Below are 211021 nucleotides of genomic sequence, written 5' to 3'. Positions count from 1 at the left end.
CACCAGTCGGTCCCGTGGCCCCCACCTGCAGCTGACTCAGCACAGGACAGCCTCTACTCCCTGCTATTTCACCTCTGACCAGTCAGCCCTCCTGGCTCACTGGCTCCCCCGCTCCCCACCAAGTGTTCTTAAAAACTCTGCTGCCACGGAGACTGATTTGAGTAATAATGAAACCGAGGTCTCCTGCATAGGAGTAATTCATGGCTCTGCGTGAATTACTCTTTCTCTGTTGCAATTCCCCTGTCCTGAGAAATGGGCTCCGTCTAGCAGCGGCAAGGTGACACGGATGCGCTTCCCCCTTGGCGGTTTTTACCCTCTCGGTGCGGCAAACAGTTCCTCACTGAGCAGCCTTGTGTGTGTAACTGTGAACATGACTCAGAATTTCTTCTTTTTTTTTTTTTTTTGGAGACGGAGTTTCGCTCTTGTTACCCAGGCTGGAGTGCAATGGCGCAATCTCGGCTCACCGCAACCTCCGCCTCCTGGGTTCAAGTGATTCCCCTGCCTCAGCCTCCTGAGTAGCTGGGATTACAGGCACGTGCCACCATGCCCAGCTAATTTTTTGTATTTTTAGTTTAGTAGAGACGGGGTTTCATCATGTTGGCCAGGATGGTCTCGATCTCTTGACCTCGTGATCCACCCGCCTCTGCCTCCCAAAGTGCTGGGATTATAGGCTTGAGCCACTGCGCCTGGCCGACTCAGAATTTCTTTAGGGCACATCATACGAGTGGATCTGTGCATGATATTTAACTTCTCTGTAGTACTGTTTCCTCACTTATCAAATCAGGGTCAAGTAGTTCTCTCCACATAGGGTTATTGTAGAAATAATACATAACACAATAACAAGTATTGATGTCTACTACTTTTTTTTTTTTTTGAGACAGAGTTTCACTCTTGTTACCCAGGCTGGAGTACAGTGGTTCCATCTCTGCTCTCCGCAGTCTCCACTTCCGGGGTTCAAGTGATTCTCCTGCTTCAGCCTCCCAAGTAGCTGGAATTACAGGCATGTGCCACCGCACCCAGCTAATTTTTGTATTTTTAGTAGAGGCAGGGTTTCACCATGTTGGCCAGGCTGGTCTCGAACTCCTGACCTAGATGATCCACCCGCCTCGGCCTCCAAAAGTGCTGGGATTACAGGCATAAGCCACCGCACCCGGCCTAATGTCTACTACTTTTAGGTTATAGGATAATACCTTATATATAGTATATGTGTGATTATATATGTACTGCAGTATAAGGTATAATCTATAATTATAGAACTGTTGCTTATACATAACTAATGCTATAATTTATGTTGTGATTATTATCTACCAGTTGCCTCATCGATAGAATGAGGACGTTGTTAACAGTGCGTGCCAGACAGGATGGCTGTAAGAATTTGTGATAACAAGAATTACATATTTGGTCTTTGTCCCTGTTTCCTGATGTAGGCTTCTGAACCCCTTGGAATTCCTTGACTGATAGGAGCAAGAGGAAATCTTTTGTTATTCCTAACTAGCCCCTTTCATCCATACCTGAGGTTTTGCTAATGAGGGGACTCCTGGAGGATGGGGGCTGGTTGCCTGTTGCCAGGGGAACCAACTTTGCCTTGATTAGAGGATTGCAACTTTCAGCTCCAGCCCGTGACTTCCTGGAAGGAATACGGGCTGGAGATTCAGTTTAATCACCAATGATCAGTGATTTAATCAAGCATGCTGGCTGGGCGCGGTGGCTCACGCCTGTAATCCCAGCACTTTGGGAGGCCGAGAGGGGTGGATCACGAGGTCAAGAGACCGAGACCATCCTGGTCAACATGGTGAAACCCTGACTCTACCAAAAATACAAAAATCAGCTGGGCATGGTGGTGCGCGCCTGTAGTCCCAGCTACCCAGGAGGCTGAGGCAGGAGAATTGCTTGAACCCAGGAGGCGGAGGTTGCGGTGAGCCGAGATTGGCGCTATTGCACTCCAGTCTGGGTAACAACAGCGAAACTCCGTCTGAGAAAAAAAAAAAATCATGCTTAAATAATGGAATAAGACATCCGAAGAAGAGTGTCTGAGAGCTCCTGGGTTCAGGAGCACTTTCAGGTGCTGGGAGGGTGTTGAGCCCGGTGAAGTCTTCGAAGCTCTGCACCGCCTTTCCATACCTTGCCCTGTTTCTTTCATCTGGCTGTTGCTAAGTTGTGCTGTTTATAAGAAACTGGTAATAGTAAGTAAAACACTTTCCTGAGTTTCATGAGCCTGTTCTCTTGATTTATCAAACCTGAGATGGAGGAATTGTGTGGGAACCCTTGAATTTATAGCTGGTCAGTCAAAAGTGCTGGTGACAACCTGGAACTCCCATGAAGTGGGGGCCGTTTTGTGAGACCGAAACCATAACCTGTGGAATTTGACTCTAGCTCCAGGTAGGCAGGTGAGAACTGAATTGTAGGATACCTGGCTGATATCTGGAGAATCAGAGAACTGATTGGTTGCTGGGTGGAAGAAAAAACCCACAGATTTGGTGTCAGATGTGTTGTGAGTAAAACTGTTACAGGAAAGGGGTCCCTGTTCAGACCCCAAGTGAGGGCTCTTGGATCTTGCACAAGAAGGAATTCAGGGCCAGCCTGTAGAGGAAAATGAAAGCAAGTTTATTAGGACAGTCAAGGAGCAAAAGAATGGAGTGGCTGCTCCACAGACAGCACAGCCCCCAGGGCTTCTGGCCACCCGTTTGTGTGGTATTCTTGATGGTATGCTGAACAAGGGGTGGATTATTCATGCCTCCCCTTTTTAGACCGCTTAGGGTAACTTCTTGGCATTTGGTATGAGTGTAGCAGCAAGGAGGACCCAAGGTCACTCCCACGGCTATCTTGGGTTTGCTGAGATTTGACCAGCTTTCTTACTGCAGCCTGTTTTATCAGCAGTCTTTATGACCTGTATCTTGTGGTGACCTCCTATCTCATCCAGTGACTTAGAATTCCTCAACTGTCTGGGAATGAAGCCCAGTAGGTCTCAGCCTCATTTTACCCAGCCCCATTCAAGACGGCTCTGGCTCACGTGCCTCTGACAAACCCAGTTCAGAGAATTAAGTAGGGTGATGTTTACATGGTGCTTTGCATAGCTCTTGGACCTGATTTTTCATCAGGATTGGGTTAACATTACCAAGAAAAACGAATCAAGCTCTTTTTCACTGCTGCATATAAATCCAATAGACATTGATTGTGCACCTGTTTGCAAAGCATGGTGCTGACCCCTTGGAGAGGTGGGATGAGAAGGCCTCTGTACATAGGGTGCACCATGAGTGTGCATGTGGGAGGAGTGGATTAGAGCAGACACGTGTTGAGGGAAGAGCAGGTGGGGACACAGCAAGAGGGTGGGCATCTATAAGGCAAGGGGAAAAAAACCAAAGGCCTCAGAAGAAACCAAACTTCCAGTAACATGATCGTTTTAACAGGGACAACAGATGGCTCCAGGGTGGTTCCGGGCACCCTGACTGACGGATTTGGAGGCGCAGGGGTGTTTCCAAGAACAGAGGAGGCTGTCTGTCATCCTGAGGCTCTTGGACAGAAGCTGAACCCTACAAAACACCCTCTGTCAGGAAAGGGACGTGGGCAGTTGGCCGTTGTTATGGCATCAGTAAGGGAGATAATGGGAGAACAGCTTCCCGTAAAGCAAATAGAACTCGCGCAATGTGAATGGAGAACTTCAGTGACTCATCTACTTCCAACATTCAGAGTGTAACATAGACACTGAAACCTAGTAGCATCAGATGCTGCCAACCTGGCCACGCTGCTCTGCCCACCCTCCCCCCACATGTGTCCTTTCTCGGAGGGAGGAGAAGAGCATGTGGTGCATGTCGCTCCTTGGGTCACTCCCTGAGCTCCTTTTGTGTGTCAAGAGATCTGGGCACTGGGTATGCAGAGATGAATATACTGGGGCCCATGGACCTGAGGACGTGGGTGGCCACTTGGGGAGCCAGACATAAACAAATATAAAGTGGGACATAACCCCATCAAAGAGCATGCAAGACGCAGTGGCCGGACCAGGAAGCCCTTCTCGTCTGCCTCTACAAGCCAACTCTGGTCCCTCAATATTTCAATATCTGGGGGATTGATTTTTCATCTTTACACTTCCTTCTCACAGTTTTCTGGCTTTTCCCACAGTATTCTGTGTAGTTCTCCCTTTTCTCCCCAACCATGTTAACTATGTAGATGAACTGGGGGAGAAGTGTCAGATTTATGCTGTCATGAAATACTGTAGACTGAGCCCAGGCATTTGAGCCTAGCCTGGGCAATATAGGAAGACCCATCTCAAAAAAATTTAGCCGGATGCGGTGGCTCACGCCTGTAATCCCAGCACTTTGGGAGGCCGAGATGGGTGGATCACGAGGTCAAGAGATCGAGACCATCCTGGTCAACATGGTGAAACCCCGTCTCTACTAAAAATATAAAAAATTAGCTGGGCACGGTGGCGCATGCCTGTAATCCCAGCTACTCGGGAGGCTGAGGCAGAATTGCCTGAACCCAGGAGGCGGAGGTTGCGGTGAGCCGAGATGGTGCCATTGCGCTCCAGCCTGGGTAACAACAGCGAAACTCCGTCTCAAAAAATATATATAAAATAAATAAATAATTTTAAAAAGAAAGATAATAGTAATAAAACAGGATTCTCAATTAATATACAATTAATATATAAAAATAAAAAATAAAGGTGCCAGATGGAGATTTAGGAGGGCAAGAACTCCAGACATACTCTTGCTTATTCTCAATGTGTGGTCAGGGGTCCCATGGATCCCCTGAGATTTTTCAGGGGATCTGCAAGGTCAAAACTATTTTTTATTTTTATTTTATTTATTTATTTATTTTTGAGATGGAGTTTCGCTCTTGTTACCCAGGCTGGAGTGCAATGGCGCGATCTCGGCTCACCGCAACCTCTGCCTCCTGGGTTCGGGCAATTCTCCTGCCTCAGCCTCCCGAGTAGCTGGGACTACAGGCTCGCGCCACCGCGCCCAGATAATTTTTGTATTTTTAGTAGAGACGGGGTTTCACCATGTTGACCAGGATGGTCTTGATCTCTTGACCTCATGATCCACCTGCCTCGGCCTCCCAAAGTGCTGGGATTACAGGCATGAGCCACCGCGCCCGGCCAAAACTATTTTCATCGTAATACTATGACATTGTGTTTCTTTTTCACTTTCACACGTGTAGACTAGAATTTTCCTTTTTCTTCCTCCCTTCCTCTCTTTTTTTTGACAGGGTCTCACTTCATTCCCCAGGCTGAAGTTCTGTGGCATGTTCATGGCTCTCTGCAGCCTCAACTTCCCGGCCTCAAGCGATCCTCCGATCTCAGCCTCCTGAGTTGCTTGAACCACAGGTGTGCGTCACCGTGTGCAACTAACTCTTAAGTTTGTGTTAGAAACGGGGTCTCTTTATGTTGCTGAGGCTGGCTTCTAACTCGTGAGCTCAAGTGATCTACCCACCTCAGTCCTCCAAGGTGCTGGGGTTACAGGTGTGAGGCACTGTGCCCAGCTTAGACTGGAATTTTCAACAGGTGACTACTCTGTGATATTGCAACACATGGAATGCGGAAGTGTTAGAGACTCCAGCTGCTTTCTGCTGAGTCAGACGTGAGTGAGATGTGCAAGCTCAGCCGGGCTACTCTCCTCACTGGGCCTGTCACAGCTTTTCTCAGTTCTGGCTTCTCATACAGTAAATATCAATAGATGTAATCCCCACACCAAAGCCCCCTGGAATTCTCATTTTCAAGAGTGTCATGGAGTCTTGATATTAAATCATGTGGGAGCCCTGGCCCTAGAACTAAGAGTGTTTTAAACCCGGAGCAAGCCGGCCTCTCTGGGTCTCAGTGTATTCTTTCCTAAAGGAAGAACATGGAGATAAGATTATTTCCAGTATCCTCAGCTCTAGACAGTTGAAGATGTTAGGTTGACAAGCCAGCCTGACTTTGAGGGAGAAGGGAGGGGAGGCCCCCCGACAGAGCTAATTGCTCCACAGTGTGGTGCTCTGACTCTCAGTCTGATTCCTGCTTCCCTGTTCTGCTCACAGTTTGCTGCTTTTGAGTTCCCCTGTAACCAAGAGAACTTGGCTAAATTGTTGCTGGGGAGTGAGTGGTGGGAAAAATTAGGGTTCAGTTCTGTATTTCGGGGGGTTCTTCAGAGAAACAGAACCAATAGGATACATCCAGTATATGAGATTTATTATGGAAATCAGCTCACATGATTCTGGAAGCGGAGAAACTCCACCACCTGCTTTCTGCACGCTAGAGAACCAGGAAAGCCAGCGGGGAAATTGAGTCTGCGCTTGAAGGCTGGAGGAGTGAACCGCCCCATGGGTTCACCTTGCCCAGTGCCTAGGCAGAGCCAATTTGTCAAGAGAGGGGAATTGCAACGAATAAAGAGTGATTCATACAGAGCCGGCTGTGCAGGAGGCCGGGGTGTCAATACTGCTCAAATCAGTCTCCCAGAACACTTGGGCAGCAGAGTTTTTAAGGACAACTCGGTGGGTGGGGGGAAGCCTGTGTGCCAGGAGTGCTGATTGGTTAGAGATTCAATCATAGGGAGTCAAAGGTGTTGTCTTGCACGGAGTCCGATCCTGGGTGGGGCCCACAAGATCCGATGAGCCGGGTAATCAGTCTGGGTGGTACCAACTGATCCATCAAGAGCAGGGTCTGGCCGGGCGTGGTGGCTCACACCTGTAATCCCAGCACTTTGGGAGGCCGAGGCGGGTGGATCACGAGGTCAAGAGATCAAGACCATCCTGGTCAACATGGTGAAACCCCGTCTCTACTAAAAATACAAAAAATTAGCTGGGCATGGTGGCGTGTGCCTGTAATCCCACTCGGGAGGCTGAGGCAGGAGCATCGCCTGAACCCAGGAGGCGGAGGTTGCGGTGAGCCCAGATCGTGCCATTGCACTCCAGCCTGCGTAACAAGAGCGAAACTCCGTCTCCAAAAAAAAAGAGCAGGGTCTGCAAAATGTCTCAAGCACAGATCTTAAAGAGACTCAGAATCTTGTGGCCTCTAGCTGCATGACTCCTAAACCGTCATTTCTAATCCTGTGGCTAATTTGTTAGTCCTACAAAGACAATCTAGTCCCCAGGCAAGAAGGAGGTTTGAGGAAAGGGCTTTGGGAAATGGCTGTTATGGTCTTTGTTTCAAACTATAAGTTTCTCCCAAAGTGAGTTCACCTATGCCCAGGAATGAACAAGGACAGCTGGGAGGTTAGAAGCAAGATGGAGTCAGTTAAGTTAGATCTCTTTCAGTTTCAGTCTCAGCCACAGTTTTGCAAAGGTGGTTTTAGAAGCAAGAGCACTGATTTCCGAGGACAGGAGATGAGTGTCCCAGCTCAGAGAGAGTTTGCCTTTCCTCCACTTTTCTGTTCGGTTCCTCAGTGGATTGAAAGATGTCTGCCCATGTGAGTGAGGGCGGCTCTTCCTTACCTACCCCCGATACACACGCTAACCTTTTCCAGACGCACCCTTACAGACATACCTAAAAATGACATTTTACTGCTTCTCTTGACATTTCTTCCCAGTCAAGTTGACACATAAGATTAATTGTCACAGTTGGTCTATCCAAGTAAAGGGTTTTGCCAGGGTCCTTGACCTCAAGAGACAGAAGAACCTGTGAGCACACTAAGAGGCCATGTCACAACCGTGTGAAAGGGTGGGGAGGAACTTGTGTCCTTGCCCCTGGATTTCTAGATGTTCAGAGCTGGACCCATGGGAGTCTTTGTTCCAACTTCCTAACCAAAGAGGGACTTGTTCTCCCAGCCCCCCAGGCAGGACTGCTGGGCCTTGGTGTCAGGGAAGCTGACCAGCAGGAGCATGGGGAAAGGCCACAACCCTTCCCGTCTTCCCTTCCTGGTCACAATCAGGAAAGGGAGTTGCTCCTGCTGACCTGTAGAATCTAGGTTTCTACTGACTGATTTTATAACCAAGTGAGAATCCTTTTTTTTTTTTGGAGACGGAGTTTCGCTCTTGTTACCCAGGCTGGAGTGCAATGGTGCGATCTCGGCTCACCGCAACCTCCGCCTCCTGGGTTCAAGCAATTCTCCTGCCTCAGCCTCCCGAGTAGCTGGGATTACAGGCATGTGCCACCGTGCCCAGCTAATTTTTTGTATTTTTAGTAGAGACGGGGTTTCACCATGTTGACCAGGATGGTCTCGATCTCTTGACCTTGTGATCCATCCGCCTCGGCCTTCCAAAGTGCTGGGATTACAGGCTTGAGCCACCGCGCCTGGCCTGAGAATTCTTACCTAAGTTCAACGTGACAACTGCATGCAAGACTCACTCCCACCTCTGTCCTCCTGCATCATTCTTCCCACCTCCTGTGCTTCAGTACCTGACAAACTACCATGGACTGGGTAGCTTATAAACAACAGAATTTTTAAAAATTTTTTGAGGCAGGGTCTCATTCTGACACCCAGATTGGACTGTAGTATGATCATAGCTCTCACCACAACCTCAGACTCCTGGGCTCAAGTAGTCCTCCTGCCTCAGCCTCCCAAGTAGCTGGGACTTCAGGTATATGCCACCATGCCTGGCTAACTTTTAAGTTTTTGTAGAGATGAGGTCTCACTACTTTGCCAGGCTGGTCTCAAACTCCTGGCCTTAAGTGATCCTCCTGCCTTGGCCTCCCAAAGAGTTGGGATTACAGGAATGAGCTACTATCCCTGGCCTAACAGAAATCTATTTCTCACAGCTCTGAAGGCTGGGAGCTCCGAGATTGAGACACCAGCAGATCTGGTGTCTGGTGAGGACACGTCTTCTGTTCTATGGATGGCCATGTATGTCAGTTAGCTATAAGCTCACATGGTGGAAGGGACAGGGATTGCTCTGTGGCCCCTTTTATAAGGGCACTAATTGCATTCAGGCGGCTCCACTCACATGACCTAATCACCTCCCCAAAGCCTCATCTCTCAATACCCTCATTTGGGGAGTTAAGATTTCAACATACGAATTTGGGAGAGACACGAACATTTCATTTATGCCAGCACCTCTTAATATTAGCTTTCATGCAGGCCAGGACCATCTTTCCCCAACATCCCACCCTCCGCTTCTCTCCTGGGAACTTCAGTGACGCCGATCAGGCGCTGTGTTTTACAGCAAGTAACTTTCTCCATCCGCAGGTGGGCACTTTCTCCTTCCTGTTCTCTCCTTAACCTGGGGAGGGCTGAGGAATGATTGCCACTAACACCCATGACCAGCAGAGGGCAGAAGAGAGGAGCAGGAGCCTCCAGTGGAGCAAAACCAGGGGCTCCCCTCTCGGTAAGCAGGTGAGCCAGGCCAGGAGGCTGGGCTACATACACAGTCCCGGAGGGCAGAGAGACAGAGGTCAGGTCTCAGGTGCTGGGATGCCCCAGTTTAAGATGAGCGGCAGCAGCAGCTGGAGTCGGGCTGCTGAAAAGAGCTGTGCTCAGGGTGTTTTAGGAAAAGCATTGCGACAGCAGTGTGTCTGTCTGTCTGTCTCTCTCTCTCTCTCTTTTTACTATATTAAAAAAAGAAACAAGAAATGACAAAGCCGAGTTACGAAACTCTGGTGTGTTTTAAATGTTTACATCGAATAAACTTCCTTTTATAGAAAACTCAAGATTCTGGTACAGTGAGCTGTTAGGGACAAGCTGCCCCAGAAAACCCCCTCTGCGCAGCTGGCCCTCACCCTGACTGCTCTGCAGCTGCTTTCCGAAACCCTTATCCAGGTGCCACAGCGAGGCTACCAGACACGCCACAGCCATCCGAGCAGCATGGGGAAGGTCATGGGAAACAAAGCTTTGTCATATGTACTGTAAATTCCTGTTTTACATGTACCTGTAAATTCCTGTTTTATTTAAACTGCTCCCACAAAAGTCACAGGATGACGTAAGTCTGTCACAAGCTGACAACTATCTCTGTGCCTGTTACAGGCTGACAGATGATCTCCGTCCCGAAGCTCCCTTAGGTCCCTCTCACCCTGTATAAACCCCTCGTTTTGTAAGCTCGGGGCTGCTCCTCTGAGTGTTATGGAGCAGCTGGCAGGTCAGTAAAACTTGCTTGTCTGACTTTGGGTCTACTCGTCCTTTCTCTTGGCTGACCTCACATTTTGGCACCAAAACTGGGGAAGGGTAGACACTCTCCAAGTGTCCTCAAGGGGCTCTCTCTTCCTCTCTCCCTCCTTCCCTCTCCTGTCGCCTCTTTCCTGGCCAACCCTCCCCTTCCTGAACCTGCCGAAGACCCAGAGAATCTTCCAGACTCTCCCATTGCTGCCACCATCAAAGTCTCCGCTGGGCTGTGAGTAAGAGAGACTGCTACCATTTACCAGAACCCTTGACTGTCTCTGCCTTCCCGAAGGACCCAGCGCTGGGCCGAGGGCTTCCTCCAGCCTCCAGGCCTCAGGTTCCTCTGTTTCAGGGTCGCCTGACGTGGCGGCTACTTCTTCGATTCTGGTCAGGGCCGCAGGACAGGGGATGCCCTCTCCTGTCCTTGTCACCGGCAGTGTCTTTGTCCTCTCCCTCCCTCCTCTTTGCTGTGGGAGCCTCTCAGCCCACTCCTTCCAAAGCTGCCCGGCTCTAGTGTCTGTTGCGCAGTCCAGTGCTCTCAGCCTCTGGTCAGAGGTTCGTCCCAAGAGGCTCACGTTTTACTGCAACACTGCTTGGCCTCAATACCAACTAGACAATGGCTCCCAGCGGCCTAAAAACGGCACTTTCGATGTCAGTGTACTCAGAGTTTAGGTAACTTTTGCCATCACAATGGGAAATGGTCTGAAATTCCTACATTCAGGCTTTCTTCACCCTCCGTGGCTCTCCTTCCCTCTGTCGGTCCTGCTCTACCTTCAAATCCTCCAAACCTGCCTCACCTGCCTCCCTCCCCACAGCCGCAGCCAATGACTCTTCCTTTGACCCTGCCAGTTCCCCCTTCCCGACAGCATCGTGGTCTTCCACTGCATGTCCCGCTCTGGCCCCCTGCCCGTCCCCACCTCTCTGCAGCCACCCCGCTTCTGACTCCAGTCTTCTTCGTCTCCACCCTCGTCTGCTCTGCAGCCCAGTGTGCCCAGTGTGCCCAGCATGTCCACCGTGCTCAGCGTGTCCAGCGTGCCCAGGATGCCCAGACTGCTCACCGCACGCAGCCTGCCCACCGCGCCCAGCCTGCCCACCACGCCCAGCCTGCCCACTGCGCCCAGCCTGCCCAGCGTGTCCAGCGTGCCCAGCCTGCCCACTGCGCCCAGCCTGCCCAGCGTGTCCAGCGTACCCAGCCTGTCCACCACGCCCAGCATGCCCACCGTGCCCAGCGTGCCCAGTGTGCCCAGCATGTCCAGTGTGCCCACCATGCCTGGCTTGTCCAGCGTGCCCAGCCTGCCCAGAGTGTCCAGCATGCCCAGTGTGCCCAGCCTGCCCAGTGTGCCCACCGCGCCCGGCGTGCCCACCGTGCCCAGCGTGCCAGCTACCGGATCCCTTCCTCCCCCCGGGAGGCGGCCGGGGCTACAGGAGTCGTGTCCACATCTCCTTCTCTCTCTCCGGTCTCTCCCGAACTGAAAAACGTCTTGGGTCCTTCTCCTCCGATCCCAGGACTCACATCAAAGAATTTAAATATCTCGCCCGGTCTCGGGAACTCCCTTGGCAGGATCCCTGTCATGTATCCTCCCTTCTACGCTCCTTCCGTGAGAAGGAAAAGTGAGCTCGCAGCCCGGGCACAAGCCGATGCTCTTCATCAGCGAGACCCTCCTAAGCCCGTGGGAGCTGCTGCCTCCCGGGAAGAGCCTTCCTTGGGGGCGCCACCCAGACCCGCAGGGCTTCCCGTAGCCGGATTACTTGCCTCACTGCAGGCCTTGACGAGGCTGCCCTTAAGACCGTAAATTTTGGGCCTGGCGCGGTGGCTCAAGCCTGTAATCCCAGCACTTTGGGAGGCCGAGGCGGGTGGATCACGAGGTCAAGAGATCGAGACCATCCTGGTCAACATGGTGAAACCCCGTCTCTCCTAAAAACACAAAAAATTAGCTGGGCATGGTGGCGCGTGCCTGTAATCCCAGCTACTCAGGAGGCTGAGGCAGGAGAATTCCCTGAACCCAGGAGGCGGAGGTTGCGGTGAGCCGAGATCGCGCCATTGCACTCCAGCCTGGGTAACAAGAGCAAAACTCCGTCTCAAAAAAAAAAAAAAAAGGACCATAAATTTTGAAAAACTTCAAGAAATTTCCCAAAAGGCAGATGAAAGTCCTGCCCAATTCCTTTCGCACCTCACAGAGACTCCCCAAAAATATTCTGGCGTCGACCCTGCCCCCCGAGAAGAAACTATTGTTCTTCATACCCGTTTTAACTCCCAATCCGCCCCCGACAGTAGATTATTCGGCTTCCCCTGAAGCTAACGGCCTCTTTACCCAGGCCCCCTCCCCACCCCGCATTACCTCCCCTCCTGCCTCTCAAACATGGAAGCCCCTTCCCCAGACAGGGCTTCTCCAGGGGGTCTCTCCTCCTCGCTCTGAGTTGCTGAAGCTGATCCAGTCCCTCCGAACGGGAACCTACGCACTCCAGCACCTGGTCTCAATCCACCTGTCTGTCTGCATTAAGAGCGCGGGCATCTCCTTCCTCTGCGGATCCACAACCTGCTTCTGTCTCCTACCCACTGGGTCTTCCTGACCCCCAACATTTACCTTGTCCTCCAAACCAAGAGCTCCCTGTCCCTGCTAAGCTACATGCCCACCCAAGAGGAGTGACACAGCTCATTCCCTTATTAGCAGCCCGTGGAGTCACGACCAGTGCCGGGTTAAAAGCAGGAAGCCAAGTGGTCTGCTTGCAGAGTTGGATAAGGTGTTGGGCCTGTAACTGCAAGGTTGCTGGTTCAAATCCCCAGTAGGGTCAGTCTGTAATCGATGAAAACCTTTTGGCCTCAAAGCTAATTTTTGTAATTTTTAGTAGAGACCAGGTTTCACCATGTTGGCCAGTCTGGTCTTGAACTCCTGACCTCGTGATCCACCCTCCTCAGCCTCCCAAAGTGCTGGGATTACAGGCGTGAGCCCATGAGCCCCCTGCTGGTGACCAGATTTTAACATATGAATTTAGAGGGGACACAAACGTTTAGACCACAGCAGGGGTCTGTCAGCTTCACAATAGTCATGGTTCTGGCTTTCAACTCACACATATTATGGGGTCTTAAAATGATTATCATATGTAATATTATGTGTTGTTATTTGACAAAATGAAGCAAAAAGAAGACACAATGACTTAAATGTGAGAGTACAGAAATTTAGAAAACATCTATTCTAATTGTGTAGTAAAACACAACTAGAATTGTCCCCACTTTGGGGAATTTGCTTCTAGCTTTTTAAAAGCTTATATGTCAGCTGGGTGCTGTGGCTCACACCTGTAAATTCCAGAGCTTTGGCAGGCCGAGGCCAGAAGATGGTTCAGCCCAGGAGTTCAAGACTAGCCTGGGCAACATATTGACACTTCATCTCCATTTTATTTTTAAAAGACAGTTTCTGTATCAAGTAGCTCTATCAGTCGCTGAGAGTGGGGTTGAAGTCTCCAGCTGTGGTTGTGGATTTGCGCATTCTTTCAGCTCTGTAAGCTTTTGCTTACTGTATTTTGAGGCTCTTGTTTGGTGTATGCACATTAGCTCTCACCAGGTCTTGCTGGGGTGACCCTTCTTTATTGTGTAATAATCTTCTTCACCTCAGTAATTTTGTTTGTTCTGAAGTCTACTTTATATAGACTCCTGTTTTTTTCATTATTAACTTTTGTATGTCGTTTTTTGTTTGTTTGTTTTTTAGGGGACGGGGTCTCTCCGTGTTGCCCAGGCTGGTCTCAAACTCCTGGGCTTAAGCTATCCTCCCTGGTGGGTTTTTCAAAGTGCTGGGATTATAGGTGTGAGCCATCCTGCCCAGCCCCATATATATTTTTTTAATCCTTTAACTATCAGCCTACCTGTTTCATTGTGTTTGAAATGGCTTGCCTGTGGATGTCAGGGGACTCTGAGCATGATGGAAATGTGTAGGGGAAGCGTGCCCCATGAAACCTTCTTTCTGACATCTGGGCATGGCTGGGCATTAGGTAAACTGACCTGTGGTTGGGGCCTGCAGTGGGTGTTCATTTTCTGTTGGCGTTTGGGTTTTCTGTTTTCAGTTTTTAGGCCAACCTTTCCTTGGTCCTTTGGTTAGGGGTAAGAAACTTTTTTTGTCTGTGTTGTGTTGGCCATTCTGGATTAAGGCCTTCTTCAGTGCCCTGTCCAGGATATGTAGGGGGCAAGAAGGGGATCCAGGGACCTCACCTTTCTGTAGTTTCTACAGCCATGATGCCCCTGGCATCCACCTTTCCTTTGAATCTGTCAGGTCTTCCTGTGCCTGTTTGATGTGTTATAAGTGAGGACCTGGAAGGCCTTGGGATGGAACTTGCTACTCCATCTGGATAGACCCATATATCCCCACCTCTGTTTTTTTAAAAAACCTATTAAAGTATAAATTATTTCTTTTTTTTTTTTAACAGATGTAGAACATTCCATGCTATGGATATAAAATTTTTTTATTTTTATTTTTACTTATTTATTTTTTTGAGATGGAGTTTCTCTCTTGTCGCCCAGGCTGGAGTGCAATGATGCAATCTTGGCTCACTGCAACCTCTGCCTCCTGAGTTCAAGCAATTCTCCCACTTCAGCCTCCTGAGTAGTTGGGATTACAGGCACCAGTAACCACACCTGGCTATTTTTTTTCTTAGTGTTTTAAGTCGAGATGGGGTTTTACCATGTTGGCCAGGCTGGTCTGAAACTTCTGACCTCTGGTGTTCCACCCACCTCAGCCTCTCAAACTGCTGGGATTACAGGCCTGAGCCACCAAACTTGGCCAAAAAATTTTTATTTAACCATCATGGGATTTTATTTAATTTATTTATTTATTTATTTTTGAGATGGAGTTTCGCTCTCGTTACCCAGGCTGGAGTGCAGTGGCGCGATCTCGGCTCACTGCAACCTCCGCCTCCTGGGTTCAGGCAATTCTCCTGCCTCAGCCTCCTGAGTAGCTGGGATTACAGGCACGCGCCACCATGCCCAGCTAATTTTTTGTATTTTTAGTAGAGATGGGGTTTCACCATGTTGACCAGGATGGTCTTGATCTCTTGACCTCGTGATCCACCCGCCTCGGCCTCCCAAAGTGCTGGGATTACAGGTGTGAGCCACTGCACCCGGCCATCATGGGATTTTAAACTGTAGAATAGTATTTATTGAAAACACATCCTGTGCCCCACATTGATTTCTACTACTTTCTTGCCTTTAGGAACACAAATAGGTGTGCCTTCACAAATGGACTCTCCTACTCCCACCGTCCATTTTGAGGGATAAGATTTTTTCAAAGCTTCTGATTTATATAGCTGAATTGCTTTCAAAAATGTTATTTGCCTTAAAAATACATTTTTACATAGACATTTAAAATGTATGTACATATTAGGTGATTCATTATTTTCTTTGTGTCTTTTATTACCTCTAAACTTATATCATCCATTTTCCTTCTGAGATTGAATAAATAATTCCTTCTGCCTTTTTTTTTTTGAGACAGAGTTTTGCCCTGTCACCCAGGCTGGAGTGCAGTGATGCCATCTCAGCTCACTGTGACCTCTGCCTCCTGGGCTCAAGCAATTCTCCTGCCTCAGCCTCCCAAGTAGCTGGGAATACAGGCACACGAAACCACGCCTGGCTAATTGTTTGTATTTTTAGTAGAAACGAAGTTTCACCATGTTGGCCAGGCTGATCTCAAACTCCTGACCTTGGGTGATCCACCTGCCTTGGCCTCCCAAAGTACCGGGATTACAGGCGTGAGCCACTGCACCCAGCTGCCAGGGTGATTTATAATGAACAGGAATGTATTTGGCTCATTGTTCTGGAGGCCCGGGAGACTGAGGGCACAGCGAGCACGGTGCCAGCATCTGGTGAGTGACTTCATGCTGTCACCCCGTGATAGAAGGCAAAAGGGGCAAGAGAGGGTGAGAGCAGCTGAACTTGCTGGTTTTGTTGTGGTGGTGGTGGTTGTTTTAAGAGACAGGGTCTCTCTCTGTCATCCCGGCTGGAGTGCCAAGGCACAATCACAGATCACTGTAGTGTTGAACCCCTGGGCTGAAATGATCCTTACACTTCAGTCTCCCGAGTAACTGGGATGTTAGGTGTGTACCAGGCTCGTCTTGAACTCCTGGCCTCAAGTGATCCTCCTGCCTCAGCCTCCCGAAGTGCTGGGATTACAGGCATGAGCTGCTGCTTTTATAACAAAACTCTTCTTGCAATAACAGACCCATTCCCTGGATAAGGACATTAATTCATTCAGAAGCTCTGTGTCCTTGTGAACGAATCACCTCTAATTAGGCCCCGTTTTCTAACACCATTGCCTTGGTGACTACGTTTCCAGCACAGGGCTTTGTGGGGGCATGTTCATACCGAAGCTCCAGCACTCCCAAAGTGCTGGGATCACGTACTTATGGTTTACAGGGTTAGGATATGGGCATCTGTGGGAGCCGTTGTTGTGCCCGCCATGCTGGTTTTCGCCTGCTTTGTGCTGTGTCATCACTGCTCAGGCTCTCCATTATCTTTTTGCTGCCATTTGCCTTTTCTCTTTTTGTTTTCTCCTCTGACATTCTCTTTAACACTTTCCATGATGGTTGTTTTAAAAAAGTTGGTCAGTGTTCTTTGAAATAACGGCATTTTTCCTGGAGTAGCACTTATTTGGAGAGTAGCTGGGAGGCTACTCCCCAAGGAGTCTATGGTATCGTTCAGGGGAGACCTGTGAGTTTGGATGGGAGAATTTTCTCTAATGAATGTGACTGACACAGCCCGGTAGTTCAGTAGATTCTATACATTTTTCACCAGTAGAAATTAGATACTTTCATATTGTCACAGATGTGCTGTAACGTCAGTTGCTGTCACCACTCCTTGAAATTATGCCAGTTATGAGGCCCGCTGCTAGATCTGATTAGCGCATAAATGTTACAAACTTTAAAAACATTTTAACGTTCCCTTTGTCATCTCTGCGTTGTGTTTCATGCACTTGAAATCCTTGTTCTGAGAAAGGATGTGTCAGGTCGTCGCTCGTCACACTGGCGGCGAGGTTCCGGCGCTGAAGCAGTGGGACCCCCAGGTCAGGGACCAGCAGGCCAGGGACCCCCAGGCTGGGGACCAGCCATCAAGGCAACAGCAGGCCGTGCACCAGCAGGCTGGGGACCCCCAGGCCGGGGACCAGCAGGCAGGGCACCAGCAGGCTGGGCACCAGCAGGCCAGGGACCCCCAAGCTGGGCACCAGCAGGCCAGGCACCAGCAGGCCGGGGACCCCCAGGCTGGGCACCAGCAGGCCAGGCACCAGCAGGCCGGGCACCAGCAGGTCGGGCACCAGCAGGCCGGGCACCAGCAGGCAGGGCACCAGCAGGCCGGGCACCAGCAGGTCGGGCACCAGCAGGCCAGGCACCAGCAGGCCGAGGACCCCCAGGCCGGGCACCAGCAGGCCAGGCACCAGCAGGCCGGGCACCAGCAGGCAGGGCACCAGCAGACCAGGCACCAGCAGGCCGGGCAACCCCAGGCCAGGCACCAGCAGGCAGGGCACCAGCAGGCAGGGCAGGCAGCTGAGTCCTGCCTTCCTCCTTCATCCCGTGCTCTCTGCGCCTCCGTGCTGGGTGTGGTCCTCTCCAGCCTAACGGGAAGTCTCCTTGACTCACAACAAAACCCTCCGTGTCACAGATTTGGGGTGATTTACTTGCACTTCTCAGCTGACTGGCGTCCGTGTGGCTTAGGCGGGTCTCGGCCCGCAGTTTCTCCAGTACTGGTAACACTTGCGATGCTTGTCCGTTTCCTCCCCACTTCCTGCGTGGCTCACGGTGCGTGCCCAAGAGGTTTCGAGGTTTGCCCACGTACTTGACCTGTGGTTCCAAAGAGAGCGGGGCTCGGGGTTGACGATTCCCAATGGTTTGTGCTTCATCCCTGGGGAAACCTTGGTTCTCTTTGCCGCCCCCAAGGTCTGCAGAGGGTCTCCCTCATCCTGAGCCTCCTCCTCCCAGTCCCAGGCACAGAGCACCTGCGGTCAGTCCTCTCATAGAAGTGGAGATTCCTTTTCTGTTTCTCTTTCTTCTTGTTCTTAGCTATTTTAGAAGTGACACCGGGGCTTTCTCCCCTGCCCCCACCTTTTATTTTTTGAGATGGAGTTTTTTGCTCTTGTCGCTCAGGCTGGAGTGCAGTGGCGCGATCTCAGCTCACTGCAACCTCCGCCTCCTGGGTTCAAGCGATTCTCCTGCCTCAGCCTCCCGAGTAGCTGGGATTACAGGCATGCGCCACTACGCCAGCAAATTTTTTGTATCTTTAGTAGAGACGGGCTTCATCATGTTGGCCAGGATGGTCTTGAACTCCTGGCTTCAGGTGATCCACCTGCCTCAGCTCCCAAAGTTCTGGGATTACAGGTGTGAGCCACTGTGCCCGGTACCCCCTGCCCTTTTTAACAGGAACTCTTTTTAACTTTTTCCATAACTTTTTAACAAATTGCTGATGTTATTTGCAACAAACAAATGATACAGAATTGCATGAAGCAGAAACTTCTCCTCCCCACTCAGTCACCTGTTTTAGGGATGACCTCAGTGGTATGTGTTTTCCGTTATTTTCTCTATGCTTATCAATGTATTCCATGACTTCAGTGCATTCATTATTTATATTGGTATGTCTGGTAAAGTGAAATACAGTTTCTTTTAATTGTCACATTGTTGCACAAGCTCTCCGGAATTCTTTCATCTTGCAAAAGTGAAACTCTGAACCCAAGAAAGGCTAATTTCCTGTTCTTCTCTTCCCCATCCCCCCACTTTTTTTTGCCCCCGGTTCTATTTTTTTTTTTTTTTTTTGCCCCCGGTTCTAATTTGATTACTGTAGAAACCTCATATAAATAGACTCAAACAGTGTTTGTCCTTTGGTGACTGGCCTATTTCACTCAGCAAATGTTCTCAAGGTTCGTCCATGTTGTAGCGTATGTCAGAATTTCCTTTGTCTTTATTATTTATTTACTTAAGACAGAGTCTCGCTCTGTCACCCAGGCTGGAGTGCAGTGGCATGATTTCAGCCCACTGCAACCTCTGTCTCCCGGGTTCAGGCAATTCTCCTGCCTCAGCCTCCTCAGTAGCTGGGATTACAGGTGCCTGTCACCACTCCAAGCTAATTTTTGTATTTTTAGTGGAGATGGGATTTCACCATGTTGGCCAGGCTGGTCTTGAACTCCTGACCTCAGGTAATTTGCCTGCCTTGGCCTCCCAAAGTGCTGGGATTACAGGCGTGAGCCACCGTGCCTGGCTTCCTTTCTCTCTAAAATTAGACTATTCCATGGTGTGTGGTACCACATTTTGTTTTTTTGTTCATTTGCTGATGGATGCATGGGTTGCCTCTACCTGTTGGCTCTTGTGAATAACCACGTGATGGACAAGAGGTACTAAAATAACCTTTTCCTCCCTGCAGTTAACTGACTGTTCTCAAATGTCCCTTATTTCTGATGAAGTAACTTGAATTGTGTATTTGTTGATTATCTATTTATTTAAAGATAAAGTTGAAAGTCAGGAGTTGTGAATTCGAATTCCTACAGTTTCTGGTGGGCAGTATAAATGACAGGTGTGGATGGAAAGTAGGAGGTAGTAGGGAGTGGTGGGGACTGTGGAAAACTTGAGCGCATGCTCAGTGAGGCAACCTGCACAAGCTCCTGGTTCCACGTTTGTTGAAGGGATGGTGGTTGACTTAGTTCTAGAATTCTAAATTTTAAACAGAAACCTGAAATCTGTCTACTTTATGTAAACTTGTCAACAAACTTACAAATGTAAGTATACCGTGAGGTCAAGGTTTTGTTTTTATACTTCAAAATAAAGATGAATTAACTAAAAATGTATTCAAAAGGAGATAAAATTTTTTGAAAGCACCCACAATTATGAAAAAGAAAAAAAATATAGGTGGGATTGAATTTATTTCCTCAAATGTGAAACTGTTTATATTTCAGCAATAACATAAAGTATAAGTGACTCAGTCTCTGATTTTTAGTCAAGCCATGTAGGGCTCACAAACTCATACTATTGGCTGGGCGTGGTGGCCCATGCCTGTAATCCTGGCACTTTGGGAGGCGAAGGCAGGTGGATCACCTGAGGCTGGGAGTTTGAGACCAGCCTGGCCAATATGGTGAAACCCCGTCTGTACTAAAAATACAAAATTTAGCCAGGCATGGTGGCGCATGCCTGAAATCCCAGCTACCTAGGAGGCTGAGACAGAAGAATCGCTTGAACCCAGGAGGTGGAGGTTGCAGTGAGCTGAGATCACGTCATTGACCTCCAGCCTGGGCAAGAGTGAGACTCCGTCTCAAACAGACAAAAACCAAATTCATACTATTACTTCTGTAATGAAGAACGCTTATCTATTTTCCTTCTGTTTTTGAGTTTGCAATAAAGTCTTCTCAATTTGCTTTAACTTGGAATGTGTCTTTCAGAAATATTGGAGAGCACGGGGGCTATTCCTCAAAGGTCGATGAGGCAAAGAACCGTGAGAAAAGCCTCTAACCCTCCCGGTGAGTTCTAGAGGTCGGATTATAAACAGGAAAAGGAGAAGCTAAATGGGGCTGAGAGGCCAATTCCAAGTGTGTTCCATTGCATGCTGATATTGAGGACTTGCCTCCCATAACGTAAACAGCTTTTTCATCATGGCCATTCACATTTTAATCTGTGTCTCAGAAAGTGCAGAGGACCAGGAATTGGGGCCCCTGGGACTCTTGGGTCATGGACACATTAGGAAAACTCGTCTCAGCTGGAAGCTGACTCAGCCCAGCACTCAGGTGCCAGGTAACACTCATCCCTGGAAAGAGGGAGGAGCAGCAGGGGCAGCAGAAGGTGGCTTCTCCTCATAAGATCTCACAAAATCTCAGTCATATTATGATTGTACTTTCTAAAACCCAATTTGTCTTTGTTCGTGACTTTTCCCTTCCTGCTATGTCACATTTTCACCGGTGAGAGAAAGTGAAATTGCCATTTTTAATATCAGCCAGCCACTTTCCATTTGAAATGCAGTCTCTCTCTTGGCAAACGCTCCCCTCCCATCTCTTCTGCTCCCTCTGGAAGGGGAGGATGTCTGACTTCCGGGCTGATCTCTGCCTTTGCTGAGCCCCTCATGTCTTAGTCCATTTGAACTCACAAAACACCTGAGACTGGGTAATTTATAAAGAACAGAAATTTATTTCTTAGAACTCTGGAGGCGTGAGGTCCAAGGTCAAGGCACTGGCCTTGGTGCCCAGTGAGGACTCTCTCGGCTTCCACGATGGTACCTAGTTGCTGTGTCCTCATGTGGCCGGTGGCAGAAAGGCAAGAGACTGCACCCCTGGAACATGGAGCCCTTTTACAAGGGTGTTAATCCCATTCGTGAGGGCAAAGCCCACATGTCAATTACCTTACAAAGACCACATCCCTTAATACTGTTTTCAGTTCTTTTTAAAATTTTGTTTATTCATGTATTTTCATTTATTCCTTTATTTATTTATTATTATTTTTTTGAGACGGAGTTTTGCTTGTTACCCAGGCTGGAGTGCAATGGCGCGATCTCGGCTCACCGCAACCTCCGCCTCCTGGGTTCAGGCAATTCTCCTGCCTCAGCCTCCCGAGCAGCTGGGATTACAGGCACACATCACCATGCCCAGCTAATTTTTGTATTTTTAGTAGACACGGGGTTTCACCATGTTGACCAGGATGGTCTCAATCTCTTGACCTCGTGATCCACCCACCTCGGCCTCCCAAAGTGCTGGGATTATAGGCATGAGCCACCGCTCCCGGCCTCGTTTATTTATTTTGAGGCAGGATTTGGCTCTGTCATTCAGACTGGAGTGCAGTGACAATCTTGGCTCACTGCAGCCTTGACTTCCAGGGTTCAAATGATCCTCCCACCTCAGCCTCCCAAGTAGCTGGGGACCACAGGTATGTACCACCACACCCGGCTAATTTTTGCATTTTTCGTAGAGACAGGGTTTCATCATGTTGCCCAGGCTGGTCTTGAACTCCTGGACCCAAGAGATTATCCTGCCTTGGCCTCCCAATCATAGGCACCCAGCTCGGAATTAATTTCTAACATGAATTTTGGAGGGACACCATTATTCAAGCCTCCTCAGCTGCACCTGGCACCACATCCTCAACCCAGCGTCAGGCCTCCAAGGATCTCCAGTCATCCCAGAAACTTCTGTTTCTTCCTTGGGTCCGAGCCATGCAGTGTTTCATGAGTATGTCCTGGCCTGCTCAGCTGGCACCTGGGCACCGATTCCCTGTTGCTTTAGAAGAGAGGTTTCTTTCTCTGGGTCACGTCCGGACTGTGAGGTGTGTTGCTCTCTGCCAGATCCTAATAGGTTCTGTCCCTCAAGGATGCTGGTCTGATCACCTGTGGGCTCTGCTGCACTCCTGTTCAAATGTTGCGTCACAGGGCAGAGCACAAGCCTTATGCAATGCATGCCCTGTGACTTGAGGAAGAATTGGCATGTATTGGGGAAGGAGGACATTTTGAAAAAGGAGCTTTGCCACGTGGAGGCTGGTGTGACGACAGGGCATGAAAAAGAAGGAGAGAACCACTGTCAGTATCATCTCATTTCAAGGCCACCAGAATCATACCAACCTGGTATCTGCCCTAGGGAACACCTCCTTTTCTCTTTAATTAATCACAAAGTTATGTATGCTCTTGGAAAAAATGTCAATCAATATAGAAATGAATAAGGTCTAGAAAATATAAGTTCCCTGTGTTCTCCTATTTCCTATGTCAAGTTTCAAATACAGATCTTCCTTATTTGTCTACACATGTACAAACCAGTGCAAACGTGTTTTATTTGATCTTTTTTCTTCTTTCTTTCTTTCTTTTTTTTTTTTTAATTTTCGACAGAGTCTTACTCTGTCACTCAGGCTGGAGTGCAATGGCACAACCTTGGCTCAATGCAACTTTCGCCTGCCAGGTTCAAGTGATTCTCCTGCCTCAGCCTCCCAAGTAGCTGGGACTACAGGTGCCTGCCACCACGCCCTGCCTTTCCCTTTTCACTGTATTTATTTAAGGTGCACAGTATGATGTTTTGGTACACATACACATAGTGAAATTATTACTACAGTCAGGTAGATTCACATATTCATCACCTCTTTTGTGGGTTTCTTTTTTTTGAGCATAGAAAGAACACCTAAAATATCTCAGCAAATTTCTAATATACAATCCGCTGAATGACGGTCCTCACGCTGCGCGTTGCATCTCTTGTCTTTTTTTTTTTTTGAGACGGAGTTTGGCTCTTGTTACCCAGGCTGGAGTGCAATGGCGCGATCTCGGCTCACCACAACCTCCGCCTCCTGGGTTCAGGCAATTCTCCTGCCTCAGCCTCCTCAGTAGCTGGGATTACAGGCACACACCACCATGCCCAGCTAATTTTTTGTATTTTTAGTAGAGACGGGGTTTCACCATGTTGACAAGGATGGTCTCGATCCACCTGGACCTCGTGATCCACCTGCCTCGGCCTCCCAAAGTGCTGGGATTACAGGCATGAGCCACCGCGCCCGGCCGCATCTCTTGTCTTATTCATCCCATGTCACTGCGGCCTTGTACCCTTTGACCTTCATCCCTCCCGTTTACTCCTTCTGGTCACACAGCTGTACTCCGTTTCTCTGCATTTGACCTTTTAAAGATTGCACATGTAGGACTGGTCATGCATGTTTCTCTGTACCTGGCATAGTGTCCTCCAGGTTCACCACATGATATATTTTAAAAATCTCTGTCTTCATATATATTTATAGACTTAGCACAACTTGGCCGATATCTGATAGAATGCTATTGTACCCGGGCAGGTGACAGAGCCGGCAGACCAGGGCTGAGGAGCAGAATCCCTTTGCAGTAGCAACTCCTCGTGGGTGCTTACTAAGCACGTACAATGCTAGTGAACGCGGCAGTGCAGCTGTGTGCAAGTGAAAAGCAGCTCCCGCTCTGCAGCCTGAGAGAATCTCTCCTCCAGGCAAGCGACGTCTTCTCATTGCTCACTGAGAAGGATAAGCGCCTCCTTCCCAGGCTGGCAGTGGAGCGCTCAGCACGTCATGCTGGACAGAGACCAGGGCGGTGAGAAGTGGGAGCTGGGCTGAGGGCTCTCTGCAGGATTGGGGCTCACACAGTCCTCCTGCCTCATCTCATGGCTGCGTTTTGGACTTTCCAGGGGAATCTTAACTTGCAGTGTTTTAGGTCTTTGTTCCATCACCTAGATATTTTTTTTCTTTTCTTTTTTCCTTCTTCTTAGTTTAGTTTTGGTTTTTGAGACAGGGTCTCACTCTCTCACCAAGGCTACAGTGCAGTGGTGCGATCTCAGCTCACTGCAATCGCTACCTCCCGGGTTCAGGTGATTCTCTGCCTCAGCCTCCCGAGTAGCCGCAATTACAGGTGCCCACCACCACAGCCAGCTAGTTTTTGTATTTTTTTTTTTTTTTTTTTTTTTTGAGACGGAGTTTTGCTGTTGTTACCCAGACTGGAGTGCAATGGCACGATCTCGGCTCACCGCAACCTCCACCTCCTGGGTTCAAGCAATTCTCCTGCCTCAGCCTCCCAAGTAGCTGGGATTACAGGCACACACCACCATGCCCAGCTAATTTTTGTATTTTTAGTAGAGACGGAGTTTCACCATGTTGACCAGGATGGTCTCGATCTCTTGACCTCGTGATCCACCCGCCTCGGCCTCCCAAAGTGCTGGGATTATAGACGTGAGCCACTGTACCCGGCCTAGTTTTTGTATTTTTAGTAGAGATGGGGTTTCACTGTGTTGGCCAGGCCTTCTTGAACTCCTGACCTAGTGATCTGTCTGTCTCGGCCTCCCAAAGTGCTGGGGTTACAGGGGTGAGCCACCACACCCCGCCCAGATTTATAGTATTTTTCCCTATTAGTTCCCGTGCTGTTCATTAGATCCCCAGGCTTGTTTATCCTACATAACTGACATTTTGTATTCTTTGATCATTATTTTATTTCCTTCACCCCTGGTAACTGTTTCTATATATTCAACTTTTTTTTTTGTCTGTCACTCAGGCATGATCTCAGCTGTATCTCAGTGGTATGATCTCAGCTCACTGCAGCCTCAACCTCCCAGACTCAAGCAATCCTCCCATCTCAGCCTCCCAGGTCGCTGGGAAGACAGGTGCACACCACTGCACCCGGCTAATTTATTCCTTCTTCCTCCTTTCTTTTCTTTTCTCTCTTTATGTTTCTTTCCCTTTCTTCCTTCCTTCCCTCCCTTCCTTCTTTCCTCCCTCCCTCCCTCCCTTCCTTCTTTTCCTTCCTTTCTTTCTTTGTTTCTCTCTTTCTTTCTTTCTCTTTCCCCCTCCCCTCCCCTCCTTTTTCCTTCATTCTTTCTTTTTGTAGAGATGAAGTCTGACTATGTTCTCCAGGCTGGTCCTGAACTCTTGGGCTCAAGTAATCCACCCACCTCAGCCTCCCAAAGTGCTGGGATTACAGGTGTGAGCCACCACTCCTGGCCTAACTTTTTTTTCTTTTAAGATTTCACACATAGGTGAAATCATACAGTGCTTGTCTTTCTGTGCTTGGCTTATTACAGTTTGTGTAATATCCACCAGGGTCATCCATGTTGTGGCAAATGTCAGAGTCTCAATTTTTAATGCTAATTGACATTGTATCGTGTATATATGCCACCAACTCTTTACTTGTTCATCTGTCATCGGACACTTGGGTTGTTTACCTATCTGGACCATGCTGTGAATGAATGATGCTGTGAAAATGGGTGCATGGATGTCTTTGTGAGGTGGTGATTTTATTTCCTGTGGGTGTGCACTCGGAAGAAGGATTGCTGGTCATATGGTAGTTCTATTTTTAATTTCTTTAGGAGCCTCCATATTGTTTCCTACAATGACTGCAGCAGTCTGCATTCCCAGCAGCAGTGAGCAGGGGTTCCCTGTGCCAGCGTCTGCCTCTTGCTGTTCTGATAGCAGCCATCCTAACAGGGTGGAGGTGGTATCTCACTGTCTACCATCCTAACAGGGTGCAGGTGGTATCCCACTGTCTACCATCCTAACAGGGTGGAGGTGGCATCCCACTGTCTACCATCCTAACAGGGTGGAAGTGGCATCTCACTGTCTACCATCCTAACAGGGTGGAGGTGGCATCTCACTGTCTACCATCCTAACAGGGTGGAGGTGGCATCCCACTGTCTACCATCCTAACAGGGTGGAGGTGGCATCTCACTGTCTACCATCCTAACAGGGTGGAGGTGGCATCTCACTGTCTACCATCCTAACAGGGTGGAGGTGGTATCCCACTGTCTACCATCCTAACAGGGTGGAGGTGGCATCCCACTGTCTACCATCCTAACAGGGTGGAGGTGGCATCCCACTGTCTACCATCCTAACAGGGTGGAGGTGGCATCCCACTGTCTACCATCCTAACAGGGTGGAGGTGGCATCCCACTGTCTACCATCCTAACAGGGTGGAGGTGGCATCCCACTGTCTACCATCCTAACAGGGTGGAGGTGGCATCTCACTGTCTACCATCCTAACAGGGTGGAGGTGGCATCCCACTGTCTACCATCCTAACAGGGTGGAGGTGGCATCTCACTGTCTACCATCCTAACAGGGTGCAGGTGGCATCTCACTGTCTACCATCCTAACAGGGTGCAGGTGGTATCCCACTGTCTACCATTCTAACAGGGTGGAGGTGGCATCTCACTGTCTACCATCCTAACAGGGTGGAGGTGGTATCTCACTGTGGTTTGATTTGTGTATCCCTGCTGATTAGTGATGCTGAGCACTTTTTTTGTATACTTGTTGGTCATTTTTGTTTCTTCTTTGGAGAAATGTCTATTCAGATATTTTCTTCATTTTAAAAATCAGATTATTTATTTTTTGCTATTGAGTTGTGTGAATTCCTTACGCATTTTGTGTGTTAACTACTTATCTGATAGATGGCTTGAAACTACTTTTTTTCCAATTTGTTGCCTGCCTTTTCACTCTGTTGATTGTTTCTTTTGCTATACAGAAGCTTTCTAGTTTGATGTATTCCCACTTATTTATCTTTACTTTTGTTCCTTGTTTTTGGTGAGACATTAAAAATATCCTTGCCAAGGCTAATATCAAGAAGTTTTTCTCCTCTGTTTTCTAGAATGCAGTCATGTCATCACAGCTCACCGTAACCTCGAATTCCTGGGCACAAGTGATCTTCCTGCCTTGGCATCCTGAGAAGCTGGGCTGCAGGTGCGGACCACCATACCTGGCTAATTTTTATTTTTTATTTTGCAGAGACAAAGACTCATTATGTTGCCCAGGCTGATCTTGAACTTCTGGCCTCAAGTGATCCTCCTGCCTCAGCTTCCCAGAGTGCTGGGATTACAGACATGAGCCACCAGGCCTAGCTCCCTCTCTGTTTTTTTCTAGGATCTTATGTTGAGAGCTTTAATCCATTTTGAGTTGATTTTTGTATGTGTCAAGTTTTATACTTTTTTGTGTGGAAATCCAGTTTTCCCAAAACATTTATTTATTTTTTATTTTATTATTTTATTTTATTTATTGCATTTTAGGTTTTGGGGTACATGTGCAGAACATGCAAGATAGTGGCATAGGTACACACGTGGCAGTGTGATTTTCTGCCTTCCTCCCCTTCACCTGCATCTGGCATTTCTCCCCATGCTATCCCTCCCCAAATCCTCCCCACCGCTGTCCCTCCACTATTCCCCCCAGTAGACCCCAGTGTGTAGTACTCCCCCCCCGTGTCCATGTGTTCTCATTGTTCATCACCCGCCTATGAGTGAGAATATGCGGTATTTCATTTTCTGTTCTTGTGTCAGTTTGCTGAGAATGATGTTCTCCAGATTCATCCATGTCCCTACAAAGGACACGAACTCATCGTTTTTGATGGCTGCATAATATTCCATCACGTATATGTGCCACATTTTCCCAGTCCAGTCTATCATTGATGGGCATTTGGGTTGGTTCCAGGTCTTTCCTATCGTAAACAGTGCTGCAATGAACATTCGTGTGCATGTGTCCTTATAGTAGAACGATTTATAGTCCTTTGGATATATACCCAGTAATGGGATTGCTGGGTCAAATGGAATTTCTATTTCTAAGGCCTTGAGGAATCGCCACACTGTCTTCCACAATGGTTGAACTAATTTACACTCCCACCCACAGTGTAAAAGTGTTCCTATTTCTCCACATCCTCTCCAGCATCTGTTGTCTCCAGATTTTCTAATGATCGCCATTCTAACTGGCATGAGATGGTATCTCAATGTAGTTTCGATTTGCATCTCTCTAATGACCAGTGATGATGAGCATTTTTTCATATGTTTGTTGGCCTCATGTATGTCTTCTTTTCTAAAGTGTCTGTTCATATTCTTTCCCCATTTTTGAATGGGCTTGTTTGTTTTTTTCTTGTAAATCTGTTTAAGTTCTTTGTAAATTCTGGATATCAGCCCTTTGTCAGATGGGTAAACTGCAAAATTTTTTTCCCATTCTGTTGGTTGCCGAGTCACTCTAGTGACTGTTTCTTTTGCCATGCAGAAGCTGTGGAGTTTGATTAGGTCGCATTTGTCTATTTTGGCTTTTGTTGCCAATGCTTTTGGTGTTTTCGTCATGAAGTCCTCACCTACGCCTATGTCCTGAATGGTTTTGCCTAGATTTTCTTCTAGGGTTTTTATGGTGCCAGGTCTTATGTTTAAGTTCTTAATCCATCTGGAGTTAATTTCGTGTAAGGTGTCAGGAAGGGGTCCAGTTTCTGCTTTCTGCACATGGCTAGCCAGTTTTCCCAACACCATTTATTAAACAGGGAATCCTTTCCCCATTGCTTGTCTTTGTCAAGTTTATCAAAGATTGTATGGTTGTAGATATGTTGTGTTGCCTCTGATGCCTCTGTTCTGTTTCATTGGTCTATATCTCTGTTTTGGTAACAGTACCATGCTGTTTTGATTACTGTAGCCTTGTAGTATAGTTTGAAGCCTGGTAGTGTGATGCCTCCCGCTGTGTTCATTTTGCTTAGAATTGACTTGGCTATACGGGCTTTCTTTTGGTTCCATATAAAGTTTAAGGTGTTTTTTTCCAGTTCTGTGAAGAAGGTCAATGGTAGCTTGATGGGGATAGCGTTGAATCTGTATATTACTTTGGGCAGTATGGCCATTTTCACAATATTGATTCTTCCTAACCATGAACATGGAGTGTTTCTCCATCTGTTTGTGTCCTCTCTTATTTCATTGAGCAGTGGTTTGTAGTGATCCTTGAAGAGGTCCTTTACATTCCTTGTTAGTTGTATTCCTAGGTATTTTATTCTCTTTGTAGCAATTGTGAATGGCAGTTCGTTCTTGATTTGGCTCTCTTTAAGTCTGTTTTTGGTGTATAGGAATGCTTGTGATTTTTGCACATTGATTTTGTATCCTGAGACTTTGCTGAAGTTGCTTATCACTTTCAGGAGTTTTTGGGCTGAGGCGATGGGGCCTTCTAGATATACTAGCATGTCGTCTGCAAATAGAGACAATTTGTCTTTCACCTTTCCTATTTGAATGCCCTTTATTTCTTTTTCTTGCCTGATTGCTCTGGCTAGAACTTCCAGTACTATATTGAATAGGAGTGGTGAGAGAGGGCATCCTTGTCTAGTGCCAGATTTCAAAGGGAATGCTTCCAGTTTTTGCCCATTTAGTATGATATTGGCTGTTGGGTTGTCATAAATAGCTTTTATTATTTTGAGATACGTTCCATCAATACCGAGTTTATTGAGGGTTTTTAGCATAAAGGGCTGTTGAATTTTGTCAAAGGCCTTCTCTGTGTCAATTGACATAATCATGTGGTTTTTGTTTTTGGTTCTGTTTATGTGGTGTATTACGTTTATAGACTTGAGTATGTTGAACCAGCCTTGCATCCCTAGGATGAATCCTACTTGATCATGGTGGATAAGCTTTTTGATGTGCTGTTGCAATCGGCTTGCCAGTATTTTATTGAAGATTCTTGCATCTATGTTCATCATGGATATTGGCTTGAAGTTTTCTTTTCTTGTTGAGTCTCTGCCGGGTTTTGGTATCAGGATGATGTTGGTCTCATAAAATAATTTGCGAAGGATTTCCTCTTTTTGGGTTATTTGGAATAGTTTCAGAAGGAATGGTACCAGCTCCTCTTTGTGTGTCTGGTAGAATTCGGCTGTGAACCCATCTGGACCTGGGCTTTTTGTGTGTGTGGTAGGCTCTTAATTGCTGCCTCGACTTCAGACCTTGTTATTGGTCTGTTCATAATTTTGGCTTCCTCCTGGTTTATGCTTGGGAGGACACAAGTGTCCAGGAATTTATCCATTTCTTCCAGATTGACTAGTTTATGTGCATAGAGTTGTTTGTAATATTCTCTGATGATGGTTTGAATTTCTGTGGAATCTGTGGTGATTTCCCCTTTATCGTTTTTTATTGCATCTATTTGGTTATTCTCTCTTTTCTGTTTTATTAATCTGGCTAGTGGTCTGTCTATTTTGTTGATCTTTTCAAAAAACCAGCTCTTGGATTTATTGATTTTTTGAAGGGTTTTTCGTGTCTCTCCTTCAGTTCTGCTCTGATCTTAGTTATTTCTTGTCTTCTGCTAGGTTTTGAGTTTTTTTGATCTTGCCCCTCTAGCTCTTTCCATTTTGATGATAGGGTGTCAATTTTGGATCTCTCCACTCTTCTCATATAGGCACTTATTGCTATATATTTTCCTCTAGAGACTGCTTTAAATGTCTCCCAGAGATTCTGGTATGTTGTGTCTTTGTTCTCGTTGGTTTCAAAGAACTTCTTTATTTCTGCCTTCATTTCATTGTTTATCCAGTCAACATTCAAGAGCCAGTTGTTCAGTTTCCATGAAGCTGTGTGGTTCTGAGTTAGTTTCTAAATTCTGAGTTCTAACTTGATTGCACTATGGTCTGAGAGACTGTTTGTATGCTGAGAGACTGTTATGATTTCAGTTCTTTTGCATTTGCTGAGGAGTGCTTTACTTCCAATTATGTGGTCAATTTTAGAGTAGGTGTGATGTGGTGCTGAGAAGAATGTATATTCTGTGGATTTGGAGTGGAGAGTTCTGTAAACGTCTATCAGGTTTGCTTGTTCCAGGTCTGAGTTCAAGTCCTGGATATCCTTGTTAATTTTCTGTCTGATTGATCTGTCTAATATTGACAGTGGAGTGTTAAAGTCTCCCACTATTATTGTGTGGGAGTCTAAGTCTCTTTGTAAGTCATTAAGAACTTACCTTATGTATCTGGGTGCTCCTGTATTGGGTGCGTATATATTTAGGATTGTTAGCTCTTCTTGTTGCATTGGTCCTTTTACCATTATGTAATGACCTTCTTTGTCTCTTTTGATCTTTGTTGCTTTAAAGTCTATTTTATCAGAGATGAGAATTGCAACTCCTGCTTTCTTTTGCTCTCCATTTGCTTGGTAAATCTTCCTCCATCCCTTTATTTTGAGCCTTTGTGTATCCTCGCATGTGAGATGGGTTTCTTGAATACAGCACACCGATGGGTTTTGGCTTTTTATCCAATTTGCCAGTCTGTGTCTTTTGATTGGTACATTTAGCTCATTTACATTCAGGGTTAATATTGTTATGTGTGAATTTGATACTGTCATTTTGATGCTAGCTGGGTGTTTTGCTCATTAGTTGAAGCAGATTCTTCATTTTGTTTATGCTCTTTAGCATTTGGTATGTTTTTAGAATGGCTGGTACTGGTTGTTGCTTTCTATGTGTAGTGCCTCTTTCAGGACCTCTTGTAAAGCAGGCCTGGTGGTGACAAAAATCTCTGAGTACTTGCTCGTTCATGAAGGATTTTATTTTTCCTTCACTTATGAAGCTTAGTTTGGCTGGATATGAAATTTTGGGTTGAAAGGTTTTTTTTTTTAAGGATGTTGAATATTGGCCCCCACTCTCTTCTGGCTTGTAGGGTTTCTGCCGAGAGATCTGCTGTGAGTCTGATGGGCTTCCCTTTGTGGGTGACCCAACCTTTCTCTCTGGCTGCCCTTAGCATTTTCTCCTTCATTTCAACCTTGGTGATTCTGACTATTATGTGCCTTGGGGTTGCTCTTCTTGAGGAATATCTTTGTGATGTTCTCTGTATTTTCTGGATTTGAATATTGGCCTGCCTTGCTAGGTGGGGGAAGTTTTCCTGGGTAATATCCTGGAGAGTATTTTCCAGCTTGGATTCATTCTCTTCGTCACATTCAGGTACACCTATCAAACGTAGATTAGGTCTGTTAACATAGTCGACATTTCTTGGAGACTTCGTTCATTCCTTTTTTGCACTTTTTTCTCTAATCTTGCCTTCTTGTTTTATTTCATTGAATTGATCTTCGACCTCTGATATTCTTTTTTTCTGCTTGGTCAATTCGGCTGTTGAAACTTGTGCATGCTTTGCAAAGTTCTTGTTTGTGTTTCTCAGCTCCATCAATTCACTCATATTCCTCTCTAAGTTGTCCATTCTTGTTATCATTTTATCAAATCTTTTTTCAAGGTTCTTAGTTTCTTTGCATTGAGTTAGAAGGTGTTCTTTTAGCTCACAGAAGTTTCTCATTATCCACCTTCTGAAGTCTGATTCCATCATTTCATCACACTCATTCTCCGTCCAACTTTGTTCCCTTGCTGGTGAGGAGTGGTGATCCCTTGTAGGAGACGAGGTGTTCTGGTTTCGGGTGTTTTCCTCCTTTTTGCACTGGTTTCTTCCCATCTTTGTGGATTTATCCACCTGTCATCTGTGTAGTTGCTGATTTTCAGATTGGGTCTCTGAGTGGACGTTCAGATTGTTGATGATGAAGTTATTTCTGTTTCTTAGTTTTCCTTCTAACAGTCTAGCCCCTCTGCTGTAGGACTGCTGAGGTCCACTCCAGGCCCTGCTTGCCTGGGGGTCACCTGCAGCAGATTCAGAACAGTAAGGGTTGCTACCAGTTTCTTCTTCTGCTATCTTTGTCCCAGAATGATGCCCGCCAAATGTCAGTCTGATCAGTCCTTTGTTAGGTGACTCTTTGGACGTATTGGGATCAGGGAGCTGCTTGAGGAGACGGTCTGTTCTTTATAGGAACTCAAGTGCTGAGCTATCAGCTCCATTGTTCATTCAGAGCTGCTAGGCAGGTACATTTAAGTCTGCTGCAGCAGGACTCATAAACACCCTTTTTTTCCCCAGGTGCTCTGTTCCGGGAAGTTAGGGCTTTCTTTATGAGTATCCATTGTGTTGCTGCCTTTTTTTTTTTCAGGGCTGTCTTGCCCAGCAAGGAGGCAGCCTAGTCACTGTCTGCAGAGGCTTTGCTGAGCTGCTGTGGGGTCCGTCCTGCTGCTGGCTCTGCCCTGCTGCCGTGTGTATTTCCCTGCAGTCCTGTTTATATGGGTGTGGTTAGAACTGCCTCAGAAACGTTGGCCCACCTCTGTAATGGCAGACTCTCTTTGTTATGGCGGGTTGCCTTGGCAACGGCGGGTTGCCTCGGCAATGGCAGGCTGCATCAGCAATGGCAGACTACCTCTGTAGGGGTGGAGTGCCTTGGTAATGGCGGACGCCCCTCCCCCACAGAGCTGGGCCGTCCCAATTTTAGCTGTGCTTGCCATGAAATTCTCAACTCCAAGTGTTTCCAATTGCTGGTTTTTTTTTTGTTTGTTTTTGTGGACGTGGGACCCACCAAGCCTGATCACCTGGCTCCCTGCCTCAGAGCCCTTTTTTTTAAGTTGAATGGTTGACTCTCTCCCAGGTGTTCCAGTCGCCTGCTGAAAGGGCACCAGGATCTGTGTGATTTCCTGTGCAGCGACCCACTGTGATGGCTGAAACAACGTGGCTGCCTGGGAATCTCCTGGCCTGGCTTTATGTTTCAGTCCCGTTTAATCAGATGAATGGGCTAATCTGCCTTCCTGGATCTCCAATTGCCAGTTTAACAGGGCAACCAGACCAGTGTATTTTGTATGGAGAGCCACTGTGCTGCAGCGCCGGCCGAAACAGTCACACCAGCTGAAACAGTCACGCTGGCCAAAACAGCCACGCTGGCAACCCGTGGGGCTCCTCCACCTGGGAATCTCCTGGTCTGTGGGCAATAAAAATCCATCTGGAAATGCGGCGTCCACTCACCCTCTGTGCTCACTGGTAGCTGCAATCCTGAGCTGCTCCTATAGCACCATCTTGAATCACCCTCAAAACCTTTATTTTTTTAATCTTATGCTTTTCTTGATTTTTTTCCTGTTTTTCTTTTCTTTCACACCTCTATAGCCAACACCTTTATTGAAGAGATTGCCCTTTCTCCATTGTGTCTTCTTGGTGACCTTGTCAAAGAATTAGTTGACTGCAACCGGGCGTGGTGGCTCACGCCTGTAATCCCAGCACTTTGGGAGGCCGAGGCGTGTGGATCACGAGGTCAAGAGATCGAGACCATCCTGGTCAACATTGTGAAACCCTGTCTCTACTAAAAATACAAAAATTAGCTCGGCATAGTGGTGTGTGCCTGTAATCTCAGCTACTCGGGAGGCTGAGGCCGGAGAATTGCCTGAACCCAGGAGGTGGAGGTTGCGGTGAGCCGAGATCGCGCCATTGCACTCCAGCCTGGGTAACAAGAGTGAAACTCCTTCTCAAAAAAAAAAAAAAAAAAAAAAAAAAAGAATTAGTTGACTGCATATGCTTGAGTTTATTTCTCTTCCATTGCTCCATGTGTCTGTTTTTATAAAGGCATGGATTTTTACTGCATATAAATTATACCTCAATTAACTTGATGAAAGAAACAAAAACAGAAAAATCCCCAGTTCAGCCAATGAACGTGTTCTTCACATGCACCTGTTTTTTGGAGCACGTTTGGTCTGCTGTCTCTCTAGCTTCAGCATCTGAAGGTTTCGCTGCTCCTGCCCCGGCCCCGAATGACACCTTTCACCTGGTTCGTGGAGACTCAGGTCTGCTGTCATGCCCCTAAGCAGGAGTATAGACGCCTCTCTCATCTTGCAGAGCGTTGTCTATGAGGTTCTGTAGAAAGGTGGTAGTACCAGGAACCAACTGCTCCTTCCAGCTTCTCTGTGCCAGGCTCTGTTTCAAAGGCCTCACATTTAGGCATTTGCTCAGTGTTTGCTGACAGCCTTATATGTTAGGTACCATTACGTGGGTTGATGTGGTGCTTTGTCAAATACAGTGTTAGGAAGGGCTCAAGGAGGAGCAACTCCAAACCAAGCCAGTCATGCCTCCATCCTGAGTCTAGGAGGCATGGGAGATCTCAAAAAGTAGCAGGCAATGACTGTCACCATTTTACAGAGATGAGGCACAGAGAGACCCAGTCATTTGCTGAACCCCTCCACTGAACTGGGTGCTCTTTCTCATCACTCACCCAGAGGCTAGCAAGTGCCTCTCCCCGACCAAGCTCTGTTGAACACGTGCCTTTGCCAGGCTGGGGTCCTGCGGCTGTCCTTGGAGCTTCAGGGTAGTTCTGTGTGTGTCTCTTCAAATTACTCAAGGTGAGGCTTTGCGTGTGTGCCTGGCACATACCAGCCTCTCCATAAATGTCAGTGGAACAGGTGAGTGAATGAGTCAGGGAGTCAAATGTGTGCTTTAAAAACAGAATGTAATGGAGGGAACCTGTACTGCCTTCCAGCCGCCTTGCTGTGAGAGGAAAGGGCATGGGCTCTGGGAACTGAAGGCTGGGTCACACTCAGGATTCTTTTTTTTTTTTTTTTTTTTTCTGAGATAGAGTCTTGCTCTGTCACCGAGGCTGGAGTGTAATGGTGCAACCTCAGCTCACTACAACCTCCACCTCCCATATTGAAGCAATTCTCCTGCTTCAGCCTCCCGAATAGCTGGGATTACAGGCGCATGCCACCATGCCCAGATAATTTTTGTATTTTTAGTGGAGATGGGGTCTCACCATGTTGGCCAGGATGGTCTGGAACTCCTGACCTCGCGATCTGCCTGCCTTAGCCTCCCAAAGTGCTGGGACCACAGGCGGGGCTGCTGTGCCTGGCATACTCTGGGTTCTTTCTTCACTAGCACAGCATGTCCTCAGTTTCTTTCACTTCCCTCCCTGTCTGTGGGCAGTTGTGGTGGATGTCAGAGGCAATATCCAGTTAGCACTGCCAATTTTACCCCCAACCCCATCTGATACTGGCGTCCTGCATTGCTCCTACGGGGTGCCTCAGAAGAGAGCAAGGCAAATCCAGCTATGGAACTCAGACACTGTTTTGACAATGCTGTTGATTCTCCTTGGAAAATCCAGCTATGTGAGTAACCATTAGTCTCTGTGCCTCTGCAATGATGCAAGGGGAGACCACATCCTTCCTGCCCCTCCTGGGGCTGCGACTGCTATAAATTCATTGCATTTCCTCTCTAGCTGTTCCTGAGACTGGCGTCTGGGTAAGTGCAGCTCTGTGGGGCAGGGTGGGCAATGGGACTGGGAGAGCAGTGGGGAGGTCCTGTTGAAAGGGCAGGGCTCATCTCGGTTAGTGGGCTAGTAATTTCTTCTGCTAGCCTCCAAGTTTGTGCTTCAACAACATTTCTGGAATGTTCTTTATCATTACTTGGGCTCTATGGGTGTAAGTGCATGTGTGTGTTTGTGGTGGGGGAAAGGGGAAGGACAGAGGCAGCAACCTCAGGTTACACCACGACTTCAGCATGTTTGCCCAGACCGCTCCCCGGGGAGAAGATGGATGGGCTACACAGCAGGAAATGAACCTCCTTAAAACCCAAAGGGCAGCAGAGGTAAAGTTCGGAGCAGATGATTTCGCTGGTGTTAGGGTTGAAAGAGCACAGAAGAAAGGCTGAATCCTGGTGTGGATGGAAGGACTGATGGGGCCATCGCTGGGAAGGTATGCAGAGCCAGTCTGGCTGTCTGGAAAGCAGTCACCTCAGGATGCACAGGGCTGGGTCTGCAGGGCTCAGGAGGTGAGGAGCAGACGGGTGAGAATGGAGATGGGACAGGAGGTGAGGAGCAGACAGGTGAGAATGGAGATTGGACGGGAGGTGAGGAGCAGACAGGTGAGAATGGAGATGGGACGGGAGGTGAGGAGCAGACAGGTGAGAATGGAGATGGGACGGGAGGTGAGGAGCAGACAGGTGAGAATGGAGATGGGACGGGAGGTGAGGAGCAGACAGGTGAGAATGGAGATGGGATGGGAGAGATAAGTGCTGGTGAGGTGTCTTGATGTTGAGCTGCAATCACATAAATCCCAATTCGGAGAGCTACCCCGTTTTCTAGGTTCTCTCCCTCCCTTGAGTGTTATTTATGGCTTTAGGTTGATGTCTAATCAAGGGATCAAGGAGGGAAGGAGTCCAAACAAAGCCACCTTATTTGTCCTCCAGTCTAGGAGGTACGGACGAGCTAAGGATACAGCAGGACTGCTAGTTTCTTGTGGACTCTAAGTCTAGTTAGGAAAACTATGTTGGTGAACACTGAGAGAAATACTTGTGATACATGCTGGGGAAGTGTGTATTTTAGTTATCCGTCCGTTTTGTTGTCTTTGTTTTTGTTTGACTGAAACAACTAGTTAAGTGACGGAGTGAGTGGAAGACATGGTCTCATACCTCTGGTCAAAATCCTGGCTCCAAAGCCCTGGGCAGGTTTCTTAGTCTCCCGAAGACTCAGTGTATGTGTCTATAAAATGGGGCTAGGAATATATATGCACCTCATAGAGCATTGTGCAGGTTAGATGGGAAAAGCCATCAGTCAGCGCCTGGCCTGTGGAAGGCTCTAGATTAATGTAAATTATAATGATTACAATTCTCAATTTTGCAAGGAGACATTAAAGGGACGTGCGTTTTATTGTGCTCCATCACACACTCCCAGATCCATCGCACTTCAATCCATTGGTTGATAGAGGTGCGGTCAAAGCCTGTCCCATCCTCTGCAGGCTTTTATATTCTCTCCTCCCTCCCAAGCCATGTCCTGCTCTGCTATCAACACATTTCCTCCTCTCCTGGCCTCCTTCTCTTCTCTCTCATTCATCTTCCCTCAGTCGAAACAGAAGCAAAGAGCCAGAGCCTTCAGTGTGGAGGAACTGAAAACATTCTCTTCTGCTTTCTCATTTGATAGATGAGGAAACTGAAGCTGAGGAATAGTGAAGTTTGTCCAGTGTCAGAGCCCCAAAATCAATGGGACCAAAGTTTTCTTGGCGATGTGTCAAGGTGGCGTCGTGCAGTGGTTTCACTCTAAACGGTAATGCCATCCTGTTTATGGATTTGTTTACACATCTTTCCCTCCTTAGGGATACCTTTCCTCCATGGCTCAGGACAGACTCCTGGATCGAGCCAACAGGAGAACTTTCTGGTAAGCATCTGGCTAACTTTTCTTTTCTTTTTTTTTTAATTGCATTTTAGGTTTTGGGGTACATGTGAAGAACATGCAAGATAGTTGCATAGGTACACATGTGGCAGTGTGATTTGCTGCCTTCCTCCCCCTTTTCTCTTTTTTTTGATGGAGTCTCGCTCTGTCACCCAGGCTGGAGTGCAGTGGCACAATCTTGGCTCACTGCAACTTCCACCTCCCAGGTTGAAGTGATTCTCCTGCCTCAGCCCCCCGAGTAGCTGGGACTACAGGCTCACACCACCACACCCAGCTAATTTTTGTGTTTTTAGTAGAGACGGGGCTTTGCCATGTTGGCCAGGCTGGTCTTGAACTCCTGACCTCAGGTGATCCACCTGCCTTGACCTCCCAAAATGCTGGGATTTCAGGCACGAGTCACCACTCCTGGCCCTGGCTAACTTTTCAAAATTAAAGATGACTTGTTACAGTCTTGTGACATTTTTTTCCTTTCAGTTTTGCTAAGGTTTGGATAATTTAGTTCTCTCAAAGTGGAGACTTTAAAAGAGACTTATCTGTATGCTGCGTTCACTGCCTGGTGTTCACTACCTAAGCCTACAGACCCTGAAAGCGGCTGCAGATGAAGATGGCAAGCACCCGCTGCAAGCTGGCCAGGTACTTGGAGGACCTGGAGGATGTAGACTTCAAGAAATTTAAGATGCACCTAGAAGACTATCCTCCTCAAAAGGGCTGCATCCCACTCCCGAGGGGTCAGACCGAGAAGGCAGACCACGTGGATCTAGCCACGCTGATGATTGACTTCAATGGGGAGGAGAAGGCGTGGGCCATGGCCGTGTGGATCTTCGCTGCGATCAACAGGAGAGACCTTTATGAGAAGGCAAAAAGAGATGAGCCCAAATGGGGTGAGTCAAAGGAAGACTTTAAAAAAAATTGTTAGGCCAGGTGCGGTTGCTCAAGCCTGTAATCCCAGCACTTTGGGAGGCCGAGGCGGGTGGATCACGAGGTCAACAGATTGAGACCATCCTGGTCAACATGGTGAAACCCCGTCTCTACTAAAAATACAAAAATTAGCTGGGCATGGTGGCGCGTGCCTGTAATCCCAGCTACTCAGGAGGCTGAGGCAGGAGAATTGCCTGAACCCAGGAGGCGGAGGTTGCCGTGAGCTGAGATTGCGCCATTGCACTCCAGCCTGGGTAAGGAGCGAAACTCCGTCTCAAAAAAAAAAAAAAAAATTGTGGCAAAGTACACATAACGTAGAATTTTCTATCTTAATAATTTTCGAAGGTACAGTTCAGTAGCGCTAGGCACACTCACACCCTGCAGCCAGTCTTTAGAACGTTTTCCACCTTGCAGAACTGAAACTCCTCACCCGTTAGCTCTCCAGCGCCTCATCCTCCCAGCCCTGGTAACACCTTTCTATTTTCTATCTCTGTGAGTCTTATTACTCTGGGTACCTCCTGTAAGTGGAATCATGCAGTATTTGTCCTTTATAACTAATTTATTTCACTCAATATAATGTTCTCAGGGTTCATCTATGTTGTAGCATGTTTCAAAATTCCCTTCCTTTAATAAGGACTGAATGGCCGGGCGTGATGGCTCATGCCTGTAATGCCAGCACTTTCGGAGGCTGAGGCAGTGGATCACGAGGTCAGGAGTTCAAGACCAGCCTGGCCAAGATGGCGAAACCCCACCTCTACTAAGGTTACAAAAAATTAGCTGAGCATGGTGGCGCACACCTGTAATCCCAGCTACTTGGGAGGCTGAGGCAGGAGAATTCCTTGATGGCAGAGGTTGCGGGGAGCCAAGACTGTGCCACTGCACTCCAGCCTGGGCAACAGAGTGAGACTGCAACTCTTTGGTTCTGGCTTAGCTTGTTTGGGTTTTGTTTTGTGATATGGTTACCAACAACTTTCTTTACTTTCAGAATCAGTAGACAGCTGTTGGGGTCTTTTATGGGCTTGGCGTGGTGGCTCATGCCTGTAATCCCAGCACTTTGGGAGGCCAAGGTGGGAGGATCGCTTGAGCCCATAGTGAGAACCTGTCTCTACAAAAAATGCAAAAATTAGTTGCATGTGGTGGCATGTGTTAGCAGTCCCAGCTATTCTGGAGGCTGAGCTGAGAGGATCACGTGAGCCCAGGAGGTCAAGGCTGCCGTGAGCCGTGATTGTGTCACTGCATTCCAGCCTGGGTAGTAGAGTGAGACCCTGTCTCAAAAAAAAAAATCATTTATGTTGCTCATAGTTTGCTGCCCACTTAAAGTTATCTGTCTCATATGTTTCCCCTAGTGACTAAGTCTTGTTCTACCAACCCTGGATTTCTCCTATAGAACGTCTTTTTAGGATGTGTTATCTAGTGATGGCTTGGATTTGTGATTCTCAACATGGATGCATGTTGGAATCTCCTGGGAGGTTTTAGCATGTAATGGTTGCTGGGCCTCACCTCAGAGGGACTGAAAAAGAACATCTGGGCATGGAGTCCTGGAGTCTGTGTTTTTAGAGCTTCCCGGGTGATCTGAAAGTCAGCTAGGATTCCCAACCACCAAATCAGGCATGAAACACACTGGTAATTCTCAGTCTTGAAAACCTAGACTTCTAGACTTGACAACAGAAGACATGGTGACATGGATTGCAGGCAACTGGGATCAGGGAAGGGTGACCCTTCTTAGCCCATGGCCGCCTTGGGGATATTGGAGAGCTTGGAGACGCCCCCACAGTCAGGCTGCCAGGGACAGCCAAAAGCAAAAGTTAACCTCCTTCACATGTTTGCTGATTAATTTCTGGGCCTGAGGAAGAGATTCCGAGACAGGGGACCCTCGGGACACAGGCCTGGCAGGTGGACAACAGAATGAGGAGTGCGGAAATGCTCTCAGCTAGACTTCTGACTGCACACCCGTCTCTGCAACTCAGAGCCACGTTTGGGTTTGGGCTCTCTTCTCCCACGCTGAGCATTAGGCCAGGTTTCCATTGCATCCGCTGGGATAACAGTCCTGGTTTTTGACACTTTTTTTCCCTTTTACCTTCAGATAATGCATGTGCTTCTAATCACACTGTGATATGCCAGCAAGACAGCATTGAAGAGGAGTGGATGGGTTTGCTGGGTTACCTTTCCAGAATCTCCATTTGTAAAAAGAAGAAAGGTAAGCAATTGAGCTGGTGCTGTGAATTGAGTTTTAAGACCTGGTTCAGGAGGCTCTGCGGAGCTGAGTAGCTGAGTAACTTGGCCTTACATACTATAGGTTCCTCCACTGAAGAGACAGATTCATGTCACCCCAGAGCCAGCGGGGTGATGAGGTGTTCCAAGTTTGAAAAGGCACGGGGTGCAGGTGACTTAAAGGAATAAGACTGATAAAAAGATCTTGGGCTGGTGGCTGCACATACAGCACTGGCCTTCTGTTCAACTGTGTGTATGAAAAGCTTGACAGCAGAGGTTCCTGACACCTTTCCTACCCAAGCAGTGGGAGAAGCTGCAGCTGCCATTTCTCCGTTCTAGTTACCACTCACTTCAGATTACCGGCCCCTGTTTAGGGCACATCTCTGGTGGACACATGTGGGCTTTTCCGCCTAACTTCCTGTCTTTGCCGTAGATTACGGTAAGAAGTACAGAAGACATGTGAGAAGCAGATTCCAGTGCATCGAAGACAGGAACGCCCGTCTGGGTGAGAGTGTGAGCCTCAACAAACGCTACACACCACTGCGCCTCATCAAGGAGCACCGCAGCCAGCAGGAGAGGGAGCAGGAGCTTCTGACCATCGGCAGGACTAAGGCAGGGGACAGCCCCGTGAGTCCCATTAAGATGGAATCGCTGTTTGAGCCTGATGCAGAGCACGCGGAGCCTGTGCACACAGTGGTATTCCAGGGAGCCGCGGGGATTGGGAAAACTATACTGGCCAGGAAGATTATGTTGGACTGGGCGTCGGGGACACTCTATCAAGACAGGTTTGACTATTTGTTCTATATCCACTGTCGGGAGTTGAGCCTCGTGACTCAGAGGAGCCTGGGGGACCTGATCATGAGCTGCTGCCCCGACCCAAACCCCCCCATCCACAGGATCGTGAGGAAGCCCTCCAGAATCCTCTTCCTCATGGACGGCTTTGATGAGCTGCAGGGTGCCTTTGATGAGCACATTGGGCCACTCTGCACCGACTGGCGGAAGGCCGAGCGGGGAGACATTCTCCTGAGCAGCCTCATCAGAAAGAAGCTGCTCCCCGAGGCCTTCCTGCTCATCACCACGAGACCGGTGGCCCTGGAGAAGCTGCAGCACTTGCTGGACCACCCTCGGCATGTGGAGATCCTGGGTTTCTCGGAGACCAAAAGGAAGGAGTATTTCTTCAAGTACTTCTCAGATGAGGCCCAGGCGAGGGCAGCCTTCAGTCTGATTCAGGAGAACGAGGTCCTCTTCACCATGTGTTTCATTCCCCTCGTCTGCTGGATTGTGTGCACCGGCCTGAAGCAGCAGATGGAGAGTGGCAAGAGCCTGGCCCAGACATCCAAGACTACCACTGCGGTGTACATCTTCTTCCTCTCCAGTTTGCTGCAGCCCCGAGGAGGGAGCCAGGAGCATACCCTCTCTGCCCACCTCTGGGGGCTCTGCTCTTTGGCTGCAGATGGGATCTGGAACCAGAAAATCCTCTTTGAGGAGTCTGACCTCAGGAATCACGGCCTGCAGAAGGCGGAGGTGTCTGCTTTCCTGAGGATGAACCTGTTCCAAAAGGAAGTGGACTGCGAGAAGCTCTACAGCTTCATCCACATGACCTTCCAGGAGTTCTTTGCTGCCATGTACTACCTGCTGGAAGAGGAAAAGGAAGGAGGGATGCAGAATGTTCCAGGGAGTTGCTTGACGCTTCCCAGCCGGGACGTGACAGTCCTTCTGGAAAACTACGGCAAATTCGAGAAGGGGTATTTGATTTTCGTTGTGCGTTTCCTCTTCGGCCTGGTGAACCAGGAGAGGACCTCCTACTTGGAGAAGAAATTAAGTTGCAAGGTCTCTCAGCAGATCAGGCTGGAGCTGCTGAAATGGATTGAGGTGAAGGCCAAGGCAAAGAAGCTGCAGATCCAGCCCAGCCAGCTGGAATTGTTCTACTGTTTGTACGAGATGCAGGAGGAGGACTTTGTGCAGAGGGCCATGGACCATTTCCCCAAGATTGAGATCAATCTCTCCACCAGAATGGACCACGTGGTTTCTTCCTTTTGCATTGAGAACTGTCATCGGGTGGAGTCCCTTTCCCTGGGGTTTCTCCACAACATGCCCAAGGAGGAGGAGGAAGAGGAGAAGGAAGGCCGACACCTCGACGTGGCCCAGTGTGTACCCCCAGGCTCTCTCACTGCCTGTTCCCTCGGGTAAGCAGGCTCGGCTCCAGCAGGCGGCAGAGCGTGCCCTCTGCCCCCTCTCCAGCTTTTGCTTGGCACCTGCCTCCTCTGGTGTCTTTTCATCTATCTTCCAAATTTAGTTGCCACAGCTGTGTAATGATGCCGCCACCACCCATTTCACACCCCTTCATGGGCAAAGGTTGACTTGTGGTAGGTGGATAAATGGGGTGAGCAAAGAAACAATGAAATAAGGAACAAATGTTTTGGGAATGCTAGTTTAGCACAAGGGATGAGGGAGGTTGGAGGACTGCCTACAAAGGCTTGCCAAAAGAAACTGCTCGTCAGCTATTTGGAGCGCTAGTGCCTCATGGTCAGTCAATGTCTCTGGGGCAGGGCAATGCCAGACTCCGTCCCAGGAGCCCAGGGGACAGAAGGCCCTTAGAGCTGGAGGCTGGGGGAGGTTTCTTAGAAAAGCGCAATTTAAACTTGGCTTTAAGGGATGCTGGGACATGTGTGCGGGGAGAAGAAAGTAAAGGGATCCAGGCATTGAAGACCCACACAAGCAAGTCGGGAATGCAGTCTGAGAAGCATGTGCAGGTGGCAGTGGAGAGAGACTCGGTTTCCTTGGGAAAAATACGATAGCGATGAATCAAGGGAAACAGAGCAGAAAAGCTGAAACGCTCCTTCCAGGCCCCCATGTTGCTTTGCCCTGGGCTGTCGCCAGAAGTGTCTGCTCTAGGGTGTGCTCATGACTTGCTGGGCGGTTGGAAGCCAGTTGCCGAGTCTGTGCAGTGAAGCAGTTGAGTCAACTGACTTCTGTGTCCCTTCTGGGTTTCTTGTTCAGTGGCTCCTAAGAAGGACAGTGGTTGTAGGAAGGCGGGCACCCTGTGATGTGAGTTTAATCCGTAGAGAAGACAAACAGGAGGCTAGGCCCTTCCACTGGCAGCGGTGAGCTTCAGCTTCCTCTAGCCCTGACTCTGCCCGGCCAGGACACCTTCCTGGTCCTCATTTGGCCCAGAAGGACCAACTGCTCGCAGGGCTGCAGTGGAGGCTGAGACCCAGGTCCCTTTCATAGGGCTTGAGGTCCGTCATGGGACAGTCAGGAAACAGGTGTGGGTGTGTGTGCGTGTGCGCATGTGTGCACATGTATGTGTGTGCATGTGCACGTGTTTGCGTGCGTGTGTTTGCGCACGTGTGCACGTGCGTGCACGTGTATGTGTGCACGTGTGCGTGTGTGTTCATGCGCGCGTGTGCGTGTATGTGTGGGTGCATGCGCGTGTGTGTCACGGGCTCTGACAAGGAACTTGCAGAGTACCCAAAGCACAAGGGGATGAACCTGTTCACTTCTGCGGCGTGGGTGTCCCCCTCCGCCAGCTTCCAGAGGATGGGCGGAGTGACAGAGTGAGAGAAGGCCAGGGGCAGCCCAGGCTGGGGGTACAGAGTATTCAGAGGGGGCAGGCGTGGGAAAGCAGGGCCAGCAGTTCCGAGTGACTGGAAGAAGACAGATGTCTCCATCTGTCAGGCTGCCATAGCCAAATGCTGTAGACTGCTTGGCTCACAAAAAAAAGCAATGATCACCGTACAGTTCTGGAGGCGGGAGGCCCGTGGACGAGCACCGGCAGATGTGTTTGGTGAGACCTCATCAACATCACACACCGGTGAGGAAGCAGGGTAGGAGGCTCAGCACCCGTCCCTCTAGAAGGCAGCCCCACAGGGGAGAGGGGAGGGACACTGAGGGGCGGCCGCAGATGGCACTTTCTTGCTGCGTCCTCACAGGTGGAGGGTGAGGCAGCTCTCTGGGGTCCCTTTTGTCAGGGCAGCGATCCCACCGCGAGGGCTCCACCCTCATAACTTCATCACATCTCAAAGGCCCCAGCTCCTCATACGTCACGTTGAGGGTTGGGGTTTCAGCATATGGATTTGGGGCACACAAACATTCAGACCACAGAAACGGGAGAAGAGGAATAAGAGAAAAGCAGGCAGACCTACTTATTAGAAGTGAGGTGGAGGGTCAGGGAGGCCATGTCCGGGTCACACACCCGTGAAGAAGGCTCGCAGACTCGCACTGCTGCCCTGGCGGGGGCTCAGCACCCGTCCCTGTAGATGGCAGCTGCTGGCCAGGCGGGGTGGCTCATGCCTCTAATCCCAGCACTTTGGGAGTCTGACCGGGGCGGACCAGCCAGGCCAACATGGTGAAACCCCGTCTCTACTAAAAATACAAAAATTAGCTGGCTGTGGTGGCAAGCACCTGTAGTCCCAGCTACTTGGGAAGCTGAGGCGGGAGAACTATTGAACCCGGGAGGCGGAGGTTTCAGTGAGCTAAGATCACGCCACTGCGCTCCAGCCTGATGACAGAGTGAGACTTGTCTCAAAAAAAAAAAAAAATGTAGATGGCAGCTGCCTACCTCTGAGGACAGATTCTGACTGGAGCCCTGGTAGGGGCTCAGCACCCGTCCCTCTAGATGGCAGCTGCCTTCTCCCTCTGATGGCAGGAACTTGCTGTGTCTCAGCACTTTCTGAGAACCAGAAGCCTGGGCATCTGTTAGAAACGCAAAATTGTAGACCCAGTTGTAGACCCGGGGAGGAAGACTTTGCATCTGGATGAGAGCTACAGGTGATTCAAAGGTAACTGCATGTGTGCTGCAGTGGCTCATGCCTGTCACCCTAAGTTTTTGGCAAGCCAAGACAGGGGGATTGCTTGAAGCCGGGAGTTCAAGTCCTGCCTGAGCTGCAAAGTGAGAGCCCTTCTCTACGGAAAAACAAAAGCAAAACGTGACTGCATGTTTGAGTCACCTGGACATTTTAAAAGATCCATGTAGCTGGACACAGTGACTCCTGCCTGTAACCTCAGCTACTGGGGAGGCCGAGGCAAAGGGGTTGCTTGAGCCCAGGAGTTTGAGTCTGCAGTGAGCTGTGATTGTGCCACTGTTTTCCAACTTGGGTTACACCTAAAAAAAAGTTAAAAAAATTCATCTGGTTCCACCTCAGAGATTCTGACTTTATTTCCATGGATGTGGCCTGGCCTTGGGTTTTTTTTTTTTTTTTTTTTTTGAGATGGAGTCTCACTGCCACCCAGGCTGGAGAGCAGTGGCGAGATCTTGGCTCACTGCAACCTCCACCTCCCAGGTTGAAGTGATTCTCCTGCCTCAGCCTCCCAAGTAGCTAGGATTACAGGCACCCACACCGGCTAATTTTTGCATTTTTAGTAGAGAGAGTGTTTTACCATGTTGGCCAGGCTGGTCTCAAACTCCTGACCTCAGGTGATCTGCTTGCCTTGGCCTCCTGAAGTGCTGGGATTACAGGTGTGAGCCACCGCGCCCCACCTGGCCTGAGGATTTTGCAAGCACTCCTGATACTATTGTGCAGCCGGGGGTGAGGACTGCCCTCTGAACACCCATCACAGAACGTTCGGGGCCATGTTGGGACAGCAGACCGATAAGGGAGAGAGGACACTGAGGAGCCGGCTGTCGGTGCCACAGTCAGCCAAAGTTATGGGCTCACGCGCTCCACCCCCAAGCAGGCAGAACTGGCTTTCCCAAGGCTCACCCGGCCCTCTTCATTTGTCTGGGAATAATTTTTGGTTTCGTGACCCATTTCTTAATTCCCGGAAGCCACTTCTCTGAACAGGTGCCAGGCACCCTGGTCTCTAGCGCCCGTTACTTATTGTTCAAGGCTGATTTCTTTTCTCTCCGTCTCCCTTCCAATTCCTAGGCTGGTGAACAGCCATTTCACTTCCAGCTTCTGTCGGGGCCTCTTCTCGGTTCTAAGCACCAACCAGAGTCTGACTGAACTGGACCTGAGCGACAATTCTCTGGGGGACCCAGGGATGAGAGTGTTGTGTGAAACGCTGCAGCATCCTGGCTGTAACATTCGGAGATTGTGGTGAGTGCCCATGCGTACGTGTGCATCTGTGTGTGTGCTGTGTGTGCAAGTTCATGAGAGAGAGAAACAGACTGGAGAAAGATCTCAGGACTAGATTGGTGGTGGCTGCTGTAACCAAGTGCTGCCTGAATGGCTTCAGCAATGGAAATGTATTTTCTTGCGGCTGTGAGGCTGAAAGTCTAAGGCTGAGGTGTCAGCAGGGTTGGGGTCTTCAGAGGCTGCCCTCCTGGCTTGCAGATGCCACCTGCTCCCTGTGTGCTGACATTGTCTTCCCTCTGGGGAGAGTGTCCTGGCCTCCTCTTCTTAGAGGGACACCAGACACGAATGAGCGAATGTTAACCTCATCACCCTTTAAACACCCCATTTCCAAGAACAGTCACATGATGAGGTCTTGAGGATTAGGGCTTCAACATATAAATTCTGTTGCGGGGCCACAGTTCATCCCAGAACAAGTGAGAAGGTAGAACAGATTGGAAGCCAGTTCGGGAGATTTTGTGTGGGGAAGAATGAAGGAGGAATTGAAAAAGACAGTTCTTGGTGGCACCACACAGAGACCATGGCGTTCAATGTCTTCTGCTTCCTCACGGGCCATGCTCATAAATGAGAACTGGAGAATTTCCCGCATACAACAGTGAAACCTCAGCTAAAAACGATGACAATTCTTTCTCTTTTTCTTTTCTTTGAGACAGGATCTCCCTCTGTCACCCAGGCTGGACTGTGGTGGTGTGATCACGGCTCACTGCAGCCTCGATCTCCCGGGTTCAAGCAAACCCCCCACCTCAGTTTCCCCGAGTAGCTGGGACTACAGGCATGTGGCACCATGCTGGCTAATTTTTGTATTTTTTTGTAGAGATGGGGTCTTACCATATCGCCGAGCCTGGTCAGAATGCTTCGTACGGGTTGAAATGTCGCAGGGAATCTCCGGTGACGTTATTAATAACGTGCTTGCGTTCTGATTCCACACCACAAATCAGGTTCACACGCCCCACCGTGCAGGTCTGGGCCATCTCAGCAGCTCTGTTCCATTTTCTGCTCTCAGATGCATGCAGGCATCTGCACTTCTGAGGAGCTGCATGGCCAGTGGTAAAGCCTGCATTGCAGGACGTTTTCATACCTCCCTCTCTGGCTCAACACACTCACCTCATCACCCGTCTTATGCATTTTCCCTTCAACGCAAGCCATTTTCCATTTATCCTTGTCCTTGCCCCGACAGCCCAGGTCCAGCAACCGCCTTCACTTGCCTGGACATGCAGTGACCTCCTAGACCATCAGCTCCCCGAGGATAGGGTTTGCGTTTCTTTGTCTTGCCATCATCTTTACAGCGCCTGGACGGGCATCTTAGCACATGTCGGTGGTGAAAAGCATGAACTGAATGAGTGTTGGCTCTTTGGTCTCCCTGCATCTGCCTTTACCCCTCACCAGACCATTCTCCACACAAAAGTAAGATGGTCATTTAGGAGATTCTAATTTGATCGCATTGTTCTGTGGCTGAAACACTTTCTGTGCATGTGCATGCTTTGTTTAGTTCCCACTTGTGAGAACATGTGGTGTTTATCTGTTTCTGAGTTGTTCCACTTAAGATAATGGCCTCCAGTTCCATCCACATAGCTTCAAAGGTGTGACTTCATTCTTTTCTATGGCTGAGCAGTATTCCACTGTGTATATAGATCACACTGTCTCTATCTTTGCTCTTTTGATAAATTTCAAATCGTCTTACCTGGAAGACTCTTTGGGGCACTTAACCTTAATTCTCCAGCTTCATCCAAAAATTCTCTCCCGTTGCCGCTGTGTCTGGAGAGTGAGACCAAGAGGAAAGGGTGGGTAATAAGACGTTTTGCAGATAAATACAGATCCATTTGTCCATTTGCTTGAAGTTGGTATAAAGATAGGGACAGAAAGGAAGGTGGTCTAACAGGCTCCAGGGCCTGTGAGTTTTGCCCTGGAAAGAAGCTGGAGTGTTGTTCTTGCCCCCATGATGTGAGTGTGTGTGTGTGTGTGTGTGAGTGTGTGTGTGCATGTGTGTGACTGTGAAACAAATCAAGTATCAGCTGCAGCAGAGTGCCGTGGCTCAAGCTTGGAATCCCAGCTCTTTGAGAGGCTAGGGCGGGCAGATCATTTTAGCCCAGGAGCTCAAAGCCAGCTTGACCAAGCTGGTGAGACCTTGTTTTTACAAAAAAAAAAAAAAAAAAAAAAAAAAAGAAAGAAAGAAAGAAAGAAAAATTAGCTAAGCATTGTAGTACATGCCTGTATATGGATCTACTTGGGAGGCTGAGGCAGGTGGATTCCTTGAGCCCAGGAGTTTGAGGTGGTTGTGAGCTGTGATCTCACCACTGCGCTCCAGCCTGTGCAACAAAGTGAGACCCTGTCTCAAAAAAATAAAAAATAAAAGGAAAAAAGAATCAGAGCTGCTTATCCTTTCACTATACACAGAGGGTTGGGATTAACTCATCAAACACAGTGGGTGACAATGTTGGTCAAGACGAGAGAGCACTGAGAACAGCCCTGGCGCAAGGAACAGGGGGTTAGGAGGTGGAATACACAGGTGCGCCGCCCGTTTCTCTCACAAACCAGGAGCACCATTCACTTGTCTGAGGGTGGATCACGATGCCCCGGGCACTGCTTATGGCTGGGAGCTCACGGATGGGTGCTCCCTCTGCAGCGGGCTGGGGAGCCTGGGAGCGACCTCCCAGTGCGCCTTGTGCTGTGCTCCAGAGCTCTCCGATGACATGTGTTCTGATGCTTTCCCTTCTGTTCTCGGCCCGAAGGTTGGGGCGATGTGGCCTCTCCCATGAGTGCTGCCTCGACCTCTCCTTGGTCCTCAGCAGTAGCCAGAAGCTGGTGGAGTTGGACCTGAGCGACAATGCCCTGGGGGACTTTGGGATCAGACTCTTGTGCGTGGGACTGAAGCATCTACTGTGCAACCTGAAGAAGCTCTGGTGAGTCGAGCCCATTCCCCTATGAAGCTCTGCTAAGGAGGTGTGCATTGGATCCTGGTATGAGTCTGGGTGTGCGAGTGGCCTCGGCTGCTCAGGTGACTGCCGGCACTGATCTCTGGGGGACTGCTGGCATTTCGGTCAGTTCCTGTTTGTTGTGGGGAAAGCCACACACTAAACCCTGACAAGGAACGTAAATAATAATTTTAAAAAACGATGTCTGCCTTCAGGGTGCCTGCCGCCTAGCTGAGAAAAAAGCAAAACCAGTGTAATGCATTGCGTTGGAGGAGTTTCAGAACCTCATGACAGGGGGGCCCTTGCTCCCCACACTGGATAGGAAAAACGGTTTGAAGCAATGCAGATGCTTGCTCGCTGCTGCATGCAACCCTTCCCTGAGTGCTTCTGTGAGACTTGCATTTTGAAGGAGAGAAGAAAGCACTTAAAAATGGAAGGGTCAGGCCGGGCACGGTGGCTCACGCCTGTAATCCCAGCACTTTGGGAGGCCGAGGCGGGTGGATCACGAGGTCAACAGATCGAGACCATCTGGTCAACATGGTGAAACCCCGTCTCTACTAAAAATACAAAAAATTAGCTGGCCATGGTGGTGTGTGCCTGTAATCCCGGCTACTCAGGAAGCTGAGGCAGGAGAATTGCCTGAACCCAGGAGGTGGAGGTTGCTGTGAGCCGAGATCGCGCCATTGCACTCCAGCCTGGGTAACGAGCGAAAGTCCGTCTCAAAAAAAAACCCAAACAAACAAACAAACAAAAAAAAAAACAAAAAATGGAAGGGGCAGTTCACACCCGTTAGGATGGCTGTTATAAAACAAAAACTAGAGGACAATAAGTATTGGTGAGGATGTGGGGAAACTGAGACCATCCAGCATTGCTGGTGGGAGTGTAAAGGAAATGGTGCAGCCATGATGGAAAACAGCACAGCAATTCCTAACAAATCAAATATAGAATTACAATTTGAGCCGGCATTTCCACTTCTGCATATATCTGCAAAAACGTTGAAAGCAGGAACTGAAACATGTGATTTGTACACCCGCGCCCATAGCAGCACTATTAACAGTTGCCAAAGGTGGGAAATAACCCGAATGACCTTCAGTGGACGAATGGATTTTGAAAAATGTTATAAACATGCACACTGCTTTGAAGGAATTCTAGAACACGCTACAGCATGGATGAGCCATGAGGACATTATGCTAAGTCAGATGAGCTAGACTCCAAAGGGCAAATACTCTGTGACTGTCCTTACAGGGGGTGCTGAGAGTGGTCAGATTCGTAGAGACAGAAAGAAAGGTGGTTGCCAGGGCCTGGGAGGAGGCGTAATGGGAAGATGCCATGTAAGGGTTATAGAGTTTCTGTTTTGCACGTTGAAAGGAATTCTGGATGTGGGTGGTGGTGGTGGTTGTTGCATGAAATGTGAATGTACTGAAGGCCATTGAGTTGTGCACTTAAAAATGGTTAAAATGGTAAATTTTGTTTTACACGTGTTTTGCCATGATCAAACTGAATGCAGGGAGCTGGGAAGATGTAGTATTGGGACGAGCTTGGAGAATGCTTACTTGTTATTCCACCAAATGAGAAGGAAATCAGAAGTGCACACAGAGCTTGAGTCCACCCCTTTCCATGTGTGAATGGGAACAGAGGCCGTGGCAGGTACAGGCGCCTCCTTGCTTGCGGGGGAGCGTGGTGAGAGGTGTGACTCGTGTTCTGCCATCTTTCTGCAAGGCTGGTCAGCTGCTGCCTCACGTCAGCATGTTGTCAGGATGTGGCATCCGTACTGAGCACCAGCCATTCCCTGACCAGGCTCTACATGGGGGAGAACACTCTCGGAGACGCAGGAGTAGAAATTTTGTGTGAAAAAGCCAAGAATCCACAGTGTCACCTGCAGAAACTGGGGTGAGTGTTCAGCAGAACGTTAACTTCTTTTCAGAAGTGAATTATTTGGAAAATGTGTTTGGGGTTCCTCTGGTCAGGCAGAGTTGAAGGTAGAGGAAGGAGGAGAAACATCAGGAGTGCTGTGAAGGGCTGGATGCATATAGTGTACACCACTGCTAACAAGGTCGTTTAGGCTAACTCACGATCACAGAACTAGAGTTTCTTACTGTTGGAAGAAACCTTGGAGATGGTGTGGCCCAAATGCCACTGAGGGAAAAACTTGCTTCTAAGACACTTGCATGAATAGTCCCCATTTTATGTGTGCATGCTTGCGAGCATCAAAGTTATGGCACAGTGCAGCCTCCACACTAGGAGACGGATCTGACCCAGCAGCCTCCACACTAGGAGACGGATCTTACCCTGGAGGCTCCACACTAGGAGAGGGCTCTTACCCTGGAGCCTCCACACTAGGAGACGGATCTTACCCAGCAGCCTCCACACTAGCAGAGGGCTCTAACCCTGGAGCCTCCACACTAGGAGAGGGCTCTCACACTGCAGCCTCCACACTAGGAGAGGGCTCTCACACTGCAGCCTCCACACTAGCAGAGGGCTCTCACACTGCAGCCTCCACACTAGCAGAGGGCTCTCACCCTGGAGCCTCCACACTAGGAGAGGGCTCTCACACTGCAGCCTCCACACTAGCAGAAGGCTCTCACCCTGGAGCCTCCACACTAGGAGAGGGCTCTCACACTGCAGCCTCCACACTAGCAGAAGGCTCTCACCCTGGAGCCTCCACACTAGGAGAGGGGTCTCACATTGCAGCCTCCACACTAGGAGACGGATCTTACCCTGGAGGCTCCACACTAGGAGAGGGCTCTTACCCTGGAGCCTCCACACTAGGAGACGGATCTTACCCAGCAGCCTCCACACTAGGAGAGGGCTCTAACCCTGGAGCCTCCACACTAGCAGAGGGCTCTAACCCTGGAGCCTCCACACTAGGAGAGGGCTCTCACACTGCAGCCTCCACACTAGCAGAGGGCTCTCACACTGCAGCCTCCACACTAGCAGAGGGCTCTCACACTGCAGCCTCCACACTAGCAGAGGGCTCTCACCCTGGAGCCTCCACACTAGGAGAGGGCTCTCACACTGCAGCCTCCACACTAGCAGAGGGCTCTCACACTGCAGCCTCCACACTAGCAGAGGGCTCTAACCCTGGAGCCTCCACACTAGGAGAGGGCTCTCACACTGCAGCCTCCACACTAGCAGAGGGCTCTCACCCTGGAGCCTCCACACTAGGAGAGGGCTCTCACACTGCAGCCTCCACACTAGCAGAGGGCTCTCACCCTGGAGCCTCCACACTAGGAGAGGGCTCTCACACTGCAGCCTCCACACTAGGAGAGGGCTCTCACACTGCAGCCTCCACACTAGCAGAGGGCTCTCACCCTGGAGCCTCCACACTAGCAGAGGGCTCTCACCCTGGAGCCTCCACACTAGGAGAGGGCTCTCACACTGCAGCCTCCACACTAGCAGAAGGCTCTCACCCTGGAGCCTCCACACTAGCAGAGGGCTCTAACCCTGGAGCCTCCACACTAGGAGAGGGCTCTCACACTGCAGCCTCCACACTAGGAGAGGGCTCTCAAACTGCAGCCTCCACACTAGGAGAGGGCTCTTACCATGGAGCCTCCACACTAGGAGAGGGATCTTACCCAACAGCCTCCACACTAGAAGAGGGCTCTCACACTGCAGCCTCCACACTAGGAGAGGGCTCTCACACTGCAGTGCCTTCTCTGGTTTCTGTGCATTAGTCCTTGTGTTTCTCCCCAGGGATTGGAGGAACAATTCCAATTCCAGTTTCCCAGAGACAACACTCACTGTAGGTCTTATCTTGCGTAGTGTCTCTAAATCCTCAACAGTGACATGGCTCAGCACCTTCACCTCCATAGCCATGCTCTCCCAGGTGCAAGCTGGTTAGTATTGTCTCTCTTTGAAATGTGCTGCCCAGGCTGAAGACGCACGGTGAATCTCTTACCTCCTGTTGCTGCTGAAGTCTGTGATTTCCTTATGATTTTTGGCAGCTGCATAAGACTTCGTTTCGCATTGGAATTCTGCAGCAAATGGTCATAGAGAATACCTACCAATAGATGCAAGTTTTATGTCCCATTGCTCTTTCATATTCTTTACATGGGTTATATCAGTTGGCTCCACAAAGAGGCTGTAGGGCGGGTATCGGTGTCTCCAGTTGAAAGAGGAGAAGATAAAACTCAGGGATCCTCATACCTCTGTCCATGGATACTCAGATGGAAGGTAGGGGAACTGTGTGCAGGCAAATGTCTGTGACCCACCCCAGCCACTGCGTTAATTCACAGTGTCTTGCCTTAGGAAGTGTTGGTAATGGGCTCCCTATAGGGCTTCTTTTTCTGGCTCTCAGCCTAAGGGTGGGACCTCAAATTTAGCTTTGCTAAACCTCATCTTACCTGTCTTTTGACACACTAACGAGGCATTTTTGAATCTTGATTCTGTTGATAATATCTACAGATACAACAAGCAAATTGTGTAGATCTTCATTCACATTATTAAATACCAGCCAGATCAGCATTCAAGACAAAATATAGCAGGAAAGGGCTTCCCTAAGGAGTAATCCATCAGTCCATAATTAACAACCAATATATGTTCACAAAGCTCTGACACTTCCTTGCACCTGACCCATCAGCCCATCCCCAGATGTGACCGAATCTTTCAGTGACATCTTCAAGCAGCACCTTTCCTCGCTTTCTAGTGTTACTCTTCCTTAGCAATCTGGTTTCTACTTCTCTTGGTTTGTTCAACAGACGTGATTTGGTCCCTTTACTTTGCTGGCTTTCTGGGGACATGTGGTGGGCATTGTTTTAATATAATAGATTGTTATATAATCCATCCGTCTGTCCATCCATCATCCATCCATCTGTCCATCCATCATCCATCCATCCATCCATCCATCCTTCATCCATCCATCTATCCATCATCCATCCATCCATCTATTATTCATCCGTCATCCATCCATCCATCCATCCATCCATCATCCATCCATCCATCCATCTATCCATCCATCATCCATCCATCCATCATTCATCCATCATCCATCTATCCATCCGTCCATCTATCATCCATCCATCATCCATTCATCCATCCATCATCCATCCTTCCATCATCCATCCATCCATCCATCATCCATCCATCCAGCCATCCATCATCCATCCTTCCATCTATTATTCATCTGTCATCCATCCATCCATCCATCCATCCATCCATCCATCCATCCATCCAAGGGAGTATTGGAACTTTGTGAACACATATTGGTGGCTAATGATGGACAAATAGATTTCCTGTGTATGCTGATCTGGGTGGTATTTATATCAGTAATGTGAATGAAGGCCTATGTGATTTGCATGTTGCATTTGTAATACACTATCTGTTAGAGCTGCTGTAATAAAATACCACAAATGCAGCAGCTTAACAACAAATGTATTGCCCCTCAGTTATGGAGGCCAGAAGTGTGAGATGAAGATGCCAGCAGGCTAGGTGCTTCTGAGGGCTGTGAGGAGTCTGTTCCATGCTTCTCCTTGGCTTCTGGTGGAATGTCATCTTGCTGATGCATTTTGACATTCCTTGGCCTGTAGCTGCCTCTCCCACAGCATTGCCTTTATCTCTACATGGCATCTTCCCTGTATCTGTGTGTCTTTCTCCATGTCCCAGGTTTCCCTGGTGAAAGAACACAAGTTGTGTTATATTAGTAACGCCCTCATCTTAACTCATTACATTTTCAGTAACCGTATCTCCAAATAAGGTCATGTTCTCGAGTACTGGGCCTAGGACTTCAACATACAAAGTTTTGGAGGAAACAGTTCAAACCCCTAGCTATTGAAACTAGAATCATAATAGAAATATTTTTTCTGTGATACCCCTTTTTTATTTATCATGGATAAATTTCCATGCTGATTTCTGTAGACCTCTAGATTGGGGCATAATATCCCATAGTGTGCTTTGCTATGATTTATTTCATCAAATAATGCATTTTGGGATAACTATGCTTTTCCACTATTGCAAACACTCTGCACATTAGTATATAAAGGTTTCTCCTGTGTATTTGCTTTGAGATGCATAGCTCTAAGTGGCATGAATCAGTCAAAGCTTGGATGCATTTGCTGTGTTAGGTGTAGCCATGTTTTTTCCCTGAACTTCGGGTCCTCATCTTGGGCTGCGTCTTGTGTACTGCCTGTCTCAATATTGCTCAAGTGTCACACGTGCTGAGCGCTTGCGAAATTGGTTTATCATACCCCACCTTCCACCCCCGTCCTCTGACCTGCTCCTGCCCTCTTCTTCCCACCTCGTTGAGTAGCGGGGCTTTCCAGGAGGCTGCCCAGCTAGTAAACGGAGGACAGTCCTAAATGCTCTGCTTTCAGTTCCCTCTACCACACATCGTTTTTTTTTTTCCTAACACAACACCAGAGGGAACTTCATAAAATGCAAATTTGAAAATATTGGCCCTTTGTTCAAAAACTTCACAAGTTCATCTCTGTGGTCAGAATGACATCTTAGCTTGCCACACAGGCTGTCCCTGATGCTGCCCTCTCTCCTACCGCACCTTCCACTCCATTTTGAGTCATCTTGGATGCGTTTTGTTTTGTTGTTTTGGGGATGGGGACTTGCTGTGTTGCTCAGGCTAAATTCGAACTTCTGGGCTTGTCCACATCCACACCACCCTGCATACCAGGTCTCGCCTGAACTCCTGGGTTCAAGCAATCCTCCTGTCTCAGCCGCCCACGTAACTGGGACTGCAGGTGCACGTCACTGTGTCCAGCTATGAATCAGTTTTTAAACACCTTGGTGGCTCTTTCTTTTTTCTTTTTGAGATGGAGTTCTGCTCTTGTTACCCAGGCTGGAGTGCAATGGTGTGATCTCGGCTCACTGCAACCTCCGCCTCCTGGGTTCAGGCAATTCTCCTGCCTCAGCCTCCCGAGTAGCTGGGATTACAGGCACACGCCACCATGCCCAGCTAATTTTTTGTATTTTTAGTAGAGATGGGGTTTCACCATGTTGACCAGGATGGTCTCGATCTCTTAACCTCGTGATCCACCCGCTTCGGGCTCTTTCAATCTTCCTTTCCTTGCACGCTCTGCTCCTTTTGCCTGGAGGGTACCTCCACTTTCTCACTTTCTACCAGCTAAGGAGCTCCTGCCTATTTTTTAATTGCTCTGATCCTCACTTTGTCCATTGAGAAGCAGGGATAAAATAACATTCCCATCTTCAGTTGTGATCACGCAGTGAGGTAACCCTATTTAACACTCAAATACATGCCAAGCACACAATAAACACTCAAAAGTGTTAGATCTTCTTCCTCACTTTTCTTTCTTTCTTTTTCTTTTCCTTCCCTTCTTTTCTTCCTCCCTCCCTTCCTTTCTCTTTCTTTCTCCCTTAGATGAGTGGAAGAATGGAGGCGACCGACCAAGGCCTTTCCCAGGGTCTGGGGCAGGAAATTCTTGAATCCGAGAGAACCAACCCACTACCTTAGTTTTTACTGGCCTGAAGGTCCAATGCTGGCTTGTCTTCCTGGGCAGACAGGCAAATCGGGCTGTGGAAAGGACACAGTGGGTAACAGAGTTAAAGGGGTGACGGCAGCAGAGTCGGCCCTTTGGTTCCCTCGGGCAAGGCTGTATTTTCCTTTTGATGTCCTTGCAGTGATCACACCTGCAGGGGAGCCAAATGGCCTGCAATAAGGCCCGGATTTCTTCTTTGTTTTTGATAGTTTTTCCAGCCAAAGTGAGAAGCCCGCGCTCCTGGTGAATAGCTCCATGAACGTGCACAGTTGCAAAGGCACACCTGCTGTCGGTGTAAATGTTGGTGTGTTTCTTCTTACCCCATCGGAGCGCCTGAGTGAGCAATTAACTCAGTCTTTTGCACCGAAGTTCCGGCCAGCAGGGCCTGGGCCCACACACTGTCCATTTCCGTGCTGACGGCCACCCCAGCCTTTCGCACTCTCTGTTCGAGGAAGCTGCTGCTCTCTGTGAACACAGTGGCATTGGCCTTCTCCAGGGGCATCCTGGAGGTCCGGGGGAAGCACTTTTTGGCATCGTGCACTGGTGTGGTCAGGTCTGGATCACCCAACTGTCTCAGGCAATAAGGACGACAGGACATGCAAATTCAAACACTAGAGACAAGCAGGACAACAGACGAGAGACACACAAATCCAGATGTTAGGAACAAAACAGGACAACTGACACCGAGGCAGATAAACCACCATGGCAGTTTTCAAGGACAAACAAAGAACTGGATCCTTAGACGTGGCCTCTGAGGTCCCCACGCACTCACACATGCACACACACATTCATTCAGAGGTTATTACAGTGCTTTTACGCTTTGTAAACAGTTGAAACGCTGAAGAAATTTTGCCTTCTTTGTCAATGTTTTAAATTACACAGAACCCAGGGACCCTGTCCTCCAGCGTCCTGGAGTGGTGACAGAGTCCAGAGGGGTGCCCTCGTCAGGGCTAAACCCCTCTAGATCAGACAGAAGGACAGAACCAGGACCCCGGGCACTGGGAGTCCAGAACCAGACAGCCAAAAGCCCACAGAACCAGGAACTCTAGATCTCTAGAATTTAAAGACAGGAAAACCAGAACCAGGACCAGGGACTCCGGGCACCCAGAACCCAAGGTCACAGGGATCACTGGAGTCAATTCCAGCGTCCTGGTAACTGGATGATCCCTGTGACTTCCAGGAATAACCAGAGCAGGCCTGACTTACCTTCTCCACGGAGCAGGACCAGGGACTCTGCAGAATAATTTGGTGGGCCGCGCTGGGAGTCGATCCACTCTCCTCCAGCAAGGGGTGGTCTATGGGGCCCTGGGACGTCTCAGGGGGCACCTCCCCTATAGTCCTCTCCTCCCCCAGGGGAGCCCAGAGTGAGCCTGGTCTGCACCTGGTGGCGAGTATCTTGCTGGGTCCTGCAAATGTTTTAACTGAGTGAGTTAGAAGGAACGCGCCATGTGTTCTAACAACCAAGAGTCCTTTATTGATTTGCTGGTGACTGAGAGAGAGCTAATGCTCAAAATTCTCTCAGCCCCGAGGAAGGGGCCTATCTTTTATACCTAGATTTAGGCAGGGGAGGGGAGTACCTAGCTGAAGCGGAATTTTACAGAAGCAGAAAAGCAGTTTAGAGGAAGGGGCTGCGGGCACAGGTGGTTTCCATACAATCACCAAGAAGGGGGCGATCAGGCTCCTTCTACAGGATGCTCAAAGGGAAACTTTTTTCTTACAACAGCAGGGGGGAGGTGTGCCGAGCAGAATGTGGTTACAATGGTTACAAGTGTTAAGAACAGATGCTTCAATGCCTCTAAGTGCAGCACGACCCAGTTATGTACCCAAAGGGGCTGTGGTAGGGAGGGGGAAGCCAGGTTGGAGTTTTAAAAAATTTTTTTATTTTTCTGAGACGGAGTTTCGCTCTTGTTACCCAGGCTGGAGTGCAATGGCGCGATCTTGGCTCACCGCAACCTCCGCCTCCTGGGTTCAGGCAATTCTCCTGCCTCAGCTTCCTGAGTAGCTGGGATTACAGGCACGTGCCACCATGCCCAGCTAATTTTTTGAATTTTTAGTAGAGACGGGGTTTCACCATGTTGACCAGGATGGTCTCAATCTCTTGACCTCGTGATCCACCCGCCTCGGCCTCCCAAAGTGCTGGGATTACAGGCTTGAGCCACCGCGCCCAGCTCAGGTTGGAGTTTACAGCTAAAATGGAGCAGTGATGCTAGCCCAGGGTAGGTATTAGAACAGCCCCAGCTACAGCTTAGGAGGTCACAACGAACGTTCCCCTGTTGTCTTTCATGTTTCAATCAGCACCCAATTCCCACCAGGAGGATTTTTTTCCCTGTCTCGCTCTCAAAAAAAAAAAAAAAAAAAAAAAGGTCTCTGCAGCGTCACATGAATTATCTGTTGATAATGGGATGTCCTTCTGGAAGAAGCAGTGCTGAGGAGCACTCCTTACCGGAGGAAAACCATGTGCGGAGGAAGAGTATGGGGTAACTGGCTCCGTTTGCCTTGGCTCTTTCTGTCGTACTGATTCAGCAAAGCGCCCGCTGAGAGCCTCATTTGTCTCTCCTGTGGCAGCCAGGGACAGGAGGTCACACTCTCCTCAGATCGTATCTGAGAAGTGGCTCCTGGTCTCTGAACTGAAGGCTGCAGCTGCTGAGATAGGACAAGGCGCTGTGTGGGAGCAGCAGCACAGTGTTTGGGAAGAGTTGGGCACTGACGATGCTTCTCCCCGTCCTTCCACAGGTTGGTAAATTCTGGCCTCACATCAGCCTGTTGTTCAGCTTTGTCCTCGGTACTCAGCACTAATGGGAATCTCACGCACCTTTACCTGCGAGGCAACACTCTTGGAGACAAGGGGATCAAGCTCCTCTGTGAGGGACTCTTGCACCCCGACTGCAAGCTGCAGGTGTTGGAGTAAGTCCTTCGGCTCGTGACAGCGATGAGAGTACATGATGGCCAGGGTGGAGGGACGTTTAGACAGAACGACCACCAGATAATCTGTTCTTCTTAGAGTCTGCCCTGTCGCAGGGTCATGGGGCTGGGAGGAGTCCTCCTGGATGATATGAAGTTGGACCTCGAGTCCTTTCCCTCATGATTTTCTGTACCACAAAAGAAGGGGGCAGTATGACACTTATAGCTTGTGGAAATGTAGGGAAAGGCACAGAATTTGGTAAAAAGTCAATTAACAAACCACTGTTACTTTTTTTTTTTTTTTTTGAGACAGAGTCTTACTCTGTCACCCAGGCTGGAGTGCAGTGGCACAATCTCACTGCAGCCTCCGCTATCCAGGTTCAAGAAATTCTCCTGCCTCAGCCTCCTGAGTAGCTGGGACTACAGGCACCCGCCACCATGCCTGGCTAAATTTTTTTAGTAGAGACGGAGTTTCACCATGTTGATCAGGCTGATCTTGACCTCCACCTCGTAATTCGCCCATCTTGGCCTCCCAAAGTGCTGAGATTACAGTCGGGAGCCACTGCGCCCAGCCATGCACCGTTACCAATTTCATCTGCACAATCTGGTGGACTTGAAGCAGATACTCCCATCTGACAAGGAGAGAAGAGTAACTCTGGCATACAGGGCTGTGTCAAGCTAGGCAGGCCTGTGCTCATTTTTTTTTTTGCATCTGAAACAATACAGGCTAAGATGCTAAGATCTTGGGGAGCCAGGGGGACGGTTAAGGGGACATTTTCTTTAAATCACCCCCTTTTTCTGCAGATTAGACAGCTGCAGCCTCACGTCGCACTGCTGCTGGGATCTTTCCACTCTTCTGACCTCCAGCCGGAGCCTGCGAAAGCTGAGCCTGGGCAACAACGACCTGGGCGACCTGGGGGTGATGATGTTCTGTGAAGTTCTGAGACAGCAGAGCTGCCTCCTGCAGAACCTGGGGTGAGCGTGCTCTGCAGATTCCGGGGCGGGATCCCGAGTCCTCAGGAAAAGTCGAGTGTGATCAAAATCCAGGGTGGTTCTGATGTCATCTGCAGCCACTCAGCATTAGGCTGGGCCTGGGTCAGTTGTGGTGGATTTTTAAACACAGAGAACATGGGGCTTAAACTGCACATTCCACTTCGCTGAGATGATCAGATAACCAAGGTTAAGCTGCGTTTTATCCGTGTTCCTCAAAGAAACACAAGTCCCAGGGCAATCGTGGCCCAGGAGGGTTTTGTTCTACACAAGGAACCGCACGTCGCAGAACCTGTCTGTGGTTCATCCGGATTGGAAGGGTCTTTACATAGCGGGGATCTTGTTGTTTTGTTTCTGAGGATTTCTAAAGGGGAAAAGAATGCTCCAGGAACATCAAGCTCGGAAATGCCATGAAATTCAACAGTGTGCCGGGGCATTGCTGGACCACGTCTGTGTTTCGTGGTACCACTGAGGCAGTCCTTTCCACTCTAGTAAGAATTTCCTGGCCAGTCTCGTGGTTCTGTCAGCTGTGATGATCGCACTTTTCACTGAAGATGTTTTTACTGCTTGGCTTTAAGACCAACAAGCTCTCCTGGGTTTTCTCTATTTCGTTGGCCATCTCTACTCGGTTTCCTTTCTGGCCTTTTCTTCATCATCCTGACCCTTGTGTGTTGAATCCTCAGAGCTCAGTCGCTGGGCTAACTTTTCTTCCCTGCACTTTCTCCTTCATTTAAATTACCTAGTTTTCTGACTTCAGGATATATGTGCTGTGCCTTCCAGATTACATGTCCGTAAGTCCTGTGTCTGCATGCTTGTCTAATCTTCCTTCTTGGAGGTTTAATAAACCTCTCAGATGGCACATCCAGGTCCACACTGGTGTTCTTCTGCCTAAAACCTGCTTCTTCCCCATCTCAGGCAATGGTAACTTCCTCCGAGCTGCTCAGGCCAAAACATTTCTGGTGCTGTCTTCACTGTCTCTTTTTTCCCATGCCCGTGTCCCGTGTGTCCCTGTTAGCTCTGCCTTTCCGGCTTGGCCACTTGCTGACAGCCTGGGCCGGCTTCACGGCTTCTTCCCTGGCTCAAGCCACCATCACGAGGTGTCTGGATGTCACGGTGGCATTCTGACAGGCCAACCTGCATCTTTTATCCTGAATTTAGCAGACAAGGGATGCAGCTAAAACGTGACTCAGACCATATCACCGTTTCCAACATCATCTGGTGACTTCTTATCACTGTTTTTTTTGAGACAAAGTCACGCTCTGTTGCCCTGGAGTGCAGTGGCGCAGTCTCGGCTCACCACAGCCTCCGCCTTCCAGGCTCAAGCAATTCTCCTGCTTCAGCCTCCTGAGTAGCTGGGACTACAGGCAGGTGCCACCACACCCAGCTGATTTTTGTCTTTTTAGTAGAGATGGGTTTCATCATGTTGGTCAGGCTGGTCTTGAACTTCTGACCTTGTGATCCGCCTGCCTCAGCTTCCCAAAGTGTTGGGATTACAGGCGTGAGCCACTGCACCTGGCCTCTTATCACTTACATAGTAAGAGCCACAAACTCATGGTGGCTTCCGTGGCCCACGTAATCTGGCCCCCACTGCTTCCGAAGATTCGTCTTCTCCTGGCCCTTCCTCATTCTACCCCCATATAGGGGTCCCCTTGCTGGTTTGCAAGAACACTTTCATCTCTGGATTTTTGCACTTGCTTTTCTTCCTGCTTGGAACTTTCTCCCCTTCAATTCCATGTGCCTTATCCTCCACACATTCCTAAATTGTCTGCCTAAAGGTCTCTGTGAGGCTGTCTCTGACTCTCTTACTGAAAATGGAAGCCCAACATGTCCTTTCTTTTATCTTCTCATTCTCCCCTGTAGTGTTGCACATCTTATGTGCTCTGTCATTTTCTCATTTATTTATGATCTGTGCTCCCAAGATATAAATTCCTTTAGTCCAGGGACTTTGGTCCATATTCAAGATCTCAAGGCTGAGAGCCTGTTGGAATGCAGGTCTGAATAAATAAAAGTTTGAATCAGCTTTGCATCCTCGTGTAGACATAATGGGGCATGTTTGCTGCCGGACAAGCCCACATTCCCAGAGCGAAGAGAGATAGAGGAAAAAAAGAGGGATTGCTCAGGCCAAAGCTGGGGACATTGCTTCATACAGAGTCACTGACCTAGCCCTGAGGGACGTTCAGGACCCAGGCCAAGGGTCAGGCTCAAAATAGGCTGAAGAACCCATGAATGCCATCAATCTGTTTTCTCAGGCTGCCATGACAAGCTGCTATAGACGGTGTGACTCAAACACAGAAAGTTATTTTCTCACAGTTCTGGAGGCTGCAAAGTCCAAAATCAAGTCTCTGGTGAATTTGGTTGCTGATGAGAGTCCTCTTCCTGGCTTACATGGCTACCTTCTTGCTGTGTGATCGCATGGCGGGAGGGGAGGCGAGGGAGAGAAGACGGGGGAGAAAGAACAAACTCTCTGAAGCTGCCCCTGTAAGGGCCTCGCCCTCACAGCTTCATCTGCCTCCCTCCCTCCCTCCCGAAGGCCCCACCTTTCAGTACCATCACGTTAGCGTTTCGGCTTCATCATGGGAGTTGTTAAGGAGGAAAACATTTGGTATACAACACAACCAAATTGAGATGCTCAGCAATGATGCGGGACAAATGGGCTGATTCAATAGTTAAGTTTCAAGGGAGACTTTGTATTAAAGAAGAGAAGGAACTTTCATCAAAGAAACGTGAGCGGCATCCTGGGCAGATGCAATGTGTAGACTTGATCGGGTTTGTGACTAAATGAACGTAACGTAAAAAAAATTACAAGACAGTTGAGGAAGTATAAATGCTGGCTGGACATACAGTGACACTAGGAAATTACTATTAAACAGTTTTGATGTGATGGTGATATTGTGATCCTGTTTTAGTGTCACAGAGTGAATTATTTATACATGTGTTAACTGCACTATTTAAAATAATCCATGGTGGGAGGAGTGGGTGGGTATTAGAGGAAACAGGTTGACATGACCTGTGTCATTGTTGAACTTGGGTAACGGACACAGGGGGTTTGTTATACTGTATTGTCTACTTTTACATATTCTTAAAATTTTTCCAACTAGATAAATTTTTTTTACTAGATAGTTAAAAATATAACAGAAACCACCTTGGGCACTGAGAGCTTCTGTTCTGTTTTTGTTTTTTTGTTTAACATTTTAGAGTTTAGAGGTGTGTGTTCAGGGAAATGAAGAGATGAGACTTTTAAGGTTAACGACTCTGAGAGACTTATCTGAAGAGTGCAACCCAGGCTTTCTGTTTGCTTTTACAGGTTGTGTGAAATGTTTTTCAATTATGAGACAAAACGTGCATTAGAAACACTTCAAGAAGAAAAGCCTGAGCTGACCATTGTCTTTGAGCCCTCTTGGTAGGGGCAGAAGCAGGGCTGCCAGACGCCAGTGTTCTCTGGCCCCTCCACTCCTTGGGTGCTGCAGTCCATCCAGCCCAAAAATCCTTCCAGGGGGGTGTTGGAGAAGAGAGCTTGCTGATGACGCCTCTGTGTAGAGAACGGGCATCTCCTTTATGCCCGGGTGAGGAAGACACGAGGGTGATGGAAGCTTCCGGATGTTCTCATCACAGCACCTTAATTAGAGGATGTTCCTCTTGGCGACCTTATGTAATTAGCTCATTCAATAAAACATTTTCTTTGTCTTTATTTTCCTCTCCTCACTGTCTCTAACTTTCTTTTTCCTATCTTTTTTTCTTCTTTGATCTATTTTTGCTCATATAATCATTCCTGCTATCTTTCTATTAACTGACCATAACACAGAACTAATTGACTATATATTATGTTGAAATTTTGTGGCAGCTACTTATTTATTTAAAAATTTTTTGTAATAGTTATGTTTTCTAATAAGAATAATTCATGCTTTTTGTAGCTAGTTGAAAATTCAGGAATATGTAAAACTTTTTTGTATTTATTGAATTAAATTGTTGCCTTTTCTTAATTTCAAAAAAGAGTGCCTAGACATTTTAAAAATTATTTATTTAAACCACTTAAGATAAATTAAATTGCTTTGTGCATTTTAAAAATCGCTTTGGCAAATGATTCAATTGTAGATAATTTTTAAAAAATTACCTCACACTAATTGTAATGAGTGGAATTTCAGCTTTGCTAGGATAAGAGCTTGAAAGTCATAGAGGGAAAGGTTTCAGGGTTTTGGAGCCTGCACTCATAACCAGAAGTATTAGGCAGAAGATGCATCTTGCCTTCATTTGATAACAACTCATTTTGGATTTATCCCATCTGAGGAACGGTTCATCTATCATACTTCACAGAGCATTAAGTTATAAGGAAATATTTACTAATTGCCTCTCTACACATGGACAACTCTTGAACCGCATGGAATCGCTCAGGATGGAAATAGTATACAATTAACCATCAAAGTAGCCACACTTGGCTACTCAAGTTGTGGTCTAGGAGCTGTAGCTGTACGGAACTTGAATAAGATTGTAAATCAATCAAATTATCAAATATGCCCTTTGGATACGCGGACATTAAAAAAAAACCCTTCAGACTGTTTCCATAAGGGAAACAATATGAGATTTACATTGTGTTGCAAACTCTGCCTTGTTAGCACTTCTGAGCAGCACCGATTGGAGACGGGCTTTCTGCATCTTGGTGAGCTATTACTGACTGCCTTCCTGCTACAAACACTTTGATTTCCTGTGAAAATAATGTCATCAGAAACACATAGCTGAGCTTGAAAGAGAAAGACAACCTTTGGGCATTAGGGTGTTAAAACTGGCCAGGTTGCTAAGAATGCCATTATTTCATTCCTTTTTATGGCTGAATAGTATTCCATTCTCTCTCTCTCTCTCTCTATATATATATATATATACATATATACATATATATATATATGTATATATATGTATCACATTTTCTTTATCTGCTTGTTGATTGATGGGCATTTGGGCTGGTTCCATATTTTTCCAATTGCAAAATGCACTGCTATAAACATGCACGGGCAAGTATCTTTTTCATATAATAACTTCTATTCCTCTGGGTAGATACCCAGTGGTGGGATTGCTGGATCAAATGGTAGATCTACTTTTAGTTCTTTGATGAATCTCCACACGATTTTCCATAGTGGTTGTACTTGTTTACATTTGATGGAAAAACTTTCTATAGATGAAAATTTGAACTACAGAAAAAAAAGTCCAAAATCACAGGAAAGAGATACCAATCGACTTCATTCTTGGAATTGTTTGTAAAATTTGTGGAGATTTAAGTATATGGAGAAGAACACATATTTATTGTAAGTAAAATAAGTGTATTTCAGCTTCATCTTGTATATGCTTAAGAGTAATAGAAAAGAGAGAGAGAAACTTGAAAAACAAATGGGGAGAAAATAAAAGACATATAGGAAGAGGAAAAGAGAAAAGAATCAGGAAACCAGAAGTTAAATAATTCAACAAATACTTACTGAGGTCTATTTAAACAATTCTTGAAAACATATGACCTCTTAGAATTACACTTTTAAAATGGACTTTATTTGTAGATGTGGGATTTGGGGCATTATGACCAGAAGTGAGATGTTTGGGGACAGGCTTTGAGCTCTCTGGGTATTAACTCCTTAAGCAAAAGATGCTCTGAGCGCACAGTAGGTGTGTCCAGTGTTCCTCAGTTGATGGAGATGCCACATCTCAGGTCCTCTTTGAGCGCACAGTAGGCGTGGCCAGTGTTCCTCAGTTGATGGAGATGCCACAGCTCAGGTCCTCTTTGTCTGAGTGCACAGTAGGCATGTCCAGTGCTCCTCAGTTGATGGAGATTCCCCATCTCAGGTCCTCTTTGTCTGAGTGCACAGTAGGCGTGTCCAGTGTTCCTCAGTTGACGGAGATGCCACATCTCACGTCCTCTTTGTCTGAGCACACAGTAGGCGTGTCCAGTGTTTCTCAGTTGATGGAGATGCCACATTTCACGTCCTCTTTGTCTAAGCGCACAGTAGGCGTGTCCAGTGTTCCTCAGTTGATGGAGATGCCACATCTCAGATCCTCTTTGTCTGAGCGTACAGTAGGCGTGTCCAGTGTTCCTCAGTTGACAGAGATGCCACATCTCAGGTCCTCTTTGAGCGCACAGTAGGCGTGTCCAGTGTTCCTCGGTTGACGGAGATGCCACATCTCAGGTCCTCTTTGTCTGAGCGCACAGTAGGCATGTCCAGTGTTCCTCAGTTGATGGAGATGCCACATCTCACGTCCTCTTTGTCTGAGCGCACAGTAGGCGTGTCCAGTGTTCCTCAGTTGATGGAGATGCCACATCTCAGGCCCTCACCATCCACAGAGGCTCCAGAGCCTGGCCAGGAGTCTCCTCAGAGCTCCCTTCACTTCTCTATTCCTCAGGGTGTAGATGAAGGGGTTGAGAGTGGGGGTGATTATGGAATAGAAGAGGGAAATAAATTTGCCCTGCTCTTGGGAGTAGCTGGAAGGGGGCTGCAGATACATGTAAATGGCAGGTAGGTAGAAGAGGGAGACGACCATCAGGTGGGAGGAACAGGTCCCGAAGGCCTTGTGTCGTCCCTTGGAGGACTGGATCCTGAGCACTGTGCGGGCAATAAAGCCATAGGAGAGAAGGATGAGAGCCAGGGGCACCAACACAAAGAAGGCCACCAGCACAGCCAGCGTGGCATCGTTCACAGTGGTGTCAGCACACGACAGCTTGATCACGGCCGGCACCTCACAGAAAAAGTTGTTCAGCACCTGCCGCCCACAGAGTGGCAACCGCACAGTCAGGGCCACCTGCACCAAGGAGTTTCCGAAGCCACTGAGCCAGGCCAGAGCCACGAGCTGCTGACAGAGAGCGCGGTGCATGAGGACGGCGTAGCGGAGGGGCTCGCAGATGGCCACATAGCGGTCCAGGGCCATGGCGGCCAGGACGACGCACTCTGTGCATCCCAACCAGTGGAAGACTGCGTACTGCACCGTGCAGCCTCCATAGCTGATGGTCTTCCTGGAACTGCCCATGTTGACCAGCATCTGAGGGACGGTGGTGGTAGTGTAGCAGAGGTCCAGGAAGGACAGGTGGCTGAGGAAGACGTACATGGGGCTGTGGAGCTGAGGATCCAGCCGGGATGCCAGGATGATGGCGACGTTCCCCAACATGGCCAGCACATAGGACAGCAGGAGGACCACGAAGAGCGGGAGCTCCAGCCATGGCCGGTCAGACACACCCAGGAGGATGAAGGCTTGAGGGGGGTCCCCTGAGAAGCTCTGGTTGTCACTTTTCATGTCGTGGCATTTTCTGGCGCCTGTGACACGTTGAGAATGTTGGAATGAATAATACCCGAGAAGAGGAATTAATCACATTCCTCCTTCTTGTATCCATTCTTCCCTACCCAGGTTATAGCCTGATTCCCCTTACCTCTGTGGAGACACTGGGATGTGGAGGGGCCAGAACTGGGAGCCCAGGTGCAGCCTCTGTGTCTTTGCTCTCCTTCCCACTAGCTGCCTCAACTAAGCCATTTAATCTTCCTGAACTTCTGCATCTGCAGAATAGGGAGAAATACCTGCTTCAATTGCAAAGACTTGGGGACGGTAGAGACATTAAGTATGTGAGAAAGTACCCTGTGAATGACAGTTGTGTTCCAGTTAGAGCGAAGCCCCCAGAGCTGCCATCACCGTCAGAATGTTTGATTTCTCTTCCATACACATCGACAGGGAATTATCCACCGTCGTAGGCGTTCCCGTCTCGGGAGGTAGTGGTAGGAGGGAGGTAGGTGGTGACGGAAGACAAGCAGGAGGGCTTTGTGAGCAGCTGGGGGCCACAGCCTCGCCCCTCCTTGGGCTTGCATCTGGCTCCCCAGCTCAGGCTGAGCTCTGCTCTCAGGACCCCACATGCACAGGCAGCTCTACCACTCTCACTGGCGGCAAAGGCAGCATGATTCTATCTGTGAGTCTCTGGAGTGTAGGAGCCAAGTTGTGTTCTACTTCAGCCCCTGCATTGGTCATGGTAACTTAATGAGACCCCAGCGCATAGAATTTTGAGCACAGGGAGAAAGTTCTTGATTGGCGTAAGAGAACTAGCCCTGGCGGGCGGATCACGAGATCAGGAGTTTGAGACCAGTCTGGCCAATGTGGTGAAACCTCATCTCTACTAAAAATACTAAAAAAGTTAGGTGGGTGTGGTGGGAGGCACCTGTAACCCCAGCTACCTGGGAGGCTGAGGCAGAAGAATTGCTTGAACCTGGGAGGCGGAGGTTGCTGTGAGCCAATATCGTGCCATCGCTCTCCAGCCTGGGCAACAAGAGCAAAACTCCATCTCAAAAAAAAAAACAAAAAACAAAAAAACCCGAAAAAGACAAAAGTAAAAAAAGAAAGAAACGTAGCCCCTGGAATTGTCTGTGGAAAGATCAGACTGCCTGTAGAGGTAGGTTTTATCTGATGGCTTGAGTGACATTTCAATTTCCTGCACAATTTCTTTGCCAAACAGCTGTCACCTCTTAGTGATTGAAAACAATCAATTTGATTTCTGAAACCATTGCTGTTAGGAACCGACTGTGTTGCCACCTGCTGATTCGTGGGGCCTTTCCACTGCGCCATTGACTTTCAACTCAAACAGTGGAAACCTCACAGTTCCTGATGGGGATGATATGCCCCATGATAGGATTGAAAAATATTATTAATAAACAATTAATTAGAAATTATTATTAGCAAACCCCATAAGATACCTTATGAAGGATTTTCATTCTTGATTTGGTACCTTATGAGTAGACTCTAAAACTAACAGGGCCCTGCTCAGCTTAGCTGTTGCAGCCAGCGTTTCCTGCTGCCCCTGTTGATATTCTGAAGAACTCTACTGTGACTTGAAAACAACTCAAACTCCAGGGTTTGAATGGAGGAATAAGTGAAAATTTTCTTTCCTTTTTCTGTAGCTTCAAAACTGCATACTGTTCGTTAGAAAATTCCCACCATTCTTGTGAAACACTCAATTATTGCACTTCCTCCCAGATTCTATCAACAACGCTTAGGAGATAAACTTCACGGAATGTGATTTTATCTCTAATGAGCTCAAGATACCAGTCAAAACAGTAAGCTGTGGCCGGGCAAAGTCAAGCTAGCACATTTTTAAGCCTAGTTATTAAGAAGTAAAGGAATTATGACATTCCTTTCTCTGAGATTTCCGATTCCAAAGTTTCTTTTCAGAGTTTAAACTGGGAGAAAAGAGAGAAGTCATAGGGAGAGTGGAGGAAGAAGTGAGAGAATGAAGATAGCAAGAACGACAGAGGGTACATGCATGCTGCAGCTTATAGTAAAGACAAGTACTCGCCACTCATGATGAGCCAGGTACCGGAATAATAACTTTATGTTGCTTTAGTATCTCAGTAGGTCCATGTTTTCACTCCTAATTCACAGAGCGACTTGGGAGGATAACTGGTCTGTCTTATTACACAGCAGCAAATGGTAAAGCCAGGACTGACAGCCAAACTCTTGCTCTTTTTTTTCTTTTTTTCACCCAGGCTGGAGTGCAGTGGCGTGATCTCTGCTCACCGAAACCTTCACCTCCCGGGTTGAAGTGATTCTCCTGCCTCCGGAGTAGCTGGGACTACAGGTGCCGGCCACCACACCCAGCAACTTTGTACTTTAGAGACGGGTTTTCACCATCGTGGCCAGGCTGGCCTTGGACTCCTGACCTTGTGATCCACCTGCCTCGGCTTCCCAAAGTGCTGGGATTACAGGTGTGAGGCACTGCACCTGGCCTCAAACTCTTGCTCTTAACTACTATTGTCTCTAGAACTTTGCTTAAAAAAAAGAGCAGCTGGTGACATGGCAGCAAGAGCCATCGAGTAAATGACTGAGACAGAAGATGCTGGGAGGGGAGATGAGGGAGACAAATGTCACAGGAGATAACGGGTGGGGATCACAGAGGAGAGGTTTTTTTGTAATTTTAGTCCGCTGTACCATGCACACATATGCACACACGTGCACACACACACACACACACGCATGGTTTCTCCACAGCAAAGCTGGATACTGCCCAGCCCTGCCCCTCATGGGACTGACGCCCATCTGTTCAGGCCTTTCCACTTAAAGAGTTAGCAGGTGTCCAGCCTCTACCCTCCTTGACCTTCCTTGGTCTTCCTGCTACCCAAATACAGGTGCTCCTCAAGGCACAGCCTTGCTTCCCTGGATGAACACAGCAATTTCTACACACATCGCCGTCACATTCACAGGGAGACCCTCCAGACCTGTGTCTACAGCTGTCAGTTCCTCACTCACCTCTCAACTGAGGCATCCCAGATTTCACCTGGCAGCAATCCCCCCAAACTCAAACCAGCTCCTTCATCTGAAATGTGGCTGACTTCCTCTGGTCACTGTGACTCCAAGTATTGAGGTTCTTTCTAATCAGGTTCCACTCCTCATTCACTGTAGTTCAACACTGGCATTGCAGACAATATTGCACTGTTGCTGGCAAACACTGTATCCTCACCACAGTCGTCCCGGGCAGGAACGCCCACGTGGGCCCCTTTTAGAACCTGTTACCTGCCTCTCTCAGGCAGCTGCAACCCCTCACTCACCCTCACATGAAGTCATCCTTCTGAGACTCAGGACTTAAGAGCAAAGATATCTTTAAGAGTTTTCAATTACCAAAAAAAAAAAGTGCCCGTCACCCAAGCAGTTATCTGCTGATTGTGTCGTCCTCACACTGAATTCCCTGCCATTTCTTCTGAGGCCGGTCACATCCCTCTGCCTTAGCAGCCACCAAACAATATTTTAACAGCAGCACTTCGGGCAAGCCTGCTGGCAGGCTTGGCTCTGAACGTGCAGGTGTAGGATAGAATCCTTGTGATCAATATTTGTGTCTCTACATCTATTTTATCTATCTGTTATCCCTGACATCTGCTGCTGAAATCACATTGTCACCTACTCCACGACATAACATGGAAATCAAATTCACAGCAGTGTGTGCAGTTCCTAGGAGGCAGCTTATGAGCTGGGCAAACAGAGGCATGGCCACGGGTTTTACTGCGTGTTAGTCGAAGGGGTCTCTTCCTTCAGTCTAGAATGCAGCCTCTAATCCCACAATGCGGATAGCCTGGTCAAGGCCCTGTTCAACTGCAGAGGCCGTAATTAGGAGGATACTGCCAGAGACTGAGTCTTGGGGACAAGGCTTAAAGACACTGAGTCTTGGGGACAAGGCTTAAAGATGGCAACATTTTCCTGAACTGCTAGTAACAGGGACTCTTTGGTCACAGAAAGGGAAAGCGCCCTTTCCTTTTATTGCCTGGTTCCGGGCATGCTTCCTCGCAGGCAGGAGTCTGAGTTGAGTGCAATCCAGGCGTTCGCTGCACAAGCGCAGCCTCAGCTTCCCCGCTTCCTCTTCATTCTCGGTCTCACTCAGCAGCCTCTGCGACGGAGTTAGTGCCCTGGTCCACAGACAGTCCTTTCTCATCCTGCACCAGGACTTGGGGAATTGCACATCCTTCTGCTGGGAAGAGCAGGAATGTACTGGGAATACCATCTCTCATCTCCCTCCCTTCATGTCCCAGCTCGGTTTCACTACAGCCCAGTTTCCTTCCTTTAACTGCCCTCACTAATTAAACACTATTGATCGACTTCTGTATCTCCCACAGTACAAGGGGCTTTGAGGACCATTCATATCCCTACCGCCACAGCGGGCCTGAGGTCTAGTTTTTCATAACACTTTAATTTGAAGGATCAAACAAATTCCTAGCATTGAGAGGAGAAGCGAAGCCAGCCAGCCCTGGGTGAGCACTCGCCTGCTCTCTGTCTGTGCAGCAGGCACTACGTGTGTGCCGTCCACATGCCATTTCAATCACTGCGGAAAACCGAGAGGTTCAGAAAGATAGAGAAGTTCACCTCGTCCAGGGGCTGGAGTACGAGTCCACGGGGTAAGCTACTGAAACACCCAATGCTGGTCCACACGGAGAGGAAGTTGCTTCCTCATAAGGCTCCGGATGTCACAACCTATTGCTCTCAAAAGTAATGAACAGTTTCCCCTTTTTTTTAAAAAAAAAAACAACAACTGCTTTATATTCATTTAAAATAAATAGAGATGGGTCTTGCTATTTCCCAGGCTGGTCTCTAACTCCTAGGCTTAAGCAATCCTCCCACCTCAGCCTCCTGAAGTGCTGGGATTACAGGTGTGAGCCACCTCACCCAGCCCAGTTGCCCTTTTTTTAAAAAATGTATTTTATATGGATTTAAAATAAATTGAGATGAGGTCTTGTCATTGCCCAGATTGGTCTCGAACTCCTCTGCCTCCCAAAGTGCTGGGATTACAGGTGTGAGCCACTTCACCCAGGCCAGTTTCCACTCTTACATGCATGCCCTTGTTAAAAACACCCTGTAAAGCTGGAAAATGTTAAAGGCCTCACCCAGTGGAACATTTTAAACGTGCTGTATCATTTGGTAATCATTTCCAATATGTTAATTTTTCACTTTTTACTGAGATCATAATTTCTTTAAAAACAAGAACATGTCTTACATATTTTGTTATTCACAGAATGAGGAATGCAATTAATTCACAAAATGATTATTGGTTTTGTTAGCAAATCTAAAAGCCTCATCCCTCAAATGGCTCCTTATTCCAGAGGGTAGAGTCCTCAGCCCCTTCAGTTATTCCTCCTAGTGCTGGGGAGGAGGGGAAGAGAGAAGGAGCTGGGACCCCGCGGCGATGGGTCTGTGGGACTGAGGAGAGAGGACACAGCGGCCACCCTCAGTGTGTGGCTCAGGCAGGGTGGGCCCCTCCTCCACATGCCTCCCTCGACCCCCGCCATGCCTCATTGCCTTTTTATGTGGTCTGACTTTTTCTTTTTCTTTTTTTTTTTGAGATGGAGTCTCGCTGTTGTTACCCAGACTGGAGTGCAGTGGTGCAATCTCAGCTCACCGCAACCTCTGCCTCCTGGGTTCAAGCAATTCTCCTGCCTCAGCCTCCTGAGTAGCTGGGATTACAGGCACGCACCATGGTGCCCAGCTAATTTTTGTATTTTTAGTAGAGACGGGGTTTCACCTTGTGGACCAGGATGGTCTCGATCTCTTGACCTCGTGGTCCACCCGCCTCGGCCTCCCAAAGTGCTGGGATTACAGGCGTGAGCCACCGCGCCCGGCCAGGTCTGACTTTTTCAGAGTTTTCAACTTGGAGCTTGCTTTCTCGGCGACTGATGCTATTCAGCTTTGCATTCTCTTTTTCTCTCTTTCCATGGCCCATCTCAGCTCAAAACTGCCCCTTTGACTGCGATTCAGCAGCCTCAAAACTAGGGGGAAGCAGAGGAAAGGGACTCAGGGTCCCCGTACACTCTGTGCAGTGTCTACTCTCTAGATGAGTGTCAGAAAGCTTGCCTACCTACAGTCAGAGGCGCCTGCTCCCAGCTGTCTTCTCTTTATTTTTATTTTTTAGACAGAGTCTCACTGTGTCACCCCAGGCTGGAGTGCAGTGGTGCCATCTCGGCTCACTGCAACCTCAGCCTCCTGGGTTCAATCAATTCTCCTGCCTTAGCCTCCTGAATAGCTGAAATTCCGGGAACCCACCACCACACCCGGCTGATTTTTTATTTTTAGTAGAGATGGGATTTCGCCATGTTGGCCAGGCTGGTCTTGAACCCCTGACCTTGTGATTCGCCCACCTCGGCCTCCCCAAGTGCTGGGATGACAGGCGTGAGCCACCACACCTGGCCCCGGGTATCTTTTCTAGATGAAACTGCACAACGCAATTGTATATTTGCTGCCTAATGCGTGGCCACTGTTCACCGGCCTGTCCGCCCTGCACCCCTCGTGCCCTTGGTCTCCAGCGCAGACCAGTGTGCATGCTGCGGCAGCGGCACCTCCACAGCCCGATACAGAGTTTAGTTTGTCTAGAGCTGAGGATGAACCACTGACCTGCAGGGTTCCCGGCTCCTATGGAAGACTTGGTCTGGGGCTGAAGGCGTCACTGCAGCCTGTTTTGGCCTTAGTTGCGGAGGGACATTTAAGGATGGACTTAGTAGAAATGCTCTTCCTCTTCCAGGAAGACACCGCTCATTCCCTGTGATGGGCCGCTGGGGCCTTGCGGCTTACTGGAAGCCCGCCCTCTGAGCCAGCCTGAGGGATGACTCTCAGTCTAGAAGAGTCCGCTGTCCTTGGGATAGCTTGCTGGGGAGACTCAGAGTTTCTGGACATTCCCTTGGCAGTGCGTGAGGTCCGGGGATCTGCCCTAACCTCGGTCCCCCAGACTGCTCACAGACACTTTGCTATGGTGGAGGTTCTTCCGAGGATAAAACTTGGAGGCAGTAAACCAAGCCCATGTCCTGCTCCCCGTTCATTTCAGAATCAGCCCTCAGGTTTAACCTGACCTCATCCTCTCCACTGTTTTCTCTAAGGGCCCAGTTCTGTTTCCCCTGACGCTGAGAGTAAAAACTCGCTCTCCTCCGGCTATGAAGTTGTCCCTGATGTTTTATTTAATTAATGTCTAAGGGCTTAGCTGATAATTAAGGTGGTGTGCGGGCTTGGAGTTCTTGCAATTAACGGCAAATCCTAGAATACTGGAAGACCAGAGGAAACAGACCAATAACGGGGACTGAGAACTCCTGCATGTGTGTGTGTGTCTGTGTGTGCCTGTATGTGTGTGTGTGTCTGTGTGTGTCTGTGTTTGTGTGTCTGTATGTATCTGTGTATGTGTACATGTGTCTGTATGTGTGTGTCTGTGTGTCTATATGTGTGTGGTTGTCTGTGTGTCTATGTGTGTGCCTGTATGTGTGTATCTGTGTGTATGTCTGTGTGTGTCTGTATGTGTGTGTGTCTATGTGTGTGCCTGTATGTGTGTCTGTGTGTTTGTGTGTATGTGTGTGTGTCTGTATGTGTATGCCTGTGTGTGTCTGTGTGTGTCTGTCTTTGTGTATGTGTGTGTCTGTATGTGTGTGTGTATGTGTATGCCTGTGTGTGTGTCTGTGTGTATGTGTGTGTCTGTATGTGTGTGTTTGTGTGTATATGTGTGTGTGTGTGTAACTCTTTAGGGTTGGTGTGTGGTGGGGGGATTACTCTAACGTCAGTGGCGTAGTAACTTAGCGTGTAATTCAGTTAGAGCAGGAGACCTGAACTGGCTTCAGCACCAGGTTCAGTCATTCATGCTGGGTGTCTTTGAGCAGGTAATCTGACCTATCTGTGCCTCACTGCATCAGCTGTAAAATACAGGAGACACTAGGATTGTTTTGTACAGTCAGTCTGTGACGAGGGGGGAATGAATTGGTATATGTAAAGCACTCAGAACAATGAGTGGCACAGAGCAATACATGCTGAGGTTTTTTTTTTTCTATACATTGTCTCAGCACCCTGTTCTATTTTTCACATGGAGTGGATAAAAAAGTCTTTCATGAGAGAGCCCACAAGACGTAATGCAAATTTCATTTTATTTATTTTTATTTTTGTATTTGTATAACTTTAAGGGCCACTGGTAGTTTTGTTACATGGATATATCGGGCAGTGGTGAGATCTGGGCGTTTAGCATGGCTTTCACCCGCATCACATACATTGTACCCAGCAGGCAATTTCTCATCCCTCATCCCCTTCCACCCTCCTGCCCTTCCTGGTCTCCAGGGTTAGTGTTGCACCCTCTACGCCCCTGTGTACACATCATTTAGCTCCCACTTGTAACTGAGAACATGCGGTATTTGACTTTCTGTTTTTGAGTTGTTTAAAATAGTGGCTTAAAATAGTGGCCTCCAGTTCCATCCACGATGCAGCAAAGACACGACTATATTCTTTTATGGCTGAATAGAATTCTTGCAGCGCAAATTTTAATTCATGAGCTGTACTTCATGTGATGAAATGCTGCTGTGGGAACCATGTGAACAGTGGCACCTTGGCGCAGCGGCTCCCTCTCTAGGTTTTGACTTGATCATATTTGCCTCTAGCTTTAGATGTCTAGGTGGACGGAGGTGAATCATGGCCATGAGTTAGGGCTCTATATTTCTCTTCTGAGGATGGAGGGAGGAGAGAGAATATGTCCTAGAGGAAGATGGGGAGACTGTGCTTTGGCGATAAGAGGGAGCGCTCCTTGATTCTGAGCATGCTCTGTTGTACTCTCCCCCACGGAGAGCCGGATGAGGCATGAGGGACATCTTAGACACACACACTCTTTTTTTTTTTTCATATTTGCTAATATTTATGTAAACACTTGCAAGTCATGATACAATCACAGAAGGAAACATATATGAAAATATTTAGTATTTCATTGTATTTCCTCTACATATAAAATCAATTCAAATTGTCACTGGATTAGTAGGTTTGAAACTTTTCTGAATGTATTGAGCACAATCTTACTACTATAGCACATACATTTTCGATTAAAGGTAATTCACTCTAATTTTTAAAATAATCTACTTGGTCAGGAGCGCATTGCTTTGCTGGCGTCTGTGATCAGCTGGAGACGGTGGTGAATAGTAGTTGCATTTCTTGGAAGAAGATCTTTTATTCCGCTGCTCAGCCCAGGTTGAGCCTTCCTTAGAGACTGAGGATCATCCATCAGTTTCCCTGGAGAATGGCCTGCAGCCTCCCACTCAGGGCATGGCTGTGCTCATCTAGGCCCTCCCAGGGCTGGAAAGGGTGTCCCTGGTGATCCACAAAGGTGTCCCAGCAGTGCTTAAACTCACTGTATTTCATCATGGAAATTGGGGTCCCAGCTCTGTTCAGCCTGCGCAGGCCCTTTTTATATCCTCGTTGATAACCATAGATGCGGGCAGCGAAGATGTGCAGGTTCACGTGTGGGTTCTCTTGAAGGAATTCAGCCACCTTCTCAGCACAGCTGAAGCAGGGGCTCCAGGAGATGAAGCAGGTGACCCTGTAGCGCTGGGCCAGGTCCAGCTTCCAAAAGGAAATCAGGTCCAGGAGGCACAGCTCTGCATGGTGGCCTTCAGGGAAACCCGGATTATTTGAAGCCTCGTTGAATATGAAGGCCCTGGGCTGGTGCAGCGGGACCCAGGTGCCATTGTGCAGGTGCTCCACCTCGTAACACAGGTAGGTCTGGTGCTGTCCAAGGACCGAAGGGTCATTGCTAAAGTTGTAAGTGAATGTGCCTGGATCCATCAGGTGTCTGAGAACCTCCCCCAGCGTGATGCGCAGTAATGTATAATGTTTAGGCAGCTTATTCCAAGGCTTATACAATCTTTGGTTGCCCACGAACTTGTCCCAACAGTGTTGAAATTCGCCATAACTCATGATCTTCATGGTGGCATGTGGACTGTCTCTTCTCTGACACAGTCTGCGAAGCTCCTCCCGGTAATGTGGGTCCCAGAAGTAGTAGAGGCGGGCCACGAAGATGGTCAGGGTGACCTTCCCGTCCTCAGCCAGGAACTCGGCCACATTCCTTGCACACACTGGGCAGGGGCTCCAGGACACAAACCAGGTGACCTCGTACTCCTGGTCACTACGCAGCTTCCACTTTCGGAACCAATGGAGGAATCTCATCTCTGGGTGGTGTTGAGGCTTCGAATAGACCTGGCCTTGCAAGATCTTTGCAACCAAAGGGGGCCTTGAGCGGTCGTTTGTTTTCATTTTCACTTCGTAGCACAGCCAGACGGTGTTCCAATGAGAAAGGATGGGTCTATTATAAAAGCTGTAGAAGAATGTGTCTGGCTCCATTCGCGCCACCGTGTTTCTGGTCTGAGGCTTCATCTGTGGCCAGCTAGTCCCAACCATGATCTTTGTCTGAACCACTAGGGTTTCACTTTCGGCTACCCACACTTTTTTTTTTTGAGACGGTGTTTCACTCTTGTTGCCTAGTCTGGAGTATAGTGGTGCGATCTCGTCTCATTGCAGCCTCCACCTCCTGGGTTCAAGCAATTCTCCTGCCCCAGCCTCCCAAGTAGCTGGGATTACAGCCACCCACCTCCACGCCAGGCTAATTTTTGTGTATTTAGTAGAGACGGGGTTTCACCATGTTGGCCAGGCTGGTTTCGAACTCCTGGCCTCAGGTGATCCGCCCACCTCAGGCTCCCAAAATGGTGGGGTTATAAGTGTGAGCCACCGCGCCTGGCCTTGGCCACTGTCTTGTTACCCAGCTGGGATAATTTCCAGAGATTGGAGACGCTTAGATATCTGTGCAGTTGGGGAAAGAAAGGTGGAATAGGCAGTTTTGTGCTGAGAAAATCCAGATGCAATTGTTGGAAACTCTCACAACTGAGACTGACACAGGGTCCCAGCAGAATTGTGCTAATTGTCATCTTGATCATCTTTCTTCAAATATCTGTTCTCCCACTCTTATTGTTGGTGCCCCCTTTACTCCACACAGCAAGGTGCCCTGTGATGCGATTACATTTTCCGGGCTTTCTAACAGATAGAGGAAGTTATTGAGATAAAATTACTGGGAAAGCTTGGAAAAATATTAGCCAATCCTCCTTTCTCTATTTTTGTGACTGGAATGTAGTCTCGATGGCTAGAGCCCTAGCAGCCACATTTCACCTTAAAGCAATCTTGAAGAGGAAATCCGCACACTAAGAACGGCGGAACACTGAGAAGGAGCCGGGGCACTCGATATCTGGTGGCTACTGAGGAGCCATGAACTTGACCTCCAGTTTCTTCGACAGAAAAGTAATAAGCTTCCACCTTATTCACAGCACTGATCTGGGTCTTACGACTCAGGAAACGGAACTCAGTTCTGGCAGTGATTTCAGGAAGATTTTCTGGTATCTGTTTTGTAATGTTACTGTGTTACAAGATACAACAAAGCTTTGATATTAGTAATTCCAACCTCTAGAAGAACGTGATCTAACGAAGTCTGTGCTGACATCAACATCACAGATTAACCGTTGAAAAATAAACAAATGAATACATGTAATGATCAAATGGATGATGACAAATACTTAACACAGTGTATACTGAAGAGGAAGGCAGCCGGGATTCAAAAGACATTTTATCTTTCCAGGCATTCTAGAATGAGAAAAGAGAAGACTTGTTCTGCCTGGTGTGAACTGGAGGGTTCCCCGTGGAGAGAGGGCGTGATATGAATTGCTGCATTCTAGAGTTATGTGTTATTTCAGCTGTGGTTAGTGTTTGAATAAAGAAAAGAAAGACTTGCACTGATATCCATAAGGAATATATTTAAGTTGACATTTAGTTAACAATAGCCCACTACATGGAAGTGGTGAAAATGGGCTTTTGCAGTCAAATGAACTGGATTCCAATCCCAGGCCTCACGTATTAAGCGTGGGACCTTAAATGACATAAGCCTTCTGACGCTCAGTCTCCTTACCTGTACCATAGAAATAATAATTTCTGACCACTGGATTGATATAAGAATAACTGAAATAATATATGCAAATATATTCATAAAGTTCCCAACACAAAACTTAGTAAGTGGCCGTCCAGACTTTCCTTCCATTCACTCATCAACAAATGTTTAAGAAATTCTTGGTCGGGCGCGGTGGCTCAAGCCTGTAATCCCAGCACTTTGGGAGGCCGAGGCGGGTGGATCGCGAGGTCAAGGGATCGAGACCATCCTGGTCAACATGGTGAAACCGCGTCTCTACTAAAAATACAAAAAATTAGCTGGGCATGGTGGCCCGTGCCTGTAATCCCAGCTACTCGGGAGGCTGAGGCAGGAGAATTGCCTGAACCCAGGAGGCGGAGGTTGCGGTGAGCCGAGATCGCACCACTGCACTCCAGCCTGGGTAATAAGAGCGAAACTCCGTCTCAAAAAAAAAAAAAAAAGAAATTCTTATGATGTGCCATGTGCAGTGACTGATGGTGAGAGGCAGTATAGGTGGAATATTTGTGCCCTCCAGGAAACTTTGGAGCGATAGAATTGTTTTACTAGTTGCTTGGAATGGTAGTTGCACAACTACTTACACTTAGCAAACTCATCAAATTGATTTTGTTATATGCAAATTATACCTGAATAAAGCTATAAGAGAGGATTTGGGCCCATGTGGAGCTACCGGAATGGTGCAGAAAAAGAGACATGAAGCAAATCGTTGCATAACTACGGAAGTATAGCTGTGAGAAGGATTAAGAAGAAAAAGAAATGACAACAACGGATGCTTAGAAAAGGACCTATTCCGGACTGGGAGAGGTGGAGGGCAGAGAACGCTTCCTTCTGGACGGGACGTTCAACCTGATCGCTGTCCTCATCAAGTGTAACGACTTCTGAGATGCCCATTGGTGAATACTAATCAGGGTGAAACACAGTCACACCTTGGAGCTGTGTCTCTGCTGACCCCACGAGGACGTCAGCACTGGCCCACGCCAGCGGGATGTGCAATCCGAGTGCTGCAGTGACAGAGTGTTGCCGCCCTGCCGGGTCCTCCCCCTGCTCTGACTGATGGCAGTGTCCATAGTATCCACACCATTTAATTTATTGATTGATATAATAATGTCTTCACTAGATTTATGGGAAAGACCTTCGCTCACAAATAAATAGAGAAGATCAGCCCAGGATTAAGTATCATCTATGATTTTGCCTCCTTGGGCTCTAATCAATTAAAATGAAAAATAACCAAGGTGCCCTTCTAAGACCACACAATTTGATTCACGATTCAATAAAAATCACATAAGTAATAAAGTCACCAGATGTTGTAACCAATTTCAGGCTATGTCATGAAAGTCACTGTGGGTGCAAATCAGTGGCTATGACTTCGTTTCTGCAGGGTATTGTCAATACAAACATGTGGATAGTTAGAAATGAGAGAAAAATGAAGGACTGCTTCAGCAGGAAAGTATCTCAAAAATTAGATTTAATGTATAAGAACTGCATTTTCAGATTAACCAGACAGGAAAAACCATGTTGGAAAAAAATAAAGAAGTAAAATAAGATTTAAAAACTCAACATTTTTTTTTTTTAAAAGGAAAAGAAAATGAGAATAGGAGGACTGGTAAAGAAGGAACTAGGAAGATTAAACAGTCCCCTTCGTGAGAGACGTAGTGTGATGGATAACTTACCACAACAGATTTTAATTTGTATTTGTGGAACATTATACTTTAAAAGCATTTCGGGTCATGTGAGAGTATGGCTCTAAATTGTAAACTTCATAACTCTTCGTATTTGCTGATGGATTGTAACTAGTGATATTTTTTCCCAAAATAATTAATTTATAATAACTTCCAAATAATTTATATAAGTATTAAATAAAGACGACAGAGTCCAGAGCTAATAGGTGATGTAAGGACTGTGCAATGCTTTACGTGAGTCTAGAGGAAAACACAAATAACAGCCTTCTCACTAGCTTTAGGGTGCATGATCATTGTGCCACAGTTTGCCACTTGTCCAACTTAAATTGAGTTAAATCAGATATTAAGTTAAAATTAAAAATTCTAGTTCAACAAATGGGTGGGAAGAGCTTTAAATAAAAAGCTTTATTCTTTTCTAAAAAATAAATTTTGTTGTGTATACTTAAGGCATACAACATGGTATTACGAGAGCCACATAGAGGTCGTGAAAGGTTACTATGGTGAAAGAATTCCCATAGCCATCACCTCATAGTTATCTGTGCCAGCTGATGGCAAGAGGAGAAAAGCAACTACAGTCCACTCAGTTAGCAAAAGCTCTGAATACAATGCACTATTAACTCCAGTCCTTATGTTATGCTGTGCGTTAGATCTTCCACCTGCTCATTCTGCATATCTACCACTTTGCATGCTTTCTGCTACCTCTCTCTATTACCTGAGCCCAAACCACTGTTTTATTCTCCAGATCTGTGTATTTGACCTTTTTTCTCGGATTCCACATATAAGTGAGATGATGCAGTATTTTTCCTTTTGTGTCTGGCTGATTTTCCTTAGCATGATATCCACCAGGTCTGTTGAAATAGTGGGTTAATGGCCGCATTTCCTCCTTTCTAAGGTGGTAAGATTCTTATATCTATCTAGCTATCTAGTTCACACGTGTATATTCATTCACTGACAGATGCCCAGGTTGTTTTCACTCTTGGCTACTGTGACTAGTGCTGCACTGATGTGGGAGAGCAGATGTCTTTATGAGGTGGTGATTTCAGTGTCTTTGATATACACCCACAAAAGGGATTGCTGGATCATAGAGGAGTTTTCTTTTTAACTTCTTTAGGAATCTCCAACCCGTTGTCCTTAATGGCTGCAGCAATTTCCATTCCCAGCAACAGCATACAGGCTCCCCTCGTCCCACATCCTCACCGACAAGTCTCACCTCTCGTTTTTTCGATGATAGCAATCCTGACAGATGTGACGTGTTAGCTCACAGCAGTTTTGAGTTGCAAGAGTTCTTTATAAATGCTGGGTGTTTAGACCTTATCAGATCTTCCCCCCCAATCTACAGGTTGCCTTTTCATTTTGTTACTTGTGCCCTTTGCTGTGCAGAATCTTTGTAGTTTGATGTAGTCCCATTTATTTAAGGAAGCCTTATTACTATTACACCTTGTTCTATGGCGTTTATGAACTGGGGCTTTGCAAAGATGTAAGGAGTGGTGAACTGGTGAAAGACGCTGCCCAAGTGCCAGAAGTCCGTTGAGCAAAATCAGGGGCTCTCCAGATTTCTAGACTTATCCTTCTCTCCCTTTGCTTAAGAACTGTGTCTCCAGAACACTCTGTCCTCCTTGGCCCTGAAAACAAACATGTACTAGTGTTCTTCGGTAGAGTTCTTCATGCTCATAGAAGCACATCCACGTGTGCAAATACATGTACTAGTGTTCTTCGGTAGAGTTCTTCATGCTCATAGAAGCACATCCACGTGTGCAAATACATGTACTAGTGTTCTTCGGTAGAGTTCTTCATGCTCATAGAAGCACATCCATGTGTGCAAATAAAACATGTGCTCCTTACATGACAGATCATATCATGTGAATGTAGATTATGTGTGTACAAGTTTAACTGTTCTCTACTTCTCATCTCCCTACAGTGTTTACTTTCGGATTAGCATCCAGACTGTACAAGAACATCAAAGGGGCGAACCTTTAACACAGTTATTTAATCAAAGAGAATTTAAGTGGATTTTCACATAAAAAGTAAATACTATAATTATATGTTACATATCAAGGTCAGTAGTAGCTGTGAATACATTTTGCCTGTTTCATAAAAGAGTTATTTCTTGTGCTGAGAAGTTAGTCAAAGGTGAATATACTCATATGTAAGTTTGGGCCTTATTATTAATTCCTTGTCAACTAAGAATGAGATTTACAAATGCCTTTTTTAAAGAAAGAGATTATTTCCAGGATCCTCAGTACCAGGATTTATCAAGAAGTGCTCTATTGCACAGCAAGGTGTCTATAGGTAAGAATAATGTATTCTATATTTTTGGTTGGGTGTGGGGCTCACACCTGAAATCCCAGGACTTTGGGAGGCTGAGGTGGGTGCATCGCTTGAGCTCAGGAGTTAGAGGCTAGCCTGGGCAACACAGTGAAACCTCCCCTGCCACTTCCATCTTGATTTAAAAGAAACAAATTTATATCATATGTATATTTTAAAAAAAGCTAAAAGAGGGAATTTTAAATGTTCTCATATCAAGAAATGATAAATATTTGAGGTGATAGATATGCTAATTGAATCCTTCCACAATGTATCATATATTGAAATATCACATTATAATTCATAAATATGTAATTATTTGTCAATTAAAAATAAAATAGAACTTTAAAAATATTACTGTATTTAGCTTAAATAATTAGAGTGATATAAATTATATGCTATATTCTGTATTAAATCAATCACAAATATGATTATATTAATTATATTGAATGCATATCATGTTATGCATTATACTATATATTATGTGGCATATGATATTAGTCAGCATGCTGAGAAATGGGTACTATCATGTAGTTGTGGACGTTGCTTTCTTACTGTGGGCTGGTTAAGATGATATTCATCTTTTCTAGTGGCAGGACTGTTTCCTCCCCAAGCTACACAGTGGTGAAATCCTAGTGAATTTTCTTTACGTGGCAGTGATTTCAGTGTGAAATGAACTGCCTTTCACATCTTCATGGTTTCGCTGGTTTTACTCGGGGCTCTTTGGCTACTCTGCAATTCCAGTTATCTGATTCCATTGAAATCCTGTGTTTTGCTGTCTCTGCAGCCTCTTCCTCATTCTGCTCTGGGGAATATGTCAGATATTCAGGGCACACAGTACTTGCTTACTAAGAACCCATTCCCACCCTCCAAGTTATAAGATCAGAAACGAGGTAGGTACTATCCTCTGTCATCTTTCACTCTGAAGTAGAATAACTTCTGATATTCCCAAATGCTGCAGAAGCATTACAAGGAAACCGAAAACACACGTTTGAGAGATACTGCAGACGATCTGTTTCAACTTCCACGGGTTAGTTCTAAAACCAATCTGCCTCGGAGCCCAGGAGCCGGCTGCCAGTTCTTCTCTACTCCCTTTTCACAATCGCTCTTCTCCACTTCACAATAAAAAAGGATTTTAACCCTTCCTGAAGATGACTAAGAAACATTGCTCTATGGTCCAAAATCCTCACCAAAGGGATACTTTTTTTAAAAAAGTGTCATTTATGGCAGAGGGAAAGTGCAGAGCTTAGGTAGGAACGACTGAAGGCAGCATCGCCTGATGACCACCAGGGGGCGAGCATGCTGCGGCTCCGGGGCCCCTTCACCCCGCCTCGTGGTTAACCTTTTTCCTTCTCATCTTTGTTAATACCTATTTTAGAGTTAGAAACCAGGCTTGAAAAAAAATGTCACGGGGATGCATTTTCAGATTTGTATAAATGTAGTAAGTGCAGCTTTGAGACACGGATATGCTGCATGAGGTGAAGCCAGGGCGCTGAGTGTGACCATCACCTGCAGTGTACACCATGTCCATCCGGTCATTTTCCATCCTCGCCCTTCCCACTCGGACACCCTTCTGAGGCTCCGGTGTCTGTCATTCCACACTCTGTGCCCATGTGTACACAGCATTTAGCTTCCACTTACAGGCGTTTAACACGCTTAATTAAGAGTACACAGAGGCCTTTTCAGATGAAAAGTTGAGTGTGGTTGCCTGCCTGGTTTGAAAATGAGGACTGGATTTGCTCACATAGTTAAAGGGAAGGAGCTGTAAGGAGTTATAAAGATAAGAGATGAACCTGCCCATCCAATTGAGTCCAAATAAACTGTGGAGCTCTGATCTGATACCACCCCTGACTGTCTTCTCTGCCCTAGGAAATATTGGAGAGGGAGCAGACGTTCAGAGCCATGCCCACTTTGAGGCAAGATGCCTCATTACGAGCAAAGCATTTGTCTTCATCTCGAAAATGTTGGGCTGGGAAATCAGCTTCTGTTTAGATATGCAGGGGGAAAAAGGCATTTTATTTAGCTGGACATCATGGTGCCACTTGTAGCCTCAGCTACTTGGGAGACTAAAGCAGGAGCATGACTTGAGGCTGGGAGTTCAAGACCAGCCTTGGCAACAGAGTGAGATCCCGGCTGTACAAAACATAAAAACAATTAGCCAGGCATCGGAGTGTGCACCTTTGGTGCCTTGAGAGGCTGAGGCAGGAGGACTGCTTGAAACCAGGAGGTCAAGGCTGCAGTGAGCCATGATCCTGCCACTGCACTCCAGCCTGGGTGCTAAAGTAATATCTTGTCTCAAAACAAGCAATCAAACAAACAAACAAACAAACAAACAAACAAAAAAACCCCGAAAAACAAAACAAAAAATGAAAAGGCGAGTCATAGACCACAGGCATAACCAGCTTTAAATTTAAATTAAATTCAATTTTTTGAGCCCAGGAGGAGTTCAAGGATGTAGTAAGCTATGATTGTGCCACCGTACTCCAGCCTGGGTTACAGAGCCAAACCCTTTCTCTTAAAAACAAACAAACAAACTGGAACAAAAGGGAGGCATTTCATAAAGGACAGGCTTGGAACTAGTTTCTGATGATATCTACCTTTAAATAATATTATGAGCAGAGCATAAATGGGTAGTATACATTTTTTTTTGCTATAAGTTTCTGGTTAACTTCCCCTCTATTTGTTATGAGAGATCAAAAGTAGGGATCTTCCAGGCCAGGCACAGCGGCTCACGACTGTAATAGTGGCACTTTGGGAGGCCAAGGTAGGAGGATCACCTGAGCCCAGGAGTTTGAGACCAGCCCAGGCAACATAGGGAGATCCTGTCTATAAAAAAGAATTTGAAAGTATGTATTTTAAAAAAGTAGGCATCATTCAGAAAAGGGAGTCTCCCATGGCTTTGGCAAGTGGTGAAAACACATTCAACAAGGGCATTGCACATTTCTTGAGCCCGGTAAATTGGGATCCCCTTTGCACCTTATTAATTCTCAGTTTAAATCTCTGTTCAATCACTGCTCCATGTCTAATGTCTTAGGCATTTAGAGCTTGATACTTATTGATCAATATACAATGGAAGAGAGCTGTCTCTAATCTCTAAAAGCATGCAATGAAATAGAGAAATTAGGCAAATGCAGATGCTGGCTCATAAATATATAAGATAAATCGAATCAAATTTGTCATAAATTAGTTGAAAGAAGTGAAGTGAATCTCTTATGGTGAGGTTGAAATTATTATCTCAAATAAATGAATGAGATGGATTGTGAGGGCATCGATGAAGAAAGAGTAAAATGAATTGTAGGATGACAAGGTGTTGGAGGAAGGAGAGAGGGCATGGGGTACTTGGTAACAGGAGAGGTTAGAATGAGTGGTTGGGTAGGACACAACAATCCAGTAAGTCTTTCTAAATATCTTCTTGGGGTCTGCTCAAGTGTCCTAGCAAACTTTCTTGAGAGCAGCTGGTAAAGGGGAGGAGTTACAGGAAGGGATTTGAATAGATGGCGGTGTTTACCCTCTGTAGGTAGGTGGACCATGCTGCCCATTGTGTCCACTGAAAGAAAGACATTTGGGAAGGGTCAAGAAAAACACAATGGCTCTATTTGGGATTCAGAAGATGACACCTTCGAGTCAAAAGAGCTTCTCCAGACATAAGCGTAGCTGATGTGAGAGATGGGACACTCTTTGGAGCTTGCGGACACTCATTCGGAAAGCCGACATGCTGTTATTAACAGACGCATGCAGGCAGCGATTCCGACATGCTGTTATTAACAGATGCATGTAGGCAGAGATTCCGGCACGCTGTTATTAATTGATGGATGCATGCAGGCAGAGATTCCGACAGGCTGTCATTAACGTATGCGTGCAGGCAGAGATTCCAACACGCTGTTATTAATTGATGGATGCATGCAGGCAGATTCCGACACGCTGTTATTAATGAATGCATGCAGGCAGAGATTATCTGGCTTTTCAAGACCGCCCCATCCTAGGATAGTAGGATCCTACTCCATGCCCTTTTCACATCCTTATTTCTCAGGGTGTAGATAAGTGGATTGAGCAGTGGAGTGACAATACAGTAGAAGAAAGACATGAACTTGGCTTGAGCATTACTGGCAGAGGGCTGGAGCGTCCTTCAGATTGCTGGCCCAAAGTACAAGATGACGACCACCATGTGCAGGAGTTCAGGTGGTAAGTGTGTCCCAAAATACGACTTTCATATTTCAATCTTCATATGCTGAAGCGCTAACCCCCAGTGTGACTTCATCTGGAGACAGGATCTTTGGGAGGTAACTAAGGTAATTAATGTCAAATGAGACAACGAAGGTGGCACCCTAATCCAACAGAACTGTGGCCTTTTGTAAGAGGAAGTGCTCACTCTCGCTCTCGCTCTGTCTCTATCTTCCTCTCTCTCTTTCGTATTCTTTCTCTCTCCCTACCATGTGAGGACACAGAGAAAAGGTAATCTTTCACAAGCCAGGAAGAGAGTTTTCACCAGAAACCAAAACCTGACTGAAACTTCATCCTGAACTTTTTTTCAGCCTCCAGAACTCTGAGAAAATTATTATTATTATTATTATTATTTTTAAGAGACGGAGTTTCACTCTTGTTACCCAGGCTGGAGTGCAATGGCGCGATCTCGGCTCACCGCAACCTCCGCCTCCTGGGTTCAAGCAATTTTCCTGCTTCCGCCTCCTGAGTAGCTGGGATTACAGGCACGCGCCACCATGCCCAGCTAATTTTTTGTATTTTTAGTAGAGACGCGGTTTCACTATGCTGACCAGGATGGTCTCGATCTCTTGACCTCGTGATCCACCCGCCTCGGCCTCCCAAAGTCCTGGGATTATAGGCATGAGCCACCGCGCCCGGCCCAAATTTCTGTTTTTTTTTTTTTTTTTAAGCTGTGGTGGCAATTTGTTAGGGCAGCCCAAGAATGCAAATGCATCATCTTCATTATATTGTCTCTCTCTGCCTCATTCATTCTTCTATCCTATCATTTCATTAAAAAACAAATCACTATGTAACAAAGTCTGGATACACAGGAAATGTTTTCATTTGTTCCAAATTTTGAAGAATTTTTAGTCTCACATATGGGAAGAGAACATATGATCTAGTTTCAGAAAACAAATAGTATGAATTTGGAAACATAGTTTCTTGAAGGCTGAAAAAACGAAAACTATGAGTTAAGGTTTTAGAAAATGTTAAAAAAAAAAAAAAAAGGCCAGGCACGGTGGCTCACGCCTGTAATCCCAGCACTTTGGGCTGCTGAGGTGGGCAGATCATGAGGTCAGGAGTTCGAGACCAGCCCGACCAACATGGTGAATACAAATACATCTCTACTGCAAATACAAAAATGAGCTGGGCTTGGTGGTGCACACCTGTAGTCCCAGCTACTCAGGAGGCTGAGGCAGGAGAATCACTTGAACCTGGGAGGCAGAGGTTGCAGTGAGCCCAGATTGTGCCACTACACTCCAGCCTGGGCAACAGATCAAGACTCCATCTCAAAAAAAAAAAAAAGAAAAAAAAAAAAGGAAAATGCTACAAAAATATCATTTTTCTTTATGTGGAAATAAAAACACACAAGGAAGAAGTAGAATAATCGCTAACTACAATCAATCTTATTTAGAAAAGTCAGTTCTAGGAGAGCATTTCAACACCACATTGTCAAGCAATTAGGAATAAACACTTTGCATTTAACATGTGTTTAATTCTTTGGATTCGTAGATATTACAGCACAATATCTTGAATTAACTTGTAAATGTTTTTGGTCATGGGGAATTTTTATCAGAAAAAGTATTGGCTGGGCGCAGTGGCTTACACCTGTAATCCCAGCACTATGGGAGGCCGAGGCAGGCAGATTGCTGGAGGTCAGGAGTTCGAGATCAGCCTGACCATCATGGTGAAGCCCTGTCTCTACTAAAAATCAAGAAAAAAAAAAAAAATTAGCCAGGCATGGTGGTGCGTGAAAGCAGAATCCTGGGATTAAACATTGACTAACATTGGTGATAAACTCCAGGGAGGCCTAGAGGAGATAAGTAAATACATAATCTTGTAATTTTGTGAGCGTTTTATAAGCATTTTGAGAAAGTGTGAGCAGTAGCAGCAAATGTAGGTAATACTAAGCAACATGAAAAATAGCATGATTTGCAGAATGTGGCTTTGGATGTTGATTGAGAGTGGGGACCACGGACATGGTCGGGACATGTGGTTTAGGGTGATGGACACAGTGTTTGTATCCCTGGATCAGTGTCACAGACACAGTGACACCGCATACATGGGGGCGAGAAGTAGCAGCACTTTGTGCTCAGTCTTCTTGCACAGAAATGCAGGAAATAATGTTCACCTCCTAAGGTTTGGAAATGATTGAATGCTTTAATGTATGGGAATAGAAGGCCTGATGAAACTTTTTAGAATGATGATTTCTTCATTCTAAAAATGATTTTATAATAAGAATATAATAAAAATATAATAATAATAATAATAATAATAAAAGTAATAATAATAAAAAAAACAAGCAAAACCTTAACAGTATGCAAGAATCAGTGTGGGGAGAGCAGAAATTACGTTGCCATGTTCCAAGTACTACCTCCTACATTTTAACAGTTGCTGAGCCCTGGGCAATTCAGTTAGCTTCCAGCTGAATCTCTATTTTTTCACTTCTAGAGCAATAATTATCACAGTTTACATATTATTTCCACTTTAACTTGGTGCTAAATAAATGGGAAATATATGTAGCAAATGTAAAGGAAACTGAAGCGCAGAGACTTTAGAAAACCTGCAGGAGAAAGCAGAGCTGAACCATGACACAGCTGGAGATCACCCTCAGGCCAGAAGCCAGGGGCTTTCACTTCACCACCTCCTAAAGAGATGCAAATCTATGGTGATGCAAAGCTGGTTCATGCACATTACCCTAACAACAAAGAAGCTGATTCTGAGTAAAAAAGATAACACTTAAATAGATTTTGCTTTAAAATTCAATGGCTCCATTATAGGATAGGGGAAAGCTGGTTGGGAAATTGCAAGTGTAATAAAATTCTGACAATCTCTTTCCTTTCTTTTTCTACATTCAGTTTAGAAGGTTCTATGAAAGTTTTCTTTGATCACACATTTTAAACGAATAGAGCAATGCAGAAATTATAAGAAAACCTAATGAATTGTTTTCAATAATAAAAATACAATTCACGTAAAAATCTAATAAAGCTATGCATTCTATACTGTTAAACCATGGTTCTTTTGTTTGTTTGTTTGCTTGTTTTTTTGATTGTTTATGTAACATTTTTTTCCTTTTCATTCTTTTTAGTTTTCAACTTCTGTTTTAGATTCAGGGGAGGTCACCTTTTCAAACTGAATGTTAAGTGGACACACTGGCGTGCTTGGGAGGGAGAGTCTGGAGACTTGCTATACAACACTCTCTTGGAAGGATTTGGTATTATTGGCAGTGCTACTGTTACACAGAAATAACATCATTTTCTAAATGAGTTCACATTTGGAAGGGAGGAACAGTTACCTGAAATTTTTTTTTTCAGTAGGAAACTACTGAAAAAACTATTGAGAGGCAGGCATAGTGGCTCACACTTGTAATCCCAGCACTTTGGGAGTTGGATATGGGCAGCTCCCTTAAGGTCAGGAGTTTGAGACCAGCCTGGGCAACATGGTGAAAACCCGTCTCTACTAAAAATGCAAAAATTAGTCAGGTGTGGTGGTGCGTGCCTGTAGTCCCAGCCACTCCGGTGACTGAGGCAAGAGAATCACTTGAACTTGGGAGGCAGAGGCTACAATGATCTGAGATCATGCCAGTGTGCTCCAGCTTGGGTGACAGAGTGAGACCCTGTCTCAAAAACAAAACAAAACAACCCCCCCAACACACACAAATTTTTGAGAGGTCAATTTTGGATAAATAGGAGTTATTTACCACTGAAAGTAATTTGGATTTGGCTGGGCCACCAACTTTCGGGAATAGTGCAAAAAGAAGACTACTTCATGAAATTCAAGGGCGATTTAAATGGATACCTTTCACCATCTCCTTGTTCCCGTAGTGTTAGAATTCTTTTTTCTTTTTCACAGAATCTCACTCTGTTGCTAGGCTGGAGTGCAATGGTGTGATCTCAGTTCACTGCAACCTCTGCCTCCTGGGTTCAAACAATTCTCCTGCCTCAGCCTCCCAAGTAGCTGGGACTACAGGCACCTGCCACCATGCCCAGCTAATTTTTGTATTTTTAGAGAGATGGGATTTCACCATGTTGGCCGGGATGGTCTGGATCCTTGATCTTGTGATCCACCCGCCTTGGCATCCCAAAGTGCTGAGATTACAGGCGTGAGCCACCGTTCCCAGCCTAGAATTTTTATCTATTATTGAGATCCTGTTTCCACAGACACCTAATCTAATCCATTCTTTATGCTTACCTGCTTGAATAATCTGCAGAAATTGCAATCCTTATTTTATCATTCAATTATTTTAAAGCCCACACGGACCTTCCAAAGAGCAACATGTGACAGCCGCCGTCATCTCTGACTCATGCCTCCTCTCTCACCAACCTCATTCTCTCCACCACTTGTTCCAACCACATTTAAAAAGCACATACTAGTTTCAGATAGAGAGGAGGAAGAGGCTTTGAGATCTGTCGCACAGAATGACTATAGTAAATACGGTGTATTATGTATTTTAAAATGGCTGAGGGAATATTTCAAATGTCTCACCATAATAAATGATAGGTAGGTGAGGTGATGGATATCTCATTACCCTGACTTAATCTAACTCAGGGGCACAGAATCCTTCTCCCTGCATGCCTCCTCCTCCCCCACCCACCGCCACTCAGTGAACAGTCAGCATATTCTCTAGAGCATCAAATTTAACAATTCCATTTCCAAATGTAACCACTCCTAGGAAATTAAAAAAAAAAAAAGCTTAAAGGGTGTTACTTTAGTCGTCTATTTTTAACCTATGTCGTGAACGTTTTAACATCTAGAAAGACTAGATGTTTCAAATAGGACTTGAGTTTTCCACTACATACACAGTAGCATTGAAAAAATGGTGCATATATATATCACAGACCAGAATTTGAAACTATCTTCTAAATAGGAACATTCTAGCCTAGGACTCCGCCCCTTTTGACCTCTATCAACTCTGTGGGCAGGTACAAGCAACCGTAATGTTTAGAGGGGAATTTAGCAAGTTCGCTTCCGTGCTTTTAAGAACAGACTTTCCTATTAATTTTTAACACCACATGTAGTCCATGTATTAGTTTATAGCTCTACTTTTTTCATACACTGGCAAGTTCTTTGACATCTAGAAAAACTAGCTGTTGTAAATTAGGACTCGTCTGTCTTTTATATACACTGCATACACAGATAGTAAAACAAAACGCACAATCCTAAGAAACAATGGCGAGTGTTACCTCACTGCAAGCGCACTGGCTTCGAGCTCTCTGCACTTCCTGCTCCTCCCGGAGCTAGTCCACAATCACCATGCCGCCCCACCACAAAATAACGTTTCCTGTGAATTTTAACGAAAAGTTATTTACAAAAAGTGTCATTTTACTACCTCTAATTTTAACATACATCAGGCACTTCAGAACATCTAGAAGGAATAGGCATTTCGAAAAAGCTTAGCGTTGTTAACTATCTATACAGAAGTGAGCAGTAAAATGCACACAAAACAATGGATAGAATATGAAAATGTCTTGTAACCATGAGCTGTGAGGACTAGCAGGTCTCCCGCAACTCGACAGCGTTGCCCAGGACGTGCACCTGCCGGCTTCGTGGCCTAAACGTGTGGCCGAGCCATGCCCCTGGAGCTTCCCTCGTCCTCCACAGCCTCACGGCCTCAGAGTGCATTCTGGTGGCGCCACGTTTCCTCCAAGCTCACCCCAGGCGCAGGGCCGAGGACTGGGAGGACGCGGGGGGCTCCGGTCTCCCCACATACTCCCAGCATTATCAGAGTTTATTATCCATGGAGGGTCCTGGAATCCACCCCCTTAGCATACTGAGGAACAGATGTATAACAACGAATGAAGTTTACAAAACAAGATGACAGTCAACATGTGTATATACAGCAAAACCCAACAAAGACAAATTAAACTGTGATAATTAACAAACAATACATGTATTTTCTTGGTCTGGAAGTGGTGTGAGCACACTGCTTTCAGATTTCCATCTACCTTGAACGCAAACAATGTTAGAAGAAAACGACATCCCAAGTACCCTGTCCTCCAAGGCCAGTTTGCTCGATGTGAACTTGATGTTCCTCCTCAGAAGGGGCCGGAGTCTCTCAATCAGTGCCCGTAGGCCTGCAGAGCCGCAGCAGTTCTCTAACACGGTGTGCCGGAGGGCGTTCCTCAGGGTGTAAACAAGTGGGTTCAGCGCAGGAGTAGCTACGGTGTAGAAGAGAGCTATGAACTTGCCCTGCTCATGGGAAGTACTCCTGGCTGGCTGGAGATACGTGAGCACGATGCCCCCGTAAAACAGGAACACCACGGCCACGTGGGAAGAACAGGTGTTGAATGCCTTTCCCCGCCCTTCTGCGGACTTGATCTTCCACACGGCCCGGGCAATGTGGCCGTAAGAGACGAGGATGACCCCAGAGGCAGGACAACGAAGACAAAGCTGGCCAGGTGCGTCTCCACCTCATTGAAGCTGGTGTCCACGCGAGCCAGTTGCATGATGAGGGTCATCTCACAAAACAAGTGGTCGATGCGATTGTTCCCACACAGCGGTAGGAGCATGGTGAGCGTGGAGCCCACCACGCTGGTGGTCAGACCCCCCAGCCATGAGGCCAAAGCCAGTCCAAGGCAAAGCTGTGGGTGCATAATGACAGTGTAATGGAGTGGCCTGCAGATGGCAGCATAGCGGTCATAAGACATGGTGGCTAGCAGGACACACTCAGTTGCCCCCAGCCAGTGGGAGATATAGAACTGGGCCACACACCCTCCATAGCTTATGGCTTTCCGTGGTCCCCACTGGTGGGCCAGGAGCTGTGGGACAATGCTCGTGGTGAAGCTAATGTCCAGGAAGGAGAGGTTGGCTAGAAAGAAGTACAAAGGCGTGTGGAGGTGCATATCCACACAGGAGAGCAGAATGATGATGCCATTGCCTGAGATCGATACCACGTAAAAACCCAGGACAGCTACAAAGAGGACAGTTTCTAGTGAGGGTCGTGCAGAGAAGCCCAGGAGGACAAAGACTTTTGGAGAACTCACACTGGCTATTTCCATCATAGTATGCTGGTGGTGGGGATCACATGGAGTGATCTCATCAGTTAGCGAACATTACAAGTAAATTTTATTTCATTTTATCTTATTCTCTTTTAGAGACACAGTCTCACTGTGTTGCCCAGGCTAACCTCAAACTCTTGGGATCAAGCAATCCTCCCACCTCAACGTCCTCAGCAGGTGAGACTACAGACATGCCACCAGGCCTGGCTAAAAGTAAATTTTATACCCATTGTTTTCAAAAGCACCCACTCAACGCCTCTGTGGATGGCATTGTATTACCTTCCTCAAGGCTACTTTGAAATGTATAATAAAAGACTGGGGGGTGTTTATTATCTGGGGAAAAAGGACATTCATGCAAAATCCTTAGCACTTTTTAAAAAAATTGAAATATTACTGATAGTAGCAACACCCAGAGTCAACCTAAATGTTTAGCAATGAAGGGTTAACCAGGTAGAAGGTGGTCTTCATGTGATGGACCACTGAACAGGCATTGAAATTGTGCCCTCTCAAACCCCACAATCCTGCAAATTTTTGCTGCCATTAAATATATGCAGTTTTTTATCCCTTCTCACCACCTCTGCTACTGCCACTCTGGCCCATCTTGCCATCACTTATCATCTGAATTTTGATCTAATATTCTGGCTTATCTCCCTGCTTCTCCTTTGCTCCCCTTCCAAGTACTCTCAAAAAAGTGTTGGGGCTCAGAAAATGATACCCAAAATGAAGGCCTCAGGAGCAAAAGTTTCTCTTTCTCCTGCTTTGTCTTCCCTGGCCCCTCATTCTACCCTGAGGCTAGCCACAGAAATTAGAATCCCTCGTCCCCACGTCCCCACGGTGACTCATAGAAACCATAGGCCCTTTTCCTCAAAGGCAGACATAAAACCTAAAGTTGTGACTCTACCTCTACCTTTCTATGCTAAAACTAGCAGTCAATAAATTATCTGACATATCTTATTGGATTGTAGGTCGTAAGACCTCCATTCCAGAGAGGTCTTACTCCATACCCAAGAAAGAAGTGCCTTATACCCCAGAACGAAGGCACACTGCGCAGAGAGGCCAAAAAGAATCTCACAAAAGGGCCTTGCTGGGCTTCTCCGCTCGGTCCATCAGCATTAGATCACGCCCTTCACGTTTAATCGCATTTCTACACAGCTGTCCATATGTCTTTGAACCCAAGGATAAAAATGGAAAGTTTCTCCTGTATCTTTGGGTTCTCATCTGAAGGCTCCTCTGTCATGTAAAACTATGATCAAATAAGCTTGTAAGTCTTTTCTCCTACAAATCTGCCTTTTGACAGCTGATTTCCATGAAATTTCAGAGGACAAAGGGGAAATTTTCCCTCATGCCTACAAAAGCAATCAGAGGATTACATTAAGACATAATATGATCATGTCAGTCGGTTGCTCGACACCCTCATTTTCTGGGTACAAGGCTTGCAGTTTGCCACACTCGAAGTGCTTTCTCCACAAGATATCCACACACCCCTGTTCTCACCTTCTTCAGGTCACTTTTAAAAGTCACCTTCCAACGGAGGCCCTCTGTCACTGAATTACACAATATTGAAAACCCTCACAGCTCCCTGCTGTCTCTTTCCTGAATTTTCTTTATGTACGGTAATAACTTATAACAAATAAACCACTCTTATTTCTTTTGTTTGCTGCCTGTTTTGTTCTATTAGACCGTAAATTCCTTGGAGCCACAGTTTTCTCTTTTGTTTACCTCTGAGTCCCCAGTGTCTGACCTGCAGTGGTCCCTTAACCAATATTCATGGATGTGCATTGTGAAGCAGGTTGCTAGAATGGCTCTGTGGGGTGGGAGAGGCAGGACTAGAGTAACATAAAGGCATAGTGGAAGGACTCAGTGTAAACCTTCAGCAGTGTTGTCGGAAAAAAGCTCTTGAAACTGCCAGAGGCATGCAGAGGGGTCCAGACTCTCTTCTGTTTTCATACAGGTGGAATAAAACAAACTATCATTTAGCAGGGGGAATGCATAAAGTCAGAAACTGGACAATTTCAGGGTGCTTCAGATATCCCTGAAGACCTCTGGGGTCCTTCTTTGCAAAAACATTAATTTATTCTAGCCTGTATTTTAAAAAGAAGAATCAATCCTGAAGTTAAAATTCCCCATTGTAGTTGGGGGACAGAGAAGCTGTGAACTTAACTATCAGCCCCCTTAAAATCTCAGAGTAGAATTTACCTATCCTTGTAACTGGAAGTCAATCAAACAACATAGACATGAACAGACACGCACATTCACAGTTTTAAAAATACACGTAGGTTTTCCATTGTGCATATATAGAAACGGAGCTCAGAAAATTCAAGGATTGCTAATATTTACATGTGGAAGCTGTCCCAGTGTGGACTTACTGTGTTGGAACACTGAGACAGTTCTGACCTGTATATAGCAGGCCAGGGGAGCATCAGTACTGTGGGAGACGTCATCCGGGAGAATACATTCCAACCTCCTCCAAATCAGGGAGGCAGGCAGGGGGTGGTGGCTCACACCTGCATTCCTAGCACTTTGAGGGGCCGAGGTGGGGAATCACTGGAGCTCAGGAGTTTGAGACCAGCTTGGGCAATACAGTGAGAGATTGTCTGAACAAAAAATAAAATGACCGAGTGTGGCTGTGTGCCTGTAGTCTCAGCTACTTGGGAGGCTGAGGTCGGAGGATGGATTGAGCCAGGAGATTGAGGCTGTAATAGGCATGATTGTGTCATGGCACTCCAACCTGGGCAACAGAGCAAGACCCTGTCACAAAACAACAAAGAAACAAATCAGGGAGGTTGTTGAGACCTGTCAGAACGTGGATGTTTTCATCATGTGAATGTTGGAGAGATGGATTGGGATTGGGATAGTTAGGTACAACTGAGTCAAAGTGGGTGTGCTATATGCAGAGTCACTGCAGAGGAGCTGAAAAACAACAGGTTAAACTGACAGCTGCATCATGACCCGTGGGTGTAAGTATTATATCCCCTCTGTGGAGAGATAAAACTTTTAGCTCACAGTTGATAGCATGTGGAAAATGTGTAAATGATGCCAAGAGAGGAACCACAAGGTCACTCATAAGGTAATAGTTTAGTAAAATTTTTGAGGAAAAAGAGATCTTTGTGATGATCTATTTCTAGATATGTTTAGTAACTTATCTAAAGCCCCAGAGCTGCTTAGTCATACTGGAGCTATACCCACGATATTCAGATTCTTAGTACAAAAATAGCATTTTCAGTAAAGGAAGAGTTTTGCTTACCCACAGAGATTCACCAACATTGTCAAAATTAAAAACTCACTTTTCAAAATGCAACCGTATTCCAAGCACTGTGCCATTAAGACAGAGATAGTATTCTGAAAGTTAAGGAAACATCTTGACTTCAAATTCTGCCCGAGTTAACTATGTAGCCACAAGCTGTGTCCCAGAGCATAGGCGAGCTGCTAAAATATCAAAGGCCACATGAGAAAATCAGATCATTTCAATGGACCAGTGCTCATCAATCTCAATGGAAATCACCAGAAATCTGAGCTCCCAGTTTACCTTCAACACTTAAATCCCACAAACAACAGCAACAAACAAACAAACGGCAAACTCCAAAACGTCACTCACTAGTGAGGAGCCAGCAATGTCTCCATTTGTGCAGGCTGGAAACCTTGCAAAATGGGCAATATTTTATTCCAAGGACTGATAACATTCATGAATTCAGTGCATGTGGCATTAAAAAATAGGAGATTAGCCAAGGGATTTTAAAGCACCTCAAACAGTGGAAATCTCTAAGTCCGTCGTAGCAGACACGCTAGATTCTGTTCAAATTCATGTCTGTAGGGCACATTCTTAAGTATTTAAATCACAATGGGATTGAACTAGAAGAAAGCACTGAAAATGTTTTGTAAGAAAACTGATAATCAAAGGAGTGAGAATGGCTCACAGTGTTTCCAGAATGAAATTATACGCTGATTCCAAAGGGCGAAGTCTTACATAAAGTCCTTAGAATTATAAGACATTGATTGTAACCCCTGGAGCCTTAAGGAGGGAGCCTGAGGGTGATGGTATATATCAGGGGAGGGAGTCAAAGCAGAGGGAAAAAGCTTTTGGGATTTCTTTCCCTATTGGGTAATTATAATTTTATCGTAATACACACAGAGAATGGTTTCTTTTTTTGACTAGAATGTTATTTTAGGCTTGTATACTGCCAAACTGCTTAGAGAGTGTAAGGATTAAGTCTCTCTATCATGCAGTGGGGGAGGTAGTCAGATACTTGTTCATTCTATTAATTTTGGCATATGCTGCTATAGACTCTTTTTTAAAAAAAAATACATTGATTTTATTACTGGTGTATACATCAGAGATAACGTTTTTCCTAATAGGTTAAATTTATTTTTATTTTGTTAAAATACAGATAACACATAAATTTACCATTGTAACTATTTTAAAGTGTGGAAGTCAGTGGAATTAAGTTCTTTCACAAGACTGTACCATCACCTCTATTAAGCTTCAGAAGGTTTTCATCACCTCGAATGGAAAACCTGGACCCATCAGACAGTCAGTCATTCATTTGCCAGCTCTCCGCAGCCCTGGAAACCACTGATCTGCTTTCTGTTGGTATGGATTTTCCTACTTTGGATATTACATATACATGTTGTGTCTGGTTTCTTTCATTTAGCATGATATTTTCAAGATCTATGTTGTAGCACGTGTCAGTACTTCATTCCCTTTTATAGAGGAATAATATTTCATTCTATGGCTCTACCACCTTTTGTTTATTCATCTGTTGACATACACATTTGGGTTTGTTTGTTGATGAATACTTGTTTCTACCTTTTGGTTATTGTGAATAGAGCTGCTATGAACATTCATATACAAGTTTTTGTTTGAACTCTGTTTTTAATTATATTGGGTATACCTGGGAGCGGAATTGCTGGATCTTATAGAAATTCTACAAACAACTTCTTATGGAACCAGCAAGCTTTTCTGCAACAATTAAACCATTTTTACATTCCTACAAGCAATTTGTGTTCCAGTTTCTCCACGGCATCACCAGCACTTGTTATTTTCCACTTTTTTTTTTTTTTTTTTTGAGACGGAGTTTCGCTCTTGTTACCCAGGCTGGAGTGCAATGGCGCAATCTCGGCTCACCGCAACCTCCGCCTCCTGGGTTCAGGCAATTCTCCTGCCTCAGCCTCTATTTTCCACTTTTTAAAATCTGTGTTTCCCTTTTATGGCCATGATAGTGGATGCAAAGTGGCATCTCATTGTGGTTTTGATTGGTGTGTCCCTAGTAGCTAATAGTGTTGTGCATTTTAATTCCTTGTTGTCCACTTACTTGTCTGCTTTGGAAAAATATCCATTCAAGTCTTTTGCCCATTTTTTTGATTGGATTGTCTTTTTGTAAGTGTTCTTTATACACTCTGAAAACTACACCTTTATGAGATATAGGATTTGCAAATATTTTCTCTCATTCTGTGTATTGTCTTTTAAGTTTTTTGACAATTTCTTTTTGATGAACAAAAGTTTCTAATTTTGAGGAAGTCTAATTTATCTATTTTGTTGTTGGTATTTTTTGGTTTTATGTCATATTTAACAAACCAGTGACACTTCCAAGGTCATGAAAATGTACTTTTAAGAGCATTATCATTTTTTGCTCTTTCTTTTAAGCTTTTGATATATTTTGAGTTACTTTTTGCATATGCTGCAAGGTAGGGTCCAACTTCATTCTTTAGCAGGTGTCTATCCAGTTGAGTTGAACTGGATATACAGTTGAAAGGATTATAGTTTCTCTATTGACACCCTTGTCAAAAGTCAATTGACATAAGCCCATAGATATATGGGCTTATTTCTGTCTATTCTTATGTCAGTATCAAACTTTTAATTATTGTAGCTTTGTACTAAGTTTTGAAATCAGGAAGTATGTGTCCTCCAACTTCCTCTTTTTCTGTTTCAAGATTGTTTTGGCTAGTCCAGGTAACTTATATTTCATTATGAATCTGGTAATTTTTTTTTAATTTTTGTAAAAAATAGCCATTGGGTTCTTTTGTGCATTAGTTTATTGACTCAGTTTTTGTGTTACGTGTGGCTCCTTTAGGATTTTTTATATTTAAGATCATGTTACAGACTAATAAAAATAGTGTTATTTGTCTCTTTCCAGTTAGGAAGCCTTTTATTGACTTAGGTTGCCTAATTGCTTTGTCTGGAGCTTCCAGTACGATGTTGAATAGAAGTGGTGAAAGGAAGCATCCTTGTCCTGTTCCTGATGCTGTGAGGGTAGGCAGTTAGCCTTTCATAATTGAATGTAACATTAGCTGTGGATTTTTTTTTTTTTGAGATGGAGTTTTGCTCTTGTTACCCAGTCTGGAGTGCAATGGCGCGATCTCAGCTCACCGCAACCTCCGCCTCCTGGGTTCAGGCAATGCTCCTGCCTCAGCCTCCTGAGTAGCTCGGATTACAGGCACACGCCACCGTGCCCAGCTAATTTTTGTATTTTTAGTAGAGACGGGGTTTCACCATGTTGACCAGGATGGTGTCGATCTCTTGACCTCGTGATCCACCTGCCTCGGCCTCCCAAAGTGCTGGGATTACAGGCGTGAGCCACTGTGCCCGGCTAGCTGTGGATTTTTAATCTGTGGCCTTTATCATGTTGAGGAAGTTCCCTTCTTGTATTACATAATTTTATTTTCATATATTGAAAATACCTTTTTATTCATGGAATTCCACTACCCTTTTATTCATGGAATAAATCTCACTTGATCATGGTATATAAACCTTTATGATTTATATTGAATTTGGTTTCTTGCTAGGTTCTTTTTTTTTGCTAGCATTTTGCAGAGGATTTTTGTAATTATCTTTATAAAGTATATTGTCTGTAGTTATTCTTTGATGTCTTTGCCTGTTATACATTTTTATGTAAAGTATGGGAAAATACTAGTTCACTCTATCTATGTATCTATCTATCTATCTATCTATCTATCTATGTATCTATCTATGTATCTATGCATGTATGTATGTATGTATGTATGTATGTATCTATCTATCTATCTATCTATTTTCCTTCACTTACACAGGCCCACCATCATGTGGCACGCTGTGGGGCTGGGCTTTCTAGGTGCATTGTTCTGTTTAACCCTTATGAGTGATATCTATTTATTTTACGTGGTAGCATACATGGGTGGGATGCGGTGGTTTGTTACACAGGTAAATGTGTTCCATGGTGGTTTGCTGCACCTGTCAACCCATCACCCAGGTATTAAGCCCAGCATCCACCAGCTGTTTTTCCTGATGCTCTCCTACCAGCTGCCTTCCCCCAACAGGCCCCAGTGTGTTGTTCCTCTCATGTTTTCTCATTGTGATATTTTTTATTTTTCTAGAAACGGACTCTAGTTGCACCATAGCAAATTTATGCTTACCTTTGTGTAGTAAAAAGATCCTGGACTGGCACAATTCCTAAGAATTTGGCCCCTGCAATCAGTCAGGTCGGGGTTTGTGCATTGCACTAACTTGTTCTAGTAGTCAGAGCACTAGTGAAACCTGTTAAAATTACTTGGCTTCAGTTTTTGCATTTGTATATTAAAAGGTTTGCAAAATGTGATCCTAATTCTTAAGCTCTGTGAGGGTAAAGTTTGTGTCTGTCTAAATAACTATTATGTTCCCTGTCGTCCTAATATATGACTTGATACCTGGCATGCTGACAGCATCTAATAAATATTATTATTATTCATTATTATTACAAGTCAATGAATGAAGAATTCTGCATCTAGTCTGTTAATTGGTATGTATAGTCATGGAAAGTCAGTATTAAATTATGTGACTGACAGCCTTCCGGCTACAAACAAATATGTCATTTTGCAACAACAATAATTTTATGTAATCTTTGAGTCTTTCCTGAATGATTCAAGTTGCTCCTAATGTAACTGCACAAATAACTGTTATTAACTCCACGTCACAGATGAGGTCACTTTGAATGGGTAAGGGACTTGCTCAAGTTCACATGGCTATTGAGTTGTGAAGCAAGAATCACGCACAAGTACCAGTTCTATTTACATTGCTTTAAAGGAATATTTGAGGCTGGGTAATTTATCAAGAAAAGAGGTTTATTTGGATTATTGTTCTGCAGCCTATATAGGAAGTGTGGTGCCAGCATCTGCCTCTGGTGAGGCCCCAGGAAGCTTACAATTATGGCAGAAGGCAAAGGGGGAGCCTTTGTGTGTTACATGGTGAGAGACAGTGAGCAAGAGACAGGTGCCAGTCTCTTTAAACCAGCTACCTTGCTTGTGAACTAATAGAAAAGGAATACAATCATTACCGCAAGGAGGGCACCAGGCCATTCACAGGGCTCTGCCCCCTGACCCAGACACCTCTCACTTGGCCCTACTTCCAACACTGGGAGTCACATTTCAACATGAGATTTGAACAGGACAAATATCCAAATTATATCAACTCCTAAGTAATATTCTTTCCTTAGTAATGTTGTCTAGTAACTAGTCTAATGGGTCCAAATACGAAACATATTCTGAAGATGCTCTGAATTCTATTCCTGGCCAGCACCTCTATGCTACACTTTAGATTCATATGTGTAGTTGCCTATACTACGGCTTCATTTGGATGGTGTTATGAACCAAATTGCGCCCCATCCCTATTCATATGTTGAAACCATAACCCCCAATGTGACTATATTTGGAAATAGGGCCCTTAAGGAGATAATTATGAGTAAATGAGTTTATAAAAGTGGCAGCCTAATGCCATAAGATTGAAATCCTTATAAAAAGAGGAAGAAATATTAGCTGTCTTCCCTCTCAACCTATCCGACTCTCTCTCTCTCCACAAGTGCACAGACGAAAGGCCAGATGAGGACACAGCACGCAGGCAGATGGCTGCAGTTGGAAGAGAAGCCTCATCAGAAACCAACCCTGAGGGAACCTTGATCCTCAACTTCCAGCCTCCAGAACTGTGAGAACACATTTCTGCTGTTTGCTGCTACCCAGTTTGTGGTATTTGTTATGATATCCCGACCTGCCTAATACGGACGGACAGCTGATGCAAAGGTCCAATGCATCACTTTAGGAAATGAATCCTGCTCTACACCCGACCTTCTCCAGCTGCAGCCTCCTCTTCTCAGGTGATGACAACTCTTTTATTCCAGTTGCTTAGTCTAGAAGCTCGGAGTCCAGGTGGCTCCCAACCAGGCCTGTTCTGCCAGTGGCACAGTATGCCAATCACTGAAACTGTGAGCTTTGCAGCAGAGAATGAGTTCATTTATGAGGCAGTCAACTGAGAAAGCAGGAGAACAGGTCTCAAATCAGTCTCCCTGAAAGTGGGATTTTAGGGATATTTATGAGATTGAGGAGTAAGGTGGTCCAAGGTGTGGGAAAATGTGATTGGGGCAGGAAAAAAATGAGGTAATCGGTAAGCTGCTCAAATATAGTCCAACTTCATAGCTCTTCATAGCACACACATTCACAAAATGGTGTTGTTAACACGATCTGAGGGTGGAGTTTGGGCACTGTGACATGAAAAGGTCACCCCTTGGGCATTCATGCAGGCCCACTGGGAGAGATAGTGGTTTCAGCTAGCTTGAACTGGACAAGAGTTGACCCCCAGTTCCTGAGAAAGAACTTAAGCAATGGTTGCTGCAGTGACCTGTATGTGAGAGATGGTATCTGTAAGGAAACTGGTGGAAGTTTTATTATGTATCGCTTAGCTGCGTGACTTTTAGCTTTGTAAATCTTAAAATAAACTAGAAGCAAGCCACCGACTAAAAGCAAGCGACTAAAGCCAGGGAGCCACGTCAAGTTTGGGCCTAATCAGGGGAGCCCTTGTTCTCAAACACTGACCTCTCTAATTTCCACATTCTCTGTTCCTCACGTAGAATCTGTCTGCAAATCTTTTTGACTCTACTTTTAAAGATATCTAGATTACAATCATTTTTACAACGAGTCACCCTGTCTCAGCTAGATCGTTTGTATTAGAATCACAACCATTTTGCTTCAAAACACTTCCCTGACTCTGTTTCGATAGTCCATGAGGTACACACCGTCTGCATACCCATCACCCTCCACACCCATCACCTCTCTGATCCCACTTCCCACCACCTCTCCCACTCCTCCCTTCACTTCAGCCTCACGGGCCTCCTTGACCCTCAGACACGCCAGGCTCCTGCCGGCTATGCTGCTTTTATCTCTGCCAGTTCCTCTGCCTAGCATAGTTTCTATGTCTCTCTTTTTTCTGACATGGAGTCTCACTGCAACCTCTGCCTCCTGGGATTACAGGCACCTGCCACCACGCCTGGCTGATTTTTTGTATTTTAATGGAGACAGGGTTTCATTATGTTGGTCTCGAACTTTTGACCTCATGATCCGCCTACCTTAGCCTCCTAAAGTGCTGGGGTTACAGGCATGGGCCACTGTGACTGCCAGTTTCCATCTCTTCAGAAGAACTTGGCTGAGGCCTTCCATCCGTCCTTAAGCTTTACCTCAGAGGCATTTTCCCTGATGCTGTTACTTGGAATTGTCTAACTCACCCTTTTCCTGCTTCTGCTCTATTTCTCTGCGAGCGCTTTCCCCACTGATTCAGGCATTCTATATAAGTGTCTTGTTCTGTCAGAACAGAAGCTCCTGAAGGCAGTGATGCCGACCTTGGTGCTTGTGCAGCCCCAGTTTCCGAGCATGGGCATGAAGACGCGGCTTAATAAACGAATGCTGATGAGTGAGCAAATGTGCTGAACTCAAGGTGGGGGCAGCAACCATGGCGGGGGGGGCGGTGTAGGGGGGAGATGCACGCAGCCAGTGGAGGAAGGAATCTTCACTTTGTGCAAACAAGCAGTCTTTCTGCACCTCGCGAGGCTGGTTAGAAAAGACAAGACGGGCCGGGCGCGGTGGCTTACACCTATAATCCCAGCACTTTGGGAGGCTGAGGCGGGTGGATCACAAGGTCAAGAGATCGAGACCATCCTGGTCAACAAGGTGAAAGCCCGTCTCTACTACAAATACAAAAATTAGCTGGGCATGGTGGTGCGCACCTGTAGTCCCAGCTACTCGGGAGGCTGAGGCAGGAGAATGGCTTGAACCCAGAAGGCAGAGGTTGCAGTGAGCCGAGATCGTGCCATTGCACTCCAGTCTGGGTAACAACAGCAAAACTCTGTCTCAAAAAAAAAAAAAAAAAAAAGAAAAGAAAAGACAAGACAAGACTGTACTCTGGGTTTTGAAGTCTCTCTTCTCTTTTCAATTCATGTGGAATACGATCACTCCACTACCAAGTATTCGTCATTCACACATGTACTAAACTGCAACTACCTGCACAGAAAAAACTCAAGAGTGCATATGCTCATTTTTATACATTCTTCATTTCTGTTTAGAAGACACTGAATTCCTGAGTAAAACTGTAAGATAAACCGATTGCTGAAAATAATTTATTTTTTCAAAAATAAAACAAATATTCTTTTAAGTGATAATTACACTACTCAATACTTTCATTTTTTTCACTCAGGCATTTCTTTACCTATTTGGTTATAGTTTTGTCTAAATATGTATTGTTTTAAGTTAAAATACTGTGACTATTTTCTTGCAAAAGTCTTTTTCAATTTGGGAAAAAGTCTTTTTCCTTGACTTCTAGGAAAAAGTCAAGTTTTCCTAGAAGCTATTAAAACCAAAAGGAAATGCCTCTTGCTACAGCAATGCATTGCTTATAATTAATTTCTTTTGGCAATTTCTCAGCAATTGAGCTTCTCAGAAACCAAGTTTCTATGGTATATCCTTGAGCAAAGCAGTGGGTTTGGCCGCCCAGGTCATATAGATCACAGTTGGTGGGGCAGAATATTGAGGACTAATTCAGCTACTCATTATATGTCGGTATTTTCAGCACGATTTCATCATGGTCCATATGGAGTACTCAGTCTAATCTCAGATGGCTGAAACTGGGGTGCAGATGAAACCAAGGTGGAGCCCAAATAAAAAATCGGGTCTCCTGGACACAGCAAATGAATGGTGTTTTCAAATCAAACTCTAAATCAAAAAAGACACAGACACTCCAAATTTGAGATGTTGGCCTGAAACTCAGCTGCTTCTTGAAATAGAAAACCCTTAGGTGAGTAGTAATAGGGATTTTTATTTTTAAGAGTGGTGGAGGACTCTTAGAAAAGATGGATAGAAAAACTTGGCTGCGCACAGTAGCTCATATCTGTAATCCCAGCACTTCGGGAGGCCAAGGTGGGAGGATGACTTGAAGTCAGGAGTTTGAGACTAGCCTGCCCGACGTTGTGAAACCCCATCTCTACAAAACATACAAAAATTAGCCAGGCATGGTGGTGTGTGACTGTAGTCCCAACGACTTGGGAGGCTGAGGTGGGAGAGCTGCTTGAACCCAGTAGGCAGAGGTTGCAGTGAGTGGAGATTGTGCCACTGCAGCCCAGCCTGGGCAACAGAGTGAGATCTTGTCTCAAAAAAAAAAAAAAGAAAAGATGGATTGACAAACTAATAACAAATAAATATACTTGTGTTTTCATACTGCAACTTATTTTAGAAAAAAATGCATGCCACGCTGGGCATAGTGGTGTATACCTGTATGCACTGGGGAGGCTGAGGCAGGGGGATCATTTGAGCCCAGGAGTTATAAGCTCTAGCACGCTCTCATCATGTGTGTGAATAGCCAGTGCATCCCAGCCTGGGCCACACAGTGAGACTTTGTCTTTAAAAAAAAGGAAGAAAGAAATAAAAAGCAAAGATAATGAAAGAGAATGCATGCCGGTATGGTATCTTCAGTGCAAAGCAACAGCTTGTAGAATACTGGTGGTCCAAGGAGCAGCGATGGAAAAGGCGGAAGGAAATAGTTGCACAGAAAATCCTGAAGTGGTTCAGTCAGTTTTTGTAGGTATATTTTGTTCTAAACTTTGCATTTTTTATGTACTTTGAGTGTCCAAATACCGCAAATACAAGAGTGACTTGCTGTCTAGGTTTTTGGTTTATGCAAACCTTAGATTTTCAGTATCAATAAAAATCTTTAAATTTTACATGCTATGTACTCTATGAAGGGAGACATTGTAAATTTACCTAAACTAAGCCTCAAATAGCTTTTTATTTTTAACTACAGTATTTAGTCACCCTTGTGATATGAGAGCTCCTCTTTGACAAAGAATGGCATGCATTTAGCAAACAACAGCTTCTAATTTAATGACTATTTGCCTAGAGCTATTAAAATACGACTTAGTCCAAAATAAAATCACCAACAAGAATATGTAAAATACATAGAAAATTTAAAAATAAAATTTGCCCCGGATAATCAGTGGAGGAGTAATTGTCTATAATTAGTTGACAGTAAGCTGCATGAGCTCTGGTAGAATATGGAGAATTTGAAGGCCTCTTTCATTAACTGAAGGCTCAGTGGATCTGCTCACAGGAGTGAGCTGATTACCATTTTGAAGATCATAGCATAAGTACACAGGAGGTAACTTACATCTCTTTCTGTCCACTCCCATCTACAGGTCACAAAAATTAACTTTTTATTTTTCATTCTTTGTGTTGCGTTTGTGTATGGCAAAGTGTGATGAAAACTGTGTGAATTAGTTTGGTCAGGTGTCCTTAGCAGAGCACCACAGACTGAGTGGCTTAAACAACAGAAGTTAATTTTCTCACTGTACTGGAGGCTGGAAGTCCAAGATCAAGGTGCTGGCGGGGTTGGTTTCTTCTGAGGCCTCTCTCCTTGGCTTGAAGATGGCTACTTTCTCATTGTGTCCTCATATGTTTGTGGCTCCTCGTGTCAACTTGTATATCCAAACTCCCCCTCTTTCTAAGGACATCAGTAAGATTGAATTAGGACCCTCCTAGGGCCTTATTTTAACTTAATTGCCCCATTAGAGACCCTGTCTCCAAGTACAGTCACATTCTGAGGTCTGGAGGGTTAGGAATTCAGGAGGGAAACAATTTATTCCATAACACTGTGATTCTTCAAGTTCGAAAGCTTACAACTCTGGTCAGTGTCTTAAAAGAGAAGTATTCCAGTTAGTTATGACAAGATCCAAATCTCCTATTTATGCAATGAATACAGAAATAATGTAGCCCTTGATATTCGAGGAAACAAAGTTCATGTAGAGACAGCTTCATATCTGTGTGCATGGATGTGCACACTCAGATACACACAAATGCAATGTATGTTTGTCCTGAATCTTTGCTGAAATGCAGACAGTGGTATCTGACTATGATGTGGTCGACCTGCAGAACTCCAAAAACATTCTTCTAATGCAAGCAATTCCATCAGAGCTCCTTGGTGCTTGGCTGACTTATTTGATTGCTTTGCTGAAAAGACGATGTTCCCATGGACTTAACTGAGGCCTAAAGTAAAAATGCTCATCTCTAGTCCAGGGATATACACAAGGATTTTTATCCTGTAGTAAATGTTGCATCTTTCCCAATGAGAACCTTTTCAATCATGTTCTTCCCAATAGATCACAGTCTCGTGACCATTGCCACAAGTTCAGTACAAATCACCCAAACCAGATCCTTCACTGTCCCGAATCCACTGTCCAGAACATGATGCTATGCATTAATATCTTTAATAACTCCCTCTGGACTCAATTCCCTGCTATCCTCCAGGAAGAGGAGGAGATCAACCACCACCTGCGTTATGCTTCCTTTCCTGTGACTTAAAATAGCAAATCAGGGACCTACGGTGGGAAAGGTGAATGATGAGAGTAATCATTTGCATGAGGTGTTTCCACACTGTTCTTTGATGCTTGCTCAAGGCCAGGGCATGAATAGCACAGGCATGGCATCCTTGGGGAATATTTGCAATTGCAGTTTTGTGGGATTGCAGGATGAAGTATTAGAAAGAGAGTTTTGTATACTGCTCTCTGAAAGAACGTGCACATTTTACTGAGTGGAAACTGTATAAGGCAGTGTAGTTACAACATCTAGATTCTGTGTTAACAGGTTTTTGAAGGTTAGTTAAATTGATGACCATAGTTCATTTAGTCAGAGATGAAGGATTATTTTGTGATTTTAATGAGCGAAGGATACATCTTGGTCTTATGGTAGTGGATTACATGACTATTTTTTTCTCTGTTAATAATCACAAATTAAGCAAAGTGAGAGTCAAACTAAAGACAATTCATATACTATGAACACCTCTTAAGTAACAAGTACTGAATGCAAAGAACGTATTTCCAAAAAATAGCCAATGCTTTTGGGACAGTCACCGTGTAGAGCTGTAGACCAGAATAACATGAGGAAGCATGTATTCTGAAACCAAATATCTGCCCTTGGCTTCTCTAACTGCAGGATCTACTCAGCAGCAGAGCCAGCAGGGAGTGCCAAGCTGGCCTTACTGAGTCTCATTGCTAGAATCAGCGCCCTTGAAATATCCATTATTTGGATATAATCAAAGGAACTGTCTCTAGTACAGTACGTCTGCCAATTGGAAGCATAAGAACAAGATATTCAAAGGTATTATTAAGCATGTGTCAAAGCACTCGTTATTGATATATTAGTATTTATTATTTCAGTAGTCTCCCCTTATCAGTTACCTGAAGTGCAGAACAATAAGGTATTTTGAGAGAGACAGAACACACATTCACGTAGATTTTATTACAGTGCATTGTTGTAATGGTTCTATTTTATTATTAATCTCTTGTTGTGCCTAATTAATGAATTAAACTTTATCATAAGTATGTATGTATAGGAAAAACAGTACATGCATGGTTCCATAGTATCCATGGTTTCAGGCATCCACTGAACTGGGGGGGTCTTGGAAATTATCCCCATGGATAAGGGGAAGACTGTACTATAGTAATTATTACAGACAAAGCAGAAAGACAAAATAGCTGGTTCTAAAAAGAATTTGAATAGGGACTTACATATAGTTATTCCAGAAACAAATATCAAAATTAAGATTACTAAACTATATATAAATGCATTTTACTTTCTACTTTTTTATCTTCTACTTAAATCAAAACTACTTGCTTCTCTGCCAGCCCTAAGTTATTGGTAATAATGTATCCATTTCTGCAGGTTAATCTCTAATCTTATTAAAAAAATTTTTAGAGACAAGATCTCACTCTGTTACCCAGGCTGGGGTGCAGTGGCATGATCATAGCTCACTGCAGCTTCAAACTGCTGGGCTCAAGGGATTCTCCAATTTCAGTCTCTGGAGTAGCTGGGACTGACTACAAGTGTGTCTCGCCCTGGCTTAACTTCTAATCTTATGTGAACAAGAGAACCTTTATAAGTTGCGAATTCTTGGTGTCAAAGAATTAAAACAATGAGCACCAGAGCACTGAAAAACAAGCTGAGTTGATCACTGATAACTGATGGGACCGCATGTCACTAAAAGAAACACATCAAGAAGGCTGCTGAGGTGAAAACTTCATGTAAAGTTGTAGAGAGAGCTCACAATGGCTGTGCTGATGAAAGGTCCAAATTCTGCATACGTGGAAGGACAGAATGAGGCCCCAGATCTGTAGGCAGTTTGTTAAGCCGAATTGTATCGTTTATCAGTCAGGAAAACATTTTTAGTTAGGTCCTGATGCTAAAAGAGTCGGTAAATAAGACCTTTCCAAGTTTTTCAACACTATTAGCTTTGTGTTTTATATCCTTTGATGTTTCTGTTCACATAACAGCTTCTGCTGGGCAGCTGCAGGTAAGATAAACACAACTCTCAGCTATGATATATTTAGGCTAGTGGTGTCATAAAGAGAAGCCTCTTTTTTACATTTGCAAATATATCGTGACCACAAAGATACAATCCCCACAAGTTCCACCTGAGGATCAAATAAGTTAATGAGAAAAGTCTTGTCTGGGCAGTGTGGCTCACACCTGTAATCCCAGCACTTTGGGAGGTGGTTGGATCACTTGAGCCCAGGAGTTCAAGACAACATGGCAAACATGGACAACACAGAAAAATGCTGACTCTGCCAAAAAAAAGAGAAACAACAATTATCTGGGCATGGTGGCATACCCTGTAGTCCTAGCTACTTGGGAGCCCAGGGCAGGAGGATCACTTGAGCCCGGGAGGTTGAAGCTGCAGTGAGCAAAGTTCACACACGGCACTCCAGCCTGGGCAGCAGAGTGGGACCTGTCTTCAAACAAAAAGCAAAACAAAACAAAAACAAAAAAGAAAACTTTTCATATGAAATAATAATAAATAACCAAGCAATCATCATTTTGCCTTTTGCCAAATTTGAGGTACTTTTTTTCTATCCTTCACTAAATATAACAAGATTTAAATGTAGTCAAGCAATGACATTGAAAACATTTGAAGCCAAATATCCTGTTTGGTGAAATGTTAGCTTTTCAGTGGTGAATTCTCATCTTATTGGTCATTCATTAAAAATGAAATAATGGAGTCACATCTGAGAGTTTGTTTCTCTTCCCTGTACTTAAAGAAGGAATTGGTTTTGGTTCCAGTATTACCTGAGATGAGAGCGACTAGCTGTCAACAGGTATGCACTGTTTCACCTCACATGCTTGGTCAGGCTCCGTGCCTTATAGAAGTGACTGAAATAAGATCTCCCACACCTCTGGTGCACGACTGCTGTTGTAGATTTAATGTTATGAATATGTACAATTTCTTATACAGGCAAATTTGCCAGCTAGTATTAAAAATTATAAGCACTGTCAACAATACTAAGTCAAAATTTATTTGTAAGAATATTAACTGTAGCATTTTTGCAACAGAAAAACTGGAAATAACAAAAAAAACTGGTTGAAAGCAATCATTATGATGATTATACAGAGGGGTACTTTGCACCCATTAGTAATGATATAAAGGAAATGTATTTAATCATAGTCATCCTAATGGGCATGAGATTTCTCATCATGGTTTTGATTCGTATTTCGCTAATGATTAGTGATGTCGAATATCTTTTCATAGACCTGGTGGCCATTTGTATGTCTTCTTTGGAGAAGTGTCTATTCAGTTCCTTTGCCCATTTTCAGAACTGGGTTATGTTTATTTATTTATTTTTGCTATTGAGTTGTGTGAGTTCCTTAAATTTTTTAGAAATTAATCCCTTATTAAATATATGGTTTGCAATGTTTTCTCCCACTCCATATGTTGCCTTTTCGCTCTGATTGTTATAGCACAGCACCTACAGTTAGAAACAAGATACTGTGTACTTAACAATTTGTTAGGAGTGTAGATCTCATGTTAACTGTTCTTACTACAAAAAGAAAAAAGAAAAAGAAATCACAAAGAGATACAAGGAAACTGTTGGAGATGATATGTATCTTTATTACCTTGACCATGGGTAACATAAATGCATGCACATGTCCAAACTCACCAAATTGTGTACATTAATTATATTCACTTTTTTATATATCAATAAAGCTAGGAAAGAAAGAAAACAAATTTTTGTTTGTTTTGATTTTTCTAATGATGGAAGGGTCTTGCTCTGTAGCTCAGACTGGAGTACAGCAGCTATTCACAGGCCTGATCATTGCACACTATAGCTTCCGACTCCTGGGCTCAAGCCATCCTCCTGCTTCAGCCTCCCAAGTAGATCCGACTACAGGCACATACTACCACACCTGGCTGAGAAAATGGCCTTTGAAATGCATTTAATGGCACGAAAACACTTATGTGGAAAGGATGATCCTAGTTTTGGAAATTTTAAAACCAGTGGGTGCATGTTTGTTTTCACAAAGCAAAGATGGTAAAGGTGTGCATTGGAATTCACAAGGGCTGAGCGTGGTGGCTCAAGACTGTAATCCCAGCACTTTGGGAGGACAAGACAGGAGGATCACTTCAGCTCAAAAGTTTGAGACCAGCCTGGGCAATGTAATGAGGCCTTGCCTCTACTGCAAATTTTTAAAAAAGATTAGCTTGGTGTGATGGCAAACACCTGTAGTCCCAACTACTTGGAGGCTGAGGAGGGAGGATCGCTTGAGCCTGGGAGGTACAGGCTGTGGTTGAGCCCTGATATGCCACTGTGCAGCAGCCTGGGCAACAGAGCAAGACCCTGCCTCAAAAAAAAAAAAAAAAAAAAAAAAAAAAAAAGGCACGAGAGGGTAGTTGAAGGTAGTAGAATTCTGGGTTATTTAAATATTTTATTTTTCTTGTATTTAATTTTCTACATGGCACCGAGAATGTAAATCAAGTTGAATATCGTTCATGTCTTTGTTCTCAAACAGCAGCCATAGCCATAATCATGGCAGGACACCTACGGCTTCCTAAGACTCTTTCACGTACCCCCTATTCGTTCAACCGAAGGAGAACTCGAGTTCCAGGAGATTTGTTTACCAGACCAATTTGTGCTAGGATGGGACAGATGGGAGTTAGAGATGCTGAAAAAGGGAAAACCTTTCGTGTTACCACATTTCTGTCATTCAGTGCCTAAAAACCAACGTGGACCTACTTACTTGAGCATTTGAGGATTAATGAGCTTATTTGTGAGTAATCAGAGTAAGAGAAAGAAAGGTTTATTTCAGTAGCTCTCAAATTTTAGAAGGGAACAGGAGGACCCCACCCCCGAGAGTTTATGATTCAGCAGGTTTGAGGTGGGGCTTGAGAATCTTCATTCCCAACAAGTTCTCAGCGATGCCCCTGTTTCTGGTCAAGGACAGCAGTGGTGGAGCACCCTTCTTAGTGCCTTGCTGCTCTGTGGATTGGCTGGAGTGGCATCACCTGGGAACTTGTTAGAAAGGCAGAATACTGGGCCGGGCGCGGTGGCTCACGCCTGTAATCCCAGCACTTTGGGAGGCCGAGGCAGGTGGATCACGAGGTCAAGAGATCGAGACCATCCTGGTCAACATGGTGAAACCCTGTGTCTACTAAAAATACAAAAATTAGCTGGGCATGGTGGCACGTGCCTGTAATCCCAGCTACTCGGGAGGCTGAGGCAGGAGAATTGCCTGAACCCAGGAGGCGGAGGTTGTGGTGAGCCGAGATCGCGCCATTGCACTCCAGCCTGGGTAACAAGAGCGAAACTCTGTCTCAAAAAAAGAAAAAATAAAAAAGAAAGGCAGAATATTGATCCCAGTTAGAAAGAGTCTGAATATGCATTTTAACAGGATCCTCAGGTGATTTTCTTACATGCAGAAGTTTGGGAAGCAGCACTTTCATATGTAGGTTGTCAAATACGAATTAGATAAATCATAAATCTGAAATGGGGTGTGTGACACTCCTGCTTGTAATATATTTTTCTCATGTTTATGACAGATAAATAAATAATACAAAACTTACAAATAATTATAGAGCACTCCAGACTCCTGAATTTTGCTGCTCGTTAACAGTCACTGAAACTTCCTCAGTTCTGATTTCCTCACTGGGGAAAAAAAAGGTTCAAATAGGTGAGCATGTAGTTTCTAAATCCAGCAAATAGATTTTGTGTTGGTTGGAAACTGAAGAAAATCAACCACCTGTGGAGCACAGCATTGGGCAGGAGACACTGTGAATAAGCGATTTCAGTCTCCTGACAGCAACAGCCAGAGTCAGCTGTTAGCTAATCTCCTGCTGCTGATATTGTGGCCTTGAAATTATCACTAGAACCAGCTTGTGCTTTGTGGCTCTGGTGGGCGGCGTAGGGGAGGAAGTGGGGGACCAGATGCTGGCAACAGGTCTTCCAGGCCCTGCGTTTTCCCCATTGTGGAGTTAGCCTTCCAGCTGACAACCAGAACAATGGCTTCTTAACCTACCCCAAGTAATTTTGATAACCTTCTGTTCTCATGCTTTGTTTTCCTCCTTCTTTCCCATCTTGTCTTTGGGAGTATCAGACCTCTGAGGAAAGGATATTGACATTTGATCCGATTATCATTACCAGAGTTGCAAAGAGAAATTTTATTTCTAACTTTGTTTTTTTTTTTTTTTTCCCAAGAAGAGGTGTTCTCTTTGTATGTTTGGAAGAGGACAATCTATTTGGAATCTCGAGATCTCAGATCTCCACACTGTAATGAACAGTGTGCCTAAAAAATCATGAATCTGGATTTATCATTTCTATTCCAGCAAAAACGCAACTCTCTTATTACCATTCTTGTGTAATCTTATTATGCTCATTTCTGAGGAATAGGGAAGTCCTTACCTTGTTTGATCTTGCAATACTAGAATTTCCTTGAAAGCAAAGTGAACCTGGAGTGTTAGATTCACTCATGTTTCAGCCTGTTTTTTTCCCACTGTACGCCCACGTGTGTGCATGAGCGTGCATGTGTGTGTAGGCATGCGCACACACACACTCACGCTTTCCTTTTCGCCTCCCCTTTTGGGCTCTTCCTGCCTTCTCTATCACGCCCAGGCCCCTGGCAGCTTGTGGCTGGCAGGGGCACAAACCAGTGGTCAGATGCAACGTCCTGCCTCATGCATTTTGCCTCTTGGTGCTTTGTTCAGAACTTCCCCAAGTAGAGTGAAACTCAGGAGCTAAGAAACCGAGTCACCGTGAAAGGATGGGAAATTATCTCCTGCGAAAACTCAGGTGAGTCTGGACTCTGGGTGCCGCCTTTCTTGGGAGAAAGAGAACAGAGATAGGGAGGCTGGACACATGCATTTGTAAGGGTGTGCTTCAGGAAGGCTGAGCTTGAAGACAGCACCCTTTCAGAGCACACAGTGATGCTCGGTTGACTCCTTCTCTTGCCTTACTCTCGAACCATGATAGGATGCTAGATGTGGAAAACTAAAATACTGGATGCTATGTCACATTCAAATTTCAGAAGAACAATTTTTTTTAGTAAGACTGCCTCATATAATATTTTGGGCATTATTACATGGGTTGTATTTTACTAAAAAGTTATTCATTGTTTATCTGAAATTCAAATGTGGCAGTGCATCTGGTATTTCATCTGGCAACCCTAGACAATTGCCACTTGAATTTTTCTGCTCCTTTTTCTCTTTATGTGGGTGCAGAGCTCGCCTTCCCATCTATCAGCTTTGTGGGTTGGTATGAGAATGAACTGTCAGGTTCTTGCAAATTATGGAGGCAGAATATGCATTTGAACGCTTTTGACCTTAGTCACACCTTTTTTTGGTAATGTTTGGCCTTATACTCTTCCAATACTTCATAACTTGTAGAGTGTATACAGATAACAGCAATTATTGTTCTTACATCTTGCTTCATCTTAAATGACCGAGCGTACCACATCCCACCCCTCTGTCCACTTTCCAGTCCCCTTCCAGACAGGGTTGCTTGTGATGTGACTACAGTGATACGCCCATGGAAAAACTCTCATCACGCCACTCCTGTGCTCCAGTGGGTGCCGTGTAAAACATGACTGGACGAAAAGGATATGACCTAATGCTAATGGACTGAGTGGAAAATCGCAGGAAGTCTTGTTCTGTCTGTTTAGATTCTTTTTGACCTCTCTGTGCAGCGTTCCTTACTTACGAGTATGGGGCAGAACACTCTCTGGAATGGGGGTTTACGACCTATAGTCAAACAAAGTAGGTCAGAGAAGATGTCTTAGTGAGGCAGCAGATTGTCTTTCCCACACCTGCTAGTTCATGCCATCTCCCTCGACCGGGTTAAAGAGCACTGCTGTCCCTTGACTTCTTCATTTAGTCTTTCAGTAACTTCCTATTTCTCAAAGAGCTTAAGGGTTTGTGGATGGGGAAGGGCCATCACAGTCAGGATGAGGATGACTCTGGGCAGTAGACGGAGGAAAAATGACACAATTGTGCTGAGAGGTAAATTCAAATATTTATCCTGAAGAAAAAAATGCTTCCCTTCTTTTAAAGTTAATCAGGGTTTATGGAAAGCCTATGTAAGACAATGGTCTTGATCTCAATAAAGAATTAAACATGGAAAGAAAATAGATATGGAAGCAAATTTTAAAAATGGATAGGCCCCTTCAAAGAACATAGTACCTGATCACTCCGACTCAGCTTTAAGAAAATAGAGATTATGTGGCTCAGATAATCAAAATTACGAGAAAATTAAAACTTGTCAAGGTTACCTTTGCTATAAAATTATGAATCTCACGTGTAATTTATGAGGCCAAGTCATCTGTCATTTCTGTTACACCACAATAGCTCCTATTTCAGATTAGGCAGATGCTAATGTGTTCTGTGTAGAAGAACAAACAGTGCACTATAGAAACAAGAGGAAGGAAGGAATGGAATTCTGATTTGGGATAGCAGGAAGGAAGGACATGTTTGAGGAACTGCCATTTGGATTGTGTTGTAAATGTTAGGCAGACTTACAAAGTAGGAAAAGACAGTCCAAACAGAAGGGACAAACTGAAAATGTGTGAGGTTCAAGTATATGGTATTACTATCAATAGGAGGACACACTGTTCAGAGATGACTCCAGAAGCAGAAGAAATTGAGAATGAAGTTGGGGGTCTGTTAATGAAGGTCCTTCAAAGGCACATAGGAAGCGACACATGAGTGAACATTTATAAGCTGGAGAAAGATGCAGTGTGGCATGCATTTTAGGAAGAAATATCTGTCTTCAGTGAGTATGGAGGAATGACAGAGATATAGACCGTTAACAAGCTCTTAAAATATACCAAGAATGATGTAGGGGCAATGGGAAAACTTCCCCTTTGCTCCCTGAAGGTTCTCTGAAATCAACTGAGAAAAGGCAGATTAATTGGACAAAAGACATACAAATTTATTGATCATTGTTTTATGCGACACAGGAGCCTGAGAATGAAGACCCAAAGATGCAAAGGAAACTGTCCATTTCTATGCTTAGGTTCAACAGATTATGGATAGCCATGTAGAAATGTGATTGGACGAAAAGGATATGACCTAATGCTCATAGACTGAGTGGAAAATCGCAGGAAGTCTTGTTCTGTCTGTTTAGATTCTTCTTGACCTCTCTGTGCGGCGTTCCTTACTTATGGGTGTGGGGCAGAACACTCTCTGGAATCGGGGCTCATGACCTACAGTCAAACAAAGTAGGTCAGATAATTTCTTTATGGCTGGTTCTTACACAGAAAGATAGAGGGAAAGTTAGAGTCACCTTACTCATTATATGTCTGGCTTTGGACAAAAGAGGTTCTGGTATGAATCACCTCAGGGAAGAGGGATTCTAATTTCTATGACTAGCCCTGGGGAGGAATGAGTTGCCAGAGAGAGGAGGGCAGGAGAAAGAGAGAGCTGCTTCTGAGGCCTTTATTTTGAAGTATCATTTTCTGAGCCCCAACAAAGAGATGGTAAAGAGCTGAAACTCCTAAGAACTACCAAAATGAGGAGGAAATTCAGTAAATGCATTCCCAGAGAGTCGCCTTGGAATTTGTCAGTCATTTGGATCACAGATGTGGTGTGAGAAGAGGCTGGAGAATGGCCTCCACGACACTGATGCAGAGAGCCTCTTGTGGCTCTGACCCTGCTTGTCAGAGGCCTTACCTTGGGCAGTGCCTCATTTGCAGCCTGATACTTGGCTGCCAATGAGTCTGGGGAAGGTAGCTGCTGCTTTCTAGTCTCTCTGGCTAGTGAGAGGGTGACGTAAATGTTGACATCGCCATGGGCACTGTCCATCACACACTCTCTTTAGTTTTTATTTCAAAATTGATTTAGTTCTTTGAAGACTTTATCCTCCCGTATAAACTTTTACACAAAATCTGAATTTGTGTATTTTATCAAAAGCGCCAGCCTGAACTTTGATTGGGATACCACTGTGAATATACAGATGTATTTGCAAACTTCTATGTTTATGCAGATATACTATTAATACTCCAATCAAAACAATTATTTACAACTACATTTATTTAAATATTCCTTAATGCTTTCTAATAGTTTAATTTTTTGTTTTTCTTTTATTCTTTGTTAGATTGATTTCTAGATACCATATGCAACAATAATAAATCTATGAGTGGCATTTTTTCCTAGCCCGTTGTTGTTGGAATCTTATTGAATTTTGCAAGATGATTTTGTATTCACTAGCCTTGTTCAATTTCTCATTTTTTTCATGGCTTTTAAATCCTAGTGAAATTCATAGAAATTTTACATAGTTTACATTGTTAATATATCATCTATAAAGTTAAAGATTTTTCTGGCAACTCATTCCTCCCCAGTTGTAGCCATAGAAATTTTACATAGTTAATATATCATGTATAAAGTTAAAGATTTTTCTACTCTTTTTCATTTCTTATAAATCTTATAGGTACCTTTATCTTATTTTATAGCATAATTATGTTTAACAATGTCAGAATTCTTAGGCATCCTTGTCTTATAACTGATCATAATTTTTTCCCTAAATTGTTTTCATTAAGTTTGCTGTATATTTTTGACATTTATGTTTGGCATTAATGTTTTTGGCATATTGCCTCTATCAAAATAAGAAAATTCTACTTTTTTTTCTAATATGTAGAAATGCGACTTCACTGTGTTGCCCAATCTGGTGTTCAGTAGCTATTCACAGACGCAGTCAGAGTGCACTACAGCTTTGAACCCCTGGGCTTAAATGATCTTCCTGCCTCAGCCTCCCAAGGAGCTGGGATTATAGGCATTCACCACTGTGCCCAGCTCTTTTGAGGGTTTTTATTGTTAATAAGGACCAAACATTATCAAATGCTTTTTTTTTTTGAGATGGAATTTCGCTCTTGTTACCCAGGCTGAAGTGCAATGGCGTGATCTCGGCTCACAGCAACCTCCGCCTCCTGGGTTCAGGCAATTCTCCTGCCTCAGCCTCCTGAGCAGCTGGGATTACAGGCACACGCCACCATGCCCAGAAAATTTTTTGTATTTTTAGTAGAGACGGGTTTCACCATGTTGACCAGGATGGTCTCGATCTCTTGACCTCGTGATCCACCCGCCTCAGCCTCCCAAAGTGCTGGGATTACAGGCTTGAGCCACCGTGCCCGGCCCAAATGCATTTTTAAACTATTGGGATAACCTCATGATTCTTCTCTTAGACTTCTAAAGTGGTTAATTATATTAATAAATATTTTTGCTGACTACCTATCCTTAGATTTCCGGGATAAAACCCATTTGATTGTGCTGTGTGCCATTTTACTATAGTTTTAGATTTAGTTAACTTATATTTTATTGAGGATTGTTGCATCTATTTTCATGACTGAATTGGACCTGTGATTTTTAAAAAATTTGACTTATTTAATTTAAAATTAAAGCTTACCAATCTCATTAAATGGGTTGGCATCATTTTACATTTTTCTACTTTCTGAAATATCTTATTTATGAGAGTATATTTGTCACCTGAAGTTGGGTAAATTGTGTATGCGGCTGTGTAAGCTGGAATTGTTTGTTATTGATGGCATTCATGTGCCAGATTTTGCATTTTATTTTTTCCAAGGTATTCATTCTAAGTCATCATATTTATTTTACACAATTATTCATCACGTTTGTTTTGTGTCTCTAATGCTTGTTCTGAACTTCCTGTATTTCTGTCCCTCTTCCTTATTTCTTTGTTTGGTCTTTCCAGACTTTGGCTGTCTTGCCGATGTTATTATTTTCTAAGATCTGGTTCCCTGTCATATTCATTTTTACTTACAACTTTCTTGTTTCCTTTGTTTCTCCCAACTTTTTAAGACAAATGCTTACGTTGTCATTGTTAGTTATTTATATTTTCTTATGAATGTATTTTCGCAGCCTCTTTTCTTCGCACTTCACTTTATCCCGCAAATAGTCCTGTGTAGCTTGCATTATTATTTATTCCGTGGTTTTGGAAGGTTCCTTTGTGATTCCTTCTTTAGCGTAAGGATTACTTAGTGTACTCCTTATGCCGAGACATGTACACTTTCAGTTATAGCTTACTGAGTTTCAATTTTACTGCTTGGTAGTTGGAGAAATAGTGTGCACATTGTTGCTTCTGGGTGATGTTTATTAAGACTTTCTTTGTGGAGTTATAAAGTCATAAGTCAACATCCAACATTTAGAAAGTTTAAAAACAAGAAGAAAAAACCTAGAAGGTATAAAAAACTACCCATAAGCTTAATTCTTTGGCCAAGATACATTTAAAGCTTAATAAAATGCCCATTTTAAAACAGTAGAGTATTCATTGATTTGTTTATTTGGTCAACAAATTTTTGTATATCACCTATGGCCTGATATTATCTGAATTCCTCTTGATTAAGAAAAACACTTTTACTTTATTCACAGTAGAATTCAGTATCCAGTTATGTTCAGTAATACTAATGGTGTGGAATTCCAATTAGGTCCCTACTGATGCTAAGTACTTTCCTGTCTTGTTTTCAACTTTAAAATACAAACACCCTTTGGGGGTATAAGTCAGTGAACCATTAATAACCCCAAAGACAATTATTTTACCAGATTCTTTATTGACCAGTTTAGAAAGATGGAATCATGAGAAAATTGGATTCTGGGAAAAGGGGGAGAAAAAAAGGAGACACTCTTTACCTGATTTACAATCTACACTACATTTATTTTTATTTTTTACTTTTTTGAGATAGAGTCTCACTCTGTTGCCAGGCTGGAGTGCAGTGGCATGATCTTGGCTCACTGCAACCTCTGCCTCCCGGGTTCAAGTGATTCTCCTTTCTCAGCCTCCCGAGTAGCTGGGACTACAGATGCATGCGACCAAACCCGGCTAATTTTTGTATTTTTAGTAGAGATGAGGTTTCATCATGTTGGCGAGGATGGTCTCGATCTCTTGACCTCGTGATCCACCTGCCTTGGCCTCCCAAAGTGCTGGGATTGCAGGTATGAGCCACTGCACCTGGCCCAATCTACAATATTAAATAAGCATTACATCCAGATTTGACTGTAATTGTGACTATTACACAAAATCTCTCCATCAGCAACTGATTCTATAAAAATGCCCCCTCCTCTGTAAATTGACATTATTTTATATTTAACGAATACATTCTTTGCTTAGTGGCCTTGTGTGTTGATATGTAGCGATGTTTCCTGAACATATACATATGAGCTATATTCAGGGAAGGCACTTTCTCAGCCTTGGTTCCAAATACTTTCTCTGAATACTGCTGGTAAGCAGAGGTGAGGCTCGTACGTGCAAAGCTACATAGAAGCAGAAGGATAGACCAGTGTTGCAGCTGTGATTACAGAGGAAAAGAAAGCCACTCAAAGAAATGCCATGTTTGGACAACTGGTGTGGTAGAAAGTTTGATGAATCAAGTCACAAACACAAGTTGCTAACTATTGTGTTAACCATGCAAATCGCCTGATTTCTCAACTTCATCGTTTAGTGTTTGCCTGATTATCGTAAAGATGATGATAATTGATGGCAAAACACCAAGAGTAATAGAAAAAATCAGCTTTTCTGAATGTACCTAAAGATCCTGGTGTCTTATCTGTACATGGATGTCCACATGCAGCAGGGCCCAGCGAAGCTTGCTGTGGTTCAGAGGGCCAAGACTGACAGTCCTCATACACCGCAAAGGTGTGTGCAAACCTCATCTTGCCCTGGGTTGTTGCAGAGGCGGCACCTCCCTGTTGCTAAGGTCTTTGCAGCTTCTTGGGAGCTCTAACCTCCTCTGGAGATTCAGGAAGTTTGCATATTGGGTCATGATAAATCCCAAGACCGAGAGAATCGAAGGTCAGACTGTGGGCATTTTGTCCCTTCAGCCTGATCTCTGCGGTTAGTTTCTGATATACATTCCATCTGTGACTGCTTATTGATTTTTTTTTTTTTTTTTGAGACGGAGTTATGCTCTTGTTACCCAGGCTGGAGTGCAATGGCGCGATCTCGGCTCACTGCAACCTCCGCCTCCTGGGTTCAGGCAATTCTCCTGCCTCAGCCTCCTGAGTAGCTGGGATTACAGGCACGCGCCACCATGCCCAGCTAATTTTTTGTATCTTTAGTAGAGACGGTGTTTCACCATGTTGACCAGGATGGTCTCGATCTCTTGACCTTGTGATCCACCCACCTCGGCCTCCCAAAGTGCTGTGCTTATTGATTTTTAAGTAAAGGGAAGTTTGTCACAAAGAAAGGGCAGGTTTGGTTTAATGGTTCAGAAAGTTAGAGAAGAAGGTGAAAAAACTTGGAGGGTAGTAACAGTCTCTCTTTTTTCTTGTGTGTTTCCATATAGTTGCCTTGGAGAGAATCAAAAGAAGCCCAGAAAGCGAAACCCAGATGAGGAAATAAAATGGTAAGAGCAGAGCATGTCAGTTTTTTTCTTTGCGATTACTTCCAGAGTGGCTGCCCCACTAGAACTAACACCTCTCAGGGCCACTATAATAGAGTTCTCTGGTGATTACCTGCATGCCATGGCAGCAGGTTAGACATTGACTAGCGCACACGTTTTCTTTCTATTGATTGTATAATGCAAGTGTAGAAACGTAAAGCTAGAATTTCAAGTGTAGAAAGCTAGAATAAAGGATGTTTTGTTAGGGTTGGCTATATGTGGTGGCCATGTTTCCCACCTTTTCCTCGTGAGTAGACAGAATAATCTTCAAAAAACGTATCTCATCATGCCTTTTCCTTGCCTGAGACCATTCAATGGTTCTTCATTGCATCCAGAATAAAATGCAGACTCTTCACCAGGGCCTACGATTCTCTAAGAACTGGATTCTGCGTATCTCTCCAATTTGGTTCGTCTCCCTCTCCCTTCACTCACCCTCTTACAGGCATTCTCCTTTTATTTGATGTTCCTCAAGCCACCAAACTCAGCCTCACCTTAGAGCAGTTATACAAGCTACTTTTTTACTGCACAATTAAAAAAATTTTCCCTATTTGAACTTGGACTGATTGATAATGTCTCTTCCTGGAGATGCTGGCTCTCATGCCCTTCTCTGAAAGACCTCCCTCACTAGATTAGGGAGGAACTCTGCTTCTGCACCCCATGGTTTTTTTTTTTTTTGTGACAGAGTTTCGCTCTTTTCACCCAGGCTGGAGTGCAATGGCGCGATCTCGGCTCACCGCAACCTCCGCCTCCTGGGTTCAGACAATTCTCCTGCCTCAGCCTCCCGAGTAGCTGGGATTACAGGCACGTGCCACCATGCCCAGCTAATTTTTTGTATTTTTAGTAGAGACGGGGTTTCACCATGTTGACCAGAATGGTCTCGATCTCTTGACCTCGTGATCCACCCGCCTCGGCCTCCCAAAGTGCTGGGATTACAGGCTTGAGCCACCGCGCCCGGCCAACCCCATGGTTTTATGACAGTAGGACCTGCATGTATTTGTTGTGGCCTTTATCTCCACTTGTAACTATACGTTGCTTGAGCTCTTTACAGTCCACTTCCTTCATAGACCATATGCACATTAACGTCATGTCATTTCACTTCCTAGTGCGTTATCTGTTACCCAACCCTTACAAGACACTCAATGGAAAAAAGAAAAAAAATGGAGTGGAAAAATAGTAGATATCTTGATGTTGATATCTTCCCTCAGCTTAGACGAACAGAAACACCCTGCCTTCCTTGTTGGTTAACCTTAGGCTTTTCATACTTTTGCAGTAGCCTCTTTTTTAATAATTTCATCTCAACGTCTTGGTTTCTGTCTCTGAGATGGCTCTTCTCTTCCATGGTATGAAGGGACAGAGGATGGAGGAGATGAGCCAGGTATCTGTTGGTGATGTGAAGTGAGGATTGCAGGCATCAGCCCCTCCCAGATGTTTGAATGAGGACAGTTTCCTGCACAAAGGAGAGCTGACTTCATGAGTCAGCCCTCAGGGACAGCGGAGTTGACTGTGCCTGTCTTCTAACCCTTTCTCATGCTCCCCCCAACTCCTCTCATGGTTTGTAAGTGGAGAGGAGGTAGCAATGATTTGGCGATGTTATTGAACCGAGGTTCTTTTATCAGCTGCTGTGAATCAGTTCTGTATAATATCTTTTAAACACATAAAGCATTTAATTTAGGCAAAAACTAGTCATTTAAACTAGGCTTTTGTTTCATCATGTCTAAAGTAAGATCTGCACTAGATGTCGTTTCCTAATATTTTTCTGTTAAAGAAACTGAAGTGTTAACATTTTCAAACACCAGCAAGTCTTTATTACAAGCAGACATTAACTAAATGAAGATGAATTAAGTGTCTTTAGGGTTTTCCCATGCAAGGAAATTTTATAAGCAAGACTCATAGAATTTTCACTAGTCAGCATGGTGAGGAAGATCTGAACCATTCTACTATTCTAGTGAATTGCAGTCAAATATGTATGTTTCATGTGGGCTAAGAAGTTGATTTTCCTTTTGGCTAATTTCACAGGATGATGTCTATTAAATAAAGTTGGATTTTCTACATCTTGCTGAGTCAGTTTTGATTATTAGATTTTTACCAGAGTATTATTCATTTAAACACATTTACAGAAAGAACAGTGTGAGCTCTTTCAAGTCACTTGGCTTTTAAGATTTAGGCTTATAGAGGTATAGCCCAGTAAAATTCACCCTTCTTATATGTCCAGTTTGATACGTTTAGGAAAAACAGACAGTCATGTAATCACCACTATCAAGATATAGAATATTTCCACCACCCCTCCCTTTCCCTTCAACCCCTGGTAACCACTGATCTGATTTCTGTTTTGCTTTTTTCCAGGATGTCGTAACATCATTGCTTTTATCTTTATTACAGTTTTTTTTTTTGCTTTCCTTAGTTTTTAAAGTTGTGGCTATTCTAATTGTTTTGAATTCAAAACTTAATAGTTTTCTTCTCAAATTTTTCTTGTTTAGGAATGGAAGCGTATATGAACATAAACTTTCCCTCTAAATAATATTTTACCTGTATTCTGTGTGGCATAAAGGAAATACTATTATTGTCTAATATTTTGCAAATTTTAATTTATTCTTGGACCTGAATAGATTTTAAATTTCAAATATTGCTTTGTAGTCTTAAGTATAATTTAAATTTTATTTCATTGTTACCAGTGTCTGCATGGTCTGTGTTATTTCTGCTTTATGGATTTTATTAAAGTCTTCTTCATCCTATATGTTAGTTTTGAGGCAAGTTACTTACAGTCTCTAAATTTTGGGTTCTTCATATGTAAAACAGCCTTAAAATACTACAAGTTTAGCTTCTGTTTGTGGGAAAAGAAATAAGTGCACATTATTATGTACACAAATTTTGAACATATATAATCTTTTGTTCAAAGATTGTAATTTTGAAATTTGTCTGCAAGAGAAACCTTATTGTGTATTTCAGATATGCTCTGTCATTATTTTTCCTACTTTTTATCAGCTGAGAGAAATTAATCTACTGTTTTGAGTTACCTTTCATGCGTTCTTTTTCTTTCTTTCATATGGATTCTAAATATTTTGGTGTGTAGCAATTCATGACAGTATTAGTGTTCGTTGGTTTTAATCTTTATCATGCCATCTCTGTCCAGCTCCTTTTCTGTAATGAGGGGCTTGCTAAAGTCTCATCTTCTGGAGTGTGAGAAGGTCCCTGTGATGGGATATCAAGGACACCTGAGGACATTGCAGGCAGCAATGTATGTTAACAAGTTAAGATATTTGTTACCTCCTCACACAGTTACCATTACTTTTGTGTGTGATGAGAATGCTTGAGCTCTACCCTCAGTGAATTTCAAGCACTCATCACTGACTATAGTCACCATGTCTCAGAATTCCTGTGTCATTAGTTTTTTTCCTCCTGTGAAGTCAGTTTTCAGACTTAAGAATTTATTTTTTATGCCTTTTCTCTCATTATATCTTTGAATACTTTTGTTTCATTTGTTTGAATCTGTTTTTTGAGATGAAGTCTTGCTGCTGTCGCCCTGGTTGGAGCGCAATGGCATGATCTCTGTTCACTGCAACCTCCGCCTCCCTGGTTCCAGCGGTTCTGCCTCAGCTTCCCGAGTAGCTGAGACTACAGGTGCATACCACCATGGCTGGCTAATATACACCTTTTTTTGTACAAACAGGGTTTTGCCATGTTGCCCAGTCTGGCCTCAAACTTCTGGGCTCAAGTGATCCACCCTCCTTGGCCTCCCAAAGTGCTAAGATTACAGGCATGGACCACCATACCTGGCCTGTTTTTAAAACTGATATATCATCCTTGTATATATTTTGGGGGTACCTGTGATATTTTGCTACATGTATACAATGTGTACTGATTAAATCAGAGTACTTGTGATATCCATCTGCTCAAACATCCATTTTTTCTTTGTGTTGGGAACATTACAATTCTTTTCTTCTAGCTCTTTTGAAATGTATAATAATTACTGTTTTTTTTTTTTTGAGATGGAGTTTTACTCTTATTGCCCAGGTGGGAGTGCAATGGCATGATCTTGGCTCACCACACCCTCCGCCTCCCAGGTTCAAGTGAATCTCCCGCAGCAGCCTCCAGAGTAGCTGGGATTACAGGCATGCGCCACCACGCTGGGCTAATTTTGTATTTTTAGTAGAAATGGGGTTTTATCATGTTGGTCAGGCTGGTCTTGAACTTCCAGCCTCAGATGATCCATCTGCCTTGGCCTCCGAAAGTGCTGGGATTACAGGCGTGAGCCACCACGTCCGGACTAAATTATTCTCATCTACAGTTTTCCTCACTGTGCTATCAAATGCTAGAACTTATTTCTTCTAGCTAACTATATTATTGTACCTATTACCTATTAGCTAACTTTTGTACCTATTAGCTAACTTCTCTTCATTCTTTCCTCCCCTATTAGTGTTGTTTTAATTTATATACAAATGTTATCATTCTCTACGATTATTTTCCTGGTTTAGGCAGTCCACTTTCCTCCTCCATTTGTTATTGTTAATGATTATTAACAATGTTACATTAATAATTATTAACAATAATATATGTTATATTAATAATATATGTTATATTATTAATAATTATTAACAAAAATATATATGCTATATTAATAATTATTAACAATAATACATATGTTATATTATTAATAATTATTAACAATAATATATATTTTATATTAATAATTATTAACAATAATATATGTTATATTAATAATTATTAACAATAATATGTTATATTAATAATTATTAATTATATATATATATTTGTTTTGTTTGTGTTGTCCAGTTCATCTTTGTAACTGTGCGCTTAGTATTCTGAATGAAAGGAGATCATTTGTGAGATAAAACTGTGTGCATGCACAGGTGTGTATGCATGTGTGTTTAAGGAGGGTGCCGAAGAGAAACAAGCTACAGCTGTCACTGAACCAAATGAGGGCAGCTCACCTGGCACTGTAAAGGGAAACATCCACATGGAGGTTCGCTGCAGGACAAAGGAGGTGTCTATTTGCGGGTCTCAGGCTTAAGACCCGTCCTCTTCAATGGCTTACAAGCAAGGGTTTTTAAAGGCAGGGGTAAATTTCAGGAAAGAAGAATTTACAGGCAAAATTGTAAATCAATACATGGAGATTACAGTTCGTTTGGCTAAAAAGGTGAGATACCTTGAAGCTGAGGGGGAAGGGTGCCTTATAAATCATAGGTGGTCGTTTGTAGGGACATGGATGAATCTGGAGAACATCATCCTCAGCAAACTGACACAAGAACAGAAAATGAAACACCGCATATTCTCACTCATAGGCGGGTGATGAAAAATGAGAACACATGGACACAGAAAGGGGAGTACTAAACACTGGGGTCTATTGGGGGGAAAAGGGGAGGGCCAGTGGGAGGGGGAGGTGGGGAGGGATAGCCTGGGGAGAAATGCCAAATGTGGGTGAAGGGGAGAAGAAAAGCAAAGCACACTGCCATGTGTGTACCTACGCAACTGTCTTGCATGCTCTGCTCATGTACCCCAAAACCTAAAATCCAATAAAAAATTTAAAAAAAAAAAGAAAAGAAAGATTCTTTGATGTGCAATTGTTTAAGAAAGCAAAGCTTTGTCTAAAAGTATGGGGTCAAGAGAAAGGAATGTTAAGGTCTGGCCCCTGGGCATGATTTCCTCCAGGCTCCTCAGGAAGAAATTTAGACAAAGCCTGGCGGTGGGAGCTCAGTCCTCAGCTCCATCGTGCCTGAGGTCCGTGTGCCAGATGATGTGTTTGTGGAGGTCCAGGCTTCCTCCGGCTGATCAGCTGCTCATCTACTTCTCAGGGCTCTCTGGGTGGCTGTAATTTCCGTTGAAGGAACTCATGACTTTCCTTTATTTCCTTGCTTGTGGGTGCCTGACAGGCTTCCAAGAGGGGGGTCTCTGCTCTGTTGCAAAGCCCAGGCTTTGATTGTGGCATGTCGTTTTAGAATACTTCCTCCCCAGATATTTTTCACTTAGCCCAGGCTCATCTCTGTACTGTGTGTGGAACTGGCTGTCCTTGAGATGTGTAGCTTATTACAAGTTGTATCCTTTTCCACATTTTCCCTTAAATTTAGGAGTCTGAGTGACAGAGAAATAAAAGGTGATGTGCTGGCAACCCCATCTCCTCCCCACTGCCTCTGGCTCCTCTTTATTGTGTAAATTGTGTCCCTTTGGAAATAATCTCTATTTCTTTAATCACTGGCCCACACTTATTAATGTGTATGACTGTAAAGTTTTAGTTAGAATTTGTAAGACTCTCTTATTTACCTTTAAGGATTTATACACCCTCATCAAGAATAGCAGAGAAATAAATGTCAAAACTTCCAATTTTCTCTCTTGAATTGTTCTAAATTTCACTATATTATACATATGTTTTTATACATGTGATAATACGTGTGGTCTGATAATCTAATAATTTCCTTGGCTCCATGCTCTATGGAACTTTGTTTTCCACTGTTCATTGTTTTCCTAGATTTTTGTGGTTTTTCAAAAAAGGGTAGAGTAAGCAGCCTTTTAATTTTATTTAGAATTTGCGTGGTAAATCTAACAATGGCCTTAGGTTAAGGGTGACCAAATGCTTTGAAAGGCATTTTCAGCTTCGGAGAACCTGGAGTATCTCATGTTACTGTCTCTTTCCTTGTAGGGAGGAAATGACTGCGTTTGAAAGAAAACACCAAGATCAAGATAAGAAAAGTAAGTCATTGCTCCATGATATTTTTCACAATGGGGAAGTGTAAATTGAAGCATCCAGTTATCAGACGCCTTTGATCCTATTGTAATAAAAGACTGGAGAAGAGGCTGCTTGGAGTTCTTACTCTATCAGAAAACGGATCACATCGTTCTTGGAATTAAAGTAATATTTGTATATTATTTTTTTGATCAGCATTTAATAACTTTTGTGGGAAGAAGTTAACCAAAATTCTCTTAATTTTAATTTATACACTGGTGTTTCAAAATAGGGCCTTTGAATGTTAGCAGGTGATAAAAAACGTACTTTTTTTGTTCTCAAGAAGTTGCAAGAAGCTGATGGTACACTCCTGTAGTCCTAGCTACTTGGGAGGCTGAAGTAGAAGGATTCTTTGAGGCCAGGAGTTAGAGTTCAGTCTGAGCAATGTAGCAAGAGCCTGTCTCTTAATAAAAAGAATTTGCTCTGTTTGCCATAGTATACAGGTATAGTAATCATGTAATTACTCAAAATCCAAGGTTATGAATAACAGGGCTCAGCCTCTGTGGACAAGCATATTTAAAGGAAACTCTCTGTTTCTTTTTCACCCCAACTTTATTGAGGTATAACTGACAAATAAAAATTGCCTAATATTCAAGGTGTGCAATGCGATAATCTGACATACACACACACACACACACACACACACCCCTTGTGTAATGATTACTACATCAAATTAATATATACATCACTATACAGAGCTACCATCTTGTATGAATGTGGGAACATATGGACACTTGAGATCTATTTCCTTAGCAAATTTCAAATAAAGAATACTACATTGTTAACTAACAAGCAATGGGAAAGGATTTCCTATTCAATACATGGTGCTGGGTTAACTGGTTAGCCATACACAGAGAATTGAAACTGGACCCCTTATGCCATATACAAAGATTAACTTAAGATGGATTAAAGACCTAAATGTAAAATCCAAAGCTATAAAAACCCTGTGAGACAACCTAGGCAATACCATTCAGAACACAGAAACAAGCAAATATGTGATGGTGAAGACACCAAAAGCAATTGTAACAAAAGCAGAAATGGACAAATGGGATTCAGTTAAAGTGCTTCTGCACAGCAAAAATAACTCTCAAGAGTGAATAGATGACCAGGCATGTTGGCTCACACCTATAATCCCAGCACTTCGGGAGGCCGAGGCAGGCAGATCATAAGGTCAGGAGACTGAGACCATCCTGGCTAACATGGTGAAACCCTGTCTCTACTAAAAATACCAAAAATTAGCCAGGTATGGTGGCATGTACCTGTAATCCCAGCTACTGTGGAGGCTGAGGCAGGAGAATTGCTCGAACCCAGGAAGTGGAGGTTGCAATGAGCTGAGATCGCGCCATTGCACTCCAGCCTGGATGACAGAATGAACCTCCATCTCAAAAAAAAAAAAAACAAAACAAAACAACGAACAGACCACCTGCAGAATGGGAGGAAATTTTTGCAAACCATGCATCTGACGGAGGTCTAATATCTAGCACCTATAAGGAACTTAAATTTACAGGAATAAAACAACTCCATTAAAAACTGGGAAAAGGGTTGGGCACGGTGGCACACGCCTGTAATCCCAGCACTTTGAGAGGCTGAGGCAGGTGGATCATGAGGTCAGGGGTTTGAGACCAGCCTGACCAACATGGTGAAACCCTGTCTCTACTAAAAATACAAAAATTAGCCTGGCATGGTGGCATTTGCCTGTAATCTCAGCTATTTGGGAGGCTGAGGCAGGAGAACTGCTTGAACCCAGGAGGCGGAGGTTGCAGTAAGCCAAGATTGTGCCATTTCACTCCAGCCTGGGTGACAGAGAGAGTCTCTGTCTCAAAAATAAAATAAAATAAAATAAAATAAAATAAAATAAAAAGTGGGAAAAGAACATAAACAGACACTTTTCAAAAGAAGACATACCATGTGACCAACAATCATATGAAAAAAAAGCTCACTATCACTGATCATTAAAAATGTGTATCAAAATGACAATGAGATGCCATCCCACAGCAGTCAGAATGGCTATCATTAAAAGTAAAAAAAAAAAAAAAAACAGATGCTGGTGAGGTTGTGGAGAAAAGGTATAAGTGTAATTTAGTTCAACCATTGTGGAAGACAGTGTGGTGATTCTATTCTGCCTAAAGACAAAACTACCATTTGACCCAGCATTCCCATTACTAGGTATATATCCAAAGGAATATAAATCATTCTATTATAAAGACACTTGCATGTGTGTGCTCACTGCAATACTATTCACAATAGCACAGACATGGAATCAACCTAAATGCCCATCAATAATAGACTGGATAAAGAAAATGCTGTACATATATACCATGGAATATTACAGAGCCATAAAAAGGATAAGATCATGCTCTTTGCAGGGACATGATGGAGCCAGAGGCCATTATTCTCAGCAAAGTAATACAGGAACAGAAAACCAAATACCATATGTTCTCACTTTTATAAGTGGGAACTAAATGATGAGAATACACGAAAACAGAGAGATATACCACGCACTGGGGCCTAGCGGGGTGCAGAATAGGAGGAGGAAAGGATCAGGGGCAATAACTAATGGGTGCTAGGCTTAATACCTGAGTGAGGAAATAATCTGTGCAACAACCCCCCATGACACAAGTTTACTCATGGGACAAACCTCCACACGCACCCCAAAATTAAAATAAAAGTTAAAAAAATGGAAAGAGAATACTACATCGTTAACTCTGGTCACATGCTGTACCCTGTCTTATTCATCTTATACTGCAAGTTTGTGTGCTTTGACCAACATTTTCCCATTTCTCTCACCTCCCAGTCACTGGCAACCACGGTATTACTCTCTGCTTCTGTAAAGAAGCTCAGTTTCTTGTTGCGGTTGTTTCCACTGTCTTCTCATGCTTTTTGAAATAATTGTATAGCCTCATTGTTTGGAACTTTGCATTTCCCCATCACATCTCAGATCACAGTAAGTTGCCTTACTCCACTGCCACTCCACTGAGCAATTTCCATGGGCTACGAAAGAAATTTATTTAAGAAAACATCATCATGACCATAAATATAATAACATATTTAAAAAGCGTCTCAAATAAAATTGTTAAATGATGCTATGATTTCTATTCATGTATATGTATGTGCTTTTACTAAATCATGGTGTAAAATACATTGCTAACTGTGAGTCAGGTTCAGAAAAGTTGAATGCATTTATCCAATGGCAACGACTGACTTTAAAGAACAATTTCCAATCTTACTCTTTTTTTTTTGAGACGGAGTTTCGCTGTTGTTACCCAGGCTGCAGTGCAATGGCACGATCTCAGCTCACCACAACCTCCGCCTCCTGGGTTCAAGCAATTCTCCTGCCTCAGCCTCCCGAGTAGCTGGGACTACAGGCACGTGCCACCATGCCCAGCTAATTTTTGTATTTTTAGTAGAGATGGGGTTTCACCATGTTGACCAGGATGGTCTCGATCTCTTGACCTCGTGATCTTGAACTCGGCCTCCCAAAGTGCTGGGATTATAGGCATGAGCCACCGCGCCCGGCCTCCAATCTTACTCTTAAATGCCCTTTCTCTAGTATTTGTAAGTGTTTCTCAAGCTCTACCTCCTGAAAGTGTTGCTTCCTTGATTTGTTGGACACCACACTGTAGTCTTGAGATCCTCAGTTGCTGACCACCTACCTACCACTCTGTCAGCACACTTTCTTTGGTAAAATATAAAACGATGGTGCTCCTTAGTGATCATTCTTGGAATTTTTCTACTCTTTTGAAGTGTTTGTGTGTGATTGATCTTATTTCTTTTTCTAATTTTTTTTTTTTTTTTTTTTAATGTGTGTGAGTTACTTGGGTGGGTAAGGGAGATATTTTCAGCCAGAAGGAGCTAAAATCATAGGTGTGAAATATAGAATTACACAATGTAACATTAATAGAATCATTGTGCCTTTTTTTTAAAATTTTTTATTGGATTATAGGTTTTGGGGTACATGAGCAGAGCATGCAAGACAGTTGCGTAGGTACACACATGGCAGTGTGCTTTCTTTTTTTCTCCCCTTCACCCACATTTGGCATTTCTCCCCAGGCTATCCCTCCCCACCTCCCCCTCCCACTGACCCTCCCCTTTTCCCCCCAATAGACCCCAGTGTTTAGTACTCCCCTTTCTGTGTCCATGTATTCTCATTTTTCATCACCCACCTATGAGTGAGACTATGCGGTGTTTCATTTTCTGTTCTTGTGTCAGTTTGCTGAGGATGATGTTCTCCAGATTCATCCATGTCCCTACAAACGACACAAACTCATCATTTCTGATTGCTGCATAATATTCCATGGTGTATATGTGCCACATTTTTCCAATCCAGTCTATTATCAATGGGCATTTGGGTTGATTCCAGGTCTTTGCTATTGTAAACAGTGCTGCAATGAACATTCGTGTACATGTGTCCTTATAGTAGAACGATTTATAGTCTTTTGGATATATACCCAGTAATGGGATTGCTGGGTCAAATGGAATTTCTATTTCTAAGGCCTTGAGGAATCGCCACACCGTCTTCCACAATGGTTGAACTAATTTACACTCCCACCAACAGTGTAAAAGTGTTCCTTTTTCTCCACATCCTCTCCAGCATCTGTTGTCTCCAGATTTTTTAATGATCACCATTCTAACTGGCGTGAGGGTATCTCAATGTGGTTTTGATTTGCATCTCTCTGATGACCAGTGACGATGAGCATTTTTTCATATAATTGTTGGCCTCATATATGTCTTCTTTCGTAAAGTATCTGTTCATATCCTTTGCCCACTTTTGAATGGGCTTGTTTGTTTTTTTCCTGTAAATCTGTTTGAGTTCTTTGTAAATTCTGGATATCAGCCCTTTGTCAGATGGGTAGACTGCAAAAATTTTTTCCCATTCTGTTGGTTGCCAATCCACTCTAGTGACTGTTTCTTTTGCCGTGCAGAAGCTGTGGAGTTTCATTAGGTCCCATTTGTCTATTTTGGCTTTTGTTGCCAATGCTTTTGGTGTTTTGTTCATGAAGTCCTTGCCTACTCCTATGTCCTGGATAGTTTTGCCTAGATTTTCTTCTAGGGTTTTTATGGTGCCAGGTCTTATGTTTAAGTCTTCAATCCATCTGGAGTTAATTTTAGTGTAAGGTGTCAGGAAGGGGTCCAGTTTCTGCTTTCTGCACATGGCTAGCCAGTTTTCCCAACACCATTTGTTAAACATGGAATCCTTGCCCCATTGCTTGTTTTTGTCAGGTTTATCAAAGATTGTATAGTTGTACGTATGTTGTGTTGTCTCCGGTGCCTCTGTTTTGTTCCATTGGTCTATATCTCTGTTTTGGTACCAGTACCATGCTGTTTTGATTACTGTAGCCTTGTAGTATAGTTTGAAATCCGGTAGTGTGATGCCCCCCACTGTGTTCTTTTTGCTTAGAATTGACTTGGCTATGCGGGCTCTCTTTTGGTTCCATATGAAGTTCATGGTGGTTTTTTCCAGTTCTGTGAAGAAAGTCGATGGTAGCTTGATGGGGATAGCGTTGATTCTGTAAATTACTTTGGGCAGTATAGCCATTTTCACAATATTAATTCTTCCTAACCATGAACATGGAATGTTTCTCCATCTGTTTGTGTCCTCTCTGATTTCGTTGAGCAGTGGTTTGTAGTTCTCCTTGAAGAGGTCTCTTACGTTCCTTGTGAGTTGTATTCTAAGGTATTTGATTCTTTTTGTAGCAATTGCGAATGGCAGTTCACTCTTGATTTGGCTTTCTTTAAGTCTGTTATTGGTGTAGACGAATGCTTGTGATTTTTGCACATTGATTTTATATCCTGAGACTTTGCTGAAGTTGCTTATCAGTTTCAGGAGTTTTTTGGCTGAGGCAATGGGGTCTTCTAGGTATACTATCATGTCGTCTGCAAATAGAGACAATTTGGCTTCCACCTTTCCTATTTGAATACCCTTTATTTCTTTTTCTTGCCTGATTGCTCTGGCTATAACTTCCAGTACTATATTGAATAGGAGTGGTGAAAGAGGGCATCCTTGTCTAGTGCCAGATTTCAAAGGGAATGCTTCCAGTTTTTGCCCATTCAGTATGATATTGGCTGTTGGTTTGTCATAAATAGCTTTTATTACTTTGAGATACGTTCCATTGATACCGAGTTTATTGAGGGTTTTTAGCATAAAGGGCTGTTGAATTTTGTCAAATGCCTTCTCTGCGTCAATTGAGATAATCATGTGGTTTTTGTTTTTGGTTCTGTTTACGTGGTGAATTACATTTATAGACTTGCGTATGTTGAACCAGCCTTGCATCCCTGGGATGAATCCTACTTGATCATGATGAATAACTTTTTTGATTTGCTGTTGCAATCGGCTTGCCAATATTTTATTGAAGATTTTTGCATCTATGTTCATCATGGATATTGGCCTGAAGTTTTCTTTTCTCGTTGGGTCTCTGCCGGGTTTTGGTATCAGGATGATGTTGGTCTCATAAAATGATTTTGGAAGGATTCCCTCTTTTTGGATTGTTTGAAATAGTTTTAGAAGAAATGGTGCCAGCTCTTCCTTGTGTGTCTGGTAGAATTCGGCTGTGAACCCGTCTGGACCTGGGCGTTTTTTGTGTGGTAGGCTCTTAATTGCTGCCTCAACTTCAGACCTTGTTATTGGTCTATTCATAGTTTCAGCTTCCTCCTGGTTTAGGCTTGGGAGGACACAGGAATCCAGGAATTTGTCCATTTCTTCCAGGTTTACTAGTTTATGCGCATAGAGTTGTTTGTAATATTTTCTGATGATGGTTTGAATTTCTGTGGAATCTGTGGTGATTTCCCCTTTATCATTTTTTATTGCATCTATTTGGTTGTTCTCTCTTTTCTTTTTAATCAATCTGGCTAGTGGTCTGTCTATTTTGTTGATCTTTTCAAAAAACCAGCTCTTGGATTTATTGATTTTTTGAAGGGTTTTTCGTGTCTCAATCTCCTTCAGCTCAGCTCTGATCTTAGTTATTTCTTGTCTTCTGCTGGGTTTTGAGTTTTTTTGATCTTGCTCCTCTAGCTCTTTCAATTTTGACGATAGGGTGTCAATTTTGGATCTCTCCATTCTCCTCATATGGGCACTTATTGCTATATACTTTCCTCTAGAGACTGCTTTAAATGTGTCCCAGAGGTTCTGGCACGTTGTGTCTTCGTTCTCATTGGTTTCGAAGAACTTCTTTATTTCTGCCTTCATTTCGTTGTTTACCCAGTCAACATTCAAGAGCCAGTTGTTCAGTTTCCATGAAGCTGTGTGGTTCTGGGTCTGTTGCTGAATTCTGAGTTCTAACTTGATTGCACTATGGTCTGAGAGGCTGTTTGTTATGATTTCAGTTGTTTTGCATTTGTTGAGCAGTGCTTTACTTCCAATTATGTGGTCAATTTTAGAGTAGGTGTGATGTGGTGCTGAGAAGAATGTGTATTCTGTGGATTTGGGGTGGAGAGTTCTGTAAATGTCTATCAGGTTTGCTTGCTCCAGGTCTGAGTTCAAGCCCTGGATATCCTTGTTGATTTTTTGTCTGGTAGATCTGTCTAGTATTGACAGTGGAGTGTTAAAGTCTCCCACTATTATTGTGTGGGAGTCTAAGTCCTTTTGTAAGTCATTAAGAACTTGCCTTATGTATCTGGGTGCTCCTGCATTGGGTCCATATATGTTTAGGATCGTTAGCTCTTCTTGTTGTATCGATCCTTTTACCATTATGTAATGGCCTTCTTTGTCTCTTTTGATCTTTGTTGCTTTAAAGTCTATTTTATCAGAGATGAGAATTGCAACTCCTGCTTTTTTTTGCTTTCCATTTGCTTGGTAAATCTTCCTCCATCCCTTTATTTTGAGCCTTTGTGTATCCTTGCATGTGAGATGGGTTTCCTGGATACAGCACACTGATGGGTTTTGGCTTTTTATCCAATTTGCCAGTCTGTGTCTTTTGATTGGTGCATTTAGTCCATTTACATTTAGGGTTAATATTGTTATGTGTGAATTGGATACTGCCATTTTGATGCTAAGTGGCTGTTTTGCCTGTTAGTTGTTGTAGATTCTTCATTATGTTGATGCTCTTTAGCATTCAGTGTGATTTTGGAATGGCTGGTACTGGTTGATCCTTTCTATGTGTAGTGCCTCTTTTAGGAGCTCTTGTAAAGCAGGCCTGCTGGTGACAAAATCTGTGAGTACTTGCTTGTTCGCAAAGGATTTTATTTTTCCTTCACTTCTGAAGCTCAGTTTGGCTGGATATGAAATTCTGGGTTGAAAGTTCTTTTCTTTAAGAATGTTGAATATTGGCCCCCACTCTCTTCTGGCTTGTAGTGTTTCTGCCGAGAGATCTGCTGTGAGTCTGATGGGCTTCCCTTTCTGGGTGACCCGACCTTTCTCTCTGGCTGCCCTTAGTATTCTCTCCTTTATTTCAACCCTATTGAATCTGACGATTATGTGCCTTGGGGTTGCTCTTCTTGCGGAATATCTTTGTGGTGTTCTCTGAATTTCCTGCAATTGAGTGTTGGCCTGTCTTGCTAGGTGGGGGAAATTTTCCTGGATGATGTCCTGAAGAGTATTTTCCAGCTTGGATTCATTCTCTTCGTCCCCTTCTGGTATACCTATCAAACGTAGGTTAGGTCTTTTCACATAGTCCCACATTTCTTGGAGACTTTGTTCATTCCTTTTTGTGTTTTTTTCTCTAGTCTTGGTTTCTCGTTTTATTTCACTGAGTTGGTCTTCGACTTCTGATATTCTTTCTTCTGCTTGGTCAATTCGGCTATTGAAACTTGTGCATGCTTCGCGAAGTTCTCGTATTGTGTTTCTCAGCTCCTTTAATTCATTCATATTCCTCTCTAAGGTATCCATTCTTGTTATCATTTCCTCAAATCTTTTTTCAAATCTTTTCTCAAGGTTCTTAGTTTCTTTGCATTGATTTAATACATGATCTTTTAGCTCACCAAAGTTTCTCATTATCCATCTTCTGAAGTCTAATTCCGTCATTTCGTCACAGTCATTCTCCGTCCAGCTTTGTTCCCTTGCTGGTGAGGAGTTTTGGTCCTTTCTAGGAGGCGAGGTGTTCTGGTTTCGGGTGTTTTCCTCCTTTTTGCGCTGGTTTCTTCCCATCTTTGTGGATTTGTCTGCTGGTCGTCTGCGTAGTTGCTGACTTTTCGATTGGGTCTCTGAGTGGACACCCTGAATGTTGATGATGAAGTATTTCTGTTGCTTGGTTTTCCTTCTACCGGTCTAGCCCTTCGCTGTATGAGTGCTGAGGTCCTCTCCAGACCCTGCTTGTCTGGGGTGCACCTCTAGCAGCTGTGGCACAGCGAGGGATGCTACCAGTTTCTTTTTCTGCTATCTTTGTCCCAGGATGGTGCCTGCCTAATGTCAGTCTTTTGGATATAGAGGGGTCAGGGAGCTGCTTGAGGAGACAGTTTGTACTTTATAGGGGTTTAATTGCTGAGCTGTGAGCAGTGTTGTTCATTCAGGGCTGTTAGGCTGCTATGTTTGATTCTGCTGCAACAGAGCTCATTAAAAAAACCCTTTTTTTTTCTCAAATGCTCTGTGTTGAGGGGTTTGGGCTTTATTTTTGGATGTCCGTTGAGGTCCTGCCCAGCTAGGATGCAGACTAGCCACTGTTTGCCTGCCGAGGCTCTGCCCTGCTGTTGTGAGGCTCACCCTGGCTCAGCTCTTCTGCTGTTCTCCGCCACGCCCTGCGGTGGAGTCTCTTTTTCTAATTTTTAATCGAATTTTTTGGTGAAGGCATTTGGCAGTGTGGCATGTATTGTAAAGAACACTTTTTTTTTTGAGATGTAGTTTCAGTCTTATTGCTCAGGCTGGAATGAGGTGGCACGATCTTGGCTCACTGCAACCTCCACCTCCTGGTTTCAAGAGATTCTCCTGCTTCAGCCTCCTGAGTAGCTGGGATTACAGGCATGTACGACCATGCCAGGCTAATTTTGTATTTTTTGTAGAGATGGGTTTCTCCATGTTGGACAGTCTGGTCTCAAACTCCTGACCTCAGGTGGTCCACCCGCCTTGGCCAATCAAAGTGCTGGGATTACAGGCATGAACCACTGTGCCCGATTGTAAAGAATATATTTTACATATAGATACAAATGCTTTGATAGTTACATACTATTCATATTTTTTGTTTCATTTGGCCAGCCTTGCAAATTATATTTATTTTCAAATGTTTCCTTTCAATTAAAATTTCAAAATCCTAAGCTTAAAATTGTTCACCATATTCTCTTATGTATTTAGTATTTGCAGGATTTATCGTGATGCCCTTTTGTTTGTTTCTAACATTGTTTCTTCTCATAAATAGGAATGGTTGCCATATTTAGAATTCTGTAAATTCTAAAATTTACAGAATTAAATATAGTAAAAAGTTAGTAGTGGATTTCAGATTCACACATATGTAAATTGCTTCAGCATTCATAGATGGAATTAACATCAATCTGCATATTTGTATGTAACTTGAAATAGTTACTCATGTTATTTCTGTACCTATCTCTATAGTGAGTGTTCATTTTAAAGAATTGTATGATTTTCCTGTGATATTTACATAAAATTTAAATCTTAAATTTGCAACTGTAATCATTCTTTATGCTTATCATATTGCATTGACATAGCATGTTTATGAACAATTTTATTACCAAATTTTGAATCCGTTTTATTCAGTACATTAGATGTGTTTTATTTACACAAAGAACATACTGTTGATGCTACCTCAGAACACGTGTTCTTTATCTTGTCACTTAGTCTTGAGAACTTCAATTATAAGATGGGGTCATGTCAGATATTTAGATAACAGGCCTCCGCAGTTTTATTACTACTACATTCTATTTTTTTCACCTTTTCCTTCAGTCTGTGATGATGCAAAATAACACTTTCCTTTTTTTTTTTAAATCCTCCAGGTCAAGAAGTTTCATCCACTTCTAATCAGGTAATTAGAAAACAAAAAGCAAGACAAAAGAAAAACACAAACTTTTATTATGTTTGTCTGATAAATGTCAAAATACAGATGATTTATTCAAGAATAGCATCTGTCTTCCTTTATTTGTAATTTCTAAATATACTTTTAGAAATCTTTCATATTTTAAATAATTTATGTGGTAACTGTAATGCAGAAATGAAAGGAAATAAAAAGTATTTTAACTGATCTAGATGAGTAGCAAGTTCTTATTGTTTTGGCCTCAATTCTGCTGAAGCATTTATTTATTTATTTAGGGAGAGTCACACATTGTCACCCAGGCAGGAGTGCAGTGGCACAATCTCAGCTCACTGCAACCTTCACCTCCTGCGTTAAAGTGATTCTGTGTGCCTCAGCCTCCTAGGTAGCTGGTATTACAGGTGTGTACCACCACCCCTGGCTAATTTTTGTAATTTTAGTAGAGACAGGGCTTCACCATGTTGGCCAGGCTAGTCTGGAACTCCTGGCCTCAAGTGAATCCACTTGCCTCAGTGTCCCAAAATGCTGGAGTTACGGGCATGAGTCACCATACATTTTGGTATGTTTTTGCAGTGGCTGGTACTAGTTTTTCCTTTCCATATTTAGTGCTTCCTTCAGGAGCTCTTGTATAGCTGGCCTGGTGTTGACAAAATCCCTCAGTGTTTGCATGTCTGTAAAGGATTTTATTTCTCCTTCACTTATGAAGCTTAGTTTGGCTGGATATGAAATTCTGGATTGAAAATTCCTTTCTTTAAGAATGTTGAATAGTGGCCCCCACTCTCTTCTGGCTTGTAAGGTTTCTGCTGAGAGATCCACTGTTAGTCTTATGGGCTTCCCTTTGTGGGTAACCTGACCTTTCTCTCTGGCTACCCTTAACATTTTTTCCTTCATTTCAACCTTGGTGAATGTGATGACTATGTGTTTTGGTGTTGCTCTTCTTGAGGAATATCTTTGTGGTGTTCTCTGTATTTCCTGAATTTGAAAGCTGGTCTTTCTTGCTAGGTTGGGGAAGTTCTCCTGGATAACATCCTGAAGAGTGTTTTCCAACTTGGTTCCATCCTCCCTTTCACTTTCAGGTACAGAAATCAAACATAGGTTTGGTCTTTTCATATAGTCCTATATTTCTTGGAGGCTTTGTTTTTTCTGTTTCATTCTTTTTTCTCTAATCTTGTCTTCAGGCTTTATTTCATTAAGTTGATCTTCAATCTCTGATATCTTTTCTTTTACTTGATCAATTGGCTACTGATACCTTGTGTATGCTTCATGAAGTTCTTGTGCTGTGTTTTTCAGCTACATCAGGTTATTCATGTTCTTCTCTAAACTGGTTATTCTAGTTAGCAATTTGTCTAATGTTTTATCAAGGTTCTTAGCTTCCTTGCGTTGGTTTAGAACATACTCCTTTAGCTCAGAAGCCTACTTCTGTCAATTCGTGACACTTATTCTCTGTCCTGTTTTGTTCTCTTGCTGGTGATGAGTTGTGATCCTTTGAAGGAGAAAAGACATTCTGGTTTTTGGAATTTTCAGCCTATTGAGCTTTTTCTTTTTTTCATCTTTGTGATTTATCTACCTTTGGTCTTTGCTGTTGGTGATCTTCATGTGGAATTTTTGCATGGTAATCCTTTTTGTTGATGTGGATACTATTGCTTTCTGTTTGTAGTTTTCTTTCTAACAGTCAGGCCCCTCTTCTGCAGGTCTGCTGGAGTTCGCTGGGGGTCCACTGCAGACCCTGTTTGCTGGGTATCATCAGTGGAGGCTGCAGAACAGCAAAGATTGCTGCCTGTTCCTTCCTCTGGAAAGTCTGTCCCAGAGGGCACCTGCCAGATCCAGATGGAGCTGTCCTGTATGAGGTGTCTGTTGACCCCAGCTGGGAGGTGTCTTTTTGTGAGGAGGCATGAGGCTCAGGGATGCACTTGAGGAGGCCGTCTGTCACTTAGCAGAACTCAAGCTCTGTGCTGGGAGATCCGCTGTTCTCTTCAGAGCCGGCAGGCAGGAAATTTTAAGTCTGCTGAAGCTGCACCCACAGCTGCCCCTCCCTTCTCCCAAGTGCTCTGTCCCAGGGAGATGGGAGTTTGATCTGTAAACCCCTTAATGGGGCTGCTGCCTCTTTTTCAGAGATGTCCTATGTAGAAAGGAGGAATCTAGAGAGGCAGTCTGGCTATAGCAGCTTTGCCGTGCTGTAGTGGGCTCTGCCCAGTTCAAACTTCCTGGTGATTTTGTTTACATTGTGAGGGAGAAACCACCTACTCAAGCCTCAGTAATGGTGGACTCTCCTTCCTCTACCAAGCTCCAGTGTCCCAGGTCAACTTCAGACTGCTGTGCTGGCAGCAAGAATTTCAAGCCAATGGATCTTAACTTGCTGTGCTCCGTGGGGGTGGGATCCACTAAGCAAGACCACTTGGCTCTCTGGCTTCAGCCCCCTTTCCAGGAGAGTGAATGGTTCTCTCACTGGCGTTCCAGGAGCCACTGGGGTGTGAAAAACAACTCCGGGAGCTAGCTTGGTGTCTGCCCAAATGGCTGCTCGGTTTTTTGTTTGAAACTCAGGGCCCTTGTGGTGTAGGCATCTGAGGGAATCTCCTCATCTGTGGGTTGTGAAGACCATGGGAAAAGTGTACTCTCTGGGGCAGATAGCATTGTCCCTCAAGACACGGTCCCCCATGGCCTCCCTTAGCTAGGGTAGGGAGTTCCCTGACACCTTGTGCTTCTTCAGTGAGGTGATACCCCACCCTGCTTCTGCTCACCCTCTGTGGGCTACACTCACTGTCTCACCAGTCCCAATGAGATGAAACAGGTACCTCAGTTGGAAATGCAGAAATCATACACCTTCTGCATTAGTCTCACTGGGAGCTGCAGACTAGAGCTGTTCCTATTCTGTTTTTGTTCAGCTTTGTTGTTTTTGCTTAGGATTGTCTTGGCTATATGAGCTCTTTTTTGGTTCCATGTGGAATTTAAAGTATTTGTTTCTAGTTCTGTGAAGAAAGTCAACGGTAGCTTGATGGGAATAGCATTAAATCTATAAATTACTTTGGATAGTATGGCCATTTTTATGATATCGATTCTTCCTATTAATGAGCATGGAATGTTTTTCCATGTGTTTGTGTCCTCTTATTTCCTTGAGCAGTGGTTTGTAGTTCTCCTTGAAGAGGTCCTTCACTTTCCCTGTAAGTTGCATTCCTAGGTATTTTATTCTCTCTGTAGCAGTTGTGAATGGGAATTCACTCATGATTTGGCTCCCTGTTTTTCTATCATTGGTGTATAGGAATGCTTGGGTTTTGGATACTTTAGGTGTAAGAGCACCATGAGCTGTATAAAGAAGAAGGGAGGGTAGGGCACTGAGTTCAATTTGTGAATGACTCTGGGTCCTTGATATCTTTTCTCTTTGTGCTTGGCAGGAAAACGAGAATGGCAGTGGTTCTGAAGAAGTGTGCTACACTGTCATTAATCACCTCCCCCATCGGAGGTCTTCCCTGAGCTCCAATGATGATGGCTATGAGAACATTGACTCCCTCACAAGGAGAATGAGAGAGTTTAGAGAAAGGTCAGAGACAGAATATGCCCTTCTTAGGACTTCTGTTATTAGGCCTTGTTCCTGCACCCATGAGAATGATTATGAAGTTGTGCTTCCACACTAAAACCCTCAAGCTGCTTTATCACCTTCCAGCAATGCAGATGACGCAGACTAGCAGACTCCGGAGGAGTCCTTCACTCTGAGTGGTGCATGAAATATTCATTTCTGACTAAAGTTTAGAAATATTATCTTACTGTATATCCTTGGGCAACTGTGGAATGTGACATCTCTGTGGTTTAGGTGAAATCATATAAATTGACACAATAAAGTATTCTACGTGTTTTGCTTGTAAAGTTTGAGGACATGGAGGTGGTAAAACATTAAAAAAAACTTAAGACAATAACGTAAACTGAAAATAAAATCCTAATCCCCCTAACTAACTGAATAGACCCCGTTCTGGGCCAAGGAGACCTCAGATTAACCTGAAAGGCTGAATTCTGGCCATGATAGGGAAGGGGGTGAAACACACGTTGTTATACCCCTCCCCTTTTGGAATATAGGCACAAGTGACCAGGATCAACATTAAAATAAAGATTGTATGACCGATGAAACAGACTGATTGTGGCAATAGGAGTCCCATTCCAACCTGACCTTGGTATAGCATTACACACCGTCTGAGAGATGCTATCTATGAGTCTTGTCTAAACAGCAAAGAGCTTGTTTTCCACAATCTCCTTATTTTAGCGAAAGCATTCTTTTCTACTCACTTCTTAAGTCTTTAGACAAAGCTTAACTCTTTCAACCAATTGCCAATCAGAAAATCTTTGAATCTACCTATGACCTGTAAGCTCTCTCCTGCTTCAAGATCTTGCCTCTTTAAGCTGAACCAATGTACACTTTCCATGTATTGATTTATGTCTTTACTTGGAACTCCTGTCTCCCTAAAATGTATAAAACTAAATTGTAACCTGACCACCTCAGGCCCACTTTCTCAAAACCTCCTAAGACTGTACCCCAGGCCATGGTAACTCACAATGGCTCAGAATCAACTTCTTTAAATATTTTGCAGAGTTTGGCTTTTCGTTAAGAATAAGCCTCCACAAATATATGTCTCAAAATCTTCAATTCCAACCCTGCTCTCAAGATTTCAAATGCCAACATCTCCCCTTCCAATTACTTATGTCATCTTTGAGGTGTAATCGACTCACCAAACTTTATAAGACGAGTGACCAGACCCTTTGCTAAGCTAATATTCACTTCAATTTTGCTTTTTCTATGTACTAGAGATTCCTGCTTATAAACTTGCAGTAATAGTTCAAGAATTAATAGTTTTGACATTGGCTTTTCTCAGAAAAGAACCTGAAAGCGTCACACACACACACAAAAAGGTGAAATGAATAATATATATTTGCTCATTGTTGCCTTTCTAGCCAATAGAGAATTGAAGGATTTTGTTCAAAGATTAGTAGAAATTGAAAGTAAACTTGTGCTTATACCTTTGTTTGCAACATACTAGCTAATCTAATTGTGATTAGTTATCGCTACTGAAGGTGGATGCATAGTTTCTGGTTTTAAAATTGAAGCAAACTGGAAAATAATCCACCTAATTATCCTTTCTTTCCCAAGAAATTTTTAAATGATAGGCCAGCTTCCTAATATGGAGACAAAGGCCTTAACTTACATGCATTCATATTTTTTGGTATAGTTACAGTATACAAATTGAGTATCCCTTAGCTGAGATGCTTGAGACCAGAAGTGTTTTGGATTTCCGATTTATTTTTGGATTTTGGAATATTTCCATACGCATAATGAGAGAGTTGGAACATGTTATTCAAGTCTAAACATTCACTTATGTTTGAGATACACCTTATCTGAATAGCATAAGGTAATTTTAGATAATATTTTAAATAATTTTGTGCATGAAACATAGTTTATGTACACCGGACCATCAGAAAGCAAAAGTGTCACTATTTCAAGTCAGTGCTCAAAAAGCTTCAGTTTTAGGCTGGTGATGCGGTTCATGCCTGTGATCCCAGCACGTTGGGAAGCCAAGACAGGTGGATCTCTTGAGCCCAGCAGTTTGAGACCAGCTTGTGCAACACAGTGAGCCCTTGACTCTACAAATAATTAAAAATTAGCCAGGAGTGGTGGCATGCACCTGCGGTCCCAGGTACTCAGGAGGCTGAGGTAGTAGGATCGTTTGAGCTTGGGAGGATGAGGCTGAACTGAGCCAGGCTCCTGCCACCATACTCCAGCTTGGGCAACAGAGTAAGACTCTGTCTCAAAAAGAAAAAGTTTCAGATTTTGGAGCATTTCAGATCTAAAGATTGGGGATTTTTAACCTGTACTGACCTTTTAGTCCTTGACAAGCATTAATCAATAGGTGGACTTCAGCTACCTCATTTGTTGTATACACATTTTGCCTCTCTACTCAACTAATTCTCTGCTCTCTTGTGGTGATTTTAATGTGTGGAAGGGAAACTTAATAGAAACCTTGAAATTCTAGAAAAGTAATTCTATCAAAAATATGTCAGTCTTGTACAAATTAGCCAATTTAAAAAAAATGACAAAATTTTTTACTTTTTATATGCCTGTGTAGCTATATTTATGCTATGAATACCATATTTGTAGTAAGATTAATTTTAATTTGAATAACAGTCTGCAATTATAAGAGAAGGGGTAGGCAATAGGTTAATAAACAGTATTGATTAGTAGAAAAAATATTGAAATCCAAGGGCATGTGTCTTTTGGTGGTTCACTGTAAGCCATGGAAGATGTCTTAATGTTTCTGAGATCTGGTTTTTCAGCAAAGTAGAATTTAAAAAATATAACTGTCTTATGTGGTTGTGAAGAACAATAAAATCATTGCTGTATAAATGCTTTTTAATCTGTAAACTGGTGAAGCTTGTCTTATCTTTTATGCATATAAATATTTGAATATTTTAAGTTGTTTACATTTTTAAAACAATTTTACTGAAGTATAATTATATACAAGAAAATTTAACCACTGTAAGGGTGAGTTATAAGGATTTTGTTAAATGTAATCACCTCCTTATGAAGAGATAGAACATGTGCATCATTCCACAAAGTTCCATAGTGCTCCTTTTCCCTCGGTTTCATCAGTCTTGGCAACCAATGATCTGCTTTGTATAATTATAACTTTCCTTGATATTGTAGCGATGTATCCTTTCTGTATTTATTTTGTGTGTATAAGGCTTCTTTTATTCATTATAATGTTTTTGAGATTCATCTATGTTTAACCTTTTATCAGTAGTCGTACATCTGACTTGTCTTAGTATGTCACCATATAGAAATACTATCATTTGTTAATTTAATCACTTGACGGATACGTAGGATATTTAAGTTTTTGATATTATGAATAAAATGAGTATAAATGGATAAAGAGACTATAAACTTGAATATCTAGGTGTGTTAGTTTACTGATCACCATAACAAAGGATCATAGAGTGAGTGGCTTAAATAAGAAAAATTTGTTTTCTCACAATTCTGAAGGTTAGAAGTCCAAGGTCAAGGTATTGGCAAAGCATGTCTCTTGAGGGAAAAAGTGTAAAAACTTTCAGTTGGTTTCTCTAAGGGAAAATCTTTTCAGTGCATCTCTCCTAGCTTCTGGTGGTATGCTGACAATCTTTGGCATTTCCATATTTATTGATGAGATGTATACATGCCAAGGGATGGGAAATTCCTGTGACAATAATCAGAGATCTTCTATTTCAGTGAAATTTCTAGGGTCAAGGGGTGTAAAGCGTGTTGAGATTCCCTTGTATGATGAAGAATAAATTGTTGTACCTGGTTTCCCTTATGCCCAAAAAAGAAGTACAACGTCTAGTGTAACCCCCTTTGGATCTTGGCAGCAGCATATGCTTCATTTGGGTGTGTTACTCTAGCCAATTTCCTAAGCAACTTGCTAGTTCTGAGTGGGAACTCAGAATAAGAGCAGGCTCTGCAACAGGTGCAGGCTGCCGTGGAAGATGTTTTGCTATATGGGCCATGGGATTCAGCAGACCTAATGGTTCTTGAGGTGTCAGCGGCAGATAGGGATTCTGTTTAGGGCCTTTGTAAGGCTCCTGTAGGTGAATCACAGTGAAAGCTCTTAGAATTTTGGAGCAAAGCCCTGCCATTTCCTCAGACACCTAAGCTTCTTTTGAAAACTGCACTGGGCTTGCTCCTGGGCCTTAGTAAAGATTGAATACTTAACCATGGGCCACCAAGTTACCACGTGACCTGAGCTGCCCTCATAAAAGGGATGTTGTCTGACCTACGAAGCTATACAACGGGGCTTATGCAGAGCACTTCATCATAAAATGGAAAGCATACATATGAGATCAGGTTCAAGCAGGTCCTGAAAACACAAGTAAATTACATAAAGAAGTGACCCAAATGTCCATAAGCCCCACTCATGCTACACTGCTTTTCACTGATGGCCTCACGGGAGTTTCCTATGGTCAACTGTAAGGCCCTAAAGAAACCTTGGGCCTGGTTCATAGATGGTTTTGCACAATATTCAGGCACTGCCAAAAAATGAACAGCTACAGGACGACAGCCCCTTGCCGGGACATCTGTGAATAACAGTGGTGAAGAGAAATCCTCCCACAGAGTGGAACTTCAAATATTGCATCTGGTTGTTTGCTTTGCTTGGAAACAGAAATGGCCAGATGTGTGATTATTTATCAATTCATGGGCTATGGTCAACGGTTTGGTGGATGGTGAGAGACTTGGAATGAATATGATTGGATAATTGGTCACAAGGAGGTCTGGGGAAGAATTATGTGGATGGAACTCTCTTGACAGGCTAAAAACCTGAAGATACTGTGTTATGTGAGTGTTCACCAAAGAGTGACCTCAGTAGAGGAAATTTTTTTTTTTTTTGAGAGGGAGTCTTGCTCTGTCATCAGGCTGGACTGCAGTGGTGCGATCTTGGCTCACTGCAACCTCCACCTCCCAGGTTCACGCAATTCTTCTGCCTCAGCCTCCCAAGTAGCTGGGACTACAGAAGTAGTGGGCCAGCTTGATTTTTGGTAGATTTTCACTATGTAATGATGTTTATTATCAAACAATAGAAGTCAATGTTGGGAAAAAAATCCCCATTTTTAGCAAATTGTTTGTAAAACCAAATTTATATTAGTGAATCTACAAGATTAATGGCTATATGTTTTTATTTTATTTGGATGTTTAGTATTAAGTTGATATGGTTGCAAAGCAACATGATCTAAGCAGTGATACTTCACCTTGATGTAAAACAAGTTTATATTATTTTCTAAATTATGAATCTGTTGATATTTGTAGAAGAAAGTAAATAACCCATAGATTGGTTTGAAAGAGACTTACATCTTATCATGGAAACCCAATAGTCTTTATGTGGCACTATTTTAGATGACAGAAAGAATACTTCTTTTAAAGTTACTGGAGTCAGAGGATATAGCCAAACAATACAGGAGGATATGGCTGGAAATAGAATGTTCTCTTGTGCTGAGGAGGGCACAAGCATCTCTGAACTTCAAGTGAAATGCGGCTGAATTATCCAGACAACATATGAGGGAGAGAAAAATAGACTTATTAGGCAGGATATATAATTTGGAAATTGTTAACAAGCACAACTATGTAATTAGGTAATCAAGAGAAAATGGAGACTCTCCTATTTTGAGCAGCAATCAAACAATGATTTTCTACTTCTGTAAGTCATTTGAAATATTGTAATAGTAGAGAAGAGGAATCAAGAAGGTAATTACTGGGGTTTCTCACCCTCAAGTACTTTTCTTAGGGGCAAGACACTGGGGATAGCTCACTTTTTTTCTGACACATTTCCAAGAAGGCACCAAACTCTGGTTCAGAAGCCACTTAATTCTTTCTATTATTTGCAATGGACATTTTCATGTTGTACCAGAGACTACATGAATCAGGAGTGATACCTTTTTGAGTCACTGCAGAGAGATTCAACTCCCAGAGAAGTGGCATCTAGCAATGTGAAACTTTTTTTTTTAGTGAAAAACAGTCTTGCTCTGTTGCCCAGGCTAGAGTACAGTGGTGCGATCTTGGCTCACTGCAACCTCTGCCTCCTGGGTTCAAGCGATTCTCTTGCCTCAGCCTCCTGAGCAGCTGGGATTACAGGCACACACCACTGTGCTTGCCTAATATTTGTATTTTTAGTAGAGACAGGGTTTTGCCATGTTGGTCAGGCTGGTCCCGAAGTCCTGACCTCAGATGATCCGTCCACCTTGACCTCCCAAAGTGCTGGGATTACAGGCGTGAGCTACCATGCTGGCCCGCCATGTGATACTTCTTACTCATAACTGAGGATCAAACTTCACCTGTGCACCAAACTCTAGGATGTTTTTAACATCTCATAACTCTTCCAGGTGGGGCATAAAAAGTAGGTATTTCATGTGTTCTGTACATATTGACATTCAGTTTATGCAGCCGTCAGTGACAGGAATCTAGAACACTGCTTCTTCTTTTCAGGACCTCACATTTGTTTCCAGCTTGAGCTTTCTTGAGCAGTTTCTGTGGCTCTGGGACCTTGACTTGAACAAACCTTTTTATTTCCTCTTTTTTTCCAGCTACCTCCATAGGTAGCTGGAGATACCAGGGGCTAAGAGGCCAGAAATAGGTACGTAGACAGGAGGGACCCAGTCCAGTGATGATGGTCAGGTTGTATGTTTTATTGCATGTAACAATGACATTAAAGCAATAAAACAGAATTGTGAGGTCTGTGTATTTTAAAGTGGTAATTTCACGTTCATCATGTTTCTATTTCAGAATCTTTTTTTCTCGTAAATGGTCGTAATTTGTGGGTTTTTTTGATGCACTATATTATGTCTGCTCAAAGCCAGCAAATAAACTATCAACAAATGAATGAGTAAACAAAATATGATAAATATATACACTGGAATGCTACTCAGCTTTTTAAAAGAAGGAAATTCTTTCGTTTGTAGCAGCAGGCCAGACTTGGAAGACACTATGCTAAGAGAAACAAGCCAGGCCTAAAAAGACAAATACTACATGATGTCATTTACATGTAGAATCTAAAAGAATTAAATTAATGGAGTTAGAGAGTAGAATGATGGTTACCAGAGGCTCGGAGGCAGTAGAAGGTGGCTGAGAAAAAGGCAGATGTTGGTTAAATGGTGTAAAGTTTCAGTTAGGGGAAAATGTTTAGGTGGTCTCTTGTACAGCAGAGTTGCTATAGTTAATAAGGTATTGCATATTTCAAAATTGCAAAGAGTAGATTTTAAATATTCTCACTGCAAAGGAATGATAGATATATTAATATGAGATGATGGATATGTTAATTAAATCAATTTAAGCATTGTACAATAAATATATGTATTATAACATCTCATTGTACCCTATAATATATATATATAATTACTATTTGCAGTAAAAAATGAAATATAATATAGACATTTACAGCCCTGTGAATTAACTTTAAAAATTACATTGAAAAGAAGAAGTCAGCCAAACAGAGCAGTTTACATTATATATATATATATATATATATATATATGCAATTTTGTGAAGTCCAAAAATATGCAAAAATCATCTATGGTGGTAGGAAAAAATATCAGTTGCCTACAGATAGTGAAGATTAACTAGAAGTGAAGTGTGAGTGAACTTTCTAGAGGACTGAAAGGTTTAATGTTTCAACTGGGGTTCTGGTCACACAGCATTTATTTTTCAAAACCTGTCAAAATGTACAATTAAAATCCATGCATTTTATCCTTAGGAAACAAACAAGCATGTTCAACCACCCTGAGTTCAGCACATGGAAACATAGCATGAAGTGAGTCTTCCCAGCCTAGATGCTGAACTTGTGAATGCGATGGCTCAGCCAAGGTCTAACTGTAGCTGCATGAGAGATGCTGGGGGAGAGTACCTCATGGCTGCAGTCAATGGATGTGCAGAATTAATAATAGCTATTATTTTTAGCCACTGTTTGAGGATACTCGGTTACAATTTAATTTGTATTTGGACCCAAATTATTTCTGACTTATCTTACCCTTACTATATGTAGAATCTACAGTGATATTTCTACTTTATTCTTTTTATTGGAAATTGTCTTTTTTTCTATATAGCCTTGCTAGAGGCATACATTTTAATTTTTTCAAAGAAGCAAATTTCAGCTTCATTCAATTCCTCTATACTGTGCACATTTTCCATTTCATTTTGATTTCTGCTCTTTCTTATTGTTCTCTTTTAAAATGACTTTTGCTTTGGCATGCATTTCTTTTCTAGTTTTCTTAGGCAGAAATATGCATAACTGATTTTAAGTCTTTTTTCCCTAATGCAAACATTTTAATCTGCAATTTCACCTCTACGGAGTGCTTTAGATGCTCCCACAAATTATGTGTTGTATTTTTATCAACAATAAAATATATTCAATGCATTGTGTAATTCTCCTGTGTATTTGTTCCTAGTCCCAAGGTCAATTTAGAAGTGTATTGTCAACTTCCCAAATATTTGGGGATTTTTATACCCAAATTCTAATTTTTATAAATTAAAATATTGATTTTTAATTTAATTTCATTGGGGTCACAGAAAATGCCCTGGATGAGTTCAGTCTTTCAAAATATATTGAAACATTTTATGAGTAAGCCTGTGATCTTTCTTCGTGAATTTCCTATTTTTACTTTTAAAAAGCATATATTGTGACGATAGTGCATAGTTTTCATGTTCAGTTAGGCCAACTTGATTGCTAGTGTCTAAAACTCCTATTGTTGATATTTTTACTGATAATTACTGAAAGAGAGGATGTGAAAATCTCTTTCATGTGGATCCATTCATCTTCCTTGTGGTTTTAGTACCCCTGTCTTCATGAAGTTTGATGCTGCTACATATGTACATAATTTGAAATGTTGTGCTTTCCTTGTGAATATCTAGTTTCTAGTTATGTAATTATCTAGATTATTTTTTGTAATAAACTTAGTCTTGAAATATATTTGGTCAAAACATTGGCTAGCCCATCAGCCTTCCGCTTTCTATGTGCATTGTATATATTTTTCCGTAATTTTTTACTTTTTACCTGTATGTTGTTAATGAATCCTTTGAATATAGAATAAATTAGGTCTCTGTTTTAAAAAATCCAGCTTGACTATCACTGCCTTTGTTTGATGCTATTCAGTCTATTCATACTTAATACAATTCTTGATTTAGTAGGCTTTAAATGTACATTTTTTTGCATTTGTCCTGATTTCTTTTGTTCCTCAGTTTCTCCTTTTCTATACTTTTTGTTAACTAATAAAATAGATTGAAAGTCTAATTCCTTTCAACTCTTTTTTATTCCTTTGGTAGTTATGCATACACATTTTAAACATCTCCCCAAATAACCTATTTTCTACTTGTTTTTATGCCTCTCCAATACTTAATCAGTGAAATTATTAGGAAGAAACACCTTATTTATTTTATGTATTTTATCACCTAGCTTATCAGTATATAGTATGTGGTTGAAAATATTTGGTAAATGTTCAGATGAATGAATAAAGGAGCAGATGAATGAGTACTTAAAAACAGGGAATCTGAAATTTAGTATTGTCACATTTTTATAGAGTAGCAAAACCTCTGAGACTCATATTTTGTAATGCAGAGTGTTGTAAGTGAAACATTCATATTTTGTAATAAGTATGAGACTCATACTTTGTAATGGAGAGTGTTATAAGTGAAACATTCATACTTTGTAATAAGTATGAGACTCATACTTTGTAATGGAGAGTGTTATTAAGTGAAACATTCATACTCTGGATCAGAGACTAATGAAGATCTCACCCATAAAGACTTCAGGATTTGGGAGATGGCAAAGTATCAAAAGATATGTGGATAAGGAATTCAATGATAGCTTGACCTGAAAACAATATTGTAAACAAATATTAGGAGCTTACAATTGTCTGCCAGTGAGTGATATTTGAGGGCAGTCACATACTGTACATCAAGTGCACAGAACTTGTAGCAGGAAAAGATGCTCTGGGGCATTTTGACTTTTTTATACTTTCTTTGAGGTAGAGTCAAGCAACAGTGGCTCCCTCCATCCTAATCAATTTCCTTCATGAAAATGAAAATCATTCTAAATTTTAGCAGCCATTTAAGAAAACATGAATTCTGAAAATATATAATTAGTATAATTACATCTCTACTGGAAGATAATTGTCTTCATGACTTCTTCTATCTTTTCTTCTTCTACAAAGTAAAATTTAACACAATTCTCTTCCAAGGGAGTTCCCTGGCTCTCTTACTTCACACAAACTCACTCCATCTTTATAGCCTCAAGGCTGGAACCTCAATAATGTAACCACCAAGTTGGACTGTCATGTTTATTTCACTTTCCACATGTTTTACTTTTACTTGTCCAAACAAAATATACTATCTTTAATGGCAGGGACCATGTTTAAAATTTCACTGTGCTGTGCGCAATCTCCTTCATTCAATAATTACTGTGATGATTCCAAGAATCACTTCCTACAAAATTCCCACACAAGCCTCACACTATTTGAAAGTAATGAATTGCTTTAAATGATTAATTTGAAAAAGCAACCAAGATGCATGAAATATAACCTTGAGAAAGATTTCCTTATCACTTGAAAATATAAACTTTGTTTTTATGAAAATTATATCAGTAGTTCTATTTGTATACATAGTTATTTTTAGCATTACTAATTAACCATTAAAATTTTATTCTTTTTTGTGATCTTACATTATAAATGTATATTTCATGTGCCTGATCACATTTTCATGTTTATTAGTTTATATGTAAGTTAAATATGATGATGGCATAGAGATGACTCTTACTATTCAGGATTGCTTAATGTATTTACCATGAAAGAACGAAAAAAATGTAATCTACAAAAGAGACTCAAAGAACTGTGGGACACAAGATACAGGAGGGAATACTAATAAATAGAAATTGGAGAAAATCATATTTAGAAGCGAGACAACATGGCAATTTAGAAGCATGATGGAAAGTTAGCTTGTGAGTGTCCTGGGAAAGAAGAATTCTGGAGAAGGAAAGCAGCATAAAAATAGAGCAGAGGTGGTGAAATGTATTCTGAGCAGAAAACAACACATGTGTGCATGTGTATGCACATATGAGTGAGCATGTGTGCATGTTATGTTGTTGTGGGAACTATAAAAAGTCTCTGAATTGTTTATAGAAAAGGACTCCTGGTGTTCTTCTAAATCCTTACACATAGTTTTTGAGGAGTTATACATTGAGCCTCACAGGAACCAAATCTTGCACTCCACTCAAACCTCATCCGGTTATCAGTATTTGCTCCCAGAGGAGAACTTGCCTGTTAAAAGTTAGAGCTCTAGTAATGAATTCCCAGAAGGTTTCTCAAAGTGGAAGAGATGGGCCATAGAGGTGTAGCTCACTCCCAGATCTGCAGCTGTTTAGCTGCTTGCCTATGTCCCATGAAGTCAGATTATGCACTAGAAAGAGATAATGTCATCAGTCTAAAACTACCAGTTAAGCAGTGCATTGCAAAACAACAAACTCAATATGACTACATGGAGACAAGCACACTTCAGTACTCACAGAGTAAGGAAAACTGATAGTGATACTGCAGATGATTAAAAAAATAGTATATTGGTTTAAAAATACAGAATAAATGCCTTAAAAATTCAGTGTCTTGAGAACTAGAATTTGATTTTCTAAAGACATATTACAAATTTTTGCAAAGAAAATCTTCCTCGTAACCTTGCTGATAACAGTATGTTAATTGTTTTCCTTTTTTAAAATAAATTACATATTCAGTAAATGAAGTTTAGGTGAATTTCCTATGTGGTATCAGGGCTCTAACTCTGAACTATGTACTTTATTAAAAAATCACCATATTCTCAGTATTGATAAAAAATGAAACACATACAATTTTGAGCAATAGCAAGTACATATTATATGAAGTGATGATACCTATCACTTAAAAATAGAGAAAAATTATGAATAATTAAATTAGGCAGAAAATAATCCAATTCAATGATCCAATTCAATGTAAAAAGCGTGCATGAGAAACTTGGCATCAGGGAAGGCTAAAGAAAAGTACTAAGACCCTCCTCCACTTATGAAGAGTAAAAAGAAAAATGCAAAACCTTGAGAAGACTGTGAAGTTCAGCCAAGACCCACTGAACCATTTTCACTCAATTGTTGGTATTTTTTCCCACTCTGTACCACCATTTGAATTTTCTCTTTTGACATGTATACCTGGGTTTTTTTTTTCTCATTCTTTCTTTAAGAAGAGGGCTTTCTTGATGGCCCTGCATTTTTCTGGGCTTTTATTTACCTGCACTGCAGGTAGAAGTCAGCAAGCACACTTTCTCCACTGTTAAACTGTGAGGATTCTAGAATGAGTCACTATTCCATGCATGGTCCCAGTATATTTCACGGTTGTCAAAAACCCGTGTGAAGTAAAACATGCCATGAGATAGGCTACAGTTTAAAGTCCTACCTCAAAGAAAGGAGAATTCACAATAAGGTAAAAAGGGTTGGTTTTTCAGAGAAAGATTTAATGAAGAAGGTTACAATTGAGTGGAGGGTTGCAATACATATACCAATAACATGCCTGAGGAATTCATCAACATTGGTTGAACAAATGCCCAGACTGAATGGAGTACAGTAGCATTCTGGAAACACTGTATTTGACAAAAAGCATAAGGATTTACCAGCTTAGAGATGGAAAGCTAATTCATGTTCCATAGTATCCATATAACATCCAGAATTTGAGAGTCATAAAGCCTTTTCCTCTAAATTATTTGTGGAATTTGATTGTATTTACTAAGCTATAGAAAGAATCTCTGCCATTAGTGAAACAAGTGTTTCCAAGTAGACATATACTGAGTGAGTATAGGTAACTAAAGAGGATGCTATGACATATGGTTAGTAAAGAAAAAATAATAACCCGTATAGTAGAGGGGTAAGAAATAATGAAATGTGGAGGTTGTGAGAAGTTACGATGTCAGAAAACCTGCCAGGAAATGTCAATTTCACTTTTTTATCAAGAAATGAAACTTGCTTGTTGTTAGAATTTCTGATGTGTAGAAAATTTCAATACCTGGGGTGTAATCCAATAAAAGTCAGGAAGGGCACAGTCACAGTAGAGTGCTGTCATAGAAGAATGACCTAATATATTTGTAGTGATTTTGACAGAGCTACAGGCATTTATAGCTAATTAAGTTAAATATCTGCCATACATATGTCACTGCCCTTAAAGAGAGCATGCGGAAGAGTAAATTCTAACCACCGGCATCTTAGGATGGTGTTTTCTGACTTTGGGACACGACCCATCTCTTCCGGACTCTCCTCATGGCTCTTTTTACCTCCTTGTTTCTCAGGCTGTAAATCAGAGGATTTAGAGCAGGATTGATGATGGCATAGAACAAGGAAATCAGTTTATCACCCTCAGCTGAGTATAGAGACTTGGGTCTCATGTACATGAACATTCCTGTCCCATAATAAATGACCACCACAGTCAAGTGAGAGGTGCAGGTGGAGGAAGCTTTTTTCCTGTCCTCAGCTGAGTTCATCTTCATCACGGCAACCAGGATGTTTAGGTAGGAGAGGATAATGAGAAGGAAAGGCAGTAAGAGGGTACCAGATGCGCCTGTCACCATCATGGTCTCCTGCAGGGATGTATCACCACAGACCATATGAAGAAGAACAGGTACTTCACAAAATATATGATCAATGACGTAAGGACCACAGAAGGGAGCTATGGTCATGTAGAGAGGCACCACGGAGGCAAGGAAGCTAATGATCCAGGCCCCCACAGCCAGCTGCACACAGGCAGACTGGTTCATGATGAGCAGGTACCGCAGAGGGTAACAAATGGCCACGTAACGGTCTAGAGCCATGACTGCCAAAATCATGCACTCAGCTGCTCCCATGAACAGGGAGATGTAGGTCTGGACAAGGCAGAATTTGTAAGAGATGACTTTCCTGGAGGTGAGGAGGTTGAAGAGCATCTTGGGGACCACAACTGTAGTGTAAAATATGTTGACAAAGGCCAAGTGACAGAGGAAAAAATACATGGGTGTTTGGAGACAGGAATCAATTATTACCAAAATGATAACTGCTGTGTTTCCAGAGAGATTCACCAGGTAAACTAGACAGAAGAGGAAGAAGAGGGGGATCTCAGCCTGTGGGTGACTGGAAAATCCGAGAAGGACCAGCTCTGCAACGGTGCTGGCATTCTCCTGAGTTATCCTGGGGGTCAGCATTAAACCGCTGATGTGCACAGAAGAAGAAATGTACTTTGAGGACATAGAATCATGATGAAGTCACAAACACACACTAATTCTTTAACATTACCAAATGCCTTTCAGAAGATTTATTCAGTAATTCCTTGGACTGAATTACCTCTTTTTTGCAAGCCTTCTTTACATTCATAATGAAGATTGGAAAATGCTTTTACATATTGTAATTTAAAAGTTCCTATTCAAATTCTGAAAGTGACCAATAAATACATTTACACATTGTGTTTACAAATGTGCACACACACAGACTCACATACATGCAAATAAAGAATACATTATTTTATGTTGCTCTCATACAACATAAAGAGCTAACATGTACAGTGCAAAATTTTAATGAGTCATTGACTTTTATTTTAACATCTTTCTTTATTCATATTATGAGAGTTCATGATAGAATCCTCCAGAATGCGCTAATATTACAATAACAGTAAATATGAAATAGCCATTTAAAGAAGTCTTACAGGAAGTCAGCGTCTTTACTGTGTTTGTCAAAGTCATGTTCATGATAGAATCCTCCAGAATGTGCTAATGATGACAGTAAAATACTAAATAGCCATTTAAAGAAGTCCTACAGGAAGTCTTTGACAAACTTTAGTGAGTTTGTCAAAGTCATGAGATGAGTAAGTGGCAGCAATGCATATGAACTCAGATCCTGTGAGCTGCCTCTCCACAGGCTTGCCATCCCCGTGCCTCCACTGCAGAGATGAGACGTTCATTTGAATATGCACACATTTGCTTACTTATAGGGATATGTTACATATGCTTTGGAATTTGGAGAAAAAGGAAGGGGCCTATTAATTTAGGCTCATTTCTGATCTAATCTCCACAAAACAGGTGAACATAATATGCAATTTATATAAGAAGTGAGTGAGTGTAGTCACTGACTTTTAATCTTCATTGTTTCACATTTTTTTTTAAGATGGAATCTCACTCTGTCACCCAAGCTGGAGTGCAGCGGCACAATCTTGGCTCACTGCAACCTCTGCTTCCCAGGTTTAAGTGATTCTCCTGCCTCAGCCTCCCAAGTAGCTGGGATTACAGGCTCCCGCCACCACACCCAGCCAATTTTTTTGTATTTTTAGTAGAGATGGACTTCACCATGTTGGCCAGGCTGGTCACGAATTCCGGACCTCAAGTGATCTGCCCACCTTGGGCTCCCAAAGTGCCGAGATTACAGGTGTGAGCTACCATGCCCAGCCCTTTTCATGGCTTCACAGTTTTAAAGAAGCACATCTGAGGCTGAAACATATACTTTCTACCTCAAATAATAAACTACCAATGTTGTTCTAAATATTGTCTAAGAACTTCTTTTAACTGCGCATCGTCCTCTCCCCTCAGATATGTGTTTATTTTCACCAGATTTTGCATGAGCGTACACTCAAACCCCACCATGTATGCCCTCTGGGTCCCTCTAAATTATGTGACTTTATGAAAAAGTTATAGCCTGATAACTCATGAGAGTAGAACAAGGTAAATGAAGTCTTGGGAATCATTTAATCTAAAATATAATATCAAGAGTGCTGGTGATTTATAACAACAAGAGTTGTTGCAAATTTGCTGTGTTCTGTTACTGTTACAAATGCCTTTTGGATTACTTCTTTCAATTTACACAATCAGCATATGAAACGGGTTCTACTTTTATCCCCACTCTGCAATAAAAAAAGTGTGATACAAAGAGAATACTCAGTTCCCAAGGATGTATCACCAGTTAGTGATAGGGACAGAATTCAAAGCAGAGAAGATGGTTTTGATTTGTACTATTAACCCATAGGTTTCCTTGATTATCAGAAACTCAAACCAATCAGCTTAACACTGAGGACCACAGCAAAATAAGTATAACATCGGTTTCCTCTTCTGTAACATCATTCTTGAATACTTACAGGCACTTAGTCACAAATAAAGGTAGGCAAATTTCTGGAAATAGCAATATCACATATATTTTTATTCAGTCACCTATCTAAGCATTCCTTTCTCAGAAACTATAAAAATATTAATAATAAGTAGTCTCACCTTAATAAAGGAAGAAAAACTCAGAAGAATTTGTCCAAGTGAAAAGAAATTGCCATTAAGAGATTTTGTAGTCTTTCCTGAGTGCTGATAAAAGACATTTTCCAAAATAATAAAAACTTAAGTCTTCAAGAGAAGAAACCAAAAGAAGCCACGAAGATTTATTTTTAATCAGCCATATTCACCATATTTTATGATTCCAAATTGTCTTGATGTTGTGATTTCACTAATCTCTACAGAAACTACATGGAAAAGGAGCCTTCCTGGGCTCTCATTGGAGGTGGAGATGCCTGGGCTCCATTTGCTTCTGCCTGGCAACTGAAATGCTTTCACTGTTTCCTTCCTAGAAAAAGGTCAGAGGCTGAGACAATATTATGCTGAAATAAGTATAAGTCTTTGTGTGTTATAGGGAGTTCAAAGCAGGTTAACACATTTCCATGTCTCAAGACATTAACAAATATGAGGTCCCAATCCCTGGAGAACCTTGTTAAGTTTGCACGGATGCTCTGTGTAGGGGATGGAGAAAAAGGAAGATACAAAACACGTAGGTATTGCTCAAATGAGAGAAAGTTAACTTTCTAATTCCAGTGAGAGTGTGCATGTGACTTTTTAATTCTCATCCCCCTTTGTCTAAACATAGCGATCACAAGGGTATGAAAAAAAAGCTTCCTTTTTATAAACGTTTACCATAAACTTGACTTTCTTCCTACAGTTTTAAAAATATAAATTCTGTACCTTTACTGCATTTGGAATGATGGCAGGCACTGGCATTTTCTTTTCCTTTTAAAAATCATAATAAAAGTAATATGTAATACATCTCAATTTCATGTTTTTATTATTATTTAAAATATTTAAATGGCAAAGACAGTATATATTCAAGGTATACATGTAATGATTTGATATCATCCATCACCATCCATGCTGTACATTAGGTAACAGACACAGTCCTGGCCAACCTTCAGGAAACTTCGATTTTAAAAAAAGTTTGTATTTGATATTTATGAGTGGAAATTACATTAACCTTTTTGAGGATGAAATGAGAAGAAAAAACTAGATTAAGAAATTAAGAGAACTCAAACATTTGAGTAATAAAATTCTAAATTAAGAAATTGGAGAACTCATTGACATATACAGTGCTTATACAATGCAAGGCCCCTAGGTTGTATATGGAGAATCATGGTGCCTGCATATCGTAGGATTAAGAGCAGAACTTATAAAAATCAATTGATGCATATGAGTAAGTCTAAAGTAGGACAGAAGAAACTTTGGTTTTATTGGTAGGATGATTCTATTTTGAAGATGTCTTTGTACTGCCATAACAAAATCCCATAGAGTAGGTGATTTATAAACAAAAGAAGGATGCCCTGTTTCACTACTCCTATTCAACATAGTATTAAAAGTTTTTGCCAGGGCAATCAGGCAAGAGAAAGAAATAGAGCGTATTCAAATAGGAAAAGAAGAAGTCAAACTATCTCTGTCTGCAGATGACATGATCCTACCTATATTTAGAAAACCCCATCATCTCAGCCCAAATGCTTCTTAAGCTGATAATCAACTTTAGCAGTCTCAGGATATGAAATCAATGTGCAGAAATCACTAGCATTCCTATACACCAACAACAGGCAAGCTGAGAGCCAAATCATCAATGAACTCCCACTCTCAATTGCCACCAAAAGAACAAAATACCTAGAAATACAGCTAACAAGGAAAGTGAAGGATCTCTATAGGAAGAACTACAAGTCTCTGCTCAAAGAAATTAGAGATGACAAAAATGAAGGGAAATCCATTCCATGCTCATGGATATAGAGAATTAATATTGTGAAAATGGCCATACTGCTCAAAGCAATGTATAGATTCAGTGTTACTCTCATTAAAACTTTCTTCACAGAAGTACTAAAACCTGTTTTAAAATTTATATGGAACCAAAAAAGAGCCCATATAGCAAAGGAAATCCTAAGGAAAAAGAACACAGCTGGAGGCATCATGCTACCCTACTTCAAACTATACTATAGGGCTACAGTAACCAAAACTTTATGGTACTGATAAAAGAACAGACAAATAGACAAAAGGAACAGGATAGAGAACCCAGAAATAAGACTGCACACTTATAATCATCTGATCTTTGACAAACTTGACAAAAACAAGCAATAGGGAAGGGATTCCCTATTTAATAAATGATGCTGGGAGAAATGGCTAGCCATACGCAGAAAATTGAAACTGGACCCATTTCTTAAACCATATACAAAACCAACTCATCACGGATTAAAGACTTAAATGTAAAACCCAAAACTTTAAAAACCCTAGAGGAAAACCTATACAATACCATTCAGTATATAGGCAAAGATTTCATGACAAAAATGCCAAAAGAAATTGCAATGAAAGCAAAAATTGACAAATGGGATCTAATTAAACTAAAGAGCATCTGCACAGCAAAAAAAGAAAAACAACCCATCAACAGAGTAAACATATAACTTAAAAAATGGCAGAAAATTTTTGCAATCCATGCATTTGAAAAAGGTCTAATATCGATCATCCATAAGGAACTTAAACAAATTTGCAAGAAAAACAAATTTGCAAGAAAAAGACAGCCTCATTAAAAAGTGGACAAAGGACATGAACAGACACTTCTGAAAAGAAGACATATATGTGGCCAAAAATCATATGAAAAAAGTTCAGCACCACTGATCATTAGAGAAATGCAAACCAAAACCACAATGAGATAACAGCTCACATGAGTCACAATGATTATTATTAAAAAGTAAAAAATAATAGATGCTGGTGAGGTTGTGGAGAAAAAAGAGCAGATATACACTGTTGGTGGGAGTGTAAATTAGTTCAACCAATGTTGAAGACAGTGTGGTAATTCCCCCAAGACCTAGAAACAGAAATACCATTTGACCCAGCAATCTCATTACTGGGTATATACCCAAAGCAATATGTAAATTTTCTATCATAAAGACGCATGCCCGTGTACGTTCATTGTACTGCTATTCACAATAGGAAAAGACATGGAATCAACCCAAATGCCCATCAGTGATAGACTGGATAAATAACATAAAATATATGTATACCATGGAATACTATATGGCCATAAAAAATGTTCTTTCAGGGACATTGATGGAGCCGGAGGCTGTTATCCTTAGCAAATTAATGCAGGAAGAGAAAATAAAATACTACATGTCCCTACCTATAAGCGGGAGCTAAATGTTGAGAACATATGAACACATAGAGGGGAGCAATGCTCACTGGAGCTTACTGGAGGTCAGAGGGTGGGAGGAGGGAGAGGAATAGAAAAAATAACTAATAGATATGGCTTAATACTGGAGTGATGAAATAATCTGTACCACAGCCCCCACGATGCATGTTTATCTATGTAACAAACTGCATATCCTACACATGTACCTCTGAACTTAAATGAAATAAATGAAAAGAATTTCATTTATTTGAAATTTATTTGTAGTTCTAGAGACTAGAAGGATGAGATCAACGTGCTGGCATGGCTAAATACTGGTGAGGCCCCTTTTCTGGACTGCAAACTACCTACTTCTCATTGGTTTTTCACATGGCAGGAAGAGAGCTAACTAGCTACCTGGCTTCATTATAAGAGCATGAATCCAACTGAGGAGGTTCCACCTTCATATTCTAATTACCTGTCAGAGAACTCCATCTCCATATGCCATCCCGTTGGGGTTAGGGTTTAAACATACAAAGGTGTTGAGGTGGGAGGAATATTCACTTTATTGCCCAGGGATAATGGCTTCGTATACAGACTAAATAGGCTTTCTAGTCCTTTCTGCACAAATTCAAATTATTTACGTAAGTTTCCTTGGTGATACAATGTACATTTCACAATGTATAAGATCTTGACAAATATAAATCTTTCAGAATAAACTGAAAATAAACGGCACAACCAGGCAACCATGTTTGTCTAGAGGTCAGGAAGATAAGTTTAAAAGTCAAGTAGGAAAGCGACAGAGGCGCAGAGAAGGAGACATTGGCGTCAGTGGCGGCATAGAGGCGAAGGGGGCGACGCGCGCAGCAAGGATGGGTCTTGCTCTGTGTCACCCAGGCTGGAGTAATCATGGCCTGCTTCAGCCTTGACCTCCCAGGATTATGTGAATCTCCTGAGTAGCTGGTATCACAAAGGTACTCAGGAGATTCCCATTTGGGAATCGGTTGAGAATTACGGACTCTGTTGAAGAGAATTAAAGTATGCACGTACACAAGTGTGAAAGTTAACTCATGGACCACAAGAGGACTAAGGGAACCCTAATAACAGGGTCCTGGGGCACCACCTGGGAGAAGGAAGCCAGAATAAAGGCAGAGTAAAGAGCAGCCCAGGCCCTCAATTCCCTCAGTCCTCTGGAGGTGCCTTCTTCTGGACGAGGAAAGCAGTTCAGGCCACTTTCTGGTGCTGATGCTGTGCTACTCACCCCAGCTGTGCCCTCTGTGTGCACCCCACTTCCTTTTCTCTCCACAGAGGTTTCCCTAGTGTTGCCCCGAAGAGGCAGAAGAGATTCCTCCAAGATTTCAGCAGCAACCAAGATTTCAGCAGCAAAAACGGCCACAGCGAATGTACCACACCATACCATTTAGTCACCCTCGCACTGTCAGTCTGCCACCTGAAGAATGCCCAATCAACTGGAAGGAGTTCTGTCCTCAAATATGGCAACGTGTTAAGGCTTGTCACTCCTCAGAATCGGCAATTCAGGAGTATGTTGCCTGGCTTGAATCACGAAATCATCGCTTCGCAAGCTAAAGATCAAGAGAGGATGCCTCATCACATGTGAAGGAGGCCACGGGAGTCCAGGAATGCGATTTCAACCTGGACCTGTCAAGAATGGTGGCCATTAGCAAAGGGATGGAGAAACATCTACCAACCAAACAGAGAGTAAAAATAAATAAATAAATAAAAAGCAGAAGTTGCAATTCTCGCATCTGATAAAATAGATTTTAAAGCAACAAAGATATAGTGGTAAAAGGATCAATGCAACAGTAAGAGTTAACGATCCTAACACCCAGATACATATGACCTATAAAGAGACTTAGACTCCCTAGACTCCCACACAATAATAGTGGGAGACTTCGACTCCCTAGACTCCCACACAATAATAGTGGGAGACTTCAACATCAATATTAGATAGATCAACAAGACAGAAAATTAATAAGGATATCCAGGACTTGAACTCAGATCTGGAACAAGTAAACTTAATAAACATTTATAGAGCTCTCCACTTTAAATACACAAAATATACATTCTTGTCAGTACCACATCACACCTACTCATACGTTTAAATGAAATATTGATCGGCCATTATTAAGCGCGCACACACACACACACACACACACACACAAAAGAAGTGCTTGGTCTCCAGGAGTTAATTCTGTCCAAACAAAAATTTTGGCTGGCATGTATGACAAGTTTTCTGTACCAATCACCCATGCAAGACACTCATCCATCTATCATTCATAGAGTTAAAAAACTGTCATACAGCACACTTAGTACCCAGTGTAACTAATTAATATTACCATTCTTTGATGCAACACAAACTAATTTCCTTAAACCGCTATTGCACTGAACTCCAGGGTTATAAATGAGCAGAACGCAAATTAATTTGCATTTAATAACAGTAGCGATAAACCTTTCCTGGTTCATGCAATTTTCCCCATCTGTTAACGGACAGCAACTTTAGGATCTATTATGCCCAGAAGGGGACTTACCCAGCTGGACATCTATAACACTTGGCTGATGCTCCATGGGGAACAATGGCTTGGGAGGCTTGTCTGGGAGTAAAGCTATAAGAGAAAATGAAAGAAAGTAATGGAAAAATTGAGATAAATTATGAGATGAGAAAGATTCCATCATGTATGATATTTAGTGTTTGTAGACTTGATGGTGTGTAAACATTTATTAGACAGTGTTCCTACTTGGGTTTTTATTCTATCCATACAATATCCATTTCCCAGCACATTTAGAGCACCATTGATTCACTGTAAATAGGCCATTTTGACAGCAAAAAAAAAAAAAAAAAAAGAATGGTGACCATTGAGACATCCCCAGAATCCAGCCAGTTTCTTCGCAGGTCACTAGGAGGTCCCCCCAAAAAAGTTTCCACAGAGGATCCACGGAAGGAACTTCCCAAGAAGGCCCCTTGGCATGTTAACAAGGCCTGGGGAGTCCAGGAAAGTGAGGATCCATGGAAGGAACTTCCAAAGGAGGCCCCCGGGCATGTGAAGGAGGCCACGGGAGTTCAGGAATGCAAATATACTCTGGTGGAAGAATTCTCGTACCATTCCTCAGATGAGGAGGAGCCACCACAGAGGAAGGTGGCCTCAGGAGTCTCGGAGAAATGATAAGGAGTGAGGGGCACATTCTTCAGTCCCTGGGAGCAGCTCTGTGTTCTCTGCTGGAGCATATACGGAAGAGTCCAAGAGTGCAGATGACCATCAGCATATGCCAACAAGCCCTCTTCCGGCACCTGCGGAAAAAGCAATAGAGACAAAGCCTGAAAAGGCAGAAGAAATATTTTTCAAACATCTGGAAGGGCCCAGACACAAGAAAGACCTCACTCTGGCCCAGAGAAGATCTTGATCATGACACTTTTGAAGATTTGTAGAGAAATGTCTTGTGTATAGTTGAGGTTTTCTTATGTTTGTTGTGTCATTATATTTGTCTTGTTATTTTTGTCTTCTTTTGCTTGGTGCAAAAGTTACTGTGGTTTTGGCCACTACTTCGAATGACAAAAACTGCAATAACTTTTACACCAAGGTAAAATATATATCTTGTTGGTTTTAGATTAAATAGTAGTTATCTCCTCAAAAAAAGAAAGTCAAGTAAACAAGAACATTGATTCCCAGTGATATTATATTGTCCAAATTATTATTTTTTCATTTATGGGCTTCTTTGTCCCCTCTACATCTAGAAGCTCTTCATCTTAAAAACCTCATTGTGTCACTTTCTGACTTCTCCATGAATTTCTCATTTATGGTCAGCTCTTCCATCTTGCACTCATAATCTGTACTATCCTTGTTATTAATACACTACCAATTTTGTTAATGTGGTAATTATCTGTTGCTGCATAATAAACTAACCCAAATCTTAGCAGCAAAACAATAAATACCTTCTTATTTGACAATATTATAACATTGATGTAACTTAATTATCACTTCTTGAACATGTTTTCCTGCCTAACAATGACAACACTGATTTCTATTTTTTTTCTCACATATAGGCTATTCTCTCCTGTTTTTGTTTCTCTTTTACCTAAGATGTCCTATTTTTCAGAAATTTTATGTTGTCACTCCACATACTTTTCCATCCATATGTAACTTGAGGATAATAATAGTTTTAGTATCACATACTCTTTGGGAAGATCAAATGAAAATTTAGAAGATTTTCTAATTCATAAAAATCACTAGAAAAGTTAGAACTATATTTTTATCACTTGGTTGCACTTACAGCTTTTTTACAGTAGTTAATAAAATGTCTTTAACTATCCCTAGCTCTATCTAGGCCTCAATAAGAGAGAGGAGCCTATAATAACATTAGGCTTTTAGAAAACTAAATTGAGATATGAGACCTCAAAAGAATTCTATTTCTTTGATATGAATCCTTAAAGTTTAATCTTCCATGTTATACCAGTTTAATTCTCATTCCAGGGAAATCTTGCCAAGATTGGGTTGACTCAGGCTGGTCAAGTGGGTTTCGTTTGAAGAATGAGAAAACTGAGGGCACAGGACTTGCTCTAATCACAGGGTTTATGAAAGAAAAAATATTCCAATAGTTGTTAAAACGGTAAGGAAGATTTATTCAGGACTATTTTGATACATGTCAGGACTATTGAAATGAGAGAGAGAGGATGGGCTCAACACAAAAACCGCAAAGTATGCTGGGTACTTATAGCCAACAAGCAGACGGAGGGTTCAGTGGATGGAAAATGACTAAGGGGGGACATTAAAGGCAGTGGGGCTCTCGCTAAGGTGACTTGGCAGGACAATCAGGCGTGAATGACGGGATGAGGTACCTGATTAACTATGGAGGGCGACTGGATACCAAGAGCTCTGGGATTCTCATTACACTGACTTAGAAGGATGTATGCTTCAATTGTACCAGGCAGGTCAAAGACAGGGCCCAAGGACAAGGCCTAGTCGAAAAGAGGGCACAGAGATGCTGTCTAAAGTTTGGTTCAAGAGAAAGTTACAGACATTTGTCTCTCCTCTAAACAATATAAGTCCGTTTCTCATTTCGTTGCCTTTTGTTCATTAAGGACCAGCTGAGCCATCTGTTGAGACTTGGCAGTACAGCGTATTTGCTAGATGGTTCACAAAATCATACATTTTATAAAATATAAACAGGCCAAGTATGGTGACTTGCCTGTATAATCCCAGCACTTTGGGAGGCTAATGAGGGAGGATCACTCGAGGCTAGCATTTCAAGGTTAGATTGAGCTATGATTGTGCCACTGGGTCATAGAGTAAGACCCTGTCTCTAAAAAAAATGAGAGAGAGAGAGAGAATGAATAACAGGCGGAGTAGTATTTAAACCCTGGGCAGCCAGTCAAGATTTCTAGACGTTGGGCTCAAAGCATCTTTCAAAGTTAGAATGAGGATGACCGTGGCAGGTGGCAGTCCAATGGATTTCCTAGTTTGCAGTTTGGGTGGCTTTGGTGATGGCATGGATATTATCTGATTTCTCAGCACCTGGTAGAGTGCCTGCACAGGGACTGTGCAGTTAACATTTGCTGAACCCCACAGAACTGGGGATGGGGTGGAGAAAAGAGCAGAGCCCCTCAGGAGAGGGAGGTAAAGTTGAGATAAAGAAGTTTGAGATGCTCTACACATCCTTTGCTTACTTCACCTTTTATCTGGCATTGCCCTTGAGCATTCACATGCAAAGCAAGAGAAGGAAAAGAAAGAGGCCTGAAGTGAGGATAATACATGGAGCTCATCCTCATGAAATTCTTCTCTGGTTGCTGTTCCCATAAGGTTATGTGATCCCTGAGCACAGGAACTATGCTCCTGGATCCTGATGCCAGTGCCCAGCCCATAGTGGGGGGGTTTCCCATTTTATTATAAGAATAAAGGAGCACCTGGCCAACATGACAAAAGCCCGTCTCTATTAAAAATATAAAAAATAGCTGGGCGTGGTGGCGGGTGTCTGTAATCCCAGATACTCAGGGGGCTGAGGCAGGAGAATCACTTGAACCCAGGCCAAGGTTGCAATAAGCTGAGATCGTGCCATTGTACTTCGGCCTGGGCAACAACAGCGAAACTCCGTTTCAAATAAATAAAAATAAATAAATAAATAAATAAATAAATAAATAAATGCATTCGCACCTCCCAGATTGGTGACTTGTTCCGCCCTACAATAATCAGGGAGGATGGTGTGGTCAGTCCAGCTGTACAGGTCAGAAAGTGAGCTGGCAGTTCTGACTTACCTACACCCTCCCAGCAGCAGGTGTGAGAGCTGGTGTCACACAGTTGATTCACTGCCATAGGGGAAAACTGGAAGACGGAGAGGGGCCGAAAGTGAAGAACAACTCAGGAAAATGAAGGAAAGGCAGAGGAGAAATTAACCGACTGGAAAAATAAATGGGACAAGTGCATCAGAGTGTATTTTGGCATTTTTTATTCTACCTCCTTTTTATACTACTTCCTTTTTTTCAGCTTAATCAGTTTATGATGGACTCTTTCACGGGTTTACATCCTAAGTTTCCTACTATTGTCTCTATAGTTTTCATAAAAATGCAGTAATTATTGCCATGCATTAGATTCATTTTAATGCACATACTGCTATCGCCGGCTCACTCCACTTCCAGATATTACATAAAATGTTGCAAGCCAGGATGTTTACTCAAAGGTGGTCAAAAACCTAAGAATTCAGAAACCACATGTGTTTTTGATATTTCCTGGCGTGGCCAATACAGCTCACAGTGTGTCACCTTTACAGCATCACACGGTCTGCGCCTCGTTTTTCTTTTCTAATGCCAAGTCCCCTCGCATCTGTCACTGGATGTGTGACAGTGTGCGACCCTCCTCCAGGCAATTCTTTGGTAACGCTTTCTTTGAAAGAGCCAGGAATTCTGGCCTTCAAGCCGCAAATTCTCACTAAAACTTCCAGGAGAGGCCGGGCGCGGTGGCTCACGCCTGTAATCCCAGCACTTTGGGAGGCCGAGGCGGGTGGATCACAAGGTCAAGAGATCGAGACCATCCTGGTCAGCATAGTGAAACCCCGTCTCTACTAAAAATACAAAAAAATTAGCTGGGTACGGTGGTGTGTGCCTGTAATCCCAGCTACTCAGGAGGCTGAGGCAGGAGAATTGCCTGAACCCAGGAGGCAGAGGTTGCGGTGAGTCGAGATCGCGCCATTGCACTCCAGCCTGGGTAACAAGAGCGAAACTCCGTCTCAAAACAAACAAACAAACAAAAACTTCCAGGAGATTCAAAAGTGCGACGCGAAGTCCCAGAACCTTGCTGCAGCCTAACGTTTATAGCGCTTAGGGAATGCGGATGCTGTCTCGGGACGCGGAAAAGGCGGGCGGAAGAGGCGGGGCTGCTAACTCAGAAACACGACGTCACTTCCCAGAGCACACACATTAAACAATGTCACTGAAAGGAACCGTGAGGCAGTCGTGTCTACCTTAGCACGAAGACAAGGGCAGTTGGTCATCTGGCTTCTTGGTGACTGGCTAGCCTGTCCGGGAAATCCCCCCTGGGCCACAGGCCCGCCGGGCTGAGGGTCTAGTCTTCCGGGAAAGGGACTTGCCACGCTTTGGGACAGGCTCTGAAGGCGGAGCCTGGAGCTCTCTGCTTCGGGCTTAGAGGCAGAGAGGGAGGAGAGGCCTGGCGGGCGTGGGGCGGGGCTCTTCCGGTAACGGTTAACGGCTGCCGGTTGCCGCTGCTGCCGCGCTCCTCCCCTGGCTGCGGCAGAGGCGCGCGCCTGCGCTGTGAGGATCCCGCCCTCGAGCCGCCTGGAGCCTCCCAGAGGGACTGAGCGGCCCTGACGAGGCGCGGGCGTTTGGGGTACGTGGGAGCCTCACGACGCCCGCGACTGGGGACAGGGAATCTGGGCCGGGCCGGGCGGACGCTGGTGTCGCAGGGACCACCCGCCCTCGTCCCGGAGGCGCCTTCGCGTTCCACACAGGCGAGTGCGCTCTCCTGAGGGGAACTGAGGCGGGGCGCCGGCTGCCGCAGTGATTTTCCGTGGCTCGCCCTCAACACTGTGTCCCCTCAGCCCCCACGTTCTGGAATTAAGATGCTTTTCCACGGCGTTCTAGTCACAGGGGGTCTCTGACACATCTGGAAAAGGCGACTTTTTCCTATTTATGTATAACGGAAATATTTTTCTGTTTCTGTTATACATTTAACTGGAATACTGGTAAATAGCTTTATCTTTTATGTCTTGGAAGTTTCTCCCATTTTTGAATCAGAAATTTCGGATGAACGCTCTTTGGCCATAATTTAATATAGAACCTGTTACGCTGAGGAGTAACCTTGTGTTAATGGCGCTGAATCGCACGCGAACGACTCGGTAGATGAGGGCTGGAAAACGGAACGTTCCATGCCGTCACGTGTCCCCTCTGCACTGGGGAAAGTTCGGCAGTTGCCTTAAAGCGGGAGTTTAATTGAAGACGTTTACTGAAAAGTGATTTATTCTTTTCGAAATTTCTCTCCTGATGAACAGCTTCCCAGGATAAAGAACATCAGGACGTGGGGCCAAGTGCGTGTCCACGGAGTGCCAGAGCCACGCGCAATGGTGTTTCAGCGCCGACCCTGCTGAGCCTTCAGCACCCGTGAGTTGGTCCCTCAGTATCACCTGGGCTCCTCGGGTAGCTCAGTCTTCCGGCCTTTTGTTCTCGTTGACACAAGATTTCTGATTAATCTCTTTTTCCTGCTCCTCCAGAGGTGGTTCAGGGCTCCCATGAGCTCCCCAAGGCATTTCCTGACTTGACATTTACTTGCAGAGGAGCCAAGTTTGCCATCGTCATCTGTTTTTCGGTGTCTGCTGCCATGTCTTGACCTTCCTCTGGAGTCTCCCCTTCTGGTTCTTTACCCACCTCTTTGGTTCCTCCTGTGCTTCTTTGTGAACGTCCCCTGTATGTCACACTCAGAGGCTCAGTTGTGGCTGAGTCTTGCTTAGAAGTGTTTTGCAGGTGTCTCTGCGAGGCACGGATATGCAATGGTGAAAGTGGCAGTGTGTGTAGTGTTTGGGATTAGATGGGCAGGGGAAAGGGTGTCTAGGTAGGACCCCTTTGTGCTGGTGTGAGGTAATGAGGTTCTAGAATGTGCTGTCAAGGTGAAACGGGAGACTTTGTAAAAGACTTTCATTATATGAACTTTCATTATATTATACCATAATCTGTCAGGGTGCGAATCGGGGATAAAAGAAAGTTAAAACTCTTGGTAACAGAGAGGAAGGGCTTGAATCATTAAGATTAACTTCAGACACTTTGGGAGGCCGAGGTGGGTGGATCACGAGGTCAAGAGATCAAGACCATCCTGCTCAACAAGGTGAAACACTGTCTCTACTAAAAACACACACACACACAAAATTAGCTGGGCATGGTGGCACACACCTGTAGTCCCAGCTACTCCAGAGGCTGAGGCAGGAGAATTGCTTGAACCCAGGAGGGGGAGGTTGCGGTGAGCCAAGATCGCACCATTGCACTCCAGCCTGGGTAACAAGAGCAAAAGCTCCGTCTGAAAAAAAAAAAAAAAAAAAAGATTAACTTCAGAGGTCAAGGATGAAGCTTGGGCAGAAAACAAGTAGAGGGCAGGGTTCTGTCCTGATTTACAGAGGATGGGTTTGTAACCTTTCTGATTCATTAACTTAGTGATGCTAAAGTGTGCCATCCAAAATGGTCACCTGTATATAAGCCACTCCTTCACAGAAGTGGGATTTTCTTTTCTTTTTTAATTCCATGCTGCTGGGAACCATTTAGATTTGAATGATTGGGAAGAGTATCCCAGGGTAGGCAGGAAACCAAAGCTGTCAACAACTGCTTGTCACTTGCTGGTTTTGCTTGGTATGAACTTGGTCAACAGTAGGGACTTACTTAGTCCTCAGCCTTTCTAGGTTACCTACCACCCTCTTGATCTTTGTTTCCATTTTGCTTTTCCTGGCCTGGAAGTGGAATTTATAAGTGCCACACATTACCTTCCATCCCATTATCATACTGAAGCTATAAATTATAGCTTTGCTCCTTCCTAATCCTTTTCCTTCAGCACCAAATGTGTTTGAGCCTCAAACAAGGAAGTTGGAAATATTATTTGACTTTTTCTGCATTTTAATTGGTCACAAATCTCTCCCCTTACACACACGCCCCCAACTTGAGGAGTCTTGAACATTTCCTTAATGTTCTTGACAGCTGATCAAAGGAAGACATGTTGGGAGATCTAGACTGCAATTAATATTGTATTGTTTGCTTAAGAATTTGGAGAGAGTTATTGCTCCTTAGTAAGTGAAGATAAGCATCTTGAGGTTTATAAGGGAGGTTGAGGCTGACTTGGCCAGAGATCCAGATGTTCACATTATTTTATAATCATCCTTTCAAAAAAAACAAAATAGACTGACATGGACAACTTTAGAGATTTCATGTGGCACATTGCATATAGGCATGAACAGTACCAACATTACTTTGCTTGGAGTGCTTCAGGATGCAGAAATAGGGAAGCCTAAGTAAACCCTCAAATCTTGGCAAGCTCAGGAGGAGGGAGCAGATAGCACTGCTGGGGTGGTCTGTGCTGCTTGAATGCTCCTATGGAGAATCACTTTCCTGTAGATAGGCCACAGATTACAGTCTACCAAAAGCATTGACTGTCAACCCACATAGCTGGTTTCCACTAACATGGTTTTGCTTTGTGTATTCTTCCTTTTCAAGTCCTCTTTTAAATGTGGAGACTTCTTGCTGCATTACACAGTTCTTTTCTCTGTCTCTTCCTGCCTCCCTTCCTTTCACTATAGGTTAGCTATACTGAATTGGGCATATAATCCTTAGCTCAAGCATAGCTTTCTTTTAATAATTAAATAGCTAGACGATAGCATGATCATTTATGATGGTATCATCCAACTAGAGAACAACATTGTCCATATTTACCTCTGTGCATTTTCTCTGCAGTCTGTATGCCTGTCTCTCTTACCTCTTTGTGCTGATTGTTCTATTGCCTTTTTTATAGTTTTCATAGTTTTATTAGTGTGCTTGTATTTATATGTCTATATATGTATGTATATATGTTGTTTGTGTACATGTACACATGTGCACCTAATATAGCCTAAATATAGCACCTAAACAATATTCTGTTTACTTTTAGTTATTTATGAACTTAATAAGATACAGCCCGGTGACAGAGCAAGACTCCATCTCAAAAATAAAGAAGCTTATTCTGTATGTAGCAACATGGAGGTAGTTTATTTCACTCAGTAGTATATTATTAATATCAAACTGGGTGTTCAGTTTGTTTTTCCTTGCTGCCTATTATTATTCTACTTTATCATGTCACATCATTTGGGTTGTTTCTAAATTTTTGTTGTGAGCAACAGTCCTCATATGAATCTTCTTATCTATGTTTGCTGAAGCAGCTGTGCAAGGCATCAACTAGTTCCGACAGGCTTGGTTTAAGGTTTAGTGGGAATATGAGCGTGAAAAAGACTGCAACAGCGTGCTCAGATGTGTGATTCAGAAGCTCAAATGAAGATGATGTAGAGAAAGCAAGGAGGCCAGATGAGAGATTGTTCCAAAGCTAGGAGATGTTGGGAATAATTGGAAATGGAGAAGAACAAGTTAGATTTGAGATTGGGGGGTGGGCATGCTGGGGCCTAGAGGTTCATGGCACATGTGGCTGAGAGAGACAGACAGACATTTTCCCCATGCTTTCCAGCTGAAGTGGAAGGTAGATGGTGATACTATTAAATGAGATACAGAATAGATATCAGAGATATGTATCGGAAGGGAAGCCAACCTTGGAGGGGGATCAGTGTGAGTTGGGTGGTAGTTGGAAATGTTGAATTTTTGGAATGGTGAAGGATGTCCTTCATGCCCTGTCAAGGAAGTGTAGGTTAGAAACGTGGTCCTCAGGTGAGCTTTTGAGTCGTGTTCTGCAGGCTGTTAACCTGTAATGGGGTCACTCCATAGGAACACACAGGAATGGGCCTGATGCAAGAAGCCTGATCTGGCTTATTGTGACCATAGTTTTTTAAAAAAGGCACTCGATTGCACTGCTCCTGTGGATCACAGTAATACATGTGCTACTCTGCCTTTATGTGAAACAGAAAAATCTCCAAATGAAAGGAGACATCAGGGTCTTTTTCTGGAGAGTCATTTCAGGGAAGTTATAGACCAAAGCAGCTCAGAGATGGGAAGCCTCATTTGTTCCTGCCTTCTTTTGTCTCTCTATTAGCTTCCTTATAGTCCTGATTCTGAATGTCTGATATTTCAGTCACTTTATTCTTGTTAGGATCCTTTGCTGGGAACTAGTGTGATTGGAGGTAAAAAGATACTCTGGCCTTGAGTTACCAAAGGTCTTGCACTGGTTCTTTCTTACCTGTGAAGGTTGATATTTCTTTCTCCTTTGAAGTCACTGTTCTTTGGATAGGCCTTTTTTTAAAAATGATCTTTATTGCCCTTGAGGATTTGACTGTGGTGTAAATTGGGTAAATGGCTTCATTTCCAGATGATTTTAAAAGGCAAAGCTCAGCTCCAGACTCCGCTGTAATCCAGGGGCACTGGGATTGGGTCAGTGGCTTTGTCCTCTGGTCTCTTGAGGCCAATCTCTGGCTGGGCTGGAGGGGTCAAGGTGCTCCTAGACCAGTGTCAACAGCACTCTGTAGGAGATGACTAGGTACAGATGCTCTCATGGGGGACAGTGAGGACATCAGAGGTGGGAGGTGCTCTGGCGTAGTGTGCTGCAGGTCCCTCCAGCAAGGGGTGCCATGGGCAGAGGGTGCTTTGGTAGGGGCACTCTGTTGGGAGACACTGCAGTCAAGAAGTGTTCCAGTAGGGGGCTCTGTGGGCGGGAAGTAGAGTACTAAACTTTCACTGAAAATAATTTGTATTCAGATGTTTTAAAATTTGAAGTGAAAAGAATAGATGTTCATATTCTGAAGGCATCAAGCATACTTTAAAATGTTCCAATAAATAAATTAGGGTGTCAGTTCTTTAAATAAAAATTAATAAATATATTAATTTAGTTCCTCTGTTACACTAATCATATTTCAAAGTACACAAAACTCATGTGCTTAATGGTGCCATGTTTAATAACTTAGTTCTGGAAGCCAACTTCTTAATCCTCTGTTTTATTATCATATTGATTAATTATCATCTGGCATATAGAACCACAGACTATAGAAGTTCGCTACCTTTGAACAAGAAGTGAAGTGGTTAGTATTAGATATTTGATTTAATTAGCTACTGTTGCATCTTTGAGATGAACATTTTCATATGTCAGATTACATTCTACAATGGTAAAACAGTCTTCACTTTGTGGTGTGTGTGTGTATCTCCATTCATATTTCGTATTGAGACATAAAGCAGATTGGACATGGCATGTTTAAAGACAGCATTTAAAATAAACAATGAAGTAATCAGTTTTACACCATACCAAGTTCAGACTCTTCCATAAATCCATAACAAACCACTGTGGAGAAGCTTTTCAAAAGTACGATCTAAATTTTGTTTCAACATATGAGAAAAGCAAATTTCTTCCAGACAGAGTTCCTTTGAACTGAGGTAGAAGTACTATTTTCATCTGTATGATCAGTCATTGTAAAGGCAAACTTTTGGAAAATGAGTGGGAGTGCATTACAGAAGTGATCTGTAAGCTTGCAGGGTTCTCCGTTGTTGGGCATGTTCCCATCTAATGCCTGTAGGGTTCTCAATTTTGGGCAATATAATATAATGAAAATTTCATAGAGCAAGCACAGAAGTGTCAAAATGATCAATAAGTTTCATAGCTCATGTCAGAGCAAACATCAGTAGTATACTCTTTACCTGTAAAGCTGCATGGCCAATGGATGTAAGATGTACTGTGACTTTCTTTGCTTTGAATTTAATGCATGAAAATCATCTCATGTTATTTTCTCTTACCCTTTCTTTCTATTGAAACTTTGGTTGCATCTATATGTATATTTACACTTGATGATCATCACTTGCTCTTTATGTTTGCACTCTAAAAATTTAGTCATTATTCAGTGTCTTCCATTCTCAGATCTTGTTTTTCATATTCCAATTCAGTGTTTGTACAACAGGGATTCAACTAAAAGTTGATATGTTCATTTAATACAATGTTTATTTTTCCTTAAAATACATAACTAAATTTATGGTGCATTTGAAATAAATTGACTCAGGATCAACACAGTGATAAAGGATGGCAAAACCATCATGTACTCAGAACTATGAATTGCACTATAAAGATAAAGAGTTTACGCATGGACTTTTTATGTAGGCATTTGATAATCCATTTTCTGTGTTAAACAAATTAAAAAACATATGTTTAAGTTATTTTCTGTCAAATATCTGCACAGAGTTGACTAGAAGAGATACTTAAATTATTTTCTCTCAATGACATGCTAGTTTACAGACTGAGAAATGTGTAATTAAGTATCTTTCTATATTTTTTAATAGCCAAACTCTGAAAACATGAGCTAGACTTTGAAATTTGGGTAGAATTTGGACAAACAGAAGATTTTATGAAAAACGTAACATGAGCAAAGTTTCAAAGATGCTGCAGTGAGCATACAGAGTGACATGGTTTCGCTCTGTGTCTCCATCCAAATCTCATCTGGAATTGTAATCCCCACATGTCAAGGGAGAAAACTGACTGGATCATGGGGATGCTTCCCTCATGCTGTTCTCATGATAGTGAGTTCTCATGAGATCTAATGGTTTTATAAAAGGCAGGTACCTACTACACTCTCCTCTCTTACCCGCCACCATGTAATACCTGTCTGCTTCCCTTTTTGCCATGATTGTAAGTTTCCTGAGGCCTCCACAGCCATGTGGAACTGTAAGTCAATTAAACCTCTTTTCTTTATAAATTATCCTGTCTCAGGCAATTCTTTACAGCAGTGTGAAAATGGATGAATATACAGAATTTAAAAGGTATTGCCAAAGGCTGGAAATACACTCTTTTACATCCCTAAGTAATGAATCATATAAATAAAAGATGCAAAGTCTCAGTTTTCCAACTTGCTTAATTGTGTTAATCCTGCCTAACGTCATTTGGAAGAATTAATAGAGGTAGTGGACACAGAAGTGTTTGATATAGTGAAGGTAGGCAACAAAGGTTAATTTTCATCTCTAGAGAACAAGCAGTAAGAGGACAAATAAGGGTGACAGAACTGTTTCCCACAGCAATAGGTAGAAAATAATTTTATACCTTTAGCATATTGGAAGTGTTGTATGATATTGAAAGTGCAGAAAAAGTAGAATTTATTCACAGTATTACAAATAGTGCCAGATGCTGCTTTCATAAATTCTAATACATTATAAAAGCAATTAGCACAAGTCAGGAATCAACACATTAGATAAAAGAAAGTTTTTTTTTTATTTTTTTATTTTAATTTTAATTTTATTATTTTTTTTATTACATTTTAGGTTTAAAAGAAAGTTTTAATACAAAGAAAAATATTTGACTCCAAAAGCTTGGTTTACTTGAAAAGTGAGAAAATCACCTTTTCAAATGTATAACTGTGTAAAATTCATCAAGTATAAATTAATCAAATAAGTAAAATAGGATAAAATTGTGTGGATTCTCCCCCAACCCTGGAAGCTTCATCACTGGTGTTTCCCTGTTCTTAGACTTCTGAGAGGTCCCTGGCCCTTAACCCATCACTCCGGCTTTATTCATCTCCTCAACAGTCCTGTTTCCACACCATGCCACCGTGTCAGAGAGTTTCTTTTCAAAGCTGAAGGCAATGGGAATTCACAAGCACTGTCCGTGTTAGACTCATATACCTATGGAAAGTCTCTCATTCAGTGCTTAGTGCCTTCATTACCTAAGTACTCCAGATCTAGCAGTGTTTATACAACTGAAGGAATAGCAGCATTTATTCATTCTCCATGTGACAGAGAGTCCAATTTTGAAGGTTCCTCTGTCCCTATTTTGAAATCCTTTCTAGCTGGAGAAATAGGCTCAGTGTTACTTTCTTTTTTTCACAGGGCCTCCTATCTCAAAACAGTGTCTTATCACCTGGACATTCCACTTATGTAGTTTCTTTTGAAAAATTTTTTCAATAGTATTTGAAGAACAAGTGGTGCTTGGTTACACGAATAAGTTCTTTAGTGATGATCTGTGAGATTTTGGTCACCCAGTACCCAAGCAGCATATACTATACTCAGTGGGTAGTCTTTTATCCTTCACCCACCTCCTGTCTTTCACTCAGGTCTCCAAGGTCCATTGTTCTTATAGCATAGTTCTCACTTATGAATGAGAACATATGATGTTTAGTTTTCCATTCCTGAGTTACATCACTTAGAGTAACGGTCTCTAATTCCATACAGGTTGCTGAAAATGCCACCGTTTAATTTCTTTTTATGACTGAGTAGTATTCCATGGTGTGTGTGTGTGAGTGTGTGTGTGTATGTGTACATGTATATCACACTTTCTTTATTCACTCGTTGATTAGTGGGCATTTGGGCTGGTTCCATACTTTTGCAGTTGTGAATTATGCTGCTATAAACATGTATGCGCAAGTATCTTTTTGATATAATAACTTCTTTTCCTCTGGGTAGATACCCAGGAGTGAGATTGCTGGATCAAATGGCAGATCTAATTTTAGTTAGTTTAAGAAATTTTCACACTGTTTTTCACAGTGTTTGTACTAGTTTACATTCCTACAGTATAAAAGTGTTCTGTTTTTAACACATCTGTTCCAACATATATTATTATTTTTTTTTTATTTTTGATTTTTTTATAAGGTGAGAGATGAGAATCCAGTTTCATTCTCCTACATCTGGCTTGCGAATTATCCCAGCAGAATCTGTGATAAACCCACAACCAACATCATATGGAATGGGGAAAAGTTGAAAGCATTCCCCATAAGATCTGGAACAAGACAAGGATGCCCACTTTCATCATTTCTATTCAACATAGAACAATCAGACAACAGAAGGAAATAAAGGACATCCAAATTAGTAAAGAGGAAGTCAAACTGTTGCTGTTTGCTGATGATATATTTGTATACCTAGAAAACCCTAAAGATGTATCCAAAAAGCTCATAGAGCTAATAAATGAATTCAGCGAAGTTTCAGGTTACAAAATTAATACATGAATAAGTTCTTTAGTGGTGATTTCTACACAAATCTGGAGCTCACAAATATCCCCAGACAAGTGCAAACTATATGCAGTTTGGGTCCTCCCTACACCAAGCAAAAGCTTCATTCTTTTTTGGGAATAGCTGGGTTTTGCAGAATATAAATACCAAATTTCAGAATCACAGTAAAGCCTCTTTATGAAGCAACAAGGGGGCTGGAAAAGGAACTAATGGAATGGACCCTGGAAATGAGAAGCCTTCACCAAGCTAAAAGAGGCTCCCACTCTGGGAATCCCAGGCATAAGTAAGCCCTTCCCTTTGTATGTAGCAGAAAAAAAAAAAAAAAAAAAAAAAAGGGCATAGCTATGGGAGTGCTAACCCAGAAATTAGGATCAGAACCCAGACAAACTGCCTACTTTTCAAATGAGTAAGACAGAGCAGCTTCGGATGCCCGAGTTGCCTGTGGGCAATAGCACCCACTGTTATGTTAGTGAAGGAAGCAACTAGAATCACCCTTGGTCAACCACTGGAAGTTCTAATTTCCCATCAGGTGAATTCAGTCTTTGAAATAAAAGGACACATCTGGATGATGGGAGAATGGTTAAAAAAATACCAGGCCGTGCTCCTAAGCAATCCAGATACAACCCTTAAAACCTGTAACCATTTGAATCCAGCTTCATTGGACCCACGGGGCCAATAACTGATCATCCCATGGCAGGTTGTTACATACACATCTTAGCTGGCCTGATTTAAAAGATCAACCTCTCCCAGATCCTAAGGATGACCAGTTTTCAGATGACAGTAGTTTTGTGTGAAATGGGAAGTGCCAAACTGGATATAGTCAATGCCCCCTGGCGCATCAGCACAAAAGGCCAAAATCTTGTGTGAGCATTAATGTTGGGACAAGGGAAAAAGCTTAGCATTTATAGAGGTTCTAAATATGCATTCCTTGTGGTTCATACTCATGCTTCAATCTGAAAAGAAAGAAGACTACTAACTAGCAAACACTCCCCTATAAAGCCTGGGACTGAAATTCTTCAGCTATTGGAAGGAATATTCCTGCCAAAAGCTGTAGCTATAATTGCAGGGAGCATCAAAGAGACCTAGTGGCTATAGCACAGGGGAACAGAAAGGCTGATAGAGAAGCCAAAGCCCTTAGCATGCAGTCCCAGCAGATCCTAGCACCACTTCCTTTCTGTGATTCCCCAATAGAGCCTGAATACACAGGAAGAACAGTTAATAGAGGAGAAAGAAGACAAAAACAAGGATCCTGGTGGTATATGGCATCAAAATTATATCTCCATCAACCAACCCAATGACTTATAAAAACCCTGCTTAACTTTCTGTATAAGGAGGGGGGCCGCCCTGGCCGTGGTTAACAGTCTCTTCATCGGGCCTAACTTGGCTTCGGTGGTTAAGCAGGTCTGTCAAGCCCACTCACTGTGTGCACTTCAAAACTCAGGAAACAGCCAGGCGTGGTGGCTCACACCTGTAATCCCAGCACTTTGGTAGGCTGAGGTGGGCAGATCACAAGGTCAGGAGTTCGAGACCATCCTGGCCAACATGGTGAAATCCTGTCTCTGCTAAAAATGCATAAAAAAAAAAAATAGCTGAGCGTGGTGGCATGTACCTGTAATCCCAGCTACTTGGGAGGCTAAGGCAGGAGAATCGCTCGAACCAGGGAGTCAGAGGTTGCAGTGTGTGGAGATTGCGCCACTGCACTCCAGCCTGGCAACAGAGCAAGACTCTGTCTCAAAAAAAAAAAAAAAGAAAGAAAACCTTCAGGAAGCAAAATGCCTCCTGTAATTGGACAAGGCCAGAGGAGAGAAACGTAGCCAGGGAAACTGGCACTTAGACTTCATCACTGTGCTATGCTGGTTTGCAGAGGATACACATTTTTGTTAGTGCTAATAGATACCTTTACTGGTTAGGCTGAAGGTCACCCTACTAGAACAGAGAAGAATAATGAGGTTATAAAGATTATCTTAAATGAAATAATCCTCTGGTTTCGTTCACCTCAGAGCCTCCAAAGTAATAATGAGTCAACCTTTATCTCCCAAATAACTCAAAGGGTTGCTAAGGCTCTTGATGAAACACATTTACATTCAACATAGAGGTCTCGATCCTTTAGGAAAGTAGAAAGGGCTAACCAAACTCTAAAATGGGCATTACCTAAGCTATGTCAGGAAATATCAGAAACCTGAGTCAGCTTACGCTCATAGCCCTAGAGCAAAAACTAATATCAGCTCATATGAAATGTGATATTAGCCCTAGAGCAAAAACTAATATAAGCTCATATGAAATGTTATATGTAAGGCTATTTTTAACTAATGATCTAATTACTGATCCAGAAGCATCCGGTTTAGTAAAATACCTAGTTAATCTGGGATAATTTCAGCAAGTTTTAAAAAACCTTGGAACTCAAAGACTTCCCATGCTGGGAACTAACCAGCAACCTCCAAATTAGGCCAGGAGATAAGGTACTCATTAAAACATGGAAGGAGGGATCACCTCAACAATTATAACCACAGTGGAAGGAACTGTTTTCAGTTATACTGGCCATGCCTTCTGCAGTCACAGTACTAGCATTAGGTAGTTGGCTACATTTTCAAGGGTCAGCTCTGCAATACCAAAGCCCTGAACCTGGAACCTGAAGTGCCCATCAGCCACTACACCTGTGAACCTGTAAGACCCTGAAGACCTGTTTAAAAGACAGCCAAGAGATAAGTAAATGTCTACCAACTTTTCTTGGTGTCTTTGTTGCATAGCTACTGTAGGTTGGATAATAGTAGCCATTTTTATATTGTTATAGTTTAATTGCCTTCTTCCAAACAGATGGAATCACTCCCTTAGCAATAATTAAGCAAAGTGTTTAAATTCATTTCTATAACAGTCACTCCTGACAGTAATAGCTATCCACCCCCTGAAGTTCCCATTTGATAGAAAAAATAGCAAGTATTTTTGGTTCATAATGGTCACCCATGCCCTGTGTATACTGGAAACATGCCTACTGGGAATCAGTCTTAATTTACAACAGAGCTATACCCCTTCAGCAATTAATAGGTTCTGAGTATTTATTAAGAACTTTAACACAAAGACTGTTAAATACCACCAGTCCAACTTTGGCAAAGGACTGTTGGCTTTACTTAGCTCCATTATCATCCAAATACACTGCCATCCCAATCCCAGCCCAATCTTGGGCCCTTTAAAAGAAAGACCTATAGCCCTAACTACCAGAGAGAAACTTCTTGAGATAAATGAACTTGGGTGACTTATATGACTTCAAAATTTTAGAAATGACAAGGGGTACAATGACAGGATGAACAGTAAACCTTCTTCAGTCCTAATAGAGCAATCTTTCTGGTGTGCATCCCCACAGAAACCCATATGGGGCTCAGTATCAATGCACACAGAGCTAAAATTCCAAGCACCACTTTGTATAAAGAAAAGCCAACATTTTGGTCAGGCCTGGGCACCTTGAAAAGTCATCATTGTAACTACACCCAAGAGATTAACCTCTCAGAGGATCATGTAAGCTACACAGTTACCCAGACCACATAATTTAGAATATCTATAAGGTCTTCATGCAAACCATCCCTAGTTAAGGGCACTTAAAAGAATATGCAGTCTAAGTACTGTCAAGGTAGGCCCACTACCTCTGTTCACATTTCCCTTGGGAAGACTGCTAATTCGGAGAAATTTATTTGCCCTTTGGTTCCTGAGTACGAACATACCTCTGGGTGATTGCTGGTGGACACTAAGAGTAGCTACCTGTAGTGGGAAAACAGAACTGCTGGGGCAAGTCAGGGTACTTTTCAAGATCCTTCTCAGCCTTAACCAGGGTCACCTTAGCAGGTACACTGAGCACCTGGGAGAGAGAAAGCAACCAGTTAACCCATATGTTCACCATAGAAAACACTTTTTATCTTGAAAAACAAGGAGCCTTTTCCTGTACAGGACCGGTTCCTACTTATATTTACCAGCCAATTATACTGGAGTCTGTATACTTTTTTATTTAGCCCTCAAAATTAATATAGCTCCCCAAAACCAATCCCTTATTATATATACCTTTAACTGCAACCGCCAGGCACAAATGAGCTATCCAACTCAGTACCCCTTTTGGTAGGGCTAGGAATAGCAGTGGGAGTAGGAAAAGGAGTTGAACAAGAGTTAGCAGGCTTGCAACTTCCCTATCCTATTACCAGTGCTGTCCAAGGATTTTATGGAAGCTTGGATGACATTGCCCAAAGTATCATTACCATACAAAATCAGAGAGATTACTTGGCAGCAGTAGTTTTACAAAATAGAACGGGACTAATCTAGAGGGAGGGCTTATGTCTTTTCCCAGAGGAAGAATGCTGTTTTTATGTCAATCAGTCAGGAATAGTAAGGGGTGCTGCCCAAAAGCTAGCTGGTTGAGCCTCTAGCATACGATAACAGCTGTCTGAGTCATGGGGGTCTTGGTCAAAAAAGACCAATAAGATCAGTAAAGATCCCCTTCCTAAGTTGGGGATCATGGTTCCTTCCTCTGGCTGGCCCATTATTAATGATTATACTTTTCTTGGTTTTTGGACCATGTTTGTTAAATCTTTTAACCAAATTCATTTCTTGTCACCTAGAGACCATCAAGCTTCAGATGATCATGTGATGTTTTCAGCCAGTTTCGGGGGAAGACACCACTCCAGGCTATCAAGAAACTACTCTGTTTTCAGTAGACAGAGCGGGGTGAGAGTTCCATGATTCCCCAATAGGTAGGGACTATACTCCAAGTCGGCATGAAGCAGTTACAGAAGAAAGACCATTGGTCTCTCTGTGTCCCATAAAGATTTGTGGGTATCATGTCTCTCAGGGGGAAATGAGGCTGGAGTATATGGCCTGGAGGCAGGGAACCTAAGGCCACACAGACTTCCTAGAACTAAATCAAAAGGAAAGCCCCAACTTTCTATGCTCAAGTAACAAAAGGACAAGAAGCTACTCCCTTTTCAACTCTCCCCTGTTTGATGCATGGCAGATGGAATAATTAAAAGTACCTCTCATTGGTCTCCTCCCACAACCAATCAGACTGGTTATGGGCCTAGTATCCATTTGCAAAGGAGTATAAATTTGTAACTTTACCTTTGGCTTCTGATTGGTTCCCCCCTCACAGCCAATCTGACATTTGCATAGGGTGTAACTTTGTTACTTTGCTTCAGCCTCTAATCAGCTTCCACAACCGATTAGACTGGTCACGGGCCACTCCCTCATTTATATCATGTGTAAACCCAGTAACCAATGGGAAACTTCTAAAGGGGTTTAAATAAAACCCCAGGAAATTCGGTAACCAGCCACTTGCTCAAGCCCACTCCTGCTGTCTGGAATGTACTTTTATTTAAATAAATCATCTACTTTCATTACTTCATTCTTTCATTGCTTTGTCTGTGTGTTTTAGCAAATTTTTTGTTTGAAATGACAAGAGTCTGGACAATTCATAGTCAAGACCCTCCACTAGTAACACCTCTACTCCACCATCCATTACACACACACACACACACACACACACACACACACACGTCAAGAGGGTAAGCAAGAATAAACAGAGCTTTTCTAAGATGAATGAACAGTCATACATCTAACCTTTATAGAATACATTCATTTCAGTACAGGTGATATTCTTAGGACTAAATAAATTATTTAAAGCTGAAAGGGACCAAGCATGGTGGCTCATACCTGTAATTCCAGCATCCTGGGAGGATAAGGTGGGAGGATCACTTGAGGCCAGGAGTTTGAGAAAAGCCTGGGCAACGTTGTGCAAACCCTCTGTGTGGATAAAAATAGAATTTTTTAAGTTGAAAAAATTTATAAGCAAATAAAAATTTTATGCTATGTTGCAAACTTTGGGTCTTCTTGTTGGAGAAAGCACTGGCCCTACCTTTAGAGAAATACATGTGCAATGGAGAGCCTGACTCAAAACTCAATATGAGCTAGATCATGGAAGCCTCACACTTAAAACTTCCCGTGTTTGACCTGCTGGAGAGAATAAAAACTGGTGTGGTGTCTGCATACCCTGAGAGCTACTTTCAAACCAGGAAACTGTCCATCATGGTTTCTGTTCCATCAACCTGTGTGTTTTAGAGATGGCCAGGATAGATCAGTGAGTGAGTGTCCTTTTGAGTTCTTGCCACTGCAATTATTACTTCAAATTTATTTTTTATTTGTATTTTACCTTGTTTTATATGCTTACATATGAAATAACAATAGTGATAGCATTAGTTGAAAGGTCTGTATGTGTGCTTTTTTTCTTTTTTTTACAGATAACAATAAAGTTTGCCTCATGATATTGATATAATTATTTGGTCCAGATCAATTCCAAATAATTAAATAAAAATATGCTACTGAATCCTAATCAATCTAAAACTGGGAAAATATTTATAATGCATGAAATAGCTCTAAAATCAAGGGGTATCTAAGGAGGCTGGGAAGATTGGGTAAGTTCAGGTTTATATGTTTCTCAATTATTTCTATACCATAGTAAAAACAAGTTCTGTTATTTCGGCCAGGAATGTGAAGAGAAAGAAAAGAGGAAGAGCAGAGAAGAGGAGGGCAGAGGAGAGGGGAGGGAGAGGGAGAGAAAGAGGGAAGAGGAGTGGAGGGAAGGGAGAGGAGATGCTTTGGCAGAGTCTTCAGTTCCTGAAAATGTTTCCATTCTGGAGTAAGATCAATAGGAGCAACATTTATAGAAAAACACTGGTGAGAATGCTTTCCCAAATGGTTCCAGATTTATTTCAAAATAATTTCTGAAGCAAAGAGAATAAAAATGAAATGTCTAAGTAATTTAGAACTTCTTTTTTGCACATTTTGTTGAATAAAGAAGAGCTTTAGTTTTCAAGTCTTATGAAGAGCTAGTGGATGCTGTAAATATTTTTCTATATGCTTACTGGTTCTTATTTCAAGTCTCCCACCTCCCCAGGTTCAAACTGACAACGATTTCAATTGAGCACTTTTGTCCTCTATATATCAGTATTTGTTTCTTTTTTGCAGTCTCCAGTGTGGTTTTGATTTGCATTTCTCCAAGTTTTAGAGAAAAATAAAGTGAGCTTGACGTTCGATATATCAGGCAATTCTTTCTACAAGAAGGGGCAAGACTTTTAAAGCAGTTATTGACTAATGATATTCTCCTGAAGGTGACACTTTTAGCTGTGCTTATATTTTATTTATTCGATTTTAAAGCCCTGGAGATGGAGCCCTTCACTCCCAGCTTAGATCTGAGAGCTGATGTCACTGCCCTTTTTTCCAGTGAGACAGAAGAGGAGATCTTTCTTGGTCTCATGAGAATTAACTCTCCAGCCAGCCTTTATTTATTGTATCTATGTGGCTATTAGATCCTAGACATTCATTTGCTCCTAAAGCATGTAACAACTTAAATTTAAGTTTGCATACACATAATCTTTAAATCAAATCTTCTCAGTCCAGTTTCAAATGAGAGGAACATTAAAACAGTCCTCTGACTTTGGGGTCTGTAACAGATTTTATTTAAGTGCTTGAGCCATCATACTTGCCTTGGATCTTTCTTTTCCTCTCTCTCTGGATTTAAGCCAGCCTCCAGCGAATATAACTTTTCTTCAGATTCTCATTAATGACTAGTGATGCCTGGATACATAGCTCCCAAGAGCACTGAATTTCCGGCATCTGTTTCATTCTCAAGTGATGCCAGTGGCATCCTCATGAGCATGCTATGAGTTGAGGCTTCTCTTGGAAGCAACATCAAAAGAAAACTTGGCAGGGTCTTCTTCAGGGACAAGATAAGGTGGGGTTTGTTTTCAGAGTTTGATTTTGCTATTTCTTTATTTTGTTTTGTTCTTTGAGAGTTGGAGTTTCACTTTTGTTGCCAAGGCTGGAGTGCAGTAGCACAATCTCGGCTCACTGCAACCTCTGCCTCCTGGGTTAAAGTGATTCTCCTGCCTCAGTCTCTTGAATAGCTGGGATTATAGGCGCCCACCACCACATCTGGCTAATTTTTTGTACTTTTCGTAGAGATGGTTTTTCATCATGTTGGCCAGGCTGGTCTTGAATTCCTGACCTCAGGTGATCCACCCCTCTCAATCTCCAGAAGTGCAGGAATTACAGGCGTGAGCCACTGTGCCTGGCCTATTCTTATTTTCTGAACAGATATAATTTCCACTTATTTACTCATTATTTTATTTTTTTATTACACTTTAAGTTCTGTGGTACATGTGCAGAATAAGCAGGTTTGTTACATAGGCATACATGTGCCATGGTGGTGGTTTGTGGCATCCATTGCCCTATCATCTACGTTAGGTATTTCTCCTAATGCTATCCCTCCTTTAGCCCCCACCCCCCTGCTATCCCTCCCCTAGTCCCCCATCCTGTGACAAGCCCCAGTGTGTGATGTTTCCCTCCATGTGTCCATGTGTTCTCATTGTTCAGTAGCCGTTTATGAGTGAGAACATGAGGTGTTTGGTTTTCTGTTCTTGTGTCAGTTTGCTAAGGATGATGGTTTCCAGCTTCATCCATGTCCCTGCAAAGGACATGAACTCATTCTTTTTTATGGCTATATAGTATTCCATGGCGTATATGTGCCACATTTTCTTTATCCAGTCTGTCCTTGATGGGCATTTGGGTTAGTTCCAAGTCTTTGCTATTGTGAACAATGCCACAATAAACATACATGTGCATGTGTCTTTATAATGTAACAATTTTTAATCCTTTGGGTATATACCCAGTAAGGGGATTGCTGAGTCAAGTGGTATTTCTAGCTCTAGATCCTTGAGGAATCACCACACTGTCTTCCACAATGGTTGAACTAATTTACACTCCCACCAGCAGTATAAAAGCATTCCTGTTTCTCCACATCCTCTCCAGTATATGTTGTTTCCTGATATTTAATGATTGCCATTCAATCTGTCATGAGATGGTACCTCAATGTGGTTTTGATTTGCATTTCTCTAATGACCAGTGATGAAGAGCTTTTTTTCATGTGTTTGTTGGCTGCATAAATGTCTCCTTTTGAGATGTGTCTGTTGATAGCTTTCACCCACTTTTTGATAGGGTTTTTTTTCTTGTAAATTTAACTTTTTTTTGTAGATTCTGGATATTAGCCCTTTGTCAGATAGGTAGATTTCAAAAATTTTTTCCTATTCTGTTGGTTGCTGGTTCACTCTAATGATATTTTCTTTTGCTGTGCAGAAGCTCTTTAGTTTAATTAGATCCCATTTGTCTATTCTGGCTTTTGTTGCCATTGCTTTTGGTGTTTTAGTCATGAAGTCCTTGCCTATGCCTATGTCCTGAATGCTATTGCCTAGGTTTTCTTCTAGGGTTTTTATGGTGTTAGGTCTTACCTTTAAATCTTTTATCCATCTTGAGTTAGTTTTTGTATAAGGTATAAGGTGTCCTGATTTAAATTATTATATGGTTTTTGTTTTTAATTCTGTTTATGTATGTAATTACATTTACTGATTTATGTATATTGAAACAACCTTGCATACCAGGGATAAAGCTTTCCTGATCATGGTGAGTTTTCTTGTTAATGAGCTGCTGGGTTTAGTTTGCTAATGTTTTGACAGGTTGTTTGCATTTGTGTTCACCAGTGATATTGGCTGGACATTTTCCTATTTTGTTGGTCTCAGCCAGGTTTTAACATCAGAATGATGCTTACTTCATAGAATGAGTTAAGAAGTAGTCAGTCCTCTAATTTTTGGAATAATTTCAGTAGAAATAGAATGACTCTCCTTTGTACATCTGGTAGACTTTATCTGTGAATGTTTGACCCAGAGCTTTTTTTTGGGTGTTAGCTTTTTTATTACTGATTACATTTGGAACTTGTTCTTGGTCTGTTCAAGTTTTCAGTTTCTTCCTGATTTAATCTTGGGAGATTGTTTCCAGGAATTTATCAATTTCTTTTACTTTTTCTATTATGTGTGCATAGAGGTGTTTGTAATAGTCTGAATTTTTTTTATATTTCTGTGGGGTCAGTTGGAATATCACTCTTCATATCTGTTCATGCTTATTTGGAGCTTCTCTCTCCTTTCTTTGTTAACCTAACTAGTGGTCTGTTAATCTTGCTTATTCTTTCCAAGAGGTACATTTTATTTTTATTGATCCTTTGTGTGTTTTTTCTTTGTATTTGAGTTTTGTTCATTCCTGCTCAGAATTGGTTATTTCATTTCTCCTGCTAGTGTTGGGACTGGTTTGCTCTTGTTTTTATAGTTCCTCCACATGCAATATTGGCTTGTTAATTTGCTATCTTTCTAGTATGTTGCTTTGGGCATTCAGTGCCATAAACTTTTCTCTTAACACTACCTTAGCTGTGTCTCAAAGATTAAGGTGTCTCTGTTTTCATTAGTTTCAAAAAAGTCTTGATTTCTGCCTTAATTTTGTTCTTTACTCAAAAGTCATCCAGGAGCTAGTTGTTTAGTTTCTATTTAGTTGAATGGTTTTGAGAGATGTTCGCACTGATTTGTATTTTTATTGTAGTGTGGTCCAAGAATGTGCTTAGTATGATTTTGACTTCATTAAATCTATTGAGACTTGCCTGTGATCTAGCATGTGGTCAGACTTAGTGTATGTGCATGTGCGGTGAGAAAAATGTATGTTCTGCAGTTGTTTCTTCTTGTGTTCTGTAAATGTCTACCAGGTCTCGTTGGCCATGTATTTAGTTTAAATTCAGAATATCTTTGTTAATTTTCTACCTCCATGATAGAGTTAAACTAATTCCATGGAGTGTTGAAGTATCCCATTACTATGTTGTGGTTATGTAAGTCTCTTAATAGGACTGTAAAGTCTTGTTCTGTGAATCTGGGTGCTCCAATGTTGGGTGCATATATATTTAGGATAGTCAATTCTTCATTTTGAATTAAATTCTTTATCATTAGGTAATACTTCTTTTTATCTTTCTTGTCTGTTGTTTAATGTCTATTTTTTAAAATAAGAATAGCATCCCTTGCTCATTTTTATTTTCCATTTGTGTTATAGATCCTTCTCCATCCTTTTACTTTGAACCTGTGTACCTTTGCTTGTATCCTTACGTGTGAGATTGGGCCTTTGAAGACAGCAGACAGTTAGGTCTTGCCTCTTTATCCAATTTGCCACTCTATGCTTTGTAAGTTGGGTATTTACTCCACTTGCATTCAAGTGTGATATTGATATATGAGGTTTTGATCCTGTTGTGTTATTAGCTAGTTGTTTTGCACACTTGATTTTGTACTTGCTTTATAGTTCCAGTGGGCTGTGTACTTAAGTGTGTTTTTATGGTAGCAGATATCTTTCTTGTCCTCCATGTTTACCACTCCCATATAGGTCTCCTGTAAAGCAGGTCTAATAATGAACTGGCTTAATGTTTGCAAATATGAAACCAATTTTTATTTCTCCTTCACTTATAAAGCTTTCTTTGGCAGGATATGAAATTCTGGGTTAGACCAAATTCTAATATGAGACCTATTTGTAAGCGAGGAGTTTGCCTTTATTTGCTGATACAATTTGTTGACTGATTCAGCTTGTTTTCTTCTTAAACTTAAATTTTGTATTGATGATATGACCTCTTATTTTTTAAAGATAATTAAATAACATAATATTGATATGCTAAAGAAATCTTAAGATCTAAAATATACCTGAGATATTTTTACTTGATTAGCTATTTTTCTCTATGTAGTGAAAGCTTGAAATAACTATTTCCTAAAGAGAAAAACTTTATATGTGGTACATTTAGATTTGATCATGTGCAAACATGGGAAATAATAAGTACAGAAATAATAAGATAGTTTAATTTCTGGGAAATTATCAGTAGAATGCTAATTATAGGCACACATCCCTTGAGCTGCTTCTCATTATGTTTATCTGCTTACAATATCATCACATCTAACTTCAATGTGTATTCTTTATGTGTGTATAGGCTGACAATTTACACCATGTAACTGCACAGACCAGGTAGAGAGATTGCACTAAACAAGAACTTCTCTGATTCTCTAATATATGAGCAGTCAATGCTTATGGTTAATAAGGAAGATTATAGAACTTCTTCCTCAGCAGTATGTTATTGACATGATCATTCTTATTTCTCTAATTCGATGGCCAACACATAAGATTCAGTTATGTTTGTTTTAAAAAAAGATTAAATACAAGTTATGTTCCCACACGAACAAGTTCTGCATTCTGTAGATGAAAACCAAAAGTTCGATAATTTGATTTAACAAATTTAAACAGTCAAGTGCAAGATTTAGGGAAAATGTATTTTTGGTTTTTGAAAGATACGTATTGATTATGTAACTATGAAGAACCAGGTTATGTATTTAAATCAGGATGTTATTAACTTATTTTTTATAATCCTTTATTAATTTTACTTTATTGAGACAGAGTCTCACTCCATCCCTGGGCTGGAGTGCAGGTGCTACGATCTTGGCTCACTACAACCTCCATCTCCCAGGTTTAAGCGATTCTTCTGCCTCAGCCTCCTGAGTAGCTGGGACTATAGGCACACACCACCAAGCCCAGCTAACTTTTGTATTTTTAGCAGTGACTGCGTTCTTGGCCAGGCTGGTCTCAAACTCCTAATCTCAAGTGATGCACTTGCCTTGGCCTCCCAAGGTGCTGGGATTACAGGCATGAGTCACCACACCTGGCAGCATTTTTTTTAAGAGTCAAATTAGTAAGTATGAGTAAAAAGGAAAATGAGTATTTGATATGGAAATCAATATCTACTGTCTCAAGATATTACTCTTCTTGTAATTAAAACTGCTTTATTTAATTTCTTAAATTTGCTATTATACTTTCAAAATATTAAAATATAAAGATGTGGATAGGCAATTTGCATAGCTCTACAGACCTGTAAACATTTGAGAACCTGAAAATTGACATGGCAGTTGTTTTATGTTTCATTCACTTTAATTGATGTGTTAAACATCCTTCATTGACTGAATGATGTCTAAGCACTTTGTGATTATTATAGTAATCTTCTTTCCTAAATTTCATGATTTGAAGAGAAAGCCAATCAAAGTTTATTTTCTCTGAAGTGTGGTACAGGCTCAGTGTTTTTTTGGAAAAAAAAATAATATCTCTCAATTATGCAGCGTTTTTATTAAAATCTTACTGGAAAAAAATGGGGACAAGATAATTTACTCCTATTTGTGTAAACAAATTATTATGTATCATTTTTCTACCTATATTATCTGAGAAAGAAAAGCATTAATAGTTTCTACCAGGCAAAATAAATGGGTAGAGGAGGGGCATAGAAAGTAACTTTTGCATTTTATTTTTTAACTATCTTCTCTCTCTGACTTTTTTTTCATGTACATGTAATGCAAAAAGAATATAAATTAGTTTTCAAAGTGACGGAAACATGTCACAAGTATTGGAGACTTTTAATTGAAGTGTTTTTTAGCATTCTTAAACATTGTGTTATGTGGGCTATTAAGGTACACACAGACACATTTAAAAATTAAATGAGAGTAGATAACGTCACTCTGTCTAGCATGTGTGATTTTTGATAACCTATATTTCGTTAAACATTCTCAGACATGGTCAAATCCACGCATTTTAAGAGGAAAGGAGTTGAATATATGTGTGAATATATTTGTTTCTTGTTTGGGTGACATTGACACTGTCAGTTATATTGTATTTACATTTTACAGGCTAAATTTATTTTATTAAGGAATACTTTCCAGAAATGACCTGTTCATGTTTATATTTTAATGATTATGATATTAAACTTATAGAAGCATATTTATTTCTTCTCACTAGAGGTACTTTGTCATAGCAGAGAAGCATTTACTCATTCCTTCATTCCATTTTTTATCTACATTTTCTAAATATCTGCTAATTGCCAAAATTTTTATCACAATTTATATAGTAAGGAATAATACACAGCTTCTCCATGATATTTAGTTTTGGGATAGTGTATAATATTGTGCCCACTGACACAATTCAAGGGAGAATAAAGCAAGTGCTTAAGCAGGTGTGAAAAATGCACCATCAGCTGTCACTGAGGTTAAAATCTCAAACAATACTGAAAGGTCAACAACATTTTTACTAAGGAGGTACATTTCTTTTTTCAACAAGGAAATGTGTTTATTTTTTCTTTAGAATTTGGCACAGAACAGTAACATAAAAATATTTACATTAAAATAAATTAACATGCAATTATTTAACCATATGTAATAATTTATGTTGGAATATATTAGCCTTTCCATGAATTTAATAAAAACTAAGATTTGGTTTTAGTTTTAATATCATCCTTTCAAATATTTGGTGTGAAACTTGGTAGCAATGCAATTGTCTGCTGTATAGAGAAGATTTCACCAAAAGATATTACACCAAAGAATAACAGATCCCCCTTCACAGAACATCATCTCACCCCAGACTCAGAAACTGAGCAGTCAAGCTTCCTTCCCAGTAATCACCATGGAATGTTTGAACAGTAACAGGCTCTGGAAATTATTTAAGGGCTGGTAGAGTACTAGGAATCATCCAAACTCTTTTCACACTAACCCACTAGGAACGATATAGTTCAAATGCAATGTTGATTCCTTCAGTTTGTTTTAACAGTGAAACAGTGTGTTGTAGAAACCTTCATTTTCCCGAAGTAAAACACAGTCTGAAAAATATATGCATATGCTTTTTAGACCATCTAAAAGTACCCGTAAAAACCTGTCACTAGGGTCAGGCATGGTCGCTCATTCCTGTCATTCCAGCAGTTTGGGAGGCCAAGGTCTTTCTCTTGAGAAGGAACTGAGGAAGAACATTTTTAAAAATGTGAGTGCAGGAGATGTTTTATACATTAATATAAAACAGTTATATAATTGAAATCTCTAATTAAAGTAGGGCCATCACAATTCATTGTCAGCCATACATCAACTACTTTCCAAGAATTTCTTGTTACTAAGCTCCCTGGTGTGTTACCCTAATCTGTGTTTCCTGGTGTTATTCCTTCCAGAAATGCGCTGTGGAGAGAGGAGACAATTTTGCTGCAGTGACTCAGTTTATCCACATGAGGCTCTCAGATCTCCCCGAGGTGCACTGTCCTCTTTTTGTGGTCTTTGCCATTATCACATCCCTTTGGTGGGAAATGGAGTCATTCTCTTAGTCATTGGGACTGAGGTTAAGTTGGGAACTTCTATGTTATCACATTTTGGTAAATGTGTCCCTTTTAGACATATTCTACCCATCAGCTGCTGTTCCCAAGATGCCAGGGAATCTCTTGACTGAGAAACAGCATTTATTTTGTTGGGTGCTTTGCAGTTGTATTTCCTGTGGCCCTGGAAACTGAAGTCTTTATTTTTGCCACCATGGCTTACAACCTGTATGTGGCCACCTACCCTCCCACTTCTTTACACCCTGATTATGACCAAGCTTTGCTGTTTCCAGCTGGTGTCTGGGAGGGTTCCTGGCAAGTAGCCGATTTCTCAATTCCCTACACACAGTGGTCACTCCCACCTGTCTTTCTGCAAACCAGATGGAGTTACCCACTACTCTTGTAACGTCTTAGCAGTGGTGATTCTGTCCTGCACATCACCATACATGGGAAAAACGCTTGTTTTAGTGGGATCAGGTATCTTGGGGGTCAGTACTTTCATGATCACCTTTATCTCTTAAGATACGTCATTTCTACCCTCCTGAAGATCCAGTCTGTGGAAGACAAGAGAGCAAAGCCCTTTTCCATGAGCTTTTTCCATCTGCTTATAGTCTCTGTTTTATGGCAGCAATATTTACCTGCATGTGCACCTCCTCCAGTCAGCAGTTCTCTGCCAGAGATAGATTCATCTCTATGAAATATGGAATTATTACTCTGATATTAAACCCTATCACTTATGCCCCAAGAATCACAGAAGTGAGAGGAGTGCATAGAAAAGTTTAGTGTTATAGAATACGTGTACAGCAAGCATAATATTAAAACAGAATGACTCAGCACTACACTTAGAATCAATTCATAAGAATTCACAAAAAGAATAATTTTCCAAAGATAGAATATCTATATATAAATTTATCTGTACTAAAAAGTAGATATAACTTAATCATACATATACATATATATTTTTTCTACTTACTGGGAACTTAAAATTTATCATCCAAAAATAGATAACATTGATTGTCAATGAAGACCTGTTAATAATAACACCACTGTGAGACGTACAAACTGAGCCTGTCTTAAGTAAACTTGGATCTATGGCCACCTTCCCTATATCCATGGTCATATTCATAACTATTCCTCTCTCACCTGTATCTATATCATCTATATTTATAAGTATATCAATTTCTAAATCTATGTTTAGACATCTATGTATAGATTTTTTCTATTAAATAATATATAGTATACATAATTATTAGATCCCAATTTTATTCAGGCTATGACCAGTGATCAGTTATTCAAGTAGATTAGTTTGTGTCTAGTAACCAATTTTTGTTTGAGGGCGTGGGGAGGAAGATGATGAAAGGCAGTATAAGTATTCAAATTAGTTTATAAAATCAAAATGGATTTTCTAGCTGGGGTGGGTTTGATAAATGTATCTCTTTCCCCTGAAGTTTGTCCATAAATAGAGGACTTTGTGTTCTATTCAGTTTTGCTTCATAAAGGCGAGTAAAGATGTATATGAAAAACAGCAATAACAAAACAACTTTTTGGTGGGAGAACAAAGAAAAAGCATTAGTTATTACCCAGCAATTTTAACTAAAAATGTGATTGCTTTATTCTGATAGATACAGTTCCCAGAGATATTCTCTTGAGGTAGTCTAGTTTCTCTAATTGGACAATCACTTGTCCTCCCAATGAGAGTTTTTAGAAATTAAAATGGGGGTATGCGAAAGGCACAGGGACTGAGTAATAGTTTAAATAGTCTCTCACAGAATGCAAAAAACAGGGGAAGGGGGATTTAAAAGCAGCTGTGTTTCCTTTACTTGGCAACGTCCTGGAGCTTGGATCCCTGCCAGTTAAACCTCTGCTCTGGGTGTGCCAGGGGACTTGTTAGGGTGCTACAGTATACCAGCTAAAAAGTTTTAATTAAATAGAGGAAATGACAAGCACTTGCACCTGCAGTTGGGATCCCAGGACGAGGAGAACTTGTTATAATATCCTTTGGGTTTCTAATGTAGCTCTCCCTGGCATTCTGGACAGTAATGAACCCCCAGGTTCATTTAGGGCATCTTGGCAACAGTGAAATCAAAGAAACTTTAACAAAAAGCTCTAGGTTTCACCTGGGACCAGATGCAATTCTCATACACAATGCTGGACTATTTGCTTATTACTAAATACATTGTATCTGTATTTATAAGTAGGGAGACAATAGTGTGTTTCATTAATTTGAGGTAGAACAGGAAAATGAATCCCCCTTGATAGCTTTGGGCTCATTTAACAACTTCCATGAGGTTTATCTGTATATGATTATTATTCACTGGAATAAATTGATTATTCCAGGGTAATCCTATTTCCCTCACATGACTACCAATTTCAGTATTTGGAAAACAATCCAAATTCATAACTAGAATCTTTCTTTTAGTATTGTGGCTGTATCACAGCATTTATAATAAAATTGTCACTGCCTAAAAATACCATTATTTTATTAAGTGTGGAAAGACATGATATTCAGCTCTCTTCAAAAGAAGCTATGTGGTTATTTAGAGTTAGCCCATAAGTTTTACGTATTCATAAAGCTCAAGAGCTAGGGTCAGATTCTTAACAAAATGTTTTCAATTTGGTAAAACATTCAGTCAAGTCAGTGAAAAATATAAAAATCCTAGGATAAATTGACTTCATTTCAGTTATTTTAATCAAATTCTTTTTATCAGTAAAGGTGTTTTAATTTCAGCCCTCATGTAGAGAAAAGTATTGATTAAAACAAGAAAGCTTCTTGAGTAACACAAACTTCGTTAGTTTTGTTGATGCAGAAAGTTAAACTCTAAAATATATTTTTGAAGAGGTTTATTCTGAGTCAAATATGAATGACCCTGGTCTGTGACACAGCTTCAGAGGTCCTGAGAGCATGTTCCCTAAGGTAGTTGAGTTATAGCTTTCTTTTATACATTTTAGAGAGACAGAAGTTACAGGCAGACATAAATCAATACAGGTAAAGTATACATTGGTTCGGCCCTGAAAGGTAAGACATCTAGAAGGCTGGGTGTGGGAGAGGGCTTTTTAGGCCCTAGGTGAATTCAAAGATTTCCTGATTGGCAGTGGGTTGAAAAAGTTAAATTTTGCCTGAGAAGAGTTTAAGTCAGCATAAAGAAATGCTTGAGTTAAGATAACGGGCGTTGTGGAAGCCAAGGTTCTTGTTATGTCTGTGAAGCCTCTAAGTAACAGGCTTTAGAGAGAATGGATGGTAAATATATCTTATCTGATCTTAAAAGGTCTGGAAAAGAACTGGTAAGGGAAGGGAATTCTCTACAGAATATAAATTCCTCTTACAAGAGAGGGGCTTTGCAGGGACGTTTCAAAATATGTCAAAGAGAGTATATTTTGGGACAAAACACTTTAATTTACCTCAAGGCCTGCTCTCTATCATGTGATGCTATACCAGAGCTTGATTGGGATTGGGTATCTTAGTGCTACAAAGAATCTACTTTGTCAGCCTTATGATCTCTGTTTTAATTTTTTTTTTTTTTGACTTTTTTGTTTTTTGAGACGGAGTGTCAGTCTTGTTGCCCAAGCTGGAGTGCAATGGCGTAATCTCGGCTCACTGCAACCTCCGCCTCCCAGGTTTAAGTGATTCCTCTGCTTCACCCTCCCAAGTAGCTTGGATTACAGGCGCCTGCCACCACGCCCGGCTAATTTTTTGTATTTTTAGTAGAGACAGGGTTTCACTATGTTGGTCAGTCTAGTCTCGAACTCCTGACCTCAGGCGATCCCCACCGCCTTGGCCTCCCAATGTTTATGGTGGTCCCTGTGCCTAAACTCCACGGGGAGGAGGGTGTGTGTGACCCCCTCCTTTTCCATTTGGCCTGAACTATTTTTTCAGGTTTCTTGGAATCCCCTTGGTCAAGAGGAGGGCCCATTCAGTCACTTGGGGCACTCAGAATTCTATTTGTGCCTTACATTACCTCTCTTTCCTACTGACTTACATTATATTTGTTTCCTGATACTTCAATGAATATACTCCTATCCTCAATTACTTTTTATCATTTTCTACATAGTGTCCCACTTTGCCAACTGCTTAAAGATATCTTTTGGATTGAAATACATTGTGGGCCTCCCACAGTCTTCTCACCTCATTGTTTTCCTTGTGCCAATTTAAAAGACTATTCCATTCCCGTACATGTTTAAAATATTATTGTTGTTATTATATCATATATAACAGATGCTAATAATAATTTAAATAGGTTTTAGGGTATGGATAGTAAAGGGGAGATGTTGATCAAAGACTATAAACTTTCAGTGAGACAGAAAAAATAACCTTTGGTGATTTGTTGCACTGAATGATGACTATAATAAATAAGTATGCATTGTATATTTCAAAATTGTTAAAGAAAATAGATTTTAAATGCTTCCGACATAAAATAGAAGCGTATAAGGTGATAGATTTGTTAATTACCATGATTTAATCATTCCACAAGGTAAACATGTATTAAAATATCACATCGTACTATATCAATATATACAATTATTTTTCAATTAAAGATACAATAAAATAAATTAACTCCACCGAGCAGTTAGACTCCTCAGTATGAAGCCACCTTTACATAGGCCAGAAGCCCACCATCTCCTCTGGCTTCACACCAAAGGTCCTGCTTTGGTCTCTGTTACGTGGCCTCTTTACTAACCTTTATTTATGGGACTGTACCTGCCTCTAGTGACACAGCCAGCAAATTGATAGCTCATGTCCACCTACTTTGTCATATTTTACCTGTTCCAGATCTGCAGAGAGAGTCACCTGGAGTTTTCTGTCACAGGAAACCTCTGTATTAATACCTAAATACACATAGACTTGAGAAGAACATTATTTGCCTTAGGTATGTGGCTGGAGAAGGAGCTGTGATTCCTGTGCAACTAGACCTCGATTTATAACTTCTGTTTTCCTAAGACACCTATAGTAATGCGTCTTTATTATCTTTTTGCTTGTTTTGGATCCCACAAGTGAGGTATTAAACTTATTATCATAAAGCTATAGTTTATTGTTGTTTTATATAGCTATCTATGGATATGATATTGTTTGGATTTGTGTCCCCACTCAAATTTCATTTCAAATTGTAATCCCCAGTGTTGGAAGTGGTGCCTGGAGGGAGGTGATTTGATTATGGGGGTGGATTCCTCATGAATGGTTTAACCATCATCCTCTTGGGGCTGTTCTCTTGATACTGAGTGAGTTCTCTCCAGATTTGGTTGTTTAAAAGGGTGTAGCCCATCCCTGCTCTCTTTCTATATTGCTGCTGCTCCCACCATGTGAGATGCCTTGCTCCTCCTTTGCTTTCTGCCCTGATTGGAAGCTTCCTGAGGCCTCCCCAGGAGCCTAGCAGGTGCCAGCATCATGCTTCCTGCATAGCCCACAGAACAGAACCTGAGACAATTAAATTTATTTTCTTTATAAGTTACCCTATCCAGGTATTTTTTATAGCAATGCAAGAATGGACTAATACAGGATTCATTATGGATGTGATCATCTCTTTATATAGCCACTGGACATCTGTGATTAGAAAATCCACAGCAATGAGTTGATCTCATTTTATATATATTTTATGGATTATTTGCCATATTTAGGTTACCTCTGGGATAAGGTGCAATTCTCATACACAATATACAGACCGTTTACTTATTAGAAGGATGTCTGTATTTCTAACTGTATCAGGAGTGGCATGACAGTGGTGTACTAATTAATGTGATTCACTAGAACTTCAAAATGAGATCTCCATTGTGACTTTGGGCTAATTTTTAGACACTTTTAAAATTAAAATTATTTTAATTCATATTATGAAATATACTATACATAATAAAATCCATCTAATTAATATTTACAAATTTAAAATGAAATAACATGTCATTACTACACATGGAATAAATATATATCAATTTATTTGAGCCCCTGGTGGTCTCCTTCCATCATCCCTGGAGAGCCACAACATTCTTAATTTTGTTTTGTAAATAATTTGTTTATCTTTACACTCTTATAAATGTCTATATCTTCAAATATGTGTGCACATGTCTCTTTTGAGCTATAATATATTGATAGAATCATATCAAAAGCATTTTTTTTGCACTTAATATTTTGCTTGGGAGATTCATTCATGCAAGTGCTGATGGTTGTCATTTTAAAAATATATAACTGTTATGTAGTATTTCATTGTTTAAAAATAATTATTTGTATTTTCTTTTGTCCAGTTTTTTCCTATTACAAAAAAAGAGTGTGAATCTAGAAAAACCTCTTTGTTAAGAAGAAATTCTTTTATGATGAGTATCTAGGACAGAAAAAAAAAGGATCTTAGAATATTTACTAGGTAAATGCTGGTTGTTTTTCAAAGAGATACACAAATTCACACTTCCATTGCTAATGCATCAGAGTTGGTTTTACTCCATATCCTCATTCAACACAGTATATTCACTCATTTAAATATTTGCTGAAAAATAGCAAGTATGGAGAGCAACCTGATGGTTTTATTTTAATTTCCATGATTATTATCTATATGCATTGCCATTTGATATGTTTATTGATCACATATTTTTTCTACCTGTTTAGGCCTTTTGCAGACTTTCTTTTTTCTGTTGGGTTGTTTTCCTTTGTCTTAATGATTCCTAAAGATTGTGTATATATTGACTTACTGATTCAGTCCCACCTCCAATTGCCCACATGACCTTTCCACTTGAAGGGCTTTTAGACATCTCAGATGTACTGTGTTCTGATATTTCCCTATCCCATATCCATTCCAGGCACATCTTTGCCTACTACTTTTGATCACAGTGGTACCCTTTGATACCTCTGCCCCAACTGTCTTCTCCACACACTCTACAGCCAGTCTGTCAATATTTCTGTTAGCTCTACCTCCAAAGACATCCAGAATCTGGCCGCTTCTTACCACCTTCACTGCTACTTACCTGCTCTGGGCCACTTATTCTTGCTTGGATTTATGAAATGTTTAATCTTGCTGTTTCTCCTCCTGACCCTCAGCAACCTATTCCCTACAGAGTAGCAAAAATAATGTGTGCTTCTTCTCTGCACAAGATCCTAGAATGACTTCCCATCTGCCTTAGAATAAAACTCAAAGGCCTCAAAAAGGCTGCTCCAGGATACTTTTTAGTCTAGTTTCCAGTTATATTTTGTCATTATCTCTCATTGATCTCATATTCTCATCCTCCATTCCAACCACACAGGCATCTATGCTGTTCTAGAATATGTGCTCCCTGGTTCTGCCTCAGAGTTAGTGTGCTAGGAAGTTTCTTTTGTTAGACTCTCTTCTCCAAAATATCTATGAGACTCACTCTCTTATGTTTTTTTTCCAATCTGTGCTCAAAAGTTACTTACTCAAGGCCCAGCCTGCGCTCTCTGCTATTACCCACCAGTGTTCTTGATCTGCCTGATTTTGTTCTTTTTCCTTTTTACTATGATGCCGATGACCTTCCATAATGCTATGTAATTTACTTATTTATTATGATTATTTTCAGTATCTACTCCCCCCACACACAAATTTTTACATTCTTCATTTTTGTTTACATGATACGTTGAATTTTCCCATTATGATATTGAGTGTTGTATTAAAAAGAGACAGTTGAGAGACTTACTCATATACATGTTCAGCAAATAGGCATATACCTATGCTCTCTGTTTTATCTTCCTTACAGCATATCTTATAGCATATTTGATTTTGATTTTTAAAGACTTTTTCACATTTTGAGTTTCTTTTTAAGAGATGGAGTCTTGCTATGTTGCCCAGGTCGAATTGCAGTGGGTATTCACAGGTACCATGATAGTGCACAATAGCCTCAAACTCCTGGACTCAAGCAGTCTTCCTGCCTCTGCCTCCTGAGTAGCTGTGACTACAGGCATACATCACCTCACCCAGAAACACTTTATTTTTTTCACAGCAGTTGCGGTTCATAGCAAAATAGAGATGAAGTTAAAGAGATTTCCCATATGTCTGCTGCCTGCACACATACACAGCCTCCCTCTTGTCAACAACATCCCATACCACAATGGTACATTTTGTACAATTGATGAACCTACATTGATGCATCATCATCACCCAAAGTCCATAATTTATCTTAGTGTTCACTCTTGGTGGTGTATGTTCTGTGAGTTTGGACAAATGTGTCATAACTGTATCTATCATTATAGTGTCTTACAGAGTATTTTCACTTCCCTAAAAATATGCATCCAGAACTTGGTGATGTCAGCATTTCATGTTTCAGTCATACTAATAGGTGTGTAGTGGTAACTTATTATTTTAATTTATATTTCTCTAACAACATATGATATGGAGCATTTTCTCATATGCTTATTTGCCATCTATATATCTTCTTTGGTGAGGTGTCATGTAAGGTACTTGGCCCATTTTTAAATTATGTTGTTAGTTTTTTTATTGTTGAGTTTTAAGAGTTCTTTACATATTTTAAACAAGTTTTTATTTTATTTAATTTAGCAATGGAATCTTGCTATGTTGCCCAGGCTGGTCCTTCTGGCCTAAAACATTCCTCCCATCTCAGCCTCTATAAGTGCTAGGATTATAGGTGGGAGTTACTGCACCTGGCAGTGGATAAATTCTTTATCAGATGTATTTTTGGCAAATATTTTCTTTCAGTTTGTGGTTTGTCTTCTCATCCTTTTGACATTGTGTTTCACAGAGCAGATTTCTTTAAAATAAAGTTTGTTATTTCAGTAACTTATTTTATGAATTGTGACTTTTGTGTTTTATCCAAAAAGTTATTGCCATACCCAACATCATCTAGGTTTTCTCCTGTGTCATCTTAGGGTTTTGTAATTTTGCATTTTATACTTAGGTCTGTGATTCATTTGAAGTTAATTTTGTGAAGGACCTAAGGTTTATGTCTACTTTATTATTTTTTGCATGTGGATATTTAGTTGTTTCAGCACCATTTGTTGAAGAAGATTGTTGCTCTGATTTACTGCCTTTGCTTTTTTGTCAAAGATCTGTTGACTATACGTACCTGGAACTATTTCTGGGCTCTAGCCTGTCCCATTGATCTGTTTGTCTGTTCTTTTACCAATACCACACGATCTTCATCACTGTAGCTTTATGCTAAGTGTCAAAGTCAGGTAGTATGAGTCCTCCAATTTGGTTATTCTCTTTCAATATTGTTCTAGCTATTGAGTCTTTTGTTTCTTCCTTTAACTTTTAGGAAAATTTTCTTAATAAATATGAAATAACTTGATGGGATTTTGAGTGAGATTACATTAAATTTGTAGATCAAGTTGGAAGAACCAACATCTTGACAATATGGAGTCTTCTTATGCATGAACATGGAATATGTCTTCATTTATTAATTTCTTATTTGATTTTTTTATTAGAGTTTTGAGTTTTCTCATATATGTCTCCTACATATTTCATTAGGTCTGTAACTAGGGGTTTTAATTTTGGGTGCTAACGTAACTGGTGTGTGTTTCAAATTTTTTCTTTTTATAATGTTCTATTAGAAATTACTATTGTTTAAAATTTTACAGATAGCATTATATATTTTTATCATGTGCTTTGAAGTATATATACATTGTGGATGATGATGTCTAGCTAATTAACAATTGTATTAGCTCATCTAGTTACCATTTTAGTGGGAAAAGCACTTAACCACTCTCTTTGCATTTTTTTTTAAGAATCCAATCATCATTAATTATAGTCAGTTTACAACAAATGTTTTGAACTAATTTCTCCTAACTGTAATTTTGTATCCTTTGACAAACCTTTTCCTATTCTCTCCTTTCCCCTACTCTCCTTTGCTTCTGGAAACCACTTTTCTAGTCTCTACTTCTATGAGATCAATTTTCAGAAATTCTACACATTAATGAGATCATTCAGTATTTGTGTTTTGTGCCTGGCTTATTTCACATAACATAATGTCTTCTGTAGCACATTCATATAGTTCCTAATGAAAGGATTTTATTCTTTTCATGGCTAAAGGGTATTCCATTGTGTGTATATACCATATTTTCTTTATCCATTCATCTACTGATGGATACGTAAGTTGATTCTATATATTGACTATTGTGAATATGATTCCAATAAACGTGGGAGTGCAGATAGCTCTTCAACATACCAATTTCATTTTCTTTGAATACTTACCCAGTAGTGGAATTGTTGGATCATATAGGAGTTCTATTTTTAATTTTTTGAGAAAGCTTAATAGTGTTTTTTAAAGTGGCTGTACGAATTTACATTTCCACCACCAGTGTTTATCAGTTCCCTTTTCTCCACATCCTCTCCAGAACTTGTTATTTTTTGTCTTCTTAATTATAACCATTCTAACTGAATTGAGGTGATAGGCCATTGTGGTTTTGTTTTTCGTTTCCCAGAACATTAGTGCCATTGATCTTTTTTTAAAATATACCTGTTGGACATTTATATGACTTCTTTAGAGAAATGTTTATTTAGGTCTTTTGCCTATTTTTAAATCAGGTTCTCAGTGGTTTTGTTTTTGTTTGTTTGTTTTTGTTACTATTGAATTGCTTGAGGACTTTATGTTTTGGGTACTAACATTTTATCAGTTGTATAATTTGCAAATGTTCTCCTATTCTGTAGATTGTCGCTTTACTTTGTAGATTGTTTTGTTTGCTCTGTAGAAGCTCTTTAATTTGATGTAATCCCATATGTATATTTGTGCTTTTGGTGTCTATGTTTTTTTTTTTTTTTTTTTTTTTTTTGAGACGGAGTTTCACTCTTGTTACCCAGGCTGGAGTGCAATGGCACGATCTCGGCTCACTGCAACCTCCGCCTCCTGGGTTCAGGCAATTCTCCTGCCTCAGCCTCCCGAGTAGCTGGGATTACAGGCACGTGCCACCATGCCCAGCTAATTTTTTGTATCTTTAGTAGAGACGGGGTTTCACCATTTTGACCAGGATGGTCTCGATCTCATGACCTTGTGATCCACCCGCCTCGGCCTCCCAAAGTGCTGGGATTACAGGCTTGAGCCACCACGCCCAGCCTGGTGTCTATGTTTTTGAGGTCTTATCCAAATAATCCTTGCCCAGACCAATGTTATAAAGCATTCTCCTATGTTGTTTTCTAATTGTTTTATAGTTTTAGGTTTTACATTTACGTCTGTAATCTATTTTAAGCTGTATTTTATATATGGTGAGAGATAAGGTTCTAATTTTATTCTTCTGAATGTGAATATCCAATTTCCCTACACCATTTCTTGAAGAAGCTGCTCTTTCTCAATTGTGTGATCTTGGCATCTTTGTTGAAAATCACTTAACTGTAAATTTATAGATTTAATTCTGGTATCTCTTATATTCCATTGGCCTCTATGTCTATTTCCATGCCGGTACCATGCTGTTTTGTTTACTATAGCTTTGTAGTAGTATATTATGAAGCCTGTGATATAATGTCTTCATGTTTGTTCTTTTTACTCAAAATTGCTATGGCTATTTGGTATTTTTTTTGTGGTATCATGAGAATTGTAGATTTTTTTTTCTGTGTATATGAGGGATGCCATTGGTATTTTGATTGGGATTGCATAAAATCTGTAGATTGCTTCAGGGAGTATAGACATTTTTATTTATTCTTCCAAAATGAACTCAGGATATATATCCATTTATTTGGGTTTTACTTCAATTTTTAAAATCAATGATTTATAGTTTTCGGTACAGAAATCATTAACCGCCTTAGTTAAATTTATTCCTAAGTATTTTATTTTGTATTTTTACCTACTGAGAATGATATTCTTTTCTTGACTTATTTTTATAGCTGAAGAATTAGTATACAGAAATGCTATTGATTTGTATTTTGATTTTATATCCTGCAACTTTTCTAAATTTGTTAATCAGTTCTACAAGTTTTTGGTAGAATCTTTAGAGTTTTCTATATATGATAACATGTCACCTTTAAGCAGTGACAATTTAACTTCCTCCTTTCCAATTTGGATGCCTTTTTTTTTTTCTTGCTTAATTGTTCTGGCTAAAACTTTCAGTACTATGTTGAATACAAGTGCCAAAAGTGGACACTCTTTTCTTTTTCTATATCTTAGGGGAAAAGCTTTCAACTTGGCCTCATTCAACAGAAAGTTAGCAGTGGATTTTTCATATAGAGTGGATCACCTGAGGTCAGGAGTTCAAGACCAGCCTGGCCAACATGGTGAAACCCCATTCCTACTAAAAATACAAAAATTAGCTGGGTGTGGTGGTGTACACCTATAGTCCCAGCTACTTGGGAGGCTGAGGCAGGAGAATGGCTTGAACCTGGGAGGTGCTGGTTGCAGTGAGTCAAGAGCACACCACTGCATTCCAGCATAGACAACAGGGTGAGACTCAGTTAGTCTCAAAAACAAAAAAATCCATAGCATTCCTATTCACCAAAAATATCCAAGCTGAGAGCCAAATGGGAACAAAATTCTGTTCATGATAGCTAAAAGAAAAAAGAATAAAGTACCTAGGAATAAAGCTATCACAGAGGTGAAAGATCTCTACAAGGAGAATTACAAAACACTGATCAAAGAAATCAAAGATGACATAAAGAAATGGAAAAAAACTCCATGTTCATGGATAGGCAGAATCAGTACTGTTAAAATGGCTATAGTGCCCAAAGCAATTTATAGATCTGATGCTATTCCTATTGAACTATCAATGAAATTCTTTGTAGAATTTAAAAAGAACTATTTTTAAATTTATATAGAATCAAAAAAGAGCCCTAATAAACAAGGCAATCCTAAGCAAAAGGAACAAAAATGGAGGGATTATATTATCCGACATCCCAAACTATACAAGATTTTAGTAACCAAAACAGCATAATACTGGTACAAGAAAAGACACATAGAACAGTGGGACAGAATAGAAAGCCCCCAAAGTAATGCCACCCACGTATGCTATCATCTTTGACAAACCTGACAAAAACAAGCAATGGGAAAGGACTCCCTATTCAATAAATGGTTCTGGGATAACTGACCAGGCATATGCAGAAGATTGAAACTGGATCTCTTCTTTACACCATATAAAAAACCGACCCAGGATAGATAAATACTTAAATGTAAAACCTAAAACTTTAAAAACTCTGGAAGATAACCTAGGAAATAATACCATTCTGGTCATAGACTCTGGCAAAGATTTTATGGTGAAGACACCAAAAGCAATTGCAACAAAACCAAAAATTGAGAAATGGGACCTAATTAAAATAGCAATAGCTTCTGCACAGCAGAAGGAATTATCAACAGTGTAAGCAGACAATATACAGAATGGGAGAAAATCTTTGCCAAGTATGCACCTGATGAAGTTATAATAGCCAGGGTCAGTAAGGAAGTTGAACAAATTAACAAGTGTAAAACAAA

The 211021-nt window shown here is 42.7% G+C and overlaps 5 protein-coding genes and 1 long non-coding RNA gene across 31 annotated transcripts; 3 read left to right on the top strand and 3 right to left on the bottom strand.

The window, feature by feature from the left end:
* The first annotated feature begins 36203 nt into the window (after window positions 1-36203).
* On the top strand, window positions 36204-65603 carry NLRP3 (NLR family pyrin domain containing 3). 16 transcript variants are annotated; one of them, XM_035281424.3, is made up of 11 exons: window positions 36204-36241; window positions 38089-38150; window positions 38738-39046; window positions 41167-41280; window positions 41728-43480; window positions 47162-47332; window positions 50098-50268; window positions 52000-52170; window positions 60456-60626; window positions 61428-61598; window positions 64918-65603. In XM_035281424.3, exons 3-11 carry the CDS (start codon window positions 38764-38766, stop codon window positions 65015-65017), a joined length of 3105 nt encoding a protein of 1034 aa, XP_035137315.3. In that variant the 5' UTR covers window positions 36204-36241; window positions 38089-38150; window positions 38738-38763; the 3' UTR covers window positions 65018-65603. The 16 variants fall into 16 exon arrangements, with proteins under 16 accessions (XP_035137315.3, XP_035137311.3, XP_078213190.1 ...); XM_035281420.3 differs by having other exon boundaries at window positions 38640-39046; XM_035281421.3 differs by having other exon boundaries at window positions 36221-36693.
* A 9-nt stretch (window positions 65604-65612) lies between these two features.
* On the bottom strand, window positions 65613-168741 carry LOC100387335 (olfactory receptor 2B11). 8 transcript variants are annotated; one of them, XM_078357074.1, is made up of 8 exons: window positions 168678-168734; window positions 168108-168182; window positions 134505-134708; window positions 127996-128170; window positions 116169-116250; window positions 94211-94308; window positions 69007-69130; window positions 65613-68893 (listed from the first exon to the last, which is right to left on the bottom strand). In XM_078357074.1, the coding sequence occupies exon 8, from the start codon at window positions 68871-68873 to the stop codon at window positions 67917-67919; it is 957 nt and encodes a 318-aa protein (XP_078213200.1). In that variant the 5' UTR covers window positions 68874-68893; window positions 69007-69130; window positions 94211-94308; window positions 116169-116250; window positions 127996-128170; window positions 134505-134708; window positions 168108-168182; window positions 168678-168734; the 3' UTR covers window positions 65613-67916. The 8 variants fall into 8 exon arrangements, with proteins under 8 accessions (XP_078213200.1, XP_078213202.1, XP_078213199.1 ...); XM_078357076.1 differs by lacking the exon at window positions 127996-128170 and adding an exon at window positions 116621-116702; XM_078357073.1 differs by lacking the exon at window positions 127996-128170.
* On the bottom strand, window positions 77794-79285 carry LOC100386727 (DNA dC->dU-editing enzyme APOBEC-3G). The gene has a single exon (XM_078357070.1). It carries the CDS (start codon window positions 79272-79274, stop codon window positions 78102-78104), a length of 1173 nt encoding a protein of 390 aa, XP_078213196.1. The 5' UTR covers window positions 79275-79285; the 3' UTR covers window positions 77794-78101.
* Window positions 94315-116162, bottom strand: OR2C3 (olfactory receptor family 2 subfamily C member 3). Its single transcript, XM_035281428.3, is given in 2 exon segments — window positions 94315-95389; window positions 95392-116162. Coding segments are annotated over 2 exon segments (1125 nt in total). The 5' UTR covers window positions 96029-116162; the 3' UTR covers window positions 94315-94901.
* GCSAML (germinal center associated signaling and motility like) lies at window positions 117192-146488 on the top strand. Of its 2 annotated transcripts, XM_003735264.6 has the most exons (5): window positions 117192-117390; window positions 124886-124945; window positions 131634-131683; window positions 142590-142618; window positions 146014-146488. In XM_003735264.6, the coding sequence occupies exons 1-5, from the start codon at window positions 117362-117364 to the stop codon at window positions 146251-146253; spliced, it is 408 nt and encodes a 135-aa protein (XP_003735312.1). In that variant the 5' UTR covers window positions 117192-117361; the 3' UTR covers window positions 146254-146488. The 2 variants fall into 2 exon arrangements, with proteins under 2 accessions (XP_003735312.1, XP_035137330.1); XM_035281439.3 differs by lacking the exon at window positions 117192-117390 and having other exon boundaries at window positions 124639-124945.
* A 4221-nt stretch (window positions 168742-172962) lies between the features above and the next one.
* On the top strand, window positions 172963-194175 carry LOC103789320 (uncharacterized). 3 transcript variants are annotated; one of them, XR_013529901.1, is made up of 3 exons: window positions 172963-173066; window positions 174070-174178; window positions 182300-194175. It is a non-coding gene; the product is annotated as an uncharacterized LOC103789320 (long non-coding RNA). The 3 variants fall into 3 exon arrangements; XR_615498.5 differs by lacking the exon at window positions 172963-173066 and adding an exon at window positions 173350-173408; XR_013529900.1 differs by lacking the exon at window positions 172963-173066 and adding an exon at window positions 173350-173529.
* The last annotated feature ends 16846 nt before the right edge of the window (window positions 194176-211021 follow it).

This window comes from Callithrix jacchus, chromosome 19 (genome assembly GCF_049354715.1).
Source record: "Callithrix jacchus isolate 240 chromosome 19, calJac240_pri, whole genome shotgun sequence".
Classification (NCBI taxonomy): domain Eukaryota; kingdom Metazoa; phylum Chordata; class Mammalia; order Primates; family Cebidae; genus Callithrix; species Callithrix jacchus.
Note: the sequence above shows the minus strand (reverse complement) of the source record. Positions and strands in the feature narration are given on the sequence as shown.

What these genes read in the sequence shown, in the direction of transcription:
- NLRP3 (XM_035281424.3), top strand. Translation starts at nt 38,764, where the DNA reads ATGAAGATGGCAAGCACCCGCTGCAAGCTGGCCAGGTACTTGGAGGAC. An exon ending in TGTAACATTCGGAGATTGTG is followed by an intron (nt 47,333 to 50,097) that starts GTGAGTGCCCAT and finishes CTCGGCCCGAAG; the next exon opens with GTTGGGGCGATGTGGCCTCT. An exon ending in TGTCACCTGCAGAAACTGGG is followed by an intron (nt 52,171 to 60,455) that starts GTGAGTGTTCAG and finishes GTCCTTCCACAG; the next exon opens with GTTGGTAAATTCTGGCCTCA.
- GCSAML (XM_035281439.3), top strand. Translation starts at nt 124,803, where the DNA reads ATGGTTCAGAAAGTTAGAGAAGAAGGTGAAAAAACTTGGAGGGTAGTA. An exon ending in CCAGATGAGGAAATAAAATG is followed by an intron (nt 124,946 to 131,633) that starts GTAAGAGCAGAG and finishes CTTTCCTTGTAG; the next exon opens with GGAGGAAATGACTGCGTTTG. An exon ending in CCAAGATCAAGATAAGAAAA is followed by an intron (nt 131,684 to 142,589) that starts GTAAGTCATTGC and finishes TAAATCCTCCAG; the next exon opens with GTCAAGAAGTTTCATCCACT.
- LOC100386727 (XM_078357070.1), bottom strand. Translation starts at nt 79,274, where the DNA reads ATGGTTGGGACTAGCTGGCCACAGATGAAGCCTCAGACCAGAAACACG.
- LOC100387335 (XM_054248350.2), bottom strand. Translation starts at nt 160,388, where the DNA reads ATGTCCTCAAAGTACATTTCTTCTTCTGTGCACATCAGCGGTTTAATG.